The sequence below is a fragment of the Dromaius novaehollandiae genome, chromosome 2 (genome assembly GCF_036370855.1).
Source record: "Dromaius novaehollandiae isolate bDroNov1 chromosome 2, bDroNov1.hap1, whole genome shotgun sequence".
NCBI lineage: Eukaryota > Metazoa > Chordata > Aves > Casuariiformes > Dromaiidae > Dromaius > Dromaius novaehollandiae.
In genome coordinates this window covers 51,364,303-51,572,204 of record NC_088099.1, presented here as the reverse complement: position 1 = coordinate 51,572,204, position 207,902 = coordinate 51,364,303, and the positions used below count along the sequence as shown (strand labels likewise).

General features: G+C 36.9%; 2 protein-coding genes and 1 long non-coding RNA gene across 30 annotated transcripts; 2 read left to right on the top strand and 1 right to left on the bottom strand.

Moving 5' to 3' along the window:
• Positions 1-413: 413 nt before the first annotated feature.
• PDCD6IP (programmed cell death 6 interacting protein) lies at positions 414-32,567 on the bottom strand. 2 transcript variants are annotated; one of them, XM_026101314.2, is made up of 18 exons: positions 32,183-32,567; positions 25,211-25,265; positions 23,418-23,487; positions 20,038-20,165; positions 19,320-19,473; positions 16,607-16,707; positions 14,562-14,693; positions 12,204-12,426; positions 11,339-11,462; positions 10,424-10,601; positions 9,892-10,003; positions 8,932-9,101; positions 7,905-8,153; positions 6,335-6,469; positions 5,357-5,451; positions 2,310-2,442; positions 1,810-2,015; positions 414-1,080 (listed from the first exon to the last, which is right to left on the bottom strand). In XM_026101314.2, the coding sequence occupies exons 1-18, from the start codon at positions 32,386-32,388 to the stop codon at positions 912-914; spliced, it is 2,640 nt and encodes an 879-aa protein (XP_025957099.1). In that variant the 5' UTR covers positions 32,389-32,567; the 3' UTR covers positions 414-911. The 2 variants fall into 2 exon arrangements, with proteins under 2 accessions (XP_025957099.1, XP_025957100.1); XM_026101315.2 differs by having other exon boundaries at positions 14,562-14,678.
• A 22-nt stretch (positions 32,568-32,589) lies between these two features.
• On the top strand, positions 32,590-35,905 carry LOC135327493 (uncharacterized). The gene is made up of 2 exons (XR_010387687.1): positions 32,590-33,092; positions 35,718-35,905. It is a non-coding gene; the product is annotated as an uncharacterized LOC135327493 (long non-coding RNA).
• Positions 35,906-55,947: 20,042 nt separating this feature from the next.
• CLASP2 (cytoplasmic linker associated protein 2) lies at positions 55,948-207,220 on the top strand. Of its 27 annotated transcripts, XM_064506459.1 has the most exons (42): positions 55,948-56,883; positions 69,289-69,367; positions 82,027-82,130; positions 85,612-85,703; positions 86,042-86,117; positions 87,633-87,730; positions 94,817-94,887; positions 115,608-115,754; positions 133,402-133,481; positions 138,375-138,467; positions 139,273-139,418; positions 140,107-140,242; positions 143,194-143,264; positions 145,229-145,288; positions 146,560-146,637; positions 147,273-147,440; positions 150,625-150,680; positions 151,852-152,025; positions 154,149-154,172; positions 156,940-156,957; positions 158,878-158,979; positions 159,116-159,142; positions 162,778-162,804; positions 164,875-165,045; positions 165,983-166,090; positions 170,244-170,306; positions 171,018-171,124; positions 174,443-174,687; positions 175,342-175,405; positions 180,449-180,612; positions 181,756-181,834; positions 181,976-182,026; positions 187,302-187,445; positions 191,349-191,492; positions 191,962-192,068; positions 192,920-193,073; positions 193,834-194,062; positions 199,466-199,659; positions 200,527-200,655; positions 202,497-202,703; positions 203,773-203,889; positions 205,004-207,220. In XM_064506459.1, exons 1-42 carry the CDS (start codon positions 56,689-56,691, stop codon positions 205,088-205,090), a joined length of 4,686 nt encoding a protein of 1,561 aa, XP_064362529.1. In that variant the 5' UTR covers positions 55,948-56,688; the 3' UTR covers positions 205,091-207,220. The 27 variants fall into 27 exon arrangements, with proteins under 27 accessions (XP_064362529.1, XP_064362531.1, XP_064362530.1 ...); XM_064506461.1 differs by lacking the exon at positions 154,149-154,172; XM_064506460.1 differs by lacking the exon at positions 156,940-156,957 and having other exon boundaries at positions 55,949-56,883.
• Positions 207,221-207,902: the final 682 nt, after the last annotated feature.

The following is a 207,902-nucleotide window of genomic DNA, read 5'->3' as shown; positions in this document are numbered from 1 at the left end:
AATTTCCCTATTTTGAGCCATTACAAATTTCTAAGCAATTTTTCTTTGGAAAAAGTGGGTTGTATCAACCAGTCACTGGTCCTGTAAGAGGAACACACAGTAAATGGCTTGATCTCTCCCCCTTAAGCAGTATTCTGGAGATGAAACTGTTCCTTAAGAACAGTAATGAACATCTTTTAGTCCAATACACTTCAAAGTTAAAGGAAAATTCTACCCACAAGACCTCATCTACCAACATTTAAAAGGCTTATTACACACTCTGTCACAAACGCACAGATTTGAAGAAAAGAGTTGAAAATTCAGTTGTAAGGTTAAGTATTAGAGAAATTACTTGTATGTTATGGCCAAGGGCAAATCAAGGGACCAATGAAAAAAACTAGACACACACAAAATACATCTTATGGCAATGAGAATGCAAAGTGTTTAAACTGTTCTTATTTATTTTTTTAACTGATGATTTACAAGGCCTTGATTATTAGACAAAATAGCATATCTTAACTAACCTCAGGGAAAAAAATGATAAAATATAGAAGGAAATGATATATAGTTCCATAGAATATATCACACCTAGTGCACACACTGCTTCAGTTCTTCTCATCAGATCCCAGCCATTATTTATAGGATTTTTGAAATGAAATATTTTGGTCTAGTCAAAGTGTAGTGTATAGTTTCAGACCACTGATTTAGGCTCTAATTCTGACATGATCCTACAGTCTGTACTGCTGCAGCAGATCTTCCAAAGTTTTTAGTGTAATCAAAAACTGATCTAGACATTTTTGAGCAGTTAATAATAGACAAGAGTTATAGACTGCAAACAGTTCAGTATGATATATTAATTGGAGCTAAAGTTCTAGTATGCTTATTGCAAATTTCTCTCAATTTTTAACAAGCAAAGTTTCTTTGCAAACATATTATTGCTGTGGATAATAAGGCTGTTGAGGAAAAGGGTATCCAGGTTGTTGAGGTCCCGGATATGGTGCTTGTCCAGGGTTTTGATACACAGGTGAAGGTGCATATGGCAGATTATACTGGCCATACATGTATGGATTATAGCCCATTGGCATTGGCATCTGGCAATACCTGCATGGGACACAAACAAACAAACAAACAAACAAAAACCCCCACACAATTAGTACCCAAATGCTGATGTTAATTATTTGCAAAAACAGGTAACTCATTAATAGACACAAAAAGACAAAATCACTGCATGTGTAGCAGAAGATGTGGTAACTTTCAAGGAACAAATAGGATCAAAAAAATGTTTTAACACATGGAACAAATGCAGGCAGAAGGTGGAAGAAAGCAATTAGCTGGAACTAGAAGGACTGATCTACATCAGTTCTCTTATGTTTAGAATTATTGTGCATATTTAACATTTTCAGAGCCTGCTACTGAAAGAGACAGCAGCTGCCTCCAATTCCTTGTGATGACTCCAAAAAGATGAGGAAAAAGCATAAGCAGAAAGCCTGCAACTCATCCTGTATTTTTCGTTGTCTCTAACATCATACGAAGATTTGGAAAATGACGTAGGCCAACATTTATGAGATAAGCAACATCAACTGACTATGCAAGGGCTGGCAACAGTCCACAAACCAAGGTTAGAAGAACTGTAGTCTCATCTCCCTCCTCCTCAAAAAACACAAATGTCCCAACAGGACTTACATGATTAAAACTGAAAAATTTTCATCCCTCAGGAACACTAAAGGCATCTTTGATTGTTACAGTGATTTAAATATGTCACATACAACAAAACAGGTGCTCTTAGATTACAAGATAATGCATAATTACGTAAATAGTCTCATAGCTTACCCTGGGTAACCTGGATAAGTTGGGTAAGGAGGTCCCTGTGGCTGTGAGGGTGCAGTGCTTGCTGCAGGTGCACTGGCTGCTGGACTAGCAGCAGGAGCAGCAGGAGGAGCTGCAGCAGTTGCAGAGGCTGCTGATGTGGAAGAGGGACTGCTCGCTGCAGAAATTACAGGTGGTGGTGGCCGTGCTGGTGGCTGTGGTTTAGCCCCCTAAGAAGAGAAAGTGAATTAAGCTAGAGTTTCTACAGAGATTCTGTATTTACTTCATACAGATACTGATTCAAACATGCTAGAAAGCAATAAGCTTTCCATTTCAAATCTATAAATTATGAACCTCAACACTGTATGATAAAACATGTGCAAAGTTTTTAGAGTTCTCTATTGCACTTTAACACATTTCTAAATACATTAAGGAGTGATATACACAAATCATAAATCAGTGCAAGTTTCAAAGTACAGATGATCTTCTGTTTTCAACACACTGATTCTGCAGCATTTATTTACCACTATGGTTCTGGGTGCTGGAGTGGGAGTCGATGATGAAGCAGGCTTACTTCCTGCAGCTGGTGTAGCCTGATATGTAGGCAGAGGAATAGAGGGAGCACTGGGCTCCCTAGCAATGCTTTGTTGCAAATCTCTATAAAAAACAAACATACAGTTTAGTTTAAGAATTTTGTCTGTTACACATTTTAGTAAACTGAGTTTAAAAAAAGGAAATGAAAGACTAAATCTAATATTTAAAGCATAATCAATATGCTAGCTCACAATAAATTTGGAGTCCAAGTCCCTTTCACCACAGAAACAATTTCTCTAGCCAATCCTTCAGTTAACTGTTACAGGTATTTTCTGACAATGTCTTTTTTTTTTTTTTTTTTTTTTTTTTGATGTTCCAACTCAATACTGGGTATAGTTAACAGAGTTAGCAAAAAGCTTTGGAAACAGAAATTATAGAAAAATCAGGACACTTCTAGCAACTTGGAAGTTTGCTGAGAACCTAAGGGATCCTTCAAGGCTATGCAAAAGAATAAAAAGTAAACTTCATGAATTTTGACATGTAAAGAGATGCTCAGACACAGAAGATAAGCAATTCCATATTGCTTGTCGATTGCCCTAAATTAAATATTGCATACATATACCATGTACCTAACAGAACAATAGAAAATTAGTTTCCCAGATAGTTTGCAATATCGTTTATATCAGGGTAAACTATCCCCCTCCCTGCCAAAAAAAGGAGGGAGTGAGGCAAAAATCTCCATGTCTCAGCACACCAGCTCTCAGATTTTCTGTTGTGTCACCTCTACTGCTGGAATTACTTGTGCAAGATACAAGCAGGCTTTGGTACCGTGTTATACTTTCCAATTTTACAGTCAGCTTTTCATGAAAACTCCTAGGAAGCAGTTCTAAGTCACATATTCAGAGGCATGTAGCATGTTTCTCAAAAAAGAGATAAAGCTGAATATTTGAGATTTGACAGATTCTTCAAAGACACTTTAGGAAACATTTAAAATATATCAGACTATTTCACATAAAAATATGATAGATAAGATATACAGCAAAAAGTTACAACTAGAACTTGATACCTGGCATTCTGAAACAAAATGCTAGGGAGACTGACAAAGATATACAGTCTAGTCAGAAACAAACTAAAGGCTCCTATTTTATAGCACATGAGCATGACCTCCAATGAGGGAGAACAAAACTGACAACCTTATTGGGAGGGGAAAAAAAAGCAAAACAAAAAAAAAAAAAATAAGAACAAGAACTTCCAAGTAAATTGTCCCTGCAGTTACCCTGAAGTGTCCCCAGGAAAGACAGGTGGGGGGAACACCCAAAGACAACATTGTCCTGATGCATTGTTATATATGTATAGCTCTACTATTTGTTGCAGATAGTGGATTAACTATTTAACATTTCATTATCCTGAAACTACCCAAAAAAAAAAACAAAAAACAAAAAACAAACTAACATCTTAGAAAAAGATGGGACTAAGTGATGGAAATAAAGTGATTTTCTTCTTAAAATGCAGCAGCAAAGATCAGTGACTTATGGAACAGTGCTAATGTTCAAAGACTGAAGTATATTTTGAGCACACAGTGACTAAACATATTAAACACAAAGTTCTTAGAACATTGTCAAAAATATCCCTCCCATGGATAATTATGGCAAAATATCTCCAGTTTTAAATGAGATACCATCTAAACAAATACCTATATTCACTAAGAGAAGGTATGTCTCAGCCTACTTGGTGGGGCAGGGGAGAATAGGAATCCAAACACCTGGAGTATAAATCTCAGGTGCTGAAAAATAATACCACAAAAGGAGGGAGAAAAAAAGGAAAAAAAGGAAAAAAAATCCACCAATCATTTTATTCACTCCACTTAAAACTATGGTTTGAGCATGCAGAAAAACGCATTTGGTAGACATGTGTTTCCCAAATCTGATCATTTCACCTAAGTCTGCTAACAGTTTCACGTTGGTGAACAGTTAATACATGAAACAGTAAAAGGATATCAAGGCAAGATTCAGCTGTATGTTATATCAGCAGTAAACCTACAGCTTTAACACTGAATGGTAACAAATTGGAAAAGTGAGATATTCAGACCCAAGCCTCAGTCAGGCAGCCTACACCTTCCAACCTGCATGCATGTAAGAAAGGCAAGAGAGGTGGAAGGGGCTGATACAGTTGCTAAGAATTAATTTACAAGCACAATGCCCAAACAGAGGAGTACTACAAAGGATATGGTTAAAAAAGGTAAGATTTAAGGGTTGAGTATTTGCTTCTTGACACAGCATGTGCACAGAACAACTGAAGTTTAACCAATTAAAACTTTAGTAAGCACCAGCCCTTTTTATGAAAGGTTGTGTGCTTTGCCAAGTAAGAGCAATGAAAGGACAAGCCTTTTCAGATACACTTTCAAGTTGAGAGCCTTAATTAAAAAAAAAACTTCGAAGCATACTATACTAGCCTGTTCACATCTGGGGGACAACAGCAACCTAATACTATTTGCCCTTCATGTGAAGGACAAAAACTCCTTCCCCTACCTTCAGCAGCATAAACAATCCACATAGTCTAAACAATAATAAATTAGATGAGATCAGACGACAGGAGCAGATCTTTAAGGGTTTCTTTTCCCTGCTGGGCACATGGGAGTCAATCATATGCTGAAGCATTTATCTGACTACTGAAACCAAAATGACAACAGGGAAAAAGTAGGAGAAATCAGAAATTCCTCAAAGGAAAAAGAATAAAATAGAAGATTACCAGATACATGCTGAGAAGAACTGAGGGTGAAGTTATGGTAAGAGGAAGTATACCAGTTCAGTTTGGCCTGGTTCTATGGGAACAGCAGAATAGAATTCCAAGGAGAAGTCTATTTTTATTTCTTCTATTACTTTCAGTGGGGGTATTAATATTTAAGGATCATATCTGTATTCTTCCCTTCTCATTTCATCAAGTAACATAATAAACTCATCCCCAGGTCCTCAGGTATGAATTTTTGATAAATACTTATCATTTTCTAAAATGCTTTATTAAAATACTGGAATCTTACTTAAGCAGTTCATCTCTTTCAGTCTTGCGAGCAAAGACAATGTCACTGCATTTGTTTTGGAATTTCAGAAGGATTTCTGTCAGCTCATTGTAGAACTAGTGAAGAAAAAAATTGACATGCTCAGTCAATACTCTCAGACTCCACACTAGCATATTTATACATACTGACCCAATTACAAGCACTGTATTACTTCACTGCCCAGAACCCGCCATTCCAGTGGAAGCTCACTAATACAATTGTTCTTGTTTTCAAAACCATACATTAATCAGCTGATGTCCATACCTGTAATATCATACAACTGCACATAAATGTATTATTAAAAAAACCCATAATTTAAAACAGTTGAAAAAATGTATTTGAAAACAGAACAAGACTTGATAATTTTAATGATGATCTATTCTTTTTAAATGTTTTTAACTGCCTTCAGTCAGTTCCATGCATTTCATTTTTATAGACATTTCAGAATTTTGTTTTCTTTTTTACTCTAGTGGTTGGTCTGTCGATAAACTAGCAGAAGTGCTTAACACAGAAACAATAAGACATTTTCAGAAACCCAGGTCAAAAAAAGTCAGCTAAATAAAACTTGCCTGATCTCTCCTCATGTATGCAGTAGCACTATATAAAACAAATTTTGTAAGGTGACCAATTACCATGGGAGAATAGATGAAATAATTCCTCTCATGAAATGTTGAATCTGTGCACTTCTGCATTAGTTACTCAGCTGTAATTAGCACCCTTTCTTATTTTAATATAAACCAATGTTCAGAAAAGCTTACTATTCAGACAGGAACAAAAACGTGTTTCATAGCTGTCAAAACAATCACAAAATTCAAGCAGCTCACTGTCCTCACTTCAACAGTAAAATCCACAAGAATGTGCCTCTCACCTAGCATGTCTGCAAAGTTCACTATGATTTATGATTCACATCTCACTGTAGAAAGAAAAAAAGTCCTTCCCATTTCTTAAGTATTACTGTACCTTTGTGCCTTCTTTTAAGTTGGCAACAAGTTCAACAAAGTTATCGTTTGCTACCGCTAAGTTCTTCAAAACTTCTTCTCTTAAATTAGATTCATTGTTTGATTGCTTCATCTTTGAGAATTCCTGATGTGCACTCTTAAAAGAAGGAAGGGAAAAAATGAGTAATGAAAATAGTGCAATTTAGTTCCCTGTACGATTCAGTTTCTACTGGTTTTTTTCTTGCTCCTTCCTTCTATTCCTTTTTTCCCCAGTATCTACCTTTCCTCACCTTCCAGACACACACACTGTACTTCCTGATACCTGCTAATTACCAAGTGCCATAGCTACTTCAGAACTATACATAATTAGCTGATACCTACTGCCAGTCAGCTAATATATCTTCTCTGTTCTGGTCCACCTCTAGCTAATTTCCAAGTTCATACTGCAGACTCTGTTTCAGAGGAGATACTAATTAGGGTCCCTCTGCTATATTACCTTCCATTGATGTTCATAACATAATACTGAGAGTTGTTATTTTACAGAACTCTACCTCAAATTTGGTTGATGTCAGCAAGCTATTAAAAGGACAGGGAAGTGGAAAACTGACAGAAAAAGGATGACGTACATCTCATTTTCTTTGAAAACCAAACTTCAAAGGCTACTTCAGCTGCCAGAAGCAACCAAACTTGAACTCCAAGATACTGGAACATCAAAGAAATATCCATCAAGATTTAAAGAGTACAGACACAAAGATAACTCTGAATTTAAAATTCTTGATTAACTTGGGCCCCATGGTCATTTAGAAACAGTTTTCTCCTTTTTGGAAAAGTTTCTTACTGATATTCTTGCAGGTGCAAGTTGTAGTTAAAAGTTACAAGTAATTTCACACACAACTAGCCTGACCATAACTCAAGCCATTGGTTTTTGGTTTTTTGTTTTGTTTTTTTTTTAAATCCAAGCACTAAGACTTCCTCTTTTGCCAGTTGTTTCAGGTATCTGTTTCTAATGCTATGGCAAATTAAGGTGTTTATAACCACACATGGGAAATTCTCATCAATTTTTACTTTTATGATTTTGTATTATAATTCTGTATACTGATGAGCTTCACAGATGCTGCAAGTCAAGCATCTTCTAAACTGCAATTAGGAATGTACGAAAATGTACTTCAGAGACCCAAAACACCTTCTAGCAGACGGTGATGGCAAGTCTTTTGTTATCCCAAAAAGAAATATATCAAGATGGGATAAGAAAAAACAAACAACAAAAAACAAAAGCAAAGCAGAACTTCTTACACAAAGAAAGCTTCTTGCAAGTGCAAAAGCATCTGCCAAACTGTACCAAGAGACAGTCTGAGAGAATTTACATTGGCGCTCTGGGATAGCCTGCTAGAAATTCAATTTCTCTTTAATGGGAGAAGAGGAAAAAAAAATGTATCCCTTAGTGATCAGGAGACTAAAGGTGTAACAAGTGTTCTGTGACAGAATCATAAGCAAGACAGAGTAGAAAACAGAGATTTCTACAGCACTGGGAAGGTAGAGGAATTCTTGCTACCAGGTTTAAGAGGAAGGATGACATATACAGTGTGTTGTACCTGAATGTTTTTCAGAAGTTCCTCCTGCTTCTTCAGGGACTCTTGCACTTTCTGTGTGTAACTTCCATAAATTCTGTCTAACTCAGTCACAGAAATAGCCTCCTCGTTTATAGCACCATCCTGTGCAAGTGCAGTCAGGAATTTGCTTGTCATGTCAAAATTTACTGACTTCAGGTCATTTTCAAGTTGTTCTCTCTCCTTCTTAACTTCATCGAGATTGGCTAACAAAGTCCTTAGGACATTAACAACCTAGGCAATAAAATTTCCAAAAGAAGTTAATATGTTTTGGTGAATTCCTACAAACACACACTCTACTTAGTTTCCATCTTGCACGCTTTACCAATGCTAAAATGCCTACTGCACAAGCTTTTGTATATAAACGTGCTTAAGATGACATAACAAGACAAGTTGCAAAGAAACAAAGATCTTTATTTTTAAGCTATAGTCTTCTCTGAATATTTACCTTCACCAATAACACTGAAAAAAAAAAAAAAAACTTTGTAGTACTTAAGATCAGATAGAGAATCCTACTGGAACATACAACAGCAAAAATTTGACACCAAAATACACCAAATTCCAATCACTCCTACAAGGCAAATAATCATACTGATATAGGTGAGCTGAGTTCCTGGAAAGCAACTTCGTCTAATCACCTAATACTTTCAAATACCGGACAATATCTTCCATATTGCTTATATTGCCTGAAAAAGCTGAGCACCATCCCCAACCACCCTATGAAAAGAAAAAATTATCAAGGATTGCTCCTTTTGCAATATCTGTCAACCAGTCCCACTCTACCTTGCAATTGAACTTGTTTACACTAAGTGTAACAAAATATATTCTAGCAGATTTTAAATAAAAAATAAAATTAAAACTTTTTTCAAAATAAGTTAATTACCACCTGTCTCAACGGTGACAGAAACAAGAACAGCTAAGGATCAGCACCCACACCAGTTCATTAAGAAGGCTACTTTGTTGAAATGAATACCATTTCTATTCAAAATAAAGACTAATTTCTGAGCCTTACCTCACTTCCTTGTAACGTTTTTGCTGGGTTGGCAGAAGGAATGGCTGCATTGAGTTCTGGCTCTGGCTTACACAGAAGTGCAATTGTATCCCGGTGAGACTGATAGCGTTCTTTAACCTGCCCATCTGCTTGCACAGCTTTATTCAAAATATTATGGAAACTGGCTCCCTCTGGTGGTGGGAGAGAAACATAGTTATGTTATTTCCAAGCTAGTTTTATCCAAGCCTTGCACCAGATCAAATTTTCACACTTTTCAATCTTTATACATTTCTATAGACCTGTATACTATTGTTATTAACACTTAACTTTTAAATTTAACTTTTATTTAAGTTTTAACACGTGCATAAACTAGGAATTCTCTAAAGAGGCACACAAAAATATATTAAAAAACAATGGTGTGAACTGCTCAGATTTTAAAGCCTGTAACTTTGTATAATGAAAGACAATGGTATCCATTCCTCATTAGCTTCAAAACAATACTAATTAAGCACACAGATAGTGATGATCATATAGTGATGCTCAGCAGTTTGTCAAACTACTGAAAAACTAAAAACTTCTTCCAGATGAAAAAACCCTTAGACAAGAAATATAAAAAAACCCCTAAAAAATCCAAGATAAATACACTAAGTTATACAATGCACTTAATTGGTAATTTCAATCAGATTCACAAGAGAGTGGCCATTATATTCCATATATATTCCATTATATATGATTTTTGAAACATAAGCATGCAGTGTACTCCAGAGGGCAAAAGCAGCTGCTAATCTTCTGCTACGACCTCCAGCCATCTCCAGATAATGGCAGGGATTGAAATAAAGCTATTTTGACAAGTTCTCTCCTAAATCAGGATTCATCTCTTTAGAGACAGTATCAGAACACTGGAAGCTACTTTAATTTACACAAGAAGAATCAACATTTTTAGAACATCCCAGAATCCAAGAGATGAAACATGAGTTTTACCTGCCCTTAAAGGCTTATAGAGTTCATTGGATGGCGTTCTCTGCCAACGTTCTTTGAATTTTGTTTTCAGGTCATTGTCTGTATTTTCTTCTTCATCTAATAATCTTAGTGACTACAAGAGTTAAAAATGTTACAAGCATTATAACTCCTTCTAAACATAAAATAGATAAAAAACATGAAAAGTATACAGCTATTTTAGGAAATATCAAGAACATTTTTATAAATTTAAATTTTGCAAATACAAAGATATAAAAGGCAAGATTCTCCCAAATTTTTTATAATGTTATTTTCTCTCTTCCCACTTAATTTTAAGAACAAAACAATTGTAAGGGAAAATCCACATGTGACAGCACAGCTTTTGTATATATGGACTTTACACTTAAATGGCATGTTTTTAAACCATTATTAAAATTGCAAGCATTTTGGTCATATGTGTGCTTTTCTATTACCATTTAAAGAGATCAAGCTAAGGGTTTTTTTGTTTTCTTTTCTTTTTTAAGAATATTTCAGTGTTAGTGGTTGCTGAGCTTACTTCATCTAAGATTTCTCTGTTCCTCTGTAGCAGTTCAGGCAGATCTTTGATTAGCTGATCAACAGTTTGAATTCCTCCCTGTTCAATCACAGACTTAGACTTGTTTAAAATAGACTGAGGAATACTATCACCAGACATATCTTCAATAGCAGCAGGAAGATTGAGGGAAGCCAGCACTCTGAAAAAGTCACCACGTTACATAATGATTTGTTTGCAGCGTTAGATGGTTCTATCCATTCTATCTAGCACATCATGTTGCTACCCAAATTAATAATCATACCAACTCAAGTGTAAGAATAAATGGAAACAGAGCATAATGTACTCTTGGATATAATTTACAAACTGAAAACTTTAAACTTATTCCTGGAATGTACCTTACCAAAAACTAGTTTTGAAGCTCTTAAACTAAGCAAACACTAGTCTCGCCCCTTTGCATTTTACACTTACAAAATGTGGCAAGTGTTTTGAGTATTAACTGCCAGGTAGATAAATGATCATCCGCCTTGAGTTACATGTTCATTTTTCAGCTCGATATAAAAAATTTTAGTTATTATAAATAACAAAACCTTGCAGGAAAAGCATCACGTATTGAGTCACTAGCTCAATCAAGCTGACCACCGAAATCCGAAAATCCTTCTTGGTGAATGGTACTGGAACTTTGGGCAAGTGTCAGGCATATTAACTGAGTAAAGACTGAAGAAAATGAAATGTCGTGTTCCTAATATGCATTCAGTCTTAATGTCTACAGACAAGTAGTTCTAAGCAGTTCTGCTATGGCTCAAGTTTGCCAGTCTACCACACAATAATAACCAACTTCTACTGCAATCTGGATGCCTACAGGCTGCAAGGCAACCAATGCTTATTGGTAGTTCCATAAAATCCCCTTGATAAAGTTAAGAAGATGCCAATACTTACCCATTTGCCAGATTTGTGGCTTCTCTCATTTGAGCTATTAACCTATTTACTAGATCTGCCCTTCTTTGGTTATAAACACTCACAGACTGCTGAACTTCCAATGGAACCATCTTCTCAAACAGGTCTACAATTAAAGCAGTATAAACAAATTGCACTATGAAGGTAACATGACACAGTAAAGATCACAACTCTTTAGTACAGGTTTTACTACAGAGATTGATCTAAAGAGTTTAGGATACTCTTGCCCTCCACAGCCGCCAAGTTGTGTGGAAGAAAAAATATATAGATATCTCAAATTATTTCTACAGGGCTTTATCTTAATACATTCCATTTCTGTCTTAGACTGAAATGGAGGTAGAAATAATCAAATGCATTATATTTAAAACAATTGTAGCATTACAAAGCAGGTTTTCCTTAAGGTGCCATTTCTAATTTTGCCTTTTAAGGAAGAAAAGGAGAAAGGGATGACTTTTCAGAATTCCCATGCTCAGCCAACAAACTAAAAGATTTTTCAGCTTTATGGAAGACAAGCAACCAAGTTAGTGAAGACTTGCATAATTTGACACTTCTCTATTAGGGTTCATTCTGAAATTTAAAAATTGGTTTAAGACAGAAAATACAGTAGCTGGGAAAATCCTTAGAAAGAGGGCTTGCAAAAAACCACGTACATTGCAGATATTTTTAACCTGCAGTTTAGTCTTTCAGTACTTTTGCCATCAAGTAGCAAAACAACAAACTAGAAAGACAAATGGTATTTTCATCAAACACACCAATGTAAGCTTACTACTATTGAAAAGCCAACATCAGCATTTTCATGTTAGAAATGAACTTCAGTGGCCGTGTGTGCTCCACCCACTTTGCTTACCAGTGAATTTCTGACTGAGGGGAACAACAACTGGAGTAGACTTCACAAGGCTGGCTTTTCCAATGGGCTCTAAATCTTTCAGGTCAGGAACACGATCATGGTAAATGAAGTCATTATCTTTTTTCGCAGCTGTAAGTGCCCGACTGATTTTGTCAACCAGATCTTTAACATTTATATATTCATCATAACGAGATGCCACTGTTTTTACCAAGTCTGCTGCGTGCTGAAAAATAAAAATACAGTTAAAATTCAAATATTACCTTTTCTTCCTTCCTTTTATATATATATTTAGAAAAACAGATAAGCTTCCCAGTCAGTCAAGGGACTTTACTGCCAAAACACGATTGATACTATTTTTTTCCTTACATAAGAAAATATTCTTCTCTTCATTTAAGTATCAAAGAGGAAAAAGCAAAGTTTATTAAAATAGTTTATCCAACATCAGTGAGCAAGTCAATAGGTTCATCCCACAAAAGCCTCACAATGACTCCCCCAAATCCAAACAAGTGATCATAGGTTAGAGAAGCAAAAACATTTCAAAAACTTCACTCACAAAAAATGTCACCATGTCATTTTCATGTTCTTTCATGAAACCCACAGCTTGCCCAAATCGTGCTTGCTTGCTCACATCCATGAAAGAAGAGGTAAGGCCAGAGTCCTGCTTTTCATGTCTGCCACTACAACCTACCTAACCTTGAGTTCAGAAGCTACAGAAGTGATGCTGGGAGGGGATCCTGGAACTCTACTGCAGACAAAAATAAACTACAAGGTCTGCTGTCTCTTCACTTCTATCTGTTCAGCCTCAATGCTGTCCTGAGGTAGGACAGAAGAGATCTGGTTCTTCCCTAAACCCAGTTTACTGCAAGACAAATACAGAACAAAGCATTGTCCTTAGATTGCATATCTGTGCTATCCTCATCATGTTTTTGCCGCAGGTGAGTAAAAACAAAACATTAAGAGACATTGCCAGTCCAGTGAGGCCAGGTTTAAATAAATGTACAACAGTTCAAAACCTCAAACTCCTTGGGATTGTAAAATGGAACCTGAGCTACGACTGAAATATATTTCAAATTTGCTGAGATTTTTTGCCACTTTCCACTGTGCCAGAAACCACACAACAGTGATGTTTTCCAATACCACAGTCTAACTAGCATTTGCCAGAACTAGAAAGTGACAAGAAAAAAAAACCCAAGGCCTGTGTGTGTATATACTTTAATTTGGAAGAGTTTACAACAATGCATTGGTTTTCTTCTCCAGTTTAACCCACCTTTGTTCTCATTTTAAAGAAAGGGAAGTAAAAAGAGAGCATTACTTCATAGTAATGGATTTCCTCAAAAAAAAATCATTAGAAAGGCTACTAGATCTCTAAGGTTAATTATAGAAGTACTATTTTAATGACTACAGGGGACAGGATTTAAATTTCTTCTGACTAAATGTACTAAAGAGACAGGATTTTAACTTCCAACTACATGGTCTTCGTGAACCAGTTTTGAAATAAGAAATCACAGTGTTATTTCCCCTCAGGCTTCACTAAAAAGAAAATCTGAGCTACTCGGCATAAAGGGATACTTCCTGTAATAGAACATAAAGAAAAATCATGGACACAAACTTTCCATTTACTACACAAATTAACAAGGACAGTCAGTAAACCTGATGTAGCCAGATCCGTCAGAAGAGAGCATTAAAAAACCCCACACATTCATATTCTATTACAGTGGAATCCTAGAGAGCGCTCTACCAGATAGATTTGAAACTCCAGAGTAAGCAACAGATAAGCCTTCATCCATCAACAAGCAATTCGACACTGCTATGAGAATTTCATATAGGCACCTCAGTGTTATACAAGCATGCAAAGAAAAGTTTCAAGCTCTACCTAGCACCAAGTCAATTAATGCATAACAGTAACTCTCTTGCGTGTCAATAAACAACAGCATCACTAAAGTGGCACTTCACATTTTATTTTTTCAAGGACAAGGAGACTTGAGAAAAGCAGTTCCTTTTAATCAAATTTTCTTCTCTAGCATACTTAAAATATGAAAAGGCCTTAGCTGTTACAACATCCATACCCAAGTCCCCTGGAAACAAAATGCAGCAGCAAAAAATTTAAATAACCAAGACAGGAAGCATATGAAAATGTAAAGATATAGATGTAACATGTCAAGTAGCATCAAACTGCCCAAAATGATTGAAATACATTGTTATAAAAGTTACAAAGCTACTTATCTTTGCAGCTGCAAATAATTTGATTCATGTAATAAACATGCTATGAGCTTTTTAACAATTCTGAGTTAACTTTTTAAAACAGGATTTAAAGTTTTCCCATATGGAGGGCGGGGGAGGAGTATACAAATTACCCACCTGTAACCTCCCAATTTCTTCACCAAATTTCTTCTGCTGTTTTGCCAGGATAGATTGATGGTATTCTGCATTGGCCTGCATAATGCAGTGCTTTGCAGCCAGAACAGGAAACACCTCCTGGAAATAAAAATACTGACCAGGGAAAGTCCAACCACATAAACCACCACAGACAACATGGGATGCAGGAAGAAAAAGGAAGAAGAAAAGGAAATTAGAATCACCCAATTAATGGTTTAGATAGGTTAAAACATTAGATGTAAATGTCAGACACCATGTGACTTCGCATGGATTGAATTCAGTGATTTTTTTTTAATCTGTTGCTGCAAAATTCTTAAAATAGCCATTATCTTAGATGAACTACAATTTACACTCAAGCCATGAAGTCACAACATTTACTTCACGAAAATTAGAAATGCATGCATATATTAGAAAGGACAGCTGCAAGAACACACCCAAATGTCCCCAAGACAAAGTGTTCTTAAAAGCGGTAGGAAAAGAGAGGGGAAAAAAAATGAAGACATGAGCAGACCTATCAAGAAAGAAAGTTTAAAATTATGAAAAAAAGGAGCAAATAAAGAGGAACAATCAATATTGAGAAGGAAACTAATTAAAAAGATACTTTTTTAGATTTTATATATAAATGCACTTATCTTCACAGAAGTACCAATCAAGACATGAAGAAAACCTTATACTGCAGCCCACAGCATAGGCATGGTCTTTGATCAAGGATTTGGCCTTAGTGTTTTATGTCTTAAATCAAGGAAAAGCACTGGAAAAGCAGAGTGATGTTTTAAAGGCCTGAGTATATGAACACCTGCTTCTTCACATTTGTGCAACCTTGCTGCCCACAGAGATTGAAAAAAAGAGGACCAGTTTGAAAGAGCCACCTGGGAGGCCATACAACTAGAGTCCGACACATGAAGTAAACTTCTATTTCACACTCCTAAACATGTAATGGCTCTCAGAGCTGGTGTTAACCCAAGGAGCCAAACTTACTGTTTTCTTTCAAATAATCAACTGTCAGATTACTGTGTAACTAGAAAAGGGAGCAGCTCTACAGCTTAAAACAATCCACAACAAAAACAAAGCAACGGCTTTATTATACCTCATCACCTCTCAGAAAACAATTCCTACTGTAATACCTAAGCATGAAATCAGCCCAATCTGTAAAACGCCACAGAATGCGTGAAAGGAAACACACACAACAAAGAATCTATCAAAGGCACAACCAAATAAAATATCAAATGAACTTTGAAAAAGATTTTTTTCATATACATATATAGATAGATAGATATAGTCTGTGATTGGGCTACAGGAATTAAAGACATTTGTTTAATTTATTACTTAAAACAAAAAATGCACGCCATTTTTACTTGAACATAATTAATATAGCCTTTCTCATAGGCTCAATTTTAAAATAACCCTTATATTCTATACATTGAAAGAGCGTAAAAGTCTTTCTGCAGCTTCCAAAACCAACAATATCCAAACGACAGTCAAACCTGAACTGAGATACTTATTAAAAATATCAAGTCTGTTTTAGGGTGGAGGAAAAGGAGAAAGCAGGCAGAAGGAGAAAGGACATACTGACTTCCAGTAATGTTTTTCATTAAGAGGCTGTTGATCAATACCCACTACATTCATGCTGTCACCAAGATAGTAAATTTCACATAAAATCTTTGATACTAGAAGCCAATTAAACCCCATTAGAAAGTGTTAGAAATATTCAGTAAGGCATTAAATAAGAAGGCATCCCTAAATACTATCATAAACATTCCAAGTTAACTTTAAATGAAATGTGTTGCAAATGCATTTCATACAATAAGATTTTACCTATTAAAAGGGAAAAAAAAAGAAAAAAAAAAGCTTTAAAAAACCCCCAAACCACTTCTTTCTTAGGTTCTTCACTGCTTTTCAAATTACTTGTTCATTTCTCCCAGATGTAACAGTCGACTTTTCTTGAACATACCATCTTAAGTACATTGTAAATGACAGCTATTCATAGTAATAGCAGGTCTCAGACTATTTCCATAAGGATTACTAACCTTGGGCAAAGTATCTTTATATTGACACTGTTTGTAAGCATCACCATAATAATCTGCAGCTTGATTAGCTAGTTTAGCTATGATACCATCTTTCATTTTATCTGGTGGGGGGAAAAAAGAACAACTATGATTAGCATCAGTTTTTACAAGTCAACACGTAAATTATTTCTACCTAAAGCAGCAACAACAGCAGTGTATAGTTTTGCATTATAGCTCAAGAGTGAGATCCCATTTTCCCTCTCAACATCCAGCTGCAGTTTCCACGCTTTCCACTTTAATCATGAAGCTGCAGGTTCAGTCAGTTTTAAGAGAAATCTTTTGGCAGCTGCTTGCAGTTATGCAGGGTTAAGGGTGAAGCTTCCCCTCATGGCAAGGGCAGGCTGCCAATAAAAGCCGCAGCTCCACTCTCCCCTTGGCAGCGTGTTCCCAGCCCCTCCCTTGGGCTGGCACAGGCATTTGTACAGCCATAATCAAATAATTCAGCTGAATCTAGCCAACAAACAAAGAAAGTTAATTTTCAGCAGGATCCATTCCCTAATTCAGCTCTATGTCAGGACTCTCCAAAATTTGCAATAGTGGAGGGGGAGAGAAAGAACTTCCTTTCCATGGTAGCCCACACCAAGGTGAGCTTACAGGGAATATAGAAACACCATTCCCAGGTATCTATAATCATAGTTCTTCCAAGTGCTCTTCATATCTTCATCAGAGCTGCATGCATCTGGCAGCAGCGGTATTCTTTGCCTCATCTCCTGACTCTATTCCTGAAGCCAAAGCTGTTAAAACAGGAACATGCTGCATCTATCTTTATCTTCTTTTATAATCACCTGTGGCCTGCACTAGCAATTCAGCCTTCAAAGAGAAGGCAGGCAGCGTGAATGTTGACCATCCACCCTAAATAGCTGCCTTCATAGACAAGTATCCTTCAAACCAGACGATTTTCATGCACTGCCAGATTGATAAGCATTAATGTTGGGGGTGGGGGATGGGGGGGAGGGGAAAGGTCTGCAGAGTATACTTAAGCACTAAAATAAAATGAAAAGAACGCCCAAAAGGGCTGCTCATTACAGCTCATGCACACATCTACAATACTTCAGGCAAGAGCTATGATGTTTTATATTAAAGTTCTGTAATGTAAATACATTTAAGATATGCCAGAGCCACTAAAACAGGAGTTAATATGATCTATCAACTTACTTTTTTTTTTTTAAGTACCTTTCTTTCCAGTGCACTAAATATTTAATAAAACCAAAACAGAAATAAAAATCTTTCTAGCCTCATCTAGTGTGCGGTAGTTGCATCTTTCTTCATAGAGCATGGGCTCTAAGAAAAAAAAAAATACTGTCACATTAACCACATTTCCATCAGCAAACAAAGGAAATGTCTGAGACTCATTTGTCCATCTGGACAGTTAGGGATAGATCTTTCACTGTTACAGGCTTTAATTTTTACTCACATCTCTTTAAAATATTATAGCTACAATGCAATCCTAGAGATGGAACAGCGAACATCTTCAGCCTTAAAGAGACATTTAAGGAAAACATTAAGAAAGGCTCAGAAATAGAAGAGCTGATCTGTAGTCCTGCAATGGAGTGAGATTTGACCAACCAGTTTGTTTTGCCGGACACCTGTGCTTTCTTTCAATTAGTTGTAAATAAACTCAGTTCCATCAGAAATACCATGATCAGCTGGTAATGCTGCTAAGTAAATAGACTGTCCCAGTCTACAACAGTAGTTTCTTGTTGAGATTCTCCTAAATGCAGTAAAACCAAAACAATTTTCTGGGATCTTCCTTGTGAATGGAAAAATCACCCTAAATAAGATAACCACTATCTTCTCTCCTTTACATTCCAAACTTTTGTTTCAGGGCAAGGGGGCGGGGCCGCGGAGGAGGTGGGGGGAAGGAGGCACATACAAGCTGTATATCCCAAAGCAGAACTAAGGACATCTGAAGTTTTAGATGCATAACTTCTGATAAAAATAGGCAGGAGAGCAGAAAAGCAAAGAGTAAAGATCCTGTATTGAAAATGATATTCCACAGGAATATTTTTCTTTGAAGAGTATGTTCTTTAATAGCTGCATGAAAATATGCAGCCTCTAAATCAGTATTTCACAATCAGCTTTTAGCAGCTAGGGACATAACCCTTTGTTTTGCCTGCAGAATTTGACTTTTTGTGATAAATTGGGTGTTCTCGAAGTCAGTGTGGGTCAGAGAGGTCTCCTCTCTGTAACAACAGGAGTACTGGAACAAAAAGTATTTCCTTTAAACTCCTAGGAAATTTCCTTTTTTCCCAGCAAAATCATACCTTTCTAAATTCTCACAAAATCTTTTCCCAGATTGGGGGGGGGGGGGGAGTAAGGGTAAAATCTCTAAGCACCATTTCTAGTAGTTTCCACTGTTGAGAGAACATGCCTTTTGGTCGCAGGGGGAAAAAGAAGTAAAAATTTAATAAACCCCCTTGTAAAGATAAAGGCTAATGTTCTTGGACACAAAGAGAAAGAAAAGGCAAATGGGACAACTGCAGTGTCAAATGAATATTAGACACATTCTGCAGTTCATTTTTAATGACCTGCACTTAGAAAAAAGAAATCAGTAAAGGCAAAAATGATCTTTTGAAAGGCCCTTTGAAAACTCCTGGTTACTTAAAATGCTTGTAACCTTTTGTGGAAGTTGTAATGAGCACATAAAATGTGAGAGCTGAAAATTGAGATATACCTCTTGTAGCTTTCAAGAAAAACACTTCTTGGGCTTGAGCCAACATAATAAGGCTGAGAGTTCCAACTGTGTCTGGAGAGATGTCCACTGTAGGTTCTCGATTCAATGCTGACAAGACAGTGTCTTTAATGTGTTGGAAAGCGCCACTCGCAAACTAAATAAAAGAAAAGTATTATCCTTCATGTTTCTAAGCAGTTTTTTCCTCTTAAAAATGCAATATAATTTCATAAACAAAGGCTTTTTTGGCATATGGTGTCCCCTTTATTGTTTAACCATCAAAAACAATTCCTTGTCACTTCTCGTTCTTGAAACTATCTACACTGAAAACATTTTTTTAAACAAGACTGACTACAAGTAAAGGTATATCAGCTATACTTAAAGGCATAAAAGGAACAAGGAAGATTTAATACACTCTACCAAGCAGAATGAAAGAGATTATTACTGCATAACATGACAAGATCAAAATTAGCTAAAATCTATTAAATCTTAAGATGAAGGTAGTTAGTTACCACCGGCTTAGGGGAAAAAAAAAAAACTCATCATGGAATGAAATCCTTCAAACCAGTACATAAAAATGAGTAAAGACCAGATAGTAAGCCAACCCACCTTGACAATGAAGAGAAAAAAATATATGTGCAGCTGTAAAACTGAGATACTTATCTGATGTTCTAAGATTAATAATTCTGAATTCTAGAGCACAAGCAGGGAGCCTCTGTACCTGATAGTGCTTAGCTGCAGCTTTCAGTCCTTCATCATTATCTAGATTCTGTTCTGCTGCAATCTGACTTGCTAATGCTCCACAGTTGAACAAAACGCAGGTCTTCTCATACCCCAAGCTTGCCAGAGCTGCAATCAAGAGAGATAGTTTTAAGAAAATAACCTTGAGTACTCTAGCCTCCTACAGATGTGCCATCACTAATATCTGTATTTAAAGACATCAACAGTTTCAAGCCAAAAAATGAAACAATCATACTTTTAAAGTCAAAATTTTCTTAATCCTGGGGGCTGAACATAGTCTAATACAGTTCTTTCACAAAATGTTTCAAAATGAGGAACTACACAGACTTAAAAGCATAAAAGCAGCAGCAATAATAGCTATAGCGATAGCAATATAGCAATAGCAGTAATCTGAAAGTCTGTCCAACTACCGTGCAGTTTTCCTGTCTTCAGGAGCCAAACACACACACAACTGAAGGATAATCTGAAACATGAATTTACATGCATTAATCACTCTGCAATAACTGCCCGTTTACATGCTCTCATTATATCTTAGATGAGATTAACTACCCCTCTCTCACTGAGGACAAAGGGTTTTTGAACCTTCTATCATACCATCTATTGAGATGTAGGGAAGTTTTCACATCTCAAAGTTATTGTATCAGACTGCAAATACTGACAATCATCTTGGTTATACTTTGGTTATAAATGTACTGTAATATTTAAAGATTTACTTAAATAAAACGTGCTCATTAGAGAACTGTGTGGCCTGTCCAGACTCAATACCTGTAGTACTTCATAGCCCCAGAGGATGGAGCTCACACTTCTAGAAACAGTAATATCTGAGCATCAACCATTTTGAATGTATTAATTTTCTTAGGAAAGTTATTGGCCATATGCAAGTGTTGGAAAATCTAAAGACTGCAGCTATTGGTTCCTTTTTAAAAGTGTCCAGACACTCATCTTGGACAATACAGAAAACTAAACTATTGAATTTTCAACTTCACAAACCCAGCTACAATAGGTGTAACTTGTATCCTTAAAACATGAAGGTACTGAAGGGACACATTTGTTTTACTCTAACATCCATCATCTTTATACAGCTACATATTATCTGACACATCTCTGAAATATCTATGTTGGCAGTCCCTGACCTGCATTAAATTTTCAGGTAAGTAGCCACAAATCAGACAGGCAGTTTTCCCCCAGTTTCACTCTTTGAGTGAAATTGGTTCGATTTACACAGTCACTGTATAGTTATTCATTTAGATAATCTCTCTCTGAAGTTTATTTTTCAGAATTTTTCTTAAAAAGGCTTCAAAGTTTCCAAAGTATAAAACTACCTTATACCCAGAATTACTCTATACTCTGGACTGGATCCCAAGTATGATTTACTACAGCAAGAACAGCTGAATAGCAGTGTAGCTTTTCCTCAGTCTCTTCTGTTTATAGCTCTATAGCTCTACCTGCTGACTTAAACCAACATATTTCAGATTACATCTCAGGCTGTGAACCTGGCACTTTTCAAGCAGCCAGTGCCTGTCAGCTAGCCCTGTAATACAGTCAATAGACTCTGGGATTCAGAGGAAGATGGGAAGGGAGGAAAAAAAAGAAGAAATCAGTTTGTCACCGCAGCAGGACCCAGAACTCCCAATTCAGATCCCTGGATCTTGCCCCCATGGAAGTCAAATGAGCTCGGTGTTGAACTTCCATCTGGAGCAACGATCACCTCACATTCACAAGTCAACAGAAATGTTATCCCCTGAATAACTAAAAACCTTCCTCTGCACTGAGAAACCTCACTGATGATTCTGATCTGAGACAAAAAGATACACATATGCTCTTAATCTGGAGAGCAGCATTTGAATAATCTTCAATACAACACTCTAAAAATATATACAGAAAGACTGCTATTATTTCTTTCCACTGATTCTAAAGCTCCAAAATATTATTGCACTGCTTGTTAACTGAGCTTTACTCACATCTCATTTGCAAATTTCTTTGATTTTTCACATGGACTGTTGCATAAATCTCTGCCCATCTGCCTCACAGACTACTATATAATTAACCTGTAGACAAGCAAGCATTCTCAAGCTGCTATAACATCACATGTATTCAAATTCTCAGGGTAATTACCAACATTATGATCACTGATGGTTCTTCTCATATAATTAAGTGTCTATGGTGATTTACAGACTATGTTCAAGTCATAATTAAATATTCTGAACATTATTATGAAACAGGTTCATTTAACATGAAACGCTAGCATAAGAAAAATCAGAACCAATCAAATTCTAAGGAAAAAAAGCAGTATCTTCAGAAAGGTGGCTGATCATCGAGATGCATTTTCTAGAACAGTTAGAAAATAAAGCAAAGAAGCGTGCGCAGCATCTGCTTATGCATAGGAATGTGGTGTATTGTTACGCATACAGTTCGCACAGTGCAGCTGTTGCAGGTATACTTAGAACATGTAAAGTTACAGTGACTTTCTTAGTAGTTGCTAACAGAAAACTGTATGTGGGACAGCATCAAAAACTAAAAAGAAGAAACCCTAAAAAAGAAAAAACATTCTAATAGGTTTTTCAGGTCTGTCTGACACTCCAAAATTGCAATGGCTGTCTTACAATGCTAGCCGTAACGAACACATAGGTATAAATAGAAACACTGTGAATGACAATACACCACCTATCAGCACCTCACTTAATTTAACAGGATTTTGTCTTATTTTCTCCGTGGGCAAGTTTTCCAAACCCATCTAAAGACAGCATAGAATCAAACTCATTTTGCTTGCAGGAAACCAGTATAAATTGTTTTTTCTTGATAGTATTCAAATGCATATGAAAATATTTTTAAAAGAAATGACAGGAGAATCATTTTAGGGCATAGGCAAATCCATCTACCCTCTTCTGAAATAAAACATGATGTCAGACTAGGTTACTCAAGCCAGCTAACCATCACTGCCCTTCTTCTTTAAGGAACTCACTCACACTTATACAAACACATTCCAAGAAGATCTTATTCATATAAAAAGAATTGGGTTAACAAAAACCTACTACTGGAACTTAATACTTGAATAATTTTCAGAACAAGTTTGAGGAGCAGTAATCTCCATTAGCACAAGTATTATCAGACCACATATCTATTTGTGCCTTTGAAAAACTGATGTCAAATAGCTATTTAAATTTTATAGAAATTCTTAGCATGGTACCCATTCTCTCACTACCAATGTTGAAATGATTAATCTGTCACTAACATAGCTGGATTCATTCTAAACCTATACTGAAAAGACTAGAAAGACTATTTACTGTTCCCATCAGCTATATAAAAATATTCTCAAAATTTACTATCTTTATTACTTGCACTTTCACTATAACTACATACCCAGTTTGACAGATCCTCCAAAAAGTGATCCTTTATCAAAGGCATCTTTCCATGTAAATGTTACACAGATCTGAAAGTTATGGAAAAAAAATATTTATTAAATACAAAACATTCAGAAAATATCCCAAATTCACATATTTATCCCTTGTTATTCTAATTAAGTAAAACATTTATTTCACCTGTAACAATATAAACATTCCAGGAATTTCAAGAAATCACTGAAAGGTTGCTTAAAATTTTTCTTCTATGTTTTCTCCTTCCTGTCAGTTTGCTGAAGACCTTTCAAGCAGCAAGATGCAGACACTCCTCCCCCCAAAAGTCTGACAGTCAGGTATGTTCACAGTTGAAGTAAACCACCCAACCAGGCAGTTACCACTGTTCCAAATTACTAACATATTTGGAACTGCTTTGTAATACATTTTTTATGACATACATACTAAAAGTGAATTTAATAGGAGCATTGTCAGGAAAAGCACTCAGGAAGGAGAAAGCAGGTAAAACAGATGTGTTTTACGCTATACTTCTCAGCATGTATTTCAGAGACAATACAAATATTTCACAGAATCTGCTTTGAAGTTTCACAATTTGATTCCTTATTCAGCTGATCAAACTCATTGTAGGCAAGTGCTATTAGCCCAGAAAAAAAGAAAAAAAATCCCTCATTTAAAAAATAGCAGAGAAGAATAACTTAAGAAAGAGACAGGCCTACAACACTGTTTGCTAACATATTTTCCTCTAGCAGCCAACCTGGTTCAGGAAGTTCTGGTGACCAGCTTTTTCATTCCATTGACTATTATAAATTGTTCTGCCCAAGGGAAGATGATTTTCAGACCCCGCTCCTAAAGTTTGCCAGTTCTTCATGTCTCCATGTCTCAAAGTTTGCAGATAATCTCATCAAACCATTTACACATGGAAAACCCAAGTGAGTTCTTGGCTATAAGTTAATGCAGCTAAGTACAAAAACCAAATGAGCGTGAACTGCTACAAAACCGCTCCCTTACCCGCTACCTACAAGTGCCTGACAGAAGCACATTTTTTTAATCATAACATTACCATTCAATTATGTTTCGGTTAAGAGAGAAATGGAAATTCTGTCCGATTTGTAAACACCTCCAAAGAAAACATGTCTTTTTCCTCCTAAATATAGAGGCCTAAAGATCTATTCTACTTTCCACCCAAGGAAAAAGGTTAAGCTAAAGAAAGGTGACAGAAACAAATTTAACGAATACAATGCCTACAGAAAATTTTAATGTAATTTGTAGGTGCAGAGACAGAAATAACATGGTAAACTCTTCAATGGGCTCGATCTGTTAGCTACTATGAAGGAAAGATCTGTTCTACCTCAAGAACAGAAGATCGCATTCCATCTACTAACTAACATTTTTTCCACACAAATTATGTTTGGAAAAGCCTCTGTAAGATAGTATAAAACAGACTTCTCCTTGGAAAAAGGAGTGTCAAAGAGAATCTTTCAGCAAAATGCAGCTCCTTCTGAAACAGACTGCAGTGATTGCCAAACGAAGTCTAAACTTCTCTGAGCCCATGTTCTGGCATCTGGAAAATGAAGGAAATTGCAGCCACTAGAGGTGAAGTCTCAGTGCAGATTATATGTGGCTATAGACTGAAAATAACCAGAGATTAGGAAAATAAGGCTCAAAGAGATTAAATGTCTTGCCCAAGAGAAGTACTGTTTAGTGGATTAGATACAGACTTGTTGTACATCCTTAGGTGCCATGACTACAATCACTACAGTTTAACAACATATATTTTAACAGCTTGATATATCTTCTTACCTGATTTTCAGAGAATGGAAATTTTGGTTCAATAGAACACAGCTGATCATAGTACCTAAAGAAAAAAAAAAGAATAAATAAAAAATGTTTAAAAAAATGGAGAGAGTGCACACCATGAGACAAACCAAATTGTGGGCTTTGTTTCTTATATTGGCAGAGAAGGAAGAGGGCACTGAAATGCCCCACGCAAGTTACAGGGCTTATTCCTAGCCAAGGAAGATCCTCTGGGGAGCTGCAGGACACAGAGAGAAATTCTGCACGTTCAAGGGGAGATAGTCTGTAAAGGTGAAAGATAACATTGAATCCCTGCCTCAGTCAGAAGCAGAAGAGTATCACAGGCCAAGCTGACCCATTCCACCTTCGGAGGGAGGATAGATTAGATAACAATATCATGCAAAGGAGTCTCTGTACATAGAAATGTGTGCAGGGAGACAAAGCATACATTAGATATTAAATCATGTTGCAAAAAGAAATTATGTACAGCATTTAACTAGTATTAACAAGCTATACTACACGCTCTTCATCTGATTATTATATCCCACTCCCCTACAATTTCCGAGTCATCTGTTTCAACTTCAGTCTCTTTGAAATACATGCCATTTGCCTTGCACAATATCAACTGAAGAGCCTCACCCTGATAAAACTCTTTACTTGTAAGCTTAGTTTTCATTAGAGCACATTACAGCAGCCACAGTCAATTAAAACCAAAAGCTTCTCCACACCAATATGTCTACTCACAGTGGAAGATGTTTAGGGAAGAATATCAGAAAGATGGCAAGTATAACATAGCCCCTCACACAATTCAGCCAGACAACAATTAGCAGTTCAAGGTTTTCCTGAGTTGTACACTATGTCTGCACCACTCATTAAACATGATAGGCCATATGCAGAACAGAAAACCCTTAAACTGCCAACTGCTGGAAAAAGGTAACAGGTGAAGCCCTCTTTCTTATACCATTCCTGCAGCACCAGACACACGGGCATACAGTCGACATTATAATGGTCAAATTTCTTTTTAACAATTTATATTCCCAACCTCCAAAACACGTTGTTGGCAGTAAGTTTCACAATCTGCGTGCTAAACTTGGTACACATTGTTCCTGTTTCCTTAAATTGTGTTATTAAATAATAGTCACTATTGATCTGGAAATGAAGCACATGTACAAAGCCTGTACTCCTTTGACGATAAATTCAGAAAGCATTTGAAAAGGTCAGATGCAACATTAAAACAACCATTAGCATATTCTTCACTGAATTTTACCTGTTGATATATATACTTGAACTTGTCCTACTTGAACTGTCCTACTGCAATTTTCAAGATACAACATACTATGAAAAGCTACAATAATCTGAAATAGGAACCCTGCGGAAGGTCTTCTACTAATAGTTGAGTTAAAAGAAATTGTTCCCAAGAAAAAAAAGACAGTCTGCAGAGGTTTACTGTGACAATAGTTTACCAAGATTAACTTTTAACAAACTACCAAGTACGTTAAAGGCATAGTTGGCGGGGGGGGGAAGGTATTTAATGTGGGTTTTTAAGTCATTAATATAATTTGTTTTCATTGTCTACATGAAACTATGAATCTACTTGTCCTGATTCAGCATTAAGATTGCTGCAGCAAAAGTGGTCATCACAAATTCAGATTTCAAATATGCTTACACGGAGAGACTTTTTCTATAAATCAGAGCTGTTTTTAAAAACAAAATATTGGCATGTCTCAGAGCCTGATAACTTTAAACTATGTGATAACACGGGTAACTCATTTCTTTCAAAATGTATGAAGTAAGCACACTACTAAAGGTACTGGTTAAAAAAAAGTATGTGTACTTTTGATAGAATATTCTTTAATTTTCTTTAATAGCTTAAATTTCTTTAAATAGCTAGCCATACTTTGGAAAAAAAAAATAAAAGGTGTATTTTCTCTATTGCATCTTTTCAGATGACCTTACATCCAAGTCTGATCTATAAACAAGTAGTAGAGAAGAGTATCCTTTCTGTAGTTTAGCAAATTCAGCTTTGCATGTTGATGCTCTCATCAGCAAGTTTGATCTAATTTATCACGCCACCAAACTCACAGGTTTTTTTCCATTTCCTGATTGTTTTGACTGATGCAGATTAATGCAGGCAGTACAAGAATTAGTTCACTAACTAATCATTCTGAAGATCATTTCAAAAGGTGTGCTTAAAGTCTTCCTTCATTCTCTTTCACTGATCTCAACACAATCTTTCTCACGCAGTACAATACAGAAAACAAGACTTCCCATACTGCCTCCTCCCCTCCCAATTAAATTTGTCATTCAAAAGCCACCAGTAAAGCCAGGTTGTCTTCCCACGTTGCATGACTACCCAAGTCCTCATCTGCCATTCCGGTAGAGGCAAGATGCAAATCTCATTAAATGGCCGTTTAAAGCCAGATGCACGTAAGTGTTGGCTGTTTGCAAACAGGCTATTCTTTGTCCACAGAACCATGAACTAAAAAAAAAAAAAAAAAAAGTGTATGTTCCTCCCAAACACGCACATTGCTCTATCACAATCTTCAGATCTGCTGATTTTTTCTTTTTTTTTAATGTTACTTTTTTATTATTGTAAATATATGAGGACATTTCTTTTTATTAATGAACTTGAAACTCTGTTCAAGATTTTAGAAGCTCCTTAAACCTCTGCAGGCCCCAAAAATGTAAAATCATTTAGTTGTGCTTAGCAGTAAGTAAATGGTAAATGAAAATGTTAGCCACATAACAGTATAAAACTAGCAGCACAGAAAATAAAGCGGAAATTGTACAAAGATGGAAAATAGACTTTGAAGGAAAAAAGCATATCTGATGCACAAGTTAGTCATACACTGAAGGATGAGGGTAAACATAAAAAGGGTGTTATTTAAAATAAAATTTACAGAAAACTAACTATTGAGTAGACAGACATTGCCATGCAAAACAAGTGAGACAGCAGGGAAATAACAAACACTGCCAAATTATTAATTAAATAAAAGCAAATAAACAGACAAACTCCATGAATTCCCGATACACCAATGAAAGTGAGAACAGATGACAGCAACACAGACGTAGTTCTCAAAGTAGAGCTTCCTTTCAGTAAAGCCAACGTTACGCACTCAATGCTTAATAAAAATGAGTTACAGCAGTCAAATGATTTGGAAGTCAATGTCTTAAATATAATTTAATTAAAATACAAGTATATGCTTTATGCATGAAGAACCTCAAATACTGTTCCTCCCTCAAAGAACCATAAAGAAAAATCTCCTTCGAAAGAACATAAGAGATAGCAGGATCTGCTTTCATTCTTTTTAGATACGCATTGTAGTACTGAACTCACAGCTGGAAACCAGAACTGCAACTTTCAGCCCACAGAGAATTTCATCATTCAAAATAAATCCACACCTCCCCTTGCTTCTTTTTAAAAGAACTACAAGAGTTGTTAGCAAAATTGAACTGCTTAAACTCATTTCACCATCCTATCCCTCCAGAAAAAGGATACTGAGTCCTGGTTATTTTTAATATTAAAAGAGGAAGCAAGGAAATCTTTGAAGCTATAATTATACTACAAAAAAACTCCATACTTCACCAAATTTAGTATGACAGAACACAGAATTTAAGGGAAAACATCTGTACCAAGCTCACCTACACACTACTTTGCCTTCAGAGGACTAAAACTCTCACAAAGCAGACTCTTTCAAAGCAGACAGAGTTTTCCCAGTTACATGGCACCCCAGCTTCACTTTTCAGTGGGAACAACAAATACTTCTCCAGCAGAAGCAGTTGTGTTCATTGGTCAAACACTAGCATATCATACATCTCCATGGCTTTACTGTTCCATGCTTGCCTAGGTAACAGGGCTGCAACTGAGTACATTTCTTATATAAAAAAATATCAAATTCTACAGTAATTACTCAGCAAAATGAGGCTCCTAAAGATTACAAAATACTGGGAAATCATAGATTAATTAGCAGCAGATTAATCCCTAATTTCTTAACAGTTAAACAGTCCACAGTGCTCTACTAGGCATGGTGTACAAAAAGCCATTAAGGAATAAATGTACGCAAGGGGTATCCATATTATAAACAGCTCTTCCAACCTTACCTACTTCACTAACCAAAGTTTTAGACATGGTGCATGTAAACTCCAACTTTAACTAAAATCTTCCTAAAGTAGTACTTAAACACAAGACTTAGCACAACTGTTAAATAAAAACAGAAAAGTACTGGAAGTTGAAAGGAGACAGGAACTTTCAGAAGAATTGCAAGGAAGTCAAAAGCTTTTGCTCTTTCAATTATAAGCTTAGCTGGATACTTCTATCCAAGCCTCTGAGTATGCAGACAGGCCGACTTTCCAAAGTAACTGTATTTTACAGACTATTAACAAAATATGTGTGTGTGTATACATATACATATATGTATAAAATGCATATTTTTTAATATATATAAAATATATTTAAAAACCCTAAAATAGTCTTACAGAATACGAACGAAACTTACTTTCCAACATCTGTAATGAATACGAATGGTAATTTTTGTTACAGAAAAGAGAAAACATACATTTGACAGTTTTATGTTCTCTCTCATTTAAGTACCTTTTAAGGCCGATTCTGTATTTCTGCCTATAAGACTGTGAAGTACTATGAAATAAATAACATAAAAAGATTTTAGTAATTAATCCTGAATTTACGGTTAATTCAGACCTTCATTATATCTCACTCCCACTATAAAGGGAGCAGGGAGACATTCTCAAATGGCATGATTTTAAATGCAGATGCTTTCTGAGAACACTGCACGGCGCAGCTTCTGTGGTGCAGGGACATCATTTCTTGTTCACACATTATGTGGCACCAGTGTGGTGCCACATTCAACCCCGACTGCTATCACAGCACGTGGGCAAGCTGCTGATCATGATCAACAGCAGTGAGAACAGATCTGTTCACCTTAGCTGTTCTCTGCATATGGAAATAACTGCAAAGGAAAACTGACAATCATGCAATTGCAAGCACTTTCTCTTCTTTATTCAGGGAGAAAACCTGAGGTGAAGTTGCACACTATGGCTTGAATTAATTTAATGACCTACTAGCATCGGAACTGAGGTCCCATTCAGCCTGTTTGGCTTTCAGCCACACTCCTTCTATCCTCTTTTCTGCCAGCTCTGATGTTCATCTGACCTTGCACTGAACTCATTCAAGTTGCTCACCTATTAGGGAGCCATTTACATCCTTTGGTGGGTTAGCTGCCTTCCAGAACTGGCATGAGGGAAGGGCCAGAACTGAAGAAACAGACCAAAAAAAAAAGCACAACTTCCTCCTTTCGGCAGGGGAAAGATGTTAGATAAAGTAAAGCCACATGATGTGACTGGGCCAAACAAGTATTTTAGATAGAAACTACTCACAAACCCAGCTGGCACCATTAGAAAAGGAAGCTAAGTGCCAGCATTTGAGAGAAGAGAATACTGTGCCTTTCAGCTTGGCTAGCAGAATCAATCTTTCAGTTCATAGATTCTCATTATTTCCATGACCTTCAAAAAGCATACACAGTAATACCTTCAAAAGCATACACAGGAATAAACAGGAATAGAACAGGAAACTACAGAGATACTATAAAGCACAATGATCAGTACAGTCATAGGTTTTAGAGTCCAAATACCCAGGGAAGGGTTGATAAGCTCAAAAAAAACAAAAAAAAAGTAACTTGCTTTCTTTATAAGTTGTTACTTATTTCTGTTACTTTTTTTTTTAATTTTAAAAGCACAGAATATAGCAGTGAACATCAAATGTATTGATACTGGTCCATGATAATGTTTCAGAGATCTGTAACATCTACAGTCATCTTTTTTCCCTGTACTACAAAATGTCTTCACTCTTCCTTTTTTTAAATAAAAAAAAACCTTGGCACTGCTATCTCAAAACTCAAGAGTTTTGAGAAAATCATATTCTGGTATCACAGATTTTTGATGCCAAATTTGCAAATAAAAGTATGTACGTAGTACTCAATTTTAATTAATTAATCCCAATGACATCTGCGAGTAAGGAGCTAGATGTAAATGGGCTTAAAATGTTCCCAATATTGAAAAAACATAACAACAGGATTACTACAGTAAGTCAATACTGCAATTTGCAAACGTTACATAGAGATGGAAAAGAGCGAGTGCTTCTGTAGCCGATGGAGCAGGTTATACAGAGCAGTCTTTATGGAGTTCACTAGGCAGAAGGTCCAAATTTATCTTTTGCTCATCTACCCTGCAAGAAGCCTGGCACAACAAAGGCACCAGTAAACTTTCTGATAACAGAGTCTGCTATGTTGGAAATAAGCCTGTAGCTTGGAAGAAGCAGTACGGAGCTACTAAACACAGAAAACAACTTAGAAGAAGGAAAATAAGGGGGGGGGGGGGGAAGGGGGAAAGCTGATGAGAAACGTGACAACAATGACAGATCGTGGGAGGATGTCACGCTGTAGCAGATGACATCTGCTCTTTTCTGAGAGGAGTCAGCAATTACTACCCAGACCCAACAGCAAGTGGCATGTTGCAAACAAGCGAGGAGGAAGCTCGCCCTTGCCAACCTGCCATACTGCTCGCCCTGCACCGTCATTCCGGGGCACCGCACGACGCCATGCAGCCGAGCCGAGCAGTACGGGGGCAACGACCCGCGGAAACGGCCGCGCTGCCCGAGACACGGCACGGCGGAAGCCCCGCAATCCGCCCTGCAGCCGCGGGCCGTCGCCCACCTTCCGCCTCCCGGCGGGCCGCCCGCGCACGCCACAGCCACAGCCCCACCCACACCTGCCACGGCCCCGCCCACGGCCCCTCCGTCCGCACAGAGCACCTGGGGGGGGGGAGGAGGTGCGCGCGCGCGCGCCCGCCCCCTCCCCCACCCTCCCTCCTCGCGCCGCTCCCAGATGCCGCGGAAGTGAGGGGGCGGGGGGAGGGCCGCGCGCCGGCCGTTGGGGGTCTGGCGCCCTGCCCCTCCCCCCGTACCTCAGGAGCGTCTCCAGCGAGCTCTCGTGCTTGTCGAGCGGGCGGCCCACCGCGCTCTTGCGCAGCTTGCTGAGCTCCTCGGCCGCCCGGCAGTGCTCGGCCTGGGCGTCCCCGCTGGGGTAGCTCTGCTGAATGAACTTGCTCAGCGGCTTGGCCAAGTCCACCTCCGAGGCCTTCTTCAGCTGCACCGAGATAAAGTTCGTCATGGCTGGCGTACGGGGTGGGAGGGTGGACGGCGGCGGCCGCCGTTACTGCCGGTCACGCGCTGCCTTTCTCTCGTTGTTGTTTGGGGCCGGTTCCGATGCCGCCGCCGTTCCGCGCCGCCTTCCGCCTCCCCAGGCCGCAGCCCCGCACTTCCTGGATCGTCTCGTCTCGCGCTCCCTCCGCAACGCCGTCACGCGCGCCCGCCCCCCCCGCCCGCGGCCTTGTTCCCGCCTCCCCGCGCGCGCCGGGGAGGGGGTGGGGCTGGGGCCGCGCCGCCCTGCCGCAGCCGCAGCGGTGGGCGCGAGCGCAGCCGTTGTTTGCGGCCGTTGCCCAGCGGGGGCCGTCGCGGCCTCCCGGGGCGCTGACGGGGTTCAGACAGCGCCTGCTGCAGCAGTTGGCGCTGGCCTGCCGGCCGGGCGTGGGCGCCACGCTGTTCACGTAGAAGCCCCGGTAACAGAGGGTCACCGAGACCCATGAGAGCCGCCGACACTCGGCCTCAGGCGTCTTATTTTAGCTCTGAGGAGCTCGCCCCCGGCTCTGGTACAGATACGTTTTGGCAGGGTGCCGTGTGGAGGGTGGTCATTTTGAAGCCCAGAGTGGGCAGAAAATTCGAGAGCTGTCTGAAGAAGTTCTGTTCGTTGGAGGATGTTTGCTGAGCTTGGTTGTGGTAAAGGAAATTACCCTAAACAATAAAATAACATAGGCGGTAAGTGACGTTGTTTAACAAAAATGGTGGCTACTGAAAAATCAGATGCCAGACATGAAAGGTTTTAGAGGGAAGCGAAGGATTCCGTACTCAACCCATGCCAAAAGTAGTGTTTTAAGTACATTAAAACATCTGTCACTTCTCCATAGCAAATGCTATAATACATTGACTGTTAAAGACGGTGTGACATGTTTCGCTAATTATGGATATGTCATGCATATCACTTACTTTCTGCTGACTGCTCAGTATAGCTTGAATAGGTAAAACAGATACATAACCTGTAAAATTTACTTGTATGGAAAACTGAAATGGGGTGTTCAACTGTTGTTCTCATTCCCCATTTTTTCTGTCACTTGTTACAGACTTAATGTTGTAAGCCTGCTATTTTTTATTACATAAGTCTTGATATAAGGAAGATACCTGAGTGTTAGCATAAATAGGAGTGGTAAAAATGTTTTTTAGGTTAGGTGAAAGTGTGTGTTTTATATTTTGTGTGGTAGCGTACCAGCAGTTTGCTATAAAGTAAAGCCAGTGATACCTTCCTACTGGAAGTGAACTCTGCTAAGTAGGGGCTAAGATGTGCTATCATCTTTGTTGTCTGATGACAATTAAAAGTGGTGGGATAACAGGGAAAGGAGAGAACCTATGAAGTTAGTTTTAGCAGCTCCTGTCACCACTGGGAGGGGCAACTCTTCCAGTATTACCAGTTGCTGTATATAGTCCAGAGCTACTCTGGCAACAACAGCTTGGCCTTGTAGGGCACTAGCATAGCAAAGTAGGCACTGCAGTTGTCCTTATTCTGCTGCTTCCGGTAATCTGTGAAATCAGATTATGGTTATCCAGGATCGAGAGCTTTGCCGGGTTGCATCTATTACGGACCTTGACTGCATTCACAAAAACCAAGCATATACATCAACAAGTCTTTGGTGCACTCCCAACTTACTAAATCGAATAAACACCCAGCTGAATTTCTCAGAGCTCAATCAAAAACAAATAGAAGTTGTTTTAATTTTACATTTCAAAAAAAGGAATTTTATTGTACAATAAGTACAGAAAGTAGCCCCCCCCTGCCTTACTCATATCTGGGCATATGAGTTCCCTGCTAGGTTTTTTTGCGTTTTTTTTTTCATGGTTTTATTGCCCCATGTGCACTTGTAAGCTTTTGGTCTCTTAGCCTGAGTCAGCCTTATACTGACTGCATTTTCCAGTCCCAGGTAAAACCTCTGCCCTCACAAGCTAAGATTCTGATCAGTCTTTTGATATAGTCAGTTGGGCAGTGGCCTCCCTTTGTTTCCAACATCAAGAGCTTATGGGATATAGTTAGCCTACACATCATTACAAGATAAGTGGTTGTCTATATATGGAAGATTGAAGCCATTAATACCTTCCAGTGTAACAGTCATAAACATGGGAAGGGTGTGAACAGGGAAGGGCAAGGACAGCTATGAGATCATAGTTTTACTTTTGAGCCCTGGTGACCTTTAGGTGGCTGTCGCTTAACAAATGCAACCACTGATATTTTGCATTTCTGAACTCTTCACCAACGCAGCACAGAAATTCTACTTTGCCTTAGAATAAGTTACCAGAAGTTCGAACATGCAAGTGATTTGCTTCTTTCTCATGGGTTGTCAGTCAATACTCCTCTGGTGCCTTTCTTCTGATTATTACAATTATAATATTATAAACAGCAATGACTTGTCTCCTGTTACCTCCGATGACTCAAGTACTATTTCCCAGCTTAGAGATGAGGAAGCCATCCTGCTGCAGTTCCAATGCTAAATAAAAAACCCACATCTTCAGTGATAGGGGTCAGGATGAAGAAGAAGTGAGAGGCTTCAGTGACAGGGGTCAGGATGAAGAAGAAGTGAGAGGCTGAAGAATGAAGAAAACAGGTCTAGATCAATACTGTCAGTACATTTTCTTAGAGTAGGCACTAGTGTATATGGTAACTCCAACACAGTGGCCTTTCAAGAACACATTAAATACATATAGTGAATATATATGACTTTTACCTGAAGAGAGGGTGCTGGCAGAACAGACCGGAATAAGAAGGGCATCACATGCATAGCTAGTGGCAAGGAAGAGAACCTTGTGGATGAAATAAATAACAAGTAGAAGTGGGAGGTGAAGCCATATGAACTTGGATCAGATACAAAAAATAGATTGTGCAAGGCCTATTGTTGACCTAGGTAAATGATTTTACATGCTGTGTTGTAAATGGACTAGAGCAGGGGAAGCAGGGAATTCAACCAGCATTAGTGCAAGATTTTCCACAAATGGTAACAAAAATATTAGCTATTAGGCCAATTACAGTGCAGCCTAGAGTTTTCAGCAGGACTTGGAAATAGGCAGTATTACTGATTACATGATGATAGTGCCTGTATTTGTTATTCAGGTATACCATATAAGCAGGAAAAATAGCTCTTTATTGTCCCACATCATGGTTTGTAATATTGGGTCTTCATAATAAGCACCAAAGCATTGCTAAAGTATTTTCATATCTTTTATTAAAAATGTATGATAAAATTATGTCCCACTCAACAAGATTTATAAGATTTTTTAACAAATGTTACTATTTTTGCTCTTCATGTACTGTTCATGCTATTCATATCTCTCTGGTTGCAGAAAATTTATGAAGCAAAACAGCTTGGAAAAGACAGCAGCAACATTCAGTTCCAGAAGAGAAATAGCTGAGGGACAGGCTATTAAAACATATTTCCCAAAAGCTGAAGGCCAGGAATTGTGCAAGATGTATCAGTACAAATACATCAAAAGCTTCTTACAATGCATTGAATAAAGCTGCTTGCCATTTAGTTATATTAGTCCGCTTATTCCATAGTAGGGTACAGTCACATTCTGCCTCCACATACAAACTTCCTACTGGAAAAGAGCCACTGTTTACATAGGAAATTGTCCTGATAAAAGGCAAAGTATAAATGTATACTGCTATAGGTATACTGATACAATGTCAAGTAACCAATAAAACCAAAAATAGCCCCTTTTATTTCAAAGGAGGGTGTTTGTAAGGATATACATTTACTCTATTGTTTGAAGGGTAGCTATGCATAAGAAAAGGTAGAGATAAGAGAGAATATGATTGGAATTTGGTCCTGGACAGATTGCACAGCTAATGACTGAATCCAACCCTGAATGCAATTTTGTGAAAAATCCAAAGTTATGCATGAATATTTGACTTCAATTTTGGTATGAATACCTGTAATCATCACATTTTGGTGAAATATTTATGGTGTTGGGTGTGAAAAAGGTTCAGAGCCCTCCTCTGAAAGTTTATTGGAAAAAGGAGAAAGATTTGCTCTATCTTTTTTCAGTGTTAAACTGCTAATGTTACTTAGTAAATCATTAATATTAATTTGTATATATAAATCATGGGGTTTTAAATAATTTTTACCCTTAGGAATGGAAAACAAAGTACCTGCCACATTAAAAGCAGATGAAAAATCAAACATCAGTTTTGCTAATGGACTATATTTTGCCTTACATTGCACTTACTCTTGTCATGAACATTTCCTTGAACTGTCAGAGGATTTCAGAAGCCCCAAAAACAGATAGGTAGCATTCTAGTATCATCTCATCTTTAATTAAAAGTTAAAAGAACAAAGGATTGATGACCTTGAAACACAAGTTTTTCCAATATATTATTCGTATAACTGTGCTGGTTTTTTACTGCTTCCAATTTTAAAACGATAACCAACCAAAGCTTAAGGAGGTGGGTTTTTATTCCTTTCAGAAAAGAGATGAGTTTTTGATTTTACAAATTGCTCTTACAAGCTTGGCTAATTAAGCTCCCCCTTAAGATTTGAAAGTCAGAAAGTTTTCACTTAAATTCTGTATTACTAAACAGTGCAAAGGTATCAATAATTGGAAGTAACAAAATAAGTGAAAGATAACTGGATAGCTTTGAATCTTTTAACTATTACAATATGGGGCATACCTAAAGCAACAGATTCATCTTATTCACTGTAAAATATTGCTTTCTTCATTTAAAGCATTGTATTTCATATTTTATAAAGAAGTTTTTCCAGATATATCATCAGTTCAATCCGGATATATTTGCAGCAGAGAGGAGCTTTCAAAGAAGCAAAAAGTAAAATTTGTCCTTTGTAGGTGTTTTGCAATATGTAATTAAATTTTATATTGTTTTCATGTGTATATTCAATGTAAAAAATACGTTTTCCCTGTTTATTGCATTATACATAGAATTTTCTAGTCAATTTTAATTTGAGAACTGCTAGACTTATTACAATGAAGATATCAAAGAAATTAAATCTGGATAATTGAGGGAGATCCATTATAAGTCATCACTGACCCAAGCATTTATTTTAATAGTATTTTCTATTTGAAGTATTTCTTATCCTGAAGTGTATTATAAAATACTCAAATAGAAATCATTTCACATAGCTTGAAATAGGCCTGGAATCGAAGTGGGTAATCAGGCAGTCAGTCATTATACAGTGTAACAGTTGCTAGTATGGAGAGAACAAATCTTGCTACATGGGACAAGCAGGATAGTAAATTCTTAAGAACCCAAAAGAAATATCTTTATGTTCAGCAAGCAACACTGCTGACATTCAGTCCTGTGGTTCTAAAGGCTCTTTATGGAAAATGGGAGGTTTACACCACTGAAAATCCTTTTTGTTGACAGTATATATATACAAGTAGAGAAGAGCCTAAAAATCACACTTCAAGTATCTAGCACTCCTTCACTGCACAAAGCAGTCTTGTTTTTTGAGAAGACAGTAATAAACTTTGTATCTCTTGTGGGCTGCACACATGTGCCCTGACAGAAACAAGCCTGTTGCTTATGTGTAAGCCAGGAAGCATCTGTCCTTTGGTGGGGGGCATGTGCCTCTGCTAGTGTAACAGTGGCTGGCCAAGCGCACAGTCCAAATCTTAGCTTGTTGCTAGGTTATTTGCCACCTACTCACTTACTCAGATAAACAATGAGACACTGTAATCTGCCTACTCAGTAAAGTGAAGATAAGAGTGTTTGAACCAGGGTGATATATCCAAAGCCAGACATACTTCTGAGCATACTCTTATGGACCTATCCTCTGTATGCTCATCTGTGCATATTGCCATTATCACTATATAAAGGAGAAAGAAGCTTACAGACAGAAGGATTTGCCATAATGTGCTGGGCAAAGCAGAGCCACAGGGTTGGGGCAGTATTAGGAGATACGGCAAGACACCAACAGGGGCCAAGGCCTAATGTCAGGTCTAGAGAGGATGACAAGTATGTAATGAGGAAAGCAAGAAGCTAATTTTAAAGCTGTAAAAGTCAAGGAAATTACCTTCTCCTGCTGCCTCCTAATGTGGGAATCAAACGAACCATTCCCCAGGATCTTCACAGTCCAGGAAGAACAGTTGTAAGCCTCATTCTGTGGAAGCAATCCACTCAGGTGCATAACAGTCTCAGACCTTACAAAAAATGGAAAGATCAAACAAAAGATAGAAGACCCTGAGATCATGGTTGTTCCATCATCCAGGCAGGGAGGGGGAGAGGGGCGGTTGTGACTTTTTCCGGTTCAAAACATCTCATTAGCACATGCACTGGCAGCCTTGCAAAGAGCAACCTCTAATAACAATCTAGTGAATCCACTTCTGAAAGCACCAGAGATCCTAATATCCTGCTGCTAAACTTGTCCATACTATGAGGTTTTTATCTCACACATTCCAAACATAATGAATCAGAACAAAGTTTCTCTGTTACGTAATGTAACAAAAGCCAGTACAGACAGCCCCATTGCAAAGTTTGGTCCAACCACAAAAATTTGGGGATAAAGAAACGGCAACATGGTTTGCCAACAAAACTGCCATAAGATTCCTCCCAAAAATGCTTGCATTGCAATGTTCAAAGGAGCAATGATATACAAACTTGCAATGGCAAAGACTACAAAAAGTAAGATACAAAAAATGTGGTTTAATCTTCTATTTCATCTTTCTATCATCCATATATGGACGTATGTGGTGCAAGCAGGCAAAAAAATCCAATGTTAGCAGTGCCCTTGAATCACACAAAAATGGAAGGAGAGGATGATTTGATCTGGTGCATTCTTATAATACATATCTTTTCCTCATTTGTGTTTTTTATTGTTATTATTACAGCAGTAAGTGGGAGTCAAGTTGCTTTTAATTGTAATAGGATATCAATATTTCTGACTTAGATTTCACAGAGATAAATATATGAATTTTCTCTGCATTGTGCATCGCGAAAAGGGGTGGAGGAGGAGTTGTGCAGGCATATTCTTCTGTGTCGTATGTAAGCAGTAAGTCTGATATATCTCAAATACATTAACTTTATTATACATGCACAGGGACCTTTTGCCTGAGATTTCTGGACTGGGAGTCTAAGAATTTTGGACAAATGTTTGATGGCCTGTTTTTATAAAAAGAATTTCCCAGAGAGAGGAGCTGATGCTCCTCCAAACCATAGACCTTGTAGATGTACTATCACAAGACTACTGTGTATGTTTGCCTCATGTCAACAGGTAGCTTGTGTTCACAATTTAGCAGCCTCTTGATGGAGAAAGAAAAAAGACAGCACACTCTCAGTTTAAGTCATTTTTAACCCTTTAAGTTATACGTTAATAAACCTAAAAATCTTTAAATACCCTTCCCTGAATATTGCTGTCTGTCTTTCCACAGATACGTTATGTTGGACCAGATCAGTTGCATAGAAAGTTTTTACAGTATTTATTAGGGAAGCAAATGAAAAACATCACAGAGTCTTACTCAGACATTCAAGGGAGAGTTTGACAGACTCTGGATGAGCCAGCTTGTGTTATGAGACTTCCCTGAAGTCAACACTTTTTGCACAAGTTATATAAATTGGGGCAGATTCCAATTCACTATTTGTCATATATGTATTATCCTAGCATGAAGCATCTGGATATGGTTTGACTAATGCCAGTACCTAAATGTTACTGTAAGGAATTTAGCATGCAAATTATGTTTTACAAGCTCAGAAGATTATCCCTTATGTTTACTTCATTAATTTCTTAGGTTGGTCCGCCTGACATTGCCTCTGAAATTCCAGGAAGTTCTTACTGCCATATAGACAGACTGAAATTTTTTAATGAGTCACTTTTAAAGGCAAAAAATCCATCTTCTTATCTGTGATATGTTCTTCTTTGGAATCAGACAAACTCACAGCTGATGTGTGTATACAACATTTCCTTCATTCACACTGAGTAGTATAAACTGTAATACAACGTTTCTTTCAAACTTGTATGCCTAGCAATTTAACAGTTTCCTCTACTTCCAGAGATAGTGATGCTGACATACACAAAAAGATATTTCAAGGAACACAAGACAGTATATTCCTGCCTAAAATATTATCTTTAAGTGAATACTTAATTACTGTCCATTCCCTATGCAAACATTGACATGCTTATCAGTCACTTTTGCGATCAGCACTAGCTGGAAACTACTTAGCTAGGGGTTTGATAATGACTAGGCATAACAGACATGAAACTGTCCTCAGAATCACTTTAGGACAGCAAATGAATTTCATAGGGTATCTCAATGTGAAAAATAAAGACTAACCATTTATTTACCAGTTGAATCATCCATGTTTTTATAACTTGGATAACACAGGATGTGCCCGTGTCTGTCCACTTTCAGGCTTATATTTTTGTGTGTTCTTTCTATACCTCTCTGTCCACATTTATTTCTAGTATCTGCTTCCTCCACCTTTCACAAGGTTCAAAGAATAAGTTTTAGATTGGTTAGCTATATGTGAGTCAGGATAGTAGGTCAGTTCATTTTCCCATGGCATGTTTTGTTCCATCTCATGACTGTCACTTTTTCCATTTCAATATTACCAATACTACCTGCTTGGCATTGTAGTTTATCAGTGATTAATGAGGCCTCTATTTTCAGGAATGAAGCAACTAAAGAACTTTTTCTTCACTATGTAGGTGATTTAATATGACTTTTCATTCAATGTACCTCATGCTTATATGCCAATTGTTAAAATGTTCTGGTTTATTGCCTAGAAGTATATGCAGTGATTCAACAGTAACCATCTCCATTTGTCTAAAATTCATATAAGGTCTAGATACATCATATCATGCTCTAAAAACAACTCAATGAGAGATGGGAAATTTTACTTGTGATGCATTATTTTTTAATAGAGAAGAGCTGGATAAAAATTAAAGATGAAAACTTCAGGCTTACCAGAACTTCTTTTAAAAGTGCTGCAGTTTTACCCAATAATTTGCACTCTTGGGCTGTGACAGTATGCAGACCTCATATCTAACCATCGACAAACAAAAAGTTTGCTTCAAGTCATTTCCCCTCCTGTTTTCTCATGTACTCAGCACAAAATAATAAATCAGATTTCAGAATGGCGTATTAGCCAGATTACATTCAGGGAAACAAGGGAGTTTGAATGGTGACACTTTAGGAAATGGAAAAGGGATTGTTGTAAAGAAGGGAGGACTATGTGGGCAATTGTCGCAAGCTGAGGTGATGACTCAGAATACTTGTTGTGGAAAACCATCACATTCAGGGTGTCCTGATTAAGTAATAAAGCTCAAACTTTTTCAAGCTTTTACATGTTGAATGAGGAAAACTGGGAGTGTGTTTTTTTGCCATAACACCTACTAAATTACTGTAGGTGTTTGCAAATGTCTTCCCAAAGATTTAAGAACACTTTGCAAATATTAATTGAGTTAGACAATAATTGAAGCAACTACATATTAATAGACTTATCCTAAAAATAAGAGGGAAGTTATTTACAAGAACTCTCATGCCGGACCAAGGAGAGGAACCAGGGATTTCTGTTTGCGTAGAATTCATTAACATACTGTGGCCTGTGTTTCTGCCCTTTTACTTCTTTTCATATTCCCAAGAACACCCACACCAGAAGAGGTCTTCCCACCAAGTGAAGAAATGGCTAGACTGGCAGTATTTGCTAAAGATCTTTCAGTATATGAGCCAGCATGAAAGCAGTCTTGAGGTGTAGTCAAGATGTTCTTAACTACTTCTCATGCATAGTGCCGAAAAGTCATGGGAAACATTGCAATTATGGTACAAGTCAGGGCAACTCTAAGGGTAGCTGGAGTTTTTCCAGGGACCAAACTGTCCTGTGGCAACTTCAGAATGGAGATAAGTACATACTTCTTCCACTTGTTTTCTGTTCTATACTACACTTGAAAGGAACCGAACTGGCTGACGTTGCCTCAAGTTCCTAGTATTGTCGATATTACCGTGCTACAGAGGAGACTCAGCCATGGGACAGAACACTACTACATGGAGTGCTGTACAAGCAAATAAGAAATTCTGTCCAAAGGAACATACAGTTTTAAAGAGCCAACAGATTCATACAGATGGAAAGGTACATGGTTGCCTTTCTAAGACACATGATATGGAGATTCCTGATGTAGCCCCAACAGAACTGGTTTTCAAACTAGAGGCCTCAAGCAGCACTGCCCAAGCCAGTTAGCTCTGTATCTCAACTTACTATACGGAGAATTACAGCACAGAGGTAGCTTCAGTACCATACTGTATGACCCACAACATTGTTACCATCTAGGAACAACATGCATTTTCTCCTTTTGATCCTAAGAAGAACAATGGGGAAAATACATTGTTCATCTTAGGAGTGAATTAAATTAGCTCCAAGCAAATGTCATTTTTCGAGGCAGAGTGGCAATGATGTTGTCACAACATTCTTCTTCTTGAGTTGCTTCTCTTTTGAATTTTTAGTACAGTTTTCAACAGAGAGAGAAATTTTGGCTAACTAGAGACAGAAGCTTTTGACAATCATCTCATAATTAATGTAATAGTCTTACTCTCTTTTTATAGTTTTTGGAAATATTTATAACCTCATAATTTCTTCCTCAAGAGATATATTAATTCATTTATAGAAGAGAGAACAAAAAGCTTTTAAAAACAATTAATTACCATGTAAATCACGCTTCCACCCTTCCCCTCAGCACTGCCCAAATACATGGGGGATACCGATAAAAGTGACAGGAACCTCATTTTTTCTAATCCCAAGATAAAGCTAAAAGCAATATTCATGCCATGCTTTTGATTTATTTCCTGAGCATGCTGATACATCTGGTGAATCCACTACCTATTGCAAATGCCATGCTGAAAAATTTATGTCCAAGTGTCAAAAGATTAAACTGTACAAAGCTATTATATATTAATTTAATATTGGTGTTTCTCCTTGTTGCAGTATCAGCTCCCTACTTAATGACCTTTAACATCTTTAATAAAATACAGTGACCAGAATACATCTGAAATTAAGTCAGATTTTATTGTATAATGGATTTTTATCAAGGTAGATGAAAAAGAGAACTCATAAAACTAACTGCTAGTTAGTGATTATGGAAGGAAAATCAATCTACAGTTAAACTGTAATGTTGGTACATTAAATAGGAGTGAGTAATGTCAGTTAAACTTAGTTAAAGCTGGAAAACATTTAAAATATTGGTAACAGTTTTATACTGGAAACATATGATGAGTTTTGGCTTGATGACCCCTAGAAGGCCCACTGCTGTACCCTCTTTGGGCAAAACACCTGCTGAGATCTGTATGTTTGTAAAGAGAGATTACAGACACATTTTAAAGTTGATAAAGGTAGTCTCTATTCAGGCAAAGATTACACAGCCATTGCCCAGTTCTGTGAGATGTAGTTTGCATTATCTTTTGGTGGAGGGATCTCCTTTGTGGCAAAATACTGTGTGGATTAGATATGAATTTACATGAGCTATTGGAAGCAATTATGGAAATGTTTTTATGATGATCATGTTCTGTATTTTCATGCAATGACCATGCCCTTGCGTGAAAGGTACAGAGTATAGTTGAAACCATATTTTGCAATACAGGTTCTGTGATCTTAGCTGTATCACTTTACTAGACTGTGCCCCACCTAAACCTGGAAACCCTGACTGTTCACTGTCCATTATTTTTGCACAGTCCAAGGTGTCAAGAAAGTAACCTAGTTTAGACAGCAGTGAATCCTCCTTGCAGTGCCCACCATTATGCACCGTCAGGAAGTCTGGGTGAATTGCAACAATCCTGAGAGCACTGCTGCCAAGACAACATATTCCTTACAAGGCCGTACCACTGACTGCACCTCCCACACTTACCTTCACCTGTGATGTGCTTCTCCGGATATTCTGCAGCACAAGTGGGATGTTCAGCCCTCTTTTCTGTTGGGCTGGCTACACTATCACACCACTAAGACAGTGCCTAGCAGAAAGAAGATCTCACACCACACTCCAGCTCCAGAAGGGCTAAGCACTTGAGCCCCTTTGGAGCCAGAGTCTGCCTTGCACCTACAGTGACAAGCAAAAAACAATGTTGGTGGCAGACAAGCACAACCACTATAGCTATACCTACGCTTAACTTCATCTCTCCCCTGCAGCTGAGGCAGCCCACTGGAGACCTTCCTCCAGCAATGCCAGCTGCACACCAAGCCCTAGGATGCCGGGCACTGCCTCACAAGCCACTGCAGCTGAGCCCACAGCACTCATGGCAGTCACCGTGCACCTGGGCATTGTTCAACACACACAGGGATGCTGGCCAATGCAAGCATGCAGTCTCCTGAGGTCTTTACACACGGCCATGGCCTGCATCTGCTTAGCCCTCTCTGTGTCTTCAGCCAGTAACCAGACCCTTGGTAACCATGCTTTTAAACTAGTGCTAGTACTGCCCACAGAGTCTACATTGACATATAAGCCTACGAGCATAGGAAATGGGAGTGTCCAGACACAAATATTCCCCACGCTTGGCAAACCCAGCCTAGCCCTGCTGCCAGCTCTGCTCTCCTTGCTTCACTTGTGAGCCTTGCACTAGTATTGCACAAGGACAGACAGTACAAGCCTAGTGCTTGCCTGGAGCCTCCATGGGAGGTCTTGGCCTTAGCTGATGCCACATGCCTGCTGCCAACGTCATGTCAGGGCTCTGGCAGCTCATATCTGCATCCCTGTGAGGTCCCTGATTTCAGAGTACCTCAGAGTGGACTGGGAGACACAATCTAGGTTTTGAGTGGCTTCTGAAGGACAACAGGGGACTGAATCATGGCAGCATTGTGTCTGGAGCTGACTGTGAGAACCTCTGTTTTGACTACAGCTTATGCTAGTACAGAGAGCAAAAATATTTTGTCTTGAACAATAATACTGAATTTTGAGCCTGGCCAGGAATATGGTCGTATAACTAGATGAATATTGTTTCCTGAAATGGTGCCTTGGAGGCAGCTTTTGATTTGCACAGTTCCGCATCTTTAAACACATAAGGTTGCACAAATACACAGTCAAAAATCCTTTCAAAGCCAAAAGGTCTGTTTTCTTTTTCTGACATTTTCCTTACTGTATTGCTATATATGGAGATCCCTATAATAGTCTGGAAGCACCCAGCAGTGTGAGCATGGATGGAATAACCTCAAATGCAGTCCAGGCATAGCCAGCATGTCTCTACTTCATTCTCAAGGCTCAGGTTAGTGTTTCTCAAAGCAGCATCAAGATATCTATTACACTAGATTGAAGAGGGAAAATGTTGCCACTTTAATCTATCCCAGTGCAACTCAGCAAGCACAGTCCTTGTGAAACTCCCAGGATACCAAGGAGAAGAAAGTAGTGTTAGAAAATGCCAAAAATGTCACAACTTCTTTAAAAGTCTTCTCAGTTAGCAAAATGCGATTGATGGAGGTCCATGCTTGAAGAAATAAAATAGATGATCCAGAAGCAGTTTTCTTCCATTATACCTACTTTAGGAAAATAAGACTGGGAGAAAAATTCATTCTTATAGTCTGTTGAAGTATGTCTCATTTTTTCCCCCCAAAATACATATAACTGGATGCTTGTTTTTAAAATGTCATCATGCCCCAGGATTGCTTGCATAAATAAGTGGATTTGTAGCTACTGCCAAGATGTTCTTCATTCCTATTTTTGGTCATACTTCTGAAGTTCATATTTAAGCAATACTGTATTCAAGAGAAGTTGTGCTTAGGTAAGGACTGACACTAAAACTCATCATGACAGGATTTTCTGGATTTCTGAATCTCAACTCAAATCTACAGCTAAAGTTCTGAAGCTAGTCCTTACATTTATAATGGTCCACATCAAAACCAGAGATGAACAAAAGTGAACTGTGGGTGGAAAATCAAACTCCATGTTGAAATTTCAAATGTTGTCATTCAAGCCCATCTCAAATTTAAATCTTTAGTTCAGATGGACTGGTTCTACTGCTCCTCCTCCTCCTTCACCACATAGCTTTGTGACAAGACTGGAATACAAATTCTCCTACATTTAGTACTAGATACTTAAGTAGCATTTGAGACAAAGGAACACTGCTATCCTCATACATATTAAGAAGCATGCATTTTTATCCTTCAAAAAATGAAAGAGGTAAGAATTGGGGTAAGAAATGAGTTTTTTATTTTGATTATGACCAGCAAACCAGGGACCACAAATTTACCATTAAATACTCCGTATCCGGATCCTGCACCAGGCACTTCACTGCCCATGCTCAAGGCTAGCACTGAAACAACCTAGCAGTATAACCTTCGACCAGAGTGCCGTGAAAAGCCGCTATGTGAGAAAGCTGGGAGCAGCCTCACAGGGGGCTGTCCTCCTTCACGTGGGAGCTGTGGTGAAGCCCTGGCTCCTGCCCTTGGCCCATGTCTGAGCTACGTTGCAGCTGCACCCAGCCATGTGCCTGGCAAAGCTGGACCTGGCTTGACCTTGTCCCTACCTGGTCCCTAGGTGCTGACGCGGGAGCCGCTCTGCTTGCCCTGCCCCATCCGGTGGACGATGCTGCATAAACGTCAAAGAACATCTGCTAAATATGAGGATTCTTGAATAGAAGTTACATACTTCAGACCTAAAAATGAAGAAGACTGCTTTTTAATACAAAATAAGCCACTAGTCACTGAACTGGTATTATTTTAGCTTAGATTGCACCATCTTTTCCCATCCAAAGGATTAGGCAGTACATTGGCATTTAAACTAATTTTAAATCAGCAAACATGTTTAAAATAACCAGGCATCTAAACTGAATGATCTTAAAGTCTGGTCATAGATGATGTTAGGTTATTCACTGTCTTTTTCATACCGTTTCCATTTTCTATCAGCATTTGATGTGACATCAGTTACAGTGAGTACAGTTTAAAGTTTGTGCATCTATTGCAAAGAAGGCCCTATACCATGCTGGAGATAGCGCTTTGTATCTGTGGTCTTTCTGCATCCTGATACCCTTACTCACTTACCAGATGGGCAGATGTTCTGGAAAATCCATAAAAGATAGCATCCATTTGTATGCAGAAATATTCATACACAGAAATTTTTATTTCAATAGGAATTTATTTCTAAATAGGCTGGTTATTGTGTTTAAACACTGGCAATGAATACAAGAATGTTTCTGTAATGAGTCATGCAATATGCAGAAAAACTGAGTTTATAATTGAGGCATCACAGAGTCTATGATTACTCAGTAAAAAGCAGATTAAAAAGAGTCCACTTCTGCTGCCAAGAATTTGTATGATATTACTTGAGATTTCATATAAAAAGTTAAATTCTATTGTTGCCTATACTAAAATGTAAGTTTTTTCTTGATCTGTCTGTAATGAAATAGTCCCCCAGACCTGCAATTTCGATGAGTGAGTTCCCTCAGTGGACAGATAGAGGCCCTAAAAGGGGAACAAAAACCCTAAGTAATGTTGTCTGTTCATAGTGGCTATGTATCAAATCTGTATGTTCACTTCTCTAACAATCTCTTTCCATTCTAGAATGTAGAAATGCTTAAGTACCTAAAATTACTATAGAAGCACTGCTTGCTAAATAGGCATCTAAAGATTGTTTTACAAAACTCATAACTGCAACTTTATGAATTAGGGTAAAAGAATATCAAATTCCTTATAGATATGTGCCAAAAAGCATTCTGCAAATATGAAATAGATGAGTGATTATAGTATTTGTTGGAAAGCAAACTGAAGATCTATATGGGTTCAAAAATATCAAAGAAAAGTTAGAAGTTGTTTTGAATAATTCTTTGAAATAGGTTATTTTTAATGAAATTTGTGCATATAAGTATACACCATATGTCAGTTAAGTTTTGATAGTTACATTGCTTTATAATTACAAGAGGCTTTTACTCATTTTTTTTATTTCAATTAATTTGAATTTGTGCATGCTTTTGTCAAAAGATCGCATCACACCAACCTGTTCCAGCAATTACATAAAAAAGTAAAATACTAAACCAAATCCTGATGCAGGTCAGAGCCATAGGATCTGAACCCAACTCGTTTTCAAAAATTCCCTGAATTTGAGTTGCTTGGATTCATGTGTTTTGTTATTTGTTTCCCATTTAAATAACTATATTTGTGACTAAATGCTTTGACAAAGAAAGCAATGTACTCATTAAAACACCTGACTTTAACTATATATAATCTAAACAATCCACTTCAGAACCCACAAGAACTCTACACAGTCTTCTATCATAATTCACTTTACCTTTTCCACTCTTCTTCTTGATTTATGGTGCTGTTATTTTCATAGTTGTATTTATTATCTCACTGTAATTTTCATTCTAAAGTGGTACAGTTCACTGTAGCATGGAAGCTCTGCAGAGCCATCTTCATCATTTTAAAGGTAACCAGAGGAAAACAGGACAAATCAGTGTGCTGCCCATACTCTTAGCAGTAGCCCCTGCAGGACTTCGTATCAGCTAGTGCACAGGCAGCGAGGAGCACGGCCCAGCCTCTCTCAGGGGATCCGTAAAGAGCCAGTTTCAGTGGCTCCACCGCATTGCACAAGAGGTTTGCAGGATTTGTGGCTGCTGCTTTACTCCCTGATGCTGTAGAGCCGTATCTTTCCCAGGTGAGGCAGAGAAGTAGTAGACTTGTATGTTGCGGGGGAGGGTTGTCTAAACTTCATTTTTCCAAACCATTTGCACTCCTCCCACATAAAGTGGGCAACTAACTGAGTTCTGGACTGCAAAAGGATTTAGGAAAAATACATACCGCTACAGCATAAATCCATAATCGTGTGTATTTGGTCACAGCTGTTGATGGCAGTAGTAAAATACAGTCTGCTTTAAACTGTCCAGCAGCGCCAACCCAGGTAAGGGCACAAGAGATGCTGAACTCTTTTAGACAAGGAGGGTAATTTATTCCTTTTAGGGCACAAAATGAAATCAGCCACAACTTGTTTCTTCTAGATACTAACAGAACACAAATGAGTATTTAAAGTTCTTTTGTATGCAGAATCATTTACAGAAATACAAATAAAATTTATACAAATATTTATATAATTTTATGTAAATATTTACATTTATACAAATATGTATACAAATAAAATTTATATTTGCATCCATACAAACCTAGTAGGTTTCTGTGTGAAAAGGATGGCCAGCCAAACAAAAATATTTTATCTAACTGCTAGCTTGGCTTCCTTCTTTTTCGGCATAGCATTATCAGTAATAGATACGGTAGGTAAAGTTTCAACTACATGCCTTTGGGCAGGAATAATTAGTAAGATTTTCCAGGAAAGTTGCCCACAAGAGGGAGCTCTCAAGCAGCCAGACAAGTTTTTGCGAAGTACGGAGGAAAAGCCTGTTAAAATTGTGTAACTGTCAAAGAATGCAAAGTCAGCTTGAATTCATTCCAAAATGTAAATGCATACAAATTTTTATGAAAAAAATATTAAACTACATGTATTACGTTATCATAGCAACGAGAACAAACAGGAAAACTTTTTCTCTTTTTGTGGAAGGACACTGCAGCCTCTACTTACCCAAGAAAACCTTTCTTGATCAATACTGGAAATGTAGGAATTACTCAAATAACTAATAACTCCTAAATCTCACCCTATTTATAGTAGGGCTTGAATTGTTTTTGAACGGAAAAAAAGAAAGCCAAACAGGACACCAACAAATCAGATTATGTATTTTTTCTCTTTCCCCTCTAATTCCCATGAAATGATGAGAAGTGATTGGTCTGGATAAATGTGGCCACAGTCTACAACTGTACTAGTATTACTAGGACAAATATCAACACACTGCCTGGTTTCAGAAAGCTGTTTCTGCATAATTAGAAATAAACCATTCTGCATAGCTTTTCACATTGTTCAGCACATTCACTGTCTTGCACATCTCATGCAGATAATAAAAATGCCATGACTTTTTTTGCAATAATAGAGATTTTGCTGGACTTCAAGGCCAAAATATACCCACCTCCACATGCCCCTTGATACTGCTGTACAATGCTCTGTGTGCTGACTAATTTTTACTTCTCAGGTCAGATGAATGAAGTATTTTGGATCCTTTTCCAGTACTTTCATACTGCTGTTACGTATGGTAGTATGACAGTACTAAGGTAATTGTAGCTACATTGAAAAAGCTCTCATAAGTATTTTAACTAAAAGTTTAATCAATTTCTTAGGTTTAACAAGTTGGAAAATGTTGTATTGATGGACTATTGAGACATCACATCCGAAATTTTTGCCAGCATGACACAAGTTATACAGTAGCATTATACAAATGTGTTACACAGAACACAGGCATATTATATTCCATTGCGGAAATTTAAAGATAGAAAAACATTACTGATCAGGGTCTAACAAATTAGCCTCCTGTGCAAAACAGATGCAATTATTCTCTTCACTAACTATAGTTAAATATCTCTGCCACTCTACAAAATGACATCAAGGATATTAAGTTGTGAAACAGTGTTTTGAGTAACAATTGAAGACACGATAGACTAACACAGTAAAAAAGAAGTGGTTGCTTACAGGTAACTGACACTGTTTTCTTGCTCTATGTTATTATTTTTTGTTACTCATAATTTTTCATATGTTCTTCCTTCTCCATATCAGATGTATCAAAGAAATTAGCAAATGCATCATTAAAGATTTATCAGGATGAATTATTTAATTGCAGGATCCACATGTTAAAGCATATTTGACAATAAGGAACAAATTAATGTTGGTTGGAATAACAAACAAATCAGGCATCAGTCTGGCACCCCATTTTGGTAATCGACTTAGTGTTTGTAAGAAAGAAGAAAAATACCAGATTACTAGTTTCAATTTCTGATGTTTTGTAAACAAGCATATGAAAACAATCTATATTAAATGTCCAGCAGAGCCAACCCAGGTAAGAGCACAAGAGATGCTGAACTAGACAAGGAGGGCAATTTATTCCTTTCGGGGAACAAAATGAAATCAGCCATGACTTGTTTTTTCTAGATACTAACAGAACACAAACGATTTTTTGCCATCAAGACAAAAAATATACACAGAACACAGGCATATTATATTCCATTGTGGAAATTTAAAGATAGAAAAACATTACTGATCAGGATCTAACAAATTAGCCTCCTGTGCAAAACAGATGCAATTATTCTCATTTCAAGGACATCCGTGGCACAAGCCAAAACGTAGCTGGAGTTAGAAGGCAATGAGTACCTTAATATGGTATACGACTGAAAGACACCATCCAAGACAAAATCTGAGTATTTGCTTCATGCCATCCAGGGAGGAACATTACATAGAACTGCTGTCACAGCTGCTGCTGAATCTGACAGGAACGTAAGGAAAACTTGCTCATAGATTTCTTCAGTGTAAACTTAGGCTATGTCAAATGTAATTTATGTGAACTCTCTGAATGATTCATATTTAAATTCACTTTGTTTTTGTTATTATGATGGCCTTCGATTGCTGTTCCTGATAAAGAGACCTTTTGGTCAGAGGAATTTTAAAGGATTTAATGGTTCTTTCACTGACTGGATTACAACTTCTGTAGAGAAAGGAATTTTCAGAAGGGAAAGTCAGTCTGTGGAAGTAGCTTTTCTGTTGCAAGGACTGACAGGCAACTACAATGAGATTGATAATTGGGTTGTACAAGGTCTCAACCTATTAAGGCTACAGCTAAGAAAGGAAACAGGACAGAAACAGAGTCTGAAATACGGTACACACTTTCTTATCAAACAAAGGAATGAAGAGCACAGCATTCTCCCTCCCCAGCCTACTTCCCTGTATGATTCTTGCTTTTTTCAGAAGAGGACGTTACACACAGTAATTGTGCAGCACACTTGTATTGGATGGGGGTGTAGAAACAGGTTTGGTGTGCAATTCAGGTTGGGAAAGTGCCTCATTGGATTAGTGTCATTTACCTCAACTCCTAGTGTAATAGTTCATGTTGCTAGCAAGTCATATTCAGACGACTGACAGAAATTTTGATTGCCCACTAAATTACTGGGCTTAATTGCTCTACAAATTATGCATTGTACAAATAGACAAGAGCAGTGGATTTACCCTCACATGCTTGCATATCAAAAAGAAGATTGCATTCTGAAGAAAGCAATCTCCTTAACTGAGAATAAGAGGCTTTAAAAGATCTTGGGCTTGAATGAAAATGACTTCTTTTTGGAGCCTAGCCCACAGCCCTAGCTGTAAAGTCCACTGGGACTTTATGAAGACATCTAACATCAAAACTGTATCCCTTGTTCGGTCTGGAGAACAGCTTCAGATTCAACATTAGAGTGCTACAAATGTCTTACTAAGAAACGTGTATCCAGAAGATCCATTTGCAAAATCAAAACGCTATTAGTTTGCAGAGGAAAAAAAGAACGAACCAGTGTTTATTGTTCCCAGAAAAAGGATAACAATTCTGTTAAGTGCTAGGATGTCAAAGGAAATTGCCTTGATCTTTAGCAGAGCATCTCAGCAGTAAGCAGGCTGGCATTTTTCTAGTATTATCAATGTCCATACAGTACAAAGGCACTACTGCTGATAGGTAATCATAACAAGATGAAATACAGTAACCCATCCCTCTGATTTAACAGTAAGGCAATTATTTCCTCCTGCGTTTTCCAAGAAAATGCTCATTACATTAAAGGAGTGGGGGAAAAAACATATCACAGCATGGCTTTTTGCCCTTAACATAACTTCGTGATGTCATCTGTTGGTTGACAAAATAGCGCCAATGTTTCAAGTCTGTATCTTGTTATACTTTACCCTTCTCCTCAGTCTCAATGTTTTCTGCAGCTAATTAGATTATCTTATCAGTATACTTACTTTAAATCAAGAAGAATTCAGAAAAGCTAATACCATGAGCTTTTTCCACCCTTTTTGCTTAGGATATTTTGTATCTCAAAAGATTGATGTTAACTCAGACTATAACGAAAGGCGAATTTTAAATCACTTTCTTTTTCAGAAACTTCATCTGGTACACTGAAAAAGTTTATGGCTCTTGATATGCCAGAAGTCCAGTATCAACTGTTCAGTTCTTATCTACTTAGCCAGTTTTAATAAATCTGGAAACAGATTTACTTTTAAAACTTACAATACTACATAATTGTATTCTAATGCACTGAAAAAATATCACAACACAGAGTTTTATTCTTCTGATATTTATTTTTCAGATTTTTTTATGTCCATCAGTTTGAGTCACATTTTCAATAAAAGCAATTAATTTTTCCAACCTAAATTTTCATAATCTTCGTAAATGACATTGTACATACGGGATGAGATCAAGCTCCATCCAAAATTAAGGTCCTTTATACATACATGGAGAAATCCAGTTGTAACAACGCATTATGAAACTCAAGCTTCTGGTACAATAAGCTCAAAGGGTAATACATACACTTCTGTTTTAAAGGCATCTCTATTTTTTTCAATCATCATTATTATTGTAATGCCTATGGACCAATTAAGGATGGGCTCCTCAGTTTGCTTGGTCACATCAAAATCAGTTAAGGGCTTCCTGTGGTCTTGCCTTCCCCCGTGTCCCTGGACACAGACCTTGCATTTTGCCAGATCTTGCCCTGAACCAGCCCACCGCAATGTCACACAAATACCAATGCATGGGGCAGAATGGAAGTGCAGAATTCCTGAAAGCGCAATTCACGACAAGCAGGCAAGAGAGACCACAGCAGCCGCAGTTTAGTTTCACTTACCTTGCAAGGAAACTGCAGTTTGCAGGTGTGGCTCCTCAGTCAGTTTATCTAAACCCTGCTGCCCCATGGAAGGATTACCTCAGCCTCCTGCACTCTCACCCTTCCCTTGTGTTAGCACTAATAAGGCAAGCTAGAGGGCCAGACTGCCTTGCCTTGAAACTAACAATGCTTTTAGGCAATTGTGTTTTCATAATTCAGTTGCTAACTGCCATTGAAAGATGTTCACTACCCCTTTCTGCCGCACATTTACCTTCCAGATGTGTGTTTCTACTTTCCTTGTGGCAACTCTGGCATTTGTCTAACCCTATAATGAGAAAACTTTGGAATCTGAATCAACAAAAGGCTAACTCTACAACAAAACAAGAGGAAAAAATAAACGTTTAGCTCCCTTAATTGTTTACCTGAGGTCAAATAAACACCAGCTCTGGTGTAAGAAAGGGGGAAGGATTTTATACAGGACAGCATGGGGAAGAAAAAGACCACTTGAATCAACAGCAGCTTGTAGTTTAGTGTAACATGAAACCTGCAAGCACAAGAGGGATGGCAGGCAAACATCACTGCTCACTGCCACTGAAAGGGGGACGTTCACTTCCCATCTGCTGAGCCCTGTGCTTTGGACCTTTCTGAGAGCCAGCCTAACTCACTGATACCAACTCTGTCATTTAACCCATTAAATGAATCCAAAGTGGACAGTAAATGCAAGGGGTAGGACAAGGGACACACTGGGCCCAAGCAGAGCAGCTTGGGAACAAGGTGGGGCAAAGTGGTATCTCCTTTCCTTCTTGAGCATGTGACAACCACAGTCCTGTTTCCAGAAGCCCGAATGGCACGACGGACACATTCCTAGGACAAGGCAGAAGGGGAAAGCGCAGAACCACCTTTCCTCTTTTTAACATCAGCAGGATATAGAACAGTCTAAACTGACCATGAAGCAACACCTCAAGTCACAGGCCCTGCACTAAAGGGTCTCCATTTTTTAAGTAAGGCCCACTCACGGTGATTTGCAAGTGGATTATCTACACTGCAGAGTTAACTGCACCCTGGACTGAGTTGGCCCCACAGAAGTGTCTGGATATTAAACCAGGGGTGGAGTGTAGGGCAAAAAGAGCTAAAGGGCACCACTTTACAGCAGTGCAGGAAAGAGAGTGAATCACTCCCCCCTCACTTGCTGCAGTGGCACTGTGTATTTTATGGTCCAGCAAAGCTGCGCTTTCCACGCTATTTATTTTCCCACAGCTTCCTTCCCTCCCGCGTCTGTCGCAGCAGTAAGGGGCAGGCAGCAGCCACACAGAGGGAACAACGTTCACCCAAACGTGGCTGGGGGATGTAGTGGGGAGGGTAAGGGCACCACGAAACGCACGAGCCGCCCCTCAACGGCGAGAGCTCCTAGCCGCCACGGGGACCGTGCGCGAGGGGGCGGGGAGACCCCAACGGTCGCCGCGCAGCCCCGCCCGCCTCAGGCCCTCGGAGGCAGGCAGCGGGCCGGACCGCGCTCAACGCCGACCTTCCGCCAGCGAGCCGAGGCGTGCGGGAGGGAGGGAAGGAGCCTCAACACCCTCCACACCGCTTCCCCTCTTTCCCAGCGCTTCTTCCTCCTCGCCCGCTGCCGCCTTTCGCCCCGCTCAGCCGCCCCCCCCCACGGCGCCGGTGGGACGCCCGAAGGAACCCTCCCTTTACCCACCCCCCCCCCCGCAGGCAGCAGTGCGGCGGGCGCCGCACGAGCCGCAGGGCGCATGCGCCTCCCTGCCCGCGGACACAACGCGCAGCGAGACGGAAGCGGGCGCGCGTTCTCGCTCGTCTGCCCACCGCAGCGCGAGGCGGGAAAGGGCGGAGGGAGAGATGGGAGGAGATGTCCGCAGGGGCGCGCGCGCGCGGCCCTCGCTCCCAGCGGCGGGCGGGGGGAGGCGGTGCGAGGGGGCGGGGCCGGCGCGAGCCACGCCCCGTCTAGCTGGCGCCGGCCGAGGCGGCCCGCGGCAAGAAACGCAACTTCCACGGGACGGAGGCGGCGCCGCAGCCGCGTGGGTGGAGGAGGAGGAGGAGGAGGAGGAGGAAGAAGGAGAAGGAGAAGGAGAAGGGGCGGTGGGGCGCGAGCGGCTCTGCGGGGGCTCGTCCAGTGCAGCCCGCGGCGGGGAAGGGGAGCGCGAGGCGCCGAGAGGGCGAAGTTTCGCCGCTGCCCTGCGGCGCTCGGCCGGGCGGAAGGGGCCGGAGGCCGCGGCGTCGGGAGCATGAGAGGTCCGGCCCGGCCGCGCCGCCGCTGCGCGCTGGGCAGGAAGGGCCGGTGCCCGCGGTGGTGAGAGGGACCCGCCGGCCGCCCGGGGTGAGCTTTGGGGGCCGTCTGCGATCGCGGTCTCCCTTCCCGCTGCGGCGGCAGCGAGGCGCCCGGAAAGCCCCGGAGCCCGAGCGGCGGGCGCGGACCCCGGCGGAGACTTTCGGCGTCGGCCGCGCCGCCGCTTCACCTTGCGGGCGGCGCCGGGAGCAGGCCGGAGGGAGCCGCCGTGCCCCTGGCGGCGAGGCGAGTGCGCATGGAGGCTCCAGGCGCGGGGCTGGTGCGTAGGGTGCCGGCGGAGGCTCCGTGAGCGGCGCCGTGCCGGGCGCTTCCAACTTGGTGCCGCCCGGGCCCGAGGCCGGTTGGTCTGCGAGTAAACTTTGCCGCCGCGGCGGAGGATGGAGCCCCCCGACATGGATTACTTCTGCGGTCAGGTGCAGCAGAAGGACGTGGGCCGCAGGATGCAGGTCGGCCAGGAGCTGCTGGAGTACCTGGGCGATCCCGGCCGCTCCGCAGACCTCGAGCAGGACCAGCAGCGCCTGGACAAAGTCATCGACGAATTAGCGGGATGGGTCAACTCGAGCAATTTTAAGGTGAGGCTGGTTGGCGAGACTTGGTGCGGGAGCGTGACTCGTCATGGCAGGGAGGAACCGAGCTCTGAATTACTTCTCAGTCGGAAACGGCCAGAAATAAGGCTCTACCTGCTTTTATCCCCCTTCACCCCGAGACATTTGGAAATTTTTTTGGGGGGTGTGTGTGACATTTTTACATTTTTTATTTCTATTCTGTTCTAGAAGAAGTAGTAGGTGAGGCTTTTTCTTTTTTTTTCTTTCTTTTTTTTTTTTTTTTGCTTTTATGTTGGCTAAAGAAACATTGCATCTCACTGTAAAAAGAAAATTTTTTTAGATCATCAGATTTTGTGTTTTTTGTTCTGAAACAGGACAGGTCGTGGGTTTCTTTTTTTTTCTTTTCTTTTTTTTTTTCTTTTTGCTACCACTCCCTATGATGTCTGTATTTGGGTGTAATGTTTCATGGGATTGCCATTATTTTCTGTAGGTCGTGAATGCTGTTTCACTGGTTTTGTGTGTGTTTTATAGAATTTAATGAGTGATTTGCTGCTTTGGGTTCCCCTTGTGAATTTAAAAAATGTTTATGTTGTCTTTAGGATACTTTCTTGTATGCGAGAAGTTATATAGTATCTTTACAGTGGCTCAATGATGACTCACGCTTCACATTTTTTGTGCGTTTTTGGCTGAGCTACAGGAAGACAGCAATTATGTTGGATGTGTGCGAGAGTAACGTTTGTAAATTTTGCTGGTGTTGGTCGGCCAATAAAAGGATCGACAACGAAGTTTTATTATCAAGGGCAATTTTTTTGGTGCGGTATGTAATTGTGATTGCTTTGCACTTCCGTCATCTGGTGGCAGTGTTGTTCTTCAGTGCCGAACTCGGGTCTTTTAACAGAAAAGGAGATCCGCCCTTCCGTGTGTACACGCTCCCGAAGTTGCTGTCTTCTCTTCGAAAATAACTGATTTACAGTTAGGACTTCTGAACTTGACGTGTATTGGGGTTATTGTAATCTTTTTTGTTTGCTGAAACTGAGGAGACAAGTAGTCTTTTTAGCCCTTTAAAATGCTGTGCACTTCACAGTATTTGCACTTTGTACTCCTATGATTGAGATCCGAAAATAATCAGGTTCAGCTCTTTGTCTGTATGATTTATTTGTTGGAAGCATATCCATTATTAAAGATCAGGTCAGTTTGAGAAATAATTTATGTTGGCTGAGTGTAATTTGATTTGCTTTTAAATCTCTAGTCTTAGGGCAGATGTTGGTAACAACTATTAATGTGAAACCTAGGCAAGTTTTCGAAAGTATCCTTTGGACATAAGGAGGAATGGGATGCATTTAAGTTACCCTGTTGAGATAAACAGAAGTTGTTTCCTGCACTTTTAACTCCCAATTTGGTCGGTTCAATACTTGAAACTGTCTTTTCAAGATGTATTTTTCATAAAGCAATGATCTCCTGCTTGCTGCTGATGTTAGGTGGCAGTACTCCTTGGCTTTTGGGAGTCTAGGACAAATAAGGAATATGCAGTACTCCAGATGGCCTTGTACTATATGACTGAGGCTTGGGGAGAGTGCTGCAAGTTTTAATAGTAGTATATTAAAAATGGCTTGCATAATAATGTAAGACTTTTATTCTGTTCTGTACATCCTCTTATTGGTAGGTCTTTGTGCATACAAAGTCCTACTTCAAAGGATGTTACATACGTAATGTTAATTGCAAGAGTACAGTTGCTCTCCAGGGTCAGCGTCAGTCGTGATTTATTTCAGCATTTCTATCTATGTTGGTGACTGCTAGCATCTGATGCTTCAAAATGAGAATTGGGAATCTTCTGGAGAATTGTAGTTTGCATCTGACATGCATGTATTATCTTACACAAGCATAGATGTTATATGTTCAAATGTTAGATTTTAGTTTGTTGTTAGACTCATGGGCTGAATGCCATTGTAAGTTAATGAGATTCACAGGCTTACATGTATTCTCAAGGAAAATATTTTTAAAATAATCTTTAGTTTCTCTATTTTTGTTAGTTTGCTAGTGACCTTTTCCTTTGCTTGAGGGTGGATATATAGAACATCTGAAAATTCTGTTTGTCATCTCTTTCTTCTTATGTTTTGCCAAAGGCCTTGCAGGTCTTCAAAGCCTTGGAGTAATTAATCCCTCCCTGTTGACATGGCTGTCTATCTGAGAAGTGAGATTGGCTGGCAACTGGCTTATTTATCAGAACTGTTGAGCTAGATGAACAGGAGTGACAAGTGGGGAATATTGGAGGAAGTTTTGAGAGGGTGTATTTTTTCCATTGTAGGTGACAGGTATGGATGATGAATAACTAATGACACTGGCCTTGGATGTGCCATATTTTTTTTCCTGTCTGGGAAAACTCAGGTCTTGCATGCAGTGCACTCCATGCAGTGCTGACCATTCTGAAAGAGGATGCATGGTCTGGGAGCTCCAGGTTCAACCTCACGCGGTGGCTGAAAAAAGCAGAATTTATTTGAAATGTTGTTCTGGGAAGTCTGTGCCTCACATACCAGAAGAGAAAGGAACTGGAGGGAGCAGGAATTGAGAGGGTTGCTTTGGCTGACTTGATGATAACTAATGGGGAAAAGAGAACCAGGGTTCAGTAAATGAGTATAAACTTATTACTGGAAAGGATGAATGAATCTGCCTCAAAAAGATACCGGCCACTTAAATAGTACTTTTGCATTTTTGAAGTCTGCATCTATTTATAGTGTTTAATAAACAAAACTCAGCTGGCAGTTTTAAGAACAGCAGATGGATGAACTCAGATATTTTCCTGTCTCATTGAAGCAGAAAAAATAATTACCAGTTTCTAAGTTACTGATAAATCAGAAAGGCAGGATTAAGAATATGTATTAATTCTTTTGCTAATGGGATGGAATACTAGTGGAATCTTGTAGCAGAACACTGGAAGTCTCCTTAGAGAAACAGATGAATCATCTTTAAAGACTGCCCTTACTGGTGTGTTACGGGGACTTCAGTCAGAATATCTATCAGAGTTTTTATGCAGTTAGTAATAAGATAGCTTCCAAAAACTATTCAAAACCTTGCGACACCAGAAGTACACAAAAGATACACATAACTTAGCTTTTATTTTGGGCCTCTTTAGAATGAAAGAGTTAATCGCTGAACTGGAAATTGGTTGCTTAGCATCCTGGTATCATGATCTGGTTATATTCCATATTGATTGGGATTTCCCTCTCTTTTCTTATGACATAAAGCTTTGTTGTCTCAAAAAGACTGTTTTCCCAAAACTATGAAGGTTAGTGAGCATTACTGATATTGGAGAAAAAAGAATAAGAAAATAGGAATGAATTTTGAGATTTTTCTTTAAGGAACAGAAAGCATGCACCTAAAAGTATTAAGAGAGTTGGCTGAGGAGATCTTTAGTCAGCCGGTATGCGTTTTCCTCAAACTTTGAGACATTTGGAAGTCTCAGAAAAATGGAAGAGTACTAATGTTTTAGCTCAGACATTCAGGTAAACTGAACTGGATAAGTCTGCCAATTAGCCTATCATTAGTTCTGGGGAAGAAAAATAGGAAAAACTGAGCTGGGATTCAGCTTTTACAGAACTGAAATATGGAAATAGTGGCAACTTGCAGAGGCTTATTTCCATTTTTCTTGGTACTGTCCTTTCTGGTCAGACCTCATACAGAACATTAAAACTTCAATCGGTAAACTCATTCTTCTTTCTGAGGGTATCGTTATCACATCTTGCTACTACTGATAGATATTTACCAACTTTATTGGGTTAACCTGGATGTCCATCTCTGTATTTATGAGATTTAATCAACAGGTCTCTTATGCGTCTCTTAAACTTAGTAGTCATTTGAAAGAATTACAAGATCGTGTAACTTTTGTGTAGTCTGGTGGGTGAAACAATCCTGTTTCCTAGCCAGATAAATAGTCTGTAAATCTGCTTTGAGACTTCTGCTGGAGAGTTGTTGGAAGAAGAAATATTGCTTTTCAGGTAGAGTTCTTCAAGGCTACTCTTGGTTGTTAGCATCTTTTACATTTTTTTTAAGCCCAGAGAGATTGATTAGCTGTCCTCCTAAAATTTAATTTTTGAGTAACAAAGCCACCTTTCTGTTCTTTATGCAAATCACATCTCATTGGTAGTAATAAGTACTTGTGACTAAAATTTTGATAGCTTATCAAGCAAATTTTTATGCTAGAAGAGTAATTAGCAATATTTGTGACTTAATCATTTCTGGATTTCTCATCTTTGTAATTGATATTCTGTTAGCTTTTATCTGTGAGCTGCAGTAGGAAAATAAGAAATGGTCACTTTTTAGGTAAGAGCAGCAGATTGACTACCATGCAGAAAGAACAGTCTGTTCTCGCACTACTTATTTCTGATAGCATGGATGATCTGTTTCTTTGGGGCAAATCCTTGGAATATCTTTAATTCTTTGCTTCCTGTAGAGTTGGATTTTCTTAGCTTTGTTCAGATCGTAACACCAAATATGGAGAGATGCTAAAATATCAGTATTGCTATTCTGTGGTTTGGCAGGTATTTATTTTGGTTTGTCCTTAATTCAACAAAAAGACCAGTAGGAGGAGCTTTTAGTTTCCAGAGAGGAAGGGAAATGTCAACTACAATTCTGCAAATACTTACCATGTAAATAGTTAGGACTCTGTCTGAAGTACTGGCAAAGAGATATCAGCAGCAGTTGGTAACTTTTTTGATGCTATGTAAGTATGCGAGGTTGAAGCTAGATTCCAAAAATTACTTGGATGAAATGGAGATGCATAGATCTTCTTAAAAAAGGGAAGTTCAGAAATGACAAGTGTGAAGTCCTACATTTTGGCAAGAATAATTAAATACACAAATGCAGGATGTGATTAGGTAGTAGCTCGTAGAAAGAAAACGTGGATTATTTCAGATTGGAAGTTGAATGCAAGTCAATGTATGCTGCAGAAAAGGCAAATGCCATGCCGAGTTGTACAAACAGGACTGTAACCTGCAAGACAGAAAAACGGAATAAATGAGGAGGTTCCTCCCAACCTTTATTTTTCAGTTACCATATAGATCCATGTATTTCCCTAGTCTTTATTAAGAAATATTGGTAATTTAAGTGTCTCTTCCTGTTGGTGGAGAAATGTTTAACTTTGAGCTCTTTACTGAGTTTCATTTTTCCTTTCCTTTCTGTTCTGTTCTGTTATCTTGGCTACATGGGAGCTACTATCCGTATTTCTATATAATTGAAGTAAGTGAACTTTCAGTCTTTCAAGTTAAATGATTTGGCCTGTCCGTGTGTGCCAGGAATCCAATTTTAGTTTTCAAGCTCAATGATTCAGTTTTTTCTTGAACAATAGATATTATTTTTCATGTGTTATTTATCTTCTATACATAAAATGTAAAGAAACAATCAAATGTTAATCAAATAAACCAAGCAGATCTGCAGAAGAGGGAGGGGGTGAAATTTGCAAGAAATTTGAATTATTTTAAGTTTAATTAAAATTCATTTTGTGCAGCCTTTAATTAGAAATGTGGATCATATAGTCCCAGATTCTCAGGGATCTGTCTTCTGAAGTGGAATTCACAGTTCTCAATTAGTTTGTAGTTTCAATATTTGTAATCTAGCCTAATTGTAGTCCTTGTTTAAAAGAGCGGCTCTGCTTCTGCTTTGGCCATGCTTGTCACCTTTTTTTCTTGAGGTAATGTGTATATATACACACATATAGAGAGAGAGATTTCTTTCTCTTGTGGTTAGTTTTTCAGTGTTTCAAGGAGCTGATTTGACTGGTGCTATAGGAGATTTATGTGCACCAGATCAAATGCACCTACAAGTCAAGAAGGGGAACAGGACTGTCCCTTTTTGTGGTAGCCTGCAGTTTAATTGAATTTGGTGTGACGTGAGACCCCTTAGCGAAGCCCTGTACAGGGAGAAGTACATTCTTTAGAGTGGAATTCATGACAGTCAACATACATGAGTCATAGTTCAACGTGCATTTTTAGCAGCATTGCTGACTTAAGCAGTTTCTTTCCCTGGCTGCTGAATTCTGATAGTGCATCATCTCGTCATTGCTCCAGCAGGGATGTGAGGCTGCACGGGAAACAGGCTCAGGGAAGTGATCTGGTGGGGAAAATTCAGTGGCTTGTTTGTTTGTTGGATTGTTTTCCTAAACTGGGTTACGATTCAGCTGCATAAACGCTTGTCCCCTTGCAGTAGAGGAGCTGGTGCAGGGGTAGGAATAACCAAGAGAAAGTGGGAGTCACTGAATAGCCACAATGTGGATGAGAGGATATGCGAGAGAAAATAAGAGAGCATGGGCATGACAAGAATTACATTCTTCTGGAAATACAAAGTTCTAAAATGAAGTGTTATGGTAAGACAAAAATCACTTTTGTTTTTTTTTTTTTTAAATTTAGTATTCCCAAGAGAAACACTATAAATATCATTGTCTTCCTACTGAGTCCTGTTTTTCAAGAGGCTTATTCTTTAAATTTTTTGCCCTGCAGCAAATAGCATTTAAGCCAGACAATCTCAAAAAGAAAAAGCTTAAGATGTCAGGTGTTACTGTATCATATCCTTGTGTTTTGTCTTCGCTGTCCCTGGAACAATGGGTATGAAAATTTATGGTAATGGTCAAAGAAAAAAACATTTGACATGTCCTCATTTTGTGGTTGAAAACCTCTTTTTAATTTTTTTTAGTTTTTTTTTTATTATTATTACCACCCTAGCACCCCCCCACCCCCTGCATGCAGCTCCTCTTGAGTATTCTTGGAAAGCTTTTCTATCAGTTTATCTGAAGTAAATTTAGAGACTATTCTTTATTCAAAAACAGTGGAATTTGTGTTTGGATATAGATCTGAGCTGTTATTTAGCCTGTTTTTCATATGTCTTCATATGAAGCAAACTAGCTATTCCCATAGTAGATCAGCATGGAAGTAGTCCACTGCACTTCCGAAGAGTTAATTTGGGAGTACGATCATTATATTGTCCACAGAATGCAAAACAATTCTGAGATAATGCTCTTGTCTGAATTCAAGTCAAATTGAAGAGATTTTGAAAGAGTAAAAAGTGGTAAATGTTTGAGAGTGTTATATTAACACCTGGTCTTCAAGGTTTTGATTGGGTAAATTTTTTTGATTAATGAGGGGAAAATTTTTGTTACAGTTCTCATCATGGGAAAGGGTGGGAAAGTAGAGTTCATGTAAGCTTTAAAATTTTTAACAGCACTAGACTTACTTGTTTTGACTGCTATTCAGGAGAGGTCAAAATGACAAGGACTTCCCAGATCTATGCCTGTGGAGAAGGAGCTCTGAAGAAACCAGGCCTTTTCAGCAGCGAAGTTTGCTCATAAGTCTCTGGATAAATATGGGTGATTCATTCAAGCATTGTCTGCTAGTGTGGTTTCTTAAACTGCAATGCTGAAATGATTTGTGGTCAGTCATCATAGAAAGATTAAGAAGATTATCATAACTCAGGAAGTTTGGTAGTCTGTACTCCTTTCCAGACAGTGATGGCCGCAGTTGATGTGTAGTTTTATCAGTAGCAAAAAGTTGACTCTTTTGGCTCCAGCCTTTGGGGTTCTTAGTTTTTAGTCCAAATTGTAGTTGCAAAACATTGCTTTAAAGTCAGTAAACTAATTGTTAGATAGAGGAGGCTCTGCATTTGCTGAAGAACTGCAGCATTACCTTTTCCTTTCTCCACCCTTTTTTAACCTGTATGTTTCAGTACCAAAGAGGAATATGCAGTGAAATGTCAGTTGTCATTTACGTGTTGCCCTGTTGCTTCCCTCTACTGACTGCTCAGGCAAATTGTTGCGCATGAAGACTTTCTGGTAGATTACCGATAGGCCCTCTCTGTCCTTGCAATGTGGAGAGATATGATACATAGGAAAACGTATTGTACACCTCTTTGAAAGTGAGTGCCATGTGTACCCTTGAAGATGAAATAAGCCAGAGAATGGAAATAATGCTTTCTTGTCAGCTGGAATATCTAAAGTATAGATGATACATTTGATAGCTTCAGCAGCTGGGATTGCAGTTTTGGTTACTGTCAGCAGAGGTGGCTGCCTGACTGACACAGAATGGAAAGGTTGCAGCAATGCACTTTCTTGTGCAAGGGAGAGCAGAGTCTGAAGATAACCTGGCTGGGACTGGAGAAGAGCCTGGGAGGGAGAAACAGCTCAGGGAAATGGAAGCTTTGTTCTGCCCAGAGAACCAGGCGCAGTGTTTGGTATCTGGGCCGTGTTTTGGGTTATGAGAGTGCATGGAATGAGTCAAGAGGGTAGGTCTCAGAAATTGTTGATCTGGAGAAAATTGGAGTGGAAACAATAAGGAGAGGAAAAAGCTGTCGAGTATCCTGCAAAATAGGAGAATAGGAATGTATTCAGAGAGGTGAATAAAGTGGGCAAGGAGTAAGAAACTTAAAGTGAGCAGAAGAGTTACTGATAACCAGAATCATCACTATGGTGACAGGAAGCCCAATTGCTCAATAATTTTACAATATAAAGTAAATCTTTCCAGCAAAGGAACTTGATGGAAGTTCCTTTTGAACTTCTCTCCCTCACGGTAAAAAAACCAACCAACCACCAAAAAACAGGATACAGTTCAGATCCTATGATCAAATCCAAGGACACCCACAACTGACCAACTCCAATTCAAGTAGGCTTAAATTTCTTTTCTGCTATGAACCTCAAAGGTGGTAGTTAAATGCCTCAAGCAATAGTGAGCTGTTGAATCAATCTTAACATACAAACCCACCACTGCTTGTGCTTCCAATTCTTGAAACGTATGTTCTGTAGCAACTTACTAGTCTCTTTCTAGGCACCAGGCAAAAGGCTTAATGTATACAAAGTAAGACATAGGTCCAATGATTTTTATCCCCGAAGAAATAACACCCTATTTAAGCCAGTGGGAAGAGCCACAGTACTGGTGAGAGGCTTCTCTGCTCATAGCAGAGAGCCCCTTTTGGCACTTTTTTCCACATAGTGTCCGAGAGCTTGGAACTTTTTATCTTGTGGATCAGTTCTGCCTCGACGCTGTGCTTTTCTTGAATGCTGCACTTATGATCCAGTATTAATTGATAATCTTTGCTCACTGTAGCCACTCAGGACTGTTGTGCTGTGTAAGGGCTCCTTATAGGACTGCTCAGATACTGAATGGATACCTGCCAGAAGATGCTGAAATTTAGAACATTGTGTACCAAACAGAGGAGTGCCAAGACTGACTTACAGCAACTATTGATGGTAGTTTATTTCGTGTTTTCTGTGGTAGTATGCTTCAGCAAAATTCAGCTGACTTTTCTTTTGAATTGTGGAATGGGAGCCAGCTTTGTAGCAACAGCACCTTTCCATTATTTCCAACCTGAGGTCACGTTATATTTTCTCAATATACAAGTACCATAAGGGCTTATACCTTTTTCTTTTCAAAGTTGCAAGCCTCTGCCCATCATAGAGAACTCTATGACCTAAAGGGATAACTCGTGTTATAGAGGGTTGCTCCTTTCAGCCCTTAGTAACCTCAGCCCTTACTAACCTTAGAACCTTAAGTTCCCTTACCTCTTATCTGTAAACACTGCATGTTTAGTAGCTGTTAAAGAGGATTTCTCAGCACAGTCTGTGTTAGTTTTGCATTTCTAAAAGCCAGGGTTAGTCTCATGTGTCATCCTGACTAAACAAGGTAACTTTCCAAAGCGTTATTTAATCTTATGCAATCTAAACAATATATTTTCCTACAGTAAGGACATCATAAGACAAAATTACTCATCAGGATATTTAGTATTTACCAAGGTGACTTTTGCATGGTAATTATTGAAATAGAACCGTTACTGTGTTCCTTAAGCAAATAATTGATGGACTTTTAGTTACAAAGAGCCAGTGCCATATTGACAACTGCTTGAGTGATTAATCAAGATAAATGTGATTCTTGCATTGTAAGTGACTGGACTTTATCCATTCACAGGGATACAAAAACATGGAGTGTGCAGGCAGTATCTCAGTGGGTGCTCTTGATCAAAATAAAATTTTCTTACGCAAATGAAATTCAGGTGATCAGAATCTATGTTGGCAGTAACAGTCACAGTAGGATAAATAGCCGATTCCTGGGTATTTACCAAGCCTCTGACCCTTAAGTATGCAAAGGTTCAAATCTTCCATATTGTTATTGTTTTTACCCAGGTCAGACTAAAAAACCCTAGAGGCTATGCTTGGAGGAATTCATTAAAAAATACTCTCCATCTTATTACAAACTTTTTTTTGGTATCAGTTAAAAGCATACCTGTTATGAAATGCAGCCGTATATACTTCCCATGCTTTAAATCTCTGAACTGCTGCTGTTCAGAAGAGTAGAAGTCTTAAAGATGATTTACAGAAACAACTGAATTTGTGGAGAAGAGTGAGTCCCAAAGCACCCTTACAGAAGGAAAGGCTGCAGTTTGTGCACTAATAGACACCAGAGTACTCGCACTAGAAAGGTACCTTTGAAGTTGTTGCTGGAAGAGAAGTCTAAGGTGGAGCTTGTAGTCAGAAACAGATCCATAAGAAAACAGAATATATACCCAGAATAAGTTTCCTGTTAATTTGTCTCAGGTATCCTTCTTTAGATTGAGATTTTGTCTCAAGTCTTGTATAATTTGAGAATCTGGGAAAGAGCACCAATGAAAAGAACTTTTGGGAAGTCTTGATATTACCATAAAGGCTGTTTTATATATGTATTTTTTGTCTAAGCTATAAATTATAATCTTCTGTTTTCTTGTCCTTCTAACTCTTACATGCAGTCATTTGTTGGCAACATATTAGTTTAAGCCAGTGATACTCTTTGCTTGTTTTTGCTCCTCTCAGTGATAAAATGGAGTAAATTTGCAAGTGACTGATACTGAATTTGATACCTCCTGCTTACAGGGAGGTCTGCCCTCCCAGTACTGAATTACTTAATACTTGTTTAATTATATGCTTGCTTCAGAATTACGTGTTTGCTTCAGAATGGCATTCTATGGGGGGCTTATTGGCCTGGTTTCTTGTGAAAACAAAGCTTATGTGATCCTCTCTGTGTGGGCTCTGTGTATTCATGTTAATATCTCTTCAAATTGTTTTTGACTGGTTGGCTAACATGGACCAATTTGACAGATAAGGGTCTTAAGACAGTTCTTGAAGCAAATGTGGTTACAAGTTTTGTGAAAATAGACAACTAATAGAGGGGAGTGATTCTGCTCATGTCTTTGTGGGAAAAAATGCGGTGTGGGTATGCATCTTAGTAGAGCATAGAGAGTTAATTTGGAGGAAAACCCCTTATGAATGCCCAAGCTTCAGGAGGTGCCTCAGTTGTCATTTGTGTCTTCATAGGCAATGAATTCAGTCAACTACAAGATGTGACAATGTTCTGATGTTTAAAAAACCTATCTTAGGAAACTGAGAATGAAGTCGTGGTACAGTGTGCAGGATACTTAAGAGGAAAAAAAAATCAGCCTCCTGATGTTATTTGGTTGAACTGATAAGTTCTGATAGTATTTTTCTGTTTCTGAATTAGTAGATACTCTCCTCTCACCAGTTTTCTGTTCAAAGGTGAGATCCTTCTCACAACCACAGCTGTATTTTGAACAACAGCAAATGAAGGAAAATAAAACTTCCCTAGCTTAAGAAGCAGGTAGATGAATGGTTTGGTCTGAACTGCTAGGGGAGTTGGCAGCATTAGCTTTTCTTAGTTGTTCTCTTTTGGGAGTTGGGAAAATAAGTTGCCAGATTCAAGTAAGCTCTTAGCATCTGGGAAACTGTTTTGAACCATGTCTTTCCAGCCTGTATTCCCGCTTAAAGCTATTCAATGCAAATTTTACTTTGAAATTAATTTAGGATTTCTATTTAGGGTGTTGATTTGTTTGCTTTGTGTTTTAAGCTTTGCTTCTTTTCAATTTGGGCATGTTTCCGTACAGCAGCTTGGGAGCCTGGTGGAGGAGACAAGGCTAAAACAGTATGGCTGTTTTGGTGCATGGTACTTGTTCCAAAGGAGTTTTGATTTCCAGCTACTCCCGAGCTGGACTCCTGGGGGTCATCTTTTAAAGAAAATGGAGAATAGAACTCAGTTATAATATACAGTCCAGACAAAAATTAAGAGATTTTTCCAGCTCCTTAATCCTCTTATTATTTATCTGAATTTTTATCGTTTGTAGTTGGAAATACGTTAAAACATTGAATTTCTAGCACTTGTTTTCTTTCCGTGCTAAATAAGTACTGAAAAATCTGAATGGCACTGGTATATGAAAATATTACTGATCTATTCTAGACATCCTGAAAACTTTGTTTTAATCAAAGCTTTTAGGAATTATCAGCTCTCTGATTAGAACTTTCAGTATCTTTAGACTGATGCAGTATTTCAGCATGTTTGCATGTATGTCCATAATTTCTTTTAAAATAAGGATTCTTCAGTGGTATGTTTTGTATATCTAATGCTTTTGTTTCAACAGGTGGCATTGCTGGGATTAGATGTTTTAGGTGCCTTTGTCAACAGACTATCAGGACGCTTTAAATCCTATATAGGAACTGGTAAGTAAAATATAACCTTTTTTTTTCCTCTTAAAACCAAAAGGTAGAAGACTTACTTTTTTGCATTTATTGAAGCAATGATAGGTGAAACATGTTGAAAACCACCTGATCTAAATATAGTTTAAAACAATGTCCGAGGACGTAAATGTATCGGCAGAATTTAGGGATCTTATTGCTATCATTGGAATTTGAATAATTCTTACAATAACTTGTAAATATTTGTTGGTCATGTTCATCCGTAGATGGCTGTTGTGATTTTTAAAAATTCCAAGAATGTCTTTTCTGTAACTAGTTTCATGCTATACATTTGCTTACTATACCCCAAGACAGTCTTATCTGATAATGGCATTAGAACATAAGAGTGTTACCTTTAACTTGTATTAAAGATTGGAGGTTTTATTTGTAGATCATCTTAGTTAGAGCCTTATGTTTGCTGGAGTCTGTGTCCTCAGAGAGGACCCTGCTGTCCACTTCCTGCTAGATAACTGGATTCTAGCTTTCAGTAGTCTAAACTTTTGAGGGGCAAAAAAAAAAAAAAAAAAAAAAACCTATTAGTATGAAATGTTTACTTGAATGAATTTCAAATTAATGGATCTACATGTGCCTGAGTATAAAACAGTTGTTCTCAAAAGTATGAGCAAACTAATCTGTTCAATTCGGTTGCTTGGTTGCTGTCCTTGAAAAGAGATTGTGATACTGCAGCATTAACATTACTGTTTTTTTACTGTCTGTTTTTACCAGAAGTTTCTAGTTTAGTGTCCTTTTCCAAAATTTGTGTGAATTATCTTGCGAATTCTTTGTTCCCACATTCCTGGCTATCTTAAATTGTCTGTCAAAAGCTTCTCATTCTTTAAGTTTCTACTTTTGTGTTTAAAAGTCAAGAAATCAGCAACAATTTGAAAATTTAGAAATATATAGTTTGTGGCAAGTTACCAGCTCAGTTAAATTAAAGCATATTTCAGGAGGCTGTATAATATTCTTTCTACTGCAGCACAGTGTTACAAAATTTAAATCTGTTCTGTTGCAGAGGATTTTTGTTTGACTAGTTGGTATTGTACAGGAGTAGTGTTGGTAGTCTGGGGGCATATTGTGCTATGTGAAATATTAATTTCTATATTGTTTCCATTTGTAATTATAAACAAAATTGGAGTAAATTCCTGAAGCCTAGCCCTGTTTATGTCCTAGTGCCGGGTAGAACTTAAAACTACAATAACTTTATTAACATTTGGAAATCCTTCTTCATTTCTTCTATTTCTGTATTATTAAGTATGAACTATTTTGGTTCCTACTTAAATACTTCCAATGACAGCACCAAATATTTTGTCCCAGTATTTGAGTACTTTGAGGTTATGAGCAAATTACAGATTATAATTTTAATTCTCAGTAGTACTTTTGCTAAAATGAAAACAAACAAAAAAAAACCCCAAATGAGTACTGGCATTGGATGACTGTCAAACATATGTTGCATCCATGGACATATGAAGCTGTATATTTTGGAAATAACTTTTAAAAAAGCTGAGGAATAGTACTGCCTTCAACTGGAATTAGTCTTCTGAGCATCTCTAAAATTAAGACCTGTAGAGTGTGTTACACTAAATGTGCAAGTCACCATTGTGCACGGGCAACCTGTGTAAGCATAACAGATGTAGAAAGGTCAGTACCAGTGAAGGCAGAAAATAATTATTTTCCTTATTTTAGATGACTTTTTAAAGAGTGATTTATAATGTGTGTTCCATTCAGTTGGTAGCTATCTCACCAAACTTTACAGGAAGACTCTAGATCATTTTTTAATTTTTGATGGTGAAGCAGTAATACACTTTCAGACATGTACAATAAAGTTTTTGTAAGTATTTGGAGATTCATGAGAGTAAGGAAAAGCAGACTGGTGAGCAAGAAAACTAATTCCCTGAATGAAGCTTATAGAACCAACAGTTTCCAAATCATGTTGGTATGATGTGCTTTCGTTGTTGTAAGTCAGTCTCAAAAGTTGTTCTGAAAGTTGTCAGATCTAGTTGTTACTTAAATTGTTAGGCAAATCAGGCCATTGCTCAAAGCATGATTCCTTTCTGTTTTAATAAAATTCCTTGGAATTTAAGGCAGTATTCTGTCCCAGCTTGTTAATGGTTGCCAGTTTCCTCATGGCATATTTCTTAAATAGACGCTTATAAATCCATAAGCTTTCCTACCCTTTTTCAGCTCATCATTTATGTATTTTATTGACTTTGACCTTGTATGCTATCTATGTACAGGTTGTGTCAGTTAAAATATTTTATATAGAGAGTATATTTGTCAAAACAATAGGTCTTAATTTTAAATGGGAGGTATGCCCTGTGTATCCGTAAGAATGATGCCATAAGAAGGCCATGGTAAGCCAAAAACCAAGCCAACTCCACCCTCTCCCCCTTGAACCCCCCCTACACCCCCCAAAAAATTGCAATTCTGCAAGATTTTTTAAAATGTGTTCATACTGTACACATTGCAGTGATTATAAGTGAGCAAGACTCATTTACTGTTTATCTTGTGTGAAATCACTTCTTTGGCTTTTGATGTAGAGGGAAGAAGACATGGACATTATCCAGTAGTTTCTTATTGCATCCCAACCTGTGTAATATCATTACTCTATTGTACTCCATATTCGGTCTGGCCAGATAGCTGATACATCTGATGACTGTCACTGTGCATCTGAGCTGTTATACAAAATCTTTGTGTGGGGGACAATGCTTTTGTCTTTGTGGCTTTTTTTTTTTTTTTCTATCTTTAGTGAATCCATTTTGCTCGCTAGGAATCTTTAATATGGGGGAAAAAACCCAATCCCAGCCATCTCAAGCAACTTTGAAATCCTCCGTCAAGCTATGAAAGTCTGTGTAAGCAAATTATATTCTCTTGACTCTGCCAGTTTAGGCTCTAACATAATCCAAGAATGGCTCTAGTAAGTCAGACCAAAGACCATTGTCTGCAATGACCCATTTGCAGATGCCTAAAGAAGAAAGTAGGGACAGAACAAACATACAGTGATAAAGTCTTCAGTATGACCTCCTAGTTGTCAGCAATCTTGCAGTTTAGGGTCTGCGGAGACAGAGATAAGCTTGTGGAAAGAAAGGGCAGCAGGTTAGCCACTAAAGATTATCTAGCTGCTTTTTGAACCCTCATAGACCTTTGGCCTCCACAGCATTCTGTAGTAATGCTTGATTGCATGTGATCTGAAAAAAAAATTTTCTTTTGGATTGACTGCCTGATAACTTAAATTAATGCTTGCCAGAACTTGTATTAAAGAGGTGAGCCGTCATTTCTTATCTCCACTGCCGGTCATGATTTTACATGTCTTTTTATGCTTCTCCTCTGCCATCATTCCGCCTGCAATAAGAGTCCTGACCTAATTGTTTCTTGTACAGAAGTTGTTCCATATTTTTTAATGCTCGTATTACCCTTTTCAATACCATTCTGTTGTGGTGTTTTTGAGATGAGGGAACCATTGCTGCTTAGATGCAGCATATGTGGCATAATGATGTTTGTTTTCATTATGTCATTTATTTTTTGTAGTAATTACTAATAATGTATTTGCTTGTTATGCTGCTGCTGAAAATTGATCTAATATATTCATGAATATATCTACTGTCACATCCTAAGCTCTTTCCTGGGTAATGGTGATGGGTTTAGATCTGTCATCCAGAGTGATGTCTCTCGCTGCCTGTCCCATGCGTTATTCTGCATTTATCATTATGATACCTTAATTCCAGTCAGACCCCTTTTGAGAACTATTTGAAATTCCATCTGCATTCTGTCAACTGAGTTAGCTCTGTCCGTGTGCACAGCTGTTCTTGCAGAGGGCTCTTAGAAGTTTGTGAGGTATTATGTCCTTTTATGAAAGCTGTATTGTCCCTCTTCTATTATGTTACAGTTTACCGTATGTTTACTGAGGTTTTTTGACAGGTGCTAGAAGAAACTACTTTTATTTCATACGTCTGCTCTCTGTTACATCTCAGTGACAGAAATTGCTTAGAAGTAGGAAGAAATCCTCTTAAGAGTTTTTTTGCTTTCCTGAGACTGCTTTCACACAAAGTTTCCATAGACAAATAATGGGAAAGAGTCAACTATTTATGCAAACTATCATCTTAGTGTTTTTATATCTTGGTTAGCGTCTGATTAGGGCACTGTTTGATGTGAGCATAGTTAATGCGGTGGGTAATCACATATCGCAGATTCACAATTCATATTTGTTACATGAAGAGAAAATAAAGGTCATGGTACCAAGCCTGAAAATGTTGGGAAATTTGAAAGCAAATATTCTTCAATTAGGTGACAAGATTGATTCATATAGCCACCCAGGAAATCTTATTAGTATTTTATGTGGTAGGCTTTTATTTTCTTCTGGTTTGGTCTAATAAATATGGATATATTATTTTTGGAAAGCAAACATAATAGAACTTTTCCACAGAATTTAACTATTATTTTGAAATACTCAAAATATACTTAATTTCTAATTTGTTTACTGCAGCAGTCATTGCATTCTCACTGAAGAACAGGATTGCAGCATGAATATATCAGCGGAAGATGTATGTGTAAAGGACTTGCTATGTAAAGTTTTGGTTTTATAGCAGTATTTTCTGTCATAAAAGATACGGAAATTTAAATGTGTTTTTGTCTTGCAAAACAGCCTTAATTTTTGGCAACCCTGAGATGTTTTTATTCATGATTGTGAATGGGGGAAATAATGGAATTATAGCATATTACCCAACCATAACATGTCAAAACATTGTTTTTTTCCCTGTTTAATTTCCTGTTCAGTTATCATGGGGACAGATTTCTTTCAAGTGCAGAGGAAAAATAGCTGATGTGGCTTCACAACCACAAAAATAGCAGGCTTTTTGCTAAGAAATAAAACACATGCTTGCTTTCTTATTCTGCCTGTCTTTACAGTCTACGTGCAGGCTATAAATCAGATTTGGGTGAAGTCAATACAGTAGCTTCAAAACAGATGTTTTCCAATGCTCTGAAGAGTGCATTAGTGATCTTTGTATTGAAGTACGCTGCCTGATAAGAGAGTTAATTCAGTTTCCCAGGCAACAATCTAATGTTACAGTAACTTTCTTCCAAAGTGTTATCCTTTTCTGGTTAACCACCTTGCATGCTTTCTGCTGCTGACATCAGTGTTGGGAGATTTGGAGACACAGATTATTATTATTATTTCCAGTGAAGATGCTTGAAAATACTTTACAAGCAATATATGTCTGGATACATGTTAGTTCATAAGCCTAGAGGACTAGGTTCTGGAAAATCAGAGCAGATTAAGGAGTACTTGATACAGTGTTACATCTTGTAGTATTTAATATTTCCTGCTTGTTCTGTGGCTAAAACAGAAGATTAAAATGGCTTATGTAAGAGTGCATATTTACTGTCCTGTTCTGTTTTCTCAGGTGATGGCATCAATCATTAAAATATTATATGCAAGAAGAAAAACTGAGTGCTAGGATTATGTGCAAATGTGACAGGATGATAGAGCTTTGGAGAAAAAATCTGTTACTTTTTCCTCTAGCTTCATTTTCTAAAAGGAGTGAATGTTATCTTGTTCTCTTCCCCTATATCAGTTCCTAACCCCTCCTTGTAAGTCCAGTCAGTGAAGAAAATGTTAGTTATTTACTGATGTTTTTCAGTCCTCTATGGTTCATAAACAAGATTGATTAAAGTCCTTTGACTGTAGGAAATGCCCCCTGGACTCAGGCCAGTGGTCCTTGTGGCCAAATGTTGAACCCCTGACAGTGGCAATATGAGCTGGGCCTGGCTCCCATCTGTGGTCCTTCGCCACCCACACTCATTGGATTATAGATGTTGGAGAGCATGTCCATGCCTGTTGTCTAATCCCTTTTTGAACCTACTGACGCTAGCTACCTTCTCATGTTCTGTGATGACAAATTCCAAGTATTCACTGTTTTAAATAAAACAAAACTTATTTTTAAACTCTTCTGCAGTATTTTCAATACTTCATGAATGCATGGGTTTCTAATATCATCAGTTTCTACCATCAGAATTAAGTCTGTGATGAACAAAAGTGACCAGTACTTCAGAGAGTTTTGTTTTTAGGGTACACAACCAATTTTTAGATGGCTTTTCCTGAGAAAATTGTAGCATTCAATACAACAAGCCATTTCTGAACCTTTATGCCTAGATTGTGCACTTCATTGAATAGTGGTTTTAGAAAAAGGTAATAATGTTGCAATTAAATGGGATTTTGTCAAAAGGATAGGAAAAGATACAATACAGTACAATAAAGGAGTATAGATTCTGTTTCAGTCTTAATGAAGTAGTTTACCAGGATATATCTTGTCTGCATATATTGAGCTATTCTTCTAGTCTATGATATTGCATTGCTGTTCATTTTCATATACAACTTTGCAAGATGTCATAAGATGTATTTTTAGTTATCTGCAAATTAAAAGAAAACTGTATTTGACACTTATGTATAGCATGTATGTATGCACGTGTGTGTGTATATATATATATGTACACATATACATTTATTATAGCAGTTTCAAAGTCTTCATGCTAATGTTTATGGTAAAAAGAAACCAGTGGGCAAAAATAATTTTGGAAAACTGTTATAGTGCTGTATACTAAGATGTGAAACCCTTCTAAAGTACTTTAAGTTCTTTTCAGGTAATTTCTAGAAGTGATAAACTATTTTCAATTAGAGTCTTCATAATAATTTAAACATTTAAAAAAAAAATATTGCCATAATTAGGCATGGAAGTGTGTCGCTTTTTTAAAAAAAAAGTAGTTGTAAGTCCTTGCAATGGGCAATGATTTTTAGTTTGTGAGATTGGATTAAAAGTATTTGGTGCAATAATTTAAAAATCTTCCAGTTTGAGAAAGACTGCTTAGGTCAGTGTCATCTAGTTTCTTAATTTTCACTTGTTTTTTTTCTGTTAGATAGCTGTGGTGAAATTTTTTGGAGAAGGCTTGAAAGTGAAATTTAATCAAGATGTGACTCTTAAATTTGTGGGTTTTAATCATGTATGGAAAAATATTTTTCTCTGCAGCCTGAAAACCAAGAGCTGTTTTAACATGAGCTACCATGGATATATAACATGTAGAAAAATATTTGACTTTTATAGAATAGCTGACTTTTAATTTTATTTACATATTGAGGCTAATGGCATGATCTACTCTAGAATCTGAGATTACAAAAGCTTATAGAACACCTAAACATAAAATCATGCATTAATTTAGGTTGGAATGTACCTTTGGAGGTCCTGTGGCCCATGTCTCTGCTTAGAGCAGGGCCACCCTCGAAAGTTAGACAAAACTTTGAAATTAAATGAAGTTGCTCAGGAGGTATAAAGCAAGCCTTTCTATTTATGTGAGAAAAGTCTGTCTCAAAGATACTTTGTAGCATCTACATGCAAGTCAGGTTTTGTGTGGCATTGATTATTCACTTTGCTGCTTATTGACCTCAGGAAAAGCTGTGTTAGATATATATTGTAGGGTTTTGTTTTTAAAAATGTGTTGAATGTTTTATATTTTCAAGAAAGTAAAGGTTTTTGAAAGAAGACTCAATTCTTTGTTTTTTCTTCAAGAATAGACATTTTGAATTGCTTTTATATTTCAAATTTAACAGCAACAATAACAAAAAAAACTTTCTGCAACCTCCCTGAAAGTCCTTCAGTTTCGTTCTCTCTATAGTTAATGATCAATTAGTGATTGGACTGATTTAAGCTGATCGATATTCATAGCTTATTTAAGCTCCAACTTGTGTTGTCTTGGTGATAATTCTTTAATGCTGTAATGAAAAAGAAAAGATATCTTTTTCTATAGGGTCTTTTAAAGCTCTTTACGTTCTGGCTGGCAAGCATAGGGATTTATTAGTAGTGAGTATGACTTTCACCTGAAGTGATTCATGCTAGACTGCTAAGCTCTGAATTAAAGTATCTTCTGCTTACTGTTTGTGGATGCTACACTGAAGAGGCCTGATTGCTCTATGATACCTGGAAATGTAGTGTCATCAAACAAAGGTAGAGAAATTCTAATTTTGGTTTCTGTTTGGTTCTAATGAGTATATAGTGCTGTAAAAGCTTAGTCTAGAGCTAAAATTGTCAGAAGATGACATGGACATGTGTTTTCTACCTTCCAGTTTTCTTGATGGTCTAGTATACCCACCTCTTTAAAATCCTTGGACTGTCTTCTCATGTAACCTGAGACTGAGAGCCTGATAGGTCCATGAATATATCATAAAAGAAATGCAAATTTCTTTTCCTCTCCGCTATTAATGATGAACGATATACCTCATTAATCCATTTAATGCTTGCCTTAGTTGCCTGCTGGAAAGACCCAGAGAGGCATGTTTATGTGTCTGAGATAGCTATTGATTGAACTTAGATATTCAGGACCAGACTTTTTCTTAAGAAGGGAAGAGGAGTATTAGAAGAGGAGCAGGGAGGCCCTTCTGGCTCCCTCACCTCTGAAAGCCTGTTGATGGGCCTTTGTTTAAAAGTCGTCTTTGCCAGTGTTAGTCTGCCAGACTGGCCCGATTGCTGGCCATGTAGGAGCCTCTGTGAGATTCCTTTCTCTCCTGTGCATCTTACCCATAACAACAGCAACTACTCTAATTGCTGAGGCAGCTATTTCCTCTCCTTTCTTTCTAATATTGGCAGCAATTTAGTGCTGGTGCCTGAACTGGCAAGGTTTCCGAAAAAACTAGAAAGACATTGCTGCCTAGGTTTAACCTCTGTTTCTGTGCCAGAAGCCTTTTCCTTTCAAGTCCAAGATGTGGAGTTGGGCTTTTTAGTAAAAGAATTTTTGCTGACACTGATGTTGGTTTCTTGGGAAATATTCTTATTTACTTAACGTTTGTAGTTGTTTTGTAAGCCTTTGCTATTGCAGCTCCAGGTGGAGCAGACATGGACTACCTAAAGCTGATCCATAGAAATGGGTAAGCATGAGAGGGTATACATAAAATGGACATTAACAAAGGGTATGTAGAAGTGTTCTAGAGAGCTGGAATAAGGGGGGAGCTGTGAGCAATAATACAAACTTAAAAGCTCCATTTTTGTCTCATAACAGAAGGAACTCCTGTTAAAGTTTAACAAAAGGAAATTGTTTGTGCTACCTATGGCATTCACTGCTGCAGGGCATCATAGAGATAAGTGCTCAGGATTTTTTTTAAAAGAAATTGGGTACCTTTCTAGGCACTGACTTCTCCGATTTACATGTTTATCATCTTCTGTCCCTGTAGAGAAAATAAATATTTATGTCTCAAGGCTGTACTCTAACTCTCCAGACTATTTTTGTCCTTAACTATGGCATATGCTATTCAACTACTAGTGATAAAGTCGTTATGTGAATTTGTATAAAAGAAAAATTTTTAGGCTTACCGAGCCAAGAACAGGAAGACAAACGATGAAAAAGAAACCAATTGGATAGTAAGCTGTGTCAGGGATATAATATAAGGAAAACTGTCTATGCAGTTATAAAGGAAAAGATGTAAATAGCAGCTCAGTTGGAAGTGGATCAGGTGGAATTAATTTGTGTGCTATAAAATGTGTTTACTAAAAAATTTAAGTTTGTTTAATTAAAATATAAAACTTTTCTGTAGCAATATAGCAATCGTAATGGGAAAAGCTCTGGAATGGCTGGCAGCACTAGGAAACTTTACAATAAACTAAAATATAGTGAAAAGGCAAATACCAATGGGGTATAGTACTTCTTGGCTATGCAGAGAGAATCAGAGCCTCTTATATGTCATGTAATTTCTTTTCTGCACATCAGCAGAGATAAATGAAGAAAAAAATGTTGTCATGCGTTATTATGTTTTCCAAAATCTCTTTGAAATAATTAAAGAAACTAGGTGACAGTGAAGTAAACTGGTTAAGATTAATATAAAACGGTAGGAATGCATGAGTCCATAGTGAACATGGCAAAAGGCTATATACTTCACTGTGTGACTTGACAGGATACTATCGCTTTGAATACTACCTCCAGGTGTGGTCCTATTTCTTCTTCCTCACCCCTCTTTAACTTAAACAACATCTATTTGAGATTGTTGCACACAGATGCCAAAAACGACCAAATGCATACATTTGCATTGCAGCATAATGAAGGACATTAATGGGGATGAGAAAGCATACAAAATTTAAATAAAAAGTATCAGCCAAAATGATAGTTCAGTTGTATTTGGGGAAAAAAGGTGTGTGTGGGGGAAAGGCATTCTTCTTAGTGGTTTATTTTCTGGTTATCCATCCTGGGGGAGCTAATAACACTCTAATCTTTTGAAGTAGAGACTTTAATTTTGTCAGAGGGTGCACTTGTATTGCAGGTATGACTTTTGCTATCCCTGATGGGGATAGATATCTGCTTAAAGCTGGCCAGGTTATAATTCTTTTATAAAATCTCAGTACACGATGCCCAGTAGATACTTGTTAGTATGCCCAAATCTCCAGTGTCTGCTCCTGTTGAATTGTTTACATATCTCTTAACTTTTGCTGTTGATAGACTTGTATGTATCATCTTCATTGAATGTCTGAGTATGTCCTTGCTTCATCGAGTTGCCAGATAAAAGCTGGCACAAGGGATGGGCTGGAGTAAGGGAGGTGGGAAACAGTGGTTGGGTTAGTGAGTAGGCAAAGCTGCTGCTTTTAGTGGTAATGCTGGCTTACCCTGACTTAGAGCAAAAGCTGGTGTTGTGCTGCAGCCCCTGAAGCTCCGCTGTAATTGCAGCTTTGGGCTGAGGTGCAGTTTCTTACCTGAACCAGAAGATTTTGTGTTCTGTGATCTTGGCTGGATTGGACCAGGGTGGAGCAAGGAGAGGCCAGGAGGCACTAAGTGCAGGTTGGACAAGAAGGCGTAGAGTAGAGAGAAGAGAGGGACCAGCAAAACAGGTTACTGAGATGGACCTGAGTGTCTTTAAAATGTGCAAATTTTTAAGTAGGGAGACATGCTTCCCACTAACTTTATTCATAGAAAGGATAGCTAACACAATTCAGCTATTTTTCACTAATGCAGAAAAAGTAATAATATGAATAGCTCTCCCTAGACATTAATGACATTGAGGGGAGAAAGTGATGAAGGCCTTAGGAGTTCAATCTGAAATATGTTTAGAGTTCTCCTTCAGCTTCTAGTTGAACATTCTGAAACTTCATAGATATGCTACCAACTTAAAATAATTTCCTGTTGAAGTTTATTCTGACGGAAAAGATGGACTACCAAACTGAAAACTAACTGGTGGCTGGCATCATGCAACAGCCTAACTTCTTTTTTTATATGCAAACAGAATATATTATACCATATATGGGGTCTTACAGAAACTTCAGGTTTAGAAAAAAATCTAGCCTGTAGACTTTTGGACGCTCTAACAGCTCCAGCAGCTGGTAGCCCCTCGAAGAGCTCCGTGAATGACAAAGGTTGGCATGTTTAGCAGCTACAAGCACCGAAATCTGCGGACTGCATCATAGCTTAGTTTAACTTGGTGATCTCATCTCTGTTCAGTCTGCCTAGTAGCTGTTCTCTGCTTGCTTTAGTGGTTTCAGCAGAGCCCTGGTATCTACAGCTCCATGAACTGACTCAGCATACTCTAATTAAAAGAACCATGTGCCAGCAGGCTTGGTATTCACCATGATTCCCTTCACTGGAGCAGCTTCTCAGTATTTGTTTTGTTTCCTTCTTTGTAGAGCAAGAATTGCCTTAAAATGCCCAATATTCAGGCCATTGTAACAGGTGTCACCTGTAACTTAGGTACAGGGGGAATAGGGTTTAACAGTGCTTAAAATAGTCATACAAATATTGTTGGAGAGAAAAAAGTATTCAATGAGTGTATAAGTAATTGGAAATTTAGGAGGGGTCAGTTGAGTATTCCCAAAATTCACTTCTTCAGCTCTGAATAAGCTTTTTTTCCTGTGTTCTCAAAATGAAAAAAAAAATTCAAACTGGGACATGTCTTGCACAATGCTGATCTAACCATTCATCCAAATAACTTTCCTAAATGTCATATCATTTAGCAGATGTAATTATAATGTTATCGCTGAATAAGCAAATCAAATATTTCACAAGTCTTGCAATGATTTTCATCCTAGTGACTTCTGATTTCAGGATATGAAATCATCTGCTATGATTTAATTTCAGTTAAATGTTGTTTAAAGACATTTGTTTTAAAATAGTAACTTTTATGGATAGTCCTGTGGGAACTTGGCCTTACTTCAGTACGATATGCTTTGTGAATAGGAAGATTTAAAAATTTTAAATTGTAATAATTAAACAGCAAAATCATGCTAATTTGAAAACAGTCCTCTATCCTTTCCCTGTTCTTCCTCCTCCCTGCCTGCCACTCCTCAGGTCTTAGCATTCTTTTTCAGAAAAGCCAGAAATTCAGAAGCTTTTGTTGTCCTTTTTGAAGATTAAATTGAGGTCATTCATACAGCTCTTAAGATGAGAAGCCTTTTAGTCTGTTGGGAGATGCTATGTTCTTCATTTTCAGCCTGATGCATTATTCTTAGTCGTGTAATATATTCAGAAATACATTTAAGCTGTTAAAATATTTTGAGCAGCTTAAAACCAGTTTTTATTTTTGAATGAGATGTATCTTAAGGATATTTTTTGAAACAGATTTAAGTATTGGAAAATTTTCAGTGGTTGTTTCATCTTTTTTTTTTTTTTCCCCCCCCCCCCCCCTTTAGTTCTTCTACCTTTGATAGATCGTATGGGAGATGCCAAAGACCAAGTTCGAGAGCAAGCACAGAATCTTATATTGAAGTTGATGGATGAGGCAGCGCCACCCATGGTATGATTACTTAATGCAGATTCAGATGTAGGCCTCTATGACACTTGTTACTTATGAGCTTGTTACATGAGTATGTTACATGAGCTTGACTTTGAATATGTCACAATTATGGCTACTGTTAATGGCGTCAATGTTAAGGATATTCTTAATGGATTAACAGTGGTGCACTGTTCAGCTTCAATTGAAGATAAAAATCTGGCACAGTGCACTTCTGCAGTTTTTGCATATCATAGCTAAATTTTGAGTAGATGTTTTCACGTCATGTGGCAAGAGTTTGTTAATTAAAGCGTATCTGAAGCAACATACTGGGTTTGAATTTGCATAATGGGAATAAGTAAGTCTATTTTTTTATAATTAACATTGCACCTGACTGTGTGGTGGTCTCATAGCTGAGACAATGGATTCTAATTTAGAAAATCTGGCTTTCTAGATGTATGACTAATTTGCTGTGGGAACCTTTGACAAACTGAGACTATGATAAATTGCCCTCTGCCTTGTCTACTTCTGCTGAAGTCCAAGTTAAGCAAATCTTTGCACAGTTCTGAGCACTGTGTGGCTCCCATGTGCTAAAAGTAATATTCCTACTTCCACTGAGTCTGAAAAATGTAGGATTGCTTAACATGATTATATTGCTTGAGCAGTGCTATTATTCAAAACTCCAGGGACTCTGGTCATCAGTAGGAACTGTTACTCGACTTTTTAATTCCTCTTAAGAAAATCTGTTTCTGAGTTTAAGTGTAGAAGTTAATAGAGAGTGTCTTCATTTTGTGAACCTCATTTTGCTTAGCCAAATGTGGTTTTTGACTGCAAATTCCTGGCTGTGTTTGTTCACAGGGAATGTAATTTCGTGAACTCCATTTGCAGTGAGAAAACAGTTCTTGATTGCTTTGCCTGCGTGATAGGAAAAAACAGGTTGCACGTCAAGCAGCTATAGAAACTTACTTATCTCTGTTCAAACATGAAACATTTTCAACACATTATTTGGTCACGGGTCTGAATGGTGTTCAGGCATCGAAGTCTAGTAATGTCATCCACAAAGCCTTGCCTTTATCTGTCCAAGAGTTTGCAGTTTTGATCATATTCATTGACAGGAGACATCCCAGCAGCTATTTCATGCCTAAGCACAAGTGGTTCACAAGTGGTTCACAAGTGGCATGTTCGTGTGTCCAAGATGCTCTGAAGTATGCAGCATGAAGATCTGAAAGCACACCTGCCCCCTACGCTAGCAGCATTTGGATAAATGCACAGCAAAGCATCTTGGAGACACTTCCACTTGTGCAGTAGCTGATAAAGAATGTGGTGATACTTGCTTCATATGATAGGCCTTCATCGTGAAAGAATTTTGGATTACTGGTACATCTTTCAATTTCTGAAGAGAGCCTTAATGGTTAGACCATGCACTAAGATGAGAGAAGCTTCCATACTCTTCGTTGAAGCTTGCCCACAGTGTAGGAAAGACTACCAGATGGATGGGGGTCCAAAGGAGAGTGTGTGTAAACAAGAGAACACACAGCTCTTCTGGTACCTCCCTTGGAATGAATCCTGGCTTCAGATCTTTGCTGCCAGGACTGCTTATGTATTTTCACTAAAAATTTGGATGAAATGCATAAATCATCCTCACAGCAGGGACCAAAACAGAGAAGTCCTTCCTGTGCCTCCAACCTGAACTACAGAGCTTTAGGCTCCCTTTGCTACAGAGAAGCCTCCCTTTGGAAGAGTTGGGTGGAATCCCTTTTTTTTTTTTTTTTTTTTTTTTTTTTGGATAAGACCTGTAAGTCTCTTGCTGATCATCTCATCTGGTCTGTTCTAGTGTGTCCTTGAATACTATTTAATTTGTCCTGCAGTAAATTCCTTTGCTTTGTTGTAAATGTCTTCAGAAAGGGGGGGGAAAAAGTTAGAGGTACCTGGCTATAAGGGTGGGGAGAAGCAGCAAAATCAGAATGTAGCTAGTATAAATGCATAGATGGGACAAAGGGATGTTGATACCAGCTGATGCTAGCAAGTTATCTATTGCATGAAAGTTGAAATTTGTGAGAAACTGAATTTCTCCATTTAGATTAACTTGATTCTTAAACTGAGGTTAATTTAGAAAAAGTCTTAATTTCTCTTCAGTCTCTGCTTTGTTTCAGTACTGTACAGTTTCCTCTCTACCTCTGCTTTTGTACACCTGGAAAGGTGATTTCCTTTTTTTTCCGTATATGTCCTGGACGATGGGCTAATATTGGAAGGTTGTTTTCTTCCATAAAATCCTGTTCTTTACTGTTAACCTGTGCAGTTTTGGCAAGCCCTGTTCTAAGGTTTGTTTTCTTTAAATGTAATAAAATATTAAAAAAAAAATCACATCTGGTTCAAAATGATCAAGCAGATTGTAATCGGAAATATTATATCTGCTATAAAATGTGCTACCTCATTAGGAAAAAGTGCAGATTTCCTTGCTTCTTAAACCGCTGTTCTTGTTGATCGATAGCTATTTGTGAGTATTTTCCAGAAAGCCAAACACAATTGTAATGATCTGTATCTAATACATTTTAAAAGATTTATGTAATCACTATAGCTTGGAATCGCAGTACTTCAGGGGTAAGAATGAGGGTGGTGCCTAAGCTGCAAGTTGTGCTATTGCCAGTGTGCAGCCATTGCTAGGCAACACTCCCCTCGGATGCTTGCTGGCTGGCTGAGACCGTAATGGCAGCGTTGCAGCTGAGGGAGTTGCAGTTTGTCTGTGCATCTGCTCTGAAATACTACTGAGAATCCAAAGTCTCGTAAGCTTCATGTTTACACTCTTTACATGGTAACATGCAGCTAGAAAACGACAAGGAAATGGAAAGGTAAAAAGATAAACTGAGAAGTGAAAGAATAAAGGCAAGCAATGAAAAATGAACGTGCAAGAAGGTAAATGAGGGTTTAGTGAGCCAGAGAAATCATACCACAGGAAACACCACCAGCACAAAAGGAGAAACGAAAGCAGAACAAAAATAGAAGCAAGGAAATGAGAATGAATAGGCAAGAAATAATTGAAAAATGAAGAAACTTTAAATAAATTTAAAGCAAAGGTAGAAGAGAAGTGGGCAGAAGGAGTATGGATAAAGGCAAACTAAAATGGATGAGAGGAAATTTTGTCAGGGAAAATATGAAGCAAAAAATATTGAAACTTCTGCTTGAGTCACTAGTTTGAAATGTTAATGTTTGTACATTTGTAACTAACAGTTCTGTATATATTTTTAAAAAAAGCTATTTCTCAAGCAATGAAAATATTTAGATAGATTTCAGGACATTTTAGAATTTGGGGGGGCATGGGATAATCTGTATTGTGTTCCATGTTGCAAATTTTGTAATTTAATTTTATCTGAGAAATACCTTTACTTTGCCAGTGGACCTGTCTTTTGTTGTTATTTTTGTGTCTGTTATGAATGTAATTATAGAAAATAGATAGAATTGCTTTGTATTGTGCTTCCGGTAATCAAAATCAATTTCTGTTTTATAGTACATTTGGGAACGCCTTGCTGTTGGCTTTAAACACAAGAATTACCGATCCCGAGAAGGAGTGTGTTTGTGTCTTACTGCAACCTTAAACACGTAAGCTTTTTGTTTCCTTGGAAACATACGGATTCTGTCCTTTCTCCAAGTGTCTTTTTTTCCTCTGAAATTAGTACTTTAAGGAGTCTGATTCAATTAAAATCATGAATGGGAAAGATCAAACAACTTGACCTGTGAACTTTCTGAAAGAAAGATTAAAGATACAATATTTTGTCTTATTTAAAAGTAGATGAAAGACTCGTGAGAGAGAGATGGAGCTTGATTCATGTGCCTCTAAATTTGAATTTTATCAATGCTACGCTGCAAGTTCTCCTTCACATAAAGCATTTTCTGTATTTCTGCAAAAATGACATTAAACTTGTTCATTTGTTTTGTAGTTATGGTGCACAACCTTTAATCCTCAGCAAGTTGGTACCACATTTGTGTATGCTGTTCGGTGACTCAAATAGTCAGGTAAACATTTCATTACTTCCTGTTGCCTCAGCTACTATACTTTGAGAGAAAAATGAATTCCAAATTAATGTAGGCATTTAAGAAAAGCCCATAGACTTGTTTGTATGCAAAAGATCTTTTTTTTTCTACCTTGAGAAACAATAAATCAATTTTTTCAGATCAGTGCACCCACTGGAAGATGAAGGTAGAGTTGCAAAGGCAGCAGTGTTTCTTCTCAAGTTTAATATGCTGGCCCCTTTAGTTTTGTTTTCAAAGATTAAAACTAGTTAATATTGGAAGTAGTGGTTTTCTTTCAACACATTCTATAAGAAACAAATACAAATTAAATTGACAAGAAGGACCGAATCTACAGAGAGCCCCTGAATGACACCTGTAGTAGCCTGCTAAATTTGGCTAAGGTAACATTATCATGTACAAGATGGATAAGAATCTCTTAAATTGAACCCAATTGGCAGTTGAGCACATGCAAGGACTGTAGCTAAAAACTGATTAAGCAAAGAAACATCTAAAATTTGAGATGTAGTTCATAATGGTGAAGTCTGTTGAACTTCAGAAAATCTTCAAATGGAAATGGTTGAATCCTCTCTCTGGATTTATCTAAAGTTGGGCCTGAAAGAATATTTAAAAATGTAGTAAGGAAAAGCTAGCATTGGAGTGAGTTAGATAAATAAAATAGGTCTTTATGCTTTTTTTTCTGGGTGTAGCAAAGTCTGTCTTTCCTTCATATAGCATTGGTCTTACTGTTTTGTTCTGTAGAAAATTTTCTAATTGTTTATTGATCACCAGTAACGATGTAGTTCGTATCTTGACAGAGCGATTGTCCTTTTAGAGCAAACCATTACAAAGAAGAATACTAAAATCATCCCAATGATTCTTTATAAGAAATAGTGGAATTTAATAACATGCATTTTAGCAGTGTTTAATGTGATAAGTATGACTCGGATTTTTGAAAGAGACACTCCCTTCCCTTGCTTTAACTGTTCTTTTTCCCCCCTCCCCATCTTTTGTTATTCTATTTCTTGTACTTATGTGATGCCACTTAATAATTTCTTATGAAAGAAATGAGGCTAATGCTGGGCACTTTGGCTTACTCTCATGGACAGTCATGTCCTTACTTCTAAAGAAGGGCCTGCCTGTATGTATAAACAGATGAAAGCAAGATGAAGTGTCAACACTGAGTGCACAGACTAACTTTTTGAATTGTTGCCTAGCGTGACAGGGCCTTAAACCCCCCCCACACACACACATTTTTCCCACAAATGTGTTCATTCCAGAAATTCCACCTAGAGCTGTTCTTTCTAGGATTTTTCATTTACCATCTGCACATGCTTCACTTTGGAAAAAATGCTGTCTTGAAATAACAGTTGTATTTCCTTTCTCTTCTGTCCTCAAAATTTCAACTGCTTTGTAGGATGAGTCACCATGCAGGTTGGAAAATTGGTGGCTTGTCAGTAAAATGTTGTATTGGTTTCTGTAACCCTGAAATTAATAATAATTCAATTTGTGCAATCACAGGTGAGAGATGCTGCCATACTATCCATTGTAGAGGTTTATAGACATGTGGGAGAGAAAGTACGAATAGATCTTAATAAGAGGGGAATTCCTTCTGGAAGGTGAGTGAGTTAATCTTCATTTTGTGATCCTGAGCTGTTCTGTGTTACTGTTCTTGTCAGAACTTAAAACTCACTAAAAACTGTTCAAAACTTAGTACTGTTTTTATTTAATCTTCCGGTTAGTTTTGCTTCCATCATGACACCGCTAGTTTAAATGATGACACCACTTTCGTTTAAAACAAAACAAAACAAAAACAAAAAAACCCCACAACCCCACCACCAGTTATACACAAATGAGTGGAGAACCTGCTATCGTCTTTTCTGCTTTGAAGAGGCATGCAGGTGCATGACTAAAAGCAACCTAACATTCAGTAATTGGAATCCTTTGATTTTAAGAGAAGCTGAGAATACTAGAAAAATATTTGAGAATTATGCAAATATATACTCTATGAGGACTGAGAAGTGGGAAAATTATTGGAAAATACTTGAATGCATACATATTGCTTATTACTCAGTAATGGCTATTTAGCCTGAATGTAGAAGAGTCATAACTGAAGCACTTCAGTCAGTCCTTTTCATGTTGTGTGTGTCTGTGTGACAGAGAGAGAACGAGAGAGTCTGTTCACACACACATTTGTGAGTGAAGAGCAAGTATGGCCAAGCCTCGATTAACTACTACCTTCCTGAAACTAGTTGCAAGGAGAAAGGTCCTCCCTTGCTGCCTGCTAATTGCATCAGACCAGTTCTTTCCACCATAGATGTTTGCTAATAGGCCACAGTTAGATAAAAGAGGTGTTTTTCAAAGTGCTACTTCCAAATTCTGAAAATGCAGTTCTGGGATTCACTGAGAAAGCAGTATTCACCGAACTAACTGCTGCATATGTCATCACAGAACACTGGATTTTTCTTGTAAAAGGTGAAATGAAATTTTGAAAATGCTTTCTTCAGTCATTTCTTTTTACAAAGAGCAATTCATATCTTTCAAAGGCTGGTCTGTGTTTGGTATAGCTTAATTTATATGAAATAACAGTAGCCTTTGTGTTGTTGCTACTGTGGTAAGGGTTTGTTTCATTAAGAAAACTAGACAGAGCTTGATACTCGACTTGGGGGGAAAGACCGTTTATGCAACAATCTTTCAAACTCCTTACTGAAAACAATTAAATTTTTTAAAGATGTGTTGACCCGTTATTAACTAACGTAACGCTTCGATTCTTCATTTCACTTTCTCAGTCTTGGAGAAGCTGAATGTATCTAATACATGGGGTCAGAGAGAGTATTAGAATGGATACCTTCACTCATCAGACCCATCTAAGAATGATTTGGAATGACTATTTACAGCGTATTGAAATATTATCACAGGAGAATGGTGTGGAACTTATCGTTTCACGTTCTGGGCAGAGCCCAGCCTGTTGCACAAAAAGTTGATGCATCAATGGGAAATTATAAATGCTGTCTTCTACTTAATGATTGTCACAATTCTGGAGTATCAAGAAATTATATGGTTACCACAGAAGTATTAGGCTGTAGTATTACTACAATTCAAAAAAAATTAACTCTTATGGCAGATAAATGGAACATATTGAAAAAATCCTCTTTGCATCGAGATAGGGTCTTGGTTGTCTTTTGGAATAGAGGATGAGAATGAAAGAGAGCAGATTACAGCCTTTGCCTGTACTGTGAATGTTGGTTCTGACCACAAGTTTAGGCTTAGCACTTATCCCATGGAAATATGAGGAAGATACAAACTAAGTAAATCTTGGGATCCAAACAAGATTAAAGATCATAGGAGCTTTGTCTCCTCAGAGTAATCAACAGCTTCTAATTTAGTTATAGTAGGGGCCAAATTGTTAATCTTACTGTCGGAAGCATTGAGTACAAAATTCCCCTGATCTAAAAGTAAGCATAGTTGTACCACTTTCATTCACATAAATAAGCAAGGTTGTGCTTGGTGCATGTCATACTGGCACTTGCCATTGAGTCTCAGCAGTTTTGCAACTGAGACTCAAGGCCAGAATGGGTGAACTGAGGCTACCTGGTGTTCTTTTAAGTAGTCTTCAGGTTGCATGATGGGAGGTGTATGAGTTAATTGAGTTAAACATGAAATTGCTAGTCTTCATCCCAGAGGAAGCAGAATTCCTGTAGTCACTACCTAGTCCTTCATGCTGTAATAGCGTAGGTGGCAAAGTTCAGGGAAGAGATTAGCTCTATGGTAGCTCAGACTGTTGTTCCTTCAGAGGCAGACCTAATTTAAGAGGTTTCTTTCTCAGTGCCTGCAAAAAATTTTCCTTTCAGTTAGATGCTTTAAACTTTGTGTGTGGCTATGCAGGAGTGATGATCTGTGAAACAACTTGATTTAGAGTGTAATTTTATCATTGTTCTGATGTAAATTTATGTTCATATTTATGTGTCTGGGCAGATTTTAAGGATTTTAAGTACTATAGATAGATTATGAATAGTTCAGATAGCTGCTTTCAGTTGTTGTGTTCAGCCTTGAACTGTACTGCCTCTCTTTCACTATATGACAGTATATTAAAAAAATTCTGCGTAGACACGCATGTTAACAGAAAACCTGTTTACTTGAGTGTTTGGTATATGCATGATCTAATAGAATGTAAACCTGTTTAGTTTACATAACAAATTACGCATCAGAGGTCTGTGTTGCTCCTTGAATACTCTCTGCGCTAAAGCACTGGAAATAAGAGCTTATGTCTTCTGAAAGAAAGGCAGGAAAGTTAATCCAGCATTATTTTGAGATATGTTCAACTTCCTTGAATAGGCAAATGGTAGACACATGTTGTGTCCATATAAAGGCAAATATAATTAGTAATTTAATTTCACTAGGCTTAAAAGGTTTTGTAATCTGTCTGATATGTTAGCCTATATAACAATAGTGAGTTTTCTAGAGAAGGTCTGCTAGACCTGTTTAAGAATCTTATATGGTCAGCAGGAGGAGATGAGATTTTACTTTTGTAGTTTGATTCTACTTCCTATTAAAGTATTTTTCTCAGTGCAGTTTTATTCTCTTGTAGAGATTAACTTGCATTTATAAATAACATCAGTACAATGTGTTCTTGTTTTCCGTTTGCTTTTTTCCAGTTTAAAAATCTCAGAACAACACCTTGCTTTTTACCTGAGGCATATTCCATTTTGAGAAAATTTTGTATCAAGTCAGTGCTTGGAGGTTTGGATGTGTTTTCCCTTTTATTAAAGTTACTATGAAAAAGGTTTGGCAGTCTTTGGTATCAGGCCTTTAATTATTAGTATTAATTGTAAATGCTGAAAGTGGATGCTGCATCTGTTGTTCAGTGGGCCGAGAATAGTAGACAGTGCTATATGGGCCAAATTGAATTTGCCGTAGTATAGAATTTGTATGGCTGATGTTTCAAGAATAGGAATAATACGTATGGCTCTGGAAGATAGCAGCTGCTAGGATTGAGTGTTAACAGGCTTTTAAAATCTCTTGGGAAGTCATCCGGCAACTTGCCCCACTGTTACTTGAGAAGCATAAATGTATAAAAACACATTCGTTTGTGTAGAGAGTTCAGATGTCTAAAGACCAAACTTTGTATCTTGAAATTTTATGCATTTACATCCTACTTATCAGTCTAGATGGCACTGTAGGCGAGATCCATCTGTGTGTCCATACCTGGGAATGTGTGTGTGAGGTGGTGGTGGTTGTTGTTGTTGCTGTTGTTGTTTTTTGTTTGTTTGTTTTAAGGAGATTTCATACATGCCCTGTTTCCCTTGTTGGACTCCTTTAGGACATAAAGGACAGAATGGCTATCACCCTTTCTTCCTCCTTATCTGTCTGCTATTTGCTATTAACAGAGGAGTGGTGCTTTGTTGCTCTCCATCAGCAAGTCCAGATCTTTAGGTTTTCTCTTCTGCCTGTCTTGCAAGTGATAGAGCACCATCAAAGACGGCCATAATTAATGGATTTTCAGTCTGGAAGTGTTGTGCTTGTTCTCTGCTAGCATCTGCACTTCCATGTACATGTCAGCTTAGGCTGTGTCTTGGAAAGGCGCATATTCCGCTTGTGGAAGGGTAACAGGTACTGTATGTGTTAATCCTTCGATAGAGACTTGCCACAGGAGAAGGCTTTAGCAGGTTGCCAGAAGCCCCCATTTAAAGTGGGAGGCTGTAACACTCACTGTACTGAGACAGCTATGATCATCCAGCCCATGCGTAAATGGCCTGCTGCCCTGGACAAAATTTTTTTCACACAGGGGATTTTTCCTTCCATATATGGCATTGCAGAAGACCTGCCTATGCCTTTTTGGAGGAAGATTATGTTCACTGATGTCTTCGTTGACTGCTTATACTTTTCACTCTAGACTTGGGCTTACAGATATGAGATTGTGCTCCTCAGTGCTGATGACAGTGATGCCAGTCATCACTAGCTCCAGTAAACTTTCCTGGATTCATCTTGGCAAGGCTGTCTTTTGGTAGGAGCTGAACTCCTATAAGCATTTGTAAGTTGTCTGTGGCTGCAGGCAGGAATCTTAGACATTAGCCTATAGTGCCTTGCTTATGGCTGCGCACAGGAATTTAAAAGAAGAGACATAGTAACATAGAGAGTTGCAGGGGAGGAAGAAGGCTGTCCTGAGAGTTTTTGCTAAGTGGTAGTTACTATTCCTCCTCTAAGTTGTACTGGAGAGAGGTTTGGATCTGTAGGAGTGCTGAATCATTTTTGTCAGCTATGTTTTTCTGGACTTTTTTGTAATTATGACAAAATACTATAGAGGGTGTCTCTGTCTGAAGTCATAAAGATGAGCTTTTTAAGAGCCTATAGGAGTGGCAATACTATGTTTTCCCCCAGTCCAACCTGCTGACTGCATAGCATCTGCTTCTGGCAAATCTCTGTATTTGTGAATGTTCATAGTTACTGCTTTACCAGATATTTTGCCCAGAGTGAGAGGCAATGTGTGTACTAGTGTAATGTATCTTCAAGGAAGCATTTCATTTTTCTCTTATGCTTAAAATGTTAAATGAAGCATTTTTGAAAACTAAGTTCAAAACAGCAGGAGATACCTTTTTTTCTTTCAAATCTCTAAACTCTGTGTGTGTGTGTGTGTGCGTGTGTGTACACATATGTATGTATGTACACCCCCCATATATACAGCAAATGCATACCACCAGCTTAACAAGACATTAAAAATAGAAGTGAAATTTAAAAATAAATGTACTCATCTCTATTGTTTTCATGTTCCATTTCTCTCATAACAATTTCTTAAAATTTCTGCCTTTCAGATTCAGTATGTAAGTCCTGCTTATTAACTGGGCAGTCTGATAATTCAGTGTTTAAATATGGAAACCACTAGTGTTAAGGGAAACCCACAGTCACTGGTAAACAGTAAAAAATATTTCATTTTGTACACTTGAAACTGTTTCATTAACTTCCTTTTATGAAAGCAAGATGGCATAGTGCTTTACTGTATGTATCGATTGGTTCTTGTGTTAGTTTTCACTTCATACATTAAAAAGGAAATAGCATGTTAATGGGATTCTATGTGTAATAGGGAAATGCTGGCACCTGAAAAGCATTTAATGTAAGAATTATAGTTATACTTTCTCAAGTCTAAAACTGTGCAAAAATACATTTTGGTTTAAATTGCCTTCGGTTCACAAATTGACCTTTTCATTAATGCAGTGTAGTCTGACATATGTGAATTGCTGCTATTTCAGACATTTTGCTGTGGCTGCAAAGGTTACAAATGCAGTGGTGGCACAGGAGGGAGAGGTTAATAGGATCCAGAAAGAAGAGTGACAGGTACATTGGGGGAAGTTTATGTGAAGTACCACAAAGTCATAGATTAGAGAAATAAATTGAGGAGGTAGAATAATTGTTGGTTTGTGTTACAGGTTATTAGGTTTTTGATTTACATGATCTAAATTTTGCTTTGTTTTCTTTGCATTTTAGCCATGTGAGAAATAAGGTAGGCCTTTTTGTGGAATTTCCAGCCTATTCTGTTCAGTTCTGTTGTGTGCCTGTTAAGTACAGGACAAATTCTGCTCTTTAATGAGTTGCTTTGAGGTACTTTGAAAACAAAAATAATGTATTTTGAGAGTATTAAGATGAAACATTCGAAAGTGATGAAGTGCTAAGGATTCTCATACTGTTGTCTGTCTATGTTCATGATTTTATCACATTCATTATTAGATAAAGGAGGTGCAGGTGAGTGAAATGGGTATGCAGTGTGTCAGGGAAGGTAGGTTATGTACAGTGAAAGTATTAACCTCTGTACGTGGAACAGAGTAAAAACTGTATTCATATGGAAATGCTGGAGTTAAATTTCCTCATACAGCCTTCATTTTGCTGCTTTCTATATTATGAGAATTTTCATATGCAGACATTGTTTTCTCTCATCTTTCTTGGTTTGACTTAATACACAGTCTCGATTGTAAGTAGTAAACAGAACCTCTAAATATTTGCTCTTTTAACAAATTTTGAATCAAGTAATGCAGTCTCTAGCACTGGTGCTGTAGCTGAATTATGCTTGTTTCTGGAGTTGCAAGCTGTGACTTGTAAGTAGTAACTGTGCATTTAAGACCAGAATTCAAACCTGCTAGTCTTATATCTAAAGTTCATGTATATGTTAGACATTACCATATTCAGAGAAGTTTAAGATGCAAGCAAAGTCATTGGAGAAAATGTAAGAAAACGTTTTCCATTGTTTGCAGTTAAATGGTATGTCAGTACAGACCTGTTGCTAGCCTGTGGGTCAGATTTGTTCTGCAAGATACTTCCACTGCTTTTACTGCATTTTCTGCAGAAATGATGAGAAATGGCTGTTCAGGTGTTTGGCCAGCTTTTTTGATTAAACAGCATTTTCTCCTTGTAGCAGCCAGACTGAGAACATCACATGAGTGTCAGTGGCAATGATCGCAGAAGCAGCCTTCTTGTTAAACTGTCTGTATTAGAGAACTTGAAATGTTATACTGGTATATCTCAAGCATTATATTTTATTGTATTTCTTTAATAAGATGTCTCCTTTATTCTAACATGTGCTGAAGTAAGTTTAATTCCTTTATTTTCTATTTTGTTTGACTAAACTTTATATGTGAGAATAAATGGATTTATTCTGTTTTTTATCAGTAACATGGAGGATTTCAAATAGACAAAAATAATTTTTTTGTTCTTTACAGGTTGCAGACAATCTTTGCAAAATTTGATGAAGTGAGAAACTCTGGAAATATGATTTTAAGTAGTATCTGTGGTGAGTATGACAGAATGTAAATATTTATCTTGTGTTGATCTTAAGATCTGATTATAAATATACATATAGAGTATTTACAATGATTAAAAATAGGAAACTAATATTCAAAGATACCAAAATGTTGAAGTTAAGACTTTCTATTGAACTCCCCTCTGTGGTAGTGATTTTGAGCTCTTTGGTGCATTTCATGAAAACAAAATCCGTTGTGCAGAGAATTCTTGCTTCCTAGTGCATTCTTGATACAGTATTTTATAGTATAAAGGAGCAAAATCATTCTTATTACTAAAAACTACATTTTACAAAAAAAACTTATGTAGAAACCAACAGTGCAACAAAGGGAGGTGGTGTGATAATGGCTTTAATGTGTTTATTTTTGAAAGTTTAATTGTCTCCCTTCTGCAAGGAATCAGTAGATCTTGCTTTATAGGGGATGGTTTTCTGATGTTTGTTGTTTTTCAAACCAAATATGCTGCCTGAAAAGGAGGTACTGCTAGATTTAAAATGTATAACTGTAAGAATAGAAATATTTTGAGGAATGCATATAACTTGTTAATGTACACAAACTTGCCTTTTGATTTTAAAATCCTTACTCTTCTCTTGTTAGTGTAAAAACAGAAGAGATCATAAAAACACATTTCTCTGAACTTACAACCTCTTCTTTGCTATAGTAGAGTTTCTATGCTGCGTTGTTTTGAAGTGAAACATTGCTATTCCTAAGAAGCCTTTGAGAATACTGGAATAAATGTGTAAGGATTAATATAAAGAAAGGAAAAGAATATATATAAAATTTGGCAGGAAATATTTTACATAACTGTTCTGTTAAAGCAGATTTACTCGTTACGGAAGGGTAAACCACTGCTTCTTAAGTTTGAGGGGTTTCAAAGATGAATTTTACACAATTTTTTTTTTTTTCTGTTGGCAGCTTAGTGTGGAGAACTGAGCAAGTTACAGGAGGAAGGTGTGTGTGTGTATATGCAGACACCTATAAATGCATTGAATGTAATTGAATGCATTTGAATATAATATAATATGCCTAAAATATATATATACAATAAATACAATGTGTTAATGGCTGAACTAGTTTACATAGCACTTCTGAGCTTTTGTCTCTATCTTACCGGAGCTGACCAAGTGGCTTTTTCTTTAAGCCATTGTTATCTCAACTGTAAAATGCAGGTGTTAATGCTGATCTACAGTGGTATAAATCATTTTGTCTTGTAAGTGTTTGTCTTGTATTATGTTTTGGTCTGTTTTGGTACCGTAGAGACAGAATCCTTCCAGTATCTTTGTTTCAGTATTTTTGGTTGAACCTAGTGTATCTTTTGAATGCATCTAAACTGATCCTTTCAGTGCTATCAAAAAAGATGCTGTTCTGTTGTTTTTATCATGGTTTAGTCTTTCATTGTTCTCTGAAGGACAATTTGTATTTATTGCTTCCATATGTAAATTGAAAGTTGCTGTTGAATTCCTGTAGTCTGGTTATTGACATTTCTCCTAGGAGCTTTATCAAACATATCTGGATAGAGGCAAGATTTTAACGTCCAAATACATATGGCAGAATGTTGAAGATTTTTTTTTAATGCTCTTAAATGCGCATGCACTCTCTCTCTCTCTAAATATGTATATATTAAAATAAAAAATATATCCCCTCCAAAACAAACTCTCTCTAAATATATGTGTATATGGGTGTGAGTGTGTGTATATATATCTATAGACACATACAAACAAACTTTTTGTTTATATATACAAACTCTCTCTATATATATCTCTCTCTCCATATATATAGATAGATAGATATATAGAGAGAGGGAGAGTAAGTTTGTTTTGGAGTAGGGATTGGGAAGGTAAGGGGGAATAGGATGATGCTTCCAAAGAAAAAAGGCAAAAAACCCCTGTTGCTGGACTTGGATATAATTACACTAGCAAAGCTCTTTAGTGGACATTTTTACCAGTGAAAGGAATGTTTTTGCTAGCTTAACGGAGTTAGTTTTTCCAAATAAGTTAGCTGTACTAACTAGGGTTCTCCTGGAAGTGTGTAATGGCTAAGGAAGGGCTTGCTAATACAGCTGTCAAAGATGTGATCTTCTCCATAGTCCCAAGGGGCATTGCTCTGCTAGTGAATCTTTGTAGCATTGACCTAGTTTCTGAGAATCCAGAGATGCAACTCTAGGATTCTTTTATCAAAGAATACTTCTGACAGTTTTTCAGCCACTTCATTTAACATGTACTTGAAATAAAACCTCAGAAGTCCCAACTTTAAGCAATCTGAATAAAAATGTTTTCCATAACATTTTAAAAATTCCAACAAATATATATATTAAACTGTACTAAAATGATTAAACACAGTGGCTTTTCAAGTTTAGGTCTTCTGTGTTACAGGTTTTAAAAGCATTGTATTGGTATCTTTAGGTGTGCGTGAGAAATACAGGGAGGAGAGGAACAGATATCCTCCTACCTGTATTCTCATGCACACTGGTGGATTTAACATCCGTCATCCTTGTGACTGTGTCCGAGCGGGCCCAGCGTAAACAGTCCCTTTCAGCCTTGTGTTACCCTCTTCCTCTATCGACTCCAATCCCTGGTAAACAGCAAAGAGGGAGAGGGGAAGGAGTTATCAGCAGAGCCTGACAAATCCTCTGGAGGTTGGAAGAGGTGAAAAAGATACTGAAACAACTATCGATTGAATAATTGGGACAGGGTATAGCAAGGAGCTTCAAAAACCAGCAGATGAGAAGTAAAGAAGGTCCAAGAGACACTGGGCAGGGGTGTTAGTGCATTTGCTTGGTGGAAAGGACTTACAAGCTTAAATAATAGTATACTATTAACTTAGCTCTCCAACTGACCTTAGTTTCCCCCCACCCCCGGTATGATGCCAGCATCCTCAGTCGCTTGCCTGTGGGTTGTTTAAAAACACACATCCCTCTTTACCGTTTGGTACGTTGAATGCATTAGCTACTATGAAAGCCTTGTGATTGCTCTTTTTTTGTTTACATCCGTAATAACGTTGCCTATTTTGAGAATCGTGTCAGCATATGCTTATGACGCAAAACCTTAGGTGTAGTGCTGGGTTTTGCCTTTTGCTCCCCTAGAAGCGTTTGCATCCCTGCGAGCTGCAGAAGGTGCTTTAGAGTACCTGCCCCGTTTGCAGGAAAAGCCTGCCTGTTCCTATGGAAACACGTCGCAGCCAGTCGCAAAGCCGCCAGAGCACTTGTTTCTCCTGGCTGAGATTTGTAAATATGTTTCCCCTAACAGAATTTAAACAGACTCCTGTGTTGGATAGCAGTATAAATTTTGAGGCAGAGAATCAAGACCAGGAAAAATAATAGTATCGAGCTTTATGCTTTGTCTCATTCAGTAGGCAGAATGGTTTGAGCTGAATATAAATTGTGTATCTCTACTCAGCCCATGCAATTTTCCCATTTAATGGCATGCCTCATAGCTCTATAAATGTAAAATGTGGTAGGCAGAATATAGTGTTTTTAGTAACAATTGTGGGAGAGCTGTGTTACGGATGTTAAAGATATAGTTGAGTTATATATGTTTTCATAAACAAATGGAAACAAAGATCCTTAGCACAATTGCTTGTCTGTTTTGCCACATTAGCCCCTTGTTTTTCCTTATTTCCCATGGCTGTTTTCTTTTTGGAAATACAGTTACTATAGAAACAATGACATCTTTATAATGGCAGAGCTCACAAACGTGGCACAGTATGAATGTAAATAGTTTACGAAATACGGAAACTGGTGATAACTGCCATGATACTCTTATATGATTTTAAGCTACCCGTATTTTTTTTTCTTGCTCAATGCGAATGGTCAGAATGAAGCCATGTGATTTCAGCTGTCATCCTTGATGGCTCGTAATTTTAAATATGAAAATATATCGATCAGTGAAGAGTGACTCTACAGCAGCTTAAGCCTATTATGAAGTAAAGGGCCTCAGCAGGCTGATGCTTATGCTGAGGTGCTCGCGTGGGAGTTTGAATTGCAATTAGCTGGTACTTAAGTGACTTGGTGCCCACGCTCCTGTAGCAGAGCTGTTTACTATCACTACACAGCTGCACGTATGCCACAGTTGTGTGGTGCTCTTCCTTGGACAAGAGGAAATAAATTGGGATGAAGCACTTGCATTCTTTTACTTCTATCATTTTGCAGTATCACGCTCTTTCTGCCTGTAATATGCCACTTAAAACATTGACATAGGAGTAAAATACAAGCTGGAGTTCAGGTTTCAAGCAAGCTTTCATTTTAATTTTCATGCTATCACAAAGTGCTCTCCAGCATCTGTTGCACATCTGCTTTAGGAAAAAGCTGTTTTCTTTTTAAAGTTTCTACTAGAGTGGACTTCCAAATGGTCTGGTCGAGGAGCATATGTCTTCTAAAAGCCTGCTTCTACTATGAATTTCGGTATGCCATCATTTTCCAAATGCCTGCCTAATAAAGGCAGCTGTGTAGTAAAACAGTACGGTTCTTGCCGTGTTTTGTGCATGGAAGTTTCACCCCAAACTGTGCCGTATTTCTGCGTGGCGCACAATGACATGTTTGCAAATGAGACAAAATAGTTGGAGTTTGTTTGATCGGTTTGGTCCTGTTTGCCCCGCAGGTCCCGCCGGCAGCCGTGCAAGGGCTGCGCGGGGAAGTCCGTGCCCGGGTGGAGGAGGGGACGTGGCACAAAAGCGACGTCGCAGCCTGGCCGCGGCGGCGGCCCAGCTGCGCGGCCTCCCCTCTCGCAGGGTAATTACGGGAGGGCACCCCGCGAGCCACGTGACCGCGCCGCCGCGAGAGACCGCGGTGGAAGTTCCCCGGCGGGGGCGGGGGCGGAGCCGCACGGGCTGGGCGGGGGGGGGGGGGGGGAGGTGCAGCGCCTGGCTGCCGCGCCGCAGCCGCTGCCGCTCGGGGCGCCACCGCTGCTGGGCCGCGGGTGGCGGTTGCGGCTGGGCGCTGCGCGGCGCTGACCCTCGGCGCCTTCCGTCGCCCGGCCGCGGCGGCCGGCAGCTCCATGGCATGATGGCCGTTGGGGACGGTGAGTGAGGAGGCGGCGCGGGGCCGGCGCTGAGGGCCGCGGGACGGGCCCGCGGGGCCGCCGCGCTCCTCCGTTCCCTACGGCGAGGTTTGACCGCATTAAGCGCATTAAGTCTCCTGTGTGGCAGGTTGACATCTTAGCCTGATGCGGTTAGCTCCGGCCGGAGCCCCTCGCTTGCGGGTGGCGCCTGCAACCAAAGGCTTCCATGGGTGCTAAGCCCGGTAGTTTTAGCCCTTTTTAAAATTTTAAACGGTATATGCATTGCTGGTAGAGTCTGTAATCTTAATTATTTAAAACACTGGCAACGTTTCCAGCGTGCGTTTTTACGCTGGTGTTTTGTTTACTTCTGTCACAGGGTTACTTATATTAGCTCTGCAATATAAGGCTGAATTTGCTGTGCTGCTTTGTGAGCAAGCATTCATTAATCTACCTTTTTTTGCATGTTTGTGAAGAAATAGTGATTCAGTGTAGACATAAAATAAGTTCCTTGCTCCTAGGGCAAGAATATATATTCAATAAATACGTGGAGTTTACTACATCTCCTTTGCTGTGCAGTGTGTTGTTACACAAACCGATGGGAAGTAGGTCAGTAATGCAATATGGACCGAGATAGCTATGTTTTGATTAGAAAGTGGATATAAGTTGTATTTTTATTCAGTCTCTTGGTTTTGCATGGCAGGAGGTTTCTTCTTTGAGCTTCATAGCTTGATGACTTTGTATGTAAGTGTTATTATTTTCAGAGAAACTTGAGAAGTGTTCATTTGACTTGCAGCAAGTTTAGCAATGTAGTGGGAGGGCTATGTGTTTCCAAACGATCGTGTGTATAATGATAAGTAGTGTTAAAGATGATCCTATAAGCATACTTAGAAGATTAAAATCAATCTTTTATCTGAATTTGCTAAAACATCAGTAGTAAGAGTCCTGAAAAAGACCTTGCTTTGGGCATCCTAAAAATTACATTTGTGTCACTTGCTATTTTGATATATTTGAGGTTGAAGGAGAGATAATCAGTGTGACCAGAGCAGTGAAAATAAGGTTGGACTGCATAGTTGAAACAAAATTCAGGCAGTTTTCTGGTGTTTTGCATTTTTTTTCATCAGCAAGATACAAAAGACCATTGATGTTATAGAACTGAACATAGAGTATGTTCTTTCTCATGGAGGTTTTGGGGGAATGTTTTTATACATATTTGTTTTCTGTGAAGCAACACCGTTCTCCATGGTGTAAACATGAACTATGGTAACCTGCAGATAAAGGATGGAAGCTGTAACGTGTTGACAAAAAAACTGTATTCCCTAGACAAGGCCATAGGATTTTTGTGGTTCTGTGATGGCTGAGGCTTATAAAGTGAGGGTGGTTTTGGATCTTTATTCTGTATAATTTAATTTGTCATTAACAAAGGCACTAAGAGCAAAGTACTGTTCAGGCAGTCAGCTGACATTCTGTGTAGGAGCTTTGAGCAATAATGCCAGATACAATTAACAGTGTGTAGGATGATTATGTAGCTGTTTCTCTCTTAAAACTGCTGCTTACCACATTTACAAGGAATTCACTCTTTTGACGTGTGTTATGAAATTCTTAGGCAAAACAAAACCTTAAAAAAAACTATCGAGAAAACTTTTTGATTGTTTTGAGAATTTAAATGTAGATTTAGCTGTGATTTTTCTGTTTTGTAAATATCTTGTCTATCCTCCTGGTATGCAACGTACTATTGAAGAAACAGTATGTTTTAAGTTAGTAATTCTGTAGCATTTGAGAAATGTCTTTTCATGACAAAATGACAGTTTATTATGGCCAGTATGTATGTTTAACTTACTGTTAGTGAGAATATACTAACATTGTGAAAGATGTTGCGTAGGTACTTCAGAGAAGTGATTTTCATTTATTGTACTTGGTTTGCTCACTCAATAAATTATGATGCATCTATTTAGCCTAGATATGTTATAATACTGCATGGAGTATATTTGAAAATACTGTGTAGTGGTAATGATTTAAACGTTTAATCTAGAACGCAAGACAGCCTGGCTGATTGTAACTTTTTGGTGTGTTTTAGTTTTCTTGAGCACAAGCAGAAATGTAAGATTCAAAATGTAAGTACATTTTATTTAATCTGATCTCTTCAGTAAAGACTAAGGGGAAGAGCCAAGTTCTTTGTTTACCCTGTGTTAACTGTCTCAGAGTCTCCAATCTTTTGTTTGAAGACTGTAAAGGGAAAAAATAGGATTGTTTTTGGACCAGCAAACCGTTGAACTGTTACTTGTGCTGTACTGAATGCACGCCAGCGTGAAAGCATTCAGAATCTTATTTTTGAAGTTATTTCACATAATTTCTCTGAATTTCTTGCTCCTTGAAGCGGATAGTGCATTTCTGCACTTATCCGCTGATAACCAGATTAGAGTGTTTAGGAGGTAGGTAACATAACTGCAGTGTGCTACATCACACCGTACATTCTCTTCATAGTTTGTAATTCAGTGGCTTCCATCAGTAATTTGTCATGTTGCTGTCAGTCAGTGCTATGCTACTTTGTTGTTTCATAGGTAAGGGATTGTCTTACTCTCAGTGGAACAAGGTGATTAGAGTAAGGACGAAATTATCTGCCTAAAACTAGGAGGGGGCGTGAAGGGAAGATTAGACACTGGTTTTCTTCAGATACGCTAAACGTTGCAGTAGCAGACATAGGCTATTTGAGGGCTATCTAAAAGCATATAATCAGCTTTGTAAGAGGACGTATTTGGTGCACACATTTGTTACATTAGTATATATTGTGTGCTATTGTGAGTCATAGATGAATGAGTTAGATCTACTTCTTTGTTGTTCTTTTCGGTAGATTTTCAGTTAAATGCCATCCAATTTAATGAAGTCTCATGACTTTAAACACTTGGATGGGGATGGATCCAGAGGATGAAATATGTGTAACTGATTTATGAGTAGAAAATATCCTTCCATCTTACTACATATGCATGACAAATTATGGCTTTTGTCTGCTTTCAAAATATTTCGTTAATGTATGCATGGTCCTAGAGTACAAGAACAATTATCTTCTCTTCCGTGATGTTCTTCTGAGCAGAAGACTGTCTTAAGTCTTTAATCTGATTAGTACTTTCTGTAAAGTGTGGGTGCTGTACAGCTTTAGTATTTTACTTTTGACTGAGAAAAGATTGGACATATTGAAGGTACAGAGGCTCCAGGGATGTTTGAGATGGTTTGATTAAAAAAACCAAACAAACCAAAAAAACACTTTATAGTGCATTTACATTTGTGATATGTATTTCTGAGTTTTTCTAAGAATTGGTCATTTCCTGTAGAAGGAAGGAGACCTTTTAAATTCTCATAATCCTGTGAATGATGGTAATAGAACAGTTGTTACATTTGCCTAGAATTTGGACAAGATGTAGCTGTGGTGCTTAGTACCATCCAGAGCTCACTTCCTGAAAAGATACTATAGATAGTAGCAGAAGCTTTTTCTGGGGAATAGAAATGCATCACATGTTCCTTCTTGTGTTCTTCTTTAGGCCTGTCGCTTTGGGATTTTTTTTACTTATTATTGTTTTTTACATGATTTCTGCATCTGTGCTGGCACCTTTCCCTCTAATTTCTCCCTGCTCCTCTTCTGTTGTTAGCAGTTGGTAGGTGTGTTGATGTAGGAAATGGCTTTACTCACTGTGCCTGAGAGCTGTAGGACAGATACTGTAATGTGGAATTTGATTGCTCTTCTGAATCAAAACAGTGCAAAGCTTCTTTCCACTGTAAGGTCATATGGTAATCTCATAGTGATTAAAACATAAATTCTTAGTAGCATTTTTATTTGTAAGGTACACACACCATGGGTAGCATTTTTGTCTGTAAGGTACACACACCATGGGTAGCAGCAGTAAAAGTACAATGGGGCAGTGAAACAACTAAGCAAGAGAGGGAGGGAAGCTGAGGGCTCTCTGAAAGGAACAGTTGCTGCTCAGAGAATGGATGAATCTAGCAATGTTCAGCACTGATTTGAATTTAAAAAAATTTTTCTAGAAAGAAGTATGTAACTGAGAGCATTTCTCATTTAGAAAACAAAACTGTAACCATATGAAAAATACATAGTTATTCTCTCAAAACCAGCATGGATTCTTGAGTGATAACTACATTTGATTTCACTATTCTAGAATGATAACAAAAAGTAGGTTTTGCCTTCCAGATTCTAAATGAATTTTTTTTTCAAGTGTCAGAGAATTTTTTAGGGAGTTTTTATTGTTTGTTTGTTTTTAAACGTAGAACACCAGTCCTCTGCCAGGGCTTCTAGGCCTTTATTTAGTTAGGCACCCAAAAGTGCTGCTTGCTTTTGGAGTTTCCTCTGGTTTGGGTAATTTGCTTTGTTTTTAAGAGCAATTTACGTATGAAAAACCCCTTTAATTTAGTTTTCGATATCTTATTTGCTTTAAAACATCTTCGATTATTCCAGAATATGGCTTTTTTAAGATACATTTTGGGATAAGCATTAGAAATGCCAGCAGCCCAAGGAGATATTTAAAATCCAGTAAGGATTTTCTTTGACAGACGTTGCAGGATTTTTTTGCATGCCTAATTGGATATTTGCCTTGCAAAGTTGATGTTTGTTTGTTATCTAAGAAATATGAGGAGTTCTTGGTTCCTCTTACTGTTGTATGTTGTTTTTAATAATATTTTATATATAGTAATAAATACTGATTAGAAAATAAGCTGTAATGGGATCATTTGAAATATCTTCTTTAGAAGTGAAGGTTCTGTGGTGGTATTCATCTGAATCATAAATTCTGTTCTGTATACCTTAGTTTTTTAAAAAAAATGAGTCAGCATTGTGTGCATTTTTTCTCATCTCCTTCATCAAAATGTGCTTGTGTAGGGACAGCAGGAAAGAACAATGCTTGTCTTAAAGTAACCTTTCACTGCTTTTGAAAACCAGCATCTCCGGATTCTTACAAGAAATAATTATAATCTAAAACTTAAAAGAGATGTACAGATGCTAAAATAATACAGCATATGAGCAACACGATTTTCACAGTTACTGGTTTAATAGTTCTGTGATACACCTTTGCATGTATTTAATTGATGTTTTAAAAGACCTGCTGTTCAGCTGAGAAAAAACTTTAAAACTCTGGAAATTATTGATAGTTAGATTGGGGGAGGTGAGGCAAAAGGATGGAGATGTAGAGTAAAGGCTGTTAACAGCCTTCAGGAGACATTTATAGTCTTCAAATTGGATGGTTTTGCTTCCATAGGATGTCAGAGCTCTGTGACGTTTCTGGGCCACCAAAACATTTTCCATATAGATGGATTTATATTTGTAAAAATATCCCTTTTATCATGGCTCATTCTATATGTTGACCTGTAAAATCCTTTGGTCATTAGACTTTTGCTGTATGAAAAAGCTTTGCTATTGAACTTCAAGGTCAAAAGCCCTTCTGTGTAGATCATTCGATCTAAAATCTGTTTGCAGGGTTGAGTTGATTTTGCATGCTATTTAGAAACACTGGAGGAAGCGTGTCTTATTCTGGGATTGCATAATGGTCTGATGTCCTTTCTTAGAGAAGAGAAATGGCAGCTACTAAAAACTGCTTAGGTGTATACCAGACACACTTCAGATTTTCCAGATCTGGTGGTGTTTGTGTGTTTGTTTTTCCTCCGCTTTGAGAAGAGTCTATGCTTGTAAAATTTAAAGTTTTGTCACCTACAGTGAAGTTGCAGCATTGAGACTAAATTAAAGGAGGACAGATTCACCATAACTTCTTAACCTCCAATTCTGAATATGGCAAGTGGAAAACAGGTTGGCCAGTGAGCTCAAAGAGCCTTAACAACCCTTTTTATTCCCTGCTGTGGTATTCATTTTGTGTAAACGTTAAATATTTTCTAACTCATGAGCTACAGTTAAAGTAAATTCAGTTAAATTTAGAGAAACAATTTTTTTCTACTTATCTACTGTGTGTTCGTATTAATTTATACTTCTTGCTTCTAGGGGCTGTATTTTATTTGCGAAGGTGCTTTGGTGTTTTACAGCATGCATTACTTTTTAACATGGCCAACTTGTGTGTGTTAAACTTAAAATACAAGCATTTGCTAGTAAACTCATTTCTCTGATGAAAAAAGTAAATCCACCATAGTTAACCTCTAGTAGTAAATAACTGTTTGTTAACATTTTTACATGATATATATCAGTTGGTATAAATGATAGTGAAGTGCCATGTGGTATATGAACATGATCCTTAAATCTGCCTCTGTCACCTTTGCTGTATTCCTAGTGATGCATTCCTAGTTCATAGTTTGAAAATCAAATGATTTAAATACTTGGGTATTTCTTTCTGTATGAATGAGCTATGTATCGAAAATACAACAAATGGTTTCTTCCTTGATGGATACCAATTGTTTGCTTGACTTAACTACAGATAGTAAAATGATGATCCTTTCTTCTCACAGTTCTTTATTTAATTACATGGATAATTCTAGTCATGTTATTGTAACTTATGCACAGTAGGTTCTAACTCAGAGTGCATTTTCATATTAATATATTTGTTTTTAAAATAGATCATTAGATTCACCGAAGAAAATACTAGTGCTATTGAGGGTAGGATGCTCTGTGCACAAGTGAAGGAAATTTGGAGAATGGAAATAATTAAACTGCTGGAGCCTAGGTAATGAAGACAGTAATGAAACCAGGCATACTGAGGGAAGCCTAGCTGTGAAATTGTGGGATATCTTGAAGATGAATGAGAGGTTTATACTTCAAGAAAATATTTGAAGTGGTAGCTTTCTTTTGAGGGTGACTTTGGCAGCTGCAGCGAGGTACTATGCCAAAGAGCAGGCCTGTATTCTGGCAGGCCGTAACAGTTAAAATATAACTTTGAATAAAAGAGTGGTGTCCTTTTCTCCTCCCTCCCTCCCTCTCTCGCTCCTCCCTCCCTCCCTCTCTCGCTGCTCCCTCCCTCCCTCTCCTCCCTCCCTCCAGCAGATTTACTAGGGATCAAGCAAGTCAAGATTCTCTTCAAGCCTTACATTTCTTTTTTTTTTTTGGTTATTGCTATTTTAAAATAATGTAATTCCATTATGATCAGTAGCTCCATAGAGAGACTTCTGCAGGAATACTCCTGTGTTCCTTTACCAGAGGTCTTTGACTGTTTAAGAAGTTACTGCCTGTCTCTGCTTTCCTTCTAATGTTTCATAGGAGAGCAAAACACCTGTGCTAAAGTGGACTTATTTTACTTTGTGTTACAACAGAGGAGTATTACCATCAGTTACTGTGTTACAGCTACTGAGTGCAACCTACTATGTGTTTAAGTTGTCAGAAATTATCCATCTCTGATTTCCTCTGCAAGTCATGTCAGTGTCTTTCTAGTGTGGGTTTTTTCCCCCCCCTTTTTCCAAAAAGACACATTACCAGGTAAATATTTCAGCACTGAATGTGCTGTGGTGTAACCCGAACAGGTTGTGGTCTTTAAGCAATAACATAGTAAAAATGTTAACAGTAAGTATGTATCTTGCTGTTTGATCATAATTAAGTGGTAGTTTATGATAAATTCTAGAGACTCTGGCTATCCTTTTTTCTTCCCTTTGCTGATAAAACTATGTTTTGATTAGTAATAAGTTATAGTTTGTCAGTTGTTGATTCAGGAATTTATTGAATGTGCCTGAGGAAAGCTGTAAAGGAGTGAACTTGATGATTTCTGAAGTATAGTAATATTGACAGCATCCCCAGTTTTCAGTTAGTGCTCTGAGTATCATTTGGGAAATGCAGAACAAGGGAAAGCTCAACTGGAAGGTAAATAATTCAAAACTGACTTAAAGGAAATACTTTTTTACAAATTTAATTGGACTGTGAAACTCACTTTACAGATACTGTAAAGGTTATGAAGATAGTAAGATTTGCAGAAACTATCTTGAACTGTAATAGATAATGCTAAAAATTAGAAAATGCTGCCTTTAAACAAAATTACAAGGTATTTCAGAACTAGAAATTGGCATGAAGCTTTAATTAGAAGAGAAATTAGTTCCGTTGATTATTTTGGCTTTTTTCAGCTTTGTCTGAAATGTATTTAAATCCTGTCTTCCAGACAGACTATAGAATTAGATGGATTTTAAGACTAGCTTTTCTAAATCAGACTTGCAACCCCAAGGTGAAGCTTTTGCAGAGATGTCAGAAAAGGTAACACTATTGGTACATTTGCCAGAAAAAACTGTTAAAAATTGTCAATAACTGTTTTCCACTGTAGGTAAGGTATGTGACTTGAGCTGAACAGGTGTTTCTGTTAGTTTCCTATTGCCCTTCTAATGAGGAAAGAGAGCCAAAGGAAGAAAAAATAAATGACTATGCTATGTGAAATTTTGAACAATGCTTGAACATGAAATTGCTTGCTTTTGTTGATTTGAAAAATAAAACCGTTTCTAATTGTAGTGGTGAAGGAAAAGTTTGTATTGGGGATTTCAAAATACATGTATAATCAGTTCACATGATTTATAATCACAAGAATGGGAAGACAAAATATCTGCTTTGGACACTTGTACAGAATGAAGGTGCAAAAGTGTGTGGCCTTTTTGCATTTTTGCCCTTTTTCTATCTGCTGCTGTGATCTCCGCAGTGGTTCAAAGAACAATTTTCAAGTATTTCTCCTCTCTCCCCCAATTTTCTTGTTTTAGAATGATGCAACAGAGGCATCCAGGGTGGCTTTTACTACTTTATTTTTATTGGGTGTGTCCATCTCAGCATGACCTAAAAAAGAAGAGAGAGACAAAAAAGTGACAGCAATGGGAAGAAATGGAACATCCAAATGAAAGTTAAGAATGTATGGCTTTTCGTTTGTTTTGCTGTCCATGGGGTCAGGAAAAATACTGCTGAAATTACATCATATTTTTCCTGAATTAAATCTTTTCTGAACACATTCCTCCTTGGAGCTGTTGAGAGCATTGGGTAAATTATTAGGATCATTAGACAGAACTGGAAGAAATGTGGATAATTATTATGGCAAGTGCTTTTGCCACCCCTAAATATTTCCTGTGTAAATGTGTGTATCAGATCTTGTCTCTTCTTTCCTATTGTGTTTTCTTTGCCTCATTCATTTAAATTCCTGTTTCATACAAAAAAAAATAAGCACAGCTGGCATGAACCTCTTTCACTATGCTGTAGCTGATGGATGAAATGCAGGAAAGATGTATTTTGTTGTGTAATCTTGTTGGAAAGTTTGAGGAATGTTATCAGAGAATGACTGCAGAGCAAACAGGAATTGAGATTGGATCGAAAGCGTATTTTTAACTGGTGAATACTTGCCTCATTCCTGTAACTGACTGGATCGGGATTCCCCATGCTCACTTCTGTTTTTTGAAGACATGCTAGTCCACAGGAACTACCTGAAAAACTAGCATGACAAATATACTTGCTTTCAGAAGTGGCTTTTATATATTGTATCTTTTTGAACACAGTGGTGTTATTTAGCTACTTTTGTCATGGGTATGTCCTCTCTTTTGCTTGCTCACTCTTCATTGCTGAGATTGTGATGGAGATAGGAGCCTCCTGAGGCAGCAGTCTGAGGTTTTGCTGGTGAGCATCAGGTATGTTGCACAAGACAGTTCACCTGTTCAATCAACACTGAATCATAGGTACAGTTGCCACCGTCAAGAATGCAAGAAGAGATAGAGCAAGTGCCATGAAATAGTTAAAACCATTAGTAAGTGTCCTCTTGTAACTTCAGTCACTACACTCAGTCTTCTGCTGAAGAACCATGCTCCAGCCTTATAGGAAACCGTAGCTGTTGTTCTTGAATAAGAATTTGGGTGCTAATGTTTTAAGGTCCTCTGCCTTCTGTGGTGCAGGGAGAACATCCAGGGATTGTGCCTTTATGTTACCTGTAAAGCATTTGCGGCGCGATTCAGCTGCCCAAACACAGGCATCAAGTGCCATTTGAGAGGCCCTACACTATCCGTGTTAGCCACACAGAGCAGACAGGTAGGCGCAGGACCTCCAAGAGATCTATGCCTTTCTGGAATGTCAGCTGGAGGCCCGGCAGGATACCCTAGACTGTCTGAACTGGTTTTAGATGACTGCGTTGGCAACTGAATCCTACCCTTCATGTTAGGACAAACAGAATCACTCTGTAGGGAATGCCTGATGTGTAAGGGATAAAATGCTCATTGAATGATGTGGGACATTGGCATGAAGGATGGATTAGAAGGATCAGCTAACCTGATGCATCTGTGGTGCTTGCGGCTTCATTTTCATGCTTGAGAGAAATTGTTGTAGGCTGCACCAGTTCATCTGGAATTGCACTAAGATCCTGTCCCAGATGTTCCAAGTAATTGATGCAGTCTGTGTTTGTAAATCACTGGAGATTGGCAGTTGGCATCCTGGTAGGCACAGGATGTAGGAGTGACTTGGGAAATGTAAGGAGCTCATCTACTTGTCATTGTTTTGCTTAGGTACAGTTTTGCAATAATGTCTTCTCCTTATGAACAGTTTGTGGTATAAAAGAGAAACTGTTACAGTTCAATGGCAATGGTTCAAAAAACATTTAGTATCTGTTAGCATTACTGGAAAGGAAAATGGATATAGCAAGGGTACATTTTGTCAGAAGTTAAAGTTTAGAAGCCGTTTTGGTAAAATATTATGTCCTTTGATTTGATGACTGTCAGTCTACCGTAGAATACTGCACGTTGGTATTTAGGACCCTAGTACGTTAGGTATATTAGATCCTGATACTGGCATAGCCTTTTCTTTGCCTTTAAACTCTGCTTCTGTTCAGTGTTACTGCATGTGATCCTTTTTTTCTTCTTTTTTCTTTTTTTTCTTTTTTCTTCCCTCCTCTGTAGTGTTACTTAGGGATGTGCATAAGATCTGTTGTCTTCTGATTGATTCCTTCTGAGCAGCACCAGTAGAATACAGATTTTCTGTTTCTGCTGACATGCAGATGATACTTTTTTCCCTGTCTGTCATTGACTGACTTACAAAATGTTAAATAGTAAATGTCATGTTAATTTTATGAATCTTAAGGCTAACTAAAGTAAAGGATGGAATTGTGGTAGCAATAAATCTCTTCAATTTTTTTTAGTGATAAAATATTTTTCTTTCCATATAAGTTGTAGATTCTCTTACGTCCCTGGATATATCTGTAACTACCCTTATAGCTCCATGGGTTATTGAGAAGTTTTTAGCATTGGGGGTGCTGGAATGTCCTTTGAATGTCAAGGTCGATTGCAATTGCTTGTCCTTTGATATGTCTGAATATCTTTAAAAACGGATATTACATATTTCTAAACTGGCCCCCAAGAGCAAGACACAAAGCTATCACTGATCTTTTAGTGCTTTTAGTTACTTTTAGTTCAAAAATCTTTGCTAGGGTTCAAAATTTTGGTCTGTGTTTCAATCAGTATTTCTAACTGGACAACTGTGTCAACATTCAACCTTAGAATAATTTTGGTAAAATCCAGGCTATGAAACTTTGGTAGACTCTAGAGCCTGAAGTAGGTCCTTTTAAATACAGAAAAATTTCAAACATTGGTGGTATTTGCAGTTGACTTTCTGAAATCTGTTTTATAGAAAGGTACAGCACTTTATGGGTGCCAGGTAACTTACTATATAGTACCTGCAGAATACTGATCTAGCGGGCAGATCTTTTTTTCTCTACTGGACAGATGATGAACCTGCTAGTGCTTGGAACTTGAGTCTCCCCTTTCTAGCTTTCTTGAATATAAAAATGACTACTTTTTTGATTTTTTTTTTTTTTGCTACTTGGAAGTTGTTCATCTGGAAAAGAACTTGTAGTAGGAACATTTGCTGCTCATTAGCTTTTTCGGAAGCTTTTGGGAATATTAGATTCCAATCTTTTTTTTTTATGAGATATGCTTACCTCCAATACTCTTTTTATCCATTGTGCTTTAAAATGAAGAGTATGAGAACAGATGTGTGGGATTAAACTGAGATTGAGTCTTTCATTAATTGTTTTTTTTTTTCCATTTAAAATATTCTGTACATTGCTAGCAATTTACATGGCTTCCTTTATTCCAGGTTTTGGTAACTTGGAAACTTGGTTTTTGGATAGTATTTTCTCAGTCATAAGGTACATTGATGTGTGCAAAATTTGATACCCTGAAAGTGTATGGCTTTTAAAATTATTTTAATATTTTTAAAATTACTTCTAGTTTTTTGACTCAAAGCCAATCCAGAATGAAAACGTTTACATTCTTTGGATAGGTTTTACTTGAAAACATTAATTATATTTAGCTTTAATGACTTGAAGTGTAGAAATGGATTTCATTTGCAAACTACACAAAACCTAACATTTTAGTCCTAATTCAAGCCTAACAATGCAGCAGTCATCATGCACTTTTCAGCATTCAAAGTCAGGAGCTTCAGCTGTATTCCATAGGCTGAATAAAGGCATTACAGTAAACAGGTTCAGCTCAGTTGGCTTAGTGGAATTGCACCTTGATTATACCCTGCAGAATAACAATTATATCTCGAAGTGGAGTTCTGCATGCTGAAGTATATGGTAATGCTTTTATATTTATAAAAGATTAAAACAAATGTATAAGTGCACATGAGTGAGAACACATGGAAAGCATGTAGTACTCGAAGCAAATAATGCTTTTTTTTTTTTTAATGAAGTCCTATAAATACAGACTTCAAGCTTCAGATCTTTACAAATACTGTTATTCATCTTTCTGAAAATTAATGTCCCTGAAGATCAGCTGGGATTCTGTTGTTAATAGAGCCCAGGGAAATGCACATGTAAAGGCCCAATTGGGTGGAAAAAATTTCCAGTTCCTGTAAAAGTTGGCACAAAATTTTCCTGCTCTGGTTTATAGAATCTTAACTGTGTTATCACATTGCTCTGAAAAGTAAGGATTAGAATAAGTCCTTTTCACCCATTAATTTCATACGTTTAGGGGATTGTGCTGTAATTTTGGAGCATTTTCGGTGAGTATCTCCATTTTTAAATTTTTTTTGATATACAGATCATGAAAAAAGTAATTAAGAACACCTGTGTGTTGGTGCTTATTAACATCAGTTTTATAAGTTGGAATGAAATTTTTATGGCCTCATTATCTCTCAAAAATACTTGTAAATGCATTTTTTAAAAAAATCAACTAAGACATTTTTAAAAGCTGAATTTTATGTGGACTAGGAAACAAAACTATTTCACAGTAGGTTTTTAACCTAGTGTCAACAGTGTTCTTAGTGTATGAAAAAAATCTAGACTTTGACGAGGCAAAATGATTTGATAGTATTACTCAAACCGTTGTTTAATATATTGTTGTAGAATTCGCAGAAAATCTCAGTAGCTAAGAAAATTTTTGGATTTGCGCTTTGTTAAAATTCTGTTTCAGGATTTTTAAGTTGAGTAGAAACTTCTACAATTCTCCACTTTGAGTCTTCCTTCATAAGGAATAGTTTGATCAGAGTACGATTAATTTATGTGATCCTTTGGATCACAAAGTGTACTGTTGTTTGGGATTTTGGGGATGTGGATTTTTTCTTTTCATTAGGAGTTTTTGCACAAATGAACATTAGAAACACTATCTTTAAAATTGTGCTGTAAATAACTTTAGTTTTTAAAAAGGCTTCTTATGCAGTATTTGCATGTCAAATGCTGCATCGTAGTGCTATTGGATAGCAATGTGAAAGTGTAGCCTGCTTCATTATTAAAACTGGAAAAAATGCAGCAGCAAAATATATTTGTATTTATTTGAAAGGCATATTTTTGTGATAGTATATTCATGTGACGCTGTTGATCTGTTCATGCCATTTTAAAATCTACCGTAATGGTATTTTAGGATTACCTGTAGCGTTGTACTGTAGATATTAACTGCTACTACTTAGATTTCTTTTATGGTGCTTAGGTTATTATGCTTAATGTTGTGTTTGGTTTTCCCTGTTCAAAAATCTTGATGTCTCGTTATATTTTTAAGACACTAGGAGTTAAAGCAGCAGGAATTGCAGTGTATTCTCCCCCAGCTCTTATGCTGTGATAGAGTACTGTTTCCATGGCAACATAGAGCCTAGTGGAGGGGGGGCTCGATGCCTTTTCCTGGATTCTGTGAGTTTACATATCCAAACACAATTATTTTTAATAACATTCTCTTAAAAAAGGGTGTTTGTGAGGGAAGGAGATAATATTAGTGAAAACTGTCAATAAACATCTGGATATTTATTGTGTTTTTTGTTTCCTTTTTAATTCATAGGGATTTTTTTAGTGCAACACCCAGTTTTTTGCTGGTGCTAGAGAAATTTATTAACTACAGCACCAGTGATGTCTGACATGTTAAATGTGGGGTGGTTTAATGTTTGATGTTGCTGTAAATGCTCTTGGAAAAATAACCTGGCTTTAACATTTTAATGAAAGCTGCTTTCCTTCAGGAGGCTGTATTATTAAATATAGTTGATGCTTTATTGGGAACAAGTTCTGAAAAAGCAAAGGGTAAATAAAGAGCCACCATTCCTTAGATGACAAAGGTCCGCAATTAATTTTATTTTATTTATTTATTTATTTATTTTAGAAATGACAGGTTTTAGGGCAGGAAATATGCTAAATTAGTCTTTATTGCTGTAGTGCAGCTGTGTCTCAGCCTCACCCATTTTATTTATGATAAGAACCATGGGCTGTTTTTTTTGTTTTGTTTTTTTTTTGTTTTTTTTTTGTTTTGTCCTTAAGCTTATTGGTAGATTAATCTCTCTTCTTGGACAGAATAGCAGTTACATTCTACTGTTGGAGTATGGCTCTTTTTCTTTTAAGGCTGAACATTTTGTAATGAGAATATTTTAACTAGTCACTAGAGATGAATCTCTTGATTAAAAATACACAAACCTTGAATTACAGCAGAGAGGAGTGCAAACATTGAAGCATTTTCTGCCCATGGTATTTTTTAATGCAGAATTGCAATTGTGGCAAATATCCTGTGTGGGAATGAATTTATTTGCATGAAGAATTTTCACCTTTCCCTCTGGCCGTGGCTCCCACAAGATGATGTCACCTTGCAGCTCATTGGCTGCGTCAGCACCTAGTGCGGGGAAGGGAGAGAAAGATGCCGGCACAAATCTCAGTGGTGGATCTATGGTGCTTGCTAGCAGTTTTTGCTAGAATCTTTGCTTAGTATGGAGAATTTACTGCGTGTGGCCATGTGAAGTGCTGGGTCTGTCCTAGGGTGAAGGGATTTAAGAGCTATCAGAGGAATGAGGCGGCTGATCTGCAAGCGGATCTGTGATTGTAAGTTGCAAAATCTGGGTGAAAGGAAAGAGACAGGGAGTGCTGGTAGACACATTGTGGGAGGATGTGTAGCAGAAAATGCATGCATGAGTAGAAGAAAAGGGAGAAGCATTTATCTTCGGTAGACTGGAATGACTGAAAATTATATTAGGGGCTTTCCTTTGGGGAAAATATTCAGAAATGAGCAAAAATATTCAGTCTGTGCAGAGATATTTCCCCTTTGTGGAAATGAATGCGTAGGATTCATTTTTATGTTTATTTTTACAGTGGCTAATTATGAAGGCAAAGCTCTTATTTTATAAGAACGTATGAAGTAAAAAATGTTACTTATTTCTGGTTGTCATTTTACTCCCAGGTTGTAGACAGAGGACAAAATAGTTAGTATTTATTTTTATTCATTTTGTCCATTTCTGTGAAATGTGAAGCAGAATAATTGATTAGAAAACAAATATGCATCTGTTCTAATAGTTGTATTTTTATTAATCTATCCCTTTCTAGATAAAAGCTTTGATGATGAAGAGTCGGTGGATGGAAATAGGCCATCATCAGCTGCTTCAGCCTTCAAGGTTCCTGCACCTAAAAAGCCAGGAAATCCTTCAAACAGTGCAAGAAAGCCAGGTTCAGCTGGTGGGCCTAAGGTTGGAGGTAATGTAAAGCTATTCAAACTGATGGGTGTTTCCAGAAGCCTTGCCAGAGCAGACACAAACCAGAGAACTTTGGAAGGTGATGTTTAATTCATGACTGCAGTATTTTTGCAGAACTGAAAACTGTAAGGGACCTTGTTTTGTGTAGTTATTCATATGCAAAGGTGTGTGCACGTTTGTCTTTGTGAATGTAAAATTAGCTTATAAAGGCCTCTGGTATTATAAATAACTGAATATCTGGAGATAACAATTGTATTGGTGAAATGAATATATAGGTGGCTCTTTGGAATCTACAAATCACTTACCGTTTAAAATTAATGTATGGTGAAATTCTTTAGTAGATCTGTAGAGGTAAATTCTTTACTGTAGATCTGCACCTTTTCATATGGCTAATAAGGATTAGCTATCAACCATATACCTCAGAGATATGTATTATACTGGAATGACTTATATTACTCCTTAAACTGTCAGATGATTGTGAAGTTAGTTGTCAAAGATAAAATCAAGGGCCAAAACCCTTGCCAGGATTTTTTCGTATGGTAGACTGTAAAGCAGTATAAAGGTGATGCTTACTAGTTATAATCTTTGAATGCAGAAATCTGCATTCATATTCATAGACTTGCTGCATCTTGGTTCATTCCAGCTATAAATTTAAGATCCAGTCAGAAATGTTATCATTGATTGGGGGAGGGGGCATAAAAAGAGCTAACAAAAGCAACTTTACTGCTGAAGTGACAGCTTTTTTTGATGGTTCATGTACATACTCAGAAAAATATATAATTAAGTGGAATTATACCATGGCTCAGGTATGGCTTTTTTATGAATAATTGATTCTTTCAGTTAGGAATTTTTGTCAGAGTAATTTTTTCATGAGCCTACTCATGTAATGTTCTCTTATGTGAACTGCAGAGAAAAGATGAAATTTGAACTAACATGTACATGCCAGATGAGATGCATCATGCATTTGCATGTCAGTAGGATGTAACTAATGTTTTGATTGTTTTGATGATTTATTGCTTCTCTAATGTGATTTTCAGGCTTCCTAATAAATTGAAAAGATACCCATAGGGTGGCATCAACACTGCCATAATGTAACTCATGCTCGATATCAATATGTATTAGGAAGTACCACCTAAAAGACTTCATAGGAGCAGTTACTTATCTTGAAATTGATTCTTAGTATTTTTTTATTTTTTATTTGAGGATCTCCTTTAACTTGAAGTGTGAGGTTCACTGTATAATGTGAGAATAGTTGATGTGCTGCTTGCTTTAATAGTATTTTATTAAGTATAAATATTTGTTTATATAAAAGTGTTTTTAGATACTGACTTTTCCAAGCTCTGCGGTAAAAATATGGAAATAGAGAAGGAGGGAAGGGAAATAACAGAATAAATACTCAACTGTTTTATCAGTTTATCTAAAAAAAATTCAGTAGTTAAGGAAATACTTAGATTAAAAAAAAAATCTTTTCTTCCTTTTCCTATATGGCAGAACTTAATAAAATGAAGCTATACAGAGAATAAGGGCAAGGTAGAGCTATTTCCCAAAATCTAAGCACGCTACAAATACAGCATTTTGGTTGTTCCTTGCTTTATACCTTCTCCTTTAAGCTCTGGAGAAAATACTGAGAAGTGTTCATGTATGCATCAGTCTTCCCTCTCTTTATTCTGTCAGCATGCCTATTGTCAGAATTTTGAAAACTTAGAATTAAATGTTTGGCTGGCTCTACCTGTATAATGCAGATCACATTTTTCTTTGAATGGTTATCCATATGTACATCTACAGAATGGTTGTATGAACTGTACTTGACCATGAAGGATTTTTGCTTTAATATTTCATAGCAAATATGGTATGCCTTGTGTCGTTCACACAAGGGGTCTAGAAGGTGGAAATTTGATTTCCAGTCTTGAGTTGTTCTCAACCACCTATACTTTTTTCTCTTGCCGTCTACCAAGGAACACTTTTTTCAGGCCCATTAATCTGCCTCATGTACATATTTCTTTCCATTACAGATAACTGTATGCTTCCTAGCTTAATTTATTGGTGCTTTTTCTGTCAAGTTTTCTTTTCTTGAACTCACCCTCAATTTTTTTTCTTTTAGCATTTTCCATATAACAAGACTGGTTTTTTTCTTTTTAGCAGCCACAGTTTTACTTTTGTTCTACTGATACTGCCCATTATTTGTATCTTTCAGTGTTCTTTTCTTTCCCCATCTCCAAGCTTTGCTTTCCAGTGTTTAAACTAGTTCTATCTAGTAACAAACTAGTAAACACTTTAGCAGATAGAGATGTTAAATGTCTCTATTATCGAAGTGGGCCTCACGTTTCTGTGTAGTACTTAAAAATCCTGCATCTCCCAGCCTTGTAAAGAGCATGAGGGTAGGTGCCAAATACATGTCCTAAGTCACACGCTTTTCCAGAAGACAGGAGTTTCCCATGACATTTTCCAGACCAGAGGTCTAAATAGCCCCGTATCCTAGCTGACAGCAGTTATGTTAGAGAAATGTATGTGAACAAGGGATATAAATAAAACACACGGTCTTTACAGGACAAAACACTGAGTTCAGAGAAGACCTCTGTGGAGTGAAGCTCCACTCCACAGAGAACCATGGTCTGTGGCTCTTTGAGGAGTCCTCTTAGGGCATCTTATTCTGCTTGTCTTGAGACTTTGTGGCTCTGTGGAACAAACCTTGATGGCCATTCACATGCATTTTCCTTAGGGTCTGCTTGGGAGGTGTCTAAAAGATGCCTAAGATTTTCTCTAGCCTCAACATTGCCACCTTTATGGAACAGATGTGTGGTTCTGGAAGCTGTCTGTTCTTGTTGATCTATTAAAACTGTCACATCCTGCAGATCTAACTTTTTCTGCCCACCACAGCATTTCAAGCTTGTGATCAATGGAAAATGTCATCTCTTCACCTTTCTTTCATTAGTACTGGCTACAGGTGCTTCAGGCTCATAGTTGCTCACTTTCCAGTTGTCATCTGTAGAATCTGCTTATTTATGGTTTTTGTGACTCCTTTTTGTATATGTATGTGTGTATATACATATATATACACACTAAAAAGTTGCAGTTCGGTCTTGGAGGAGGCAGCAGCAGCAGCAGTTCCTGCAACTGTGTTGCTTTTGCCTTTGAAGGTTTCTGTGAAAAGGAGGAAAGACATCTCAGTGAGCCACAGCTAAGGCAATCCTTCACTGCAGTTTCTTCTCTTTAGGCTTCTGTGACTAAGGAGAACTTTTGGTGCAGGTGGAAATTGTTGAGCATAGGCTGAGAATACTAGAAGTCTCATCTATTTAAACTGGCTGTTGCGCTCCAGAGATCCTTTTCATACAATACTGCTTTAGAAAGATGTATCTTCCTATTAGCTGTAGATGGTGACAAAGAAAATTCAACTTTTTTTCTGATTTCAGAAGGGAGTAGAGGCTGTGCTAGCCTTTCTTGGGGCTAAAAAAAAAAAAACCAAAAAAAACAAAGAAAACCATGTTAATAGTGCTGCTTTCTTTTTTATGATATTACCTGCTATGATTTTATGCCATAGACACATGCATGCTTGACTTTTCATTATGTACTCCATAGAGATGTTTCTTATTTAAGAAATTGATTGTTCCATTACTGATCAGATATTCTGTTTGAAAGGACCATCATGCAAAAAGGTTTTCACTGTGATGCTCACTTTCCATTTAGTATGGGAAATGCACTTTGGCATTGGAAACGCAAAATAGTTGTTCAGAGAGGCAAGTGAAACAGATATTTACATTATCAATAGCAATATCCTAGTCAGGATGGAATTCCATCCTCTCATGCCAGAAATGATTGTGGAAGATCTTTTCCCATCCACAAAGGGGATGGGAAAGCTTGTAAAATTGGTGCATTTGCCAGCAGGTGTGCTTGGGTCTGTAGAAGACGGATTGCTAGAAGAGTATCAGAGCAGGCAGCCTCAGCAGGTTGGTTACTGCACTGACTGAAATCCAGGAGTCTTTCTCATCTGGCTTTATTGCTTGGAACTGTTCAGACACTGACCTCTTTTCTCTCGATGAATAAGTAACGATGGATCTTCAGCTCAATGGTGCAGTGTTTTGTCTGGCATATTTCTTGTTCCATGGTCAATACGTTTTTCTGAGTTAGCCCTTCACCAGGAAATACAGAATTCTGCATAGCTGATCTGCTGATTTTTGGCACATTTTTATTCAGCTATTCATTTGAATGGCAGAGCTTCTGGAATACTCCTTTGATCTAAGACCTCCCTACTGAAAATACACACAGTTTGTGTTTCAAGAAATGAATACTCACTGCTCTTGGCAGTATGGCAAGCAGCTTTTTTATTGTAAGAGACATCGTAATTTACAGCAGAAAAATGCTCTTAATCTGAGTATGTTAGCCAAATGAACTATATTCCTGTCCCTGTGCTGTTCAAGATACCGTATAGGGCTATGGCAGGTTCTCTTGCCAGTGTGAACTCCCTGTTCCAAGACTTCTAGGAAACTGTTCTCATATGCTATTCAAAGGCTTTATGTAGTCAAGCCATTAGTCGGAAACTTCAATCTATACCTCCACAAGAAGACTGGCCTCCATACTTTTTTCCAAAATGTAAGGCTAGGTCAGTATTCTTTAAAATGGATTTAACGTAGAAATGGTGAAACTTAATAGAGCCTTGCGGCATTTGGAAGAAAAGCTTGCTAATGAAACCCAGTCACAACGGAAGTTTGTATTAACTTTCTTGTACGTGTTTTATGAGAACCTCTGCAGGGTAGGAACATCACTCTTAGTGTTGTAATTTAAATCAATAAGATGGACTTTCTGCAGCTGTCTTCAGCAGGAAAATACTGCACAAAGTATTTTATCTATGGTGTGTTGGTCTGCTAGCTTTATTGTACGTTGCTTACTGCTTAGCACAAGTTGTTGTTGAACCTTTTGAAGGAATGTATGTAGCTTTAAGATGAATCATCCAGCGGCAAACCAGCGAAGGGGATGTTAACTTAAAAGTCAGATTTATGGTAAGTGCTGTTTAAAAAGGTATTTTGGAGTAAGGCTGTTGTTGATGCCAAGCATGAAGAATATGAAGTGAAACCCCAAGGACATTAGGTTTTGTTATATTCTATGAAAAACATGTATGCAAAAAGATTAATTTTTTCAACTTTTTAACATTTTGGTGATGTTGCCTTCTTTTTTTAAACTGTTCAAAAGATCTAGTCCTCACTGAAGACTGTTACTATGTCAGTTTGAAGTTTGATGCTGGAATTATTTCAAATAGCCCTCTATTTGAGAATACTCTTAACTCTTAATGTTAAAAAAACAAGAAAAAGAAAAAGAAAAATAAGCCTTCCAAAGTTTGAAGCTTGGCTGAAACAACACGGAAAATATTTTTGTTTAGGTAGAAATAAAGCAATTGGAAAACTTTGGGGGAACCAGGTGCCTAGTTCTGGCAAAGAGAAGGCTATGAGATCTATAATAACACAATACCCATTCTTAGCTATAGAAACACATTCTTAACTACAGGAAGCTATTCCCAACTTTAGGAAATGTAAGTTAGGTTGCGGATCTGTCTACAGTCTATTCTGTCAGCATCATAATGCTTTTTTTTCTCCTTCTCAAGAATAGTAATACAGTTCTCTTTGTTGAAAAGCATCAGAATGGAACTAATTTTCTTCTTTAGGCTCTGTTTTATATCAGAAAAAATTTCAAAGTGTTTAGAGGCTTTAGTACATGGTGAATTAAGTGGAAAGGTTGTGCATAGAACAAACACGGTACTGAAAAATGGATACTTGCCTGCTGAAATCTTAGCCAGGTTAAGTTAACCTCTCACGTGTAAATAAAACTGCATATTATAGTTTAGAAACTTTTTTGTTGAAATGGCTTCAATAATTGTGGAACTGTAAGTACAAACTGTTAGTGAATGGTCTTGAAGTAGGAGAAATGCCTTGCTTTGGTGTACTGATCATCATCAGATTCGTAAAGACAGTACTGTGTTGACTTAAAACAAAAAAAAGCTTTAGTTAGTGCTCAAATTTTTTTTGAGTGCTGCAGTAAATAAGTTCAGGAATGCTAATTTTGTTAATACTGTGTGATAGTCTTTTCCCTTACTTGTGCTTTCATTAAGTGGTTTTCGAAGTGCTGTATTTGTCCTGTAAAATAAACTAGGATTTCTTATGTGCTTCTGTATTGGCCCTTCATAAGATAGAAAACTGCTCTGAGATAATGTTGCTCAAAAAAGCATTACTGGCATTCCTATGGCAGTTGTTTCCCTTTGTAGCTTGCAGGTTGTTCTGAATTTCAAGGATTTTTCTTCAAGATACCAGCTGAAATCAGCGTTTTTGTCTTTCTGACCACCCTTTGCGATCAGCCTTGGGTATTGTTACAGAATGCTCGTTTGCTTCCTTGCCTGCACAGTGAATATAAATTAACTTCCTTCCTGAGAGGTACTTGCCCATGGAGTTGCTGGGCTGCAAAGTAGTAGAACTAGCAGTAGTTTTAGTAGTGTGGGTAGTTTTTGTACATCCAGTATTTTAGTCAACTCAAAGCGTGCAGTCATGAAGTACTGCCACGCTAATCTGAGCCAGAATTCAAGGGAATAGGAGGACTTCCAGCTTTTTAGATTCTCTTGGAGTTGTTCTTTTTTCCTTTTGCTCTTTATTCCTGTGAACTGGACTTCAGGAGAAGGTTCTCTCATACCTGATCTTTCTTCTGTTCTCCTTGCTTGTTATAAGTTCCTCTCCAGTTACTGGGGTGTCCATTGCAGTAACATTTTTTTTTTCTCTCTCTTTGTGGATAGTTTTAGCAGGTGAATGAGGAGATCTGTCTCAGTCAGGAAACTGAAGTGGATGTATATATGTATAACTACTGTTAGTCTCCTCATTTTCTGTATATATCATCCTAGGACAGTTGGCAGATAGTGCATGGTACTTTCTAGTTCATTTTGCACTGATTTCTAGAGGCTTCAACTGGATTGTAGGATTTTTGATGTTGGTATAAGCATGATACTATATCTGATAGTTCTCTCCCCAAAAGCTTATAGCTTTAGAAGGCAGCTTACAGATAGATGACATAGAAGGGGAGGAACAGTGGAGTAGCGACTAAGTCGTCTAGAGGTGCAAGCTTACCAGTGTATAACCTTCTCTTGACACCCTGTCCCATCCCCTGTGTTGTCCCACACATCCTCATACTGGTCACAGAAGTACCAGGTAGGGATGAGACAACCCACACCTTTTTTAATTTGCTAATGTTCAGTACTTATTTGCCAAGCAGTAAGAAGGAGAGGCAATTTCTTTGTCCTCATATAACTAAATTCAGAAGGAAAAAGGGGAAGGAAGGAGAAGGAAGCTGAGCTGAAATCAGCTGACCCGGTCACTTTGAGTCCCTGTGGACTGTGGCTTGTTACAGAGTAAGCAAAGATAGGCGTTCCAAAACAGCCCTGCATTGCTGCTGCTGAAGAAAAGCTGCTCTGCTCATACAGGCTCTTTACAGACCAAGAGCGCTCCACTTCATTAGCACTACTTGCTGTAGCTGAGTTGCAGAAAAAAGGCTGCCTGCAGAGAAGCAGATGTGGTTCCTCTTTGTATGGCAGGATAGGAGAAAGTGTCTTAAAAAAATAATAAAAATAAACAGTTTAATTTTTTTAGGCAGTTGTAAGTGGTCTCAAATAGAGAAGCAGGAAACATTAAAAGCATGAGCTTCAAACTGTTTTTATAATTTGAGTGGAGAAACTGGTGCAAATAATCATTTGCAGCAGGGGTGCAAGTAGTGCTTTCAACAAATAAGTGAAATGTTCACAAATAGAGCAGCCATACCTTAAAAATCAAATCTTTTGACCTTCTGTCTTGTTCTCCTAGTTTACTTCTAGAAAGATAAAAATGCAACATTATATCTAAAAATTGTAATTGTGAAATTTGAGATGAAAGGCAACATTGGTTCTAACAGTTCTCTAGTATCGGTTTAAATTGTTTCAGGAAAGGACGTAAGGTTGAAAAGAAATGACAACAGTAATGAAACCATCATTTTTCTGAAAGCATTACACCAAAGCAGAAACTCTGAACATCTCCAGTACACCAACCTAGTCTGTTTTACGTCAGAAATTGTGGATGATGCAGATGAACTGTTTATGTTCCTGGTTGTTCTCAGTAATTTCTGTAATATGAAATTAGTGCAGTCTTACCTATTTAGGCACAATACTGGGAACAGATTAAAGTAATATGTAAATATTAGGTTATTTTAAAATATATATCAAAAACTGAAAATAAGACTGATATTTTCACACTCTGTGAGTTTAACATAAATTTTAAACTCACCTGTTGATTTCAGGCAAATTGGACAAATGAGCAAGGGTCTCAAACGTGTTCTGGCAAGTTTTTGTAAAAACTGGCTGCCGAATGGAGAAAAGGAAATATGTGAGTGCTTTGAAGAAAGACTACTATGTGAGCTTGTAATTCAGTAGAAACAGATATTAATCAACTGTGAGACAAGCCTAAAGGAAACCAAATATCTGTATTCTTGTTGCTCATGGAACTTCTAGTTTTTCTTCATATCCAGTAAATGGTCTAATGCATGCTGTCCAAACCCTATGCTGGGTACAGCATTATTAATTTCCTCCTTGCATAGTCATGTATTCTGAGTGCTCCACAAACACATGTGAAATGATCTGCATAGTGTGCCTGTGAAAATAAGAGTAGTGACATTCATGTTTTATATCTGTGAAACTGAGCTATGTAGGTATTGAGGCTAACACTGATGAAACTGGGTACTCAGTATTACGAATCAGCTTCAGATAACACTAACAGTTTAAAAGAATTTAGTATTTTGTAGTTCATATGTTCAGATCACAAGTCCAAAGGAATCTTGAGGCTCCAGAACAGCTCCAGATTTTAAAGTTTGCATACCACTGCAGTGATATTCAGTCTGTTTGTGCCAAACTTCAGTTCAAGTAACAGTTATTTTGTGCTTCCTCTTAATAAGAGCCCTGGGACAACGAGTATATGTGTACTTCACACTGTGTTTGCTCCTAACTAATGTGGTGCACCTCAAGGGCTGAGATGTACTGTCCTAATGGTGATACACCTTGCCTCCACCTTCTCTCCTGTAAGCACAGCCTGCTCCTAGTTTCTTCTTATCCCTCCTGCTCATGGTCTTTTCTGGAGTGAGTGATTGCATGGAGAGTTCTGCCTAACATCTCAGTCCTGAGAGGCAGCGTGCCTTTCAGGCAGTGTGTGGAAACTTCTATCCATGCGCAGCCTGTTTGGCATGCAGGAGGCATGCGTTAATGAAGCAGCCTCACTACGGGTGGAAGCTCTGGGGAATTTCTCTAGCCATGTCAGGAAGGTTTCTAATGCAGGCAAATAAACACAACTGTTATCAAATTAAATTTGTTGTACACCAAAGTAGGAACATGCTTAAGCATCTAAATGTAATGGTTATAAGAATTTTTGTAACATGAGAAATGAGTGTATTTTTGTATATTTGTTTTCAGAAATAATGCTCTGTTTTAACTTGGGAAAAAAAAAAAAAAAAAAACGCTCAATATAAAGTCAGCCTATATAAAGTAGGTATCTGGCAGGTACCAGAGCTTTGGCAGGTGATTATATCAAAGTTAAAAGCAATTGAAAAGGGTTATAGGAAGAACATTAGTGTTATAACTGTAGGTGGCTTTACTAGTAGTGTTGATAGTAAATTGACAGGCAGTAAAACTGGAGTGACAAGGTAGAGAAATTAATTTGAAGAAACTTACAGATATTTTGCTATTTTGTGTGTCTTCAGTTCGTGCAGTTGTTTCGGCTTGAATGATGGTTCCAGGGTGTCTCGGACAACATCTGTTGGTTTTAAAGGGGTTGAGGTGGACAGATTGCTTCAGTAAGAATGTCAACCACTGGCACTAAATCTGACAGGAGATTTACCCATTAGTTTCTTTTAACTGGGTGTTCTGTTGAGTGCTTTTCTGCTCAGCACAGTCTCTTCATTCTAACTTGGGTTGTCTTCTAAACTGGTTTAAAAATCATGAGGGCTTTGTAAGGTAAGTTTCTGTGCAAAGATGGCTTATTTGGGGTTAGTGTTGTATCTGTCATAATAGAGATATATCTTTATTTTTCTTTTTTCTGAAATTTATTTCTGAAAGCTCTGGTGATTTGTACTGGGACAACTGAAGAAGTTACTGCTCCCAATTGTCTGCCCAGTATCTTTGTCAAAGGCAGTTCAGGCCATACTGTTGGTTGGGTTTTTTTGTTTTGTTTTGTTTTGTTTTTTGTTTTTAGCTTAATATATCATGATCCACAATGGCTTAGGGGACTGGTATATTTTTTTTTCGCCGTTCTTTTCCCTTTTCTTTTCTCCTGACTATACAGGTACTAACTACTAGCAGATAGATGTGTTGAACAGCCCAGTAAGGTAATCTCCTAATGCTTTTCCAGCATAAATTGTCAGAGCCCTTTTGCTGCAGCCCTAAGTTTTATCCATGAAGTTTCTCGGATAGGCAAGGCATGTGCTAGTAAAAGCTCTAGGAGTACAGATAAAATTATAGTAACAGATTTTTTTTTTTTTTGAGGGTGGAGAGTTGTTTGTTTTTTCTCCAGATGCAGCTGGTTTTGCTCAGAAAATGAACACAAGGCAGCTGGAATTTTGCTAATATAATTTTCATTCAAACTAAGATCTTTACAGCTTTTCATAGTTTGGTCTTCCCCTAAGTTTTACTGGCATGGCTGTGCTAGTTAGCAGCATGATCTGTTGGGTTATGGGGTTATTTTTGTTTGTTTGTTTGTTTTAACCTGTATAGTAAAGCCAGTAAGCAGCAGTAACAGTAAAACAATTACAAATTGGCTAGTGCAGTTTATATCATGAGTGGAAACTTTGTACAAGTTATTACACTAACAACATTTAAAAAAAAATACTGTAATTATATCCACCCTAGAGGATATTGCTGGTGTTATCAGTGTAACTATGTATGGGTAAATCTGCCCTATTGACAAGAAAAATCCCTTGTCTAAGGTTGGCCCAGAGTGTGTTTTATCAGAGCAAATGCTGTTTCTTTGTGATGTGTCAGATGTTTTCCAAACAGGCAAGCAGCCTGAAGGCATATATACTAAGTGACTCTTGGGCACTCAGTAGAGGATACCTTGGCTTTATTCAGATACTTGAGACTGAAGAATATTGGCCACTTTTTGTTACACATCTTTTGATTAGTTCTATACTTTGCTTGCTTGACCTGTGGGAGGTATTTGATTCAAGTTTCTCAATTCAAGACCAGAGATCAGTCTTTCAAATATGGAGATAAGAACATTTAGAACACTTACAGAATTGAAGCAAGACCACTGATGTTTCTTGTATTTTATTAGTAAGTCAAGGTGTGTGTATACACTAAATCAAATTGCTTTAGTTGGCCCAATAGTGTAAAAAATGGAGGGAATTTTCAGAGATTCTCAATCTTCAGTTAGTTTTCCTAGCATTTGATTCCTTTTTCTCAGAAGCACAGTTGTCTTATTTTCAACCAGCAAAGTGAAAAGAGCATACTAAAAATATTATTCCAGACTATCGTATTAACTACAGCAGCAATTGTATGATATGCGGAACAAGGAAGATATTCTTTCCTGAGCAGCCAAAATTCAGTCTATTCAGTCCTGTATCAAAATCATCTTTTAAAAATGCACCTTTGCCATCTCAGAGCTGGTAATTCAGATCATGAAGCACTTGTAATTTTTTTTCCCTCCCTTAGGAGATACCATTTTGAAAGGGAACTGTCACTTTTGTCAAACAGTAATAAGGATTGTACCTTAAAAAAAAAAAAAAGAAAAAGAAAAAAAAAGAAAAGAAAAAAGAAAAAAAAATATCAGGCAAGTTGAAAGCAAGCAAGCATAAATACACCTTCTGAAAGGGTATCTGACAGCAACAGAAGGTTCAGGAAAACTCCCAATTTCAGAGGCTAACAAAGAGCAGAACATGCATTAAATAAAGAATTAGATACAGCCTTTACTACATCTGTCCATTAGTACTGGAAACAGAATTCTGGTTTTTGAGCTCTGTCTCAATTCATTGCAAGTACCGTGCTAAAAAAAATTTGTTCATAAGTGATTAGGATTTATGACATTGTTAAAAGGTATTCCAAAAATCAGTTGCTGCAATCTGTAAGAGCCATTTTCTGATTTCTAAAATTTATTTGTAGCTTGTGTTTCTCTTGCTCTTTTTTCTTTTTGGGAGGTGGGGGTTTTTTGGTACCAACACTGTTCTTTGGATTTTCCCGTTTTTAGTGCTTATGTTTCAGTTACATTTTGGAGGACAGCTGTATCAGATTTCAGCTTACTTCATGTTTTATTAAACAAGTCTGTTTAGTAAGATAGGCTGTCCATTCCAGCAGGTTGGCTTTGCACTTGTCCCTGCTTGAGTTCATTATGTTTGAGTATTGCTAAACTCCCTTCCGTCAGTAATTAGGCTTTCAACAACTGGTCTGTTCTAGCTGTCTGAAGTCATCATCTCCATCCCTACCTCCAATGACTCATTTCTCTCCCAAGCCTGCTGTTAGACTGTGCCAGCACTGTGTTTAGGTGGCCCCATGGTGAAGCAGGCCAAGGAGTTTTTCTCACTGAAACCACTCTTCTTGGCCAGCTTATTTTATTCTCAGCCCAGCCCCTTGCTGTTGTGGCTTACTATTCAGGTGAATTAATGACAGGAGGAGGAGGGCAGAAGGAGGGAGTAGAAGTTGCCAGTTAACCTGTTGTATGGAAAGCTGAGTACGTACTTGAGCTTACCCTGTGCGCTTACACTATGCTGAGCTGAAGCTGCTGTCAGTTCCTAGTTTACATCTAATTCTGCTTGTTATCTTACAAAACCAACAGGGTAAAAGTCCTTTTTTTTTTTTTTTTATCCAGAGTGATTTGTATCTTTTACTTTTGTTTCAGTCTCTGGTAGGTAAGGGGTGAAGTTTTTGAATTAGCTGAGATGTAGGTATAGCTTTGTTTTTTTTTGAAGGGAAAAAACCATCTGTAATCCACCTAATCTTGTTATAGAGGGTAGTCAGTAAGATCGATCCTGCTACCGAGTGGAATTAGAGAATTCTGAAAGACATTTGTATAACGCTACCCTTTTAAAAGCTTACTAACAGTTTGATTTCTTTGATACACATTGTATTAGAACATGATTCTGGGTTTTCTTGTACGCAACCATTTTGAGAAAAGTATTTAAAAACAAAAAGCGAAGCAAGGTTTTAGACTCTTACTCCTTAATTTCTCTACCAGTTTTGATACTCCTTTTTTCCACAAGGGAAATTTTTCTTCTGAAATTATAGTCAAAGGACCCACAGGAGTAGAAGAAAACTATGAAATGTAGAATATTGGACTAGTAAAGAGCTGTTACCTAATACAAGTTGAACATTTTTGTTTTAGACTACTGTAACACTTGTATGCTTGGTTAAACAGTTAAACGTGCTTTGATTAAACACAAATGTTAGTCCAGTACCACTCATGTGATAGCTCTTTTTCTGCATGTATTATTGTCTGCTTGTTTTGTCATTGTATGATGTAAAGATTTGGTGTAGGTAGGTACCAGAGCAGACAGCATCAGATAGAACAAGTTGACAACAAGCTGACCAGTCTAAAGTCAGTGTGATATGATGGAAGGATCCCAAATGTTACAATCTCAAGAGAGGAAGAAATTAATCATAGGAATTAATACCTGGGTGAGAAAACTGTTTCTGCAAAAGATAATTGATAAGTATTTAATTGATAATTTCTTTACTTGTGTCCAGTGCCCTTTCTGGTGTTGAGCCATTCACAATGCTGAACTCAAAGCCTTGTGACTGGTTTTCTTTAAAAGACTCCTAGAGCCTCACAAAATGTGAGAAACCTTTAAATTTAACTTCTCTGAATATGGCAGCTCTTTTGGTACTATCTAGAAAGTTAGGGATTTATTTTCTTTGCCTCCATTCCCAAAAACATCAAACCTAAGTTAAAAAGCAAAAACCCCGTAAAACTTGAAGGTGCTTAAACTGAAATAATTTACTTCCATATCAGGTCATGTTGTTAAGTTCTCACCAGCTTCCTGAAGTGGAACTTAGGTTTGCAGGTCTCTCTGTGATGACCAGGGTGCTTGAAGGATGAGAGCAGACAATGGTTATGAATGAAAAATAACAAGAGAACGAAATTTGTATATAGTGTCTCTGTGTGTTCTCCCTCTCCTTCTGAGATCCGTTTCTCTTCTGGGTCCCAGTTAAATGAAGCCCGGTTGGATTCAGTGGGCTGAATCCAAAATTGAGGTAATGTGATATAAATCGCACTCATTTAAGAAGAAGCCAGTTTATGGGCTGCTGGGTTTTATTTATCTGCTGGGTACTTAAAGATGTAAAATATAATGGGGTTACAGCTCATTAAAATTGCTTGTAGTATCTTACCATTAGGAATCTAGTAGCTGAAACTGTACGTACTTAGTCAAAGGATTGTGTGTTCTGTGGATAAAGTTAAGAACATGCATTATTCAGGAGAAGGCATTAATACTGAAAAGATACACTTCTGAGAGTTTTATAATCACAGCTTGATCTCAGAAGGTAAGCATCAGCAAAAAAAAATGCAAGCTTATCAAAATATGCATGCTCTATCACGTGTGTCAACTTTGAAGGCAATGCAGTCTAAAATGAGACTTTTCAAAGCTGCTGTGGTAATGGCTTTTGTGGAGGAAAGTCAAGCCTTACAAATGCATGAGAAGTTCATTGAACGTGTCTGCATGTGTGTGTGGCTTCTGCCTAGTTAGTGTAGTAAAAGATGTTTTTCTGAGTCAGGAAACACGGGTTGAGTTCTGTGGGTTTTTTGTTATTTTTTATTTTTGATTAGTTTCTACAAGAGCAATGAAGACAGTTACTGACTGAATTGGTGAACATATGTACCAAGAGATCTGGAAGGAAAAGGCTGAACGACATTTTTCCTGCTAGTGCAGTATAGAGTTTCGACTTCTATACAATAAAAATAGAAGTTATTTCACTATATATTTCACTAAAAGTTTATTTTCCTGGCAGAACATTGATAAAACAGATAATGGGTGGGAATGCAAAATACCTTCCACCACACTCCTCATTCCCCCTTTAAGAGTGGTATTTTGGTATTTATGTAACTGAATGAAAATATAGGACTTTTATATAAAAGTGTTATGTGCAGGGTTTTTTGCCTCTAATGCCACAGGATCACTGCGGTGTTAAGCAATATTTTACTAGGTTGAAAAGAAACATAGTATGAGCTTCATAGAAGTTTACTGTTTTGTGACTAAGTTATTTTGATAGTAAGGATGGAAACCTGTATGAGCTGTTGCTTAAATGATTTTAAACCTTTTTAAACAGAATAAGCAAGTCCTTTGACCACATGAAAACCAGGTTTTAACCTTTAAAAATTAGGTGATCTTCTGGCTACTCAAGCTTTTTTTTTACATGTACATTTCCTGAGTGCTCCATATTGACTGTGGTTACTGGTACTATGAGGCTTCCTTACATGCCAGAGTATTTTACAAGGGGACAAACTGGGTTATGAAATGAGCATCCAAATGGCTGTTCGTGCCACCTAGTTAGCGTGATGCTTGTACCAAATTCTTCCTTCTCTTCAAGGTTTCTCTCAATGAAATTCTATTTTGGCTAGGAGATCCTCCCTTTAAGGGCTGTCCAAGTTTCTGTATGGCAGAAGGGGAAACAGATTCTACAGCAGTTGTATATAGTCATGAGAAAGAGAGGCTTGTACTTCATCTCAAACTCAGAATTCTGCTCATTTACAAATTCTAATACATGTTAGTGGGTATAATCTCTTTCCTCAAATCAGAAATTTGAGCTGCCTTTCTCAAGCCTTGGGTACACTGCACCTTTCATGGAAACTCCCTGGTTCATGGTGATCAAGAACTTCTACAAGACAGTATGTTTCTGTTTGGTTTCTCCGTTGGCCTTAAGAGTCTTCTCTGAGGTCCGTGTTGTAGTGGCTTGCCTCTAGGAGATCTGAATTGTGCCTTGTCTATGTGACTGGCTAGTGAAAGATTTCTGTTCAGATTTTTTTTTGTGCATTTATTATTAGCCTCAAGACGTACATGGTGTAGAAAAGCTGAAATAGGAGTTTATGGGCTACCTTATGTTTTTATCAGTTTGTATACTCTGAAATAGAGGCCAGTCTTCACTGACAGTCTGATAACTGCGATTAGAACTTGCATGTCAGACTGCTGCCTAGGTGCATGCTAGTGTAGTGAAGGTCACTTAGAAGAAAGTGTTCCACATTTAACCTTGGTCTTTCCCTCTTCCTTTTCTTAGTCAGGTCCTCATTCACTTTGTGGAAAATCTCATTCCCTATACTCTGGAGGGAGAAAAATAGGTGGTTACCATTTCTTCTTTCCTTTTTGACTGTCATTGACAATTGTGACAGATGGTGTTGGAGATACACATGTAAAGGAGTTTTATGCATGGTATCTCTTTATAACATCCTTGAGCTTAGGCTGTTAAAACTTGTCAGATGTTCCTACATCATACTGCAGGCACCATGTCCAAATTCTGCTAGATATCACTTCAGTGTTTTTACACTGAGCTCCAAAGCAATGTGAGAGAGCTTGTTCTGCACAGAAGTGTTCAGTTATAGTAAGTCTGCCATCAAATCGTAGTGGTAGTGGACATTTGAGTTTCAAACTATGAAAGTATACAATGACAGCAGACATAATTCCCTGTACTGTAAGTGGGAGATCAAGGACGGTAAACCATGAAACCTTCTTGGAGAATGCAGTCACCAAGAGTTTCATTTCTGCCCCATTTCAAGAAGAGCTAGTTTTTTGTTTCAGTAGACCTCTCAGCCTTAACTTTTTTTCTGGTGGTTTTTATTTGTCCTGTAGGTAGTAAAATAAATGCATCTTCTCTGGCTGATACCTCTGTTTCAGCTAAGCTCTGTAAGTTAGGCAGAACACTATACCATGTATCCCGTTGGCCTCTCCCTGGCTGAAAGAGCTGGGACAAGAAGACCTTGTTCCTGAGTGCTCATTTCCCATGAGAGATCTTTTTTTTTACCTCTCTAAGAAGGAAATATTCTACTGGACTGATTCTTCAGTAACCTGTCTTTGCTTATTATCTATCCTATTGAAGATTAAAGATTAATCCTTAAGAATTCTCCTCACGCTTTTTATCTCCTTAAGACAATACTGGGAAACACAAGGTAAATGAATCATGTAGGATACTATCTAAGATTTAAAATAATAAAAAAGTAAACTCCTGGGACTGATTGCTTGTGGCACATGTGTTCATATGAACAATTCATCTTGAGGAACAACATTGAATGATAAACAATTCTTGCTTTGGTAAATAACTTGAGATTCTATGCTTTATTTGGAAACACTTGTGTTATCAGATGGCTGGTCTTAAGAGTTCTATGCAAATAATTATTAGAGAATTATTGTACTAAACACTTCTCTGATTAAAAACAAAAAAAAATGTAGAACGAAGCCATTAACTTTGCCCATTTGGAAACTGTTCAGAATTGTTCATTCTTTTAAAAAAATCAGTTTAACCTTTTCTATGATTCAAGATGAGATCAGATTTCAAGGTCTTGCAATTTTACACAGGATGAATGCTCTGTCTTTTTATATGTTATATTAAATGTTTGAAAATGGGTATGGTGAATGATACTTATTTCAGTTTGAAAACCTTGACGTGCATTTAACAGTATTTTACTTTTATGTAGGTTCTTCTAAAGAAGGAGGAGCTGGAGCTGTGGATGAAGATGACTTTATTAAGGCATTTACAGATGTTCCTACTGTACAGGTAAGCTGCTATGCATGCTCATTTTTGTTTTCAGAAATATGCTATTTGCAAAACTATGTGTGAGCTTACATTTTAAATTTCTTTTAGAATATTACAGTCTTTCTTCCAATTATTAGTTACGAAACAGCCTCTCTTTTTTTACTTTCTTACTGATTATAGTCACTAAAATCGTTTTCTTAATTTTTAATTTTAATTTTTAAGCTTTTCTTAATCTTTTCTAAGGAACTACTGAAAATAGTTGTATTTATTTTTTAATTCTGGTAGTAAGAGGTTGCCATAAGGTTTGGAAAATTTAGTATTGCAATTTCTTGGGATAATCAATTAATAATAACACAGGCAAATAAATTAAAAAGCAAGAATAGTATTTTTCAAATGTGAGTGTCTGAATTCTAATGAAGTGTGTCTGGCATAAATGTACTCATCTCTAGCAATACTTAAAAAAAAAAAAACTAGGGCTTTATTTTAATACTAATGAAACCTATTAGATGCTGAGTTCTTATTTCAAAGGTCAGATTTTAATTTTTATTCTTTTTAATTGGAAATTATGTGGGAATTACATGTTTGGCACTTTTACACAGTTGCGTCACCTAAGATGTTTGTATTTTCAAAGATGTACTTTGGAAAAGTTTTCCTGGAGCTGCTGAGGTGTGGAAGACTATTGTAAACTCACTGTCAGCCACAGTTCTCAAATGCCAGGACTTCTTATGACTCTTTTCATGATGCACACTTTTGCTTTATTTTTATTTCCCAAGATGATAGTATAGGTGTTTGCTAGATCTCCTTCTGTTGGCAGAAATACTTTGTGTTTATGAAGGAACACTTTATGGTTCCTGTCACATTGAGCAAATCTTTGTCTCTACACTGTAAGAACTTTGTTTCTTTTTTGTCTCTCTGAACTGTTAGGAATTCTTTGGAGGGCAGATACACAAAACCCTTATTATTGCTTATCTCCATTGTGTTGAACAGAGCCATATTCCACAGCATAGAAAATGTACTGCCTGTAATTTGATGCTTTAATTAATTTGCAGTCCCAAGCAGGGACTAATCACTCAAGTTGGTTAATAATACTGTGAGAAGAAAAGTGGGATAACTGCATGTTGTTGACCAGTACGTGTGATCTTCTGTCTGACAGTGCTAGATGATCTAGAAGTATGTCATTCCTACGTTGCAAGAGGTAGAGAAAAAAGACCCATTTGTTCTTAGTAATCTGACCTAAGTTGAGGTAGGAAGGCAGGGGAGAAATCTGTATCTGACCCCCAGATAACTTGTATTTTCAAGTCCAAGCATGTGGCATAGACCTACTGGCCAGGCAAAATAAATAATTTTTAGTATCCTTAAGAATAAGGGTTTCCCGTTGTCCAACTTGATGTTTCTACAGTCTCTGACATTTCAAAAAGAAGGCAGATTCTGTGGCAGAAGGAGGCAGACCATGTTAACTATTAAGGGGAGAAATTTCTTTACTAAATTTTGTGAAGAAAAAACATTTATCACCTGAAATTTGTCAGCTTATTCTGAAAGCAAAGGAGATTTGTCAGATAGAAGAGGGAGTTCTTTGTACGTTATTGGGCCCATTTCTGTGTCTGTCTTCATTACGTTTATGTGTATTTTACTTGTCTCTTCAGTGAAACTAAGGGAGAGAACTATATTATGGAAATGTGGATCTGATTTGAAGCAAAGATTCAGTGTCTGTATTAATCAAGTCAATCTAGATCACTTACAGTGTATGTTTAAAAACCTCCAGTGGTGGATCTGCTTTTCTAGTGACCTGTTCCAATTACTGTGCTCATCATTAATATTTTAGAGACATCATATTGTTTGCTCTAATTTGTGTTTGTGTTTTTAATTTTTCTGTCTTTGATATTGCACTTACCTTTATTGATGTGTGTGCATGTTGCCGTCTAATGGATGAAGGCCATTTATGAAGAACATAAATGATTTTGAGATATAGTCTCAAAGGTCTTTGTGCTAAAAAGAAATTCTTTATTTGCTGTACTGCAGAGATGGGACAATGCCTCAATATTTAATATTATAGCCATAATGTTTTTACAAGTTTGTTTTTTCACTTATGTTTAAATTGAAGAAAAAAATTCTGTGTTCAGGTTATTAGGACTAACACTCATTAATAGCCAGAATGTTTTTCAAAACAAATCTAATTGCTTTTGCAAAAGTCTGGTGTGGGAACTTATAAACAAAAATGCATTACATCATTGACTTCAAAACACAAAGTTTCATCTTGGCCTTATAAAAACATAATTAAGGACACACAAAAAAATTAAAATACCTTTTATTTCTCTGAAACTAATGGAAGTATGGAGAGCCTTCAGTTTGGGATATTTTCAGTGGAATTATAGTTTTAATTTCATGACAAGATAAAATTATGCCATTTACTAAATTCCTGCTTACAATGCCGGTTTGAATTACCAAAATTACGTAGGTCCAATTCCATGTATTCTGGGTAATTAAAGAAAAAAATTAAACTCTTTGCCTAGGCATGCACGTAGGGCTAATTTAAACCACTGTGCATGTAGATTCTGTGTTTGTCTATTGCCTAGCACAGTATTGTCCTGTGGCAATAACTACAACCCACAGACACTGATAATACATCAGTTGACATCAAAAGTCCTATTTTTCGGTGTCCACTCAATGAGACAGAGCTTTTGAAAGATATTTGTAGCTTAAACTTCGTTTGAGATTCTGGTCAAAGCTTGTGCCAGAGTTAAACAGATCTCATAGTTAGCTGCCACCAAAAGGTATGATTCTGCTTCCCTTCCTGTTGTACTTCACTTCTTTGTTGGTGTAGTTGCTGAGTTGACAGAGAAATTTTTGCCTTTCTTTTAACAGGGTTAGCTTTCTGTCAGTTAATGCGAGGTGGATGATGGTGAAGGTGGAGCGTCTGAGGAGCCTGAATTGTATCATAGCTTTCAATGACATTAGGGTGACTTTAATATGAAATTACATCTTTAATTAACCACTGACCACTCCTTTCTTTTAAAAGAGAACTAAAAATTTCCTTTTGATAAAGCAAGTTTAATTTGATAAAGTGGCTTACCGAGAAACATGTAATATTTATTTTTAGCAGTATACCTGTGGAATTAGCGTTAGAGTAAATGTGTAATAAGTATTCTACACTACCCATATACAAAAGTGTATTAAATGGTGATACGAAAACATTTTTGGTTTTGTGGGTAGAGGAGTAGAAATTCTGTTACACTTGGACCCACTGTTTTCCCACTGTTGTTAAATCTTTCACTTTTTAAGTAAATTGTGTATCAAATGTTTACTGATTTCTAATGAAGAAGAAAACAATAATTGTGAAGAATTGTTTTGTTTCCTTTGTTAAGGAAGCAATCTGTCCCCTGTACAGAATTGTAGAGTTCCTTCCATGGTGTACCCTGAGAAAGCTTACACAGCTGTGTGGTGATAGAAATGTCAATTCTGTGGCTAAAGCATATTCAGAAACAAATTGTTTCCTGCATGACAGTGAAGCTGCCTAGATGATCTAACTCTTCTGTGTCTATTTTGGTTCCTGTACTACTTATGCTACAAACCAAATATTCAGATGGCTTAGGGCCTGGATGTCTTTCCCCTTGCAGCTGGAAGTATAGAGGCCCCCTCAACCATGTTCTGTTATTAAAACATTGGAGGAAAAGTAGGAGGCAGTGAAGAGTCCAGGTTCCATTTCTACTGCAAGTTAAATTCATTTGATGTAGCTAGGGATATCAAAAGCTAGTCTTTGTTTGTAAGGACTCTTACAGTAATTTCAAGTTGTCCAGGAAAACAAGATTTTTTGCAGAAAATATGGATTCAACTTAACTGAAGAACAGAAGAGAGACATTCCCAAATATTTTTGCAAAAAAATTGAAAGACACAGAGCACTGTGCTCGAGAGACCATTGTCAAAGCTCTTTGGCAGTTTATGTGAAGCAAGGTGTCCTAACCACTGGTCCTTCTTTCTTCTGCATACTCTGCTCTCACATACACTAAAATTCTATCTTGGACTCTTCTGGTAGTTTTCATTGGAATAAGGAGTGAGCATCAGGTGCCTAAACATATGCAGTACTGTCACCTTAGGTGCTATGTAAGATACCACACTGGCGTCCAGCTGCTGCTGGAGAAAGGCATGAGTCTCCCTTAAGTCCGGCATCGTCTCTGCCAACCACGTGCGGATGTTTCACATGCAACTCAGATGGCACTAGATGCCTGTGCATAGGCAGCTGAGCTGAGCCCACTTTGGGGGCTTTCCAAGAAATAGGAAATTTTTGGCTGCAAATACCTTGTTGACAAAATTAATACCAGATCAAGGTGCTGGTTAGTAATTTGCTTCATGTCCTCTTCAACTTGTACTCCATTGGTATGTGGCAGCGGGGGGAAAAAAAATTTCAAATTTTGCATATTCAGTGGAAGCAGAAAAGAGCATCCTATGGCTGATGTCCATGAGAGTTAAAGGGAAATCAGTTTGTTTCCAACAAGTATCATTCAGTTTTATTATTTCCAGACTTTAATCCTTTTATTTTAATAGTGAGTAGGAAAATGAAATCGAATTGCAATAATGTGTCGACATATTATTTAAAAGTTCCACTAAAATGTTGAATAATAATTAAAAAAAAAGATAGTTAATGAAACTCTAGATATGGTTAGATAATTGGAAAGGAAAAATGAGATACTGAGGAAAATTTTGATTCTTCAGCCTTTTCTAATGAATGTGCATTACTCAGTGATACCCTCAAAGATTTGCTATAAAATGCAGTTATACCTGTTGTGCATATGTGGTTCTGTGGAAGCCTTAGGGGAAGATTCTTCAGAATTGTAATTTTGTTTTTGACCTAAAGCTAGTTTCCTTCATCGGGTAAACTGGAATATTAACGATATAGCTATTTTGTTTTTAATATTTCAGATCTATTCTAGTCGAGAACTTGAAGAAACGTTAAACAAAATCAGGGAAATCCTCTCAGATGACAAACATGATTGGGATCAACGAACTAACGCGGTAAACATTTTTATCTGATTTCAGGTTTGGGTGGGTGTATTTTATAAAACACAAGTAAGTAGTTGTTTTAAAACATTTTTCTTAAGTAACACAGTTCAGATAATCAAAGAAACTTTCATTCTAGATTTCTAAATTTTGAGTTTCCATGTATCAAATCATTTTGGAATAAGCTTGAAAAAAATATTTTAAAAATGCTAAAATATACTTTTGGGTTTTTTTTTTTTTTTTTTAAAGTGGTAGCTTTTCCAAAAGCTATTTTACATGTTTCCGTTGGCATCTATGCAAAAAACGTTCTGCAGGTTAACTACAAGCATTGATACTTCTTATGTGTTCCTGTGATAAATCTCACTCACATGATTAAAATGTATATGTGTATGTGCCATTTGGATTTTTTATCAGGTTTGTGGTATCTGAGTAGAAGTTTGGAAACCTTTGTATGAACAGAATTATGCATTTGTGTATCTGGAGACTAGGCTCTGAGACTTTCTAGCTCTAGAATTTAATTAATAGAATTTCTTGCAGGTTTTTTTAGTGTTCCCATATATTTCAAAATGGTACGTTGTTTTAATTTCAGTATTGTTGATTGAGATAGTTTTCATCTTTTGTAATTTGCCTTTTATCGAGACAGTTACACTTTAATGCTGTTAGCACAGCTATCTCAAGAACTCTTTCAAATCTTTTGACACCAGAGAAAGGCATACGTTTCAGGTGCTTACATATATTTTTCACAATTAAGTGGATACTGTTTCTATTTAGAAATGCGTATTGGTAGTTTGCGAAACTAAATGACTTAAACTTGTTTTAGCTCAGGAAAGTTCGGTCATTGCTTGTTGCTGGAGCTGCACAGTATGATGGATTTTTTCAGCATTTGCGGTTGTTGGATGGTGCTTTCAAGCTGTCGGCCAAGGATCTCAGATCTCAGGTGGTTAGAGAAGCTTGCATTACTGTAGCGTAAGTATAGCTTATGTCCATTCATGTGCGTTGCTTGATTTTTGTGTGAACTTGAATTTAAGATGCTTTGAGCGTTGCAGGAAAGGCTGTGTTTTTGGATTGTTGTATGCTATAACTGGCTAAAGAGTGAAGTCAGGCTCTGAAGCTGTAGAGGCAAAGAAGAAACATTTTACATGAATTTTTTCTTTTAGGTAATAAATATATTGATATTCCTGTAAAATACTATATTTGAAGAACAAATTGCCATCATTAGACTGAGCACTTAACACAAGTTAATACAAATTGCTGTAAATGCTCTTTCTTACTAGCTTGAGGGTCAGTCTTGGAAGCATGTAGAAGTTTTGCCTGCATTATAAAAATATAAAATCTCAAGCATTAACCTTTTTCCTTAAGATTTTAGCTTAACGTACTTGCAAAGCATATTGAAAAGTAGAAATATTGTGATACTGTATTTGAACATGACAATTTCAGGCTTTCAAATTGTGGTTATTTTTCATTATGAAATTAATAAATAAAAAAAATGTCCCACAAATCTAGCATTTCCAATGAGACAAGGATTTGGAAATCATGAAATTAAGAAATTCTGTTGTTTGGAAAACTAAATCTGTAAAATGTACAATGAATTGTGTTATTTTAAGACTAATAAATAAATTTTTATTAACTGGTTTTATTTCTTTTTCCTAAATAGCCATCTTTCGACTGTTTTGGGAAACAAGTTTGATCATGGCGCTGAAGCTATTGTGCCTACTCTTTTTAATCTGGTTCCCAACAGCGCTAAAGTAATGGCAACTTCTGGGTGTGCAGCCATTAGATTTATTATTCGGGTAGGTGTTCCTCTCTTATTTTGCTTGCTGGAAATATTCAGGTTATGAGTCTTAGCAGAGATATTACCAGTTCTCAGATATAATTAGGATTTAGTTAACCATTCTTTAAAATGTTTTTATTCAACAATGGAGAAGTAATTTTTTGGACGGGAGGGCAAGTATTACCTATTATTGATACCAATCAGCAACGTTATCCTGATAAAGGTGGTGGAACAGGTCTGAAAAGCTAGTGTGTTTTTGTTATTTTTGTAGTGTGTAAATTGTCAAAAGGCGAGTGTATTTCAAAGGTTATCTGCCTTTTTGCAAAAGGCAAAGTAAGTAAATAGTCAACAGGCTAGTAATGTATTCTTTAAAAGAGCATTTCTTTTCTGTCATGCGTGTGTGTGTATACACGCACACTCACCCAGTCATGCTTGAAACCAGGAGCTCATGACAGAATGCCGAAGAGATCAAACATGTGTGGATCAATTCAGAGGGACAGGTTCATGGAAGAGAAGTCCAAATTTAAATCTCTGCTGTGAGAGCATTTTAAGTTGCTGACCACCTAAAGCAGGGAAGAGAAATACTACATGCTGGACCTGTTTTTAATTTCTGTTCATAAGCATCTATTACTGACCAGGGCCTGAAACAAGATATTTGTCTAGACTTTTAGGACCTGCACTGACATTTTTTGTTTCAAATAGATCCGGGGTTGCCTGTAGTTTTACACTAAAACCTGTGTGATGTTCTCTAGTACTTAATGCTGGGCACTTACTGCTATTCACTGTGATCTCATCCACACTCATAATTTTGTAAATTGTTAGAAACCTAAGTAGTTTAATCATTTGTGCGTTTTATTGCTATCTTCAGTATGTTCAGTACTTATCATTCTATCTAACTATGTTTCTAAGAGTGTGCTCTGAGACTTTCTACGTTGCCTTTGCATCAGCCGCACTGTACTGCGTGTATTTTCCCCGCAGTCCTACAATGCACTGTGAGATGGCTCATGGCACACAGTTGAGAGAGGAGGAGGGAGTACACCCTTATGTAGTATGATTAAAGTTGTAAAAGAAAAGTATCATTTGCAGTAGTATTAGACAAGCTCAGATTTGTGAGAAAAATAACCCCTGTCTCATTGCTTATAGGAGCCAAATCAAGCACCAGAATAGAAAAGCAGCATGAAGTAAAATTCACTGATTGTATTCAGCTGGCTTTATTGGTTCACTTTAGTTGAGGAAGAGCCTACATGCCAGCTATAGCTGCCCTGATTTTGTTTAAATTTCTGTTACTCTTAGCTGTAATTTAATGTAATAGATAGGATTTTCTGGCTTCCATGCTTCAAATACCAAACAAATAAATGGGTTATGCAAGGTGTTCTGACAATCAGAAGATTCACGGTTTTAATAGAAACAGAAAGAAATGAATTCCAGAGTCAAAGGCAATGCACAATTAGGGTTTGTCAAGGGAAGTGTGTGATCAGTCAGATATTTAGAGCCCAAATTCATTATGGCTTTTTGGAGTCAGAGCTATGCTTATGAACTCCTACCGGAAAGCACTGACCAGTTCACCAGAACCACCAGCCAGTTCAGATCCTGATGCTTTAGTGTCTTACTGCTGAGAGAGAGAGTTCACTGAAAAAGAGGGAGATTGTGTTAAGCAGTTTATCTTTCAGTGATCTTGAAGAGCTCCAGCTCATCTTTGCCTCTTTATTGGATTTCACATTTCTTTTCCAGGTAGTTTTTCAAAAGTACGATGTAGGTGGCTCCAAAGATTTGGAACATACAGGTTTCTCCATCTGTAAAAGTGCTGTATTCTTTCCTCCATGTTTGCTTATTGTGCACTTTCTGGCAGTCATGTGCCCCTTTTAAATTTGAAAATAGTATAAAATACAAATAAAAAACTGTTTATCAGTAGGAAAAAGTATAACTGTTAGGCTGTTCTGGATTTTTGGATTCATTCCCTCCTAATTCTGAAGTTGGCAGTACTCTGAAAGCTGATAATTGTCTTTTTGCTTTGGGTGGTTTGTGTGTTTATATCCTGTAACAATAATACAAGGAAAACATACGATACATGAGATACTAAGAATTGTTTAGTACTGTAATCTTTAAGCAGTCTGGTTTTTTTATACTTTACTATTTCATGCTGTGTTGGGGACTGTTTTGAAGTTTATGTAATGTGTTTAATCAGGAAAGGAATAAATGAACTGAAAATGGATTTGTTGAACCATGTAACTATTACTGGGAATTAAAATGGTATTACTTTGTGTCCACAGTTAGTTAAGATAAGTAAGGCTGCTTTAATTCTGAATAAAAATATTGCATAGGGATTTAATGTAGTTTGCCTTACCACTTTAAATGGTAATTCGAGGGTTTTCTTTGAGTCTTCCCATGGGGATATAGTAGGTGTTTTCATATAGATTCTATAAGTAAGTTTGCTTTTATATGGATTACATATCATGCATTTATTTTATTGACTTTTTTTGCATTAAAAGCAATTTAGTCTTTCCAGCACTAGCTATCCCTATTGGTTGATCCCTAAAAGAATGCTCACAGTTTTAGATTGATAGTTTGCTTTTTGCTCTATGACCCAGTTTTTGACTGATATAGCTATTGCTTTTTTTCTTTCTTTTTTTTTTTTTTTCCTGAGATGAAACTGAAATAATATCAGTTTAGAACTCCTGAGGAAGCAGGGTTTCCTGAGCTTCCATTTGTGACTTCTGATAGCTAAATACTGTGTATCACAAGATAGTTATTGATGGCATCAAAAGTGCTTTTATTTTTCTTTTTAAGAAAATCAAACAAAATTCATATGCTAGTAGTAGCCATCTCCATTTAATAATAATCTGCATTTAGTTTCAGTACACATTGTACATGATATTGTCATTTTTATTATGTTGCTAACTTTGGATTAATTAGTACAGTAAAAATTCAGGAATGCTTTTGTCACTAACTGCTTTGTCCAATTTTTTTCAGCATACCCATGTGCCCAGACTTATACCTTTAATAACAAGCAACTGTACCTCAAAATCAGTTGCAGTTAGAAGGTTAGTATATTCTAAATAGCAAATTTTTAAATCGTTGCTTTTTAAATGTGATGATGTTATGAATACATGAAACTATTATCTAGTAAGCTACAAAAATGAATTTCAGCAATGTTATTCACCTGGGTGCTGTTGAGGAACAGTTTTTTCTGACATACAGGGAGGACCTACATTGTATCCTTCTGCAGAATTTATTCTAATTTAAAATATTTAACACTTGTTGAAGGAATACTTTCTGATTTAAAACCAGAAGTAAAAGCAGCTGTAGTTAAATCCATGTTTGTCTAGCTAATGAGAATAAATAACATGGGTATTGAGATGTGTTTGTGTGCGTGATACAGGAGTGCCTGTCTCTGCAAAGAACCAGCCTGAGCCTGTTAGCTTCAGTTAGCGTCAGCCCCGACAGGCCTAGTGAGATGAACTCCCATAGAAGCACTACAGCTTACTGCATGCAGTGTTTGCCAGTGTGTTGTGCTTTCCATTCCAGAAGGACTTCCCAACTCTTGTACAGTGTGGTTTGAATGAAAGGAGCTAGGCTATGTCCGATACTGTGCCCAAAATAATAATACCGGGGAGTGTGGCATTGAGGGAGTGGCTGTTAGCTTGGGTAGGCATGGTAGATCAGGCTGTTGCTGTGTTGGACAGCTGAGGTGCATCTTCAGCATGCTGAGGTTCCAAGAACAGGATTCTTGGATGCTTGGATTAGCTCTTGGTGAAGTCATTCAGGGTCTGACAGTGTTGCTTTCTGCACAGAATCTCACAAAAGCAGTTAGGCTGTTTCTGGACCCAAGTTAGCCCTGGAAGCTGTATAGCTATGTATATGTAAGAGATAGTCAAGCACCTAAACTATTTACTCAGTTGAGGCCAAGTTGTTTTTGCATCCAAAGCAAGCATAATCTGAGCCAAGGTTATACTGACTTCTCACAACTTATGGTTTGACTGCAAGACAATATACACTTGTCCTCTGCCTTCACTTCCCATAGCTTTGCGAAGCAGCCATTAGACTTTGGGTAGTTTTGCTGCTGCAGTTTACAGTCTAGTGAGCAACAATGAAGGTGGCCAAAACTGCATTGTTTTCATACCGATTCCATTACTTTGTAAAGACAAGGCAAAAACTAAATCATTTGTAATCGTGAAGAAACTTCTTAAGCCTTTTCGGTTTTTTGCCATGTTTTATAGGTGTCCAAAGGCTTTGGGTAAAGCAGATATGAAAACTTCAGAACAGGTCAAAGATGCAACAAAATCAGAGAAAGTAGTAGTCCCAGACAAAGAGTAGAGACCACTACCTTTCTGAAGACTTGATACCTACACCTTTCTAATCTATGTCAGTTTGATTTGTTTGCCAGCATCTAGCTTCAGACATAATTTCAAAGTATGCTTTTTGCTAATTGGTGTCTGCTAAATTGTCAAGAATTCTGAATTTATTATAAATATAATTACATAGATTGTTTTGTACAGTGCCAGCAAATCTTTGACTACTTTCTGTATACATGGCCTTGTATTAATGGTCTTGCATTTTCTCTTATGAAAGGATGAGGGTAGAATCTGGGAAAAAAGTAAGTGCTATAAAATCATTTTTGGGTGACTTCATAGTTGAATTTTTAAAGTAGTCTTTTTTTGCTTATTAAGATTTTATAGTAATTATATTTCCATGTAATTTTTAAGCTTTGTTAATATTTGTCTGATACTTCGGGGTTAACAAAACTAATATAGCATATGTTCAATAACATCACTTAATAGGTAGAAGCACATACATTTTTTGAAGTTCAGGATTAGTTAGCTTACATATTCACTTTGTGTACAGAGTTTGTAAATTTTGCAATAAGCAGACCAGCGTCCTGATTTGGCAAATAAGTATACTTTTATGTATTTGTTTCCCACAGGGGGAAGGAATGAAGTTACTGTTAATTCCACAAATATATTAGAGAAACAAGTACTAATTATAACCTTCTATCCTGTCTTTTTAGGCGCTCTTTCGAATTTTTAGACCTGTTGTTACAAGAGTGGCAAACACATTCACTGGAAAGGTATGGGTAAATGTACTTTTTTCCAACTATAAGCTATTAATAATTTTTTAAATTAACTGTTAATGAACAGAGTGATATTGTTATGATATTAAATGATTTAATATAGAAATTCTTGTCTAATATAAAGAAAATTGGAACCTTCTGTCCGAGTGAGTAAATGTGTTAGCCAGTTTCGAGCCTTTGGTATGAAAATACACAACCATATATTACTTTCCGTGAACACACATGTAATATACCAGGTGGTCTGAATCAGTTTGCCACAAAGTTGAGCTTAAAAAATATTTCATAGTGATGCATGATTTGCCATAAACTCTTTGGAGTCTCGCTATGCAAGCTTATAGAATTTTTTTCCCATCGGTAATGGCTTGTGTAGATTTTTTTAGTACTACAGATTTCTCTTTTCTACTCAATTGTCTATTTTCGTGAAAACTGTAAGGAGTAGAATATCTCAAAGCAATTGGAATCTGTTTTTAAAGGACATAAATAAAATCTACTAAACTGAATGCTAAGTGGTCACAATCACACTATTAAAACTACCTCTCAAATTTTGTGCTCTAATACAAGTAAATGGTACTGTGAAGAGTGTTAGCCCTATTTCACATATGAGGCACTTGACATGAAGACATGAACTGATTTTTCTATACAGTCACAGTCTATAGCCGAACTGGGAACTGAACTTAGCAGCTGCAACACTAGGCTGATACTGAAAATCCTAGATCATTCTTACCTAACATTGTAATGATATGCTGTGGGCAGCAATATTTTTCATTTTTGACTGCTAGGACTGTGTTTTGAGTAAATAATCATTCTGAAAGCATTGTTATACTGTATATTGCTATATTGTTTTCTTCAGTGACTGGTTACTGCAAATGAATATTAAAATGTGTATGTGTGTTTACATATATTTAGAATTACAAAGAACAAGCTTAAGAGTTATTTAAACTTTTTATTTGCTAAAGATGCAAAAAAGTGTGTGTTATCTTGTTTTATAGCACCTCTTGCTCCTGATTGGCTTTAAAATTAAGTTATTTCTAACAAACTCTACCTACCTTGATGATAGGCTTTACTTTCCCAGAAAACATAAATTCCCCATTCTTCTACAGAAGGTGCAGTTATGTCATCAGTGTACTTAAGCATTTACTTCATATCTTGGAAAAAACTCACTGTGTGGGCTGTCTTTTACTTAGAAAAATATTAATTGATGAGTAAAACTTCTTTTAGAATTGAATTTGGAGTGGTAAAAAGTAGTATGAAGAATGTCTGTCTTCTAGGCATGCAGCTGTCTTGGTTGAAACGATCAAGAAGGGTATTCATGATGCTGATGCAGAGGCAAGAGTGGAGGCAAGAAAGTAAGTTTTGACTGTACTTATTGCTCTGAAAAATGGCAGATTTTATATGAGGGATAGAAGGGGTTAAGTGGTGTAATGTACATCAGCTATAGTTAGCTGCTCACCTCTGAAGAAGAAGGCACACATTAAGTAGAAAATTAATGTTTCTGTTTTCTGAGTCTTGAATTAACATTGTATTTGTACTGGAAAAGAACAGTTTTAAAGGTTGGGGTAATTAATAATGTTTCAGAAAGTTTGAGGATTCTAGTGAAAGAGGAGTGATAAAGGTTGATATTAATATATAATAATCATTCACTTTTTCCATGAATCAAGTCTTTGAACAACTACAGTACTTTCACTGATGAGCAGGCCAGAAAAGAATTTCTCTTGCTTCCCTACAGGAGCAAGTACTAACACTTAGTAAGTAAACTTGAGAATTTCAGAGGACAGAAAGACTAAGTCATTTTGAAAAAATCAATTGAGTCAATTAAGCTGGTTTCTTTTATGACCTGGTGAGTGTATTGTGTGGAACCTGTTTCTGCTCTGGGTTCCTTTCTCTACCATCCCAGGTTCATTCTGCAATCTTTCACTTCCTGACTCTATATTTTTAAGAAAAACCTAGAGCAATTACGTTTGGTTATTCTTTTATTTTGCAGGGCTTATCTGGGTCTTAGAAATCACTTTCCTAGTGAAGCGGAGACTCTGTACAATTCTCTTGAGCCACCCTATCAAAGAAGCCTCCAGACCTACTTGAAGAATTCTGGCAGTGTAACATCTCTCCCTCAGTCAGACAGGTCATCCTCCAGTTCACAGGAGAGCCTCAAGTAAGAGTCACTTAACTGTTCGAATCTGACCAAGTACAAAACGTGTCTCAAAAGCACATGAGCTAGGCTCCTGTGGTGTGCAGAAAAGCTGCAGTTGTACTTCTGTCACTTTTAATAGTCACATTCTTAAAATTCTTTTATTGTGCTCTGCTACATGACAGTGTTACTCTAGCAAGGTGGAAAATAATGGCATATATGAACTTGAATTTAGCAGACTGTGCTTACTCATCTGTTTGTTCCTTTCTAGCCTCTGTTGCACCAAAGGATCTTTAAGGTTTGTGTATTGAAGTATTGTCACTTGTCCAACAGCATGGTAAAAGAAGTAAGTTTAGGAAAATTATGGTACACTGCTTTTCATCTCTTCCCTCTGGAAGTATGACAAAGAGACATTGACAATGAAATTCATTCAGATCAGAGGTCATTTTTATTTTGTCTTCACAGTATTGGGTATTTCATGACGGCTGGTTACTAGAGGGTGGGCCTGCTCTGTAGGCAATAGTGTGTTAAAATACGTTGACAGTCTTGAGCTGATTAGATTAAAGCTTGCTTCAGTACCAGTAGCAAAAGAAATCGACTGGCTTTTTTAGTAGAAATGTAAAGCTGGGAGTAGTAGTGTATGGTGATTTTTATCCTTTAAATTATAGAAGGGACCCTCAAAGTATGTAAAATTCCAATTTCAGTTCAAATGCTTCATTTCCAAAGCAAGAGAACTTGATGTTTGCTCACTTTTGGTTTGAAAGCAAAGACTGCTTCCAGCATGTTCAAAGTTAAATTTATTTTGGCTGGCACCTTAAATACCAGTGGCTTTCCCTCTTCTATGTCAAATCCTGTCTTCAGTGTTATATTTGTAATTATAAAAGCATTTTAAGTAGTTTTTGTAATGTAGGTTTTTGCTAGCAATTCATTTTCCGCTAACAGATGTTTATTCAGAGATTAATTACTCTTGCTTAAATTAATTCAATCTCTATTTCCTACTTAGAAATCAAAAGTCTGTTAATGAGTTACTAATAACAATGCTAAAAACTAAATTACAGAGAAATTAGAATCTTACAGTATTAACTCCTTAGATAAGTGTTACTCCCTGTGTTACAAGATGTGTAACTTGCCAGTTGTTTGAAAGTAAACAATGCAGAATGGGAGGGATAAAATAAGAGATAAGCAAAAGAAATCTGATACTGGCAGTAATTAACTTTTTAACTGAGTTTTCACTAATTTTGCATTTAGGTGCATCTTCTTTTTCCTGTGTTACCCTCAATTTCTTTTTCTGGCTTCTACAATAGATGCTGAGTTCTCCCTGCCTGTATTAGAGTAGGAAATAAGGGTGCTCAGTTTTTTTGTTGTTTGTTTGTTTGAACATCTGATCTGCTATGGTTTTTGACACTCTGAACTTGCAAATCTTACAGATCCATTGATCAAAGTGGTTTTAGTGCACTATGATTTTTGTTATAAGGCTGAGAAAGATTATTATCATCAGTCCAGCCAAAAGCAGTTGAGCCTAAACCATATCCATCCTTCATGGTCTATAATTAGACCTCTGAGTTTAAAAAAACAAAGCAAAAAAACAAAACAAAAAAACCCCCCAAAACCCAACTGCTTTTTACCTTTTAAATAAAAAGCAAAGGAGTTATTGAAGTTTGCTGCTTCTTGATCATTATTCATATCATTATGGAAGTTCTGCGAGGAGCTTCTTAAATCTAGAAAGAAACTGACTTCTTTTAGTGAGATCCCTTCAGAGTCTGAGATAGTGCAAAAGTACCAATCAAGTTGTTCTGAGGGTACCCTTGTCTGATTGACTTCTGTGACTTTGGCCACTTCCATGTGGTAACAATGGTATTTTAAGTGGGGATGGAAGAAGGAAATGTGGTGATTTGTGCCTGCAAAACAAGCTCTTGAATGAAATGTCGTTCACAGTAGATTGTGCAAGTGCTGAAATTGTAACGGTGTTTTCTGAGCCTTCTGTTTGGTGCTTGTTGTAAGGTCAGCACGTGCCCGAGAGATCTGCCTGGGCATACTGGACTTAACTCATTGTATTTGCAGCAGAGTAAGTGGTAATATCTCCAAAGCACTGGTTATTGATGTCAGAAAAGCAGGTGTCATTCATACTAAACTGCAAACACATGATTTTCTGAGAGGAGGGAGATGATAATGCTGACATCTATATTATCGCTGAGCTAATAGCTCCAACACATACACAGTATTATGCATCTCTCTTCTCTCTGCTTTTTGGTATTAAAATTAGGGAGTATTTTTACTGAAGCTGAGACTCTAGACTGCAAGGTTATAATTTGAGTGTCAATGAAATTACTACAAACCTTCCCAGTCAGATAAATATTTAGATGGCTATAGATGAATCAACGAATAAAGTATCGTGCCATTCACTGTTTCCTACCTTCATCATCATTCTTTTTTTTCTTTTCTCTGCTCCCTCTTACTGCATGCTAGCCTTTTGAACCAAGCTGAAGGAAGGGTTTACAGTTAAACTTGAGTAGACCAAGAGATTTTGCTTCAGCAACTATTCACTTTGGCAGTACGAGTATAGGGAGATGGAGAGAAAACAGAGGAAAGGCATGCTTCTTCCCTTCTTTTTATAAATTACAGAGGCCTGTAAAAGTCAAACAAGAGAAACTCAATCCAGCTACTTTGAAGTTCCAGCATATTTCTTTTTATTTTCTAACTGAATTATTTGGGGATATAGGACTGGAGGAGGCTTATGAGTCATACGCATGTTTTCCTTGTTATTGCAGGCAACCTATTTCACATAATTCCGTTATAAATCAAGATCTTTTAGTTTAGCTCCTGCTATTTTTGTTTGACAGATGATTTAGAAGATCATCCCTGCAGTTAAAACCTTGTAATGGCCAGCTTAAATGTTTCTTTGACCAAATCTGGAATGCCTGAACTTTGTGTTAGCAGAGTATGTCTATTAATTAGCAAGAGATTAATGCCTTGTAATGAACATTTAATGCCATAACATTTAAAAGATGATCTGATAAGATGATGGTGTTTTCCTTATTCTGTATTTAGTAATGTGCTTATCTGAAATGTGCAGAGACAGTAGAAGGAAAAAAAACGGAATATTTGTTTTCTTCAGATCATTGTGTAGTGTTGCTTTTTGTATCAGATAGGTGAGAGATGTATTTTATTAAAGCCCTTATTCATTGGATTTGTTTGGGTTTTTTTATAGTCGTCCTCTATCTTCTAAATGGTCTGCAGCCAGCCCAGCAAGCCTTGCAGGCAGAGGTATGCTTATTGCTATATAGTGCACGATTGTTTTTAATGTCATTTTAGTTTAAAAAAAATGCAGCTTACAATTTTATAATCTTTACCATTTACTCTGTTACACAATTGAATAATGATATATGCCTTAGTTTTTACATATTTTTAGTTGTTGCAAAATTGCAATCTGTTACCAAATACAAGACATTATCGGCTATGTATTGCCACTGTTAATTGATCCTGTTTCTTGAAGTTTTCTCATTGACCAGTCATTCTAAAAAGAGCAAAGCATTATTCTATGATCTGTTCATGACTATTAGGCTTATGGCAATTGGAAATGAAGAATTATTGTACCTCTGATCTGTTCTAGCATAGCTGCTGTTTCTTATGAAAAAAATAAACTTGTAATTCAAACTGTTTAATTTTGCCTGGGTTTTCAGAATTGAATCTCTCTGTTCTCTTTTCTCATTTCTTTGTAACTCTTGGTGAGTAAATCATTGACTCCTTTTTACAAGTGGCCAGTTATTATGAGTGCTTGTTTTCTGAATACCTGAATTGTTAAGAGGGAGTCAAGTTTTGAAAACATGCACTGATGGCTAAAATTAACTGAGCTGAATAGTTCATATTCAACTAATAACTAGAGATGAATATAAAAATATTTTACAGAAGATTAGGCTTTCCAGTAATTCAGGCATTGAACTTGTCCAATTGCTATATCTCTCTGATGGCAGTTTCTTAGCTGATGTGTGGAAATAATACTTGGTCCAGTACCACAAGGGACACTGAATTGCCATGAATTTGTGAAACATTCAGTAATGTAATGAACAAACCACATAAATATTCACAGTTGTGTCATTTGTATTACAATGGGAGCAAGTAGTTTGTATAGAGTAGTGGTAAAATTTCATACTGAATGAAGATGATGAGAAAACTATTAAAAAAAAATACTGAATTGATTCTACATTTGAGTATAGTTGTGTGAAGTGATCAAGACTGGAAAATGCAAAAAAAAAATTGAATGACTCATGAATTGAAGTATTAAACCAGCTGGACAAGTCAAGGACTTAGTTCTTTAGCTGAATTTCAAGGGCAACCAACCAGGTCTAGCGTTTCAATACCTCTTGGACATGTATGTTTGCTTTTAACCTTTTAATAATACTGTGTTTAGTATTAACCCATAACTTTTTCTTTTTAGTTTCAGGAAGCAGCAGCAAGAGTGTTCCAAGCCCAGGAACTCTGCAAAGGTCTCGCAGTGACATTGATGTTAATGCTGCCGCGGGTGCAAAGGCCCGCCATGCTGCTGGGCAGACAGCCGGAGCAGGACGCTTGTCCGCAGCTGGTCTACCTCCAGGATCATATGCGTCGCTAGGTGAGGGATATATATTTACTGTACTGTGAAATATTTTTTTTTGTCATTTTTAGTCAAAAATGTTATGAGAAAGTACTTCTACATTTGAAAAACTTTCATTGTCATTTTTAGTATTGTTGGGGTACTGCAAAAGACCAAGTGTTCTAAAGTAAGTTACCAACTTTGCTAGATGTCTTATTTTTCCTTCTTTTGAAAGAATGCTGATGTAAAGAACGTATCCATACTATGCTCTCTAAATGTGTTAATCTGGAAATATTTTAAGTATCTGAAGGAGTGATACCTTCCCTTAACAGAGGGTGGTGATCATGGCTCCTTTCTGGTTTTAGGAGCAATAAGGAAGTCAGTGTTAGAACTCTTTCCCATTTTACTCAACTCTTTGGCATTGTTGTAAAATAGCTAACGAGATTCCCTTGTAGTAAGTGGCAGCTCTTCCATCTATTACAGAAGTGTTTTAGGTACTAATGTACAGCATTGTTTTGAGAGGTTTCTTCCTAAGCATGCTGATGCAACTGTGTGTGTGTGTGTGTGTATGTATGTATGTATGTATGTGGGTAGCAGTCCTCACTGGCAGGGATACTTGTTAGACATAGAAGGTGCTACAAATAAGTCTACAGAAAAGTGTATTTCTGATAGTGGTGGTGTTAGATGCTAGGACTTGCACTCAAGCTAAACTGAACCAGCATGTGAGGAGGGTAAGAGCAGGAGGCATGTCTTGGTGTTCTTTTCAGGTTATCCATAATACAGAGGTTTATATGCAGGAAATGAAGTGCAGCATTCATAGTACACCTATTTTCTTCCTGTCAGCCTGTGTGCCAGCTAGATCGCTGAGGAGACAAGTCCTAATGTCAGTGTTGCCAGACAGAATCACAGGAGAGGCAGAGAAATACATATGAGTCTTTGGATTCACCTTGTGTTTTGGGAGATGTTAGCATACACTTAAGCTATGTTTTTCAAGGTTTTTCGATTGTGTTTTTTAATTCAAACTTCAGAGTTAAAAAATATTTGAAATGAGTTGATGCTCTTGTGTCACTAGTGCCTTCTTGAAACGGTTTGAACACCACTTACTTTAGGATTAAATTTATAAGCGCTGGCAATGTTGACTAAAAGGAGTAGTCTCAAAATCGGCCTGTAACTTAAGGTTGTGGGTGCCCTCTAGTGCCCACAGGGTGAATCGAAGATAGGCACCAAAGTTAGCTGCTCCTTGCTTGGTGGAGGAGGCATGCCTGTGGCTATAACTTGATTGTGGATGAGCCTCGTTGCCTCCTAACCAAATGTCAGCATGTCTGAAATATATGGGATGATTATTCTCCAAGATCACAGTGTTGCCTAGTCTGCTTCGGTGCACAACAGCACACGTATTGAATCTTAGACAAAGCTGGCATTCAGTGCTTTTGGGAAAGCCAAGCAAAAGTGACTTAGAACATAGTGGTAGAAGCAGCAGCAAGTCAGAGGTCAAAAAAGAAAAATGAAGAAAGAGATATCTCTTTCTGGTAATGTATCTTCATGCTGATGAAATGAAAGGACTACTTTGGTCTTTTGTTAAGATTAACAGAAATTTAATTCTCGATTGGAGTACTGGTGTGCTTTCGGAACAGTTTTAGGGCTGTGCAGTTCATTCCCAGCATTTTGTAAGCAGGGATTGAGAAGGGCACAGAGGTCTCCAATGAAGTAAACAGTGGTGTTTTTATGCAGGAAAATAACAGAAATAAAGAAATAGCTTATTCTGTTGCTTGGGGGGGGGGGGGGAATACATAGGCAGTAAATCTAGGCTTTTGCAAGACTTGAGTAGCTGGAAAGTTTTGCTTTGTTAGCAGGTATAATCGTGATACTTTCGTAGAAGAATACAGTATTGAATTGAAATAGCAGAATGATGTGGTGCTAGCAATTTATAGTAAAAAAAATTCAAATCCTATCATGGATAATTTAAGGGAAGTGATAGTCAAGAAGACAAAGGCTCATGCAAAAAGAATAGTGCTTGTACATACATGAATTAGATAGACATATGTCTGCAGTATTTAATATTAATGTATTTTCCTTAATTAATGTTTTATGACTCTGCTGTGAACACCTTTATTCTAACACACTAAGTTTTCCATGTTTCTTTGCCTGCTTTTTCAACAAAGAGGATACTTCTGACAAGATGGATGGTAAGAAATTGTTTAGTCTGCTCTCTAATCCTAATAAGTATTGTTAATATCTTTTATGTAAAATACTTGATGTTTAATACATTTGTCTTTTGATTAACAAATTCTATACTGTGTTCATTAATCCCTGTATAATCTTGATACTTTAATGTGTGTGTTGTTCTATTGCTGTATTTGTCAATATTCTTTGAATGATTGGTCTGGAAATTGGACTTTATTTCCATTTAAAAAATCCTACTAAATCACAGTTACTCTTCCCTTTTATAACTAGCTGTAGTTCCATCATGTTTTAGTTTTACCAGTAAAGACAAATTCTGGGATTTTTTTTTCCAGAATGGTAGTGGGAGAGCAGAAGATTCTTGACAGAGTGATTAGGATTTTTTTTTAAATAAAACTAAAATTCTCTCTTTAAAAAGTACTCTTACCAAAACCTAGAGTCTAGCTACCTAATTTTAAGTGCCTGTAAATTCTGTAATCTAATGTAATTTTATTAAAGAAGAGTTTGCTAAGACCACCTACCTGTTCAGATAGCTTACCAAGTTATTCCAGCTGATTTTTTTCCTTAATTCATTGTATTAAACACCCTTAGGGAGTAGGCATATATTTTCATTGTAATTGCCAAGCAGTTGAGAATCAGCCTTTCGGCACTTGTTAGCCTTTTTCAGGTATGTGTAAGTAATGCTTCCCATATCAGAAATTGTCTGAGTCCCAACTTGATGTCAGTAATTCTAATTATTGCTGGGAAACTCTATAAAAGCCAGTTATGTTTGCTACTTATTAAATAATTATTGCTACATGTATTTTAACAATTTCCTAGCACATTTAGAAGGAGGAGTCGACTACTGGAAGCAAAGCAAATGTTATTTTTCCTTTCATGGATTATCTAGTCTGATGAGAAAATAATTATACTAAATATGCACATAGGTGGAAACAAGAGGAAGGAAATCCTCTTAAAACCTTGAATCCCGAGCTACTTTTTGGAAGAATTTGAGCAGAGATTAAGCAAATATTGCAGGTGGTAACCCTACTTTCATAAAAAGAGGTTTTTGTACAGTATTACAGCGTCTTTCTCACTTCCTTCCATATCAAATTTCCTTGTGTTGCATATAGTAGGATTTATTTCTAACTAGCTGTACTAAACACCCTGAGCTTTTGCATATCGTCGCAAGCAGTAGAGGTTCTCAAGACCAAATGTATAGGTTGTTCCTTTTGTTCAGGCCAGGAGTCAAAACTAATGGAGGTGTCCTGTACGTTTGTCTGAAAATAGTGGAGGAAGTGATACACCGGTGACCAAAACAATAATCTTTTCCTACAGGATATCCATAGGGATGAATGAACATGTCTTGACTTCCAGACTATAGATTTATGATACAGTTGATCTGACCTTATGGCCACCAGGAGGAATTGCCTGTTTCTCCTTCCCTCACCAATCTTGGCCATGTATTTTCACCACTTCTTCCACGAGTGCTTTGTAATACTCGGTTGTGAATCATTTTAGGGAAACAGACTCCAGAAAACTGATTTTGTAAAAAGAAAAAATTAATAATATTCTGTTATTTGGCTTCCTGCACTGACAATCAGTGAGCCTTTAGCTGTTTAGATGCTGGCACAAGGTTGGGGGAAGGAGAAGCAGAACCACCAGCTCCCTGTTAGACTGGCTGAGCTGTGGCATAGATCTAGCTGCCTTCCAGGGCGCACGTGGGGAAGGATGTTGTTGTGCTCTTTTGTTGGCTGGGGGAGGAGGTTATATGCAAACTGGCAATTTTGATTTGGTAAGCTGAGGCATTCTACAGACCTGTTTCTGTAAAGTGCTTTCTGTGCAGAAGAATTGAAGTTTACAGTGAGTTAAGTTTTAGAGGGGGCTGGTCACGATAGTGTCTTGAAGGCCTACCAGTATGGAAGAAGTCATAGCCAGGTTTGCTGAGAAGGTTAAGTTTAGGCTAGTGGAATACACTAACAAACGTTTTAACCATTATAGTTCTCTTACAAGGCAGGAACAGTGTTAGACTGAAAACAAAAATGGAGTTACCATCTGATTTTTGAGGTATTTAATAAATTGTATCACAATGTGAAAATATCTTATTCAGATTTGTGTTTCAAAGGAACTGCAAGAGAAGAGGAGTGCTGTGTTGACATCAATTGTTACGTATTGATGTCAGTAAATTGAATAATGTTTGACTCATTCTTATCATAAGTCAAGCCTTTATAAACTTGGCATACTTGGTCAAGTGTGATCTGGTTTCAGCAAGCTCAGCTTTTCTGAGCAAAACTTGATCTTGTGTGTAGATTTTCACAATCATCATGGACTTGATTCAAATGAATCCTCCTTTCTCACGGCTTCTATAAAATTTTCTGTGTCCAGTTTGTGAAGCATTGTCCTTCTGTTTTATTTTTCTCAGGGATAGTTTATAATAGTATGTTTTGTGTTTTTGGAAGAGCTTGCACTAGAATATTTGGAGTAAATATCTGCTTGATCTGAACATGTCATTTAGTTGACTTGATCTCATACAATTTTTTCCTATCGATTTTCCTAAAAAGTTTAGAAGGCAGTGCTACATACTGTATTCTTGTAAATCACTACCAATGTAGTATTGCTATTTCTTGATATTCCAGTTCACTTCAAAAATGGAGTTGCAATACAGGCGCTCTAGACCTCTTCTTAACTTGATAAGATCTGTTGAGACTCGTAAGATTATTAATCTCAAAAAAGGAATTGAAGAGAAATAGTATTGTTTGGAATATCATGTATTTTATTGTTTTTTCTGTTTAGGAACAGCTTCTGAAGATGGTAAGAAAATATTCTGTTAGAATAGCTAATATTTTCAGCTTCATGTTTTCATTGATACAAACTAAGTTTTAAAAGTAGAATTTGATCTTTCTGGGGCTTTGTGGAGGTTCATGACTCCATATGGCTTATGCATCTAATACTTGGTTGTCATGTAGCATTTTTAAATTCTTTTGCTTTATGATTTTAATCCTCAAGCTCTCATCTGCAGTAGAAGTGTCATTGCTTAATATTTTTAGTGTGAAAGATATAGGAGCTTTATAGTTTTGCTTTTTTTTCTCTTTAGCGAATCTTGTCGCAGAAAACTTCATCAAATGTGCTCATGCTCTGGGAAGCAGGTGCTACTATTATTCATCTCTGAGACTTGGGAATTCATTTTCAATATGCTATAAAAATATTTAAATCTATCATCTAGAGAACAAATGTAGAGACTCTAAGTGAGTTAACAATTCATTTGCTTCACAAATACAAACTTTTTTTTTACTTTGATTAAAATTGAACCAGGTTCCAAGTGATAATTTAACACAGTATCCAAATAGTGGCACTCTGTATTCTTACATTTTTTGGGCCAAATTCTGAACACAGTTACATGCCTTGCAGTTTCACAGCCCTCAGTGGGAAAACATTGCCATTGCACGGGGATAACTAGTAGAGTTTGGACCAGTTGACTTAAACCCATATTGCTAGCACATTGTTTTCTAATAATTTAGTGAATAACCTCCTTTATTCTGACTCTCTCAATAGATTCTCTTCTATGGCTATTCCCTCCACTTGGATGAATAATATTAACTTGGTTGGTCTCCAAATTCTGCTGTGGAAAGCCTAAAGAGGCTAGAACTATATAAAAGTCTGTGTGTCTAGTTCCTCTGGGTCAAATACCAATTTTATACATCTGGAAAACATTCCAATTTTGCTGTTTTAAAGTTTGGAACTAGATCCATGCTGTATGAGCTTTGGGGGTTTTATTATTGCAACTTTTAAAATTATGTTTAGACTGCTGGTTTTGTTTTCGTTTTGTTTTTGTGTTGGTTGAGAGGTTGGCTTAGGAAATGTAGTACAGAACTTTAGTACTTGCTTTTAGGAATAATCTTGCGGTTACTTGCAATTCATCCAACTGGGGTCTTCCTTTCTTTAGTAATTTCATCGTACTGTCTGACCATTGTGAGGAACATGGCCAGTAATGCATAAAGGTTTAACCCAAATGCAAGTTGGATTGGCATTCTGGAGAAGTGAATTCTGCTGTTGTAAACACTGTTTAATCTCTCTGTTCATCAGTTCTCCCATCTGTTGAGGAGAGTAGGATTTCTTTATTTCATGCCGATACTGAGTTTTACTGAAGCGATCTGTGCAAAATGCTGTAAATGTCTTGGGAAATCCTGTAGAATTATCCACGACCATGTGCACAGCCAGGAAAGCAGTAGAATTGTTAATAATAGGAAAGTTAGTATTTAGTTTTCTAAACAGACGAATGCTGTTAGGAAGATTTCTTAGAACCCTATTCAAAAGATAACCAAGGTTAGTTTTGTTGTTTTATGATAGCAACAGTAGAATTATTAGCACAAGTAACTGTACCTATTACATTAGTTGTACCCATTGCCTGCTATATCTATTTAATAAGATTCCCTTCTGTAATAAAATCAACCTATTTATGTAGGATGCAACTTGCTAGTTCAGGGTGCTGAAATGGTAATGTGCAAATTCCTTACTGAAGCATGTAGAATCAGAGAACTATTTTGATCCCTCAACTGTTAAATCCTTGAAGATTTTCAAATTTCTACTAATTATCCCAAGTGAATTTTTACTGATTATGTAATGCTTCATTTTTATCTATAGAAGGTTAATAAAATACTAGAAAATGCTTCTGATGTTTCACTTTCTACATTACTATGGAAAAATTGATTTGATATCGCTTTTATTTTATAGGACGTGTACGAACAAAGCTTTCAACACCATCTGTTGGTATTGGAAATTCTAAAACAGATTCCAGAGGACGAAGTAGAACCAAAGTGGTGTCTCAGTCTCAGCGTATGTATTTTCTGTTTGTGCGTTATACTCAATAAAGAGGCCAAATGTTTAAGCATATATTCGTTGACCAATGGCTACAGTCAAAGTTATTTTTAAAAAAAGAAGCTGCATACTGAGTTGTTGTTCTGTGCCTTAGGTTCATCATCGCCAGACCAAAATGAAGGTATTTTTTTTCAGTGTTTTGGGTCAGTGGTATTTGCATGCTTTTCTGATTTATGTTGTTTTTCTCTGGATCCAATACTAGGTTCAGTCTTAGTTTGCCAAATAAATTAGACAGCATAATAGGAAATAAAATCTATCCCTAAATTCTGTCTTCAATTATAACTTCTCAACATTCTTTTTCCCCCCCATTTCTGCCTCTCTTTTACTGACACCCTTGCTTCTACCACTGCCCCATGCCCCCACCTCCCCCCGGAAAGCCCACACCACCAGTAAAGTTCTGTATCAGTTAGATGTAGTACATGGCCAATATTATAACATATTACAACATGGCTATATTATAGCCATTATCTTTACTTTTCTCTGGAATGAAAATATGAAACCCAAGCCTTATAATCTCTTACTTAGCTTATACTGAAATCAAAGGTTAAAACAAGCAAAGTACTATGTGGCAGCTGATCCACAGTAATTTTCTACGTGTATTCTTTAAACCACAACAAATGCAAAATGGTTGGCTTAGTTCTCAGTCATTAATTAAAAACACACAGTTAGGTAACGCTTGTTGTGAGCAAGTGGTGATGTTACTGATGCATTGGCTGACCCATGGCAACTTGTTCATTTGGCTGGGGTCTCCAGGAGACATCTGACTAACATACCTGTAGTGTTCTCAGGTGTTACTATTCTCATCTCTGTCCCAGCTACCTCTCAAAGGTTACTGTCTTCCAACCTGAGCTGGCAGAATGAGCTTCACCTACTGCAGTTTTCTGTCCAGCCAGTATGTAGGCTTCTCTCAACAGGAACTGGGATATTGGTGAATTATATTAAAAGGGAAATGGCAGAATATACTAGACTACCAGAGCAGGCCAGGGATGAATATACAGGGGTCTTTTTCTGCCACCTCTGCTCCACAAGCAACAGCTGCTCTCAGAGGAGTGAAGGACATATAACCTGCTGAAGTTAGATTCTGCAGAAAAAGATTTTGGAGCCCTCAGGAAACACACCAATGTCCTAGGCATTAGCATGTAATTTCAGAATGGATAAAGATACATGGATATGTGTGTGTGTGTGTATATATATGTGTGTGAATATATGTATGTATATACATACATATATACACACACACACGCACTATATTGTATAGGTCGTCTGTATCAGCAGAAGACTTCAGCTTAGGGTTTTGCATGTAAAGATTCACTTTTTTGGTACAGACAGGAATTTTCACTTCTGTATCGGTAACAGAAAACTAGTTCACTTTTGGAATTAAGATAGCTGTTACTTAACAAATACAGTTTTTAAAAGTGAAGTGCATTAAATGCCTGAATTAAATGAATTACTATGAAATTAATGAAATTAAATGAAGAAAAATTAACAATGACATTAAGAAAAATTAACAATGACATTAAGAAAAATTAACCACTCTTGTAGTTTGGCAGCTGTAATGTTTTGAGGTCAGCAAATTATACAGGTTTTGAATTTTCTAGTGTAATTATTGCCCTATGCCAAACCTTATCCTCCTTCTTTTAATAAAACCCCTTAATTCTGCATTTAATGGCAGAAACCTTTATCTTCTTATCAGTGACTGCATTTATCATAACTAGAATGACTTTAGAGGTCAAAAGAGCACCAAAGGTAGTTAACGTCAATCATCTGAGAAGAGTTTGTTTTGGTTTTTCTATGTTAGAGTACTTCACACTGGTTTTTATGACAGATCTCATTTTCCATCAATACAGTTGGATGAAACTTGATTCAATATTTGCAGGTTTTGTGAAATAAAACTTTGAAAATCTGAACAGAAAGGTTCAGATACTTAAACAAAAAGAAAAAAAAAACCTAATAAAAGTTCTCGTAATAAGTAAAGTTTTTCCTGGATAGTGCTCTAATCTCTCAATTCTTTATGGGATAAGAGCTTGCAAATAAAGCCAGTTATTGCCTGTAGCAAAGGTTATGCAATATTTTTGTATTGTTTTGTTTTTAATATATCATAAGCAAAGAATAATTGAATAAATAATTTAAGAGAAGAAAAAAATAACAGTCCCATCAAATCACTTTTTCACTTTAGGAAAAGCAGTAAGCAATATTTGTAATACTCTTGATTAGTATTAGGAAAGTTCTGAAATAAGCTTTTTGAAAATAACCTAGTACCTTGAAGAATGTGATAAAATCTTAACAAGTTAGGGTGGTTAATAAACTGTTTGGGGGTGTTAAGTATTAATTGAAGACTTTGTGACTATCATTGTCATATGTCATTAATAAAACTGACTGCATATTCAGAGAAATAAAAATAGAAACTTTTTCAGTTGCATTTTTGGAAACAATGACAGGAGGTTTTTTTTAAGAGAATTCATTTTTCATAGTATTAATGTCTAAAGAGATGAGTTCAACTGCTGTTGAAATAACTAGATGCCTTTACATGTCATCTGTGAAAATTAAATACATGAAATTATCTTTTTAGCCTTTTACCACTAATTCTGTTCAGAACTGATGCCTTCAGACTACCCTTTATAACCTTTCAGTGGGGGAGAATAAGAATTCTGAGATGTTTTAAGGAAGATAAACAGGGCAAATACAAATGGACAGGTGAAGGGGAATTATCGTGCACCGTATGCCTGCTATTTGGGTGATACTTTTTTATGTAAATGAAAAAATTCACAGCATTGTTGGGAGCAAGATGCTCAGTGTTTTCATAGGGGGGATTATTTTAGTTCCCCCACTAAGAGTAGGTTTTATATTAGATTTAAGCTTGTATTTCTTAAAAATGACTGTACTGCAGATGCTTTTGTAAATTTAGGGTTAAAACTGTGCTTCTGTTTAAAGATCATTATATGAAAGACTTGCAAATTTGAATACTTTTACAAAAATACTTAAGTTTAGGACTTTAGAAGCCCTTTCCTACTGCTATATTTAAATTGTAACATATAATAAATGCATATACAATCTACATCCTACATTATTTTATTCTTATGTATGGAAAAATTTGTTCTTTCTTTTTCTTTTCCCATTCTGTTTGGTTGCCAGGTAATTCAGCAAGGTGTGCTACAGTTATGTTATAGCCTTAATTCAAAGAAAAAGAACAAAATTTCTGAATGGAAACGAGTTCTTATTTTCAAACATCAGATGAATTATAAAAGAAAAAAAATTATATGCAAGTCTTTTCAGATGTGCCATTGTGAAAGTTTTTTTTGTCATCCACCCCACCTGCAGCTCAGTTCCTTTACTGTCTGTCTCAAACAAAAATTATGTTTTGGCCTTGCGTGTAATTTTTGTTCAGCTACTGAACTTTTAAACTTTTTTTTGACAATCTAATATTCTTTTAAAGTAATTTTGAAGTCTACAGTTTCATGTTTAATTGAAATTTAATTCTTCAGTGTTATCCAGTCATTAATTAGAAAGCTGAAGAATTGTGATTTGCTTGTGCAGCTTTGCTTCATCTGCTTTGTACATAGCATTTGAGCTTAGTACTTCAACTATGGAAGCTACTTAAAAGCACTGCTTTAGCGTAACTCCTTTGTGGCTTTTTTCCTGTGTGAAATGACTAAAGCTTTCTTATTTCCATTTGCCATCCATTTTTAATCTGCTCTGCTCCCTCCCTCTTCATGGATTATAAACCCCTACCCTAATCCTGCCTTTACACTTGTTCAGGATCACAGTCTGCTAATCCCATTGGTGGTAAGAGTCTACAGAATTTGTGTATGCATCATTGTTTGATCACCTGTTTACATATTTCATTTAAGGATCCTATTCAGCAGAAATTCTGGCGCACTTTTCCACACTCTGCACTGATCTGATCTGATGTGTTCATTATTTAGCAGGCAGCAATGTGGGGTGTTTGGCAGTTTGCAGTACCTTTTTAGTAGCTTCTTCCTCTTTCATCATTAAGTTAGCCTCAGTTCTTCAGATCTACTATTGCTGATAGTATTGACAATGGTATGCCAATGCCATTGTTTTTAGGGTAATATTTTCAGGCTGTTAAGCTTCACTTGGTGTATTTAGGCTATAGTGGCACACTTTGTGGGGCAGCCAGATGGAAAGATACAAAGCAGTAGAATGAGCAGATGCATTCCATCAGTATATTTTGAGAAGAGTAAATTTTCAGATTTGACAAGCTATTTGAGAAAATCTAAGAGTCTCTGGTACAGTGAACAGTTTTCCAATATTTTATTGTTTTATAAAAAGATGTAAAACATGGAGGGGGGAGGAAGGAGGCATAGCAGTATCAGGTCTAAGGTGAAAAGCCCTAATAGGAAGAACTTGCCAAACTCTTAATTTTTGCAGAATGCCACACAAATTTTGTAAATTTTCCCACTAGTTTTCTCAGTTTTTGTTTCCAGGCTGTATAATATTGCATGTATCATTTCTGCTGAATAGGTCCATAGTTTAGAAAACAGTATTTTGCTAAATAATCATTTCAAGTTTGAATTCAAACAATGAATCTGAAAGTATATGCATGGTACATGGTTTTGGTCTTCTCCTGTCCACCCAGCCATGTTTTATTTGGTTTTGGATTTGTTTTTGGTTTTTGTTTTTTCCCCCCATATTGTCAAGCTTTAATCAGCTTACATCTTTTTTAAACATGCCTGTGGCTTTTTTTTTTTTCCTAGTAGTATATTTGCTTTTTTGTTGCTACTAGTAGTCCTTACATAAGTGTTCCATGAAACTCACTTGAGATGTTGCATGATAAGCTTATAGATCTGATAGCATAGCTGTGGTCACACAGCTACCTGATTATATTTAAAGGATTACTGAAAGTTTCATATCTGTTGTGTAGTTAACTTCTGGTTAAAATAATGTGTTGCTTTTTAATTGGCCAGACTTCCATTTAAATTCCGTAGCTTGAAACAGTAATGAATATATTTATATGAACTGGTGGTATGAATACAGTATAATCGGAGAAGAATGGATTGTTCATTAGGGCTTAAAAGTTAAATTCTCCGTAACTGGAATGTCACAGGGTGGAGATAATTTAGAGATCAGTGACCAGTTCCTAGTAGCAGGTACAGTGTACTGAAATGAACAATTATTGTACTTTAAAATTTACAGTTTTGGTTAATAAGAAGGTAAGATGCTTAAATACAATGTATTGATCAACTTTTATTTAGAGCTTGTTTAATTAAAAGAAGTTTCCTTGGAATCTGTGGAATAGCTTCCACATAAGTGAATGTGAATGTTTCCATTGTCTTCAGAGACATTTAGATTTAGCTTCTGAGAGAGCAGTGCTTCAACACTTTAAAAAGCACAGAAGAGTTTAAATGTTAGGAAAAATAGTAAATTATTTAATGATATTTGTTGCTCTGAAAGAACTTGAATGATTATGAAATCACTGTTTTAAAAAGGGACAGTTGCTTCCTAGCAGGGTGGTTTTTTGATTTTGGGTTTTTTTTTAATGAGTCTAGTGAGGCCATGTAGCTTGGAAAATGAACATGAACCATCTTCGTATTAGGGATATTAGAACTGTTTATGAATACTAGGAATATTATTTGTGGTTTCTTGAGCATATGTAGTACTAAATGTCATGTCAGGTGGTTCTGGACTTGCATTGATAATTCTCTCTACCCTGTATATAATGCTTTAAGAACTTGTACTGGATTATTCTATTTCACATTTTTACCTCGTGAGTTCTTCCAGACCATTTCAATCTGTCACCACTTTCCTACTAATTTTAACCCTTTTTTTTTCTTTTTTTTAACTTGGTTGTTAATATTCTGTGCTTTTAATTACATTTATTCATTTTGCCTTCAGCTGGCAGTAGATCTGGATCTCCTGGAAGAGTTTTGACAACAACTACACTTTCCACTATGAACACAGGGGTTCAGAGAGTGTTAGTGAATCCTGCAGCTGCACAAAAACGAAGCAAAATCCCACGAAGTCAGGGATGCAGTAGAGAAGCTAGTCCTTCTAGATTGTCAGTAGGTAAGAATTGCTAAATAACTGTTTCTTTATAGAACTTCTTTAAGTGATGAATACCTGCAACTCGCAATTAGTTTCAGGTGAGTGGTAAAATTAGAACACCTCTAGACAAAAACATAACATTTGCCTGAAATCTGAGGCTAGTCTTTGATATATGAGACAGCTTTAAATTTAAGGTGAAACTTTTGTTTTTTCCTGTCAGAATGCAGTAGTTGTTTTTACCTTTATTCCTTGTTTTCTTCCTTCCTTCTCTCCTCCTTTCCTCTTCTTACCCCTACCCCCAAGTGACCCACATCCATTAAATGAAAGTGTGATAGTATTTTGAAAAGATAATTTTCTTTAATAATTACTTTTATGTCTTCTACATATGTGTGTGTGCATGTATGTATACTTCTGTTACACAAAGATGAATGTTGTGCTTCCTAAACCTTGTGGTATAACCCGATTGCAGTTTATTGAAAAATATTGGTTGATTTCAATGGTGTGGCTGTTGTTCTTTGTTTTGTATTTTGATTTTACCTTAGCTGTATTAACTGTGTATTTTCCTTTTTTGAAAGCTGGGTTTTTTTCATTTGCATTACTGTAGTTTCAATTAATGAGAACTTGAGCCCAATTTCTCAATTAATTATTCTGTCTGTATTTTTCATTGTTTGTTTCCTCTCCATCTTTTTCAATTGTTTTTTCAATCATTCTGTAAAGAGTTGGTAAATTCACATTTTTAGCTGTAAAGGAAATAATTTCACTGAACTGACTGCAGTTAGTGTAATATTCAGCACAATCAGCAAACTGTCTGAAAACAGTTACTACTCATAATACCATATAATCAAGTCAGAAAAACATCTTTGATCTTACTGAAAAACAGGATTACATTAAAACTGCAACTTTTCTTATGTCTTCTCCCTTCTGTGCTGCTGTGTGTCTGTACCCTGAATCATACTAGCACGAGGCAGCCGCATTCCTCGGCCTAGTGTGAGTCAGGGGTGCAGTCGGGAGGCCAGCCGTGAAAGTAGCAGGGACACAAGCCCTGTCCGCTCTTTTCCACCCCTTGGTAAGTACTCAGAGCCCCTTGTTGTGCATGGCTGTCTTTGCCCTTCATTATCTGCACCTAACGAATCCATGCCTTCTTCATTTAGCTTGTAGCAGGCCACCATTATTTTCCCTTTCTTTGGCTCGCTTACTATTTACTTTGGAGAATTGACCAATGTGTGAATGGGTTGCACACTGGAAAAAATAAATGCTTTGCTAGTATTAGTCTTATCTTAAATACCCAGAGTCTGCAAAGATCAGAGTTTTGTGTGTGCTTTTTCTGTTGTTGGTATTTTGAGCTTACGTGTTTCTATTGCAGTATTCAGTGCTTGGGTAGTTAGATAATCCTTTTCTCAGTGATTGGACCAGCTAGTGCAGAGAGTGTAGTTTGGCTGTCATCCCCCACCTTTCCCTGTTTTGATAGCTGGGATCTGGTAATATTAAAAATGACCCCCTAATCAGTGAGTCATTTTGCTGATGTGTAAGAATAAAACAAGCTTCATTTTGTCTCCCTAGCTGGACTGCTATCACTGTACTATGCATAAAAAATAACAACTTATGTTAATATTATTTCTATTTATTATGTATATCTATCATATAATGTACTTATTTATATATTTAATAATAACAACAACTTATAACTTAAAGCAAGTAAGTGTGATGATGCAGATAAGAGCCCAATCTACTGAAGCAGAATATATTCTAAGGCTGCTTTACATTTTGTAGAAATACATGGGGAAAGTAGTGAGGGCCTTATCCAAGCAGGTGGATCAGAGCATGGTTCTGAAGCTTACTTTTAATCTTGTGTAAAGGCAGTGATAAGTAACTGTAGGAGGAGCTTCCATTAGATTAGGCAATAAAAGAGGATTTGAAAACGTTTTAAAGTTCACCTCCACATAGCCACTTTTAGTCCTCATTCCTAGAGCTACTATAAGCAAAAGTTTCCTTTTCACTTAGTATTTCAGTTTATTGGCCAGACGTGAGATTTTGCAAGATTATTAAACTAGTATCTGTTTCTGAAACATAAATGAGGCATAGGAACAATAGCTTATAATTACTATAGTATGCTATAGGCTAAGGATTTAGGGAAACTTCTCATCTTCATGTATCTTTTTAAAGGTTGCTACAAAGTTGGTAGCTCATTTTGATTAAAAAAAATTTTTAGATGTAGGGTTTTTTGATTGCTTCTGTCATACAGAACTGTCCCTGTAAGGTTGTGGCTAAAACTGACCTTTTCTGAGTTACCTTTTCTGAGGTAGCCTTCAATATACATCCCTCTTATCTGTTTCTTCATGTTTCAGTGTAATTTACAATTAAGGACATTGTAATTTTAGCCATGAAAATGTTCTGAAAATAGTAAATCTCTGGTTTTTATCTCAAATCAAGGCAGTTTAGTGTACTTCTAATTGGCACTGGAAGTTTATTGTGATCTGTTAAGGCAGTGTGCTTCCTGTCAGCTCTGGTTTTATTGGGAAAGTATGGATTAATTGAATGAAAGCTGCTTCAATACCTAATGCTAACTTACCCAGATGCTATTTAATTGGGATATTAAACTAAAAGTAGACATTATACAGGCTCCATTGTTAAACTTGTATCTTTTACTAAAACACAGCTGGCAGATTGTGTTGTACTATACATGTATCTTTCTTAACAGTATTTTCCACATCCTTTAGTGTTTCTTTTGCCACCCTATAGCTTGAATTCAACTGCATGCATGTGAGATCTGATTTACATTTAATTTTCAGTCATCTGCTCATTATTTTAAGAAATCTGTATTAAACTAACACCATAATAATGATAATTGTTGGGTCATTGGGGCAGATGCTACTTGAGATTTTATTTTTATCAATGGAGTTTTTGATTTCTGTGTTCACATATCAGAACAAAAACCTATACAAATACAATAAGCTGTGGTGTTTGATAACACAAAAAATGCAGTGTAGCATGTATAGGAATCCAGAGTTAATAAAAATAGCTGTACCTGAAATAAATAGGATTTCTTGTTTTATCACTTCTAATTTGATGGATTTCAAATGTCATTCAGTGTTTCGTTGTACCAGTTTTGTCTTATGGGTTGTAATTAAATTCCATTAAAGACACTAATATATTTTTCAGGGAAAGAAGTAGAAGATGGAATGATTAGGCAAATTCAGCTCTGTATCTGTATCTAGGCAGTCTTACATGGTTGGGGAAAATGTCATTTATACCATGTCTGGTTCTCAGCAGAGATTTTTTTTTTTTGTGCACAAATACTGTGCCCTTTTGGGCATAAAATGACCCAAATGTCACATAGTTGCTTCCCTGTATGCATTGGTGTGAATGTTTCTGTAGTCTCACATCTCAGTATAAGATTACAAAGAGAAGCAAATGATTTGTAATTTATATGGAGCTACTTATCTTTCTGTTACATACAGTAAGTGTTAAATATCAGACTAGGATAACTTCCATATTTTAGTCAAGAAATATATTGTTATTTTTGTTTTTTTAAATAATCCTTATTTTGATTTGACTTTTAAAAAATGAAACAAAAGCAAAAGCAAGTACTTAGGCAATCCCTGCTGTTTGAGGGGTCGAAAGAGTATTCTTGAAAAATAATACTTGAAGTGAGATCCTTTTGATCCAGTATAGTGCTTCCTTTCACTGCTTTAGAAATTTTTCTTGCATATTTGAAATATTTTTGGAGACAGGGTCATCTTAAATTGTGTGTCTGATATTTGATGAGTTAACTGTACCTTTAATTTTTAGGGCTTGTTGATGGAAAATTATTACAGATTATCACATTATTACTTGTATTCAAAGCCCTATCAGTCTTTTCGCTTATATTTTGGCATACTCTATCCTGTCTCCTTTTCCATGCTGATACATACTTTCTAAAGAACCAAGTATTCCATAAAGTATTCTTTACAAAACAAAATTTCATAGCTAAACAGCTTCATGCGTTGTAGTTTGACAAAAAATATTTTGCACTTCAAGTGAAAGAGCAGTGTTATTTCCAGGACCTTTACAGGGCTCAAGATTGCTTTGGAGTTCACTCAGGTGAAGAGGTGAACAAACGTGATTCTGTCCAGCTTGAGGTTATTTGATTCAAATCACTTTTAAATTGCATATGTTAATCAGAGTACAGGATGATTCACTTAATTCCTGATTTCTGTTTTTACTTCTTTATGTGTCCAGAAGATGATATTTGTGCTTATAGTTAATTATTAAATTATAAAATTGTATCTGGGATTGATGTTGTTTTGGATGGACATCTGAATTCAGTCAAAAGTTGCAAAACTAGTTTCATCTACATAATTGTAGAGTTGTATTTTAAGTGAGCTGGAGAAAGAAGATGGCTTGTCTAAAAGCACACTGAATTTAAAACTGATTAAAGAAAGAAAAAAGTAGCAATATGAGTGAACTTCTTCAGGATCTCTAGAAGGCCAGTTTTATACAAGTGCCAGAAGGAGGAGAAGGAGGAGGATGCTCAGTTTTATTCAGAAGTCTTTAAGGATGTTTGGTTCCCAGTTTCCATTACTTTAAAGAATTTTAATGAGCTATGGTAACATGTGGCATACATACCTCAATTTCACATTTTACTTTTTTAAACAAAAAAATACAACTGTGAAATTTTACATTAAATTATTTTAAACTTTTAATTAAAATGTAATAATGTAAATTTTCATCTACAAAAGGGTGATTTTTAACTGAGGTTGACTTGCCTGCACATAGCAAGAACAAGTTATTGCAAATTGTCAGCTGCTAATACTGTAAGTCTGTGCAGTAGTCACTTTTTGCAGATAATTGTTTGGTACGTGAGCTCTGGCTCTCGAACTGAAGCATGGAGGACTGAGTTAACTCTGCAGTGTAAAAACAGTATCTGTAATTTTTTAGATATTTCTGAGGATTCTCTGTGTGTGCACCTGTCTTCCTGTTTTTCCTTCTTTGAATTTATAGTTGCTTTTAATTAGCTCTTAATCTTTTAAATTAAAAAAAAGCATGAAATGCCCAGTATACACAAGCCTGTCTGTTCCGTAATTGAAGAGTTTCTTGAAGCTTTTTCTTCCTTGTAGTGTTTAGTTTCTTGTGCTAAAGCTGAGTCTCTTTGATAAATATTTTTTTGTTCATCTAAGCAACTGTTGCGGTACTTTGACTCCATGGTAATAGATAGGGTTTATATGATCCTGTTATTGCAGCTTCCAGACATCACTCCAGATCCACTGGTGCCCTCTACGCTCCTGATGTTTATGGGGCTGCAGGTGAAGGATGAGTACACTTTGCTGTCATCTGTGCGGTCATCCTGGATTTTTTTTCCCCCACCCATTTGGTTATCCTCATAGTTCAGTTTTAAAAAGTATTTGCATTAATTTGAGTTTTGTTTTTAATAATCCAGGTAGATGTATGTATGTTTTAGATTTTCCCATACTCCCCACCGTGCTACTCTTTTCTTTCCTTATTGGTAATCACTTTATTTTTACTTGCAGAAGGACTTTCTGTTCCTAGAAGTTTTACATTTTTTTCAGTGTTTGTAGAGCATTCTTTATGCATGTAGTTTTCTAATCAGAACTCTCAGTAGCCTTCCTATTGTATTTGTTTCCTTTCTAAATAAAAACCCAAAATGAAGAAGATATATCAACTAGTGAATGTTGTCAAAAATAAATAAACGAAAAGGAAAAAAAAAAAAAGGACCGTCCCACGTTCTTTCAGTTAAAACCACTGTTTTCTTTCTTGTGGGATATTGAAATAGATTATTTGGTGAATGTTTTTGGTTTTTACTTTGTTCATGTTTTTGCTGTACGACTAAAGACTTCAGAATAAAAATATCCAGTATTTTAACTGGTACATAATCTATTGGAAAATGTTCAGCAAATACTTTTCTTCTGCCTGGGTTTTTTATGCAATTGTGAGATTATTCTCCTATGTTGCTATTCTGACTGATGTTTTTATATTCGTTTTTGTTGTTGTAACAGGTACAGGCTTTGGAATTAGTCAGTCGAGCAGACTGTCATCGTCAGTTAGTGCTATGCGAGTCCTGAACACAGGTTCTGATGTGGAAGAAGCAGTAGCAGATGCTTTGGTAAGAATCTCGCATTTATCTCAAGTAGGACACAGTCTTAAAACATTTGTTATCTGTCTATTAAAATACGCAGAAGAATTTGTCATTAGTTATTGGTTTCTAGGTGGTGGGGGGAAAGAGAAACTGAATTACTGCTGCACAGTGTTGGAATTTGTTTCATAGAGGAGTCTTAAATTTTGAAAAATGGACGTTGTCCATGGCAGACAAGAAGTAGGCTTGGACTGTTCTGTTGGTTGCAGCTCAAGGAGCTGCTTGAGCAGGTGGCGCTAACCAGCAGGTTTCTACAGCAGCTAGACAGAGTTCTGGGTAACTTGAAGTTGTTGGTGGGCTTCCCAAAGCTGGGAGTGATGAGAGCTCTGGGATCAGTTTAAAGTTTTTCTGTCCAGCAACATGTGAAGTTGCTGCTGAGGAGTCAAATCGGTGGCCTGGCAGGCAGCGTTTCCTCTGTTCGGTTTTTTGAGTTGTTGCGTTTTCAAAATGTTACTCTGAATTTCTAACTGGTTATGGAATTCTCATTCCTAACCTTACAGTTCCTTAAAAGGGTTGTCTTGGTTTCTCCTCCTCTGTGCCCCAGTTAGTGGAGCTGAAAGTGTACTTTACGTATTTTGTTAGTCTGACCTTTATATCAGCAAACTGAATTCTTTGATTAATTTAGAATACTGATACTGTGAGCTTTCTAAATTTTTATTATGTACTGTAGACTGATGTTTGCATATCATCACGTATTTGTATGTACCTGTTATCTAGCTATCAGAGTGCTTTAAGGGATTTGTTATTACTCTGTTGTAACAAAAAGAATGTTGGGAATACTAGTAAAAAAAAATTAGACTTTAATAAATTGAAGAACAGCTAGATATGACTGGATTCAGAGAGAAATGAATTTTTAAAGGAAAAGAATGTGGAGAAGTCAGTCATGTTCATAAAGTCTGGCAGTTAATTGGTTTCTTGGTTAGTATTGTCTTCTTGGCATGTTATTTTAAAATTTGTGTGTCTCCATTGGAATGGAGATTATTACATCTATGAAATCCTGCCTCACAGGTTGTGATGTGGCAGGTAGTTTTTTTACCTTTCTGAAATTGTAAAATTCTAAAAAATTTTCATCAGAGATCTGGAACGCTATTTAGTAAACTTGAACCCAATCTGGATTTTTTTTTTTTAATTGCCTTTTGATAGGGTACAACAGAAAAGCAGTCCACAGATCATGAATAGTCTGTAGGCTGTAATTTGAAAACCTCTGTTACAGATTTATCTACGTTCCTGTTAGACAAAGACTATCTGTAGTGCTTCTAGCAGCTTCATAGCTTATTCAGATTTTAGCTTGTCAAAGCATGTACTAGAGATACAAATTGAGGAGAAACTCGTGCTTCCAGGGACTGCTCTTGAGACTTGAATGTGTCCTTCCTTGTTGAAGCAATAAAGTTAATTCATAGGAACTGGTTTGTATTAATGTTTATAAAAACATCATGCTATTTTTGCATCCAGATAAAGAGAAAATTTTGTGTGTATTTTAATTGGAATCTACTGTAACAACTTGATCAAGAAGAAATTTTTAGTAGTGTAGTATTAGCTTGTCTGGTTGCCTACCGTGCTCTAAATGTATATAGATTGTCCTCTACAGAAGGCTCCATTTAGATGGAAATCGGGTTATGAATGCCCTTTTTTGGTGTACTGGAGCCCCCACTCAGAACTGTTTTTTTTAAAAAGTAGAATGTAGAGTCCTGACACGTGTAAAATAAAAATCAAAAATCTTTTGGATTGCGTTGCTATTTTTATGATATGCAAGATACTGTATTTAACTATAAGTAATACAACTCAAGCCAGAGGATCATAATTTCTCAGGCTCAGATCTATTTTGAATATAGGAGGCATGAAATGCAACAATATGGTGGCCTTGACATATTTTTGTGCCTGTTGCTCCAATGCAGCCTGTAAGGAAAAGTCCAAAGAGCGAGCTTCCCAGCCATCCTTGAAATTTCAGATTTTTTTCTTTTGTTTTTATAAATCTTTACTTTTTATGATAACCTTTTTTAAAAATGTTCATGTTTTTGTGATTTTTATCCCTGCCTTTATTCTCTTACATGTGCATGTTTGCATGTACTATTGAGAATAAGCTACTTGTTACATGATGTATTGAGCAGTTTCTACTGAGATATCCTTTAAGTTATTCAGCAACCAAAAATGAGAACCTTGTGCTAATGCCAATGATAACTGAGGGAAAAATGTTCCCTTAGCACTTGCAGTTCTTGTTTGAATGGCAAGGTTTTTTTGCAGAGGCATGTATTTTTGCTGTTACGATAGCATTTTCTTTCTCTAGCCTTTGGCCTGTTGATTTGGGGGTTTTTTTAGAGGGCTTGGGATTTTGCATTATATAATTGATTTTTTGTAGGACATACTGGCTGCAGTAGTGATTGTTGTACTGACATAATTTAGAGATTTTAGGTGTCGAAATGAAGGTACATGGAAAGACAAGGATGGAGAAGTTGATGGAAAAATAAAATTTAAATGAATGTTTCCTATTTAGGTAGCAATTGACTGCATGTATTAAATGTTCCAGTCCAAGTAACACTGCATAAGACAAAAGTATTTTGACAGAGAGGTTTCTTTTGTGAAGAACTAGTAGAAAATATCATGTAATATTTCTCTGGAAATGGTAATTTTGAAAACTTTTGTTGGTAATGTATGGTGTGCTAATCAGGTACTGAGAGCTAAGAACAAAATTTATGGTAGGGTTGTATGTTTTCCAGTGGCAAGTAATATAATAGTCACAGTACTGCTATGCCTTACCTCCCTGTTCTCAATTTCTCTGTTTCTCTTTAATAATTTACTGCTATCAGCTCTTAGGAGACATACGGACTAAGGTATAGAAACTATTTTCTTTCTTCAATAGTTTATTTTGTACCAAATGTTAACAGTAAAATATTAAATTAAAATGGTAGAACGTGGCATTTTAGAGGTTTTTCTTATATTCTGAAATATGTGTAAAGTTAAACAAAATAACTATTGTGCAGTACAGTTTTTGTCATCCTACCTCACGCAATTTTGTGGATTTTTACAAGTAAATGTAGAGTTGAATGTTAGGTCAAAGGTATATCTTCTCTGCATTCATTTTGCTTTTATATTTGGAATCCTAAGGGATCAGCACAGCCTTAAAAATATTTTTATTAACTTGGTTTGACCTGCTGAACAGTTGAAGCCATTGTCATTGAAGGGAGTAGGGGGTCACATTGATTTTTGGAAGTTTTGGTCATTCTACTGAAATAGGTATGTATGATGATACTTTGAAGATCGTTACTAATGTCGGTTGTCTCTGTACAATAGAAGAAGCCTGTGCGAAGAAGGTACGAGTCCTATGGGATGTATTCAGATGATGATGCCAATAGTGATGCATCAAGTGCCTGTTCAGAAAGGTCCTACAGCTCGAGGAACGGAAGCATACCAACATACATGAGACAGACAGAAGATGTGGCAGAAGTCCTAAATCGCTGTGCAAGCTCCAACTGGTCTGAGAGAAAAGAAGGTCTTTTAGGTCTGCAAAATTTATTAAAAAACCAGAGAACTTTAAGGTAAGAAGATGCATTAATAGAAAAACATTTTAACTTCAAGGTTGAAGGAAGGCAAGGAAGGTAGGAAAGGAGGCTAAGGTTCTAAAGAACATGGAAGAATGGGAAGAGGGAAACCAGGGTATGTGTCTGGGAGAGTAAGCATGGGGAAGGATTGAGGAAACTAGTTTCCATTTTGGCCTCTAGTATATAGGATCTGTTTAAAAAGCTCAGTTTAGCAAATGGACTTTAAAATCAGATCGTCCTTAGAATAAGAAAAAATCCAAATTTGTATGGGTAAAGTGGTTGCTTATAGTGGTGATGGAAGGCCTTACTCAATAGAATATTTATTCAGAGGAAACTAGCTACTAAGAAAGTCTTTTTTATCATGTGTTCTACATTTAGGTAGTCATTAATGGGAATTTGAAAGGAACATTGGTCTGGTTTAATATATGAATTAGTTTAAAGACATGTATCTAGGTTAAAAGTCGTATTTTAAATTACAATATGTTTTTATTCTTTTATACTTGTCTTAGGCAAAGTGCTTTTTTTCTAAGTAATTTGTTTACTAGATTATTTTGATTCAATACTTACAGTTGATGTCACTGATTGCTATGCATTAGTGTACTGATAGTATTAGCAGGAGAACTGACTAATGTATTGTTATCACTTTGACAGTCGTGTTGAATTGAAAAGGTTATGTGAAATCTTCACAAGGATGTTTGCTGATCCTCACAGTAAGGTATGTTTAGGTGGTTCTTATTTGTAGTAAACATTTGAAAATACACATTAATGATAAAGTTTGTTAGCACTATTTGCACATGTAAAAGTTCCATAAATCGTTTATTCCCTAAACAGTTAATGATTTGAGATCTTGAAGAATGTAATTTTCCACCTTACATTTTGCAAGTTTACTGAAATGAAGGGAAGGGCAATTTTAACTGAAGTGTATTAAAGTAGTGCCACAGTGTCAGTGTTCAAAATTCTTAGGTGTTTTTTTTTTAAAAAAGCCATGATGTTGATAAAGGTCATGTCAACATGACTAATGGTTTTCATTCGATTAGAAACAAAAAGCCCTAGTGCAATAGTTAAAATCATAAACAAAGTGTTATGAATAAATTGTACATGATGAATCTGAGGAAATATTCCAAATGTGTATTTATTTGCTTTCCAGGGTATGTATTCTGTATTGTGTATTGATGATATCTTCCTTCAGTTTCATAGATAAGACTGGCAGTTGAGACTGTTGAATAGTTTTTACACCATTGTTAATCTTCAGTGAGTAAGATGGAGAGTATATCACTGCCAGTAATTAAAGAAATTTTGCTTTTTTATTCCTTTTACCATGGTAAACACCAAGTATGGATGATATAACCACTAGAATAATCCTCTTGTTTTCTAAGGCCATTTTTAATCTTTTTTTTTTTTAACTGAGTTACCATCTTGATTGTATTTTTAAGACTTTTGTGTGGGAGGTGGGTTACTACTGCAACTTCATATATGTGTATATTATGTATTGCAATAATATCTACTAGCAAAAGGACTGCAGGTAAATACAGAGCTGAACAAAGTTATGGTATTATGTAGAAAACATGTAACTTCATATTTAGTTCAAATTACAGGCATATTTGGAAGAAACCTCAAATTTGTTTTATGTTTGTTTGTTTATATTTATTTGTTTTAAGTATAATGTGCCTTCTTTCTGTCCGCATTTCAGAATTGATAAAAAGATAACCCATAGCAATTCAAAGCAAAGCCATTATTTCGCAACCGTTGGCTTTTCTGAACAGAATTCTCAAAAATGGCTTTGATTATGCAAAACATTAAACATTTTTAGTCTTCCTTATTTGGAATCCTCTGATTGAAAACTGAACTCAAAGTGATACCAAGTCTTGACAGATTAATTTGGTGTTCTTCTGCCGTGATTTTTCCTGCTAGAAAAAGTGACGTAGCTATCTCTGACACCATGTATTTCGGAAGAGACTTTCATTGCACACAGGAAAATGGTCTTAAAGCTGTTCACAGACTGCAAAAATTCAAAAAAAAAGACGAAAGGAAACCAAGAAAAATCAAAAGAGAACATGCCATGGAAAGTTGGAACATTTAAGTCAGAGGAGAAAAAAGAAAATTAAATATTGGAATATTACCAGTTTCCAAATCAAGTAATGACAAAATCACTAATAGCAGCTTTGCTTAATTTTGTTTATTCTTGTGTTAGTTAATACTGCACCCCTGTGTATATCAGTACTACCCTGGAGATTTTTGTATGTTGTGGGGGCAGGCATGCAGTGAAAACATTTCAAAACTTAGGTGTGTCACAAGAGCATTTTAACTTTTCATTAAGCATTTCTAAATGTTACATTGAATTACTGCATTCCATTTGATAGTGTTTCTTTGTAATTACGGGGTATTCTGACATAAAAGTAATGTCGCTTTCCGTTCTAAAATTTGGCCTCTGTTATGTATGAACAGTACTGTTAGCACCAGTACCAGTCATTGAACGCTTGCCTGCTTTTTGATGTTGCAAGATTATTAATATTTCATCAATATATTATCAGGAGAATACTTCAAACTTTAAGTATTAGAGTCGATGAACTGTGATTTTTTTTTTTTCTTTTTTTCTCACGTTTCTATATGGCTGCACAAATCTCATCTTAATTTTTTTTTCCCCAAGTGTCTGTAGGAATTATTGTCATCACTTTTGTTTTTTAAAGGTTTTATGTTAACATGATAGCTGGATGCAGGGAACTGATTGGAAAGACAGAGTAATATCATTTGGAGGGGAGCATGGGAAAATGATTTAAAGGAAATACCAAGTACTTCTAAAATAGTTTGGATATCCCAGTAAGATTACTAAATTTGTTATAAAAGCTTTGAAATACCTTTTTTGTTTTGTTTTATTTTGTCTTCCATACAGGAACTTTGTACCGATGGCCACTAATTTGTGTGTTTTTATCTTTTTTCCCTCTTTTTCTTTTGTTTTGTTTTTTTGTTTGTTTGTTTGTTGGGTTTTTTGCATGCCGTCCTCTGTGTTGGAACTCTCTTTAGAGAGTAAGTTGGTTCAATATTTGTTGGAAGCCTAACCTTATTTGCATGAATGTGCAATTAACCCTTTTTCTCTGTTTTTCTTCCCCCAAGAGTTCATGCAGTGTCAAGCCTTTTGCAATCATAAAATGCTATATACAATTATATAAACTGTGTGGTAATCTTTTGAGATGTGCTTTATCTACTAATTAAACTGACATTGTTTGGTTATGCGTTCTTGCTTTATATTGTGGTGGTTGGCACATCTGAAATAATTCACTTTAAAGGTAGATCAGTTGTAAGTATTTTCATATCTGTTTATTTTTCCACTATCAAATTATTATAAATTTCAATCTTAGAAGCTTGATTTCAGAATTTTAAGTTACATCATAAAAATGGAAACTACAAAAACTGTAGTAGCCACATACACTGTTCAGACTAAAGGTGGTTCAGTTCCATTTTCCATTCCAAATTCATCCTTTACTTTGATGCTCTTACAGCTTTCTTAGATTCTTCATGCTTGGGGTAAGACACAAAGGTACAATTAAAAAAAAAAACAAAAAAAACCAAAAAACAACTCATGTGAGTTTTTTTCGAGGCCTTCATTGTGAGGGGGCTAAGATCAAACAAAGTGTGCAAACAAACATTCAGTAATCAGTTATGAATGTGTTTTTGATCAGTTTAGAGGTTTGCATTATTTTTAACAGCTTAAACTGGCACGGGATCTTCGAAGCACTTCTGCCGTAGTGATTCATAATTCACTTCATAATGATTTTAATTTAAACCACTTTCTATGCTTAAAGCATCATATGACCTATACATGATTCCATCAAATATAATGTCACCAGTTCATTCAGCTTGCAGAGTTTAAATGAAAAAGTTTTGTGTATCAAAGTATCTACAGACTTTAAGAAACAGGCAGTGTTTGTAAACTTGCTGACCTGCATAGTTCAATTTCATAGCCATTTGAGAAGTTTTAAATATAGTTGTAAGACCACTAGTGTAATCTCTGTAATACCAGAATTTCTGCTTTTGTTTGCCTGGATTCAGTGTGTTTTTCCCATGTTTTAGGCCTACAAACCCAAAGGTAATCATACTGGAATACAGAAAGTGCTGTTTGGTTTGGTTTGGTTTTGCTTAGGTCCTATAATTGTGCCCGCTTCTTGTGCATCCACAAAGTGGTATGTTGTTTTGGTTCAGCCAAATACAGAAGCTATTTGCATCCTGAGCATGAAAGTTTCTCCCCACTACTGGGAGGGCAATGCTTCTACCTCAGGCTACAATAAAAGTCCAGAAAGATAGCTGTGGAGGTAGAGAGAAATAGATTTTTTTTTTAATTATTATTGTCAATGTAGTTTGCCGCAAAAGGGAAGTCATTTAAAGTAGTTCATCTTCATGGGCTTTATATTGAGTAGGATTTTTTCTTCTGTTTCTAAAACAGCTTTTCGGTGTTTAAAGTTTCTGTGAAAAGTTTCCCTTTGGAATCTGAAGGGATCTGAATTTACTACTTGATTGTAATGTCAATTCATGAAGCATTCCTTTTTAAGCTAACTGTATGGATTTTTTCACTTGGTGATGTGAATTTCTTACCTTGGCTTGACTACCAACATAAAAAGTTGCAGCGGTCTAGTTTCCTCTGCCATGCTGCTGCATGCCTTCCTACTAGATCAGTGTTGTGGAATGAAACCCACTTTTGTGGTCTGGTCTCTGCAGCCACACAAGGTATGATCACAGTTTGGGATCGTCCACTCCAATAGACAATGGCAGAAGCCGGCTTTACGACAAACCAGATCAACTGCAAGAGGATGTGTGGTTCCAGCCCTTCCCTGGCACTTCCAACTTTGTACCTATGCCATAAATACTCAGGAGGCAACATGCCCCCAACCTTCTTTAAATCATAACAGCAGATCTGCTTCTGTGCTCAGCTGTTTGCTGGAAGAAATCAGACATTAAGGCAGCATTTTTAGCCCAAACACTCGTATCCCTTGCCCAAGAAACAGGAATGCCATGGGCCATACTGATACAGAGCATATGCTTGTGATTTCACCATAAGTCTTTAAAATTGTAAAATTAGTGAGAGATACTAAAAAACCTATTTACTTGCTGGTCAATGTTACCCATTTATTATGCCCTTATTTACCCTTCCCTCCAAAAAGCCCTTCCTCCTAGTCTTAAAGCTGAGGTAACTATAAATACATTGGGGTTTTTTTTGTGTGTTTGGATACCTGCAATAGCAGGTGAATCTTGTTCTGTTTCACAAATGTTTTATGGAAAGGAACTGGCCATGCTTCCATGGTCTTGCAGTATTTCGTAATGCAGATATTTACAATGAATATTCTGCTAAAGCATTTTAGTAACTTTTTCAGTTTTAAAAAGTGTTTTTGTAGTCTTTGTGTGATATGTAAAATTGACTTAGTGATAAAGCTTGAAAGGGTAAGAAATTAAGTTTTACTGAAAAAATTGAGGTTGCGCCAGCCATCACAGTAAGCATTTCTTTTCTTGATGATACTGCATGGAATACGTTATTGTCAAACTTCTACAGAAATCGGCTAACGTTTCCAATATACTCTTGTATCAGAGTCTAATGAAAAAAGACAGATTTCTTTTTCTTTTTCTTTTTTTCCCCTGCTTGGCTGCAAAACACTGCCTTTCTCTGCCTCTGATTCCCTTGCTGCTTTCTTTGTTTGTAACAAAGCACACGTCAATGTCGTTTCCTCTTTCGCCCCATCCTACCCTCTTTCCATCTTCTTCTGCCTTTTAGGTATTCAGCATGTTTTTGGAGACACTAGTGGACTTCATCCAGGTCCATAAGGAAGATCTGCAGGACTGGCTGTTTGTATTGCTGACACAGCTATTGAAAAAAATGGGTGCTGATTTGCTTGGGTCTGTACAGGCAAAAGTTCAGAAGGCACTTGATGTCACAAGGTAATGAGTTTAAGAAATAATAATAATATTTCTAAGTACTTTGTGTGTGTGTGTTTTGTGAGATTTTTGGAACAATAAAGAGCTTACAGCAGGTAGTGAAGCTTGAGCAAACCTTGCTCCTGAAGTGTTTTAATTTCCTAAATGACTTTTGCTTCAAAGAGTTTGAACCGTTAATACTGGAAAATTAATATGATACTACTTTTCTGATTTGAAAATGTGCATCTGAGCCATGTATGCTTAGTGTCTTGCCATGTGTTTAGTGATGCAGTGCTTGTGTTTGAATTTTTTTTTTATTTTGATATCAAAGTATTGTTGCAATACTCATCCCTTAAAGAAAAGGTCAGTCGGGTTTTAAGGAGTAAGGTGGCAATAGGGGATTTGCTTTCTCTCCACCTTCCCCACTTCGCTAATCTCCTGATTCCCAAAATGATCTGCAGCAACAGAGCTGGGCCTCATCCCTGGCCAACTTTATTCCCAAATGAAAGCCAGTTCTTTAAGTAGAATTGGGAGGGCTCTGGGACCAACTTCTCATCCTCCATTCTCTGACGTACGGGACAACTTACCTGTTCTAGACCTCTGTTGAGCGTATTCATGTGGCAGGTCTGCTGTGAAATACGGGGAAGGGTATGGTTGGCTTTGAGGGGAGAGAGGGAATATGGTCATCTGCACCTTCTTTCTCTGTCTGCTACAGCAGAGGCCTTGACGTATTTCGAGTGTGAAATGAGGGAGAGTAAAGGCAGATAAACAGTGTAACAAGGTAGCCCAGAGAAGCATAGTGTTGTATGTACTTCAGCAGTACTCTAGTGCATAATAATTTTTGGATTGTTGGAATTGCATACATTTAGAATCAGAATACTACCGTATCATTGTTATATCATCTGTTATTTCTTGAGTAATATATTCTAGCTATAATTGGTTGACACCAGAAAAATTTTTAGATTTTGTTTTTTACATACTAGCTCAATGTTTCTGAGAATAATCTATAATGTCAACAAAATTGTTAGACCTAGTTTGTCTTCTAGAAGTGATAAAGCTTTTGTGTACTTGGAAAAAAAAATGCAGGCTTATTTAGCGTCTCCAAACAGGTATCAAAAGTAAATCTCATATAACTAACATGATGTGCTTGATTTCTTTATTTCACAGGGAATCTTTTCCAAATGATCTTCAGTTCAGTATTTTAATGAGATTTACTGTTGATCAGACCCAAACACCCAGCTTGAAGGTAAGAATTTTCAGATTCACATTGCAAACAAAGCCTTTGTTGATAGATGTTTTCTAATCTTAATATTTGAATTTGGATTGTTTTTATATTGTTTTTAAAAAAGGTTTTCAATTAGTGGATTTTGTTTTTGTAAACTTTCAGACAGTCAAGCCAGCACTACAGGACCAGCTTCGCTCTTTTTGGAGCTCAAAGGTTTTTGTCTGAATTATTGTCTTTATTCTTAACCCTATGTCAAACTTTTACAGTGTTTCCAATAATTTTTATTTGAATGCATTCGTATGCTGTTACTAACCTCTGCAAGAAAGTCGAAGCATGCAAATGTTCAGTTTTAAATGTTACCCTATTATGAAAGTGTTTGCTGCAAGAGCGATCTAATAAAACCACAGTACTGTAAAAATGAGCAACAAAAATATGGCCGCCTAACATCAAGCTGGTTATGCAAACTCACTCTATCAAGTCTTTTCTAATTTTATGTTTGTGATTTCCCAATCCTGTTTTCCTAGTTTGTGGATAATTTTTCCTGTGTTTAGTATGATAGGTTTTGAATTCATTTAAATGAAACTAATATTAATATGAACCTCAGTTGTTAATTCAAGATAAAAAGATAATACAAGATAAAAATCACTAGGCCATAGACCTGCCACAACAACTGAAAAATAAAACTGAATTCTGTAGTACCTTTACAGTTCCAAAAAGAGTTGATCTTAGGATTTGCTGCATTTATACAAAAAAGATTTGCAAGTGAGATAAATGGGGAAATAACAAGCATATGATAACTGGCATTTTCTGCTCTATCCTGCACGAAATATTTTTACATAGTTTGATACTGCACACAAATATGACTTTTCCCAGATGATGTTGAACCTAAAGTCACATGAATGTGCCTTTTTTTTGTCTACAATACAGTAAAACTTACATTTTTAAGCTTTTGAGGACAGTTGATACGTTGACCACTTGCTTCGTAGAGCTGTGTTAAAAAGGGACTGCTGTCATTTATTGAAGACAGCAAATGAGGTAGTAAAAATCAGTTTGTTGTTTAAATAAATTCTTGGAACAAATTTGGCTTAGTTTTGTTTTGTTTGGTGTTCCTCTTTAGAAAGGTGAATTTGATGGTTGAGACATTCTTTTTTTTCCACGTAATGCTATAGTTGCTAAACACAAACTGGTCTTGTTTTAAAGTTGTAGCTGTCAGTTTGAAAGGAGACAGGGACTCCTACTAGGCTGAGCTGGGGCTAAGATCAAGAATGTTTGGGTTGTGACATAGAAGGAATTAAAAAATCTGAAACACCTAATGAGACGATACTCTGGAAATTATTTCCAGTGTTTGATAAAGAATTCTGAAATAAATGTTGTTTGTAAAAGTCACCTTCTCAGAAGACCAGCTGTTAGTTTGAAATAAAATCAGGAACATTTCAAATTAAACTTTTAAATAGTAAAATAAGTAGCTATTTAGGAGAAGGTAATCTTTTTTTCAGAAAACTGCTGTCTACCCCTACTTCTGTCTTTGCCAAGCACCTACAACTTGTGGATCCAGACAGTAAAGTTATTGAAAGTAAATTGCAAAAGCATCTATTTAGTATCCACATCCTTGAATGTTTTGTCCTAAATCCCATCCTCAGTGCACTCAGATACCTAACAGATTAAATAGATAAGCATAACAAGGGCACTGCTCCATTTCATGAAGCCTTCGACTTTTGTTCCTTCCCTGAATAAAAGATTCTTCTGGTGTAGGGTGTGCTTTGGGGCTAAATGTACTGGGAAACAGTGTTCCCTCTGTGACAGAAAAAAGAAAGGATCTTCCGTATCCTTAGAGATGGTCAGATACAAGAAATGATAGTTGATCCAGAAAAGTACTCCATGGAAGAATTCCCTTCTACTACAAATGACTTTTCCCACTGGTTTTCATGTGGTAGTGATGTATAATCATGACCCTTTGGAGTAAATTGTAGCTTTAGCTGTAATATTTACAAACATAACTATAAGCCTTGAAAAATAAAAGTCAAGCTTTTGGAGGAGCCACAGAGGTGGATTTAATGCACAGCTAGCCGGAAAGAGGACTAAACATAGAGAAGGTATGCTTCTACTGACCTAATCCATGGAGGGATGCACACCAGTGCATTTTGCAGTCCCTTACTTTTTTGTGTTACTTTTACATGTATGTGTGGTGAACTGCTGAAATGTAGTTTAGAGGTGTCAGATGGCTGTATCTACTTCGGTCAGATTTATGTATGGAAATAAGAGTGAAATTTTCTAGACTGCCTATAACCTATTAAGCTGATCTTTGCAGATAGCGTGTATGCTTTCCAGTGGATGGGTATCGTTCTGAAAAATACTTCAAAGCATCGCTTTCATTTTTCTGAGGTTGAATACCAGGTGGCTCAAATTCAGTGAGGAACTAATTTAAACATTGTGACCAAAGCTCCTTAGAAGTTTCTGAACCCTTCTTTCCTTTGCTAATGCTGATTTACTGAAATCATAATTTTTCACTGGAGGACATTAACTGTTTTGATGAGAGGATTTTCTTAAGTACATACTAAAATTCATGGGTTTAAAAAATAAAAAACGAACTAAAAACCCCCAACAGGTTGCTAAAATGGATGATGGTTCTCAGAGTTGGGAGACCCTTTTGAAACCAATCTTCAGTGGATGTTTTAATCACTTGGTTAAATAGCAGCAGAGATGTCACTTCCAAGTAGCCGGTAACCTAGGGGTTAGGACAGGCCCCTAGGATGTGACAGTCTGAAAGTCACTTTGTCTGATTCTTCGCATGCAGTCCAAGTAAGGCAGAGTAGAGACTAGGAGAGAGAGTCTTACATCCCAGAAAAGCACTGTAAGAGATGGGCTTTTGACTGTTTTAAGTAAAGCAGGTTCTCTGCGTTCCTCTCCCCTTGCCCTCTTTTTCCTGTTACTTGAAATATTTCTTTCCAGTGCAACAAGTGAAACTCTGTAATCTCAGTTTTTCACAGAACAGGGAAACAATTTGCCTCTGGTACTGACTGTAGCATCTTTATAGTATTTCCTGAATCTCTGGAGATGGAATTGCACAGGATATTCTTGTGCCGAAAGCATTGTCATCTCATTATCTGTGAAAGATGTTTATGAAGTCCTTTAGTTTCATTTATGTCTTTTTTTTTTCTTTTTGTGAGTAATAGTACTAATTGTAGGTTGCTCTGTTTCAGATCACTTAGTACAGCAGTACTAATATTAAGCAAGAAGCCTGCTTATATTATATGCTGTACAGGAAAGATGTTTACTGTCTCAGTGCAATATAGTCCAACAAAAGCACAATAAATTCAGCCTAAAGAGTACAAAGAAATATGAAGACAGTATTGCACAACTTCATTAGGCAATTTTCAGGTTAAGAGCAAGCAGTCATGTAAAAGTTCTTGGAGCTGCCTTCATGGCAGTCAAAAGAATTTTGTTTATCTCATCTCTCAGTGAGATAAAATAGGCTATTTAAGAAAGTGCTATGTTAGACCTCTTATTTCTGCATCTCAACTACTTCTTTGAAATAGTGTCAGAAAAACATCGTAGTAGATTTGCTGCTATCATGGAGTTTACTTCAGGATTTTTTTTAATCAATAATAATACTGTCTCATTATATTTGGTCATAGAAAGCTCCCCCTTCCAGAATCCCTTCTCACCAAAGTAGTACATCAAAAATACTGTCTTTCAGAATAACTGCCAAACTTGGCTTTTCAAATGAGGCAGATACCCAAAACTTAATTGAGAGAAGTCTCTCTATTTGTCTTCCATTCAGTGTTCTGTCTCTTGAGAGCTACTGTATTTCCAGAAGCCTGTGTGAATTTACTTTGTGGGAATACTTTAAACATTGAATAAAACTGCTTTCTCAGAGACTATGCCTTATAATTTTTGATTGTGAAATATGCCTCTGGATGTTCTAGGTGTTACAGGTGCTAGTAGTATTTTTTTTTAAGGTGTGTCAATAAGTACATTTAAAGTGTTAACAGTAATACATAGCAGTGCAGTCACGATGTAATGCCTAGTTTCCCATGGGGAAGGAAGGAGCAATGTGCAGTTTCGTTTGGTTATCAAGAAGTGTGACCTTATTACTTTGTATTTGGAAAAGCATGTTGTTTTAAGGTTTTTTTGTGGTGATCTTTTTCTTTCATTCCATGAAGAATCTAGCAAATAGACTTCTAGCTGCATTTTTGTACTGCATATGTCAGTATTGGTTTGTATAAGACAAGAATCTCTAGCTATTGCTTGTGGTATAACTTTGGAAGAGTCAAGCTTTAACAGTCACTGTGAAAATGAAGTACTAACCTACATGTGTCAGCTACCACTAATGCGTGTGTCACTCAGTGTATCTTGCTGAATATTTAATAGCTTGAAGGTTTTGATGACTGAGGGAAATATCTAAATAGCTTTGTTCAGAACAGTTATAGTTCAAGCCATGAGCAATTAAATACATCCAGAACTTTATTTCTTTGTTGTTGTATCAGACATAGGTCTCTCCCCGATAGGTATTTCTCATTCAGTATAATTATTAATGGAAACAAAAACAGCTGAAAATTAAATGGGTTACCTAAATAAAGATTCACCAGGTTTTTATTTATGCTTTGCATGACAATTATCTGTGGGGTATAAGGAATTGAGCAGGGGAATGTTTAAGGGAGATACGGGCATAACAACCATTCTCCTTGTGCTGTGCAGTGATGCTAGTTTGGAGAAGCTAGAGAGAGGCTGTAGTGTGGGATATATAAAATGATAGTTCTGCATAAGGAGTAGCGTGAGCTTGTAGGATATGAGAAGGATGCTCAGATGGGTGAGGAAGTAAGGTGTCTTCTATCCTCCTGGTAAATGCATGACTCTGTCTTCTAAATATCTTCAGAGGAAAAGTATGCATATGACTCCTTATAAGAAGATTCTGGAGAAATTCTATTCCAAAAGTTTTTAATGTATTTGTTTGGCTTAGCCCCAAAGATACTTGTTCTCTGTCATTAAAGGGTGCTGAGTGTTAACTGTGTAGTATTCTAGTAAGAACTGAATGAACATCATGAATGAACGTCAGATGATGTTCATTTTCCATTTTACTACTTGAAAAAAATTCTCAGTTCTGAACAGTTCTTAAATTCTGAATACTCTTAAATATCGTGAGGATTTTTTTTCTGCTTGATTGTTAAATAGGAACTTCTGCATTTGCAATGATTTGTGTATCTTTAGTTACTACCAGTGAAATCTAAGGTGTCCATTAATGAGTTTGTGAGAGAACCTCCTTCTTTCTTGAAACATTATACACCTCTGTAAAGTGATTTACCGTTTAGAGTTTTATATCAGTGCTGGTAAGAACTTTCTTCCAGGTAGTCCGCTTTTACGTTTCCTAAAAGACTGACTAGAAGCATTGTAAATTCTTTATTCTAGGGAAAAAGCATCCTATTTTGTGAGTATGCTTGTTCTTGCAGCATGCTTTCTATTGTCCATCTGACTTTATTTCTCTTTGCAGGTCAAAGTTGCAATCCTTAAATACATAGAGACTCTTGCACAACAGATGGATCCAGGAGATTTTGTAAATTCAAGTGAAACTAGATTAGCAGTGTCTCGGATCATCACCTGGACCACAGAACCTAAAAGCTCAGATGTTAGGAAGGTATGTTTGTTAATGTGTTTACAACTGAAGTATGTTCCAAGTATCTTTTCAAATTAAACAAGCTATTGATATTTCTTAGTTAAAAATGAAAAAATACTGATTTTCTTTAAAAGCTTATTCTTTCATAAGTAAAACATACTTTTTTATCTTTCTCTGCAAACATAGATAATACGTCTATATGAAGTCTCAAAATTGAAAAAGTTAAACTTTGCCAAAAGTAGTTAGTGTATGAAAACATTTAAGTAAAACATTATAATTAATACATCTTGAAAATCTCCATCAAGGTTGTATTTTCATAATACATTTATATATTATTGATGTATCTGGTATTAAAATGTTTTCAGTAGGCATTTTCTATACAGATTTGGTATTACTTACTGAATAGCCTCTGTAATACTAATAGCACATTCATAACAGGAGTGGTGAGTATGGTAGCAAACTTACAGTTCAGTCTCAGTTGGATATTTTTTTTGTCCTTTGTGTTTAACAAAAGCATTGGATAACTGTTGACCTTTTGACAAAAAGGAAGTTGATATTTTAATAAGGTAGTATCAAATAATTGTTCTTCTAATGCTACAGTTCCTGCAGTTCCACTGCAAAACTCCTTTTTGTACCGGCTTCTTGAGAAGTGAAAATTAATGTTTGTGAGGTATTCAGACATGCTAGGGATACAGAAGAACAATGAGGAATGCACTAATGCAGTCTTCAGAAACGGATTATAAATAGTCCCTCCAAATACAGATAGCAAAAGTCTTTGAATTTTGTTTTCAGCTTGATGAAATAATGATTTTTGTTGTTCTGATCCGGTCTGAGCTGCCATAATTGGCATGTTCACGCTTTTTGAACATCAAAAGTATTTAGCTTATCACTCACAAAGCAAAGTATCTCTGGCAGAGAGCTAATGTTTTCATACCCTTTTCAGCTTTATTTCTGCAACTGAAGAGTCAGAACCCCTTACTTGTTTTGATTTCCTTTGCAAGATTCAGCTCACCTTGAATTTTGGCAACTTTATCATTTCTGAAAACAGTCCCAAAAATTCTTTTCTTTAGGAAGAATGTTTTGTTGGAGAGAATTGATACAAATTGTAGTTTGTATTACATACTTTGTGAGACAACTCAAAGAGAACAACAAAAATCATTTGCACTACTTCTTCATATCTTGAATATTTCTAATAATTTGCTATAGAAAAGTTTATATCAGAGATTTTTTTTTAATTTTTGTTTCTAATAAAACTTATGAGCATAGGAAAGCAGTAGTGTGATTATGGACTTGTTTTGCCTAGTTACCATGTTCTAGTAACATATATAAAACAAGAAGGGAATTGAAGCAGCACTATCTTATAAATCAGAAAAGTTTTAGTAGCAAGACACGTGGCAACCTGTCTTATCTGATGGTTCATATCTTTAATAAGCATTTTTATGACAATAAGTAACTGAATCGTGGAAAGAATTGCCAGTGAGCTTTATCATCTGGAACACCTTAAGTATTGTTTTGTTTTTTCTTTTCATAACAGAGCAGTTGGAAGTAGCTAACTACCAAAAGCCTTTAATAACTCTTGAAAATAAAATTTCACTGATGAATAGTTAATAGAGTTATTCTGATGATGCATGATTCATTCTCTAAGAGGTTGGAAGATGCTATCACAAATGTTTTCAGCAAGCTTTTATATTTTAATAAGCTTATAGCATTTTAGTGTGACTTCTTTAAATTTAGAACTTATGCCAGCTGTATTTGTATGCAAATGGTGTGTGTTTTTCAGTAAGAACATTTCCAGCACTAGATATTAGGAAAAGTCTTTTAAATCAGTCTTAAATAGGGCATTCTTAGTTTAATTCAGTGACATGGGACTTCTTTCTGGAGGGTAAAATTCTGTGTTTCAGGACTTCAGATTTCTTCTAAGAGCAAAAGCCCAAACAAATATTTCTAACCCTTACTGTCGACCTTTAAGGATCTAACCCTGTGTGACCGAACATAAACTGAAGTAGTGTGGCTAGCTGCAGAAAAGCTGATACTTTTGAACTGGATTTAAATTTCCAGAGAGAGCTTATTTTGTAGCCAAACAATGCCAAATATTTTAAGATGTAATTTTTATAAAGTATGTTAGAAAGAAAATAGGCAGTTGCATAGGCCTTTGCAGGTCAACTTCAATTTTAAAAACACAGGTGGAACCTCATTATGGGCAGACCTGATGGTATCATTTTTCTTTTCTCGTATGACCCTTGACTGTCTATTTTGTTATTTTATAAGCAGTTCAAACAGGCAAGATGTTACGGAATGGAGACACAGACAAGAAGAAAGAAAAAGGAAAGTGGCGACTTCCAAGCCTTTGTTCAGTTGTGGGTTTTGCTTTTTATCGATTTCTGTTAGAAGATTGACCGTAAGAGAAAACAAGGAAAAGGGGAACATTGAAGGCAGGGACATAAAGGGCATTCAGGGTATTCACTTGAAGAGAGAAGAGTATCAGACAGAGGAGGGCATAAGCATTTGAGAAAGGAGCCAATTGCCCCTGTGCAAAGATGATTTGTAGCAATCTAACGTGTTAGTATTTTCTTCATTAAACTTAATACCAAGATGTGTGCAGGTATGTGTGCTCATACCTTGGCGTTCAACTGTTAATTAAAAAATGCTACACTTCATTGCTCTGGAAACAAAAGGAGGAAAATAAATGTCTAAAAGAATTTTGTAAACTACTTGCTTGAAGTATTTTGGTACTTAAACAAGCTGCCTATCATTCTTTTTAGCATTAGGCACTGGTTCTCTCCAGTGCATGGCAGACCTTGATGGTGAGCTGCTTTTATGGAAACTACATGTAGCTGATTAATCTTAGAGTTTCATACTAAAAAGAAATTATTGAACATTTCTGGACAGCTTAATCTCTAGCCTTTTGTTAACATGTGACAGGTGTTTGCTGTGTTGACAGGTTTGTTAGCCTGGATATTCATTAAATTATATGAACATTAGGAAGCCAGGCATTCAAAATTCCTTTACCAGAGAGAGCCCAATGGGACGCCCACCATTGCATAACTTGCTATGTTCCTTCTGGCAGTAAAGATCTGTCATTTTTCAGTCAGACCAAGAAGAAATATTGTAAGACATCCTTAGGACAAGGATAACCTTAAAGATAAAGTAGTAAAATTGGGGTGGTGGGTGTGTGTGTGCAATCCAGTAGACTATAAACTCTAATACTTAACAGTTTTCATCTTTAGAGTATGTTGCAGTCAGCTGCTTTCTTCCTCATGTTTGCCTATCTTTTAAACATAAAGGAAGCTATAGAGAAAAGTTTAACTAGTTTGGCTGTAGGATAAGTTCTAAAGTATATTAAGTCCTCTGATCACAACTCAAAATCAAGATCGTCGCATTCCAAATTCGAGTATCTTTTTTTTTGTTTTTTTAATTTCTAAAATGATAACTGTTTCTTTTCAAGCCAGTCTGCTGGTTATGTACCACCTGCTTACCACTTGCTATAATCAGGAGAAGAAATTGCAGACTTGTTCGTCCTTTGTGTGTTCTTCTAGCCCTGGAATTCATCTCTTTTTAAATTACTTTGTCCAACTTCCCAAACCCTCTAAAAGTCATTTTGACGCTTTCTTCAATACTTCAGTTAGTAGGGCTTCTGGGGGCGGGGGGAGTTTGAGGAGCACATTTATGGAAGACTGCTTTTTAGGAAGGTTGTGTAAGGTAAAAGCTCATTAGTGTGTGCCTGGAGTTATCAATATTTGAACTTCCAGTTTATCAGCAAATAAAAATTGCTTTTGTTTACATCTGCTGACATCTTTATTCTTCAAGTTTGAAAAATACTTTTGTCACCTCTTGTGATTACCCCTCACTATAGAATCTTTTGCTGATTAAAAATTACTTCAGAAAGTCAAATTAATAACTTCAGTCTGTATTCTCTTCCTATAGGCTGCACAGTCAGTGCTGATTTCCCTTTTTGAACTCAATACACCAGAGTTTACAATGCTATTAGGTGCTTTACCAAAAACATTTCAGGATGGAGCCACAAAGCTTCTCCACAATCATCTGCGAAACACAGGCAGCAGTGGTCAGGTATTTACACCTCAAATTATTCTTTCTGAAGTTACTAGTTTGGAGGGGTTTGAGTCCCCCCGCCGCCCCACACACAGCTCCATTTCAGTAGTTATTTGTGTGAGGGAGAAAATGAGGGGGAGGGGAAGGGCTCAATCCTAGGTGGAACACTGCCTTAATATTAGCAGGCACTGCTCTTTGTAGAATGCCCTGATCTCTTTTTTCCTCCAAAGGTTGATCATTTTTTCAATGTACATTGCTTCCAAGTAAAGTGACTTAATAAGTTTGAATGGGCTATTTGAAAATAGTTTATCTTGTACTTCCGTTGTTACAAAGATATACCTGATTGCAGTTATTGGTAACTGGTTAGCCAGTCTTGGAAATTAAATATAACTTGTTTAAATGTTTCTGGGCACTAGAGAAAAAAAATACAGTAATAGGTTCAAAGGGAAGCTAAAGTCCTACTAGAGTATGTTTTCTCCTCCTCCAGGGATCCATGGGAAGTCCTTTAACAAGACCTACTCCACGCTCACCAGCCAGTTGGTCAAGTCCCCTCACTTCCCCAACCAACACATCACAGAACACTTTGTCACCAAGGTAGCGTAAGTCCGTGGTATGATTTTCTGCATCTAGGGCTTCATTAAGTGTTATCCAAAATTGTAACCCCAACTGTGAAAGCATGGAGAGAAATTCAGAGAAAAGTGCTGGATACTGAAAAATTACCCCCTACCTCCACAGAATGATGGCACACTGAACCGCTTAGCCTCCCTGAAGGGTCTTATGAATGCCAGAGCTGGCCTGAGGTGGGAAACGACTGCGCACTTAGGGGTGCGAATGGGATAGCGAGAGAAGGGAGGGAAGTGCTCAGGGAGGTTCTCTCTCTGTCTCTAGCAGATGTTAGAGTAGCTTGGCTAGGTCATCAAACCATACTTTGATTTTAGGAAGACTAGAAAGGAAGAAGTTTGTCAATGTTCTGGTCCTTAACTTTGTCGTACCGATTTTGCCAGTTAAGTAGATTTTATAAATTTTGATTTTTGGCAGTAAACTTAATGTGAAAACTGATGAATTGAGTTTATTGCTTTGATACTCTTTTGTTTTAGAAAGAGGGAACAGTATACAATTTCTAGTTGTTGCATATTTGCTAGAGTAAAACAACTTTGTTTATTCAGGCAGATGCTGGTGTGTAATGCGGCTCTTCATTATCTAGCCAGTCCTAGTGCTTTCTGTGTCACCGGCAGTACACTTAAACAATAACAAAATATACTATCCTTAATATGGTACACCTTTAGTATGTGGAGAGCTAGCTCTCCTCCTCAACGTGTTTCAAGAAAAATAGTAATTTCATTAATATTTCCTGAGTCTCTGTTGTTCCACGTTAATGTTAATTAAAAACATGAGGTCAAAAAATAAATCCTTCTTAATTCTGCTGTCCTGTCCATGGCCCACAGTGCATTCGACTATGACACAGAAAATATGAATTCTGAAGATATTTACAGTTCTCTTCGTGGAGTCACTGAAGCTATTCAGAATTTCAGTTTTCGTAGTCAAGAAGATATGAATGAGCCTGTGAAACGAGATTCCAAAAAAGATGATGGTGATTCAGTGAGTATTGAAACTCAGTGCATCTTCTGTCAGCAAACCAAGCCAAAACTTGATTTATTATATATAAAGCACCATTTTAACTAGGTTATGTATTATGACTTCTGAAATGGTACATCTCTCCTAAATCACTTCAAAGCTTTAGAAAAATACATTCGTAGTCTTAAAGCACACTTTGGAAATGTAGATACTAATTAAAAGTAGTATTAGCTGGTGGTTTATTAAAAATGTTAGCAATTTAAAAATGGATTATCTTGAAAATCAGCTGGGGCTCTACTTTCATTTGAGAGGCATATACCTTACTACTGTATATATTTTTCTAAAGTCTTTTGGTTCATTCCATACAAAGCCTACAGGTTTTTCAGTGCTGCATGCACTATGTTAAACTTCTGTGTCTATGGAATTTTGGCTTTCAGATGTGTTGAGCTTGCCAAATACTTATATGCTTAAACATGGTTTTAATTAATTAGCATCTAATTTCTGAGATAAAATGTTGACAGCTGTTCCTAGTTTGTGATCTTTTGGGGTTTTTTTTGGATAATGTACCCTTTATTTTTTTTAAAGGCAAGCTAAGTATTTTAAGTGCTAGGGAATTGTTGCTAAGATTTCTTATCTGAAGAGCCAACTTGAAAAAGTTAATTAGGGAATGTTTGGAAATGTTTTGAAACTTTTAAGTTGTTGCTATGTAGATAAAATAGAAATGCAGTGAATTGAAAAGCGCAGAATGTTCTTATATGCTTGTACGATACGTCTTTTCCTGCAGATTTGCAGTGCATCTGGAATAGTGGACCTGCGAGCAGGAAGTGGTGTCAGTGATACAGGCCGAACAGCTCTTGATAACAAAACATCTTTACTAAACACAATGCCTCCCCACTCTTCACCACGTTCACGAGATTATAACCCATACAACTATTCAGATAGTATAAGTTCATTTAATAAATCTGCTTTGAAAGAAGCCATGTTTGATGATGATGCAGAGCAATTTCCTGATGGTAAGCTGCAGATTGCATCTTTTGCTAGAAGGAAAATGGTGAGATTTTTCCATATCATAGCTCAGTCTCTGTATTCATCATTAGCTGTATATGTAAAAGCCTTTGAAAGAGGCAGCACACGTGTTGCAAATAATGTATTACAAATTAGTTTATTTGTTAGTAATCCTGCTGAGTGATGTTGTGAGACTGCTTGATCTTTGTAGAGATGAGGGGAAAAATGAGTTAATTACTGAACTATATAGTATACTTCTGAGAGCAGATTGCACAGCAGGATTGTCAATGTAAATTTACTTAGCAGATTGCTTTATGATTGGGAGGGGAAAAAAAAGAAGAGAGATTTACACCAAGGAAATAAAACTGGATCAAACAAGTTTTGGAAGTAGGTGAAAGATTAAATATTTAGTTAGTAGTATATTTGTATTTGAAACAGGACATTGGTATTTTCTATTGAGTAAACATTCTCTTCAAAAAAACAACCTTTACTAGGAAGGTGGTTCATTTAGCCTCTTGGCTAAATAAAACTTAGGTGGTTGTTGTAGGCTTTTAAAGCTTCTCTTCAATATTTCCTGGTATATTTCTGGGTAATTTTTTATTACTAAATATTGGACAGAGGGGTTAAGTAATGATGCTCTGGAAAAGTAGCATGTTTTTCTGATGATTTGGTATACCTTCTGCAATTGATATTTCATATTCAGTTATAGATTAAACTGAGTTTTTAATTAAACTAAGTTCTTATTAGCGATTGGCAAGTGGATTTCCCTCTTTCCATTTCAGTTTTTCCTCTGCCGTTAAGCAATGGTGCGTTATAGAAGCTTTTGAAAAACAAAGCTATTTTCTGGCATTGCGTTGTGTTCAGTCATCAATATTTAGTAATTCAATTCAAAGTTATACAAATTTTTCATATTAAGATATCATTAATATGTTTTAGCTTTATTTTTTCAGAACACCCATTTCATATCAGAAAAGTTGCTATCAATTGGTTTTAAGTTTATATAAGATTTAAACCAGATCCAAATAAAAGTGCATTTGTCTTTATAACTCATTTCCTCTTCTGCTTAGTAAAGAAGTACATGACAAATTATTATCTTTTCAAAAGGACTTTTGGGGGAAAAAAACCTTTATAAATAGTGTCATGTAAATATCAATAATTAAATACCTTGTCATACATACAGAGAGCCAGTATGTTATCAAATTCTGGGTTACAGTGATGCTATTGTTAAATGGGATAAGTCTCTCTGTACCTTCTGACAACATGCCATTTTTGGATATTGTATTAAACCAACTGATAAAACCTATTTAACAGATCAGACTTTCTGGGAAATAACTTTTGCGCGCATAGTCAAATGCACTATTGTTTTTTCCAGAAAAATATGCATTGTCAGATAATTATCACTTATTCAACATTCAGTTCATTCAATTTTGTTATTTACTTGTCTTTTGGAGCTGTTTCTGAGAGCCATTAATATAACAGCAGTTATGCATAAGAGAGATTAATTTTTCCTTTCTTGAGTGTGAACATTTTTATGAAGAAACACCAAAATGTAATTTGATTTTAAAAAGTCTATAAGCTTTGTTGAGATTTGGTTTATGATTCACATTCTGATATTCTCATGTCTCACTAGTGTGTAAAATCTGTAATTTCTGAATTTATAGTCGGTTTATATTTACACTGTATTTTTGTACATTATTGACTGCTAACTGCTATTGTCTGAAAATCTTGAACTTTTGTTCTTCATGCTAAAGTCAGCTTGGATTTTTAAATATTCAGAAAAGCTTCTGTGAGCAACTCTTAACTGTGTATATTCTGTGGCCTTTGCTCTCTTAAAAGTTCCATTTCCAGTGTAGGTTAAGATACAGTAATTACTGGCAGAGACAGAGAACCTATTTTCTAGTTCCATCTCAAGCTTACTGAACATCCTTACGTAAGAATATGTGTTAGTTTAATAGAAGACTGAGGGGTTTTTTGTTTTTATTTGTTTGTTTGCTAAATTCCACAGAATGCTGAAGAATTTATGCTCTGTCAGGGTGTTCTGGTTTAGTGAAAGCTCAAAACTGGCTGGAGTGAAGTTTCCCAATCCAGTAGTGGTTTGTGCTGACTGGAGTAGTAGTACAATGTACTTGCTTGCTAAGGAATTACATACTTTTCCCGTAAACCTGATGGACCAGAGGCTCCTGAGCACTATGTAGTCTGTCATTGCTGAGCTTAGGGGCTGGTAAAATTAATATATGCAGTAGGGCTGAAAAGAGTGCTGCCTCGGCTGCTTTGGAGTCACCAGCCTTCCTAGAGTGAGTGGCACCATTGGAAAAGGTAAAGCAAAGGTGGATTGCAGGAGAGCATTTCGGTATTACTTTCATGTCTGCACTTCAAGAGCTTGGTCAAAAGTCCTGTTTGTACCGGACTCCCAGCTATCTTCTCGTCTGTTACTGGCAGAAAGACATGGAAATACAGCACTAGATGGGAACACCGTAGCTGGTTAGTTAGTCCAGCCGGCAGCACTGAGGCATGAAAATGTGTTCTGCGGACATTTGTCTAATGGTTAAAAATCTCCAGTGGCAGAGATGCCACAATGTACCTGAAATGGCTATTTGAGTGTTTTGCCTCACTTAACAGTAAAAAGGTTTTCATAGTAGCAGCCTAAATTCCAACTGCTACCACTTTTTTCCAGTGGAGATGGCCTTTATCTGAAGCGTAAGGGAACATGCCTTTTAAAGTCACTTTTCAGACTCCTTGAAAGTAGTCCACAGCCTCTGACTGAAAATGGGTATTCCTCTCTCAGCAAACTGATTTCTTGCAGCTTTTTTCCATAGCCAAACATCTTCCTCTTTAACTGACACATTGTATCTGGGCTTAAGATTTCTGCTTCTGTGTCTTGCCTTACACTTGTCATTACTGACTTTCATCTTTTTTATTTCAGACCATTCCTCTGACTTATCAAGATCCTTTTGAATTTTTGTCCTGTTCTCCAGAACATTTGCAACTGATCTTAAATTGATTTCATTTACAGATTCTATATGTGCTCTCTCTATTCTGTCTATCATTAACAAAAGCATCAAACAGAGCCAGGCCCAGGACAGTCTTGAGCAGGGACAACACATGTATCCTCCTAGATTAATAGAAAACTATTTATAATACAGTCACTATTTGCAAGTGACTCATCAGGCTTTGCACCCAATTTGGCTTTTTTTGGCCATGTTTCCTTAGTTTCTATATTAAGAAGCAATGTGTGACAGTGGCAAAAACTTCATAATAAAGTCAAGTTATATCTTCATTTTTCCTTTTGACTCCTATATCATATATCTCGTCAAAGGATAATGTTACCACTGGAACAGGTTGCCCAGAGAGGTTGTGGAATCTCCATCCTTGGAGATATTCCAAAGCTGTCTGGATGTGGTCTTGGGCAGCTTGCTCTAGGTGACCCCGCTTGAGCAGGCGGGTTGGACTAGATGATCTCCAGACGTGCCTTCCAACCTCAACCATTCTGTGATTCTGTGACTGGTTTGAGAAGAGATGTTCCTTGTCGAATACTCTTTATATATTTATCTTGTTCAAAGACAAGGGTTGCATCTGCTCCTTCTTGTTTGTACTTTATTTTCTTTCTGAAAGAGAAACTTTGAATACTTTGAATACAGCTCCTTTTACACTACTACTTTCTCATCTGGAGAGTGTTTGGAAATGAAACACTGGGTGCTACATGGGAATGGAAAACACAGGCCATGAAAGCACACTTGCTTGTCTCCATGTTTTTCAGGAGTTGCAGCTATTTCCTCAGCTAACACACCTTCTTTCTTCCCCTTATCCCTGCATAGACATGGCTACTGCCTTCTCTTCTCCCTTTCCTCCAATATGTTCAAATTGCCACTTTCTTCATTCTGATATTTCTACAGTGAGAATAACTTCGTTTAGGCAGATATGGCTTGCTTTGTTAATTATGTCAATATACTTTCTTCAAAATAGGATTCAGTATAGTTGTAGTCCTTACAAGTTGGTAGAACTAGTATAGTAGTTGTAATAAAAGTAATGATCTTGCTTCTTTAAAATGGGTTGTCCGTTCTGCTCATCTGTACTAATTAATAAGTCACATAATGGCATTGCAGAATGCAACCTCAGTCTGTCCTTTAGGCAAACATTAACGATCCATTTAGAGAATTTGAAAAGCATGCATTAATATAGAGGCAATAGATGGGCTTGCAGGAAAAAAATATTTCTGCTTTCAGGTGTTTGTGTTCTTGATTATTCATCCAAAACAGAATGCAAATAGAAACATTGGGTACAAAACCAGTGATTTTCTTAAGATACTTGCTGTGTGGTAGGTATTTTCCAGAGGTAGTAAAAGCTTCTAAATTCAGCTTTTATTAGTTTCTGCTTTGTCATAGCATTTATAATTGAATATAGTAATATAGGGCTATGGTTTCTCAGTATATGACCTCATAAATTTGTTATGGAAAATATATTTTTTGTATATTAGTAAAAGGAAATTATTTTAGGAAAAGATGCAGATACAGGAACATTTGAGTTTTATTATTACTGTTTGCCCTCTGAAAGAAAACTTTTGTCAAAACTTTCAAACTTTTTCTTTTGCATTTCTGTTAATTTATCCAAAAGTCTCAGTGCAAAGGTGGAAGCTATATATTTTTCTTTCCTAAAGGCTGAAATGGTCTAGGTGATGGAATAAAGGCAACAACTTGATATTTCATTCTCTTTAAGACCAGTTTTAAGTGTGAGAGTCTCTGTTTGCAGGCCAAGCACAGTTTTGTTACTGATGCTTTTTTCATCATCATAGAATGCTCTCTGTAGTTGAAACTTAAAAAAAAAAAAAAAAAAAAAAAAAAAAAAAAAAAAACCCACACACCTCCAGAGCTGTCCTGTAATGACTGTTACCAGGATAACAGTCATTCTTTGGAAAGGCTTAACTGACTTTGGTTTGCTTCTACATCAGCTATTTTATACCAAACACCACTCTTGTGACACTTACTCCTTTTTATGTTAAAAGTCTAGATATAACTGTGGAAACATGGCTTACAAAATTGTAAGCAAGTCTGTCATATTAAAGGAGAAAACACAAATCTCTCTTCTTGGATGGGAGGGTCATATACTTCAGGTATAGATCAGATTTAAAAGGATTCAGAGAACTTACCACCTTTGAGTATTGGAAGAGTAAAATTTAAATTAGTGTTTTTTGGTTTTTTGCGCAGTGTCTCTGTAGTTTTATGTGTGTGTGTGTGTGATTTTAAGCACTGAAAATATATTAGTCAAGTAGTAATTTTCTCAGACAAATTTGGGGAAAAATAAAAGCAGGCAGATTTTAAGACCAGCCATCCTAGAAAGTATCTTTGAGTTATACAGAAGATGCTCATATTTATTTTCACAAATCAAGAATTTTTTTGTATATTCCTTTTTAATAGAGCCTCCCATGGACCATTCTGATCTGGTTGCAGAGTTACTGAAAGAATTATCAAACCATAATGAGAGAGTTGAAGAAAGAAAAGCTGCCCTGTATGAGCTCATGAAATTAACTCAAGAAGAGTCCTTTGGTGTTTGGGATGAGCATTTCAAAACAATACTACTTCTGCTGCTTGAAACACTTGGAGACAAAGAGGTAAATTCAGATTAATCCAGTTAAGAACGTTAACAAAGCACAAAGCTTAATTCCAGCATCTTTGAAGTTTGTATGGGTAGGAGGGGCAGGATAAAGTTTGTAGGAGGGGCACAAATGTCAGCTAGTCTTGAAAAACAAAAACCTTCTTATGGCAATTGACAAATGGAAATAATGAAAATATCATGAAGCCTCAGTGCCCCAGTGGTGAAAAGGGTATCAGCAATACTTACCTTTTCAAGTCTTGTTTATTCCCATATGATAGATTACAAGAAATATTTTTCACTGGATTACAGAGCTTACCTGTTCATAGCCCTGATGGACTTGAAATATCAAAACATCATGTATTGGGAAAGCATTTAAAAAATGAGAGGTTTCTAAAATGCAGTAATGATCATTGGAAAGACCCTTTGAGTTCAATATAAATATATTCTATAAAGGCCATCGTTTTTAAATTACCAAGGTTCACAATGATACTAATACCTCTTTTTTGCCCTGAAAAATTTCTCAACATCTTTTGGAAAAGTAGTGATGTGTGGTGTTGATGCTAAAGACTTTATCAGCCCTTATTTGGGTATAAAATTGTATGCGACTCTGCAACTTTTGAGTAGTATAGATAACTTGATTAGTTTGGTGACATGTTTATGATATACTACCTAAATTATTTGCAGAAAAAAAGAGCAGGTTGAGCCACTGAAGATTTTTTTTTTCCTAGCTGTATTTGTTACGCTTGGTTCATACTGAACATACAGATAGAGCATTGTCTAATAAATATTTTTCTATTATCAAAGATTTCTCCGATGGCCAAATATAATAAAATGTCTATTTAAAGATGCATAACTCACTTATATTTAAATATTTAATCTTTAGCATGCAATCAGAGCTTTGGCATTGAAAGTTCTAAGGGAAATTCTAAGAAACCAGCCAGCAAGATTTAAAAATTACGCAGAGCTCACAATCATGAAGACGTTGGAAGCCCATAAGGATCCTCATAAGGAGGTTAGTAATTATTTATTCTCTTTAAAGTTATGAAAAAATATTTCGAAATGAAACAGCTGAGTTATGTCCAGAAAGTGTTTGAGAAATCAGTCAGATCTTACTAAGGAAGTAGCTTGTTTAATAATCAAGTATTCGAGCATTATTAGTTAATAAAGGTATGTAAGAGAAAAAAAACTGCAGTTTTATAAGCCCTGAGATGCTTTACATCATCCTAACAAGAATTGTTTTGGTTGTTGTGTGAAGAGGATACAAGGCAGTACCCAGTTATGTCATTATAGCACATCAAGGAGCAACTGGAAGGAGGTTTTTTTCCTGTAGGACATCTTATCCTGGAGCTCTAAAACAAGTTTTGGGATTTCATTAAGGTGCATAGTTGAGAGAAGGGACAGAACATAGCAAAGAAATATCAGCCCTTTTCCTTTCCATTTTTAGCCAGCTCTGTACTGTGAGAGACCATGGTTTTCAAAGTTTTTAGGAGAGAGAATGCAGGCAGATAAGAAAAGGGAAGAGAGTTGGCTGTGAGCCAAGAATAGTGAGGGAATTCAGAAACAGAAGACACGAAGTAGTTGAATTATAGCTGTAATCTTGCTTAGAAATACTTATTTTGAGTGTGGTGCACACGTGCAGACAAAGCATAATGTATTGGTACATATTAGAAACATGAATACTATAACCACCCAGATATTAAGTGGTGCACATAAGTATCACTGATGTTATGCAAAAAATCTAGGTTTAGTATTAGACAAATATATCCTCTCCTCCCTCTGCACCCAATGGAAGGATGTGTACTCTGTGTGCAACTTACTGTGGAGTTGCAGGTTTTGAAGTTTAACTGCAGTTCTTCCCATACCAGTAGCTTCTCTCGCTCTTCTGATATTCATTTCCCCCCCCCATCCTCTAATTTTTTTCATATACTGTATGTATGACAGTGTGTTCTGCTCATCTGTTTCCCTGCTTCTTCTCTCATTTTTCTATGTATTGAGTGAAAAAAAAGGGGACAAGGATGGAGAGAAACAGTTTAGGAAGCTCTTTCTCTTCAGCACCCCCTGAGCACAATGGTAAGAGAATGAATGTCTTGGCATACTCATTCCTTGCCCAGGAAGGATGGGGGTGAATACTGATTCTGAGCGAATCCAAAGCAGAACTTCCTGATGCATCATTGATCCAGCTGTTTGTCAACTGGTAAATGCCACAGCTGCACAAAGACAAAGATTAGATATGAACTTTGTCTGTTGTACCCATGCTATATCCTGAGCTTCTGTACCTTCTGACTTCCTACCTAATTACTCTTGTTTTATTATATTCTGTAGGCTTAAAGAACTCTGTCATGGTAGTTTCTTTCCAACTTAAAGGCACAGGGAACAGCTAGACTAACTTCTTAAAGTAGCAGTTTAGGCATGTCATTGAACAGTTTTTGAAATGGACATGAAAGACCCAATGAGCAATAATGAATGATAACACAAGAAATTATAGATTTAGAAAGCTGGTGAAATTTCAACAAGTAGTTGAAGGTTGTTGCAGAATAGAGATTTCAGTTCTGATGCAACAGTCATTGTCAGGCAGGTTTGGAGAGTGCTGCTCTTTGTATTGCTCAGTATGTATTATTAGTCATAGAATATTGAAAAAAGCCTTGTTTCTAGAAATGCGTTATGTCCAAGAGTTGTACCTTGCATGTAGATTTTCAAAAAAATCTCTTGAATTCATGTATTTTTAAGTGTTGTAGATCTGTTGAGATTATATGGAACCATATTTTTTTTCCCCAAAAACCATTACTGACAGAACACTGATCATAGCAATTCTGTCTTGTAATTCATTTTTCCATGTCTTTATTCTTTCAACAGGTGGTGAGATCTGCCGAAGAAGCTGCTTCCATGCTGGCCACTTCCATTAGCCCCGATCAGTGCATCAAAGTTCTTTGTCCAATTATCCAAACTGCAGATTACCCCATTAATCTGGCTGCAATCAAAATGCAGACAAAAGTCATAGAGAGAGTATCTAAAGAAACCCTTACTCAGCTTTTGCCTGAGATTGTGCCAGGTCTAATACAGGTAAAAAACGGAACACAGTATATGTCAGAATTATGAAGATTATTTTTAAATAATAGGCTCTCATAAAGGATTTCTTCATCTGATAGGTGATTGCCGCTTTGGCCCAAAATAATTCAGATACTGGGAACAGTATCTTTGATTGTCAAGTAGCTAAATAGTAACTGTGGTGAGGAATCAAAGGAGATCTAGGTAAAAATACAGAGTACTGGTTGTAATTAAGCTTGGTAGATACTTCTAGTTATAAGAGAGTTTGCTGTTTAACTTTTCCAAGTTCTAATCATTTAGTCTGAAATTGTCAATGCTGTATGCGCGTCTAGGGCTTTTTTGTTTGGTGTTTTGGGGAAGCAAGAGGAAAGGGTGGGGGGATTTTAATTAAAAAAATCAGAAATTTCTCTCCCTATGTCCACCTTATCAAGAGCTGAGATACATCAATCTGCGCATGATTGATAGGGGCTTTTCAGGGTTCGACAGCTGAATTCTGCAGATGTTCAGTCTTTAATGGGTGCGGTCTCATTGCACATCTGTAGGAAGGCTGAGGTGGAGCAGGGGCCTTCGAGGGCAGGCTTTGGAGGAGGGGGTGTAAGGGAGAGAGCCAGGAGTGAACTACTAGGAAGGTAGTGACAGACACAAAAGTCTTAAGGTGGCAGTTAGGAAAAGAATCTTTGCCTGTTAAGCAAATACTTCCTTCAGAATATAGAAGCTCTAAATTTATTGTCTTCTGCTTTAAATAAATATCGTTATAATCTAGAACTGTTTCTCTTATGTTCTCCCCTACTGTGGGTCAACATAGAGCATGATAGCAGCTCTGCTTTCACAGTGTAACTTATGAACAGGAACATATTTATTTTCAATCTGGAAAGTGACTGTCAACAGTGATTCAGAAGCAGAATTTATTTTAAGTGCATGCCTTGTATTTGCTTGGTTTTTTGCTGTTGGAATGCTTCATTGGGCTACCTTAGCATTCATTTACTGTAGATTTTAATGTATTTATCATAAGGATAAGTAAATAGCTTTGAGGCTTTTAATCATTAACTGATAAGCTATTAATGGTAATTTTATTGCTTTCTAGGGTTATGATAATTCAGAGAGCAGTGTTCGTAAGGCATGTGTTTTCTGCCTTGTAGCCATTCATGCAGTAATTGGTGATGAACTAAAACCACATCTCAGTCAACTCACTGGCAGTAAAGTAAGTAAAAGATACCATATAAAAAAAAACTTGGTCCATAATGGCATGTATGCATTTGCATTTTGATTGCAAATCTCATAGAAGTATATATTGCAATAAAAATGTCAAGGCTGCTGAAAGCTTCAGACAGAGGATCAATGCAGCTTTAGCATAAAAGATTCAAAACTGAAAAGCTGTACATCTTCAGATACTTATACAAGTGCATGAACTTTAGCATTAAAAGAAATACTAAATTATATCATTTCTTGCTGCCTTATAGTAGATGTAGTTACATACTATCAGAGGCCAAAAACTTTAAATATATATGTATATATATTTTTAATATTTTAAACATGCTTGAGTTCACTGTCAGACTTTTAATATGAAATAGTGATTTCTCATTGTGTTTTCCATGCAGTTGCAGGGCTGAAAAGCAATAAATATAATACACAGATGTTACGTACAGCAGCTTTATCTGTTCTCCCTGACTGTTCTTTTGCTTTTATCAGTCCTTTCATTACTTCTTTTTTGGAAAAAAAAAATAATTCAGGAAACTTAAAGGTTTTTTTGACATCTCTTGCATATTGTTTCCCCCCCACACCCCCCATGCAAACAGCTATTTTTAATTGCAGATCCATTTGTCCTTGGGAGTAGAACAGGACAATTAATTTTGTACATCTTATTCAATGACAGTTGCATCTTAAAAAAATACTATCTGGCAGTGATTGTGTTGAATGTGATTCTAGATAGTATTGGAAGCTTCAGTAAGTTTTTAAAAAAAATCAACAACTCAAAACCTCAACAGTATCTTAAAAGAAAAAAAAGCTGACTTATTCAGAATAGCATTTTAATTTTGGAGAATAATCCATCTATCCTAATCCAGATACTGTAGATTTTTTTAACATCTTTACTGAAGCTTAATCAGTTTCTCCTTGTGACAAATTTTGTCATGTTTGAGGTTTTCATTGGCAAGTATGTTACTTTGAATCAACTGCATAAAATATAATTTTTCTTTTGGGAAAAAGAAAATGGTTTAATGATTCCCTTCAGTGTATCATTGCTCTGGTTACAGTCAAGAGTTCAACTGTACAGTTTGTGAATACTAACCAAGTGAATGTCTGGCTTAAACTTTCAGATGAAATTATTGAACCTTTACATTAAACGTGCACAAACAGGCTCTGGACCAGGGGATGCAACCGCAGATGTATCTGGACAAAGCTAATGAAGCTGACAAGAGTGAACCAGGTCCCCTAAAGAAAGGGCAAGACCTTCTTCAGTGAAAGGAAAATTCTTACACACAACTTTGGAACTCTTTTTTTTTTTTTTCCTGTTTTTTTTCCTTTTTTGTTTTTTTCTTTAACCAATGGCTGTCCTCAGCCTGCATGTGACTGTTGAAATAGAGTTATTCCAAATCCAAGAAAAAACAGTATTAACATCAGTTGATCAAAATGAAATAAAATTTAAAATTAATCTAACCCATTAGTTTTCCTGTTCGCAATCCTCTGTGTCTTCCCATTAACTTTTGCCAGTGTTACTGTATTAAATTTTTTTAATGCTAATTAAACAGGTATGCTTTAAGCTTCAGAAGTTAAAATATAAATTCTGTTGCTTTCATTCAGCTGCAGATAACATTATGTTTTTATTGCTGTTTCGTTTGAATATCATGTCCTTTGCTAGAAACAAGAAGGGATGTGAAACAAGGCAGGACTAGTCTGAACTGCAGTGAGACTCAGTCACTGTGTTGGTGGTTCATCTTATTTACAGCTTGTTTGGGATATTCTGGAGATTGAGAAATATGCCTATAAAAAAAAGCTGGATTGATCCAGTTCTGTAAAAGTGATATTGTTCATTGGTTGTATGTTTGTTGCATAAATAAGAATTTAGTGTGAACAGTAGAGGACTAGTACAACTAGTACCTCCTAATGTGGAAGACAGCCCTTTCAGGGTAGCATTGCCGAACTGGTGATAGTGTGGCAGTCTGCTTTTTAGCAGCAGAATTAATGGTCACTTGATGGATGTGAACCATCCTTGTCACCTTTCGTTCTTCAAGCAGGATGCTTCAGAATGGAGTGCTCTGCCCAAGCATGCTCAGTATGTATTTATCTTTATCACTAGAATGTTTCCTCTCAACCTTATTGCTGGAACCAGTAGTCTTGTATTGTAACTCACATGGGATTTTATGACAACAGTGCAGAAAACAACTTATTTGTTACCTTCCTGAAAGCACCAAGGTTTTCTGCATTGAATTTAAATGGGAGGGAGGGGGAATAGTCACAAATGCTATGGATCTTGCCACCTTTTAATTTAAAAAGTATATATTTTGGATGAGTTGGGAAAGCTGCACCAAACTACTTGCATGGTTTTCTTGAATAGCATCCTCAAGACCCATCTGGATTAAGGTGTGGAAATGTTTCCAGGGTTTGTTTTTCCATTTTTGAAAAAGAGTTAGTTTATTGTGAATAATGGTTCTTTGTATTTATGAACTTGATAATGGAAAGAGAGAAAAAAATCAAGTAAATGTATCCCTAAATGTTGTCTTTTTCTTCTTTTTCTTTCTTTTTTTGTCTTTTTTTTTTTTTTTTTTTTTTGGTCTTGGATATAAGCAACAAGCTAATTAACTGAGAACTTGGATGAAACAGACCCTTCCTAGGAATGGTGGAACTTTTTTTTTTTTTCCTGGCTTTTTTTTCCTTTGACTCTGATGCTGTCTAGTTATAGAAAGTGTAGCCTGATAAGAGAGAAAATAGCGGTGCCAAGGATGATGATCTATGCTAGGCTAAAATTCTCTCTACCTCTTCAGGGTGACTAATTTTTGAATGAGCTGCTGCCTATAGCACCCAGTGGAAGAACTATCTACAGAAATTCTTCTTTATTTCTTTTTTTCAAATTATCACTTAATGTGTATTCAAAAGTCTATTCTTCAACATGCAGCCAAATATCCTAAGAAACTACTTACACACTTTACTTGCTAGGTACCCTGAAAAACAAAACTGAATAAAAATGAAGTCAGATGCTTGTAGTTACATGAAAGGTTGTTTTCACTTTAGCTTGAAGTAAATCTGATAGAAAAGGATATGGTCGTTAAAGAAGCAATGCCGTTGCAGAGATTTATTCTATTGGAGGAAAAGTTGTAGAAATATATGTAAAGACTTAAAATGAGACTGTCATAACTTGTCACTAGCCCTTTTTAGCAGCTACATCAGGAAAATAGTATATCCTCTTTCTTTCCTTTGTTATGTGTAACATTCTTGTTGTTTTCTACTGTTTAATTACATTGTGTATTTATAGTTCTATGCTTACCATTGTGCATATACTGGCAATAAAATGTACATAACATTACTTTAAAAAATCAGCAATGTATACATTCTGGTTTTCTGTTTTATTTGATCACATGCTATAAAAAAAATTATAAATGTCATTGATACAACATTGGTTTAAAAAAAATCTAAAGAATCTTCATGTTTTGTGTGTCTGAATGATGTTTCTTTAGATATTCTGTTACTAGAGATATCTTGGCATTAGAAAACATGCTCTTAATGCAGGTCTGCTAGATAGGAAGAATGTTTTTTGAAAATTGAGTAAAATCTTTATGATCAACAGATTTCCTTCATTTAGGCAAGTTTCTTGTTTACTTCATTTATGTATACATTATCTATACATTGTGGAGGGTTTTTAGTATTTTTAAAATATTTTTTCAATTGAAGATCTTGAAATTTACATTTGAGTGATAGAAAAAAATCAGTTAACACAGATTCTAAGTTTAATACTAGTCTTGCTCTTTCTACAGATAATACTTATTTTCAAGGGATCATTTCAAGATGACTTTGCCGTTTGCCTTTGTTTGAAGAAGTTATTTCATACTGCAAAAATAAGTGTATTGAAACATACAGTATATCTTCTGGCCAAATGTATTATTTTTTTCTTATATGTAAACAAAAAGGAAAAAAAATGCTATGAAAGTACGTCAGAGATGTTTTCGTCCCACATAAGATTGAAAGTTTTTGTTCCAGGTATGGGGAGAAATTTGTCCATCA

Coding starts and splice junctions, on each gene's coding strand:
- PDCD6IP (XM_026101314.2), bottom strand. CDS start 32,388: ATGACGAACTTTATCTCGGTGCAGCTGAAGAAGGCCTCGGAGGTGGAC. Junction 12,427..14,561: donor AAGAAATTGGGAGGTTACAG/GTGGGTAATTTG, acceptor TTTATTTTTCAG/CACGCAGCAGACTTGGTAAA. Junction 10,602..11,338: donor GCCACAAATCTGGCAAATGG/GTAAGTATTGGC, acceptor TGACTTTTTCAG/AGTGCTGGCTTCCCTCAATC.
- CLASP2 (XM_064506459.1), top strand. CDS start 56,689: ATGGAGCCCCCCGACATGGATTACTTCTGCGGTCAGGTGCAGCAGAAG. Junction 146,638..147,272: donor GCAAGAGTGGAGGCAAGAAA/GTAAGTTTTGAC, acceptor TTTATTTTGCAG/GGCTTATCTGGGTCTTAGAA. Junction 159,143..162,777: donor ATCGCCAGACCAAAATGAAG/GTATTTTTTTTC, acceptor ACACTTGTTCAG/GATCACAGTCTGCTAATCCC.